Source organism: Carcharodon carcharias, chromosome 4, assembly GCF_017639515.1.
Source record: "Carcharodon carcharias isolate sCarCar2 chromosome 4, sCarCar2.pri, whole genome shotgun sequence".
Taxonomy (NCBI): domain Eukaryota; kingdom Metazoa; phylum Chordata; class Chondrichthyes; order Lamniformes; family Lamnidae; genus Carcharodon; species Carcharodon carcharias.
This window is the reverse complement of record NC_054470.1, coordinates 341,364-585,156: the sequence shown is the minus strand read 5'-3', so window position 1 is coordinate 585,156 and position 243,793 is coordinate 341,364. Positions and strand designations below refer to the sequence as shown.

The 243,793-nt window shown below is 43.7% G+C and overlaps 1 protein-coding gene and 1 long non-coding RNA gene across 3 annotated transcripts; one reads left to right on the top strand and one right to left on the bottom strand.

Moving 5' to 3' along the window:
- Window positions 1-877: 877 nt before the first annotated feature.
- On the bottom strand, window positions 878-125,680 carry wdr36 (WD repeat domain 36). Of its 2 annotated transcripts, none has more exons than XM_041186807.1 (23): window positions 125,461-125,680; window positions 122,211-122,238; window positions 116,155-116,255; window positions 107,689-107,806; window positions 104,516-104,642; window positions 102,297-102,351; window positions 98,846-98,978; window positions 98,316-98,491; window positions 76,366-76,486; window positions 72,606-72,671; window positions 63,635-63,718; window positions 63,183-63,337; window positions 51,408-51,522; window positions 46,318-46,483; window positions 30,165-30,273; window positions 28,121-28,200; window positions 24,732-24,839; window positions 12,502-12,599; window positions 12,064-12,209; window positions 11,474-11,593; window positions 10,740-10,821; window positions 6,681-6,868; window positions 878-1,650 (listed from the first exon to the last, which is right to left on the bottom strand). In XM_041186807.1, exons 1-23 carry the CDS (start codon window positions 125,608-125,610, stop codon window positions 1,501-1,503), a joined length of 2,676 nt encoding a protein of 891 aa, XP_041042741.1. In that variant the 5' UTR covers window positions 125,611-125,680; the 3' UTR covers window positions 878-1,500. The 2 variants fall into 2 exon arrangements, with proteins under 2 accessions (XP_041042741.1, XP_041042740.1); XM_041186806.1 differs by having other exon boundaries at window positions 104,510-104,642; window positions 125,461-125,679.
- A 179-nt stretch (window positions 125,681-125,859) lies between these two features.
- Window positions 125,860-134,478, top strand: LOC121277291. The gene is made up of 3 exons (XR_005942851.1): window positions 125,860-126,037; window positions 133,202-133,288; window positions 133,909-134,478. It is a non-coding gene; the product is annotated as an uncharacterized LOC121277291 (long non-coding RNA).
- The last annotated feature ends 109,315 nt before the right edge of the window (window positions 134,479-243,793 follow it).

Genomic DNA, 243,793 nt, shown 5'->3' with positions numbered 1-243,793 from the left:
CCCCTTGTAATGAAGGCCAGTATGCCATTTGCCTAATTGCTTGCTGTACCTGCAATGCTAACTTTCTGATTTCCTGTATGAGGACACCCAAGTCTCCCTGAACATTTACAAGTTTATGCTTTTTAAAAAAACATTCTGCTTTTCTATGACTAAAGTGAATGACCACACATTTCCCTACATTATACTTCATGTCATCCTGTTGCCCACTCACTTAACCTGTCTATATCTCTTTGCAACCTGTGTCCTCCTCACAGCTTGCATTCTCAAATAGTTTTGTATCATCAGTAAACATAGATACAATACTCTCTTTCTTTTCATCTAAGTCATCAATATTAGTTGTAAATTGCTGAGGCCCCAGTACTGATTCTTGCAGCACTCCACTAATCACAGCCTGCCAACTTAAACATGCTCCATTTATACTTCCTCTCTGTTAACCAACAGTCTATCCCTGCTAATATATCACTCTCAACTCCATGTGCCCTTGTGTATTAACCTTAATCCAGATTTACAACATCTACTAATTGCCCTTTATCTACCGAATAGTTCCCATCCTCAAAAAACTTATAAATTTGTCAAACTTGATTTCCCTTTTGTAGACCATGTCAACTTTGCCTGATTATACTATGATTTTCTAAGTGCATTTAAGACCTCTTTATAATAGATTCAATCTTCCATACAACCATCTTCTACTTGAAAGTTTCCCATGGTCTGTAAATTCATCAATTTATCTGGAAGCTTCCATTTTTATCTTGAATGAGAGTTTTATTAGCATAGTCATTTTCAAAATAACATCTTAAACTTAAGAATTACGAGTAAGAAATCCCTTTTGATTACAGCTAAGCAGATGCGAAGTGCACTAATAACAAATATCACCAAATTTTAAAAAAAATCACCAAGTTTAATATTAGATCCACTTAAAGATGCAAACAGATACAAAGAAAAATGGTGTGAGGAAATAAAATGATCTGATTCAATGAAACGTACATTATTTTTAATACAAAGACTTCAGATGCATACTATTAATTTCAATTAGCTACAAAATACTAAAGTACAAGAAGCTATCAAATTGTAAATTCTAAAAATAGTTTATTGGTATCATACAGCTGGTACAATTGCAAAATAAAACTGTTTATATTTACAAAGCAATGTAAACAGGAAAATATCAGAGAGCCAGCATGAATAAAGTAGAACATGATCCTCAAAAATGTCTTTTTAGTATGTTTTGAGCCATTTTCTCTTCTACATTCAATCTATCGCAGGGATACTCAAATGTACTATCAGTATGACATGCCTTTTAAGAAATTAAACTCAGCAGAAAACAATCTTGAAAATAAAGAAATCAACCCTAAAATGCAATGACCATGACAATGCATACAGTCAGTCTATAATGCAACATAAAAAGGTATACGATAAAGGGTAACACAATGACTTGTGTGGGTGAATTAAGTTATCCCGTCTATTTAGACTGCGCTGAATCACTGAACAATACTCTCTTTCAGCCTACAATAGAGCACTTTTCATGTATCCCAGCAGGCACATGCTTTGGTTGAAAAGTGTCTGCATACGCATCCAAGTTTCTTCCAGCAACACTGATACTTTAGACATTTCTTCTACTAGCACTGGCTCAACAGCAATAACCTTGAGATGAAGCTGCAGGGGATGGGGAGGATGGCAAAGAAAAGAGAACATGTTTACAGATTTGTAAAACTGGACAGACTTTTTGACCCAGTGCAATGAATGATACTTAAAAGTACCCAAGTACTTACTGTTTGAATTCAAAGAAATGACAATTATTAATTAAGAGTGGACTGTATTTTTATTCAATAATCACATAATAATTAAGGCAGTAAGTAGCTACAACATAAGAATGGAGGATCAGCTTTATAGCAAAATACCATTGTAACAATGAAGCAAACAAAAATGCTGTACTATCCACAGGAAGCAGCTAATGAGACAGCTCCCCACCCCTTCCCCCCAAAAATGTCTTAAATGTTTGTATTTGTAAAACATCAACATTGCCACTTATTTTAATACTAAACTAATAGGATGAGATGGTTTCCATCACAGAGTTTTAATGGAGGAAGATGGGAAAATTGTAAACGTCCTAGCTGTAATTTAACAAACTTCTCTTGATTCAGGAACTGTTCTTTCAGCTTGGATGGTTACACTATTTGAGAAAGATGAGCAAGGAAAACCAGGGAATTGTAAACTAGTTAGTCTAACACTGATGGTCAGAAATTAGCAGAGTCTATAATTAAGGATAGGATGACTAAACATCTTGAAATTTTTCTGCTGATAAGAGTCACCACATGGACTGTAGCTGTTCAAGAAGGCAGCTCACCACCACCTTCTCGACAGCAATTAGGGATGGGCAATAAATGCTGGCCTAGCAAGTATCCACACCCTGTGAATGAATTTTAAAAAAGACAGTCAGCATGGACTTCTAACGGGTGAGTTATATCTGACAAACCCAATTAATTTTTTTGAAAAGGTAGCCAAAGGAGTGGACAGATGTTATGTATATGAATTTCTAGAAAGCATTTAGTAAAGTCCAGCATGAGAGATTGTTAACTAAAGTTACAGAGCAACTGGCCACCCGCCCCACTGTGTCTGCACCAGCCCTCCGAAGGAACAATTTGCTTAGTGCCACTCGCTGCCTTCGCCCCCTAGCCCTGCATGTTCTTCCTTTTAAGATAATCTAATTCTTTCTCGAATGCATTGGTTGAACCTGTCCCCACCACACTCTCAGACAGCACGTTCCAATCCCAACCACTCACTATGAAAAAGTTTGGCCCCATGTCACCATTGCTTCTTTCGTTAAGTACTTTAAACCTGTGTCCTCTTGTTCACAATGCTTTCACCACTGGGAACAGTTTCCCCCTATCTATCCAGGTCCCTCATGATTTTCAATAACTCTATCAAACATCTTCTTAGCCATCTCTTCTTAACCTCAACAGTCTCAACAGTCCCAATTTCTCCAATTTATCTACATAACTGAAGCTCCTCAGCCCTGGAACCATTCTTGTGAATCTTTTCTGCACTCTCTCTAATGCATTCAAATCCTTCCGGTGCCCAGAGCTGATCGAATACTCCAGCTCAGGCCAAACCAGTACTCAATGCAAGTTTAACATAACTTCTTTGCTTTTATACTCCTATTAATAAAGTCTAGGATGCTGTCACCTTCAATGATTTATGCAATATACACCCAGGTCCCTCTTCTGCAACCTTTTTAGAATCCTTTATTGTATATAGTATTCCGTGTTCTTCCTACCAAAATTAATCCCTTCAAACTTCTCTGCATTACATTTCATCTGCCATTTGCCTACCCATTCCACCAACCTTTGCCCTTTTGAAGTTCTACACTACCTCCCTCACAGTTCACAATGCTTCCAAGTTTTGTATCTCCTGCAAACTTTGAAATTGTGCCCTGTATACCTAGGTCTAGGTTATTAATATACATCAAGAAGGGCAGGGTCCTAACACCAACCCCTAGGGGAACTCCACTATAAACCTTCCCCCAAGTTCAAAAAACATACAGTAACCAGTACTCTCTGCTTCCTGTCACTCAGCCAATTTTGTATCCATGTCGCTACTGTCCCTCTTATCCCATGAGCTATAACTTTGCTCACAACTCTTGTTGTGCAGCACTTTATCAAATGCCTTTTGGAAGTCCATGTATGTCACATCAACAGCATTACCCTCACCAAACCTGTTACCTCATCAAAAACTCAAGCAAGTTAGTTAAGCACAATTTGCCCTGAACAAATCCATGTGGGTTTTTCTTAATTAACCCACATTTACCCCAAGTGACTATTAATTTTGTCCTGATTATTGTTTTTAGAAGCTTCTCCACCACTGAAGTTAAACTGACTGGTCTGTAGTTGCTAGGCTTATCTTTACACCCTGCTTTGAACAAAGGGTAACATTTGCAACTCTCCAGTTCTCTGGCACCACCCAAATTGAAGGAAGAGTGGAAAATTATGGCCAATGCCTGCGCAATTTCCACTCTCACTTCCCTCAGTATATCGTTGGATGCATCTCATCTGCTTCTGGTGCCTTATCAGCTCTAAGTACTGATAGCCTATCTAATACCTCTTCAATTTTAAACCCTTCAAATGTCTGAATTACCTCTTCTCACACCATGACTGCGAGGCATCTTGTTCCTTGGTAAAGACAGATGGAAAATATTCATTTAATAACGTAGCTATGCCACCTTCCTCTACGCTCAGGAATAAAAGGTACAGTAGCAACATGGGTACAAAATTGGCTGAGTAACAGGAAACAGTGGGTAATGGTCAATGTTTTTCGGGCTGCAGGAAGGTTTGCAGTGGAGTTCCCCAGGGTCAGTATTAAGACTCTTGCTCTTCCTGATATATATTAATGATTTGGATCTTGTTGTGCAGGGAACAATTTCAAAGTTTGCGGATGATACAAAACTTGGAAGCATTGCAAACTGCGAGGACAGTACAAAACTTCAAAAAGACATAGATAAGTTGGTAGAGTGGGCAGGAAGGTGGCAGATGAAACTCAATATAAAGAAGTGCGAGGTGATCCATTTTAGTAGGAAGAACATGGAGAGGCAATATAAGATAAGGGGCACAATTCTTAAGGGTATGCCAGAGCAGAGAGACCTGGGTGTATATGTGCCTAGATCACTGAAGGTGGCAGGAGAGGTGGAAAGACCAGTTAATCAAGCATACAGTTTTTTGGGCTTTATTAATAAGGAAATCAAGTACAAGAGCAAGGAGGTTATGCTGAGCTTATATAAGACATTAGTTAGACCTCAGCTGGAGTATTGTGTACAGTTCTGGGTGCCATACTATAGGAAGATGTAATCACATTGGAGAGAGTGAGATGGGGTTTACAAGAATGGTTCCAGGAATGAGAAACTTGAGTTATGAAGATAGATTGCAGAGGCTGGGACTGTTTTCCTTGGAGAGGAGAAGGCTAAGAGGAGGTTTGATAGAGATGTTCAAAATCATGAAGGGGCTGGTTAGAGTAGATAGGGAGAAACTGTTCCCATTCATCAAGGGATCGAGAACAAGAGGGCACAGATTTAAGTGATTTGCAAAAGAAGCAAATGTGACATGAGAAAAAAAACTCACAGCGAGTGGTTCGAGTCTGGAAGTGCAGTGGAAGCAGGTTCAATTGAGGCATTCAAGAGGGCAATAGATGATTACATGAATAGAAACAATGTACAAGGGTACAGAAAAAAGCAGGAGAATGACACTAAGTCACGATGCTCATTTGGAAAGCCAGTGCAGACACAAAATGTTGAACGCCTTCCTTCTGTGCCATAACAATTCTGAGATTCTGTGTTGTGTAAATCCTTTTTTTGGTCCCTCCTTTTACCAACCCTTTGCTATTTAAATGGCTATAGAAGGCTTTGGGATTCCCTTTTATGTTAGCTACCAGTCACTCCTTATACTCTCTCTTTGTTTCTCTTATTTGTTTTTTCACTTCACCTCTGAAACTTCTACATTCAGCCTAGTTCTCAGTTATATTATCTATCTGACATCTGTCATAAGCACACTTTTTCTTCATCATCTTAATCTCTAACTCTTTCATCATCCAGGGAGCTCTGGATTTGTTTACCATATCTTTCCCCTTCGTGGGAATATACCTCGACTCCACCTGAACACTCTTCTTTAAAGGTAGCCCATTGTTTAGTTGCCATTTTGCCTGCCAGCCTTTGATTCCAATTTATCTTGCCCAGATCAATTCTTATCCCACTGAAGTTGGCTTTCCCCCAGTAATTGTTCTTACTCTGGATTGTTCTTTTCCTTTTCCATTGCCAACTTAAACTTTAATATATATTGATCACTGTCCCCTAAATGTTCTCCTACAGACACCTGATCCATTTGGCCCACCTCATTCCCAAGAACCAGGTCTAGCAGTCCCTCCTTTTTCATTGCGCTGGAAACATACGGATGTAGAAAATTTTCCTGATTGCACTCTAGAAATTTTTGCCCCTCTCTGCTCTTTACACTACAACTATCCTAGTCTATATTCAGATAAATAAAAACCCCATTATAACTACGCCATAATTCTTGCACCTCTGTATTTTGCTTGCAAATTTTCCTGCTCTATTTTTTATGTTATGTTCTTATGATTGCATTTTCTATAAAATATGACTCTTGTATAGAGGTGATGCATCTGAAACATAATCTCCTGTGTATTATCGCTGATCTAACTAGGCCCATGGATGAAAATATTTTCCATTACATCACATTCCAATGTTATTCAAATGATTTCAAGTTGACATCCAACTAGTAAATTGTATCCCCCATAGTGTGAATGATAACACAACATGAACAAATGAAAATGGAGAATCTTTGAACACTTGCAGAATAAAAGGTAATTAACTATTGGGATTGGTCATCTTCAAATGAAATGCATCCTACACAAAACAAAATTCCACCTATGTAACTGAACCTATTCCTTTAAAAAGCTGAGAACTTTCATGCTAGCTTTAACAATTAGAGATCTAATATGAAAAGCAGAGAACTTATTCTGGAGGAAAATGAACAGGATTTTATGTACAGTAGAAACTGTAAAACAGCTGCTGCAACGTCATCATGACCTTTCATTGTGCATTCTTAGCATGTGTCTTTCCAAAAAATTAATGGTTATATTTCTACAGTGTGGAGGATGCAAAATGAAATGAAGACTCCAATTACCTTTAGATACAATGCCAGGTAGGCCTGAGCCAACTCAAAATCTCGCTTGCTTTCAAGCATGTAGCTGATCATTTGCAGAAAGCTCAGCATCACTTCCAAAGAACCACCTCCTTCTGGTGCCAAGCCCCTCAGCTCAATGTCAATATTTGATGGTCCCATTCCTTTCAGTAGTTTAACTGCAAGGTCATCTGCAAGGAACCAGAAAAGATTTCCTTTGATGACATTCAAAAAAAATGGTTGTGATGTTGATTTGATCATCTTGAGGACCAATAACTTAGTATTCTTACATGGCATAGACCAGGCTTGTCCAACTGACAGCCCCACAGGACACATTGTGGCTGATGAAGCCCCCCTATGTGACCGAGGAGGGGGGGGCCAGAAGGCGCTACCTGCCCCATGGAGAGGAAGAGGGAGCAGGGCCGCGGTGGGTGTGTGAACGTAAATATATTCGTGTGAGCACGTGGCCCAGGGAGAGCACATGGGGGTGGGGGGGGGGGGGGGGGGGGGGGGGGGGGGGCAGGGATCGCCTGCACCATGCACACTCAAGTCTCTGTGAGGGGGAGAGAGGAACGTGAGCGAGAGAGAGGGGCGCGAGGGATGCACAAGCGAGAGAGAGCACGAGTATGAGTGTGAGTGAGCGTGAGAAAGAGAGAGAGCGCGTGAGCGAGAGTGAGAGCCCAAGCAAGCCCGAGCGAGAAAGAGAGAGAGCCCGAGCGAGAGAGAGAGAGAGCCCGAGCGGGAGAGAGAGAGAGCCCGAGCGAGAGAGAGAGAGAGCCCGAGTGAGAGAGAGAGAGAGCCCGAGCGAGAGAGAGAGAGAGCCCGAGCGAGAGAGAGAGAGCCCGAGCGAGAGAGAGAGCCCGAGCGAGAGAGAGCCCGAGCGAGAGAGAGAGAGAGCCCGAGCGAGAGAGAGAGAGAGCCCGAGCGAGAGAGAGAGAGAGCCCGAGCGAGAGAGAGAGAGAGAGCCCGAGCGAGAGAGAGCCCGAGCGAGAGAGAGAGAGAGCCCGAGCGAGAGAAAGAGAGAGAGCCCGAGTGAGAGAGAGCCCGAGCGAGAGAGAGAGCCCGAGCGAGAGAGAGCCCGAGCGAGAGAGAGCCCGAGCGAGAGAGAGCCCGAGCGAGAGAGAGCCCGAGCGAGAGAGAGAGACAGCCCGAGCGAGAGAGAGAGAGAGAGCCCGAGCGAGAGAGAGAGAGAGAGCCCGAGCGAGAGAGAGAGAGAGCCCGAGCGAGAGAGAGAGAGAGCCCGAGCGAGAGAGAGAGAGAGCCCGAGCGAGAGAGAGAGAGAGCCCGAGCGAGAGAGAGAGCCCGAGCGAGAGAGAGAGCCCGAGCAAGAGAGAGAGAGCACGAGCGAGAGAGAGAGAGAGCCCGAGCGAGAGAGAGCCCGAGCGAGAGAGAGAGAGAGCCCGAGCGAGAGAGAGAGAGAGAGAGAGCCCGAGCGAGAGAGAGAGAGAGAGCCCGAGCGAGAGAGAGAGAGAGCCCGAGCGAGAGAGAGAGAGAGCCCGAGCGAGAGAGAGAGCCCGAGCGAGAGAGAGAGAGAGCCTGAGCGAGAGAGAGAGCCCGAGCGAGAGAGAGAGAGAGAGCCCGAGCGAGAGAGAGAGCCCGAGCGAGAGAGAGAGCCCGAGCGAGAGAGAGAGAGAGCCCGAGCGAGAGAGAGAGAGAGCCCGAGCGAGAGAGCCCGAGCGAGAGAGAGAGAGAGCCCGAGCGAGAGAGAGAGAGAGCCCGAGCGAGAGAGAGCCCGAGCGAGAGAGAGCCCGAGCGAGAGAGAGAGAGAGCCCGAGCGAGAGAGAGAGAGAGCCCGAGCGAGAGAGAGAGAGAGCCCGAGCGAGAGAGAGAGAGAGCCCGAGCGAGAGAGAGAGAGAGCCCGAGCGAGAGAGAGAGAGAGAGCCCGAGCGAGAGAGAGAGAGAGCCCGAGCGAGAGAGAGAGAGAGCCCGAGCGAGAGAGAGCCCGAGCGAGAGAGAGAGAGAGCCCGAGCGAGAGAGAGCCCGAGCGAGAGAGAGAGAGAGAGCCCGAGCGAGAGAGAGCCCGAGCGAGAGAGAGAGAGAGAGCCCGAGCGAGAGAGAGAGCCCGAGCGAGAGACAGAGAGAGCCCGAGCGAGAAAGAGAGAGCCCGAGCGAGAGAGAGAGAGCACGAGAGAGAGAGAGAGCACGAGAGAGAGAGGGAGAGCACGAGCGAGAGAGGGAGAGCACGAGCGAGAGAGGGAGAGCACGAGCGAGAGAGGGAGAGCACGAGCGAGAGAGGGAGAGCACGAGCGAGAGAGGGAGAGCACGAGCGAGAGAGGGGGCATGAGCGAGAGAGAGAGCACGAGCCCGAACGAGAATGCGAAGAAGAGAGAGAGCCTGAGTGAGAGAGAGCGCGCAAGCGTGAGAGCAAGTGAATGAGTGCGTGTGTGTGGGAGAGAGTGAGAGTGCACAAGTATGTGTGAGTGCACGTGTGAGCGAGAGTGAGTAAGAGCATGGTTCTGAGTGAAAGTGGGAGAGTGAAAGAGTCAGTGAGTGCGAGTGCCTGCGCGAGTGAGTGAGAGAGAGAGTATGCATGCACCTGGCTCACTCCCAGTCTCAGGATTCTCGCCCACCAACAGTCCTATCAGATTGGAAGTCGGCGAATGTTACACCGCTTTTCAAGAAAGGAGGGAGAGAGCAGTAAACCACAGGCCAGTTAGCTTAACAAGAATTGTTGGGAAAATGCTGGAATTTGTTATTAAGGAAGTGTTAACAATGCATTTCGAAAAGCGTAGTATGATTAGAACATGTCAACATGGTTTTATTAAAAGGGAAATCCTGTTTGACAAAATTATTAGTTTTTTGAGGATCTAACCAGTAGGGTAGATGAAGGGGAACCAGTAGATGTAGTTTACCTGGATTTCCAAAAGGCATTTGATAAAGTTCCTCACAAAAGGTTAATTGGTAAGATAAGGCCTTGTGGGTTTGGGAGTAATATATTAGCATGAGGATTGGTTTATGGATGGAAAGCAGAGAGTAGGCATAAATAGGGCTTTTTCAAGTTGGCAGACAATGAATGCCACAAAGGTCAGTGCTGGGCCCTCAGCTATTTACAATTTATATTCATGACTTAGATGAAGAGGCAGAGAGTAATGTATCTAAGTTTGCTGATGATACCAATCTAGGTAGAAAACTGAACTGTGGGGAGGACACGAGAGGCTGTAAAGAGATAGGGTTCCTGGGATGAAGAACTGTAGCTATGAGGATAGATTGGAGAGATTTGGACTGTTTTCCTTGGAGAAAAGGTGGCTGAGAAGAGACTTGATAGAGATATTCAAGATCCTGAGAGTATGGATATGGTGCATAGTGAGAAGAGAGAACATCAAGAACTAGAGGGCACAGGTTCAAATTAATTGGCAAAAAGGAGTAAATGTGGTGAGGGGAAAATTTTTTTCACCCAGAAGGTGGTTGGAGTCTGGAACAAACTTCCTGAAAGGGTGTTAGAGGTAGGTTCTATCGAGGTATTCAAAAGGGAATTGGATTGCTACCTGAAAAAAGAGAGTGTGCAAGGTTATGGGGGTAAGGCAGGGGAATGGGACTAGGTGGAATGCTCTTTCAGAGAGTCAGCAGACTCGATGGGCCGAATTGCCTCCTCCTGTATTGTAAATATACTGTGATCCATACTAACACCCACTCTCACAGTGGGTGAGGGTGCGTGAGTAAACACCGAGACTGGGAGTGAGCCAGACACACACACACACACCCTCTTACAATCTAATCGTCACTTTTATTAATTACTTTTTTTTTAACATGTCAAATTATTGTTTTGACATTGTTTTACTTTTGCTCAGCAAGTTGTTTCTTTTCTTCATACTCAACTTTTTTTTTGAAATTCATGTTTAATGTTATGCCAAACCTTATCTTTCCCAAATTTGTTCATCGGTTCCTTGAGTAAGAAAAAAATGGAAATGTGGCCCCCCCGACCCAACCATGCAAAAAGATTGGACAAGTCTGGCATAGGCCAATCATAGCAGAAGTGCAGATTACTGGCGAGATTATTTTTAATCAATAAAATGGATTTCAAGCACACTCAGGTGAAGAAAAAATTGTGTACAAGTTACTTACAATTATTGGTGTTTACAGCACCCTCCAGCCGCATATACAATTCTGTTTTTTGTGCCAATATGCCCAGATTTACCACTTTCGACTAAGGATAGGATAAAAAGATTCAGTAGAAATGTACAAAATTTCAGCATCTATTACTAATTTCAGAACTTCCTTTGTACTGTACATCTATATTTTGCAATATTACAGAAATGAATTCAAATTTAAGTAATAACCTAATTTTTCTTTCAAGTCTTAGAAACAAGATTTAGAACACACATTTCCTGTTTTGAAACATGTCACAAAGGTCTTGATGCTTCTTAGTTTCTGAACCATGTACAGAATTATCATCTAGCTTACATTAATTTTTAACAATTCTCCATCATACTACATTAGATATATTCCATGACTATATTATTGTCATCAATTCAAATAAATTATATTTTTGATACAACTTGTGAAGAAAAATATCTTGTTTTCCTTTTATTATGATGCAGCTAGCTAAGATAGATTTACTGATGCCAGAACAAATTGGGTGCATACTTTTAAGCTAAGGAATTTAAGTGTCACTTAATAATTTTACCTCTGACAGCTCTCCTACATCTGCAACATTTTCAAATCAAAAAAACTTAAACAGATAAAACAGCATAAATGTCAAAAGCTTGCAAAAGGCTCAAACACGTTTATATGATATGGCGTCAATAATGTCAGTATCGCCATGGACATAAATCAGACATTATTGATTTCCCTCCTACCTGGTCCTCAGCAGTTTGTTGTTCCACAGCAGCAAAGTGAGGCACAAGGCCAGGAACAGTTGGAATGAAGAAGGGAACAGATTTGGGCACTTTAGGTGGTTCCTTGGGTTGATTTCTTTTCTGCAGATTAGTCAAACAAAACAGATTAATAATCAGAACACAAATTGTATAAAGTGCGATTTTAAAATGATCAAGAAGTTTTATTAAAATATATCAAACTAAAAATACCATCATATAACATTCTAACCAATTAAAATTATCCCCAAGTTCTTAAATAACTTATGAACAGTGAAAGCATGGCTTTATGATAAAGTTATTAGATAAACATTCAAAAATAAAGTCAACAATTATCTGAAATTTAGGTAGTAATCAACTTCCAACATTTAAAACAAAAATCAGCAAACAAGACCACATATTGTAAACCATCATTTGGAATATGGATAAAAAATAAGTTTTTGTGCACAGAAAGTAGAGTAATGACAACCATTTTGACGTTTTTAAAAAAGAATGTGTTAGTTTCATGTACCAATATAAATAGCATCACAAAAATGCTCATTCAAGAAAATTTAGATTACAAGAGCTTTTGGTACCTTGATAACATCAAGGTTGAGGAGATTTTTCCAGCGTGATTCTGGAAGCAGAGAGAGTGTTACCAACTGCTCTCCGAGCTGTTCAGATGAATCATATTCTATCATCTGGTCTTCTACTTCCTCTTCATCGTCTGAAGTCTCCAGCTCTAATATAAAACAAATGGTTTTTCACATTTTTTTAACTAACTTCTTAAAAGTAAAAAGAAAAGGCAACAGGGTGTAATGAACTTAACAGGAAACATTCAGGTTATAAGAAGTGTGCTTGTAATTAAAATTTGCATAAGCAATAAGTGTTCTGTTAGAGAGAACTCAAGAAAGCAAAATAATCTTGATATGTGGTTTTAATAATTTGAGTAGCACCATGTACATAATATTAAGCAGCCTAAAAAACTAAAAATTAAATACAACTTCTGGAAAGTTCAATTTTAAAATAAAAACCTTGTTGTTGGCACATTCCAGGAAGCATTACAATAGAAGGTTGATAATCAGCAGGCAGTGGCCGAAGGGAAATAATATTGTACAGCGTCTTGTTGGACCTAAACAAAAGGAGGAGAAAATGACTTATTATAATTTTCTGTTCATTCCATTAATCATAGCTGTTGGCATGGTCACCCGATCCAAACACTTATTTTACCTAATTCAAATTCCTCGACAGTGCATTGATTTATGACCCTTATGGTTCCTAATCACTTATGGTTATGTGCAGTTCTGCTTCGATAATAAAATAACTTTCATTTATATGGTGCCTTTCATATCTTCAGGGTGTCTCAAGTGCTTCACAGAAATGAATTGCTTTTGAAGCACAGACACTTGTTATGGACTTGATTTTCCAGACAGGTTTCTCATTAGAAACATCAAACTTTATTTACAGGCTGCAGCAACAGTTAACTGCTTCCATCAATCTCCACAAGTAGAAGAGCTCCCACTCTAAGGTTCCCCACGCTTAGAGCTGATTCATTCACGCTGTCAGGTGATATACAATACTAAGTTTTAAAGATACAGTCACTACATTCCTGAAAGCTACAATTACTACAAGCCTCCCCCTTTAAATTTTTTGTACAGTTTGTATTTACAAGAACATCTACCTTCATGACATTACAAACGGGTCATGGAATTATAAGTTCAGTGTCTGAGGTGGTCTCCTGATCCAGGTGGAACTTCATAGCTCCATGACTTTTGAATCTCTTACAGGATCCACATTATCTGGAACTGCAGCAACATCAGGTACCTCTTTAGGCACAGGCAGTTCAGTGTTATCTACTCCAACAGAGACATCTGCTATGTCTATCCTAGGTTGAACAATTTCAACAAAGACCACGAATTCACAACGGTTACAGGTGGAACATCATTTTGTTGGGGAATCTCCCTTCTTCTCAAATGATCCGCGTGTTTGTGGGTGGTCCACTTCTATGTGGTACAACAAGGATCTGGTCACAGAAACTATTATACCAGGTAACCAATTTGATCCACCAAAGTTTTGTACATTTACTGCTACATCAATAGTAAATTCTTGCTCACGACTATGCAAATCATGAGTCGCCTTTTGATTCCCTTGACTTTTCTCCATCTTCCCCTCCAAATTTGGAAATACCAGGCTCAATCTCGTTCGAAGGCGTCACTTCATAAGTAACTCTGAAGGTGTTGAACCTGTAGTTGTGTGGGGGATCGTTCTACAGTGAAACAGGAAATTTGAAGTTTAGTCTCCAATAATCCTGATAATTTTTTCATCCCAGCTTTAAAAGTCTGTATTGCTCACAGCTAATCCAGTAGATGACGGGTGATATGGCGCCATTTTTACGTGTTTGATGCCATTTAGGCTCACAAATCTTTGAAATTCAGTGCTAGTAAACGCAGCACCATTGTCCGAGACAATTACTTCTGGCAATCCATGTATAGAAAAGCTTTGGCGTAACCTTTCTATAGTCTTCCTGATGTTGGTGGCCTAACCTCATATACATTCTAACCATATGAAATGTGTATCAATTATTAGTAGGAACACGATGCCCAGAAAAGGACCGATGTAATCTATGTGCAGTCTCACCCAGGGCCTAACAAGCCATTCCCACAGGTGTAGTGGGGCTGCAGCAGATAACTTCTGTAATTGTTGGCATCATATACAGTGTTTAACCATCTTCTCGATATCACCGTCCATGCCTGGCCATCAAATGTAATTCCGCGTCTTCATCTTCATTCTTGAGATTCCAGGATGTGCGCTGTGCAACTCTGCTAAGAGTGATTCCCTTCCTTGTGAAGGAACAACTACTCATGAACTCCATAACAGGATACCATCTTGACTGCTCAATTTATTCCTTCAAGTGAAGGATGGCTTCAGTTAGTCAGGGGCTGATCCCTAGGACCACCTTACAACACTTGGGCCTGAATTCTATACCCGGGGTGCGCCCAAATCGACACGGCCAAAAGCGGATGTATAACCCACTCCTGGCCGCGTTCGCGCTGTGACCGCAATCTTAAACTGGGTGGCTAATTAAGGCCTGCCCAGCATGAAATGCGGCCGCCAGATAAATTTTCCTTGTGCAGGGATAGGGGCACGTTGGGCATCGGGTCCAATGGGGACACGGCGAGGTGCTCAATAAACTGAAGAAGCAGCTCCCTGAAGGCTGCAGGAGTTGCGGGGGAGGCTGATTCATAGATATTTACAGCACAGGAGGATATTTTGCCCATCGTGTCCATGCCAGTCAACAAAGATCTGACTACACTAAACCCATTTTCCAGTGCTTGGCCCTGTAGTCCTGGAGGCTATGGCAACACAAGTGAATATCTAAACACTTTTTAAACGTTATGAGTGTTTCTGACTCGACCACCCTTTCAGGCAGTGAGTTCCAGGCTCCCACCTTTCTCAACTCCCCCCTTAGCCTTCTATCTCTTATCTTAAACCTATGCCCCCTGGTTATTGATCCCTCTGCTAACGGAAAAAGTACCTTCCTATCTATGCCCCTATCCACCCTATCTATGCCCCTCATCATCTGATACATCTCTATCAGGTCTCCTTTGCTGCTTCTAGGAAAACAACCCCAGCCTATCCAATCTTTCCTCATAGCTCAGACCCTCCAGCCTAGGCAGCATTCTGGTAAATGTCCTCTGCACCGTCTCCAGTGCAATCATATCCTTCCTGTAATGTGGTGACCAGAACTGCATGCAGTACTCCAGTTGTGGCATAACCTCCCTGCTCTTGTTTTCTAAGCCTTGGCTAATAAAGGCAAGTATCCCATTTGCCTTCCTAAGCGCACTATCTACCTGCCCTGCTACCTTCAGAGATTCGTGAATATGCACACCAAGGTCCCTCTGATCTTCAGTACTTTCCAGGGTCCTACCATTCATAGTCATAGGGTCTCTGGACTCTGTTTCCTCCCTTTGTCTTTATGGGAAGATATTTGCCCTATACTCTCGCTATTTCCTCCTTGAATGCCTCCCACTGCTCTGACACGCTTTTATCTGCAAGTAGCTGCTCCCAGTTCACTTGGCCAAATCGTATCTCATCTTAGTGAAATTAGCCTTTCCCCAGTTTAGAACTTATATTCCCGGCCCAACCTTAACCTTTTCCATAACTATCCTAAATCTAACTGAGTTATGGTCACTATCTCCAAAATGCTCCCCTACTGATACGCCTTCCACCCGCCTAGGCTCATTTCCGAATATTAGGTCCGGAACTGCTCCCTCCCTTGTTGGGCTATGTACTGGCTAAAAAAGTTCTCCTGGATGCAACTTGAGAATTTTGCTCCCTTGCACACAAACTATCGCAATTAATATTTGGGTAATCAAAATCCCTTACAATTACTACCTTAATATTATTACACTTCTGTGAAATTTGATCATATATTTGATCTTCTATCTCGTCTTGTTTGGGGGCCTATTGTACACACCCAACAGCGTGTTTGCCCCTTTTATGTTTTTTTATTTCTACCCATATGGCCTCATTAGATGATCCTTCCAAGTTATCATTCCTCCTCACTGCTATAGTTGATTCCTTGATCAATATTGCAACCACCGCGCACCCCCCCCCCCACCCCCCAGCTCCTCTATCCCTCTATCTCGTCTGAATACTCTATAACCAGGAATGTTGAGCTGCCAATCCTGCCCTTTTAGCCAAGTCTAGATAGCTATGATATCGTACTCCCACCTGCCTATCTGTGCCCTCAGCTCATCCGTCTTATTCCTCAGGCCCCTTGCATTAAAATATATTCCATTTAGCCTTGCTAAACTCACTTCTTTTTTAATCTAGCCTATGTTTCCTCTGCCTTCCAGACTCACTTATCAATGTTTTAATTTCTATTTCCATCTCAGCTTCTTTCCCCTCTGAGCTACTTTTCAGGATCCTATCCCCCTGCCAATTTAGCTTATATCTGCCCAACAGCATTAGCAAACCTCCCCGTGAGGATGTTGGTCTCATTCCTGTTCAGGTGTAATTTGTCCAACTTGTACAGGTTCCACCTCCCCCAGAAATGGTCCCAATGCCCCAAGAATCTAAAGTCCCCCCCTCCTGCACCATCTGTCCAGCCACACATTCATCTGCTCTATCCTTCTGTTCCTTTTCTCACTACCTGCATGGCATTGGGAGTAATCCAGAGTTCAGTACCTTTGAAGTCCTGCTTTTCAATTACCTACCTAACTCCCTAGATTCTTCTCATTTCTCTTTCTTCCTATGTCATTAGTTTCAACATGGACCACGGCCTTTGGCTGTGCATCCTCCCCTTCAGAATACCCTGCAGCTGTTCCGTGACATCCTTGACCATGGTACCTGGGAGCCAACAAACCATCCTGGAGTCACGTCTACGGCTGCAGAAGCACCTGTCTACTCCCCCCCCCATTAACGAATCCCCTACCACTATTGCCCTTCCACATTTCTTCCTCCCCTCACTGAGCAGCTGGACCACCCACAGTGCCATGGCCTTGGCTCAGGCTGGGCTCCACAGAGGAACCGTCACTCTTGCCGCTTTCCAAGGTTGAAAAACGGTTTCAGAGCCAGATGCACTCGGGGGATTCTCTCACTACCTGCCCGGTCCCCTCCTTCTGTCTTGCAGTCACCCATTCCCTCCCTGCCTGCACTTACTTAAGCTGCTGGGTGACCATGTCCTGAAACGTGCTATCCACAAACCCCTCAGCCTTGTGAATGCACCGTGGCGCCCCCCCAGCTGCCGCTCAAGCTCCAAAGCCTGGAGCTCGAGTTGTTCCAGTCAAAAGCACCTCCTGCACACATGGTCACCCAGACCGCCAGGAGCATCTAGGATTTCCCACATTGCGCAGGATGTTCAAATCATGGGCCCTCCAGACATATCTTAACTAAACAGAATATGGACCCTTGCTTTTATTTTACTCTTACTCCTACTTGTGTATAGACTAGATGCTAGATCCTCTAGGTAGACTAGGTCCTCTAGGTGTTGCTGCCTGTCCCAGGGTCCTCCGCTTGCACTCCTGCTACTTTAATCTCTTTGTTCTGAAGTCTCAAGCAGTTTGGAAGCTATCCAAGAAGAATCCTGATGTACGGACATGGCCTCAGCACCTCGCGGTCATGGAAGGAAGGAGGGCATGTCTGGTGGGCACTCTGCTCCCCTTTTCTCAGATCAGTGCCTGGGCATGGTGGTCAAGGAGGTCAGTGCCAGGCAGCATATCCTAATACCCAGGGATGCCCACCTGAACAAGGAGGCCTGGACAGAAGTCGCAGCCTAGGTCAGTGGGTACAACGTGGTGCACCGTACATGGCTTCAGTGCCACAGAAGGTTCAATGATCTGCTGCTGTCAGCAAGGGTAGTGCAGAAATGGCATGGACCTGTGTGGAGAACCTTAGTCGGGTGCCCGTTGCTCAGAATGTTCTGGGCTCTAAGAGTGTATGCGCCAACTGGTACTTAAGCCTGCCCTGCCAAAGCTGGGATGTCAGCACGACTGGTCTCAGTGCACTGCAGTCTGAGATGTGTCACAGTGACACAGCCTGCCTAATGACAGGGACAGAAGGTGGGTGGGAACCAGAAAAGGACCTTCAGGGAGTCGGACAATAATGAGGCTATTTTTCCTTCACAGAGTGCTGCAGAACAGGTGGATGAGTGTCAAATCTGTGCATCCTCACGAAGTACGAGAGTGAGGCACTGGAGCTGGAATGCCATCAGCCAGCTCGCTCCTCCGGTCACGGTGAGACAGGGGTCTCGGATGAAGGTAAGAATGCAGGTGATAGATGCAGTGAGTACTGGAAACATAATGGGCTCCTCTCATCAGAAACTAAACTATTGTAGCCAGAGAGCCCACTGAAGCTCCAATGCAGATGGCACCATGCAGCAGGTCTCCACTGTCTCCTCAGCCTGCCTAGCAGTGACCATGATGATTGAATGTACTGATCTTTTGCCTTCCTCCTGCAGATGTGCCATCTGCAGGAGCCGCCAGCAATCCTGAGGGCCCTCCATCTTGCTCCAAGGAAGACACCATACCTGCACCACAGTCACAGTGTCTCTGAACCAGGCACCAGCGCAGATACTCAAACGTTGGTGGCTATTAGTTACTCGACTCCACGGGTAATGCACGGTAGTGAGGACACACTACACTCGCATGAGGAGCTGGCAGAGGCAGAGAGGTCCCAGGGAGCCGACGATGGGAGCACATTTGGATCAGGACCATGCTGTGTCCAAGGCAGATGACGAGCCTCTGGAGACGCCCATCAGGTGGCAAATGCTGGATGTCCAGCAGGACGCGTGAGAAGAACTGGTGGAGATACATGAGGGTCCGCATGCCATGGTCTCTGTCATGGAGGTGTCCATGTGGAGCATGAGTTCTGCATTGAGATTTAACGACGAGCACACAGCGTCATCCACTGAGAGAGTGGTGACTTTCATGGAAAGGCAGCTTCAGGAGCAGACTCAGGGGTTCCTGGGGTTGCACTTGGACCTGCAAGACCTCACACAGGCAGCGACCTCAGGAGGTCACTGCCAGTGTGTGAGAGATGGGTGAGTCACCTAGTCACCCTGCTGGGTCCCAGTCTATCAATGGTGATCAGGAAGGTGCAAACACACTTCACGCTGGCAGACGAGCTGCCTGTTGTTTCTGCATGCTTCTCTCAGGGTGCTCTGGACGAGGGCACCAACTCCTCCGTCCCTCTGCCAGTGGCCGCTGCAGCTGATAATGCTGCGATGACTGAGGAGTGCCCAGCTATGGGGCTGGATGCATCCTCCCCAGGCGAAGACTGCTCAGGCTCCGCCAGTGAGAGGACAACTGCCAAGGTCATCAGGGCCACCAGGATGGCAGAGTCAGCAGGCTGCCTCTAACGCCACTGTCAATAGTGGGTGGGGGGGTAAGCAAAACGTAGTGCCTGCAGACATAAGTTGAAGGCACTTTGAACATAGCAAAGGTGTGTCACGGGTGACAGTTTTTTGTTAATTTTTACTTTTGTGTTCGGGATGGACACTTTGTTCATGTGAAGTAACATAAACATTTATTTTACTTAAATGGGCTGAGTTGGCTGGATGGTATGAATAGGTGTCAGATGCAGCACAGGCTTGTAAAAGTACGGTGTTGTGTGGTGCTGGCATACTAGGTTGGGTTCTCATTTGTTAGCAAAGGAGACAGTGCCATTGGCTTGACGAGGCATCGATATCTTGGATGCCTAGCAGCAGGTTCCTTGGATCAAAGCATCCCCAACGTCCCTGCCTCCATGGTGGTTCCTGTCCTCTGCCTCGAGGTCCTCACCCTGACTCTTCCTCTGAGCCATCACTTGAATCATCCTCCATGGCCTGCGGAGCTGCCTTGCTTTCCTCAGCCTCCAGTGGGGTCCCCCTTGTCAGAGCCAGGTTGTGCAGGGCGCAGCATGCGATGACTATAAGGGAGACACACACTGGAGGATACTACAATGCTCCCCCTGATCAGTCCAGGCATCTGAAGCGCATCTTCAGCAGCTTGATGGTCCTCTCCATCACTGCCCTTGTGGAGGCATGACTCCTGTTGTATCTCTCCTCGGCCTTAGTTCCTGGGTGACAGAGAGAGGTCATCAGCCACCTCTTCAAGCGACTATCCTTGTCACCCAGAAGACATCCATCCACTCATGCAGGAGCCACAAAACTGCCTTGGTATCCAAGTGCCGCAAGACGTAAGCATCATGAGAGCTCCCAGGGTAACAGGCACAAACTTGGAGAATCTGTGTCCTGTGGTCACAGATGATCTGAACATTCACTGAGTAGAACCCCTTTCTGTTTACAAAAGCTCCAGGCTCACTTGCTGGAATCTTGATGGCTATGTGAGTGCAATCTATCACACCCTGGATGCGAGGAAACTCAGCCATCGCAGAGAAGCCTTGTGCTCTCTCTGCCTGGCTTGCCTCGTCTGTCCGGAAGTGGGTGAACGTCTCTAAAGATAGCATCAGTCACAAGCTTGACGCAACTGTGTGCAGTTGATTGAGAAATGCCGCACAGATCTCCCACTGAGCCCTGAAAAGAACCAGCGACAGAGACGTTCAGGGCTACTATGACCTTCGAAGGAACAGGCATGGGGCATCTGCCCACACAGCTGGAGGCGATTTCCAGACCGATCATGTGACACATTGCTGTCACCGTGTCCCTGGAGAGGCGAAGTTTCCTGCAGCACTGGACCGCCGACATCTGGAGGTAGTTAGAGCGCTGCCTGAACACTCTAGATGCAGGGTAGTGGCATCTTTGGCATGCCCTCCCACCTTGACCTCCCTGTTGGCCCTGCACCAACTGATCCCCTGCCTCTCCTCTTAAAAATCATTTCCTGGGACGCTGCCTGCGCCCACCTGGCTTCCTCTACTTCCTGCCCCTCTCATCCTCTTCAGAGGAGGTTCCACCAGTGGATTACACTATCCCCATTAGATGGGATGCAGAGGAGCAGTGCCTTGAAAATGAAGGAGCAATGTGCTGTAAAACTCAGAGGAACCTTCCAGGGAAGTTGAGGACCTAAGATGCTGAAAGGCAGGCTTGACAATCAAACGAGATGCCAAGATACTCGGGGACAACTCCGAACTCACAGAGCAAAGGACTGGCAATGACAGAGAAAGTGCTGCTGCTCTGGGAGCCTATTATTCCACCCGTGGATGAGGAAATGATTAAAATGTGAATTCCGCCCACCCATTTTTCCTGTGTGACTAGCTAAAAATCGCATGGACAAATTAAGATCACGGTCAATAGGCTAATGACCTTAATTGGCCTTTCAATTGTCGACGAGTGCTGCTCTGACTCCTGTGCGCACTTGATGTCAATATTGCACACATGCGCAATGACATCGGGACGGACACCCAACATCGTTTTGCGCAATTTTACGTGCATTCAGGTTGGGTGCATGCCTGACCTCGGAACGCAAGATTCAGGCCTTGTCTCTCACTCTAGACAGGACTGGATCACGATTCGTCCAGTTTATTATCTGCCTTGAGCAGACTAGCGATGCATCCAGGAAATTCATTACTAATACGATCTCTTGGGAAATTGGGGCATGTTCATTGCTCTCCTGAAAAGGAAGGTGACTTAGGGCATCAGCATTGGCTATATGCATCCCTGGTCTGTGCACAAAAGTATATTCATATGCGGATAAAATTAGAGCTAATCTTTGAATCCGTGCAGAAGCTATGGGAGGGATAGTATTTCCTTCACTGAACAGACCCAAGAGCAGTTTGTGGTCAGGCACTATTGTAAAGTATTGGCAATGTACATATTTGGAATTTTTTTTTTAAATTTAAAACAACAGTGCCTCTGTTTCTTCTGTTTGAACTCTGCAGCATGCCTGGTAAGCATATTTTCATTTTCTTCTGTTTAAACAAGATACTCACAGTCACAGGGTGACAGACAATGCCTGACCCAAACCCATCCTCGTCGCCACTTTGTTATGGACTTGATTTTCCAGACAGGTTTCTCATTAGAAACATCAAACTTTATTTACAGGCTGCAGCAGCAGTTACATGCTTCCATCAAGCTCCAGAACTAGAAGAACTCCCACTCTAAGGTTCCCTGCACTTAGTGATTCATTAACACTGTCATGTGATACTATACAACACAATAAGTCTTAAAGCTACAGTCACTACATTCCTTAAAGCTACAATTACTACACTTGTTTTGTAGACAAACATGGCAGCAAATTTAACAGCACAAGTGGGGCCTGAAGGTATAACTCCTGTATGCCTGATATTAATAGAATTTTACAAACCTATGCATAACATTTAAGAAACAAACATATTTTCAGTTTGCAGATGGAACAAAGCTTGGAAATACAATAAGTAAGGGGAATAATAGCAGACTTCAGGAGGACATAGACTTGTTGAATAGGCAGACACATGACATATGACTGAAATGTGAAGTGATGCATTTTGGAAGGAAAAAATATGAGCAGTGATATAAATTGAATGGTATAATTTTGAAGTGAGTGCAGCAACAGAGACCCCTCAGGGTTCACATAAATAAATCACTGGTGACTGTAAAACAATTTAAGAAGGCTGTTAAATACATATAGGATGTTTGGCTTTAAAATAATGGCATAGAGCACAAAAACAAATAAGTTATGTGAACCTTTATAAATCACTGGTTAGGCCACAGCTAGAGTACCAAACTTTAGGAAGGATGTCATAGCCTTGGAGAGCCCTTATTAAACACTCAACCTTACATGTCTGTGACAAAGGTAAACTATTGCTCCTTGACCTTCTCCACTTGCCTGTAGCTTTTGACACAGTTGATTACATCATCCTTCTCCAATGCCCAGCTGGCTGGGTCTGCATTCATACCTACCATCCATTCTTACCTACCCAGCCGTAGGCGTAGAATGACCTGCAAAGACTTCTCTTCCAGCTTCGTTATCTCTGGAACTCTCCCGAGTGCATGCTCGGCCCCCCCCTCATATTTCTCATCCACATGCTGACCTTTGGCAACATCACCTGAAAACATGTCAGGTTCTACATTTGCTGACAAAATCCAGTTCTACTTCACCACGACCTCCACTATCACTACTGTCCACCATCCACTCCTCAATGAGCAGAAATATGCTAATTCATTTTTGGGAAGACTGAAGGCACTGTATTTAGTCCCCACCACAAACTCAGTTTCCTAGCCACCTTGTGGTTGTACTTGACCCCAAAGCAAGCTTCCAACCACACACCCACTCCATCACAAAGACTGCCTACTTGTACCTTCTTAACATCACACTATCTTCCCTGCTTCAGCCATCTGATCATAAACACTCATCCATGCCTTTGCTTACCTTGGAATTGATTATTCCAGTGATCTGCTGGGCAGTCTATCATTTTCCATCCTCCATCATCCGAGCTTTGCTGCCCAGATCCTAACTCATACCTAGTCCTGTTCACCCATCATGTCTGTGCTCACTGACCTACAATGGCTGCTGATTCAACAACGTCTCAAATTTTAAAATTCTCAAATCCCTCTATGGCCTTGCCCCTTCCTTTCTTTGTATCCTACTCGAGCCCCACAACCCTTCAAGGTCTCTGTGCTCTTCCAATCCTGGCCTCCAAATGCATTAGAAGCAGTTCAAAGAAGGCTCACTTGATTGATCCCTGGGATGGGGTTGGGGTGGGGGGAGTGCAAAAACAAAAAGTGCTGGAAAAACTCAGCAGGTCTGACAGCACCTGTGGAGAGAAAGACAGAGTTAACGTTTCGAGTCCGTATGACTCTTTTTCGGGGGGGGAAATTATCTTACGAGGAAAGGTTTGACAGGCTAGGCATGTATCCATTAGAGTTTAGAAAATTGAGAGGTGATTTTATTCAAACATAAGATCCTGAGGGGACTTGACAGGGTGGATACTGACAGAATGTTTCCCCTTGTGGGAGAGACTATAACTAGGGAACACATTAAAAATAAGGGGTCTCCCATTTAAGACGGCAATGAGAAGAATTTTTTTCTCTGGGGGTTGGGAATCTTTGGAACTCCCTTCCACCAAGAGCAGTGGAGACAGGGTCAATGAATATTTTTAAGGCAGAGGTTGACTAACAAGGGAGCCAAAGGTTATCAAGGGTAGGTATAATGTGGAGTTGAGGCCACAATCATATCAGCCATAATTATTGAATGACAGAGAAGTCTGGAAGGGTCAAATGGCCTATGTTCCTATGTATCCCCGATATTAATCTCTCCCCCATACCTTTAGCTGCCTAGACTCCATGCTTTGAAATACCCTCTGTAAACTTTTGCATATTTCTACCTCTGTTTTCTCTTCAAAACCACCTCTTTCACCAAGCTAATCGTCACCTATTCTGATATCTCATGTGGCTCTGTATTAATTTTGTTTAATGCTCCTAGGAGGTACCTTGGGTCATTTCACTACTTTAAAAGGTGTCAAATAAATGCAAGTTGATATTGTAACATCTGTATTTTGCACAACTCATTTAGTTTCTGATATCTCTTGACAGAGTTGATAATGTTGCATTTGCTATTTCTTTGAAGCGCACTGGCAGCAGTCATTTCAATTACTAATTACACCTACTGATACCTATGTACAAAGGCATTATGCAAGAAGCTAATTGGGTTTTTTAATACAGAAATGGCTCTACAACATTCAAAATACTTAGTCTCTCATGTAGCCTTTGAACGAATGATTAACTAGAACATAGTCAACAATCACTGGAAAAAAGTTAAAATTTCACTTTTGTATCTAAAATAGATTTGAAGAAAATTATTAACAAATAATTAATACAATGATTTTGTTCTCTAAAAATTGCACATACCAAAGGTAAATTCCCAAATCATCTACATGAGCAGAAGCCAGAAAGTCTCCAGTGGGGGACATGGTGATACTGACAGCTGCTGAGTCAAGCAAGAAGCAGTCTATTAGGCTGTGGGGAGAAAAAGAAAAAAAGTGAAAATAAAAAACAGAATTTCAAATACAAACTTTGAGAATAATATAATTTAATTCTAAACATTCACAGCTCCTTCCACCTAGTGCCCTGAGGTGCTCAAGTCAAACACAAGGTGTCAAAAAGGAACAAATTGAATGAACTGGAAGAACAATTCAATGTGGAGGGTATGACATAGTAACCATTACTGAGACAAGACTGCAGAGTGGTAAGGATTGAGAACTAAATTTACCAGGTTATAAGATCTACTTATAACATAGGGAAAATTGTAGAGAGGGAGGAGCAGCCCTAGTAATCAAGGATTAAAACACTTCAGTGGTGAGGGGTGATATAAGGAGAAGTAAGCAGGCAGTGGAAACTTTACTACAGGTAGAATTAAGAAATAAAAAAGGATTAAGGACTGTAAAGGAGAGGTACACCTGGTAACAGGTGTGACATGGTAATTTACATAAATACTGAGATTAGACAAGCATGTAGCAAAGCAGAATAGTTTTATTGGGGGATATTAGCTTTCACATAGATTGGGACAAGCAGAATAACATATCAAAAAGGTAGCGAATTTCTTGAATGTGACCAGCATAGCGTCCTACAGCAACATGTCCTAGAACCAACAAGGGGCATGTCATATTCGACTGAGTAATGAACAATTAGCCAAATTTATTTAACGGCCGAATGGTATGTAACGTTTATCATAATCCATGGTTCAATTGGTTGCACTCTCGTCTCTTAAGTTAGAAAGCTCAAGGTTCAATTTCCAACCTAGGACTTGAGCACAAAAATAAAGGCTGACATTCCTGTGCAGTACTGATGGGGTTGAGCACTGTTGAAGGTGTCATCTTTCGGATGAGACATTAAATCTGAACCCCGTCTGCCTTTCCAATACTCAATGCTACAATTTCAAAGAGCAGGAAAATTTTTGCTTGTGTCCTGGCCATTATCTACCCCTCAGTGAACATCATAGAAACAGGTTATCTGGTTATCGCTTTATTGTTTTTAGGACCTCACTGTGCACAAATTGGCTCCTGCATTTCCTACACTACAACAGCGATGACACTTCAAACGTACTTGATTGGCTGTAAAGAGTTTGAGACATCTAGTGGTCGTGAAAGGCGCTATATAAATGCAAGCCTTTCTTTCTATAATATGATCAAGTTCAGCATAGTGTTTGAACGGGAGAAATGTGAAAGTTACTAAGATTCTAGATTTAGGTAAGGCTGACATCAATGGGATGTGACAGACACTATCCACAGTAAAATGGACAATATGTTAATGGACAAGATGAGAGAAGATCAATGCAAGGTGTCAAAAAGAAGAATTTAAGATGATTTCTCTAAGGGGCAAGACTTCCTGCCAAAAAAGACAGCCATGGACAACTAAAGTAGTAAGGGATAACATAGAACTAAAAGAAAAAGCATACAAAAATGCAAGAAATTGCATTGATCCTGGTAAATCGGAGATACGAGGAACAGCAAAGGTGACAAAACAGACACGAGTTACAAAAAGCATGAAAAGAAATTATAAGGAATATCAAAACTGATACATATTTTTCCTTTTTACAATTATTAGGAAAAAGGAGGGTGATCTGAACCAATGTGGACCCCTTGAAAAGTGATAACGGCAACATTGTGAATCCAAAATGGAAATGTTGACAACTGAGTAATTACTTTGGGCCTGTTTTTACAAAGGAGGAGGTCAACATGCCAGACATCCCAAGGCAACTAATATTGCATCAGGGATAGGCGCTCACCAAATTTATCATAGTAAGTAAAATAACAGTAAAGAAGAAAATAATGGCCTTAAAGAGTGCCAAAGACATACCTTTTGAGGAAATCTATGAAGACAGAGGGAGAAGTGGCGAGATGGAGAAGAGAATTCTGCAGCACATAGGAACATACCCTAAGGCTCTACCTATGGTGTGGGGGAGAAGACAGCAGTAGTCGAATGTCAATGGAGTGCAGGCTTACAGGGGTAAGGTGGAGCCAGATAATGGAGAGGTTTGAAAATTGGGAGGCTAATAAGGTAGACGAATTAGGTACAGGGAGTCAATGGTGGCCAGTAAAGCCTGAGGTGATACAACCAGCAAATCCCTGCATTATCTGGTGTTTAAGTAGACTGAGGGCCAGATAAAAGTAAATCTTGAGCTCAGGAGGGTGTGGTTGGTGGTTTTAATGATGGTGAGGCTGCAGATCGTCTTTCCAATGAATCAGTTGTGGGTTTTTAATTCTACTTGGGGTTAAACAAGGTACGTTAAGCTACACACCATCAAGTTCAAAACAAACACACAGACAGGAATGGAATCAGTGCCTGAAGCCCAAGATTTCTGGGGGAACTGACCAGAATGGCAATTGCCTTGTCATAGACATCTCTGTCTCATCCATGATACATGGACAAGACTGCAGCACCCTTTATTAGTTAAGCTGAGAATACAGAACTGGATGAAAAGCAAAATATTAACAGCTGGAGATAGATATCTTGTATTTCACCGTAGTGTGTTAATAAAGCAGACTTAAGCTTCACAAGGGGCTTGGATGCTGGGCGTGTATCTTTGTCACCATCATCAATTGCTATGTTTCACTATCTGTCCCTCGGTATTTAAAATGCTTGCATTATCCAACAATTGTCAAAGTACAAGTAATAGAGGCTTTGCTCATTTTGAAAATTAAACACCTGTTTACACCGGGTTTTCAGATTATACATATATTTTTTCCGCTGTAGATTTTGACAAACACGGACAGAAATAGTGTAATAACTAGCTATATATAAAAAAACAGATCTTGTACGGGCACAACACTTACTGACCACAAATTTTACTTTCTGTAGTCACAATATGCGGTCACATCCCTGCATCAATATTTAACACAAACTACCCGTGTAAATATTTATAGTATGAATTTCCAATGTAACTAGATGCCCATCATGGTTTGTTGATAACATAATTCTTTAAAAAAATTAATCTATTTTTCCTCAGCAATTGAATGTTGATGTCCAATATTAGGTTTTAACATTTGTATATTTCACAATAAAATGATAAATTTAACCAATAAATTGGCTTTTTTGTCTTTTAGTGCCTTCCTACCCTTAAATCCTTTATTTTAAGGTCTTATCTGTGAATATCTCCACAGTAGATCTGCTGGTTCACTAAAATGACTTTAAATAGTGCAAAGCATTATGCCATGATTAAAAGTTTTTTAGCATGAGCGTAAAGTAGTAACAGAATTTCTTCCAATATTATGACTGTATGGCCTTTCATTTCAACTTACCACCCTGATGGAAGATCCCAGGTCCTAATGGTACAGTCCATTGAAGCAGTAATTAACCAACGACCATCTGGACTAAAGGTCTTCAAAAAAATTGAAAAACATTTTACAGGTCATAATTCTAGGACACGAGTTTTATTCAAGAGTTGGTGTTATATTGTCTTTAGTCTACCTTCTTTAAAGCACCTTTATTAATTTGAAATAGAGCTACAACTTGTGAAATGCAAAAATGATAGAAAACACTTCCTTTTACTCATTCATGGGATGTGGGCGTCACTGGCTAGGTGAGCATTTATTGCCCATCTCTAATTGTCCTTGAGAAGGTGCTGGTGAGGCTGCCTTCTGGAACCAGTCCATGTGGTGTAGGTACAACCACAGTGCTGTTAGGGAGGGAGTTCCAGGATTTTGACCCAGCGACAGTGAAGGACAGTCAGGCAGTGTCTGTTGAGAGAGACAGGGTTAATTGCTAGATTTTTACGTGGAGGTGGTGGCCCTGTCACGGGACAGCCTGCCTCTGCTTGGTCAGATCTTACTGCAGCCAATCAATGGTCATTGGCTCAATACAGGACTTTCACCATTGGGAAGAAAGTCCCAACTCCGAGAGCTGCCGGCAATCAGATGGCTGGCAGCTCTCTAGTTGCAGCAGCGCACCATGCAGTCCCCAAAAAGATGCCATGGATCTGGACCCAACTTATACTCTCACTAACCCCTGCCCCGCCCCCAATGGGGGTGCAAAATTCCCTCCAATGTTTCAGGTTAATGACCTTTTCTCTGAACTGGGAAAAGTTAGAGGTTTAACAGTCTGTAAGCAAGTACAGAGCCAGGGAGAAGGGAAAGAACACAGAGGAGATTAAATGGCAAAAGGGCTAGACATGTAAAGAAACAGAGATGGGTTCAGAGGTGTAAATGGCCACAACAGAATAGCAGAGGTGGAGGTAAGCAAAGAAAATCTGCCAATGAGAAGAAAGTTTCTGTGGCTCAGTAACGTGGCTGAGGAAGGTAGGTTGACCTAAGGGTGCAGACCATCACACTAACCATGTATTGATACAGAATCCCCAGCCTAAGCACAAGCCTATACCTTCGTCACTCTCAGTGGTTCTGGTGCAGTTTTCTTTCTTTATCAGCACCTGTCCACAGCAATGGCGGTGGTGGTTAAAATCTAAAGTATTTGAACTCAATGTTTAGTCTGGATGGCGTTAAAATGCCCAAATAACATGAGATTCTGCTCCTTGAGTTTGCGCTGGACTTCACTGGAGTAGTGCAGGTGGCAGAGGACAGAGTAGAAGTGTGATGGAGAATTAAAACAGCAAGCAACAGGAAGCTCAGGATAATGCTTATGGACTGAACAAAGATGTTCATCAAAGCGATCATCCAATCTAGGATTCCTCTCCCAATATAGAGGAGACGGCATCATGAGAAGCAGATACAGAATACCAAGTTGTAACAAATAATCGCTGTTTAACCTGGAAGAACTGTTTATGTGGACACTGGAAAAACAGGAAGTGAGGGGGCAGGCTTTGCATTTCTTGTGCTTGTATTAATATACAAACATACGAAATAGGAGAAGTGGGCTATTAAGTAGTAAGTATTAAGCAAAATGGAGCATTGATCGTGCATACCATCATTCCATTGAACTGCTTATTAATGCTTCAATTATTCATTAATTTTAAGTATAAGTTTTGATTAAAGGTTTTAAAAATGTAAAATTACTGTATTGGATGAATGTCAGTTTTACCTTAATTATTAAATCTTGCTGCTGAAATACTAAAGCAATTCTGAAAAAGTAAAACACAAGGGTGCATTTAGACTGTACATGGATTCTTTTGGAGAATATCAAATGCCGGGCACCAGCTAATAAGCTGCAGCTGCATTCATCCACAAGTGAAGTATGACTGACAAAATAATTGCCATTAGTCTGCCCACCCTCCAGTGACACACTGCATCAGTCAAATTCAAATGAAGCATTTTCTGGATAACAAGACAAAATATTTCAAGACGCAAAAGGTCCTCTCAAAAATGCTTGCATTTCTTATACAAAATATCATACCATATCATTTATTTGATTGTGATGTCCAGTGAATCTTCTCACAAATTTCCTCGTTTCACTATCCAGGATTGCTATCTTGAAATCATCCACAGCAACAGCCAACATGCCACTGGTGGAAATGATATAGATGCATTAATTTTTGAAAACAGCAAAATCATGTGCCATACTAAAATCTGGAAGTCTTATAAGCAGAACGTAAAGCATATTTGGAATTTGATGTTATGGTGTTTACAGGCACATTTGTAAATTCTTGATTACTAATAGTTGTCCAAGATTACCAAACAGCGCATCCAACAGCAAAATGCTGTAATAATACCAATCTGTGATCCTGCAATTGTAAACTGATCCAAAGCACGGTAGACGGTGCGCTTTCAAAAAAAATACAATATTAAAATTACCTCGTGTTTATACATGGCTTTTGTTCATTCATATGTGGTGGCTTGTTAGGTTTTGTTTTGTTTCAAAGGCAATATGAAGAAAATAAATTCTAAATCGTGTTTTATGGTTTTGTCAATTAATTATTGATCCTGACTTGTAATTTAGGTCTAAAAGATATATATCTATTCTTAGCTGTGAAATTAATCAGGGAAATGCAATACACAAATCATTTAGCTGCAGGTTTTTTCTTTCACAGTGGGACGTTGGCCCACTATTTGTTGACAACAAAGAATAATTTTAATCCACACACTGTTATTAGTGTATGAAGAACCCGGAAATTTGTAGCAAGAAAGATAGACCAGGAGTTGCAAGTCCCACAAATTGCTAGGTAATTTGGCCTGGATGTCCCGCTGACCCCATCAACTATCAGGTCACATTTCTACAAATTGCTCCACTGTTAGCCTCAAAAAAAGTGAGCTCACCACTCACATCCATGAATTTTAAGAAATTGCTGCATTTGCACTTTTAGAACAAATGGAACTTGCTGCAGAAAGTTAGGGCTAGGACCATTTTATCCATGAGATTTGTTCCTGCAATGCCACTCAATCTCTCCGGCCTAGAAAGAGAACAATTGAAACAGTGGAACCCTCAACCTTGCAGGTTATTCCTTAAAGGTTTCAAATATCAACATTTAAAAAACTTTTTTCTAACTTTTTCCTCTCCTAATCCAATCACAGGAACACAGAAATAGGAGCAGGACTAGATCATATGGCCCGTTGAGCCTGTTCTGCCATTCAATACGATCATGGCTAATCTTGGGCTTCAACTCCACTTCCCTGCCTGCTCCCTATATCCCTCGATTCCCTGAGACCCTAAAAAATCTGTCCATCCAAGCCTTAAAAGTCTTCAACGATGGAATATCCATCCTTATCTGGGGTAGAGAATTTCAAAGATTTATCACTCTTTTGAGTTAAGAAAGTTATCGCCATCTTAGTCCTAAACGGTTAGCCCCTTATTCTGAGACTGTGCCCCACATTTTAGACTCCTCGACCAGAGGAAACACTCTCTCAGCGTCTACCTTGACAAGCCCTTCAGGATTTTGTAGGTTTCAATGAGTGTTTTTCTCAGTCTTTTAAACTCCTGAGGATATACGCCCAATTTACTCAGCCTGTTATCAATGGACAACCCCCTCATTCCCAGAACCAATTTAGTGAACTTACACTGTACCACCTCAAGTGCAAGTATGTCCCTTCTTAAATGTGGAGACCAAAACTTCACGCAGTATTCCAGATGTGGTCTCACCAAAATGTTGTACAACTGTAACTAGACTTCTTTATTCCTGTACTCCAATCTGCTTCCAATAAAAGCCAACATGACATTTGCCTTCCTAAATGCTTACTGAGCCTGCATGGTAACTTTCTGCGTTCATTTTGCGAGCACACCCAAGTCTCTGTGGATAATGTCCAAGTTTCACACCCCTTTTAAAAAAAAGTCCTGCTTTTCTATTCTTTGAGCAAAGAGGATAACTTCACATTTTGCTGCATTATACTCCACCTGTCATTTGTTGCCCATTCACATCACATTATCTTTACAGTGCAGAAGGAGGCCATTCGGTCCATCAAGTCTGCACTGACTCTCTGAAAGAACATTCCACCCAGTCCAACTCCCCTGCCTTATCCCCACAGCTTTGCACATTTTCTCTTTTCAGGTAGCAATCCAATTCCCTTTTGAATACCTCGATTGAACCTGCCTCCACCACCCTTTCAGGACGTTTGTTCCAGACTCCAACCACCCTCTGGGTGAAAAAAATTTCCTCATCACATTTACTCCTTTCTGCCAATTATTTTCAATATAGTTCCTGATGTTCTCTTGGGTGAGAACAGTTCCTCACTTTTCACCCAGTCCATAACCCTCAGGATGTTGAATATCTCTATCGAGTCTCCTCTCCACCTTCTTTTCTCCAAGGAAAACAGTTCCAACCTCTCCAATCTATCTTCTTAACTACAGTTCTTCACCCCCAGGAACAGACTCACGTGTCCTCCTCACAGCTCACTTTTCCACCTAGATTGGTAATATCAGCAAACTTAGATACATTACTCTCTGCCTCTTCATCTAAGTCATGAATAGGTTGTAAATAGCTGAGGCCCCAGCACTGATCCTTGCGGCACTCCTCCATTCGTTGCCTGTCAACTTGAAAAAGCCCCGTTTATGCCCACTCTCTGCTTTTTATCTGTAAACCAATCCTCTCATGCTATATTACTCCTTAATGCACAAGGCTTGTCTTATCAATTAACCTTTCGTGAGTAACTTTATCAAATGCCTTTTGGAAATCCAGGTAAACTACATCTACTGGCTCCCCTCCATCTACCCTACTTGTTAGATCCTCAAAAAACTAATAACTTTGTCAAACAGGGTTTCCCTTTAGCAAAACCATGTTGACATGTTCTAATCATACTATGCTTTTCTAAATGCATTGTTAATACTTCCTTAATAACATTTCCAGCATTTTCCCAACAATTGATGTTAGGCTACCTGGCCTGTAGTTCACTGCTCTCTTCCTCCTTTCTTGACAAGTAGTGTAACATTCGCCAACTTCCAATCTGATAGGACATTTTCCCAACCTAAGGACTTTTAGAAAATCATTGCTAGCGTATTCACTCTCGCTCTCTCTTTTAGAATGCCAGGATGTAGGCCATCAGGTCTCTGGGATTTGTCTGGCTTTCGTCCATTAAGTTTCTCCAATACTTTTTCTCTGATGATATTAATTTCCTTAATTTCATTTTTTTAGCCCCAAGGTTACTGTCAATTTATGGTATGAAACTCGTGTCTTCAACTGTGAAGACAGACAAAATATTCGTCCAATGCCTCCACCATTTCCTCATTCCCCATGATAATGTCTCCTGGCTCTGCTTCTAACTTTATTTTAAATTTACCTTAGCTACTCTCTTCCTTTTCATATAGTTATAAAAGTTCTTACAATCTGTTTTTATATTTCTGGCCAGTTTACTCTCATTCTATTTTTTTCCCCTTTTTGTCAACTTTTTGGTGGCCCCTTTGGTAGTTGCTAAAACAGTCCAAATTCTCAGGCTTGCTTGTAAGCCTCTTCTTTTAATCTAATAATTTATTACCATCCCCAACTTCCAGAGTAAGTCACGGATGGGTCTTGCTTGCTGAGTTTTTGATTTTCAATGGAATGTATTTGGTTGAACATTTTGAATAAATGTTTCCCACTATTAATTTACCTCCATATCTTTAGGTCTATTTACCCAATTACCCTTAACCTAGTGTCCCTTCATGCCTATGTAATTAGCTTTGTTTAAGATTCTTACTTGTGTTTGGAGTACATCACTTTCAAACGTAACATGGAATTCAATGGTATTATGATCCTTATTTCCCAGTGGATCTTTTACTAAGACAGTTTCATTACCGTGTTTCATTACACAATACTAGATTCTAAGATAGCCTTATCCCTAATAGATTCCACAACATTTTGCTCCAAGAAACAGTCACAAAAACATTTGACAAACATCTTCTAGACCATCCTGCCAATTTGATTGTCTCAGTCTATATAAAGAATAAAGATCCCCACAATTATTCCATTGCCTTTGCTGCAAGCGCCAATAATTCTTGTATAATGCTCTGTCCAATGGTATAACTATTGTTACGTGGTCTAAAAACTTCTCCCACCAGTGTTTTATGACTCTGGCTATTTCTAATTTCCACCCATACTGATTCAACTTCATGATTTTCTGAGGCAGGTGTTTTCTCACTAAAGTCCTTATGTCATGCTTTATTATCAGGACTGCCCCTCCTCCTTTGCCACTCTACGGTCTTTCTGAAATACTGTGTACCCTTGATTATTTATTTACCAGCTTCGATTACCTTGCAACCATGTCTTTATAATGGCAATTAGATCTAAATCATTTACATCCATTTGTTCCACTAGTTCTTATTGTATCTATCTTATTGTAGATGCTTCAGTGCGTTCAAGAACCTTTAATTTCACTTTTTACTTCCATCTCCTGCAATGACCTTATTCGCTAATGTACAATTTTTGTTAAACTCTGTCTATGTTACTCTGCTTGCCTTTATCCACATCGCTATATTGATGTATAGATGCCCTGTTGAACTTGCTGCAGCAATATCAGATTTCTCACCAGCAATTTACAGTGCAGTTTTATTCCCCCCTGAGCTGAAGGGTGTGGAAGATACCTAACAAATGAAGTACACCATCAGGTTCTCCACTCCAGCAAATTCTGTGCTATTGTTTAGTTCTGCCATAGATCTGTAAGGTCAACATATGTCAACGATACACATCTCACATATAACTTACAATGGTCTTCCTCACCAACAAATTCAAATCAGCAGAAGGATGTTTTTATCTCCATGCATGTTACAATGTGCATCTAAAATTTAATAAAGTTTCCACCCATTGCAGACAAAAACCATTACAAGCAGCACAAGTCATAGTGCCATACTTATATCCACATCTACATTTGGGTTCCCTTTTGTGGTCCTGATATTCCTGGGTTGGAGGAGTCCGTAAGTCAGCAGTAGAGCTTTTATGAGCTTTTGCGACCACTCTTTTTATTCATTCAATGGGTGCGGGCTTCGCTGGCTAGGCCAGCACTTATTGCCCATCCCGAATTGCCCTTGAGCAGGTGGTGGTGAGTTGCCTTCTTGAGCTGCGACAGTCACAGTGGTGTAGGTACACCCACAGAACTGTTAGGGAGGGAATTCCAGGATTTTGACCCAGCAACAGTGAAGGAATGGTGATATATTTCCAAGTCAGGATTGAGAGTGGTTTGGAGGGGAAATTCCAGGTGATGGTGTTCCCATCTATCTGCTGCCCTTGTCCTTCTAGATGGTAGTGGTCATAGGTTTGGAAAGTGCTGTCTGAGGAGCCTTGGTGAGTTTCTAGTAGAAGCCTCACACAGATGTTTGGAGTTAAAATGGGATGGCATCATCTGTCTCAAATTTTGTTATCTCTGCTTTCCCATCTTGGGAATGTGTGCCACTGTTTACACTGTCTGGCCCTCTATCCAGCTCTACCCCCCCACCAGCTTATATTTCACCTCTTTTCTATTTTTACTTAGTTCTGTTGAAGAGTCATACAGACTCGAAACGTTAACTGTGTTCCTCTCCGCAGATGCTGCCAGACCTGCTGAATTTTTCCAGGTATTTTTATTTTTGTTTTGGATTTCCAGCATCCGCAGTTTTTTGCTTTTATTGTAGTTTCCTATTACCTGTTAATCAAGGTATAAGTTCTTGCATTAACAGGAAACTGATGAGCTAAGATTGATTGGAGATGTTTGGCCATATCCTGGGACTGACTACAGATATTGGGGGGGTGGGGGGAATCAATGTTGCACTGAGGAGTCCCTTTCCTACTTTCAGCATTACTCTTCCAAAATATTGTATTTCAAGAGAATTGCTGAGCTACTATTTAAGGGCTGCATTGTGAGATTCCAAACTTCCCATGACATATATACATTCTTTAAAAAAAAACACACAGACACAGAAGAGGTACAACAGGCAGTTTATAGAGAAGCCAGATCAATGACGCAGCACCAGAGGAAAGCCAGACTATCTCAGCACTACCTTCCCAGCAAGATGTAGTGACCTCAGCCGATTTTCCAAAGACCTTCCCAAAGAGATCTATCTGAGCAGGCAGCTCTTCGTTCATGAAACTTTTGAGGAACTCCGTTCATTGCAGCAGTCAGAATGCACAGCTCTGACTGTAGCACAAAGTGACTACAGCTCTTACACTACAAGCTCATTCCAGGGACTTTTGCTGTGCACTTCACTATTAGGAAAGTCATCAATGCCCTACATGTCACTAATACTAAAAGTAATTTGTGCTAACAGGTAGCTTCTCTTGCACAGGAATTCACAATATGCCAAGAATATGCCATGATGCTGGTCTCTTTCATCAGTCCAGCTTTATTTTCACAGCAGGAGTAAGAGACAAGATGGTTGAAAAGGGTACCTCCTACTCCCCAGCTCACAAAGCATTCTTGTAAGAGCATTAATGCTGCAATGGAACACATACAAAGTCAAGGGTAAAGACAGATCAAAGCTTTGGGACACACAAGATTCTGTGTCCGAGTTCAGAGCTGTCTTGCAGTACGAACCTGGCTTCACACCTTTGCATTCAGGGAAGGACTGTAGACAAATGCCCCAGAGGATGCCAGAGTGCCAGATGACGACATTGCTGGCACTGAAGAACCAGCCTATTAAGAACAGAAACTACGTGCAATTGCAACATCTGCTAGACACCACAGTATCAGACTCATACAACACAATCTTATAAAATATAGCATGCCTGAAGTCTCAGCCATCATAAAATATGCCCCCACATCAACCTCTTTTAGATCCAAGCGCTTTCACTTTGTAGCTATTACACCCTAATGCTAATTAATCAACAAGTTGTATTTTTAATTTTAATTTTTAATTATAACAAGTTGTAATTTATTAAAAAGAATTATTAAAAATTCTTTAATATGGAAAACTATGTCAAGGTGCTTTAAAGAGGCAATTGGGGATGTTGCTTAGGGGAAGGCAACAATGAGTGTCTCGATGGACACTTAAAAGAATACCAAGAGTGGTGCAGAAGTTATCTGTTGGTTTATGCAAGATTCTATCCTGGGGTTGCAGGACTATAAGAGGACAGGAACAATGATAGACTGGGCTGGAGTGGAGGTCGGAAACCTATGGTTCCACAGCCACATATAGCTCATTAAAGACTCTTGTGGCACCCAATCATTGATCGAGTCCATTTTTTCTCATCAATTTTTAGAAAGATTATCTAAATGTGTTTCTAATCTAATTTAGAAAGAATATCAGATATCTAAAAATCTCCTTGGTGATGGATATTTTAACAAATAACAGGTAAAACTTGGGAAATGTTTAATCACTCATAGGCCTGAATTTTTCTCTCAGCACGCATGCTGGATCGGCGGGCCTGGAAGCGGATGTAAAGTCTGCGCTCGCCCAACACAGGTAGCCGACAGCAATCAAGTGCTTGATTAGTCAAGTAACAGCCAGCCAGTGTTAAAGTCGTTCACTGAGGGGGCCAGCAGCAGGTGCGGGGGGTGGTTGCTGAAAACAGGGCGGGCTCCTCCATGAAGCAAGCTGCAGGCAGGGGGTTTTAGAAGGACAACAGGAAGGATGCTGGCAAGACAGAGGGAACAAATCTGGACTTTATGCAGTGTCAGGACACTCTTCAGAGACAGCCAATTTCTGCTATCCTGCACCACAGGCAGGGCCAGCTTGTGAAGGGATTTGTGGCATGGTGGCCAGAGGACAAAGCCAAACAAGTGGCAATGGAAATGTCCACACAGAAACAGCTCCCATTTCTCTGATGACTGTTTGTGGTCCCTCCCTGCAGACAGCGATCAATGAGAGATGCTGTTGCCAGGTGATGGCAAGAGAAAGCTTCTACATCTAACCAAGAAAGCTTGGACAGAGGTGGCAACAAGAGTGAGCCGTCGGCTCGCGCTTAGGACTTGGGTGCAAGAGGGTGAATCACCTTCTCTGCTCTGCAAGGATGAGTAAGGAAGCCAATTTGTATCTTGAATGAATGCATATATGTGTGGGCATGCATTTGGTGGGGCTGGAAAGTGTTACACGATCAGCTCCAGAATCAAAGGAGATCTGTGCTTAGAAGGCTGTTTAAGACTAGGTAAGATGGCAGGCACGCCTAGGAGGGAGAAGTCCTGAAACGTGTTGAACATGTGGAACAGCAATTTTGGGGAGGAGCATGTAACCTCAGCTATAGAAAAGGGACTCATGGATGTGTTCTTGTCTTCACAGGAGAAGAGAAAGCTCAATGCGTTGGAATGCAACCATTCAAGTGATGGCGTGCCAAATTTGACAGTGCTAATGCCAATGGAGGAGAACATTTTAGAGTTGGCATGTGAGCAAGGGGTGAGATCTGCGAGATCAAGGAGAGGCGGGGGTTTTTGAGGAGGGTAATAGTGAAGGCGATACAATTTCTTTGGGGCGGGGGAGGCTTCAGAAATGAAGTGCAAGGTTATGTTCACTGTTCCTCTGTGTTTTTGCATCAGTACATGTTGGAATTGCACTGTGCCCATGTGCAGAATGCAGCAGCGCCTACTTACTCTGCTTTTTAATGCTCATGTATAATCACTGCTGTTTTTCATCCATCAGATGGATCAATGACAAAAGCAATTGAGGATCCAGACCATCCACCATTGACATCGGAGGAGGAGGGACTCTCAGATGCTGCTGCGTCACATCCTCGCTCTACGCCTCGCGCCACCTCAGACTCCGTCACCTTGATGGAATTGAGGACATTGGTACAGATGGTAGCACATACTGGGGGAAGCATGTCACATCTGCCTGAGCAGCTGTTGGAGGCTGAGTGTTCCCAGGCCATTGGCAGTTGGAGGAGTGTTGGAGACCAGGAAGATGCTGAGCCCCAGGCACCCCAGGCAGATGCTGAGCCTCTGGAGTCATCCATTAGGCAGCAAATGCTGGATGTCCAGCAGAAGGTGCATGGAGATATGGCAGAGCTTCCAGAGGGTATGAGTGCCCTGGTCCGTACAAAGGGCAAGTCCAAGCAGGTCATGGGCACTGCAGTTACCCTCTGCTTTGAATGCACAGCATCCTCCATAGAGAGATTGGTGACTCTCATGGAAAGCTAGCTCCGGCAGCTCAATCAAGGTTTTCTAGGGCAGCGTTCATTCAGACCTGCAAGTCCACACACTGGCAGTGACCTCAGCAGCGAATTAAGAGCATGAAAGATGGATGAGGCACCTGGTGTCTCTGATAGCTGCTTGTCCATCTATGGTGAGCAGGGAGGTCCAAGCAAACCTCATGCTGGCGGATGAGCAGCAGTTATTAGCAACTGGGGGCTCCTCTCAGGGCTCTCACGATGGTGACAGCAGCTCCTCTGTTCCTCTGCTAATGACAGTATTGTCTGAAGACTCCACGATGACTGAGGAGTGCCCTGCAAGACTCTCCCACCCAGTTGGGGCCCTCACAGCCTCCGGCAACCAGAGGTCGGCCACCAAGGTCATCCAGGCCAATGGGGCATCTGAATCAGCGGCCTGCCTCCAATGTATTGCCTGCAATGGGACAGGACAAAGGCAAAGCACTCGTAAACAGTTTAAGAAATCACAGTAAATACAGAAAGGCAATCATGGGTGAAATCTTTAGTTGCATGACTTGTGTATTTTTGTTTGACATCATGTTATTAAACTGTTACTCCATATCACACATTCTTGTGCTCTTAGTGCCATTAAGATCGGAGGCCTGCAACTCAATCCCAAAAACTAATTGAGCATGATTGCTCTTTCCAGGAGGTGGCACAAGCCAGGGAGGGTGTCAGGAGGGGTTCATGAGGTCTGAGTAATTATGTGACTGCAGCTTTTCAAGGATATGGAATGAGGGCTTTGGAAGCCTGCTGGAAGTTCCTTTAAATAAGAGCTTCGCTGGTCTCCCTGGCTCCCAAAAGTTGCTGACCTGTTGGCTCCTCAACATGCCTCTTTGGCTGTGCACGTTCATCCTCGGAGTCTGTATTGGATTTGTCCTCAAACGTTTGTGACTGTACATCCCATTCTACCTCCTCCATCTGATATCCCCAAGAAAGCGCCAGACACAACAACGAGCAACACATGATCCGGTGCATATTGAAGAGATCCCACAGACGAGTCCAGACAACGGAACAATTTGAGCAGCCTGATCATCCTCTCGATTATGGCCCTTGCGAAGGCATGGTTTCTGGTGTACCTCTCTTGGGGTTCAAGGATGTCTTATAGGTGTCATCAGCCATCTTTTTAGAGGGTATCCTTTATTCCCCCCATCAAACGTGCAGTGGGACTGAAGAGGCTTTGGACATGGGAGTGCCAGAGAATAAGAATGATGGCAACTTGCAGGATACCTTGCGCAAACTTGGAGGATCTGCTGATGCACACTAGCTGGGCGTTGAGCAACTGGAAGCCTTTACGAATCACAAAATGCCCCTGGGCTCTCCAACCAGTGCTTTGACCGCCACGTGGCTGCAATCAATGGCACCCTGAATCTTTGGGAAGCCTGCAGCAGCTAAAATTCCTCTTGCATGCTCTGCCTGGCTATCCTCATCTGTTTTGAAATGTAAAGGTATTCACTCGCCTGAAGAGTGCACCCATGACATGCTTTATGCAGTTGTGTGTTGCGGATTGTGACAAAGCTGAGATCCCCTAGAGGGCCCTGAAGCCTAAAAGTTGAGGGTGATTGTCACTTTCAATGCCACAGGCATAGAGTGCTCCCAACACAGTTGGATGCAATCTCAGGCCCAATCATTTTGGAGATGGAGGTCAACATCTCCCTTAAGAGGCAGATCCTTCTTCTGCACTACACAATGTCATGTCCAGATAATTGGATCTCTCTATGCTCCACCAGCAGGGTAATGGAGTCTCTGCTGATCCCCTTCTCCCTTGCAAGCTTCGCTGGCCTTCAACATTCTTCTGGGTGTGCTGCTTGCTGTTTTGGGTGGACACGCTGATGATGCCTCTGGTCAGCTGGCCTCTTCTCCCTTCTCCTCCTTATCCGAGGAAGAGTCTCCGCCTGACATAACAACACCCAGTTTTAAAATATTGGATTGCTGAGGTGCAGACTTAATGATATAATGGCCAGACTGTAAATGGCTAAGGGCAGAAGCTTCTTTGCCTCAGAAAAAAATGAGCAATATGGCTCACTGAGCAATCCAGAAAGTCCAGACTTACACAAGAAATGTTTACTCCTACCTTCACACACTTTGTTCCATCCTTGGTTTTAAATCCCATCCTGGATTTAGAAAGTCCTAATTCTGAGATGCTGTCCAGCCCATGTTCCAACTATTAAAACACAAGCGCTGCTTAAAATTGCAGTGCATTGCCTTTTTAATTGGGTGAATTTCCCCTTTAATTGATGTAAGGTGGGCTCCCAACATTCGGCCACATTTGGCCAACAAAATATCTCGATGCGGCATGATGAAGTTGGGAACCCCTCCTGATGTCATCATGCTTTATTTCACAGCATGTCGGGACTACTGTGCGCCGGAATTTAAGGTTATACAAGTTAGAGTTACACTGTTTTGCCAAGCAAATTACATCATGCGACATTGCATTAATGGCTAATGTATCGCCCGCTAGCCGATCATGAGTCCCTTTCAGGTGTGGCAGCATGCATCGATAAAGGAACTAACGTCTTGCTACAAAATAATTTAATTACACGTTTTGACATTCATTGGCAGTATTGTACAGAATATTAACGCCAGACATTTTTTAAAAACTGATTAAGAGTTTGAATTTAATTTGAAAAGAACTAGCATAATTAGAGGGTTGAAATGATTACAAAGACGAGAAAAATCAAAGGAGAAAATCGAGAATTTCAAAATAGTGTCATAGAAGTCTACAGTACAGAAAAAAGCCCTTCGGCCTATCGAGTTTGCACCGGTCAAACAAATACCTAACCATTCTAATCCCATTTTCCATAGCCTTGTATGCCATGACATCTCAAGTACACATCCAAATGCTTCTTAAATATTATGAAGGTTTCTGCATCTACCACCCTTTCAGGCAGTGAGTTTCAGATTCCCACCATCTCTGGGTGAAAAAAATTCTTCCTCACATCTGCTATAAGCCTCCTGCCCCTTACCTTAAATCTATGTCCCCTGGTTACTGATCCCTCCACCAAGGGGAAAAGTTCCTTCCTGTCTATCCTATCTATGCCCCTCATAATTTTATACACCTCAATCATGTCCCCCCTCAACCTCCTCTGCTCCAGGGAAAATAACCCCAGTCTATCCAATCTCTCCCCATAACTAAAACTCTCCAGCCTAGGCAACGTCCGGGTAAATCTCCTCTGCACTCTCTCCAGTGCAATCACATACTTCCTATAATGCGGATTCCAGAACTGCATGCAATTCTCCAGCTGTGGCCTAACCAGTGTTTTATACAGTTCCAGCATAACCTCCCTGCACTTATATTCTATGCCTTGGCTAACAAAGGCAAGTATCCCATATGCCTTCTTAACCGCCTTATCTACCTGTCCCGCTACCTTAAGGGACTGGTGGACATGCACACCAAGGTCCCTATGATCCTCGGTACTTCCCAGGGTCCTACCACTCATCGTGTATTCCCGTGCCTTGTTCGTCCTGCCCAAGTGCACCTCACACTTATCTGGGTTAAATTTCATTTGCCACTGATCAGCCCATTTATATCCTCCTGTAATCTAAGGCTATCCTCCTCACTATTTACCACCCCACCAATTTTCATCTGCGAACTTACTAATCAACCCTCCTACATTCAAGTCTAAATCATTTATATATATCACAAACAGCAGTGACCCAACACTGATCCCTGTGGAACCCCACTGGACACAGGCATCCAGTCACAAAAACATCCCTTGACCACGACCCTCTGCCTCCTGTCACTCAGCCAATTCTGGATCCAATTTGTCAAATTGCCTTGGATCCCATGGGCTCTTACCTTCATTATCAGTCTCCCATGCGGGACCTTATCAAAAGCCTTGCTGAAGCCCAAGTAGACTACGTCAAATGCATTGTCCTCATCTACACACCTGGTCACCTCTTCGAAAAATTCAATCAGATTGGTCAGACATGACCTCCCCTTAACAAAACCATGCTGACTGTCCTTGATTAATCCCTGCCTCTCCAAGTGTAGATTAATTCTGTCCCTCCGAATTGCTGCCAATAGTTTCCCCACCTCTGAGGTTAGACTGACTGGCCTGTAGTTCCCTGGTTTATCCTGTCCTCCTTTCTTGAATAACGGTACCACATTGGCTGTCCTCCAGTCCTCTCGCACCTTTCCTGTGGCCAGAGAGGTATTGAAAATTATTGCCAGCGCGCCTGTTATCTCCTCCCTTGCCTCACTCAACAGCCTGGGATACATTTCATCCAGGCCTGGAGATTTATCAACTTCTAAGCCTGCCAGGCCACTTAGAACCTACTCCCTTTCTTTGCTAATTTCTTTAATTATATCACAGTCCTTCTGCCTGATTTCCCTACCCACGTCGTCCCTCTCACTTGTGAACACTGACACAAAGTATTAATTTAGAACCCTACCTACGTCTTCTGGCTCCACACACAAATTACCACTATGGTCCTTAATGGGCCCTACTCTACCTAATTATCCTCTTACTCTTAATGTACTTGTAAAATAACTTTGGATTTTCCTTTATTTTACCTGCCAATGTTTTTTCATGCTCCCTTTTTGCTCTCCTAATTTCCTTTTCAGGTTCCCCTCTACACATTCTATACTCCTCTAGGGCTTCTGCTGTTTTGAGCCCTCGGTATCTGCCATAAGCCTCCCTTTTTCTCCTTCTCCAATCCTTTATATCCCTCGACATCCAGGGTTCCCTGGATTTGTTGGTCCCACCCTTTGTCTTTACTGGAATATGTTGGCCCTGTACTCTCCCTATTTCCTCCTCAAATGAGTCCCACTGCTCTGACGCAGATTTACCTAAAAGTAGCTGCTCCCAGTCCACTCTGGCCAAATCATATCTGATCTTATTAAAATCTGCCTTCCCCCAATTTAGAACTCTGATTTCTGTCCTTTTCCATAACAACCTTGAATCTAATGGAGTTATGATCACTTTCTGCAAACTGCTCCCCCACTGATACCTCTACCACTTGCCTGGCTTCATTCCCTAAAATTGAGTCCAGGACCGCCACCTTTCTTGTAGGACCTTCTACATACTGGCTTAAAAAGCTGGATGCATTTTAAGAATTCTGCTCCCTCTAAACCTATCACACTATGACTAACCCAGTTAATGTTGGGGAAGTTGAAATCGCCCTTTTTTTTTACACTTCTCTGAAATTCGCTTACATATCTGCTCTTCTATTTCTCTCTGACTGTTTGGGGGCCTATTGTACACTCCCAGCAATGTGATTGCTTCTTTTTTGTTTTTCAGTTCTACCCATATAGCTTCATTTGAGGAGCCTTCTAAGATGTCATCCCTCCTTACTGCTGTAATTGATTCCTTGATCAATATTGTGATACCCCCTCCTCTTTTACCTCCTTCCCTGTCTTGCCTGAAGACCTTATATCCAGGAATATTGAGCTGCCAACCCTGCTGATCTCTCAACCATGTCTCTGTGACATCAATGACATCATACTTCCATATGAAATGAATGGACTGATTAATTCATATTCATCCCGAATTTGGCTGGCAATGGGAAATGTGCCAACAAAGACAAAAAAAAATCAATCTTGAGAGGCATTTTACTGAGAAAGCACACTACCTTTGCTGAAAGTATGTGTCTTGTTCTTCATTTTTATTGGCATTTGAGTAACAGCATTGCAGCTCTCAAGAAAGTGTTTTTCCTGTTTCTTGTTATTTAGCTTGCTGACCCCTTGTCTAGGGATTGACGGGAGGTTAGTGGGGAAAAGAAAGAAATGAAAGATGGCATGACTAGGTGAAAAGCAGGGAAGGAGAGTGACCAAGAATTCTTAGGTCTAGAGTAGCAACAATCATGCAAACATCAATAAACAGAGGGAATTCCAATTTCACAAAGATGATTTGAAAAACTTGGACTTTTCAATCAGTACAGAGGAAATTACAGGTGATTTGATGTGCATTTGAAATTATGATGGGATGAGACAGAGAACAAAGCAGTTTCCAGTGCTCAAAGGTCTAGGATGAGAGAACGGAGCAGGAGAAACTTTTTTCCTTTTTAAACATAGAGCTGTGAGTCAGTGATTGAGGTAGAGATCATGCCCATATTTAAGAATGGGCACATGAAATTAAGACTACTGTCAGGTTGAACAGTTTATTTCAACATTGTCATTTCCATGTAATTCTATGTATGAAATGTAGACAGCAGTTGCAAAGCACTATGAACTTTTGAGATGAGGGTGGCTCTTCAGTCAGGGCCTCCAAGTCCTTGGATAGACATGAATGAGGCTAACTCAATCATGGACTTTGGTCTGCAAAGATGGAGACTAAAGCAGGATGCTGCTTCTGTAGGGCAAATCACGTCTGAGGAATCCACACCAGCTGTGCCAGTAGAGGAACAGATTCTGGCTACAAATGATCAGTGAGAAAAAGGGCCTCACAGAATCAGAAAGATCCTTAAATTCCTCAGAGTCAACCAACTATCCATTAGCTTTTTTAGATACCGCCTGTATAGTAAGAGGAAGGTTTGTAGGTGTGCCTGCCACTGCCACTTTTTCCCAGTCTGCTCATAATGAGCTGAAACCCTCTTAGATGTTGATGCACAAAATGGCAATGAACTCCACTACCCTGCATCCTGGGAGAGGCCATGCAGATCATCCATGTGAATGCTTGTCCACTTGTCCGTTAGCATCTATTATGTCATTGCTTTGGGGACTCAGGAATTTCCAGGCCAACTGGTGATTCGACAACGATAAAAACAAAAAACTGCGGATGCTGGAAATCCAAAACACAACTAATGTGGTGATTCGACAGTGCCATCAGGGATGACAATTGCAACTATTTATGATGTATGAACTTCGTAAAAGCCATCTGGATGATAGATACACGCTTAGTTAGCATCTATAGGCTCTGTAATTCCCAACAGAAGTCAAACAAAAAAATATTTTTATCCTTCGCTTTTGTAGCATGATTTTATATCAACAACAATTATAAATCATTGAAGTCTGTACTAAATATGACCTTCCCATTTCATGTCATTTCTGCTTATAGAAGTATTTGAGCAATCATATCAAGGTGATGTAAAAAACCATTCTAAGCAGCAGGAATGCAAAACTTCAGTTTAAAAATTTAATAACTCAACATTTCCCACCTGTCTCTGTGTAGCAAAATGCTAGCTGGTGATGCATCTAGTGTTGTTGTATAAATCAATTCCTTTGATTTAAACTTCCAAAACTTGATCATTTTATCGCCACCAGCTGTAATTGTAAGCTGATTCAGTCCATCAACAGCAACTCCTCGGATCTGGCCTTCATGAGCTTAGGAATTAAGTGGATAGTCTGTAATTAGGACATTGACCAGAGCTATAGTACGTTTTCAATTAATTAAGTTGAAATAATTCCCCTGCCCAAATCTAGCAAGTTATAAGATGATGCCCAGTGCAGCATGAGGGACTGCTGTATTGCTGAATGCATCGTCCTCCAGGTGAGAATTTAAACCAAGGCCTCATTAGCCTAATCTATTTCATAGAAACATAGAAAATAGAAGGAGTAGGACATTTGGCCCTTTGAGCCTGCTCCACCATTCAATATGATCACGGCTGAATATGGGTTCTCTGAATATTCTGCCCAGAATTCCTCCCTCAGTCAACATCATCAGAAACACTTCGATTATCACATTTTGATGAAGGAAGATTGGTTGGGTGGGTGAGTTGGGGGGGGAGTGTGTGATAGATGGCCACAAAAGAACTGCTGTGTTTGCCAATATAACAAGTCACTGCACCTCAAGTAACTTATTGAACCACTTCCAGACACTGCAATAAGGTGCAATGTAAGTCCAAGTTTAATCTCACCTAGGACTCTCAGAATGGCTCACTAAATTAATGCTTCATGTGCCGTTGTGTTAAGGCACACACATCAATACGAGCCCTGGTTTTATCCAGTAGCCTTCAATTAGCTTGTCTTTTTCTAGCGCAGAAGAGGGAGCGGGGTGGGGGGGCCAGGATTTGCGCTTTAGATCATTATTCAGTAACCCCTCCTGCTGGAAATGCATGCAGAAGAGTATAGGTAGGAGAAAGATCAGGTTTTATGATGCTGCTGAAAAATTGAATAGTCCACCAATCTGGGTTCACACAAAAATATTCACTTGGACAAGAGCAATATCAGTGCTCATGGTCAGTGCTCAGGAGTATCAACTTCCATAAGAGGAAGGTGGAAAAAAGGGACATAAATTACTGAAGACCAAACTTGATTAATGATTTCAGATGATGATATCATCCAAGAATGTGACCTATTAAAGACAATTACGCTTTAGATCATTGGGTTAGAAAGCAGCTTTGCACCTATTGTCTATTGTTATTTTATAAAATGTATACTTTACTGAAAATTATAAATTTGCTTTCTTTTCATTATGGGTACAACTCGAGTATGCCATGCCATCTAATGCACAGAACTTTATTAACCTTTTTTTACACCTAACATGTCATTAAAAAAAGGAAAACTCAGTAATGATAAAAATACAGCATCAGGGCAGTACCATAAGAGATAGTTGGGACCTGGTTGTTTCTTATCTAGACATAGAAACAAATTTTAAGCTTGTTAAATGTGCATAGAACGCTAAAATAGGCAGCATACTCGGCACAGAGGATTCAGCTAATTGTGATCAGAAGATTTAGGTGAGTTATCATCTTTCTGGATACAAAGAGGCACTAAACCAACAGAATATAATTCCCTACTTCCCAAGTTGAAAAGAATAGCTTTTGAAATGCTTTAATCCTGAAATAAAAACAAAACCCACTGCGATTCAAGGATGGCAAGTACTCAGGGTCACAAATTTCTGCCATAGGTCTTCATGTGATTCAAGAGGCTCATTTTTGACCAACAGATCTTTGAGCACATGGGGCAGGATGTTACATGAAGTTGTGGGAACCTGACTGTACGATCTGTTTCCTTTTATTTCCTTCCCTGCCGCCGCTCTGCCTCACATTTGGATTTGAAGCATGATTCAGCTTGATGGACAAATTGTCACCATTTTGAACGATTGGTAGCCAACTCCTCCCAGTCATTAATGTCAATTCTGCCACGCTTCACGAAGAGCTTCAGAGTGTCTTTCTAGTGTTTTCTTTGCCTTCCCCTGGAATGCTGGCCATTTGAAAGTAAGTTGAGAAAACAGGGGAGTCACTTTTTGGTTACTTGGACACACCCGGTCCAATCCATCATGGTCGATTTTGTAGGAGTTTTGCCTGAATGCTTATGGAGCTGTCTTCAAGAAGGACACATGCATTTGTTCAACAGTCCTCCCAATGAATCAGGAGGATACCACAGAGGCATTGCTGATGGAATTCTCTAGCGCTCTTAAGTGTCACCTATGCACAGTCCCGGTCTCTCTACAGTACAGCATTATTGCTCTATACACTAGGACTTTTGCTGACTAGCAGAGGTCTTTGTTGTCAAACACTCACTGCCGTAGTTTGTAGAAGGCTGAGCTGGAGCAGCTGATCCAGTGCTGGATCTCTTCGTTAACGGTGGCCTTTTGAGAGAGGTGGTTACCAAGGTATGGGAAGAGCTCAACATATTCCAGAATATGATGGTCAGTTTAGTTATGATGGTCAGTTTAGTTATGGGAAGGATGAGACTGAGGTTAAGAATTTTCGATCTAGGCGGCATTTATCTCATCAGTTGATAAATTGAATAGCCACTATCAGGTAGATTGTAAATAGTAACAGCTTTCCTTGACACCGGTCCAAATTTTGAAGGGGATTGTTTCAGATCTCCCACTCAAGGCAGTTGCAGGCATATCATCATGAAGCAGATGCAGGATAGCGAAGAAGTTTCTTCATCCAAATCCCTGCAGCATAATCCACAAAGCCTGGTGATTTACTGAGTCAAATGCTTTGGTCAGGTCAACAAAATCAATGAAGAATTCCTGGTGGTGTTCTTGAGAATTTTCTTGGATTTGTCTGGCAACAAAGGCTGGTTTGATGAAAACAATACTGAAACACTTGACCTCCTGGAACAAAATCGAGCTGCCTTCATTGCTTGGCAGAGCAACCCAAGGTCACAAGTCAAGAAAGTAGCATTCCAGCAGTTAACATTCGCAGCCAAAGACAAATCAGAAAATAAAGGATAAGTGGTGGGAAGAGAAAGCCCAAAAGATCCAATAATATGCTCACTGTCATGACATGCAAAGTTTTTTTGAAGCCATCAAGGCCTAGGTCAAATGGACAAAATCCCCTTCGCTCACAGGATGGTGCCTCTCTTAAGGATGACAACGCAATTTGTCAATGTTGGAATGAACATTTTCAACTCCTCACCCGTGAATCTACAGTGGCAGCTGATACTCTCTAGGCTATCCCCCAGTACCCTGTGGTAGAATCCATGGGTGAACCACTGACAGCTGCACAAGCAATCAAACGGATGAAAAACACCAAAGCCTGCAGCCCTGATGGTATTCCAGCTGAAGCCTTCAAGGCTGGTGGGCTTTTGCTCACATCAAGGCTCCAAGCACTCAGCCTATGGATTTGGGAGGAAAAATAACTCCCCCCACCCCCCCAATGACTTCAGGAATGCGACAATTGTACGTACCTTCAAGAAGGGAGATAGATCATGCTGTGGAAACTATCAAGGGATTTCACTCCTGTCCATAGCAGGGAAAATTCTGACACGCATTCTCCTGAATCGCCTACTTCTGGTGGCTGAGGAAATCCTCCCAGAAACAGTGTGTGGCTTTCGACCTTCCAGAGGAATGTCCATAACTAACCCATTATTTAACCTCCCGTATCTTCCCATTTTTTTTCCTAAACGCCAGCATTTAGAATCTGTAGTTATAATTTCTATAGAGCTTTTTCAAGTTGTGACTTTTGCAAAAATTGTTTCTTGGAGTCTCATTCCATGAGCACTGATGTGTGAACCCAGCTTTGACTTCTGTCAAAAATACTTGGCCTTTGGAAGCAAATATTGAAAAAGAAATGAAGATAAATTCATCAAAATATAAAATTTTCAGTTCTGCAGTGCACACTATGCAACTGAGTGCTAAGGACAGTTATAACTAAATTATGCAAAACTAATGAGCCATTGATGAAATGGGCACACACTGAAATAAAATCTGAAAAAGTGTTATTTGCTAACTACATGACAAACAATTTGGTTTTAAATCTGACATTCTCCACACAAGAATTTTCAGACCTTAGCCAAGCTGCATAGAGCAGGCAAAGACTCAATAATTCTAGACTAGGCAAGGTGGCCCTCAAGTACTCAATAGTAACTACACGATCGTGAAGATGTAAATGTGGCATGGTAACAAAGTCATATAAATTAATGGCCCTGGGGTTGATTCTGAGCCTGTGCTGTTTAGCCGATCTCTAATAAGGCAGCAATTGGGATGCTAAGACTAGCTTTAAATTTTTTCTCGTTTTAAATTAGTCACCAATGATCACTCTTTGGGAGAAGAATGGACGAGAACAGAATCATGATTGACTGTGTCGTCCTCTGCAGTCAAACTGCCTGTTGACCCTCATCGTTTAAGATCAACCAAGCTACGATTTGAACAAGGTTTAGGAGGGCTTCCATCCCTGTGGAACAGGATCAGAGCCTTCAGGGAAAGAGGGAGAAAATTGGAAGGAAAAAAACTGTCCCCTCTTAAGTAAAACTAATGTGTTGTATGTGTCACAAGGAACTGAGTTTTTAGAAACAAATCTTCGCTTTAAATGGAAAGGAGACCATTGTTTAGTTCACATTTTATTTATATGTTAAAAATGTCTCAGATTTACAGACCATAAATAAATCTCGCAACTGAATTATAAAATCATACCATGACTACACAATTTGAACTGTATCCTTCTCATTATTTTTATATTATGCTATCATAAATAGGCTACAATCATTTTCTAATCACAAATAGATACAAAGATACAATTAAATAGAGAAATATGCCTTTTAATATTGGTAGTGCTTTCTAAGGAAGTTTTTTTTTAATATAATTCAATCCCTAAAACAGCTTGTGTCAAAAATTATTAGTCGGTTGCAAATATTTGCATTATGCTGTCACATCAGTGAGCAGGCCACAATTTTGGTGATCTTCAACACTTATGTTCCCACGCTTAGAAAACAAAGGTACATTGTGCAACACTTAGCATGATAATCCTCCTCAAGTTCTATACTCTATTGCTCTGCATCCAATATATCTGCACAAAAGACTATTAAAGCAAGCAAATGATTCTGGACATTATCATAACCTTGTACTTACCCTTTTCTTTACCATACTGCCCTCTGTGGATGCCTGATTGCAGATTATATACGTCCACATGGCCTGATGAAAGGCCAACAATAACAAAATTTCCGCAAGATGTTATATCCACAGCCTAAGAGTACAACAAAGTTATTTCATAAGTGCTTGACAATTTTTTTAATGCATCAACTCAACAGCAACATAGACTGCATAAGCAAATAAGCAAATTTTAAAAATTAACACAGGATAGAAAGACTTTCATCATTAACTTCCTAGGTCTAAAGGTTAAGCAGGTTTCTGTCATTCAGCATGGCACTTAGACAATGATGACTTCAGGGAATAAGGACAGAGGGAATTGTAGTAAGAAAGAATAAAATTAAAGGCCCTTTATCTTAATACGTGAAACATCATGATATGATAAATGAACTAGCAGTACAAAAGGATAAATGGTTTGGATCTAATTGCCAATACAGAAACATTCTAGAAGCTGTTGCGTGTTCTTCTTTTGCTGCAAAGCTCAAAGTGCAACTTGCTATTATGTTAGCTAACTAAAATTAGTAACTCATTGTCAAATTAAATAAATACAGTTAGACAGACAAGGCTGGATTGGTGGTGTGCTGTGACCGCAACATATTGGAATATACGGAATACATTGCAGTCCTGGATGACTATATCTGTGGTAAGTGGCTACAGCCTGAGTTACTTTAGCTCAGGGTTGCTGAGTTTGTGTCTGAGTTGCAAACAGGGAGGAGGAGAGTTACTCGGATACTTTGTTCCAGGAGACAGTCACACCCCTTAGGTTAAGTAGAACTTTACAGTTGATCATTGGTCAGGGACAGGAGGGTGCGATTGAGAGTCTGGCAGATCCAGCATGTAGTAATGGAGGAACCTCAGCCTTTGACTAACAGGTACAGAGCACTAACTACCTGTGTGGATAAGAACAAGGACTGCAGGGTGGATGAGCAAACTGTTCATAGCACTATGGTTCAGGATATCATTCAAGCGGAGGGAGCAAAAAGGAATGTGGTAGTGATAAGATCCAGTATAGTTGGGTTCAGGCAGATACACACTGTTCTCTGCAACCATGACTCGGAGCTCTGAAAGCTGCGTTGCCTGCCCGGTACCAAGATTAAGGACATCTTCTCATGGCTGGAAACGAACTTGGAGTGGGAAGAGATGGAAGTGGTCCATGTTGGAACTGAAGACATAGGCAGAACTAAAATGATCTTCTGAGTGTGTTTGAGGAGTTAGGGTCCAAATTAAAGTACAGAACCTCAAAGGTATTAATCTCTGGGGTTGTTACCTGAGCCACATGCCAGTTGGTATAGGGACAAGTGATTTGAGAATCAAACATGTGGTTCAGAGGAATGTTGAGGGAAGAAAGGGTTTTAATTCATGGAACACTGGTACCAGTACTCAGGAATGATTGGGATGGACTCCACTTAAACCATCAGTGCCTTGACGGATCATATAACTAGGTCTGTGGATAGGGCTCCAGTGAAGGAAGGTTTAGAAATCTAAAGAGAAAAGTCGAGATAGTGGACTGGTGTAGGGATGTGGGCAAAGACAAGCAGAATGGGACAGGAAGGGACAGAGAGTTTAACAATAATAATGCATCAGGGAATAAGTGCACGGAAGAAATAGTAAGAAAAAATAAAATTAAACGCTTTTTATCTTAATATGCAAAATATCCAGAAAATGATAGGTGAACTAGCAGCACAAATACGGATGAATGGTTTAGGTCTAATTGCCATTACAAAGACACAGTTACCAGGTGACCAAGATAAGGAAATAAATATTCCAGGTACAAAACGACAGCCAGAATGTAGCCCTGATTTCAAAGGATGACATAAGAACATTAGTGACAAAGGATTTTGGCTCAGAAGGAAGCAGACTCAATACAGCTGGAGATTAGGAAATCAAGGGTCTGAAAATGCTGCTGGGAGTAGTTTATAGGCCCCCTAACTGTAATTATATAGTTGGATAAAGCACTAAACAAGAAGTTATAGGCGCTTGTAACAATGGCAACGTAAGAATTTTGGGAGACTTTAATTCTCATGTAGACTGAACAAGTCAAATTGGCAAAGGTGGTCTGGAAGATGAGTTTGTAGAATGTTTTCGTTTGTTTCTTGGAGCAATACATCCTGGAACCAACTAGGGATGTAGCAATTTTAAATCTAGTGTCGTTCAAGAAGGCAGGGTTAATTAGTAACCTCATAGTAAATGATTCGTGAGAAATAACAGTTATAATACAACTGAATTCCATACTAAGTTTAAAAGTGACATACCCCAATCCCGAACAAGAATCTTAAACTTAAACAGTGCCAAGTACATAGCAACGAGGAGAAAAATGGCCAAGGTTGATTGGATAAAAGATTAAATTGGCATTAAATAACAACAGGAAACATTTAAAGAAATAATTCAAAATGTTCAATAAAAGTACATTCCATGAAAGGTAGAAAATCAGCAAGAAAGACCCATCCATGCTCACTCAGGAAGTTAAGGATGGTATTAGATTAAAAGAAGAGGCTTATAACGTTGTCATGAATAATAGTTAAGTCTGAGGATTGAGATTATTCTAGAAACCAGCAATGAGCCACCAAAAAGCCGATAAAGGGGGAAAAATATAAACTAGCCAGGAATATAAAACAGACTGCAAGACCTTTCACATGCATATCAAAAGGATGGAAGTAGCTAAAGTAAACATTGGTCCCTTAGAGACAGGGACAAGAGAATTTATCATGGGGAATAAGGAAATGACAGAGATAATGAATAAATATTTTGAATCTGTCATCACATAGAAGACACAAGTTACATACCAGAAATAGAGGGTAAGCAAGGGGCAAGAGTGAGGAAATTCAGATAATTAAGATTAGCAGGCAAAAATTATTGGAGAAACTCAAGGGACTTAAACCAGGCAAATCCCCAGGGCCTGATGGCTTACATCCTGGTGTTCTAAAAGAGTTAGCTGCAGAGATGGTGGATGCGCTAATTAAGATTTTCCAAAATTCCCTCGATTCTATTATGGTCCCAGCAGATCGGAAGTAAGCGAGTGTAATGTCACTATTCAAGAAAAATAGAAAGGAAATAGCAGGAATAGATCATTCAGCCATTTGAGCCTGTTCTGCTATTCAATGTGATCATGGCTGATCCTCTATCTCAATGCCATGCGACTGCTCTCTCCCCATACCTGTTGAATCCTTTAGAGTCTAGAAATCTATATCCTTCTTCTTAAATATATTCAGTGACTTGGCCTCAACAGCCCTCTGTGGTAGATAATTCCAGAGGTTCACTACCCTCTGAGTGAAGAAGTTTCTCCTCATGTCAGTCCTAAATAGCCTACCCAGTATCCTGAGATTATGACCTCCCTCCTTGTTCTAGAGCACCCAGCCAGAGGAACCATCATCCCTGCATCCAATCTGTCCAGTTGTGTCAGAATTTTATACGTTTCAATGAGATCCCCCCTCATTCTTCTGAAGTCCAGTGAATACAGGCCTAGTCGACCCAATCTCTCCTCATACAACAATCAGGAATCAGTCAGGTAAGTGCTCGCTGCACTCCCTCCATGAAAAGTATATCCTTTCTTAAGTAAGGAGACCAAAACTGCACACAATACTCCAGGTGTGGTCTCACCAAGGCCCTGTATAGCTGCCATAAGATATCCTTGCTCCTGTACTCAAGTCCTCTTGCAATGAAGGCCAACATACCATTTGCCTTCTTAACTGCTTGCTGCATCTGCATGCTTGCTTTCAGTGATTAGTGTACAAGGACACCCAGGTCCCTTTGTACATCAACATATCCCAATCTATCACCATTTAAATAATACTCTGACATTCTGTTTCTCCTACCAAAGTGGATAACTTCACACTCATCCACGTTATACTACAACTGCCATTTATTTTCCCACTCACTCAACATGTCTAAATCACCTTGATGCCTCTAAACATCCTCCTCACCACTCACATTCCTAGTTTTGTGTTGTCAGCAAACTTGGAAATATTACATTTGCTTCCCTCATCCAAATCATTTATACTGTGAATAGCTGGAGACCAAGCACTGATCCCTGCGGTACCCCACTAGTCACAGCCTGCCATTCCGAAAAAGACCCATTTATTCCTACTCTGTTTCCTGTTTGCTAACCAATTCTCAATCCATGCCAATATATTACCTCCAATCTCACGTGCTTTAATTTTACACACTAACCTCATACGTGGGACTTTACCAAAAGCTTTCAGAAAATCCAAATACACCACATCAACTTTTTCTCCCTTATCTATTCTGCTAGTTACGTCCTCAAAAAATTCAGTATGTTTGTAAAAATGATTTACTTTTCATAAACCCAGGTTGACTTTGTCTAATACCATTGGTATTTTCTAAGTGTTCTACTATCACAACCTTTATAATAGACTCTAGCATTTTCCCTACTACTGATGTTAGGCTAACTGGTCTGTAATTTCCTGTTTTTTCCCTTCCCTCCTTTTTTTTTAAAATAGTGGGGTTACATTTGCCAATCTCCAATCTGCCAGGACTGTTCCACAAACTACAGAATTTTGGAAGATGATAACCAAAGCATCAACGATTTCCATGACCACCTCCTTTAGTACCCTGGGATGTAGATTATCATGCCCTGGGGATTTATCAGCTTTCGGTCCCACTAATTTCTCCAGCACTGTTTTTTTTAGGAATACTAATTTCTTTCAATTCTTCATTCTCACTAGAGCTTTGGTTCCCCAATATTTCTGGGAAGTCATTGGTGTCTTACTCCATGAAGACAGAACTAAAGTAGTTGTTTAATTGCTCTGCCATATCCTTTTCACTATTATAAATTCTCCTATTTCGGACTGTAAGGGACCTACATTTGTCTTCACTAATCTTTTTCTTCTTGTTTACTTATAGAAGCTTTTATAGTCCTCTTTTATGTTCCTTGCAAGTTTACACTCATACTCTAAATTTCTCCTCAGTCAATCTCTTGATCCTCCTTTGCTGAATTCTAAACTGCTCCCAATCTTCAGGCTTGTTACTTTTTCTAGCAACTTTATGTGGCTCCTCTTTGGATCTAATACTATCCTTAATTTCTTTTGTTAGCCATAGTTGAGCCACTTTTCCTGTTGTGTTTTTGCACCAGAAAGGAATATATAACTGTTGAAATGCATACATTAGTTCCTTAAGGAAGGAAGGAAGAGAGGAAACAGGAACTATGGGCTAGTCAGCCTGACATCAGTCATCGGGAAAATGCTGGAATTTTTAAAAATTCATTTAGTGTGTACCAGCATTTACTGCCCATCCCTAATTCACAGAATCTCTCAGTGCAGAAGAGGCCCTTCAGCCCATCGAGTCTGCACCGACACATGAGAAACGCCTGACCTACCTACCTAATCCCATTTACCAGCACTTGGCCCATAGCCTTGAATGTTATGGGCCAAGTGCTCATCCAGATATTTTTTAAAGGATGTGAGACAACCCACCTCCACTACCCTCCCAGGCAGCGCATTCCAAACCGTCACCACCTTCTGGGTAAAAAAGTTTTTCCTCACATTCCCCCCCTAAACCTCCTGCTCCTCACCTTAAAAACTTATGTCCCCTCGTGACTGACATTTCAACTAAGGGGAACAGCTGCTCCCTATCCACCCTGTCCATGCCCCTCATAATCTTGTACCACCTCGATCAGGTCAGCCCTCAGTCTTCTCTGCTCCAACGAAAACAACCCACGTCTATCAACCTCTCTTCATAACTTAAATGTTTCACCCCAGGCAACATCCTGGTGAATCTCCTCTGCACCCACTCCAGTGCAACCACATCCTTCCTATAATGTGGCGACCAGAACTGCACACAGTACTCCAGCTGTGGCCTCACCAAGGTTCTATACAACTCCAATATGATTCCCCTACTTTTGCAATCTGTGCCTCGATTGATAAAGGTAAGTTTTCCATATGCCTTTTTCACCACCCCACTAACATGCCCCTCTGCCTTCAGAGATCTATGGACACACACGCCAAGGTCCCTTTGTTCCTCAGAACTTCCTAGTGTTATGCCGTTCATTGAATAGCTCTTTGCCAAATTACTCCTTCCAAAATATATCACCTCACACTTCTCAGGGTTAAATTCCACCTGCCACTTATCTGTCCATTTGACCATCCTGTCTATATCTTCCTGTCGATGCAGATTCGATGGACCAAAGGGCCTCTTCTGCACTGTGATTCTGTGATTCCTGTAGCCCAAGACACTCAACTTCACTGTTAACCACCCAGCCAATCTTTGTGTCATCCACAAACTTACTAATCCTACCCCCCACATAATAATCTATGTTGTTTATATAAATGACGAATAATCAATGACCCAGCACAGGTCCCTGTGGTACGCCACTGGACAATGGCTTCCAGTCACTAAAGCAGCCTTCTGTCATCACCCTCTGTCTCCTACAACTAAGCCAATTTTGGATCAACCTTATCAAATTACCCTGTATCCCATGTGCATTTGCCTTCTTTGTAAGTCTCCCATGTGGGACCTTGTCAAAGGCTTTGCGGAAATCCATGTAAATTACATCGACTGCACTACCCTCATCTACACACCTGGTCACCTCCTCAAAAAATTCATTCAAATTTGTTAGGCATGACCTCCCCTCTGACAAAGCCATGCTGACTATCCCTGATCAAACCTTGCCTCTCCAAGTAGAGATAGATTCTCTCCTTCAGAATTTTCTCCAATAGTTTCCCTACCACTGACGTGAGACTCACTAGTCTGTAGTTCCCTGGATTATCTCTACAACCCTTCTTAAAAAGCGGAATCACATTAGCTGTTCTCCAGTCCTCTGGCATCTCTCCCGTGGCCAGAGAGGAATTAAAAATTTGGGTCAGAGCCCCTGCGATCTCCTCCCTTGCTTCCCTCAGCAGTCTGGGACACAAATCATCCGGACCTGGAGATTTGTCCACTTTTAAGCCTGCCAACACCTTGTCACTCCCTACATCAATTTGCTCAAGAACTTCGCATTGTGTCTCCCCGAGTTCCATACTTTCATCCTCATTCTTTTGGGTGAAGACGGATGTGAAGTTTTCACTCAACACTCTACCGATGTCCTCTGGCTCCACCCATAGATTGTCCCCTTGGTCCCTAATGGGCCCTACACTTTCCCTGGTTATCCTCTTGTCCTTGAGAAAGCGGTGGTGAGCTGCCTTCTTGAACCGCTGCAGTCCATGTGGTGTTGATACATTCACAGTGCTGTAGGGCGGGAGTTCCAGGATTTTGACTCAGTAACAGTGAAGGAACAGCGAAATATTTCCAAGTCAGGAAGGTGAATGGCTTGGAGGGGAACTTCCAGGTGGTGGTGTTCCAATCTATCTGCTGTCCTTGTCCTTCTAGATGGTAACGATCATGGGTTTGGAAGATGCTGCCTAAGGAGCCTTGGTGAATTTCTACAGTGCATATTGCGGATGGTACACACTGCTGCCACTGTCCGCCGATGGTGGAACGAGTGAATGTTTGTATAAGGTGTACCAATCAAGTGGGGTTCTTTGTCCTGGGCGGTTGTTGGAACTGCACTCATCCAGGCAAGTAGCGAGTATTCCATCACAGTCCTGATTTGTGCCTTGTAGATGGTGGACAGGTTTTGGGGAATCAGGAGGTGAGTTACTTACCACAGGATTCCTAGCCTCTGGCCTGTTCTTGAAGCCACAGTATTTATATAGCTAGTCCAGTTCAGTTACTGGTCAATGATAATCCCCAGTGTCTTAACAATGCACTTAGAAAATCATAGCATGATCAGACAAAGTCAATGTGGTTTTGCAAAAGGGAAATTGTGTTTGACAAATTTATAAGTGTTTTTTGGGGATGTAAATAGTAGGGTAGATAAAGGAGAACCAGTAGATCCAGTTTGCTTGAATTTCCAAAAGGCATTTGTTGAGGTTGATACATAAGATAAGGGGTCATGGAGTTGGGGTGATATATTAGCATGGATAGAGGATTGCTTAAGTGACAAAGCACAGCCAGGATAAACAGGGCATTTTCAAGTTGGTGGCTGTAACCAGTGAAGATCAGAGCTGAGGCTTCAACTATTTACAATCTATATTAATGTCTTAGGTGAAGAGATAGAGAGTAATGTACCTAAATGCACTGAAGATACAAAGGCAGGTGGGAATGCAAGCTGTGAGGGGGACACATCGAGGCAAAGATATAGACAGGTTAAGTGAATGGGCAACAAGGTGGCAGATGGAGTATAATGTGGGGAAGTATGAGGCTATTCACTTTGGTAGTAAGAATAGAAACGCAGAATGTTTTCTAAAAGGCATGAAAGTTCTAAATGTTGATGTTCAGAGGGACTTGGATGCACTTGTAGAAGGAAGGCCAGAAGTTAGCATGCTGGTACAGCAAACAATTAGCAAGGTAAATGGCACGTTGACCTTTATTTCAAGGGGATTGAAGTACACTGTACAGGAAAGGATATACATGCATTGGAGGGGGTACAGCAAAGGTTCACTAGATAGTTCCCTGACAAAAGAGGATTGTCCAACGAGACAACGCTGAATAAATTGGACCTAAATTCCCTGGAGTTAAGAAGAATGGGAGGTTATTCATTGAAACATACAAGATTCTGAAGGAACTTGACAGATTCGACAGAGGTTGCTCCCCATGGCTGGGAAATGTAGAACAAAGAGGCACAGTTTTAGGGTAAAGGTTGATCATTTAGGACTGAGATAAGGAGAAATTTCTTTGCCCAAAGAGTTGTGAAACTTTAGAATTCTCTACCTCGGAGGGTTGTGAATGTTCTATCGTTGAATATATTTAAGGGCTGAGAAAGACAGATTTGTCTGTGTCTCAGGGAATCAAGTGATTATGGGAGGCAGTAGGGAAAGTGGAGTTGAAGATGAATATCAGCACCATTGTATTGAATGGCGGAGCAGGCTTGACACTCTGTATAGTCTACTCCTGCTCCTACTTATGTTCGTATGCTAGGATCACTGCTTTTTCTGATGCATATAAATGACTTGGATATTGGAAAAGAGAGAGTAAAATTTCAAAATTTGCCAATGATAGCAAACTTGGAAGCATGGCAAATAGTGAGGATTAAACAAATCAACTGCAAAAGGACACAGATAGGCGAGCAGAATGGGCAAACAAGTGACAGGTGGGATTTAATACAGAGAAGTGAGGCAAAAAATTTTGGAAAAAGGGATAGGGAGAGGCATTATATACTTAATGGCAAAGTTCTGATGAATGTGCAGGGAAAGAGGAACCTGGGGGCTCATGTGCATAGATCTTTGAAGGTGGCAGGACATATTGAGAGCAGTCAGCAAAGCATATGGGATCTTGGGCTTCATAAACAGATATTGAGTATAAAAACAGGGAAGCCATGCTGAATCTTTATAAACCTCTGGTTAGTCTACAACTATGTTCAGTTCTGGTTACCATACTTTAGGAAGGCTGTGAGCATCCTTAAAAGGGTGCAGATGATTTACCAGAATAGTTTCAGGGATAAGAGATTTTAGCTACAAGGTTAGGTTAAAAAAACTTGGGTTGTACTTCTTGGAAAAAAGGAGATTGAAGGCGATCTGACAGAGGTGTACATGATTATAACAGATAAGGTTTAGATAATATAGAGCAAAAAAAGTTGTTCCCACTGGCTGATGGTACAAGGACTAGGGGACACAGGTATAACATTTTGGGCAAGAGGTTGAGGACAGGTAAGGAAGAACTTTTTTTATGCAGAGTGCTAAAGATTTGGAACTCTCTGCCTACAAAGATGGGGGAAGGGGGGAGCAATTAATGATTTCAAAAGGAAATTGGACGGGCACTTGCAGGGTTACAGGCAGAGGAGACTTGGATTGGGTCTGACTTGATTGCTTGAGAGTCAGCATGTACTCAATGAGCAGACTAGCCTCCTTCTGTACTGTTATCTTGATTCTATGACTCTTTGCTTCTATTACAGTGCCAGAGTGATGCTAGGTATGTAGGCCATACGTCCCAAAGACTGGTGAATCGTTTCAAACAGCATGTCCCAACCGCTGTTTGCATCAGGCAGGGTACAGACTATACCCAGCCAGCCCTTGTTTGCAAAACTTGAAACAGTGCCCAACATTACATGTGATTCCGCGGTTAGACAACATTTGCTAAACAATCCTCAGTGTGCTAAGAATTACGCTGACAACCAATTTAAGATTGACAGAAGGGCTCGCAGTGTGGCACATTTGCGTGTACCGGAAGCTACATTTATTAATACACAGGGCCCTATTTTTTGCAGACAAAGAACATGCACACATTGCGTCTATAAGTGACACCATTTGCTGACTCATTCCTCAGGGTCAAGCTGCCTGGTTTAAATTTCAAACAATGCTTGTCAGTTAACTGTCAGTCATTATCAATTGGTTCATTCTCCATGGCAACGCCTCTACCAGAGTCCACTTACCAACCACTCAGCACTCTCTTTTCATACAGTATAGTGTTTTTCCCCCTTATATCAGGACACTTCGCAAGAATACCAATGAGTGCAAAACGAAAAGCTTCGACACATCTCTTTTCTCAGCAATCTTAATATTTACTTCATATTATGAAATTTTAAATCCATAAATAACATATAATCTGCAAATTTGTTTAAGAGGAGTAAAACAGCAAGACCTTGGATTTATATAGCACTTTTCATAGCCTTAGAACAGGCCAAAGTACTTTAAAGGCAAATTGCTTTTGTTACAGAATCAGTGCAATATAGGGAAATGCAGCATGCAATCTTCCAAAAAGCAGTGAGAAAAATGGCCAGTTAAAATATTTTAAGTGGGGTTGACTGAGAGATGAATGTTGGCCAGCTCTTCAAATACTGTCATAGAATATTTTACATCCACCTGAAAGGCCATACAGTACTTTGATTTAACATTTCATTGAAAAGGCATTCCCGACAGTATTGCACTGCCTCTGAACTTAAGTGTCAGCTGAGATTATGTGATCAAGTCCTGAAGCATGGCTTGAACCCACAACTTTCTGACTCAGGAGTTGTGTGTGCTACTGGAGCCAGGGCTGGCTCTTAACATTAAAAACTCTTATACATTTAAAAAAATATATATTTTACACTCATGAAAACATTCAAGCCATCAGCATTTTCAAATGTTTTTATAAATCTGAATTACAATATAAACAAATAATAGATTAAAAGTCCTGCAAATCTGACCCAAAAATAGAAATATGCATAGGTGTGCCAACACCGAAAGGAACATTTTAGATGCAGATACTTGGTCTGAACTGGAATGCGGATCTTGATTTTTGCATGCTAACTTTTAGCACAGAGATTTCTGATACTAGCAAAAAGATTGCCTGAAATGTTAGTTAATGCTTGCAAACTCTTATGCTGCCCACGAGTCTTTCATAGAATCATACAACACAAAAGGCCATTCAGTCCATTAGTCATGTGTTGGGTCTTTAAAATAGCTATCGAATTAGTCCCAATTTCCTGCTCTTTCCACTTCTGATGTCCCTGGTCAGTCAGCTAGATGTTGGTGCTGGTCAATAGATGAGATGTCCAACTGCTGACAACATTCCAGTAAAAATTAAATGTGTGCACGCATATGAGACACAGAAAATGCAACCAAAAGTCATTTTGCCTCGATATTTCCAATTCTCTGCAGTTCAAGGCTGGTTTGCTTAAGCCTATTATACCGAAGACAAATGTCGTGCCAATTTTAGTCCTTACTATTTGGTAAATTTTGACTTTTTAATCTATAATTTCTACAGTGACAGACATACACATAGAAACAGTGATGCTGTGGCTTTATAAGCTTAAGAAGTTGTTCAAGCAATCAGTGAAAATGTACATACTGTGGAATATACATCGAGGGTACGGTCTTTAAAAAATCTCTTAGGTTCAAGCTTGTGTGCTCCCATTGAGGTTTTCTGGTAGTTCCATGTAGTGCTAATTAGATACCCTTGATGGCAGGCAACAATTCCATCCCAATAACTCTGGCGTGCTGTTTCTACCATTACAAATCACAAGCAAATTCATCAGCAGCATTAGAAACATTCAAAGCCAGAAATACATTGAGATAATTTAGAATAGAAATCTAAGATTCAAGAAACATTACAATATGCCACATTCAAATATTTAAGTTAAAGGCATACATTATATTGTAAATGCCTGCCAACTAACTAATCTTGGAAAGTCTAATAATTGAGTAAAATTTTGTGTGTTTAAACTGGATAATGTTCCAAGATGAAGGCCATTCAGTTCATTCTAAAGGAGAAAATCAGAATTGGTGTAGATGTACCATTACCTGAAGCAAATGTAGTAATAGGAGGTAGTTTCATTGTATCATACTTCAACCCTTTCTTTTTGGATTTCTTTTTATTAATGGAACCTTAAAACAAAAAATACACACCTGATTTTTTTCTAAACAAAACAACACTTTGGTGCACATTTCTAAAGAAAAGAAAGGATGCAAGCGAGTACAAATGTGTTACATTTAATAGATTAACTAGGTATGTATATTTTTTGTGCCTAAAAGAAGCCATTCTTCCTTCCATCCATTAACTATTTAGGTTTTCTGTGCCATCCCCTGGTCAAAGGGCAAGTAGTTGACCTGCTTCAAGGTCTTTGCCAATATTCACAAGATAGATATAGATGAAGAAAGCCATTCAGCCACTTCTGAATGCACAATCAGGAATTCATCTGGCTGTTTAAATATTTATAGGATTTTTGTCTCCATGACCTTGTTGCAGGTCCATTCTGTATACTGATCATTCTGAGAGGTAGATTTCCAACATTAGTCCTAAACTTGCCTTTTGCTAAGTTAAATTTCTGCCCCTTGTCCTAATCACAGTTTAATTTGAAGTACTACTTTTGGATTTAACTTTTCTATATTGGTTTATCATGGATATCTCTATAGCATCAATGCTCCGGAGCCTACTTTCAAGGCTGTAAGACAAAGTTGATCCAATTTTCTACAAAATTTGGGTCTATCACTATGAACAACAGTCTTATGACTCTTCTCTACCTCCAAGACTCAAACCTTTTAAGTGCCTCAGTTATCAGAACTGGCAGTGTTCAAGATGTAATCTGACCTGTGCACAATGCTGTTTAAACACAACTTCCTCCAATTTCTATTCTACTGCTGTTTTGGCGATATATTTATGAATCATATTTGCCTCACCAATTGTTGCTCTCCAGTGATTAAACAACTTGGGGCAGTCTGTTAAAACCCTAAACCCACTTTATTCAAGGTGAATGTATGAGAGTATTGGTAGTGATACACTCGTTACATATGAAACATACTACACATTTTCTGTTGCACCATCCCGATTTAGAATTTTTTTTTAAAATTAACAGCCTTCAATTCTTCATCTCGTTGTTATTTTATTGGTACTTATGCAGGCCCTTCCAATTGTGTAGTACTTTACACATTCATCCATCATTAGATTTAACAGCATTAAATTTCATCCATTACATATTTCAAGGAGTATAAATATTACCACATATTTACAGTTTTTTGAGTGCTCAATTTTCAAAAGATCAATAGCCATCAGAAAGTTCTTCTAACAAATAAATTATTGTTTTTTAGCCCAATACGATGCTGCAGGGTCTCATGGTAGCACCATAGGTCCAACCATCTTCAGCCGCTTCATCAATGACCTTCCTCCAACATTAAATCAGAAATGGAGATGCTTGCTGACGACTGCACAGTGTTCATTAACATTTGCAACTCCTCAGGTATTGAAGCAGTCCATGCCCACATGCAGCAAGACCTGAACAACATTCAGTCTTGGGCTGATAGGTGACAAGTAACATTCATACAATAGCAGTGCCAGTCAATGACCATCTCCAACAAGAGAGAATCTAACCATCCTCCTTGACATTCAACAGCATTACTATCACTGAATCTCCCATTCTCAACACCTTGGGGTGTTACCATTGACTAGAAACTTAACTGGATCAGCCACATAAATAATGTGGATACAAGAGCAGGTCAGGGGCTGGGTACTCTCCAGTGAGTAACTCACCTCGACTCCCCAAAGCCTGTTCACTATATAGAAGGCACAAATCAGGACAACTGAATACTCATCAATTGCCTGGAAGAGTGCAGTTCCAACCATTAAGAAGCCTAACACCATCCATAAAAACAAAATAAATAACTGCAGTAAGCCATTTGGCCCCTAGCCATTCAATAGGATCATGGTTGATCTGATTGTGGCCTTAACTCCACTTTCCTGCCAACCCGCCATAACCCTTTCCTTATAGAATCAAAAATCTGTTAACTCAGCCTTAACTAATGAACCAGCCTCCACTGCTCTCTGGGGTAGTGATTATTTTAAAAAATTCATTCATGGGATGTGGGTGTCACTGACTAGGCGTCACTGACTAGGCCAATATTTATTGTCTGACCCTAAAGTGCCCTTGAGAAGGTGGTGGTGGGCTACCTTCTTGAACTGCTGCAGACCATGTGAGGTAGGCACACCCAAAGCGCTGTTAGGAAGCAAGTTCCAGGATTTTGACTTGGCGACAGTGAAGGAATGGTGATATATTTCCAAGTCAGGATGGTGAGTGGCTTGCAGGGGAACTTCCAGGTGGTGGTGTTCTCATGTGTCTGCTCAAGAAGTACAAATATTGTCACATATTTGCATTCTTTTTCAGTGCTCAATTTTCTGAAAATTTCAGAAAATTGCAAAGATTAACAACCATGTGAGAAGAAACTCCACTTCATTTCCAGTTTAAATAATGAGATCCAATCTTTCCTCATAAGGCAACCCCATTTATTTGAAGAATCAACCTAACAAACCTCTCTAAACTGCCTCCAATGAAAGTATATCCCTCTTTAAATAAGGTCAGAACTGTATACAGTGCTCCGGATGTGGTCTCACCAATGCCCCATACAGTTGTAACAAGACTTCACTACTTTTATATTCCATCTCCTCTACAATAAAGGCCAACATTCAATTTGCCTTCCTAATTACTTTCTGTGCCTGCATGCTGTTTGTAATACATTTATGAGAACACCCAGGTCCCTCTGTACCACAGCATTTTGCAGTCTCTTGCCATTTATATAACGTTCTACAGGACAAAAGGAGCCCACTTGATCAGCACCCCATCCATCAACTTACACTCCCTCCACCACCAGCACACAGGGTGTAGTACAGCAACTTGCCAAGGATCTTTTAACAACGCCTTCCAAATCCACAGCCTCTACCACCTAGAAAAACAAGGCAGGCAGTTGCATGCAAACATCACCACCTGCAATTTCTGTTCCAAGCCACACACCACCCTGGCCTAAATTTTACCCTTGGCGGGTGCAAGCGATCAGCGGGCCTGCGACCAGCTGGGGAACTGGTCACGATCGGCCCAACTGCAATTTCATGCTGGCTGGCCAATTAAGGTTCACCCAGCATGAAAGGTGTCTTCCTAATGGTTGAGAAGGGCCGGGCAGGGGCCTATCGGCCATCAGGTCCAATGGTGACCCAGCAGGTGGCTTAAAAACAAAAGAGGCAGCTCCTTGAAGGCTGCCAGGGAAGAACATATTTGCAGCGTGCTGAAGACTGAAGCTATGGCCTCTACTGCGGCTGGAGACGCCAGGCATGAGGGCACTCGGCCCCATCACCCAGTTTTCGGACAATTGCCTCACGGTCCTCCTGGAGGGGGTGGTGCTAGGACGGGCACCCTCGTCCCCAAAGATGGAAGGAGGCGACCACTGCACCTGACAAAAAGAGCTTGGGAGTAGGTGGCAGCCCAGGTCAGCAGCCACGACTTGCGGCATACATGGGTGCAGTGCCTCAAAAGTTTTAACGGCCTGCTGTGCTCGGCAAGGGTGAGCACCGTGTTGGCTTGAATTAGTGCAGTGAAGTGTTAAAGCTGGTGAAGCTCAGGGGTGTTAGAGTCTGAGTGCCAATTGTCAATGATATTGGAGCTGGCCAAGGGGGTGAGCCCTGGCTGCTTGGACTGAGTGCCTTGGCTCGAGGGCCATGACTCGGATGTGCCCTGCAAGGTGTTCCTCAGGTGGGGTTGGTCAGGCTGCAATGATGCTGCGGGTAGAGAATGGACTAATCAATGCTCCTCTGTCTTTCCAGGAGAAGACGAGCCATAATAACAGAGGTTGTGGACAGAGATCCCCCCATACCCCCTAATCCTTACGAGGTTTAAGCAAGATGCCTTGGAGCTGGAGAGACGTCACACACCTCAGCCAGCCGATCGTGGAGAGGCTGGGGTGTCAGACGAAGGTAAGAGTGCAGTGCACAGAAGTGAGAGTTTCGTAGGGTGTAAACATTCTTGTGTAGTCTCTTCATTGATGGGAGCTTCAAAACTGGAGTCCCCATTGATTATATGAAAGACAATAGTACCATGATGCAGATCTCCAATGTCTCACAAGGGTGCCTGGCATGCGATGACATAAATTAATGACAGGTCATGGTTCTCCCTTAGATTCGCCAGCATACATTCATTCCCAGGACCCCGGAGAGCCATCCCCCGTGCCAGAGGACTGCCAGGCTTCAGCTGCACCAGCGTCACACCCGATTTCTGAACCACGCACCAGCGCAGATACAAGCACTCAGTGGGCGTTAGATCTTCGGCTAGAATAACAGAGCACAGTGGTGAGGGCACTTCACACTCCCTTGAGGAGCAGGCAGAGGCACAGAGTGCCCAGGGTGCTGGCAGCTGGAGGATTTCTGGAGACCAGGACGATGCTGAGTCGAAGGCAGATGATGAGCCTCTGGAGTCGTCCATTAGGTGGCAGATGCTGGATGTTCAGCGGGATGTGCAGGAGGATCTGACGGAGTTCCATGAGGTTATGCGTGCTGTGGTCTCTGTTGCAGAGGAGCCCAAGCGGAACATTAGCACTGCATTGACCCTGAGGGCTGAGGGCTGAGTGCACTGCCTCCTCCATTGAGAGAGTGGCAACTTTAGTGGAGAGGCAGCTCCAGGGACAGAATCAGGGGTTCCTGGGATTACGCTTGGACCTGCAAGCCCTCACACAGCAATGACCTCAGGTGGTCAGTGCCAGCGTGGGCAATGGATGAGGCACCCAGTATCCCAGCTAGATGCCGCCCACCCCCATTAATGGTGAGCAGGGAGGTCCAGAGCAACCTCACGTTGGCGCACAAACTGTTTGTTGTCTCTGTGGGCTTCTCTCAGGACACTCTGGATGATGGCAGCAGCTCCTTCACCCCTCTGCCTGTGACTGTGGCATCTCTTGAGGCTGCAATGACTGGGGAGATGACAGCCATGGCACTGGCCGCTTCCTTCCAGGCGGGGCCAGCACAGGCTCCGCTGGCCAAAGGACAACCGCGAAGGTCATCAAGGCCAACGGGACAGTAAAGTCAGCGGGCTGACTCCAATGCCGCTGCCAGCGAGGGTGGGTGGGGGGGCACCAAGACATAGCACTTGCAGATGTAAGTTTAAGGTGCCATGAGCACAAGAGGGACTGTTCATGGGTGATTTTCCGTTTTGTAATGTTTTGTTTATGTTTACTGCTCTGTTAATGAATCCCAGAGAAAGTGATGTTAATTTGTTTAGATTGTGAAAATGACAAATTTTGTCTTTGTCATTATGGCCAAAGTGTGCTTCACCTTTTTATTTTTTGGTGCAGGGTACGCTAGTATGTAATGCTGGATGTGAGTCACTCTAAACATTATCGCACAGGCACTGAGTGGACTTTGGATTCAAATGAAAGGGTCATTTCAGCATCTGGGATGGAGACGCCCCCCCCCCCCCCCCCCCCCACCACGATGGGGTCGAAGCAGACCTTTCGCAACCTAGCTAAAGGAGCATTGGATCAAGGCACACCTGGTGTCCCTGCCTCCCTGAAGGATACAGAGGTCTGTCTCCACACCATCAGCATTCTCCTCAGTGTGCTCCTCTTCTGATTCACTACTGGATTCATCCTCTGTGGCCTGTGAAGCTGCCTCAAGATCCTCTTCCTCCAGTGGGTCCCCCTTGCCAGTGCCAGATTGTGGAGAGTGCAGCATGCAACCACTATCAATGACACCTACTCTGCGGGGTATTATAGTACTCTCCCCTGAACGGTCCAGGCATTGGAAGCGCATCTTCAGAAGACCTTATGGTCCTCTCTATCACCGCTCTTGTGGAGGCAAGACTCCTATTGTAATGCTGCTCTGCCTCTATTCTTGTACAGCAGAGAGTTTTCAGAAGCCACCATTTCAACGGATAGCCCTCGTCACCCAGCAGCCATCCATCCAGTTGGGCTGGAGCACCAAACTGCCTCGGCACTTGGGAGTGTCTGAGGGTATAAGCGTCATGGGAGCTGCCAGGGTGCCTTGCACAAACTTGCAGAATCTGCATCTTGTGGTCACATACTGTCTGGACGTTCATGGAGTGGAATTCCTTCCTGTTGATGAAGGCACCCGGCTGACCCGCTGGCACTTTGATGGCCACACGTGTGCAGTAGGTTGCGCCCTGGATGCGGGGAAACCCAGCAATCACTGAAAACCCTTTGGCTCACTAAGCCTGGCTGGCCTCGTCTGTACGGAAATGAATAAATGTCATTAACCGCCTGAACAGAGCTTCTGTCACCAGCTTGAAGCAACTCTAGACAGCTGTTTGGGACACTCCACAAAGATCCCCCACTGGCCCCTAGAAAGAGCTGGAGGCATAGAAGTTGAGGGCCACTGTGACTTCAGAGCCACTGGCGTGGGGTTTCCACCCACACAGTTGGAGATGATCATAGGCCCAGTCACCTGACAAACGGAGGTCACAGTCTCTCTGGGGAGGCAGAGCCTCCTTCAGCATTGCACTTCGGACATAGTGAGGTAGCTGCATCACCGCCTGTAAACCCTGGCAGCAGGATAGTGGAATCTTCTGCGGCCCTTTCCACCATGGACTACCTGCTGGCCCTGCACCCCGTGCCTGCACCTCTCCTCCCACAGATCGCTCCCCTGGAAACTGCACTGGGACACCAGGCCCCTCCCTTCTGCCCCTCTCTTCCTCCTCAGAGGTGGTGCCTCCAGTGGAGGCCAGAATACCCATTGCCAAAGTAAGGGAAGGCTGTCTGATAGCTGGAATGGTCTACACTGTCAAAATCCTCCAGGGGCCTTGGAGACACCAATGAGTCCTGAAGTGAAGCCTAGAAATGCTAAGAATGAAGTTCAGAAAAGCGATGAAACTATCAAGTTCAAATAAGCAACCAGGAGCAAACTATCCCCTAAACTCCTCACTACTCACAATGGCAATGCTGCTGACCCTTTTTATTCTGCCCTTGGATGCGACCTGCCCGTCTTGCCCATGCGATGAGCGCGAAATCGCACGGGCAATGTAAAATCAGGTTCAACTGGGTTTTTAGTGGTCTTAAGTGGCCTTTTAATTGATGGCGGGCGTGGCTCCGTCACCCGCATGTGCCCGCTGACCTGAAGATTGTGCGTGTGGGATGACATAGGGACGCTCACCTGATGTCATCTCGCACTATTTTATGCCCAATTAGGTGTGCGTAAAATTCTGATCCCCAACTTGAAACTAGATCACCATTTCTTCACTGTTGCTGGGTCAAAATCCTGGAACACCCTCCTTTGACAGTACCGTGGGTGTACCTACACCACATGAACTGCAGCAGTTCAAGATGGCATCTCACTATCATCCATTCTCAAGGACAATTAGGGATGGGAAATAGAAAACAAAAACAGAATTACCTGGAAAAACTCAGCAGGTCTGGCAGCATCGGCGGAGAAGAAAAGAGTTGACGTTTCGAGTCCTCATGACCCTTCGACAGAACTTGAGTTCCCATACCAGTGACCTTCACATCCCATGAATAAAAGAATGGAAACCCAGAATAGTAGAAGGCAAAACTTCTGGGGTAATTATTGGTTTCTGCAATAAGGGATCATCTGGATTGACAAGTTAAGATGGGTTGAATGACCTTCTTCATCCATAATTATTTTGAAAACTTAAAAGAAAATCATAGCACCCTGGAGCTAAATTATTTTATTTTAAGCTAGTGAACCCCTCCCTCATTATAAGTACTTGGCTACCACCTCAGAGTCAATTGCCGGCTCCCACTCCTGGCCTTTGTTCATTACAAGCTATATTAAAAACACTATATAAGGCTTGTTGTTGTTACAGTAAATTAGAAATAGCTGTCATTGGAGCATTGTTCCTTGGGCTTTTCCATGCAGAATTCCCACCCCTCACCTCGCTCAAATGCATTCCAATAAGTCCCACTACCTTGCATGCTGCCAACTTTTACTCAGTTGCAAGTTTTATATTATAGGGGCGTGCACAAAGTTTTGTTTGAAAAAATCTTTAGTCGACGACGCAAAATTATTTTATTTTTAAGCTTAAGTAGAATCTTTTATGCAGAACGTTGCCAAAGTAACAAACTACATTTATACAGCACCTTTGGCATAGCAAAGTGTCCTAAGGTGCTTGGAGCATCATTAAACCAAGTTTGGCACTGAGGCACATAAGGAGTTAGGACAGGTGATCAAAATCTTGGTCAAAGTGTTTGGAGCTAAGGTGTGTTGTAGAGGAGGAGAGAGAGCTGGGGTGATTTAGGGCAGGAATTCCAGTATTTAGGGCCTACACAGCTAAAGACAGGACAAAGGAAACCAGGGATGCACAAAGAGCCAGAAATGAATTAAGTGTTTTTGGATAAACTTTTGGATTTTTAAAATTCACTTGGGGTATGGCATTTACTGAACACAATGGGATTAGCTAGGCAGAATTCCTTCTTCCTGAATTAATGTTGGTTACAATCTTTATTGAAGTAATTCTCATGAGTGTGCCCGATTTTATTTTTATTCTGCATTGCTGGGTGCTTAATTGCTCGACTGTGGTACATATTTCCAATTGAGAAATCCCAATGGCACCTCACAAAGCATACCCCTCGTCTTTTGCAATAACTTGAATAAATGCCCTCGTCATCCCTCAGAATTTGTTTGCTTGAGTCCCATTTATATCTTCCTTGAGGTAGATGATAAGATGTTTAAAAGATTGGACGTTATATTTTTTCCCCACTCTTCTTAGTGGACAGAGCCTCCATGTGAGCCTCCCACCTTCAGAGCTGAAAAATCTAGTCAGCGTGGAGTGGAGAAGAAGAGCGAGCAGAGAGAAACTCATTGCAGCTCTTCACTATCATTATTTTCAAAACGAAAGTTTAAAATAATTTCAGAAAAATCCTTCCAGTCATAAAAATGAAATATTTTTGTTACTACCAAAAAAATTGATGGCACATTTCAAAAAATATAATACATTTTAATTAAACTGAAAAAGGTAACCATAATATATTCATTATACTTTTCAATTAAACTTACCCTGCCCCAAACTCTTATTAAAACGTTCATGAAGAGTGGAAAATGACTGCAAAGTTCCATCTCGTCCTACATTAACAAAAACAAATACAAATGAATGAAGTCTTCAAAATAAAATTCTCACTTGCTCACTTTTTCAGAACCGCTTCATTCAATTCAGGATCGCAGGGAGATGGAGCCTATCCTGGACAGGCAATGGGCACTAGGCGGCGTACGCCCAAGACATACACCCAATGTACCCACACTGTGCAAACTCCAGACAGGCACCAGACGTCAGGATCAAATCTGGGTCCCTGGAACTGCGAGGCAGCAGTGCTAACCACTGCACCACCATGCCACCCCATAATAAAATTCAGTTTTAAAAAATGTGAAGAAGGGGCACAAATACATGGATATGCAGTCATACTTCAATTAAATTGCTTTACAAAAATAATAGCCAGATTACTCCTGCAAATCACCGTACAGCAACACTGCCAAGAATTTGTATTTAAATAGTACTTTTGACATAATAAAATGTTTCAAGGTGTTTCACAGGACAATTATAAAGCAAAACTTGACACCAAGCCACATAAGGAGATATCAGAGCAGATGAGCAAGAGCTTAGTCAAAGAAAGAGTTCTGGATTCTAGTTTTTAAGGAGCATCTTAAAGTAGGTAGAGACACAAAGGGAATGCAAAAGCTTGGCATGTGGCAGCTGAAGACATGGCCACCAATATGGGATGGCTAAAATCTGCAACGTTCAAGAAGCCAGAATTAAAGCAGATATTTTGGAGGGCTGTGATAGGAGGAGTGAAGCCTTGGAGGGATTTGAAAACAAGGATGCGAGGCATTCCTTAACCAAAATCAAGGCATTGCTTAACCAGGAGCTAATGTTGGACTGTGAGCACACCATAATAATTAGGCTCGTTTTAGAGTACTGAGTCAATTCCATTGAAAGATTAATAAAATGCACTGGTTACTGTTGAGCTTAAATTTCCCCAATCTCAAGTGTGTTGGGTGGATTTGGCGATAATGGGGAACAGTGTATGCACAGGTTCTTCTCGTTATAAATTAACTTCAGCAGGCTTTTGTGATTGAAGTCTACTCGTGGAAAGGCTGTCACATCAACCTAAGTTTGTTTCTTCTGGAGTTTGGAGTCTAGATGTGCTCTTTAGGGTTTGTCTGTTTCTGTGCATATCAGTAATTCTGCACAAGGTTATACTTATTCCCTCCAGATCTGTTACCTAGTCATGTGACAATACAACAGCATCATGGGCTTCTGATGTTAGCGTTTACTCTACATCTCACCCTTCCTCATAACTCAACTATATACACCCTCTTATTTGGGCCCCAAAATGGTAGAAATGACCTATTTCACAGAATAAACTACAGGTGAGGGAGACTTAATGGCCTATCTTCATTCATCTTAAAAAGGTCTTTCTGCGGCTTTCATTGTTTCTTAAATGATTCCTGCATTTTGCTCTCAATTCAATCTAGAAGTCCATTCCCTGTATGAAACTGTATAAGTGAAGAAATTCCTTAAAACTGTCCTAATTCATACAGATAAAGGTTCTGGAATTTTGTTAAGGATCTGTAAACATTGGGATATAGGTTGAATTGACTTTTTTTTAAAAGAATGTTGTGGGTCGTTTCAGAATATTGTTGGTCATTTTAGATTGTTGTGGATCCTCTCAGCTGCTGTGGCGGACTTTGTCACAATGTGAGGATAGTTTTCAAAGGAGGTTGCTGGGTGTGGATTGGCCTGAAACCTTCTCAATGAGATGGAAACTCTTAATAAAAAGATATCTTTTTCAGCTTTGCGGACAGAGCATCAGTCAGGCAGGGAAAAACCTCAAGGAAGTTGCATAATTGTAATAACGTTGAGTTAACAAAGCGTGGTGAGAGATACGTTGAGTGACCTCTTCACTTCTTTATGCTTCTGGCCGCGCTTGTCCCACTTATGCAATTTAAAGTAATTTGCTGGATTTACATATTCCTCAGTATTACATACCCCTTTTGAAAGTTGACAAGCAAATCCAACTTTCAGGCGTTTGACATTCACAGATCAACACTGTGCCTGTTCGCTCCACTGTCTGCAACAATCCAATGAATACTGTACTCTCAAGATGTGGTCTGAGCAGAACACTGTATAGCTTTGATTTGGCCCTTTACTGTCTTCCAGCCTCAACAAGGTTCAACAATTTCAGATCCCACTGCTATGTTTGGACAGCAACTGGTGGCCATGGTTCAATTGTTTATTAAATCACTCCTGTCTTCCAACACATCACACACCTCCCCCTTTTTATTCTTTCCACCCATCATCTCTTTCTCTACACCTGTACTTGCTTAAAACCTGTTACATCGGTAGCCTTTCCAGTTTTGTTAAAAACTGGAAACGTTCTCTTTAAATCCACCAATCCAAGCAAAAGGTTGCCCATTGTATCGTTGAGCTGACTGGCAAATTCCTGATATAAGTCATTAAGCTGTTTTATTGCCTCGTTATTCAAGTACGCCCAAGGTGTAAATGATTTCATTGTCTTCTATGGGCTATCTCATGACTGAAGAGTCTGATGTGGAATTGGCATTAACATCCACCAAACTAACAGTTCAATTTGTCGTTGTGAATGACAGAACTTCTGCAGCTGTGCCACCTCTAGGCACGTTTGATATGAGAGTTTGACATAGATGGTCTTTGAAGCATGCTGAAACAAATTTCAATGCTTGCCTCCACATGGGCTGGTCTGCTACAGTGTTGTCCCCAGAGAGGGATTCTGCAATGCAGAAGGTGGAGAGGCTTTTTTTTTTTTAAGGGTGTCTTTATATCGTTTGCATTGACCATCTTGATGCCATTTGCCCTGAGACAAATTCCCATAGAGGTTCTGCTTCGGAATTCAATCTACACAAACTGGGTAAACCTAATTAGCACCAACGCTGTGGAAGACAAATTTGAACTCTCCTTGGGTCTTTCATGTTCATTCATAGAAACATTAAAAATAGGAGCAGGAGTAGGTAATTTGGCCCTTCAAGCCTGCTCCACCATTCAATATGATCATGGCTTGATCCTCTATCTTAACGCCATACTCCTCTCTCTCCCCATACCCCTAGATGCCTTTAGAGTCTAGAAATCCATTTCCTTCTTAAAATACATTCAGTGACTTGACCACCACAGCCTTCTGTGGTAGAGAATTCCAAAGGTTCAGCACCCTCTGAATGAAGAAATTTCTCCTCATCTCATCCTAAGTGGCCTACCTCATATCCTGAGATTGTGAATTTTATACCTTTCAATGAGATTCCCCTCTCATTCTTCTGAACTCCAGTGAATACAGGCCTGCTTGGCCCAATCTCTCCTCATATGACAATCCCCATCCCAGGAATCAGTCTGGTGAACATTCACTGCACTCCCTCTATGGCAAGTATATCCTTTCTTAGGTAAGGAGAGCGAAATTGCACACAGTACTCCAGGTGTGGTCTCATTGAATATTGCTCTCCACAAGCATTGGAAAAGTAAAGAATGTATTGGTAGAAGATCGTCTAATATACCAATGCCTTGGAGATGAGCAATGTTGAGTTTGCAATTCGCCAGATAGATAATGTAGATTCATGCAGAATAGCTTACACTGGCATGGGGTAATGAACATTAAGTCAACAGTATTTTCTTTCATGGCATATACAGCAATTTTACTTTTATTACATTTAAAAGAGGTTTAACCTGATCAAACCAAGGTATCTTTTAGTAAGATAACTGAAGACCAAGCAATGACCCACAAGAAAAATCTGTTCTTACCAGAACTAAGGATGTTCTGTCCATCAGATCCATGATATTGTATTTTGGTTGGAGGGGCACTGTGTCCCATACGGCACCGTAAAAGGCGACCTCCACCTTCTGGAGCATCAAAAATCCAGACCTGGCCAGGAAACAGAGTACATTTATAATAATTTTAAAACAGGGATAAATACTCTTAAACAATGCTTTCCCCCACTAGACATATTCGCCAACTCTGACCTGTTCTATCATCTCCTGGCTGTTAATAAGGTCAAATAATTACTTCTTGTATAATACAATCCAACATTGTGTCTAGGGTCACGTTTTCACACCTACTGCACATTTTATTGATTTCCTAATTTCTCCCTTGTAAACTAAGGCTACCCTTAACAGCTCTATCTGTCAAGGTACACATTTCCTTTATTTGACTGTAAAGTTCTTGGCTCTTGCTTCAATTTATTTTGTTCACCTATTGGTTTATTGCAGACTGTCATCTTTAACTGCAGTTTTCACTATGCACACTCAGACCAGATTCTTGCTGAAATACAGGCAGTCAGCTTGAGAGTCAGACTGACAGGGGTTCAAGCCCAACTTCAGAGACCTTAGCACATAACGTAGACAGCATTCAGTACAACACTGAAGGGCTGCTTCAACATCAGGAGTGCTGTCTTTCTGAAGGGATGTTATATCAGGGCCCTATCATCTCAGGTGAGCATAAAAGCTCCTGTGGTACTCTGAACAGTAGGGGAGTTCCTGCCAGTACCTGGTCAACATTTTAAGCCCAAAAGCAGGTCAAGTGATAATTTGTCTCTCAGCTGTTTGCAACACCTTGCTATGTACAAATAGGCTGCTGTATTTCCCTAGAATAGTGAATACACTTAATTAAGCTTCCTCAGTTGGAGAACTGGGGAGGTGATGTTTATAAAGCTTGTATTCCAGAGAAGTGTTTTTGTTTTGGAAGTTAGAGCTTAATTAGTTTAAGAGCATTCAGGTATCCTGTAAGGTTATAAAACACATTTACTTCATCAGATCAAAAAAGCAATTGTAAATGAGGGACATTTAACTTGGAGAGTTCAGTTTGAGGATAGCCCAGAGCAGGCTACATAGCCATGGAGATGGATGGATTTTAGGAAGGCTCTCTGGTTTCAATTTATCTGAGTGTTTGCTGGAAGAGGATTTTTTGCTGCAGTTCGGACCTTGAGTAGTTTGCAACTCACTAAGAGAAAGTCAAAATAACTGATAGTTCGTCAGGCCTGCACTGCAAGCAGAGTAAAAAACTAACTTCATCATTCGCTATGTGGAATGTAGGTGAGGCGTAATCTCAGTTTGAATTTTGGGAGGGAACAGAAGCTGGAAGATTCCCTAGTTTGAAACTAGTGGAATTAACTACCGTTGTCCTCCAGAGAAGTTTGTGGCAAAGAAAGCAACAATTAGATTAGCTTGTAAGTATTGAAAGGTAACCAGAAAGGGGGACTGAGACATCCACAGTCAAGAGACTGCAAATGTAGTTTTACCTCTGCAAATAGCTGAAGCTGAAGAGAATTCTCCAAGGGACTGTAGAATTCTTATGGCTGATCCCTACAGAAGTCAATAACTTTAAGATTGATGTGTCTTATAAGAGAATTCTTAGGGAAGCAAAAAGTAAACCTATGTGCATAATAGTGTGGTTTATAACTATATATGTTAACAGTGATTGTTTTGTTTAGTTCTCCTGTATACAATAAAGTTTGTTTCATTTAAGTGAAATCTTCTGGTGTAATTCTATTGGCTAAAACAAGGTGTTCGGATTTTCTTTAAATGTTAATGGTCCTTAACTAGGTTGTGACACCACAAAATAACGGATACATCCACAAGGTACTGTAGCGTCTCCAATTTGTGGAACCATATTCTAGGCAAGATATTATTAAGTTTGGTTCAGAAGTTAGATGCACAAATCTTTATAAAAAAAAGGATTTAGCTAGCCAAATCTTTAAAAGCTGGAGGGCATGCTAATAAAGCTACAAAAATGAAAACAGGATCTTAGTTTTAATAAATATGGGAAGAGAGTACAGAAGCAAAAAGGTTACAATGGCTTAGTGTCCAGTTTTTACCACTCTACTTCAAAAAGGCTGCCAGGTCGATGAGGTGGTGCAGAAGGAGGTTAATAAGATGATACCAACATTAATGAGCATTAACCATGAAGACAAGCTAGAGAAAGTGGGCTTTATTTTGAATCAGACAGAGAAGGTTAGGAAGAGATCAGAGAGATGTTCAAAATTTAGAGCAGCTTAGATGGGGAAAAACTGTTGTCCCTGGTACATGAGGCAGTACCTAAAGGCCATTAATTTAAGTTCAACAACAAAACAAATGAAAAGAGAATTTAAGAATTTATTTTTAAAGTAGAGCAATGTTAAAACATGGGATATCCTAGCAAAAATTATGGAAGCAAAATCAATAACAGCTTTTAAAAGGAAATGCATAAATAATTGAAAACAAAAAAATAAATGGCTTCATGAAAGAACAGGGAAATGAGGCTAAGTGGATTATTCAGAGCAATCAGATGGGCATAATGGCCTCATTCTGTGTTATAATATTCTATTATTGAATAAACCATTGAAAGGAAAGAATGTTGTTGAGAGGAAAGTAGACAGCCCAAGACTTTTTCATTCTTTCCTTCTTCAAAGTTTGTTCCTGTGGCCTTAATTCAAACACTGCAACATGCACAATGCCATCCACAGGTTAGAAATTAGTAAAGCCAAAATTACAGTATCACCTGATGACCAGAGTCGAGTCCTACAACATCAATAGTAAAACTTCCCATTGAGCTATAACAATGTGAATTTTAATGTTTGAATATAGAGAGCAAAAGGAGCAGAGAGGACTGGCTGGAGATAAAACAATAACCAAGTACGGGCCCGAGCGAAAAAGAGAGGAGCAGCTGGAGATAAACCAAGGTCAGAGTGGAGCTGCTGCTGAGCAAGAGAGCAGCAGGTGGAGATAAAGCAAGCCCCTGGAGCAGAGTCGATGCCAAAGCTCTAATTCTGAAGAAAAAAATCAGAATTGCACCACAGGACAGCGGATAGGTAATTGGCTGGTGAGTATTCGTTTTATTTTTGCTCTTTAAGCTAGGGACATGTCAACCACAGAGCTAAGAACCTGTAACTCACTATTACATTAAATTAATAAAACAAACTAATTAATCTATAGAATTAAAATAATCAATAGAACAATCATTTTAATAAATTAAATAAGTCATCAATTTAATTGACATGGCAAGACAGATGGTGTGTTGTAGCTACAGCTTGTGGGAATTTCTGGACAGACTAGTGTGGGGATCCAGAAGGTAGCAATGAAGGAACCTTGGTCTCATCTTTGTCCAACTTGTACGAGGTACTTGTTGCCTACATGGAGGAGAACAAAGACTGCAGGGTGATTGGGCAAACTATTCATAGTACCATGGTTCAGGAGCTCATTCAAGTAGGGGGAGTGAACAGGAATGCTGTAGTGATAAGGAACAGAATGGTCAGGGAAACAATACTATTCTCTGGAGTTCTGCTATTGTGCTGTCTGCCTAGTGACAGGGGAAGATTGGAGGGGGGGTGGAATTCTACTGACACGGTCCATTTAAGAACCAAAGACATAGGTAGAACTAAGAATGAGGTTCTGTGGAAAGAGTTTGGGGAGCTGGATTCTAAAAAAGCAGGATCCCAAGGTAATAATCTTGAGCCAATTATGACACGGTCAAGCAGATAAGAGAATTAAATGAGTGGCTTGAAGACTGATTTGGGAAGAAAAGGTTTCTGCTCATGGGACGCTGGGACCAGAACTGGCGAAAGATGGAGCTTTTCCATTTGCATAGACTTCACCTAAATCAGCCTATATAACCAGGACAGTGGATCGGGCTTAAAGTTATTAGCAGGAGGGGAGAGTGGTGAAGGAAAATGTAGAAATCTAATCATAAAACTCAAGGCAACAGAGCAGTCCAGCAATTTGGGTAAAGACAAGCAGAATGAACAAGTAGGGACAGAGAGTTTAATGATAACAGCCATCAGCAAATAAGGTCAATGCAAAAAATAGTGGTAAAAAATGTGATAAGCTCTTAATCTGAATGCACAAAGCACTTGTGATAAGATCGATGAACTGGTGGCACAAATAGAGATAAATGGTTTTTAGATCTAATCGCTATTACAGAGGCATGGTCACAACATTGAAAAGACAGACAGAATGGAAAAGGGGAGCCATGATAGTTAAGGACATTGGTAAGAAATGATCACACATCAGAAGATCAGGAAGTAGAATCAGTTTGGGTGGAAATTAGAAACAACAAAGGTCGAAAAATGCTGGTGAGAGTAGCTTATGGGCCACAAAAAGTAGTTATACAGTTAGACAAAAATAATTGGAGCTTGTGACAAAGGCAATGTGATAATCATGGGGGACTGCACTCTTCATAAAGATTAGACAACAAACTGACGAAGATAGTCTGGAAGCTGAATTTGGTGAATACTTTTGTGATACATTCTTGGAATAATATATTGTGGAATCAAGTAGAAATAATACTACTTCAGAATTAGTATTGTGTAATGAGGCAGGGCTAATTAATAATCTCACATTTGAAGATCCTCTGGGAAAAAATGATTATACAATATCAAGTTTCAGAGCAACATTCTGAAGTCCAAAACAAGAATCTTAAACAAAACCAAATGCTTAGGTATGAGGGGAGAGCTGGCTACGGCTGAGTATGTAAATACACTAAAAGGTATGCCAACAAATAAACAATGGGAAACATTTAAACAAATAAACCAAAATGCTCAACAAAAATAAGTTTAATTAAAAAACAAAAACTCAGTGAGAAAGATCCATCCATAGCTCACTTGGGTTGGACCAGTGGGGCCTGGTCTCCGGTTATCTCGGACCCCCTTGCCACTGGACCAAGGCTTTGTTCCGTGAAGCCTGTGTGGTAGCTGGTGTGCAACGGGCACCCCATGTTAAAAGAACTCACGCCCAGGTATCTTCCACCCCCTTAAAATGAAGTTCGGGACCTGGAACATAAGGACCCTCATGGACAACACGAACAGCGACAGACCAGAACGGAGTACTGCTGTCGTTGCTCGGGAGCTCAGACATTTGACAATTGGCATCCCGCCCTAAGTGAGACCCGGCAGGCAGGGGGAGGACAGCTCAAGGAACAAGGTGGCGGTTACACCTTCTTCTGGAAAGGTAAACCAGTAGAAGATCGCCACTTCCACGGGGATGGCTTTGCCATTAAAAATGAACTAGTTGGCCATCTTAAGGACACCCCTTGCGGGATAAGTGAGTGCCTCAAGACCCTTCGGCTCACCCTCGCCCAGAACTAATACGCTACAGTCCTCAGCGTGTAGGTCCCAATAATGGATGCTGCAGAGGAGTCCAAGGAGGAATTTTAATCCAGCCTCAGACAATTCCTGGCCTGAGTCCGAGTGGGCAATAAGCTGAACCTCCTTGGCGAATTCAAAGCCAGAGTTGGGAAGGGCACAGGCCTCTGGGGAGATGTAATTGGCAGAAAGGGGGTAGGAAAATCCAACACCAATGGTACCCTGCTCCTGACAAAATGCCTAAATCACGACTTTGTCATAACCAACACCTTGTTCTGTCAGAAACAAGTACAAGACCTCATGGCAACACCCTCGCTCCAAGCACTGGCACCTGCTTGACTACGTCACGGTCCAAGCGAGGGGCCACAAGGACATGTGTGTCACCCGCGCCATGACGGGAGTCAGCGACTGCTGGATGGACCACTGCCTAATCCCTCCTTAATCAATATCAATGTAGCCCCAAAGCAGCGACGACAACAGAAACAATGTTGCAGGAAAATCAACAGTGATGATCCTGATATGAGAGCCCTATTCAGCCAGCACCTGCAAACCTAGTGACTCCCAGTGATGTAGAGACAGAGAGTCCCCACAGCCAGGTCTGCCCTCAAGGCCTTCGTAATCAGCATAGAGACGCTTGGTCACTCAACCAGGAAACATCAAGATTGGTTCGACGGGAATGACCAGAAGATCCAGGAGCTGATAAGCTGCAAGCGCAAGGCATTTCTGAACCTGAAACAGCAACCCAACTCGAGAGCAAGAAAGCAGCTCTACAGGAGGCTGAAGGCTGAGGTCCAGCAAAAAACCCACAACATAAAGGACAGATGGTGGGTGGAGAAAGCTGAGATCCAACAGTTAGCCAACAACCTTGACATGTGAGGTTTCTTTAGCACAATCAAGGCCACCAAGAACCCAAGCACCCAAGGCTCACTCCACTGTTGGCCAGGAACAGGCAGGTGCTCATCAAGGACAGGGAGGTGGTCAGCACTTGCTGCAAGGAGCACTTCACAGATCTTCTTAACAGGGACACAGTCTTCAACGCAAGTGTCTTCAACTCAATCCCGCAGCATGCTACCTGCCACCATCTCAGTACAAGCCCAAACCAGCATGAGGTAGAAAAGGCCATTTGACAGGTAAAAAACAACAAGGCATCAGGAGTAGATGGAACCCCTGCCAAAGCACTAAAGCATGGAGAAGCACTATTGGTGCAAACACACGGCCTCAACTCCCCTATCTGGAAGGAAGCGGGCATGCCAGGAGATCTCAGAGATGGCATAATCGTGACCAACTTCAAGAAAGTTAATGAGTCCGGCTGCGGTAACTCTGTCGGCCACAGAAAAGCTGGCCAAATCAAGAATCCTCCTCAATTGCCTTCTCCCAGTGGCTGAAGAGCTCCTCCCAGAGTCACAGTGCGGATTCTGCCCACTAAGGGGCACAACAGACATGATCTTCACCACACGGCAACTGCAAGAGAAATACAGGGAACAGCACCAAGCCTTGTACATGACCTTCTTTAACCTCACAAACATCTGCGACACTGTCAACTGTGAAGGATTATGGAGCATCCTCCTCCATTTCAGCTGCCCCCAGAAGTTTGTCACCAATGTCCACCTATGCCACGATGGCATGCATGCAGTGATCCTAACCAGCAGATCCACCACAGACCCAACTCACTTTCAGACCAGGGTCAAGCAAGGCTGTGTCATCACACTGAAGCTCTTCTCGATCTTCCTTGCTGCAATGCTCCATCTCACCGCTATATATAAACTATAGAACAAACGGGAACCTGTTCAACCTCTGCCACCTGCAAGCCACATCCAAGGATGTCCCATCCTTTGTCACTGCATTACAATATGCTGACGTCGAGCTCCAAGCCATCGTCAACACCTACATGAGCATGGGCCTTACACTAAACATTCGTACCACAAAGAGATGGGGAGGGAGCCTGGACAACATGGACCACTTTCCATACCTTGGAAGCCAACTGTCAACAACGGCAGACATCGACGACAAGGTTCAACACTGCCTTCAGTGTGCCAGCACAGCCTTCAGCTGCCTGAGGAAGAGTGTGTTTGAAGGCCAGGATCTCAAATCCGGCACCAAGCTCTTGGTCTACAGAGATGTAGTGATACACGTCCTCCTATATGGCTCAGAGATGTGGACCATGTACAGCAGGCACCTCAAAATCTGGAGAAGTACCACCAGTGCTGCCTCCATAAGATCCTGCAAATCCATTGGCAGGACAGGCACACCAAAGTCAGTGTTTGCACTCAGGCCATCAACTCCAGCATCGAAGCATTGACCATGTTCTATCAGCTCCGCTGGATGGGCCACATTGCCCCACAAGCCTGACAAGAGACTCCCAAAACAAGCTCTCTACTCGAAACTTCAACACGGCAAGTGAGCCCCAAGAGCGCAGAGGAAACACATCAAGGACACCCTCTAATGCCCTTCATAGAAGGAAATCTGTCATCCTTACCTGGTCTGGCCTATACGTGGCTCCAGACCCACAACAATATGGTTGACACTTAACTGCTCTTTGAAATGGCTGAGCAAGCCACTCAGTTGTAACAAACCGCTACAAAGTCACAAAAAAGGAATGAAACTGGACGGACCACCCATCATCGACCTAGGCACTGGAAACAACAACAGCAGTCGTTGCCCTGTCGAACGTGCAAAGCTCTCCATACTAACATCTGGGGGCTAGTGCCAAAATTGGGAGAGCTGTCTCACAGACTAGTCAAGCAAAAGCCTGACAGTCATCCTCACGGAATCATACCTTAGATAATATCCCAGACACCACCATCACCATCCCTGGATGTGTCCTGTCCCACCGGCAGGTCAGACCCAGCCCAGCAGAGGTGGAAAAGTGGCATACAGTTGGGAGAGAGTTGCCCTGGGAGTCCTCAACATCAACTCTGGACCCCATGAAGTCTCATGTCATCAGGTCAAACATGGACAAGGAAACCTCCTACTGATTACCACATACCACCCTCCCTCAGCTGATGAATCAGTGCTCCTCCATGTTGAACACCACTTGGGGGAAGCATTGAAGGTGGCAATGTCCATCACCAAAAGTGGCTCGGTAGCACCACCACTGACTGAGCTGGCCGAGTCCTAAATGACATAGCTCCTAGACAGAGTCTGCGACAGGTGGTAAGGGAACCAACAAGAGGGGAAAAAACACACTTGAGCCCGTCCTCATTAACCTGCCTGCCACAGATGCATCTGTCCATGACAATATTGGTTGGAATGACCAATGCACAGTCATTGTGGAGACGAAGTCCCACCTTCACATTGAGGATACCCTTCATCGTGTTATGTGGCATTAGCGCCGTGCTAAATGTGATAGATTTCGAACAGATCTAGCAACTCAAGACCAAGCATCCATGAGGAGCTGAGGGCCATCAGCAGCAACATCTCCACTGACACCTGGGAATCCCTGGCCTAAGATGCCCGAAGTGGAGGGAAAGCATCCGGGAAGGTGCTGAGCTCCTCCAGTCTCATCGCCAAGGTCTAGCTGAAGTCAAGCGGTGGTAACGAAAGGAGTGCGTGGCAACCCAGGCACCCCATTCACTCGATCGCTCTACTACCGTCTTCCCCACCTGTAAGAGACATTGTAGGTCACACATTGGACTCTTCAGTCACCTGAGAATTCACTTGTAGTGTGTTAGCAAGTCATCCTCGGCCCCAAGGGATTGCCCAAGAGAAAGAGAGACTAGGGAAGTTACGAATAGTATTAGATTAAAAGAGGCTTATAGTATTGCAAACAATATTAGTAAACCTGACGATTGGGAGAATTTTAAAACCAGCAGAGCATCACCAAAAAAAAAATGATAAAAAGGGAAAAAGTAGAATGAGAGCAAGCTAGTTATATAAAAACAGATTGTTACAGCTTTTATAAGCTGTATAAGAAAAATAAGAGTGGCTAAAGTAAACCTTAGTCCCTTAGAGGCAAGAGACAGTGTAAATTATCATGAGAAATGAGGAAATGACAGACACTGAACAAATATTTTGTGTCTGTCTTCACAGTAGAACGCACAAATTACGTACCTGAACTAGAGGATAACCAAGGGGCTAATAAGAGTGAGGGACTTAAAATAATTAATATCAGCAAAGAGAAAGTCTTAAAAGTAAACTTAAGCACTAAAAGTCATTAACCCCAGAACCTGATGGGCTACATCCTAGGATTCTAAGAAGTAGGTACAGCAACAGAGGGAATACTGGTTATGATTTTTTAAAATCTACCCTAGATTCTAGAGCAGGCCCAGCAGATTGGAATTTAGCAAATGTAAAATCACTTTTCAAGAAAGGAGGAAGACAGATAATAGGGAACTGCAAGCCAGTCAGCCTGACATCAGTCATTGGGAAAATGCTAGAATCTATTAGTAAGAAAGTCTTAACAATGCACTTAGAAAATTATAGTATGATCAGACAAAGTCAATGTGGTTTTACAAAAGGGAAATCTTGTTTGACAAATTTGAGTTTTTTGAGGACACAGCTAGGGGAATAGATAAAGGGGAGCTAGTATATGAAAAACAAGGGCTTATGGAGTAGGGATTGGAGGTAACACATCAGCGATGGACAGAGTAGGGATACATGGGACATTTTCATGTAGGCAGGTTGTAATTAGTGGGAGTGAAGTGTCACAAGAATCTGTGCTGCAGCCTCAACTATTTACTATCTATATTGATGAATTGGATGAAGAGACTAAAGAGTGTATCCAAGTTTCCTGACAATACAAAGCTAGGTGGAAATGTAAGCTTGTGAGGAGTACACAAAGATTCAATGAGTGGGCAACAAGGTGGCAGATGAAGTATAATGTGGGGAAGTGTGAAGTTATTCAGTTTGTAATTTAGAAGGATGAGAGCAGTAGGCCATCAGTCCCTCAAGCCTGCTCCACCATTTAATAAGATCATGGCTGATCTGATAGTAACCCGAAATCTGTATCCCACCTACCCCCCGATAATTTAGCACCCCCGTGCTTATCAAGAATTATCCACCTCTTCCTTAAAAGTATTCAAAGGCTCTGCTTCCACCACCTTTTCAGGAAGAGTGCTCCAAAAACTCAGGACCCTCCAAGTGAAAACATTTTGCCTAATCTCTATTTTAAATGAGCAACCCCTTATTTTTAAACAGTGACTCTTAGGTTCTAGATTCTCCCACAAGAGGAAACATCCTCTCCACATCCACCCTGTCAAGACCCCTCAGGATCTTATATGTTTCAATCAAGTTGCCTCTTACTCTTCTAAACTCCAGCAGATATAAGCCTAGCCCACCCAACCTTTCCTCATAAGTCAACCCACCCATTCCAGGTATTAGTCTGGCAAGCCTTTTCTGAACTACTTCTAATGCATTTACATCCTTCCTAAAAAAGGTGAGCAATACTAGACACAGTACTCCAAATATGGTCTTACTAGTGCCCTGTGCAACTGTAGCATAACCTCCCTATTTTTATATTCAATTCCCCTCGCAATAAATGATAACATTCTATTAGCTTTCCTAATTACTTGCTGTGCTTGCATACTAGCCTTTTGTGATTCATTTACTAAGGCACCCAGATCTCTCCGCGCCTCAGAGCTCTGCAATTTCTCATCATTTAGATAACATACTTCTCTTTTATTCTTCCTGCCAAAATGAACAATTTCACATTTTCCCTACAATGATCTGAAGGGACTTGACAGAGCAGACACAGCCTGTTTCCCTTGGTTGGGAACCTAGAATGTTTTGATAGAGACTCATAGGAAAAAAGAGAAGACCATTCAGCCCCTTGAGTCTGCTGTATCATTCAACTAAATCATGGCTGATCTACCTCAATGCCATTTTCCCACACTATCCCCATATCCCTTGCTGTCTTTAATATTTAGAAATCTATCTCAGAATCAGGGATGAGAGTGGCCCAAGACAAAAAGACCTAAAAGTTAGTGGTTGCAGACATAGCAGCCTGAAAGATTGTTGTGACAAGGAATCTTGTAATTATAGCATTTTTTATGATCTGCAGCGAAATGCAAATGCTTCCAGCCCATTTCAAATGGGTGCAATTATTAGACTTCAAGTGATTGGAAACATTAGTTTTCCCTTTGTTTACCTTTTATTACCATCAAGGATATGGACCAATGTATTTGTATCAAATCACCGAAGTTACCTCCTCAGCATTTCAGCATTCAATTCTGTTAGCGCATGCAATACAGGATGAAGTCCATACAAACAACAGAATATGAACTTGCTGAGTTAAGCGCATGGAAAGCGAAGCAAAGGGCTATGGCAGTGCTTTGCTAACTATTTTCCAATGTGACCCCCACTTTAACTCAACACCACCTTCTCAAGGGTGGTTAATGCTGGCCTTGACTGCAACGCTCACATTCCATGAATGAATATACAAAAACAACTCTGGAATTTGTGATCCCAGCAAAAACAAAACAGCATAGTAACATTCAGTACATAAGTCCTGAATGTTCACCGAAATAGTTCATGTATTATAAATCAACATTTAATATCAAATAAAAATGAAAATCTGTGTTTTTAAGCACTTTGTAAAAAATATTTTATATATTCATGCAGGTTTGAACCATGTGGGGTAGACAATAGCAAAGACTTGCAATCTTCAAAATGAAGACATTTCTCCTCAATTCAGTCTTAAATGACTGGCCCCTTATCCTGCAGAAATGAGAAATTTCTGCCATTTGGCAGAATTCTGACTTTTGGATAATGGAATGCGTCTTAATTTTTTTCCCTACCTCCACTAGTAAAAAGGCCGGAAGCAGGCCTCGGGTGAAGCTACCACTCAGCCTTATGCCAGTCCCAACCAGGCTGCAGCCACTCATCCCACTGGGAGGACATGTTCTGCAACTGGCTGAGGGTTTTGGTAGGCTGGGGGAGGGGGGCGGGGAGGGAGGAGTGGAACCCGAGTGTCCATGGAGTTTGGCAGGCAGGGGATACTTTTCACATATCCCTTCACAGTCCTCTGCTTAATTTTTCATCTGCCATGTGTCTGCCTATTTCACCAGTATATGTCCTCTTGCAATCTATTACTATTTGCCTCATTGGTTACTATATATATCATTGGCAAACATTGAAAGTATGCATTGTATATACAAAGGAAAACTGGTGGATATAGTGTATTTGGGTTTTCAAACAGCATTTGATAGGTGCCGCACAGAGTATTACACAAAATTAGGACCTATGGGATAGGGGTAATATATTAGCAAAGATTGAGGATTGCTAATGGACTGAAAACAGTAGGAATAAACAGAATATTTTTGGGTTGGCAAACTGTAATTAGCTGGGCAATGCAAAGATCAGTACTTGGGTATCAGCTATTTACAATCTATACTAATGACTTAGACGACTTATATGTCAACCATGGCTAAGTTGGTGGTACTCTTGCCTCTGAAACAGAAGTTTCTGGGCTCAAATCCCACTTCAAGTCTTCATCACAAAAATTAAGCCAGATCCTCCAGTGCAGTACTGAGGAAGTATTGCACTGTCAAAGATGCTGTCTTTTAGATCAGTGTTAAACTGAGGCCTGGTCTACACTCTCAAGTGGATGTAAAAGATACCAAGGTTCTATTGCGAAGGAGAGCATGGGAGTTATTCCTGGTGTCCTGGCCAATAATTACCCCTTAAATCAATATTGCAAAAACAGGTTATCTGGTCATTTCACATTACAGTTTATGGGAGCTTGCTATATGCAAGTTGGCATCCGTATTTCAGACAATTTGTGACTATCTTTCAAAAGCACTTCATTGACGTAAAGTGCTTCGAAATGCCTGGTGGTCTAGAAGGGCACTTTATAAATGAAGTTTTCTTCTTTTAGCTAAGTGTAACATACCTAAGTATGCTGACAATATAAAGTTAGGTGAGAAAGTAAGCAGTGAGGAAGACACAAAGAGGCTGCAGAAAAAGTTAGTTTGGGCATATGGGCAAGAACATCTACCATGTAGTGAAGTGTGAAATCATCCACTTTGATAGGAAAAATGAAAACACAATTTTTTTTGAATATTGAGAAACTGAGAAATGTTTGTATCCAGAGAAACCTGGGTGCTCCTGTACACAAATCACAGAAAGTTAACATTCAGATCCAGCGAGCAATTAGAAAGCAATTAGAAAATGGTTCGCAAGCTTTTGTTTGGAGTACAGAGTAAAGAAGTTTCACCAAAATTTTACGGCAATTGGTGAGGCCACTTCTGGATTAGCACGTGTAGTTTTGGTCTCCTTACATAAGGAAGGACTTGCCTTGGAGGGAGTGCAACAGACATTTGCTAGACTTGTTCCTAAAATAAGGGAATTGTTCCATTAAGAGAGATTGAGTAGACTATGTTTATATTCCCTGGAGTTAAGAATGAAAGGTGATCTAAGCGAAAAGTAGAATTCTTAAGGAGCTGGATAGCGTAGCTAATAAGAAAATGTTTCCTCGGGCAGAGGAATCTAGAAAATGGGGTCACAGTCTCAGAACAAGGACTGGCCATTTAGGATTGGGACGAAGAAAATTTTTAATTCAAGGTTGAGATGCTCTCTGAAATTCCGTACCTCAGAACTAAATATACTCAGTGATTGAGTATATTCAAGACGGAGGTTGACAATTCCCTTAGTACCCAAAAATCTAAAGGATTATGGGGGTTTGGGAAGGTGGAGTTCAGGTAGAAGATCAGCCATGATCAAATGGCCAAATGGACTACTCCAGCTCTTTCACTCCCATGTTCTTTTACTATGTGTATATTTATAAAAGACTTTTGGGTTCCCTTTTATGTTAAGTTGTCATGAAGCTTTTAACGTATATATTTTAGAAAATATTTTTCTTTTAAAATAGAGATTTAGTCTGTGGGTGTGTCTTAATTGGTTTCAAGCCAGCAACTCTGGGTGCTTTGATGTGTACTAGTTTTGATATGTAAGAGAGATAGCGTGCATTTGCATTTTTGAATAGAGCATTCACAAAGTGGGGTGAAAACTTGCTGCCTACCTAGCAGATACCAAACCATATATTTATATGGTTAATAAAATTGGTACTATGAAAGGGGTTTCATTGTTAAAAGGTGAAGTTCAAAGAGGTTGGTGAGACAATGAGAATTTGAATTTAATTAATGGTGGTAGGTATAACTTCAGCAGTTTTCGGGTATGCAGAGCAGAGGCAATGAGAGATCAAAAGGTAGCTGCAAGCCTCCAATTAGCTCCACAGATTTTGAATTCATAAGGTGAAAATGCTTTGTCTGGCACCTGGTTAAGTCTATGGGTTGCTGTTGCCTTAATGGAGATTAGTGTGGGAATTTGTTAAAAGCTATGATAGTAATTTGTAGCCATGTGCATATATTTTAACCTGCGTAAATCAATAAAATGTTTCACTTAGTTTAATGTGAAACCTCAAGAACTGGTGGTCTGATTCCTGAATTTAGAGTCGCATCTTAAACATAACACTTAAAATTATAGATTATGACAGTTGTTTAAAGTTTCTCTCTGGGATTTTTAAATAACTCCGCTTTACCAACTGCTTGGTCATAACAAAGGCACCAATCTATTCTCATGCTCTTTTTAAAGATCTCCTCTACACTTGCTATATTGAGTTTGGTTTTCTATACAATTGCCACCTGCCCTCCTCCTGTCTCAATTTAGCCCTTACATCTTTAGTCGTGCAGGGATCTTTGGATGCCAAACCACCACCTGCTTTCCCACTCACCATCAACCCCCAACCCACCCCTCTCCCCAAACCTGTAGGAACATGTCCACTCTATCCAAATCATCTCCCCTTCAAAGGCTGCCCATTGTTCAATTATTGTTCAGTTCACCAACTTTTGATTCAAATCCAGCTGGGCCAGATCCCTTTTCAACTCCACCGGTTGAGTATTTTTATTATTGATTGTATCTTGTCCTTTTCCATAACTATTCTAAACCAGATGATATGGCCAGTGTCCCCAAAATCCTCTCCCACTGAAACGTGCTCCATTTCAATAAAAAAATCCAACAGCTTCATTGTCACTTTATTGACACCAGCTTTTTTAAATGTTCATATTTTCTCTTTTAAACAGAATGAAAATAGTTAACTGTCATGGTGAGATTTGAACTCTCATTCTCTGGATTATTACTCCAGGCCTCTGGGTTACTACTCCAGTAACATAGGCATCACATTGCCATTCCCAATGGAACTTTTTGTGTCAACCTTTATCATTATAAATTCTTAACTACATATTTACTATGGGAAAAAAACAATAGAAGCTTGGTGCTGATTGCACAATCATCTGGCCACTGAATTCCCACATACAACTTTCTTTTTGTCTGCTATTTTGTCCTCAGTAAGAGTTTGCAATGTCTAGAATGAGCATAATCTTGCAACTTCCTACCTAACAGCACTGAGGGGCGCCACCATCACAATGATCATGGCAATTTTAGGAGGAGGTGCACAATCAACTTCATAGTCGAAGACACGAAAAAACACGAGAAATAGTAGGGGAAGGGAGGCTGAGAGTGAGGAAATTAAAGTAATTAACACAGGTAATTACAAAATATTGGAACAATTAATGGGGCAAACAGCAGACAAATTTCCTTTTTTTAAAAATTCATTCATGGGATGTGGGCTTTGCTGGCTGGGCCAGCATTTAATGCCCATCCCTAGTTGCCCTTGAGAAGGTGGTGGTGGTGAGCTGCCTTCTTGAACAGCTGCAGTCCATGTGATGCAGATACACTCACAGTGCTGTTAGGAAGGGAGTTCTAGGATTTTGATCCAGTGACAGTGGCGATTTATTTCCAAGTCAAGATGGTGAGGGATTTGGAGGGCAACTTCCAGGTGGTGGTGTTCCCACCCATCTGCTGCCTTGTCCTTCTAGATGGTGGTGGTCGTGGGTTTAGAAGGTGGTGTCTAAGGAGCCTTGGTGAACTCCTGCAGTGCATATTGTAGATGGCACACACTGCTGCTATGTGCGTCGGTGGTGGAGGGAGTCAATGTTTGTGGAAGGAGTGCCAATCAAATGGGCAGCTTTGTCCTGGACAGTGTCAAGCTTCTTGAGTGTTGTGGGAGCTGCACTCATCCAAGCAAGTGGGGAGTATTCCATCATATTCCAGTCCACCATCTACAACAAATATGACAGGCTTTGGGGAGTCAGGAGTTAAGTTACTCGTCACAGGATTCCTAGCCTCTGACCTGCTCTTGTAACCACAGTATTTATATGGCTAGTCCAGTTCAGTTTCTGGTCAATGGATGTTGATAGTGGGGGATTCAGTGATGGTAATGCCATTGAACATCATGGGGCCATGGTTAGATTCTCTTCTCGGAGATGGTTATTGCCTGGCACTTGTGTGGCATGAATGTTACTTGCCACTTACCAGCCCAAGTCTAGATATTGTGCAGGTCTTGCTGCATTTGGACATGGACTGCTTCAGTGTCTGAGGAGTCATGAATATTGTGCAATCATCAGTGAACATCCCCACTTCTGACCTCATGATGGAAGGAAGGTCAGTGAAGAAGCACTGAAGATGGTTGGTCCGAGGACACCACCCTGAGGGACTCCTGCAGTGATGTCCTGGATCTGAGAAGATTGATGTCCGACAACTACAACCCTCTTCCAAAATGGGCTTCAGTGAGCAAGTTATTGCTAAGCAAGTGGTGCTTGATAGCATTGTTGATGACCCCTTCCGTTACTTTACTGATGATGGACAGTAGACTGATGGGGCAGTAAGTGGCTGGGTTGGATTTGTCCTGCTTTTTGTGTACAGGGCATACCTGGGCAATTTTCCACGTTTTGGTTGTAGATGCCAGAATATTGTCAGGGCCTTTGCATTATCCAGTGCTTTCAGCCGTTTCTTGATTTTTTTTTTTATTCGTTCTTGGGATGTGGGCATCACTGGCTAGGCTAGCATTTAATGTTAATTTATTAAATCCCTAATTGCCCTTATTTAGGGGGCATGTAAGAGTCAACCACGTTGTTGTGGGTCTGGATGTGAGTCACCTGTAGGCCAGGCCAGGTAAGGGCGGCAGATAACCTTCCCTAAAGGACATTAGTGAACCAGGTGGGTTTTTACGACAATGGTTTCATGGTCATCATTAGACTTTTAGTTCCAGACTTGTCTGTATTGAATTCAAACTCGTGGTGGGATTCAAACTCAGGTCCCCAGAGCATTACCCTGGATCTCTGGATTACCAATCCAGTGACAATACCACTATGCTACCGCCTCCCCTATCATGTGGAGTGAATCAAATTGGCCGAAGACTGGCATCTGTGATGGTGGGGACCTCCGGAGGAAGCTGCGATGGATCGTCCAGTCGGCACTTGTGGCTGAAGATTGGAACAAATGCTTCAGCCTTATCTTTAGCAATGATGTGCTGGTCTCCTTCATCACAGAGGATTTCTTTTTTTTAAAATTCATTCACTGCATGTGGGCTTCGCTGGCTGGGCCAGCATTTATTGCCCATCCCTAATTACCCATGAGAAGGTGGTGGCGGGCTGCCTTCTTGAACTGCTGCAGTCCATGTGGTGTAGCTACATCCACAGTGCTGTTAGGAAGGGAGTTCTAGGATTTTGACCCAGCGACAGTGAAGGAATGGCAATATAGTTCCAAGTCAGGATGGTGAGTGACTTGGAGGAGAACTTCCAGGTGGTGGTGTTCCCATTTATCTGCTGTCCTTGTCCTTCTAGGTGGTAGTGATCGTGGATTTGGAAGGTGCTTTTGAAGGAACCTTATTGATGGGGATATTTGTGGAGCCTCCTCCTCCAGTGAGCTGGTTAACTGCCTACCACCATTCACGACTGGATATGGCAGGACTACAGAACTTAGATCTGATCTGTTGGTTGAGGGGTCACTTAGCTCTATCACTTGCAGCTTATGCTGTTTGCTATACAAGTAGTCCTGTGTTATAGCTTCACCAGGTTGACACCTCATTTTTAGGTATACCTGGTGCTGCTCCTGCCATGCTTTCCTGCAATTTTCATTGAACCAGGGTTGATCCCCTGGCTTGATGGTAATGGTAAAGTGGATATTTGTATGGCCATGAGGTTGCAAATTGTGTTCGAGTACAATTCTGCTGCTGCTGACTGCCCACAGCACCTCATGGATGCCCAGTCTTGAGCTACTAGGTCTGTTTGAAATCTTTCCCATTTAGTATGGTTGTAGTGCCACACAACATGTGGCATGGACTGAGGGCTAGCTGAAAGGGCAGAAAACAAAATAGGAACAAACAAACAAACAGTCATGTTTAGGTTGGCAGGCAGTTAGTAGGGAGATGCCACCAGGATCTGTGCTGGGCCTCAGCCATTTACAATTTTACACGAGGTGAGAAAAAACAAGTAGGCTGTTTGGCCCATCAGCCTATTCTGCCATTCAAAATGATCATGGTTGATCTGATTGTGGCCTTAGCTCCACTTTCCTGCCTGTCGCCAAGAACCCCTAACTTCCTTGTCAATCAAAAATCTGTCCAACTCAACCTTGAATATATTAAATGACCTAGCTTCCACCGCTTTTGGTGGAGGAGAATACCAAAGACTACTGAACCTCAGAAGAAATTCCTCTTCATCTCAGTCTTAAATGGGGGACTCATTTTTAAGCTGTGCTCTAGTTCTAGCTTCCCCCACAAAAGGAAGGTCCTCTGAGCAACTACCATCAAGCCCCCTCAGAATCTTATGTTTCAATAAGATCACTTCTCATTCTTCTAAACTATAATGGGTAAACAATGAAGCTGTTCAACCTTTCCTCATTAGAATTACAACCATAGAATGTTATGACACAGATGGAGGCCATTTGGCACATCGTGTCTCCAACGGCTCTCCAAATGAGCATTATAACTTAGTGCCACTTTCCTGCCTTTTCCCTGTACCCTTGTAAATTATTTCTATTCAAATAATCATCTAATGCCCTCATAAATGCCTTGACTGAACCTGCCTCCACCACAATTCCAGGCAGTGCTTTCCAGATTTGAACCACTTGCTGTGTGAAAAAGTTTCTTCTTACATCACATTTGTTTCTTTTGCAAATCATTTAAAATCTGTGTCCTCTCATTCTCGATCTTTTTACGAAAGGGAACAGTTTCTCCCTACCTACTTTATCCAGCCCCCTCGTGGTTTTAAACACCTTCATGAAATCACCTCTTAGCTTTCTGCTCTACAAGATAGCCCTGTCATCCCTGGACAAGCCTAGTGAACCTACTCTGAACTGTTTCCTACATGCGAACATACAAATTAGGAGGAGTAGGCCACTCGGTCCCTTGAGCCTACTCCACCGTTCAATAAGATCAGGGCCAATCTGATTGTAAACTCAGCCCCACATTCCTGCCTACCCCCAATAACCTTTCACACCTTTATCAAGAATCTATCAAACTCTGCCTTAAAAATGTTCAAAGACTCTGCTTCCACTGCTTTTTGAGGAAGAGAGTTCCAAAGACTCACTACCTTCAGAGAAAAAATTTCTCCTCATGTCTAACATGTGCGACCTCTTATTTTTAAACAGTGACCCCTAGTTCTAGATTCTCCACCAAGAGGAAGCATCCTCCCTGTCAAGACCCCTCAGGATCTTAAGGTTTCAATCAAGTTGCCTCTTACTCTTCTAAATTCCAGTGGATACAAGCCGAACCTATCCAACCTTTACCTATAAGGCAACTCATCCATTCCTGGTATAAGTCTAGTAAGCCTTCTCTGAACTACTTCTAACGCATTTACATCTTTCTTTAAATAAGGAGACCAGTTCTGTGTACACTGCTACAGATGTGATCCATCAGTGCCCTGTACAACTGAAGCATAACCTCCCTCCTTTTGTAATCAATTCCCCTCACAATAAATGCTAACACTATTAGCTTTCGTAATTACTTGCTTTACCTGCATAATAGCTTTTTATGATTAAAGCACTAAGGACACTATCTAATCTACCTAACCTAATGGAACCTTCCCCAAATCTAGGAAATTTTAGAAAATTAAAACCAATGCATCAACTATCTCATTAGCCACTTCTCTCAAGATCTTAGGGTGAAGTCCTTGCGGGCCTCGGGATCTAACAGCCCGCAGCCCCAACAATTTGCTCAATACCACTTCCCTGGTGAGTGTAATTTTTCCGAGTTCCTCCCTCCCTTCCATTCCCTGATTTACAGCTATTTCCAGGATGTTACGTGCATCCTCTATAGTGAAGACCGAAGCAAAATACCTGCTTAATTCATTTGCCATCTCCCTACATTCCATGGTCAATTCCCCAGACGCGCTTTCTATAGGGCCTCTTCTCCGCCGATGCTGCCAGACCTGAGTTTTTCCAGGTAATTCTGTTTTTGTTTTTTCACAGTATTTTGCTTTTATATAAGGCAGCATGCTGTTATTCAATATCTTCCTAAGCTTGCTTGATTCTAAATATTTAACTTTGCTTAAGGCATATATTTTGAATAATTTTGTTTAAAATGTTATACTTTGAATTAATGAACTTTACTCAGAAGCATATTGTCTTACCACAATTGACTGGTCTCTCTAAGTGGAATAGTTAAGAAACGAAAGGCCAACAAGTAGGTAGATGACGACATTCAAAACCAGTGCGTGAATTACCCCCTTACAAAACTGTCCGGCCGCCATGCATTGCCTCCTCCAAAAGCATGGTTGAAATGAAAAGCTTTGGACAAATGGGCTACAGTTCTCAATCACAGTTCTCTGCTGCACAAGCATACCACTAATAATGCGAAAATTATCTAATCGAAAAATGCAACAAATATTTTATTTGACACAAGCTAATACAACTGGCTGTCTGAAAAGCTTATCAGAGTCAGAGTCAGTCAAGAGCAGGGAGACCATCTTCAAAATCACATTTCAAAAATAACAACTTTTAATCTGCAGTACATTGTAAGATAGTAACACTGATAGCTCCATGAACCACAATAATGAGTGTCATCTTAACCCCAGAGAGTTTTACTGCCCTGATTAAATTTTCTTTGCAATACAACCTTTCTTTTCTTTTGGGAGGGCATTTATATCAGGCAGTTCCTGCAAACAACTAAGGTGACAAACAGGAAACAGCACAGAAGCACGCAACGTAAACATCAATGATTATTGCACAGTACACAAATAACATCACATATTATAATCACTACGGTATTGTTTATTTTACTGATCATTAACCCAGTTTCCTTAGGAAACAATTTTTGGGATTTTATGTGGAGGCTGTGGCCCCACCCATCGGTCAGAAAGTCAGAAGCTAACTCATCTCTGCCAGCCATGGCACAAACGGAGTTTATGGTTTTTAGGCAATTAATTGTCTGCTGTCACAGCTTCTGTACTTCTAGGAGAGGGTGTTCCGCCAAGAGCTGCTGGTCAATGAGGAATGGCAGCTCTCCAGCCCAACAACACTACGGACAGCACTGGTCATTACTGGGCCTGCAGCAGGCCCTTGAACAGCCAAATGGAGTGCAGGTGTGGGGTTGGGGTTCACTGGGCCAACCAGGCAAGGCCCAGCTTTTGGGGCAGGAGGTGGAGGCACAATTATGATGGCGGGGAGGACCCTCCATGGGTCACTGAGTGCCTAATTAGAAGGAACCCCCCCCGCCCTGCAGGGAAGCTACCAGGTTCTACTTTTTGGCCTCCCTAGGTGGCAAAGTGACCATCTGCCATGGTAAAATTGGGGAGGGGGGGAATGTAAAATTCCAGTTAATATTTTCTAAACTTGCTCTAATCTGATGCCATTAGCAGCACATGATCATACCCGAATTGCATTGTCTTCACCAGTGGTAATAAGAAGTGGTTCTCCATGAACAAATGTTAGTCCTGAAACCGCCGTTGTATGAATTTCCCTCATTTGGCCAACCAGCTTCTTCTCCTCCAAATCCCACAGTCCAACATGACCCACAGGACTCCCAGCAGCCATCACTGGATAACCATCTTAGAAAGTAAAATGTCAAACAATGCTTTATTTGTATAAAGATTGCTCTAATAACCATGTGCAAAGTAAGTTAAAAGGAGTGCAGTTTGACATATGTCTGATAAATAAGTCATTATAATAGATAGATGAGTTTTCCAAAACTACTGCTTTGCAATGCCTCAACAATTGAAAGATGAACTTATTTTTAATGAACAGGCTGTATAATAATCAAAGTTTTATTTCATACAAAGCCTTGAGTTTAAACAATTATATTATAGCTGCATTTCAAAGAATTTAAAGATTACCAAATCTTAATACACAATATAGCTAAAGCTTTCATTCTCATCTTAAACTCTGAAATATAATCTGATTACCTGTGCGAAATGATATTGCTGTGATTGGTCCCCAGTCTTGTTGAAATTTCATCAACATCTCATCATATTTGAGATTATGAATTATTATCTGACCAGATGTGAGGCCTACAGCAATCACATCCACAGCTGGGGCCTAAACAATTGAATAAAACAAAATGAAATAGGGCATTCAGAACCTTTGTGTAACAATCATTTAACTTAACCACTTTAAAAAATGAAATGTTTAAAAGGATTATACACATGACTACTGATTTACAGCAATTGAGTAAATCAAATTCATTTATTACACAAAATGTTTAATTTGTATTTTGAGGATCATACTCCATTTCCCTTGAAATCCACAAATAAGTGGCCTAGATTTTAGAATTCCTTTCCCCCAAGTGCTAACATAGTTACAGATGAAATGCCAGTATTTTAGGAGGAAGTACCTTTCTTTTAAGCTCACTTACCCAAATTAATGCCATTGTTTAAATTATACATTAAATAAAGGAACCATTAATATTACTATAAAATGCAAATTTAAAAAAAATCACTGATTAATGTGTATATGGCTACTCAGCACTGGGGGTGTACATACACCACACGGACTGCAGCGGATCAAGAATCTCAAGGGCAATTAGGCTTGGGCAATAAATGCTGGCTTAGCCAGTGACGTCCACATCCCATAAATGAATAAATGAAAAAAAATTAATTTGGACTCAATGTACCCAACAACTTTGTTGAATGTGTAAGAAGTTTACCATGAGAAATGTGGGGAAAAGGAATGGGGAAATTTCCTGATTTTCTATTTGTATGAGCAGCATTTATCATGACACGTAGCATTTTTTAAAAAGTGTAACGTATCTTTACTAATGTAAACTGAAAGCATTGTGAAACTGGGTCAGCTTCTTTCCATTTAATTAAATATAAAATAGCTACATCCTCATGTCATTGTGCAATTATCTCCAACATACAACACTATATTTGCTTTGCATTCACATTAAGGGTTTTTGTGATATTAACACCATTTGATTTTTTGTCAAGCAAGCAGCAGGAATTTAGTGCTCCATAAATGAAATAGACAGGTGTGCGTGGTAGATGTAGAAATCATGATAGGGCAATCATACACTGACTCTACTTCTATCCCAACATTAAAAATGTAAATGATATTTTGACAGAAGTGAGTGAAGCTCTGACAAATCTGGGGTCTGTCAGCTCTGCATTACTTTAAACAGTTTCAGTCTGGGATGGGCAGATATTGGAATATTAATAACACCCTAAAGATGGTTTAGATTATTAATCTAGTAGCGTTGTATAGTATGATCTCTCCCATAAAAGGTTAAATATTTCAAAAGCTGTGGTCAAACATTTATATAATAAAGAACCATTGGAGGGGGTGGTAAAAGAGAGAGAAAGAGAGAGATTGATGTAATGTTGGAAGGAAGTAGTAAAAGTGGCAATAAAAAGTAAATGGCTATTTGTCATGATGATGTGACATGTGCACATGGAACATTAATCTTTAATTTCATCAGCTGGACTTTTTAAGCAAGCAAAGACAACTTAAGACGGTTGCCACAGGTCACTTGACATCTCGTATTACAAACTGAAGTTTCCAATGTGGATTACCAATTAGCACATGCTAAGGCAAACCTCCTATGGAATTTCACACCTGCTGATGTCAAGCATTACTTCAAAGATGAACTGAAACTTGTAACTGACTCTCACCATTTGCATTTCTATACAGCAACCTTTCAGAGACACAGAATCTATCAGGCCAGTGGCCATATAGGTGGTGTTGATATTATCTTCCTAACTCATCACAGGGAAGAATAGTCTATTTCAGTACTGATGGCTGAAGAAATTAATCACCTAGGCTACAACACAATAACTGGCGACTATCCAGACATGAGCTAATCAAATCACCTTCTGTGGAATACCCGACTCCTTATGGGGAGAGAGTCATGTAACCAGAATAATGATTTTGAAATGTCTTTTATTACAACACCCTAGCTGCTTTTAGGCAGTATGAAACAGTCTGCAAATGGAGCAGTAACACCACTCTCTCAAGTTCAGAGCCCTATCTCTGTTACAGTTTAGAATGCATAGAGATAGAGAATTTCAATCAAAAGGAACTCTGTCTCTTTATATCATTCCAGGGTCAACAGACCAAGAAATTTGAAGGACGCTTTAAAATTCCTAAGCAGCGTTTCCAGGGGAAGAAAAACAGGACCATCATTAAAAAGAAACTGCCCTAGTTGCAAACAATAATGAAGAAATCATAAACAGTGAGCTCTATTTTTTCCCTTTTATCATTGAATCTTAATTTGGCCAAAAGTTAAACCTCCTCTACTGCATAACTTGTAATTTTGCATATTTGTGCATGTGTATGTTGCGAAGCTCAGGACATGGGTTTACCTTTTTAACTATCTTTACATCGTTACACAGGTGGTTTTTAGCACAATAAAGATGAACTCCTCTGTGTTTAAACTTAGTAAAGTCTGTCAGGCTGAGTTCTTTGTAATTAGCATTTAAGTGGTTAAGTACAGACGTTGAATACCTTCATCCTTAAAAATTACAAAGAAACCTGCTATGAGCAACCAAAGAGTGGGAAAGAATGGCCGAGTCCTGACACGTGTCCTCACCAGTTGTAAAAAAATTGATATGGTTATTAAAAAAAATACCATACAGGATGTTGGCTTCATTGCATAGCGGCATAGAATAAAAAATGGAAGAAGTTATGCTAAACATTTATAAATCACTAGTTAGATGTCAATTGAGTATTATGTCCAATTATGGGTATCACACTTCAGGAAAGATATCAAGGCCTTGGGGAGGGTGCAGAGGAGACTCACTAAGTCAATATGAAGTCCCTCATCCTTGGTAATGTGGAGAGACTATAGAAGCTTAGACTGTTCACTTTAGAGCAGAGAAGGTTAAAGAGAAATTTAATAGTGGGGTTCAACATTATGAAGAGTTTTCATAAAGCAAGTGAGGAGAAATTATTACTACTGGAGGGAGAGCAGTAACCAGAAGACACAGATTTAAGATAATTGGCAAAAGAAACAACAGGGAAACACAGCGAGTTGTTATATGATCTGCACTGCACTACCAGAAAGGGTGATGGAAGCAGATTCCAGAAATTGGATAAATATGTGAAAAGGGAAAATATGCAGGGCTAGTAAGGAAGTGATTGGACTGATTGAAAGAGCTATTCAAAGAGCTAGAACAAGCATAATGGGGTAAAATGGTCTATTTCTGTACAGGCTATTTCTATGGAAGAGATTCTGAAATTTACTGTGCCAGCTCTCTCATAGCAATTTTGGAAAGATTACAATCAGTCACCTAAATGCTCAGAAATATTTATACAGAAGTCCAATTATTTTACTGGAAAGTGAGACCATAATGCTTTCAAAAGATTAAACTATAATATTTAAACTGACCAGAGCATACTACAACAAAATGCTGCACTGACCTGCTGAAGTACAGATACTCCTGAACCCCAACCTTGAAAGGTATATAAAAGTTTGCTGAAACAAGATCAAAAGAAAAATCAATCACATTGGAGGGATAAAAAGTAGTCACTGATAACAGTTGAATTCTCAACACCATTGTTCAGTTAAGGATATACCTCAGCTGCATTTTTGAGACATGACTGTCACTACCAAGTATATTAAAAATAACAATAACTCCTATATAAATCATCATCTCTCTCTTATACACAATGAATATGGCAAAACAATTCCATACTAAGATTCCCTCCATTGGAGGGAAGTAAATCAAAAATATTTTGGGAAACCACATCCATCTCAATGGAATAGTCCAAGTAGCTATTTGTCAAGTCCAATGAAAGTTATGTACAGTAAAAATGAGTAGTAACTGGCACGCCCTAGTAACTGGAATTACTGTGTGTCAGGTCTTTTTTGACTGGAGAGGTCACTCATCCCTCAGAAGCTAGTGCTAACACTTGCAGCTGAGTGATTATGTTCATCGTTTCCCCATCAGTCCCACCCTCACACAACTGCTAATAATTGTGAAACTGTCAGGCGGCTGTTATCAAAGGCCTGCCCTCGCTTTGGTCTCAGACTCCCACTATTCTGCAGCACCATGTTCCCATGGCACTGCTCATTAGATTCACGCACTCCCACACCTCTCGTGAGACCTCAACATCACTGTACGATCAGCCAGCCATTCACTGGATGATATCAAGAGCTTTCTGATTGGATGAAAATGGGGAATTCATCTTACACATTAATTAACTGGCAGTTTTGCTTGACTGGCACCTCCCATTCCTGAAACATGCCGGATAACAGACATTTTACTGTGCTTTGAAAAAAATCTGTCAACTTTCATTTATGTAAATGACAGAGTAAAGTTCATTCAATCAGATTTAACATTTGTTATCACATATTTCTGGCCTAACAACTTCCTTTTCTCAGAAAAGGTTCCTTTCATAAAGCTGATACATAGAATAGTCACAGCATAGGAGGCCCATCCGACCCTTGGAGCCTGTACCAGTTCTCTGCAAGAGCAACTTAGCTTGTCCCTGTCCTTTCCCAGTAACACTAAGGTTTTCCCTTTCAGGTACTTATCCAATTCCCTTTCATGCCCTATGAATTAATCTGCCTCTACCATCTTTTCAGTCAGTGCATTCCAAATCATTAACACTAGCTGTGCAAAAAAGTTTTCCTCACATCACATTGGTTCTTTCGGCAATCACCTTAAATCTATGTCCTCTGGGTCTTGACCCAAAGGTAACAATTTCTCTCTAGGCCAAGCATGATGTTGACCACCCCTATCAAATATCCACTCAACCTTCTTTTCTCCAAGGAGAACCGCCCATCTTCTCCAATCTGTCCTCGCGGCTGAAGTCTGTCATTTCTGGAACCATTTTTGTAAATCATTTCTCCACCCTCTCTAAAATCTTCAATTTCTTCCTGAAGTCTAGAGCCCAGAATTGGACACAATGTCTCAGTTGTGACTGAACCAGTGTTTTATAAAGGATTATCATAACTTCCTTGCTATTTTTACTGGGTATCTCTATTTATACATCCCAGGATCTCATATTTAGCCACTTGATATTTTAAGGAAAAAGGAAGGAGCTAAAGGTGGGTCATTTGGGGCAACCACACCTCACTTCTAACTCTCAATCCCTCAAGGAAGAGGCCAATGTTAGCACCCAAGCAGGTGATAACAAGCTTTTAACTTAAGTCGTACTACAACAGTATGGGGACAGAAAGCTAACAAAAGCACAAGGAGATGCACAGCTCAAGGTCTCCCTTCTATTTGAAATAAAAATGACAAAATGTCCATGAAATTTGGTGGTACTTAATATGCTATCAAATACAATAAAGTTGCAGTACTCCACAATTTTCTCAGTAACGAGCAAAGATCTGAAGTTAACCCAATGAAGCACAAATCTTATGCATAAGCAATATAGAATTGCATCATGGTTTTAAATAAAGCAGGACATAATACAGCATGACTCTCTAGACAGTGAAATCACAACCTAAACTGGCCTTCATCATTAACAAAGGTAAAAAAGTTGTATTAAATTAATCTTTTGGTTTTAAATGGGTTTTAGTTTTAACAGAATTATATGAAAACTAATTATGGGAGCAACAACTTTAAGTCGAAACCTTAATACTTAAACATGTCACAAAAAACTATTAAAGAAGCTGAACTGACTTAGACTTGATATTCCATAGTTGAAGACTCCCTTGCTGGCTGCCAAGAAGAATTTTGTTGATATAGGTACTTGGGTGCAAAATGGCAGAAATTGTAAACATGATTTTGTCAAAGTTCAGCTGAAGATACTCCTCTGTAAATAAATAAGCAAGCATTAGACAAGAGCAACAAATAACTTATTAAATGTATATTCTTGTTCAACAATTACCAACATTTTTACAACAGCAAACATACTTTATGAAAACAATATATTTCAAAGGCTACAGAGGTACTTACATTTTCTTGCCAAGCTTATCATATTGAATCCAGAACTAAAGCTACCATTACATCATAAACTTGTCAAGTTTATTATTTGTTTCATATTCCAGCATTGTGTTATATCTGTTGTGCACTGCACAAGCAATACATATCTTATGGTGTTGTAAAATGTTACAATGCACAGAACCTTTAAGGTGACACTTTAAACATGGAATTCCATATGGCTCTGAGGTTAAAAGCACTACATAAAACTTACAGATCAGAAAGGTCCCAGCTTTAAACATTCATTGGGGTAAATCCAAGTATCACCATGTGATGCAACAGTAGGGTACTATGACTGGTGTCAGTGTCCTTGGTGGGGACAAGGAGAAAAATCAACCATACTCCCACTTCCAATTACTATCTAGTATGGCTTAACCACAATGTTCCATAGTAGAATAGTGCATTATATGTCCAGACACAAACAATGTACATTTGGATGAGGTTTCTGAAGGCTAGATGGCATGGAACCCAGAATGAGTCACTAATTTCAGACATGTGAGATTAAAATTAAAAAACTAAAAGCATTGAAAACATAAATTAATAGATTGTGCACATCATAATGAAGTATGGCATGATGTACAAGGCACTGGAGAGGGGCGTGCACAAGGTGCAAAACACCGTGGCCCAGGGGGCCAGCTGTCATAAATGGAGTTCTCATCATTGTTCAGACTGAGCAGTCAGAGCTTCAGACCTGAAAGACAGGCTGTACATTTATCTCCGAGCTAGATGAATTGCTTAAAGGGATAAAGTTAAATGGGAAGGTGGGAGGACTAAAATTAATGTCAAATTAATTTATTTAACAGCAGATTATACACTCTATTCATTTCCATGAAATATACCCACTGCAGTGAGGTGCCATTGACATTCTGGAGAGGAGGTGAAGGATTATGGTAAAGGCATTGCCCCCACTCTACTCCAGCACTATCTTTCAGAATCAACCATCATGCTGAATATTGGCAAATAATAGAACTCTTCAAAAACAGATCTATTAGAGAGACTGGTGGAGGATACAATTGCTTTGCCTCAGTAATTTATGCTTGGAATATGGAAATTAATTCCTACTTAATCCGGGTTTTCAGTAACTAAAAGACAAATGTGACAAATTCAATGATGTATAATTAGTTACTAAATATCAATTTCATTTGTATTTGCTTCATCTAAATGGGGCACAAAATACATTCCAGTCCTACAATGAAGCAATCAATATTTTTTGTATAGACTACAAAATAGATCATATAAAAATTAAAAGATTTTTTGGAGATGAACAGTAGGGAAACATTCTGGGTAAAGTGCGTCTCCTTTTATTTTTGTGTGCTGTAACATCCCTCTAAGCCCAGCAATGATGTGTCTCGGAGCAGTGTCAGCTTAAGGCTCTGTAGCTGAGCTGATGGGCTGGACTTACACGGAGTCAGGGAGACTCTGTGGAGGTGTAGAAATGGCAGCAGGGACCCGATTCTGGGATTCTGACCCCATTCCTGGTGCCCCCAATTATCACCAGTATTGGTTAAGGGCAAGGGCTGATTTGGGTTGCAAGCCCGTAACCTGCATGCCCAACCTGACTGGCTTGACCGTGGGGAGCGGCACGTTCTAGTCTTCTTCAATTTTCATGCAGTCGGGCCAGTTAAGGACCAGTGGTTCCTGGTATCTTAAGGTGTTGTGGACCATACTCTAGATGAGCGAGCCTTTTGAAAAGTAAGTTTACTCCCATGCCAAGCTATGCCCCAACCCCCCCCCACCCCCATCTATCCCATACGGCCTTTCATACCTTCCAGGCCAAGCTATGGCACTTCAATACCCATTCACCCACTATACACTTTGTATAGAACCTAATGAATTTACAGTGGCAATAAGATGTATTAAAAAAATCTTTTTTATTCAACACTTCCCACTTTCTTAATAATCTCCTTTGCGTGCCAAAAAGTGTCAATCATCCAGATCACTTAAAACCTCTATCTTGTGTAAATAAACATTGTCCAATTGACAGAATAGATCAGAGAGCCAGAGCTGTCAAATCAAGCAATGTTTTCCCTGGGGCTCAGCTGTTTCAACAGTCTAATAGAAATCTGAGCTCTCAGCTAAGCCTCATTATACATTGTTGGCTGGAAGCTCAGACATCTATTGGTGCTGAAACAGCTGCGTCCCCGAGTTCCGGCAGAGACTGTGTTGGTCCCTCAACCCAATTCTCTCCAGACAAAACTCTTCTTGGACCTTTTATGCCTAGAGCAGTCCTTACTTTAGAGACCATCTCCTTGAAAAGGATGATGCTGTGAAATATTGTAATTACAAAGCTAAATGCGCGAACAGGTAACTCGTCAAAAAACATCTTCGACTGGGATTGCTTTTGGTTATTTGTTTTGCCTGAAGGTTGAGAGAAATTGTAGGTGGGAGGAAATGAAGTTCAGGGACTCCACCACAGCCTGCTGTTACTGCGTTTTTCAGGTGTTGTGCATTTATATTGAACATGCAAACTCGTGGGATCACCTACACACAGGGCACACACAAACTAACACTTCATTATGCTGTTGCTGCTCTCAATATTAGTGACCCATGCTGCATATATATTAGATGATATTTGTAACCAGAAGTCAACAATGGGCGTTATCATTTTACTAGGACCTGTGATTGATTGGCGAATTGAATGGTGAATCTTGATTGAGGGGGAGGGTTAAGGGAGAGATGGGGAGGGGTGATAAGGAGCCCAGAAAGAGGTGAAGCACCAAGGGGCAGATTTTTCTCTCTTGTACTGATGATGTACGAGTGTCATCTTATATGTGGGTTAAACTGCTCATCTCAATACTTCCAAATGACATTCCTGAAAATGTAGGGAAGATTAAATTTTAGTACTAGAACAAGTATATTACATAATCTCATAAACTCACCCTCTGATTGCACATCCCAAATGCTAAGTCTGTTATCTCGATCCACTGAGATCATATGATCACCAAAGGTCAACAGGAGGTGGACCTCTGCATTATGTCCTTTATATGTATGCACAATCTAAAATGAAAGGGAAAATTGATTAAATTATTACAGAAAACTAGGTTTTGTTGCTTAACTGAGAAAAAGTATTGTACTACTAAGTTAAATGAATGATTTCTACTGAAATGATTACCCTGAATGATCAATGGGGAAATTGAGTATATACACACACATTGAAATGGGAGTAGGCTATTTAGCCCCCAAGTCATGGTTGGCCTGTGGCCTAACCCCATTTTTTTTTTAATTCTTTCACAGGATGTGGGTGTTGCTGGTAGGCCAGAATCTATTGCCCAGCCTTAATTGCCTTGAGAAGGTAGTGGTGAGACACCTTCTTGAACCACTGCAGTCCATGTGGAGTAGGTACACCCACAATAATAAATAAAGAGAGAAAATGCTGGAAAAACTCAGCAGGTCTGGCAGCATCTGTAGAGGGACAATTGACCATTGACAGGTTGGTGGGCAGACAGCTCATTTTGCTGTCTGCCCGCCTTCCTAAAGATTTAAGTGGACCAGGGTGATGTCATCTCGCGTCAGCGAGCAGGCCCCAACGGGAAAATTCTGGCCCCAGTCTCCATTGCTCTGAGGAAGATAATTCCAAAGGCTTACAACCCTCAAAAGAGAAATTCTTTCTCATCTCTGTCATAATTGGGAGGCCCCTTATTTTTAAACTTTGCCCCTTAGTTCTTGATTGCTCCATGAGGGGAAACATCCTCTCCGTGTCTATCCTGTTTATCCCCTCCAATAATCTGTTTCAATAAGATCACCTCTCATTCTTATAAACTCCAATGAGTATAGGCTCAACCTGCTCAAACATTTCCTCATAAGACAACCCTTTCGCCCCAGGAATCAATCTAGTGAACCTTCTCTGAACTGCTTCCAATGCAAGTATATCCCTCCTTAAACAAAGAGACAAGGACTGTACATAATACTCCAGGTGTGGTCTCACCAATGCCCTGTCCAGTTGTAGCAAAATTTCCCTACTTTTATACTCCATTCCCCTTGCAATAAAGATCAACATTTCATTTGCCTTCCTAATCACTTGCTGTACCTACATGATTCATGTACATGGACACCCAGGTCCCTCTGTACAGCAGCATTCTCTCTCTATTTAAATAATATTCTACTTTTCTATTCTTCCTGTCAAAGTGCGGAACCTCACATTATCCTACATTATACTCAGTCTGCCAAATTTTTTGCCCAATCACTTAACCTATGTAAAGTCATAACAAAAGCAAACCTAGCTCTAGGGTTTATTCCTAGAGGGACAGAATTAAAAAGTAGGGAAGTTATGCTAAATTTGATTCGAACCTTGGTTAAACCACAACTGGAGCATTGTACAATGCTGATTGCTATGTTGTGGAAAGGATATCAAGCCACTGGGCACAGTGCAAAAAAGATTTACAAAAATTATACTAGAAATGAAGGGTTACGTCCATGAGGAAAAGATGAAGAGCCTGGGTCCCTTTTTTCTTGAAAAGAGAAGCCAGAGAGCCGACCTAATAGAGATCTTTAAATTTATAAAAGGTTTCGATAGAGTAGAAACAGAGAAAGCATTTCCACTTGTAGGGAAGAGCAAAATTAGAGGGCATCAATAAGAGGTAGTCATCAAGAAATCAAACTGGGAATTCAGGAGAAACTTCTTTACCCAGAGTGGTGAAAATGCAGAAATCACTACCTAGGGCACAGCTGAGGTGAATATTAAAGATACATTTAAGGGGACACTAGATAAGCATATTAGGGAGAAGGGAATAGGGGGATATGCTGATGGAGTTAGATGAGGCAGAATAGGAGGAGGCTCCAACGAACCAAAAACACCAGAATGCTCAGGTTAGGCTGAAGGGTTTGTGTGCTGTACATTATGTGTAATATGGGTTCTTGCATTACTTATCATCTTAACTGAATATAAAAATATTTTTTTTTGAACAGCAACTGGTTATTAGGCCTGACCAGGCTGGCGTTCTTACAGATCTGAAACTCACCTCCTTTCCCATCACATACTATCACTTAATTCATCAGAAATGAATCAAATTGCCTCTTAATCCCATCAATTTAATTATGTTTTGTAGTGCCTGGCAATCACAAAAGTATTTCCAAATTGTATAACATGCACTATATTATAAAATCATTCAATTTAAACAAAATTCAAGAAATGCTGGAAATTACATATTGGGCTCTAGAGTTGGGGGAAGGCACTGTCCTGAGTTGCCTTAATGTACACAAGGGTTAAAAATTGGGAACTCAACTTTATATTACTATATTAATGATTGTTGTTTCATTTTAGCTTTCTTTAAAAAGTATTTTACTGTATCCACTAGTGAAACATAAAAGATCCTGAGGAGGCTTGACAGGGTGGATTTGGAAAGAGTGTTTCCCCTTATGGGAGAGACTAGAACTAGGGGCCACAGTTTAAAAATCAGGGGTCTTCCTTTAAGACGGAGATGAAGAGAACTTTTTTTTCCTCAGAGAGTTGAGAGTCTATGGAACTCTCTTCCCCAGGAAGCAGTGGAGTCAGGGTCATTGAATGCTTTTTAAGGCAGGTCCTTGAACAAGGAAGTCAAAGGGTATCTGGGGTAGGCAGGAAAGTGGTGTTGAAGCCACAATCAGATCAGCCACGATCTTATCAAATGACGGAGCAGGCTCAAGGGGCTGAATGGCCTATTCCTGCTAGTTCGTCAGTTTATATATTATTTGATCTTCTGATTGAAAAGGTCATAAATGTTTCTGCTTTTATACTATCAACAAGTGTCAGATATCTTAGGTGTGGCCTGGCAAGCATAAATTCAAATTAGTTTCACAACTAAGCTGCAAGTTTTCCTATTTCCCTTTTGCATTTTGTTCTGCACCCAAGTCTAACTGGATTACATACTTGCCCTGATCACAAGAGGATGGAAGGGGTCTTACACTCTGGCCTTTCTCCTTACTGCTTGAGTTATCCACTAACCATCCCATGATAATGAGCTGGCAACAACCTCCTTCTTATTGTATGGCGATACCTTGGCCCACGTCTGATACTCCAATAGAAGCATTGCTGAAAAAAGGAAGACAGCAAAGCAGGGGAAGAATCCTACATGGTTCTCTCAAACTAGTTGAGAAATGCCCCAAAATAATCTAAATTTTAATACACCACAGCAAATAAATGCAAAGTTTAGTTTAACCTCCAGTGAATGATCATTTGGTGATGTACTTCCTATTATGACATTGATGCCCCAACTGATTTTACAGTTACCAAGCAAGTACTCATTTATTTAAAAATAATTCATGATTCAAAAATAATTATCAACCAGTTTAAATTGATAACAAAAACAGAATTACCTGGAAAAACTCAGCAGGTCTGGCAGCATCGGCGGAGAAGAAAAGAGTTGAAGTTTCGAGTCCTCATGACCCTTCAACAGAACTAGGTGAATCCAAGGAAGGGGTGAAATATAAGCTGGTTTAAGGTGTGTGTGTGTGTGTGTGTGTGTGTGTGTGTTTGTGGGGGCCGGGGGGGGGCGGGATTTTGGGTGGGGGAGAGAAGTGGAGGGGGGTGGTGTGGTTGTAGGGACAAACAAGCAGTGATAGAAGCAGACCATCAAAAGACGTCACAGACAACAGAACAAAAGAACACATAGGTGTTGAAGTTGGTGATATCATCTAAACAAATGTGCTAATTAAGAATGGATGGTAGGGCACTCAAGGTATAGCTCTAGTGGGGGTGGGGAGAGCATAAAAGATTTAAAAATATTTAAAAATAATGGAAATAGGTGGGAAAAGAAAAATCTATATAATTTATTGGAAAAAACAAAAGGAAGGGGGAAGAAACAGAAAAGGGGTGGGGATGGAGGAGGGAGCTCAAGACCTAAAGTTGTTGAATTCAATATTCAGTCCGGAAGGCTGTAAAGTGCCTAGTCGGAAGATGAGGTGTTGCTCCTCCAGTTTGAGTTGGGCTTCAATGAAACAATGCAGCAAGCCAAGGACAGACATGTGGGCAAGAGAGTAGGGTGGAGTGTTGAAATGGCAAGCGACAGGGAGGTTTGGGTCATTCTTGCGGACAGACCGCAGATGTTCTGCAAAGCGGTCGCCCAGTTTACGTTTGGTCTCTCCAATGTAGAGGAGACCACATTGGGAGCAACGAATGCAGTAGACTAAGTTGGGGGAAATGCAAGTGAAATGCTGCTTCACTTGAAAGGAGTGTTTGGGCCCTTGGACGGTGAGGAGAGAGGAAGTGAAGGGGCAGGTGTTACATCTTTTGCGTGGGCATGGGGTGTTGCCATAGGTGGGTGTTGAGGAATAGGGGGTGATGGAGGAGTGGACCAGGGTGTCCCGGAAGCTACGATCCCTACGGAATGCTGACGGGGGGGGGTGAAGGGAAGATGTATTTGGTGGTGGCATCATGCTGGAGTTAGCGGAAATGGCGGAGGATGATCCTTTGAATGCGGAGGCTGCTGGGGTGATAAGTGAGGACAAGGGGGGCCCTATCATGTTTCTGGGTGGGAGGAGAAGGCGTGAGGGCGGATGCACAGGAGATGGGCCGGACACTGTTGAGGGCCCTGTCCACGACCGTGGGTGGAAAACCTCGGTTAAGGAAGAAGGAGGACATGTCAGAGGAAATGTTTTTGAAGGTAGCATCATCAGAACAGATGCGACGGAGGCGAAGGAACTGAGAGAATGGGATGGAGTCCTTACAGGAAGCGGGGTGTGAGGAGCTGTAGTCGAGGTAGCTGTGGGAGGTTTGTAATGGATATTGGTGAACAGTCTATCACCAGAGATTGAGACAGAGAGGTCAAGGAAGGGAAGGGACGTGTCAGAGATGGACCACATGAAAAGGATGGAGGGGTGGAGATTGGAAGCAAAATTAATAAATTTTTCAAGACCCGACGAGAGCATGAAGCAGCACCGAAGTAATCATCACTGTACCGGAGAAAGAGTTGTGGAAGGGGGCCGGAGTAGGACTGGAACAAGGAATGTTCCACATACCCCATAAAGAGACAGGCATAGCTGGGTCGATCATCCTCCGCCATTTCCGCCAACTCCAGCATGATGCCACCACCAAACACATCTTCCCTTCACCCCCCCACTATCGGCATTCCATAGGGATCGTTCCCTCCGGGACACCCTGGTCGACTCCTCCATCACCCCCTACTCCTCAACCCCCTCCTATGGCACCACCCCATGCCCACGCAAAAGATGTAACACCTGCCCTTCACTTCCTCGCTCCTCACCGTCCAAGGACCCAAACACTCCTTTCAAGTGAAGCAGCATTTCACTTGCATTTCCCCCAACTTAGTCTACTGCATTCACTGCTCCCAATGCGGTCTCCCCTACATTGGAGAGACCAAACGTAAACTGGGCGACCGCTTTACAGAACACCTGCGGTCTGTCTGCAAGAATGACCCAAACCTCCCTGTCGCTTGCCATTTTAACACTCCACCCTACTCTCTAGCCCACATGTCTGTCCTTTGCTTGCTGCATTATTCCATTGAAGCTCAACTCAAACTGGAGGAACAACACCTCAGCTTCCGACTAGGCACTTTACAGCCTTCCGGACTGAATATTGAATTCAACAACTTTAGGTCTTGAGCTCCCTCCTCCATCCCCACCCCTTTTCTGTTTCTTCCCCCTTCCTTTTGTTTTTTCCAATAAATTATATAGATTTTTCTTTTCCCACCTATTTCCATTATTTTTAAATATTTTTAAATCTTTTATGCTCCCCCCACCCCCACTGGAGCTATACCTTGAGTGCCCTACTATCCATTCTTAATTAGCACATTTGTTTAGATAATATCACCAACTTCAACACCTATGAGTTCTTTTGTTCTGTTGTCTGTGACATCTTTTGATGATCTGCTTCTATCACTGCTTGTTTGTCCCTACAACCACACAACCCCCTCCACTTCTCCCCCCCCACCCCTGCCACACATCTTAAACCAGCTTATATTTCACCCCTTCCTTGGATTCATCTAGTTCTGTTTTGAAGGGTCATGAGGACTCGAAATGTCAACTCTTCTTCTCCGCCGATGCTGCCGACCTGCTGAGTTTTTCCAGGTAATTCTGTTTTTGTTTTGGATTTCCAGCATCCGCAGTTTTTTTGTTTTTGTCTCTGAGTTTAAATTGATGTAGTTTCCAAGTTGCAGATGACAAAGGTGTTATTGCACAACCACAAAAGCATTTTTGATAAGGATGTGCACTCAAAACAGTATTTGTTTCTTTCTACTGTTAAAATGGATTCAATTACATTCAGTCCTTAAGCATAGCTGCTGCTTAAAATGCTGAATTTTATCATATGCATCTTCTGCATCACAAATATAGACATACGTAGTTAAATAGAACCTATCTGCACGTTCACCATCTAATGAAAAAACTGTTATCAGTTGTATTCACAATTACATATTTGAACAATAGGTCTTTAGGCCCTTGTTCCTGTCATTCAATTAAATCATATAAAAAATGATTGTAATACCAGTTATCTGGCAGACCCCATTGCACATTTAACATGGGAGCCACTCAACAAAACCATGGCTGAACTTCTACCCCAACTTCACCTACCGGCATTATCCCATATTTCTCAATTCTCTTAACATCCAAAAATCTATCATCCTCCATCTTAAGCATAATCAATGACTGCGTGTTGTCATGAATGTCAAACTTCATAAACAGTTATACTTTAAACTGCCTGTTTAATTCCAAGATAGAATGGAATTGGGTCTGGGGAAGATAGACAATTAGCATTTCTATCTGGATACAAGCACCATATGATTCATATTGCCATGAGGATGTGCTTTGGGAAGGGAAGAGTTAATAGAAAGCCATTGTGGCATCAGGTTGCAGTTTTTCTAGTATGTCACAGAAACTCACAAGCACACAAGAAGTCTTTCACAGTTTGAGAGAGAGAGCAGAGTCTAAGATCATGGCTGATCTGATTGTAACCTCCCATCTGTCCCCGATAACATTTCTTTATCAAGAATCTGTCTATCTATCTATCCCGCCTTGAATATATTCAAAGATTCTGCTTCCACTGCCTTTTGAGGGAGTTCCAAAGACACTCTACCCTCAGAAAATATTTCTTCTCATCTGTCTTAAATGGGTGACGTCTTATTTTTAAACAGTGACCGAGTTCTAGATTCTACCACAAGAAGAAACACCCTCTCCACATCCACCCTGTCAAGACCCCTCAGGATTACATATGTTTCAATCAAGTTGCCTCTTGCTCTTCTAAATTCCAGTGGCTGCAAGCCTAACCTGTTTAACATTTCCTCATAAGATAACCTGCCCATTCCTGGTATTAGTTTAGTAAACCTTCTCTGAACTGCTTCTAATGCATTTCCAACCTTCCTTAAATAAGGAGACCAACACTGTACACGGTACTCCAGATGTGGCCTCACCAGTGTCCTGTACAACTGAAGCAAAACCTCCCTGCTTTTATATTCAATTCCCCTTGCAATAATAACATTCTATTAGCTTTCCTAATTACTTGCTGTACCTGCATATTAGCCTTTTGTGATTAATGCACTGGGATACCCAGATCCCTCTGCATCAGATCTTTGCACTACATTGTAAAAAGTTGAGGGCCCAGCACAGATCCCTGTGCACATCACTCGTCACACCATGCCAACCAGAAAAAGGCCCATTTATGGCTACCCTCTAGTTTCTCTGTTAGCTAGCCAATCTTCTATCCATGCCAATATGTTACCCCTACACCTTGAGTTTTTATTTTCCGCAATAACCTTTGATGTAGCACCTTATCAAATGCCTTCTGGAAATCTAAGTATCTACAGTACATCCACCGGTTCCCCTTTATCCATGACGCCTTCAAAGAACTCATTTAGGTTAGTCAGACACAATTTGCTTTTAACAGAGAAGTGCTGGTTGTCCCTTATTGGCTCATGCTTTTCTAAATGAGAATTAATTTTGTCATGGGCAATGGGCTCTAGCATGTTTCCCACCAGTGACATTAGACTGCTTGGCCTATAGCTATATCGTTATGCCTTTTTGAACAGGGTGTAGCATTTGCCATGTCCTAATCTTCAGGCGCCACTCCATTATCCAAGGAGAATTGAAAAATTGTTGTCCGAGCTTCTATCTCCAGCCTATCTTCTCTCAGCTATCTAAACTGCATCCCACTGGGGCCAAGTGACTTTAAATTTTGAAGGTTGCCAACTTATTTTAGCACCTTCTTTCTATCTACTTTAATGCTCCATCTTTGAAGATACTTTAATTGCATTATTTAAGATTAATACCCTGTTTGTGAATATATTTTATGTATATTAAAAAATCAGGGAAAAAATGCAAGTGAATTTTGAGTCTAAAGTCCAAGAGTCACGAAACAGGCTCAACAGCTTTGAAACTCCTTAGAAGACATAGGTCAACTTACTGAACAAATTTAAACTCACCTCTTTGTTTCTGGCAAATGCTTTTACTGAACTGCCATGAGCTGCAAACACAAGCATTCGGTCTGCTGCCAAACAAGTGATGTCTTCAGGAAGGGCATTACCTAAAAGGATAGATTACAACATTATAACTGGAACTTCATCAGAATTGATTTTTCTTAAATTAGATTTATTTTGTTACACATGACAAGGCCAAACTCCCTTAATAAAAATAGTTCAATAACAGTCTTTTAAATTTCTACAAATTATATTTCCTAAACGCAAAAACAGATTGAAATTAAATAAAAGCAAAATACTGCAGATGCTGGAGATCTGAAATAAAAACAAAGTGCTGGAAAAATTCAGGTCTGGCAGCACCTATGGAGAAAGAAACAGAGTTAATGTTGTGAGTCCAATATGACTCTTCGTTAACAAAGACTGTCAAACCAGTAGCCTGAATTTATATAATGATTACATAAAAGAAAACTTTCATAATGTTTTACAGGCTGGTGAAAATGAAAAGGACACAGAAAAAGTGGAAAAAATAGTAGGTCTGTAGGGATTAAAAGCATGACCAGGAAAAAAAGAGAATCTTAAGGTGGTTTCTGGTGTCTACTTAAAGGCATTAAGGGAAGGAGTTCCAGAGTTTGGGGAATAGTGGCTGAAAAGGATGAAACAATTTCTCTTGAAACTTATTTTTCTGATATCAAATATAATGTTTATCAGAAAATATTAAAACAAATGTGATCATCTGATCAGATCACAAGTCATTCTATTCCTTTTTCAATGTGTAGTTGCACTTTTTTACCCTTCAGTTGTTTCTTTTTAAACATTTACCTGAAATATCTTCTAATTTTACTGAAGGATCTACGCCCAGAACATCTTAAATCTGTTCCTGTCACCAATGCTGCCTGAGCTACTGGTGTTTCCAGCATCTTCTATTTTTGTATTAGGCCTTGGCTTATATGAAATAAAAACAGAAATGCTGGAAAAGCTCAGGTCTATCAGCATCTGTGGAGAGAGAAACAGTTAATATTTCGAGTCCATATTTATCTTCTTCAGAGTCAATTTGAAGAGTCATATGGACTTGAAACATTAACTCTGTTTCTCTCCACAGATGCTGCCTGACCCGCTGAGTCTTTTCATCATTTTCTGTTTTTATTTCAGATTTCCATCATCTGCAGTATTTGGCTTAAATGAAGTGTGTACCATCAGCCAGAACTTAGACATCAATGGATTAGAAGTCCTTTCATTTCAAACGCTATGGCGTGGGTGTTTCGGATCTGGGTGACCAAATGGCTGCCTTCTGCGATTCTCTGTACTCTTTGGAACAACGCCACTTTATAAAAGTTCCATAACCTGCCCAATTAGAATCTCTTTTCTACAGGAAATGTGATGAATTTTGCTGATATTAGGTATAAACTTTCCTACTGCCTTTCAGGGTCACGGGATTCTGACGAATGAACCCTAAGCGTGGGTAATCCTGGGGGGCAGAGCTTTCTAGTCGTGGACCTGGTTCAAGCACGCAGATTTACAGCATCCGCAGTTTTTTGTTTTTATTTTTGCTTCTAAAGAGCTCCGTATTAAAGTTATCTGTTTCAAGTAAGGGACCTGTCCAGTTTATCAACTTCATTAGTGATGTTTCTTGGAATGTTCTGCTGGCACCTGCACAATCACAGAAAAAGCCACTCCTATGGTAGTTATAAGTTTGTCAAGAGATGACTCAATTGTGACACTCTTGCTTGTGATAAGGAGACAGCACAATTAACTCTTCCCTGAAATGCGTAGGTAGAATCTATCTGAATGCAGTTACTAGATTAGTATGGGCTGGTATGTAACATCCAATAGTAATGGCATGTCTCACTTGTCCTATCTTCCTACAAATATTGGAGTACCGCCAAAGGGATTCCCAATCTCCAGCCTTTTGTGCATAAGTCTGCTATGTAAAGTAACTGAAAGTGGGGAAGCCATTTCAAATTCCACTGTCAAGTAGGTATTGTGTTAACTTGCTGATTTCATTTTAAATCTAAAATCTATTTTGGAGTGTTGCCTTAAAGGAAGACTGCGAGTCAGGTTAATTAGAAATTTTAGGAGTTGTTATAGTAGTAAGAAATTGTAGTTGTATGCATGTGCTTCAAATCTTTTATTTTGTTAATAAATATTTTAATTTAAATTTTAAAATCTCAAAAAAATACAAATTGCAAAACCATTGTGATAGCGTGACCAGGTTTCCCTTGTGGATTTGGTCCATCTGGCACACATCTGCCACGTCCTAACATAGGACGCATCACTAAACACAATCAGTTTCACTTTTCTAAGACCACCCAAAGGTGGGAATTTCAAAACACACTGTTCCATTTTTAATTTTGTCAATGTTTTGTTTGTTCAAATGAATTCTTCAACCATGGGATCATTAATTTTAGTGCTCAGTTCCAAAACGTCAAAACTGATGCCCTGCCTGGTTTGTTTGCCTAGCCAATTGAGATGCCCAATTAGACTTCTGTGTTCCTCTTTTTCCATTTCAGAAGCTGCTGTATCTTTCTGGGAGGCCCTACCACGACGAATCGCAATGGGATTGACGTTCTCCAAGTAGGATTGTTGATGTAAAAAGAAATGTGATCCCCTCTGCCTGATTTCCAATCCAATGTATTTAAGTGCACCAGAGGGTGGACTTCCAATTTTAAACTCAGTTCTGAGCCCATTAATGACAACTGTTTTAAATTTGCTACTACACCCCACAAAAAAATCATCTACATGCTTCCAACTGAAGACAGCCCAACTTTAACACTGACCTCACTGAGAAATACCAAACTCTGGAGGCATCATTTAAACTGTATACACATTTATCTGGTTTAGTGTCCCTTCTGCATTTGGCACCTCTTTCAGTGGGCATAGAAAAACTTCCCTTTGAAGGTGATGTCACAGCAAAAAGGCAGCTTCAATATCAATGGACTTACATTCCCAATCATATGCAGCTAACAGAGCCAAAAAGATCTTCAGAATAACTTTTCCTGCTGTAGGTGAATCTACTCATAAATCCTGGTCACCTAATTTTTTTTCAAACCCTCATGCCACTAGCCTGGCTTTACCTTTATAAGCCCCATCAGGAAGCACCTTATCCGTGCATATCTGAGCCAGAGCTGGTTATCCCTTATCTGACACCTCTGTGTATACCCCAAAATCTTTCCAACTATGTAGTTCTTTCTGTTTGGCATCCTTTATTAATTTATCTAATTTGTTTGAAGCTACTAAGACCACGTGGGCTTCTGCTCCTTGTAGTATTACTAGTCTGTGCCATATTCCTTGACCTTAAGCTATGCCCTCCATCACGCTCTAAACTGTTACTGTTTGATCTTCCTGTCCTATTTATAAATGTTCTTTCAACCATTCACGATCTCTTCCTAGAGGCATGTTCACTCCCAGACCCACTGTCTGAACTGAAACTGCGTTTCCGTGCCTTCCACTTTTGTACTTCATATTCCCAATCCGTAGGCCTAACTCCTGTCTTTTATCTCATACACTTAACCAGCCTTCCCTGCTCTACCTACAATCATCACATCCCGCCATTAACTGGCTCCTTCTGGCAAATATGTAATATTTTTTGCCAACTTTTGGCAGTTGTCCTATCCAAATCACCTCATCTTTTCATCCGAATTACTATGTCCATCTTCAGCTACCCTGTCAACTTCAGCCACCTGGTCCTCAGAATCATGCAACGTATGGATGTGAGAAGTACATGGTTCCTTGTCCCTTCCTACAACCCTCTCCGGACCCACAAACCCATAATCCATGTCAACTAACCTTGATGAGTGTACCTGAAGAGTCTGATTCCCATGCTATAAACTGGCTGTTTTACCATCTTTACCTATAACGTTTCACAGCCTTTCCACTTGTTAAGTCCTTCTCTTTTATAGTATACCATATTTCCCTATTAAAAATAGTTTCTGACGGTGGTACATTGTGTCTTAGAGCTCGCCGAATTCTTTCTGTAATTTCGGCTTTAAGGAATGCTCTTCTACCAGCGTGTAGTCCATTTAAATGCTCAGAAAAGGTACAGCTAATTGTAGTTCCCTCCCAAGCTGGGGGGTGATCACTCAGGACTGAAGGAACTTTGGGGTTTCTACCAAAAACCAAGTGAGGTGGACTATAGCCCCCAACCAACTGCAGTGAATTCTTGGCATGGATAGCCCATTCTAGAGCTGATGTTAATTTACAACTTGGTCTATCTGCCTATATTTTACGAAGCATCTCAACTTTTGTATGGTAACGAAAGTGCCAAGGTCATTCTTTGTTTTTTCTTTAGCAAAGACATAACCCCTGTCTACATAGTTACTTAATTCTTCCACTGTTCATAGGGTTCACTCTCAGAAAATGTCGGTGGCTAATCATTCTCCGAAACTCTACATTTCGATTCAGCCATTTTAGAGTGACTTCAAACCACTCTGCTCTTAAAGTTAACTCCAAATACATTCTTCCATCCAAAGCAAGTTTAGTTGCCAATCTTTTTACTTACAAGCAGAAACCATTCTCTGCTACCACTGTTAAGCTCCAAGTGTTGTTTGGAAATGAAGATCAAAACCAAGACAGACTCCTTCAGAGTTTTATATTACTGGTCATAAAACTCTCCACAGACAAAACTTGTTCACCTGCTAACCCTTTAAACAACCAAATGGGTACTAAGGTTGTTAACTAATAATTAGCAATTGAACTCCTTTGACTGTTTCCTTCCTCAACACTGGACATTTTGATGTGTGGTGTCTGTAATGCACACCAAGCATATATGCAGTAATTAAAATGTAGATGGAGTTGGTAAAAAAAGGCAAATTTTGCAACTGAAAAATATAAGACATCTTTCAGAATAAACTCCCAAAAGATTGGGAATAACTGGACTTCCTACTTAACCTGCATGAATAATTCTACTAGAAGGAAAGCTTCCGTTAAAAAATATAGATTCGGCCTGGGACTGATTAACATATATATGAGGCTTTCAACAGCGTAGCCTCAGAATGAGTTTGAAGACTTAATTCACAACATCTGTGCCAATGCCTCAACTCACACTTGGCTCAGCAGTAGCCCTATTATTGTGGAGTAGGAAGGTTGAGTTTGAACCTCTTCCCAGGACTTGAGAGCTCAGTCTAGTAGAGGGAGTATTGTACTTTTAGAAGTACTATCTTTCAAATGAGGCTTTAAACAGAGGACATATCTACCCTCTCACATGGATGTAAAAGATCTCACAGCACTATGCAAAGAGCTCGGGAGTTCTCTTATAATAATAGTCCTAAATAATATTTAATCCCTCAACCAACAACATCAAAAATAGGTCATCTGTTTATTTATCTCATTGATATTTGTGGGCCTTTGCTGGCGACATTCCCTACATTATAATAATAACTACATTTCAATAACACATGCTTGGCAGGAAAACGGATTGGGACATCCAGAGGTACAGAAAGGCATTATGAACACAAGGTCTTCTTCCTCACACTCTTACCAGCAAGTGAAATCTTACGGAATCAGCCCTATGACTTGCACTGTCCTGTTTAAAGGCATGGAAGATATACAAGATATAATGATTCTGATATTAAACAATGGACATGAAAGCTGTGCAAACCTAAGTTAAATATGCAGAATATAATCAGCCAGTAAAACCGGACAAGCTCATACGACAAATAAACATCCTCTATAATGTGAAGAAACCCAACGAATGCAATAAGGTCTGCGAGAATATGATGATCGGTATACGCATTTCTCCCCTCGTGCCACACTAACTGCAAACTATGCCCACATTCAGATTGCTGATTGAAGAGCAATAAAATCTGTTTCTTAGAATAGTCTGCATTTCTTTTCAATATTCTTGAATTTTATGTTGCTAACTGCTCCTGGGCCTTGAGGTATACTTCTCACCTTGCAAGTGTTAACAAATTACCCGTACTCATATCTTCAATTATGATGCAAAATGAGCTTCCATTATAATTAGATCAGACTAATCATCAAAATGAAACAGGAGAGTTCTCCAAGTACAAACAAACAATAATTCAAATTTTCATTATATGAATACAAATAGAAATGGGCATACTTACTAACTGCAACTATCCCAAGTCTTTTCACCTATTAAGCAACAAAATTGTACATTAGTGATTAGCTTATTGTTGGTTTCTATGTGAATAGTGATATACAAGTGATGTGGTCAATGTTGATGAAACTTGTCAAAGTATTTCAGAATGGAAAACCAACTTATACAGCATAAAAATCAAGGATTGCATAAAAACCACTGCAGTTCATGTGGTAAAAGTATTGAAGAAACCAATGCTTTTACTAGGATATTCCAGAATTTTGACCAAGCAGCAACAAACAAATGGCAACACATGTCCAAGCCAGTGGCTTAAAGAGAATGTGGCAGTTTTAAGCAGTGTTCCCATGCATATGCTACCTTTGTCCTTCAAAGCGAAGCAAAAGTTGCCTGTTTGGGAGGTGCTGCCAAAGAAGCTTTGCCAAGTTGCTTCAGTGCATCCTCTGCTGATAGATGGAGCACTGATCAGACAGACTGCTTTTGTCACAGGTCATGTTGACCTTCCAATTGAGTTAGAGTTGCACCCATCCAATCAAGTGAAGGTTACTCCATCAATCTCCTGACATGCACCTTGCAGGTGGTGCTGAAGCTCTGGCGAGTCGTGAGATGAACCACTTGACACAGAATACCCAGTCACTGACTTGCTCTAGTAGCCACAGCATTTATATGGCTGGCCAAGCTCCACTTTTAGTAAATAGTGACTTCCAGGATGGGGGATTTGATCATGGTACTGATACCAACTTTTTATTGCCAAACTTTTAAAACTGAATTAACCTGGTCTACTCATGCTCCTGTTTATGTTCATTTGAATTCAAAATTTCAAACTGCCACAGTGGGGTGTGAATTTATAATCTCTGTATTAACAGTCCAGCAACACAGCCACAGTGCAAGTGTGTATATTAAAGGTTTTGTGCATGGTGCAGGTTCTGATCACAAATTTCATTTTCAGCAGTCAATTTTCTGTCACCCTTTTATGTCAACACTTCTAGTGTAAATAATCCACCAGAACTTTTGATATTTTGCAACTGAAAATATGTCAACATTCATCATACTGTAATTGCACTGCTCTGGCCACCACGGGTGCTGCTCTGGCATATTATCACCTACAAATAATAAACCATCCTGACTTAGAGATCGCATTGTCTCCTTCATCGTTGCTGGGGTCCTAGATTTCCTACATAATACCATCAGCACAACTGCAGTGGTTTAAGGCAGCAGCCCAACATCTCCTGTTAACATATCGGATGGCCAGTAAATGTAACCTTGTTAACACCCAAGTGTAATTTTTTTTAAAAATTCTTGCCGCTTGTGCAATAATTCATCCATTTCCCACAACCTCACCAGTTCCCATTCCCTCAATGTATGCAAATGCAAAATCCTTGTCTATAAATCCCTTCACAGCCTTTCCCTCTGCAACCTCTCCAAAATTTTCAGCCTTGTAATTCCAATCAAATTCTGCATTCCAATTTTTCTACATTAATTGTGCTAAATAATTTAAGTTATTGTCTATTCCCAACTACAAAAGCCCATGTACAGTGACATTCTTCATGACTGCCTCTCATGGTCACCAATATGGAATGCTTGTTTGCCAATTCAATGCTCTTTGGATTCTCAGCACTGCCTCCCACCTCTCTTCTCCCTGTCCTGATGGTCACCCAATACCCTATGCTCTAATCTGAGCATATAATCTAACCCAATACTTCATTGCAGCACCAATATTCTGGAACTGTCGGAGGTGCCAGCCTTGGATGAAATATTAATCGAGACCCCATCTACCTTTGAATACCTTTTTGCTTTGAGCTTAAAAATCGGCCAACATTTATTCTTCACTTCGTTCAAATTGGCTGCTGCATTTGCCTACATAACAGTAATTCATTGACTGTCAAGTGCCTCAAGACATTTTAAGGATGTGAAAGGTGCTCTTTAAATTAAAAAAAATTATTTCACTTTAACTCATTGTCACAGGTGACCATCTACTGGTATGTACATTACAGTAATCCTCCAATGACCTGTATGCGATAGATCACCCGGAATTACTGCAAACTGGAAGTCAGGGAACATATCAAACCTCGTCCTCCAAATGTGTTTCCAATTCTGAGGGTATGTTTCAGCCAGCGCCAGACAAACAACATGAAGCTCCAGACGTAATCCTTGATGGCATAAATCGCAAGTTTATAGAAATGCTCTCATATTATGGCAGCGTGCTCTCTAGGATGCAACTATTGAAGAAGATATCCACGTATGCATCCAGAAAGGAAGTTCTGCCTACAACTCTTTGCAAGATTATGTCTGGAAGTAGCACAGGACTAAGCTGAAGACCAAATAAACTCTACCAAGCCATTGTCCTCACCACACAGTTCCATAGCACAGAACAAGAACAAAAATACCTGGAAAAACTCAGCAGGTCTGACAGCATCTGCGGAGAGGAATACAGTTAACGTTTTGAGTCTGATTCAAAACATCAACTGTATTCCTCTCCGCAGGTGCTGTCAGATCTACGGCGTTTTTTCAGGTATTTTTGTTTTTGTTTTAGATTTCCAGCATCCGCAGTATTTTGCTTTTATCTAACACAGAATCCTGGCTCTGTTAAGGTGCTGCATCAAAGCTCTGGAATTCCACTAGAAATACCCAATAATCATCAATAGTTGCATCCTATAGAGCAAGCTGCCAAAGTATGAGAATTTTTCTACAGCCTTGAGACTTATACCATCTAGGATTATGTCTTGTTGATGGCTGAAACATAATCTCAGTATTGGAGACACTGATTTAGAGACAAAAGTTCGATACGTTTTCTGACTCTTGCAGGCGACCAGCCCATGAGGAGGCAATCACCAAAACTTGGCTCAGCATCTTGAGAGAAAGATCGACACCAAACTCTCAACACCCGATTTGCCCAGGGGAAAAAAACAAAAAACTGCGGATGCTGGAAATCCAAAACAAAAACAGAATTACCTGGAAAAACTCAGCAGGTCTGGCAGCATCGGCGGAGAAGAAGAGTTGACGTTTCGAGTCCTCATGACTTGAAGGCCTTGAAGGCCAGACCTGCTGAGTTTTTCCAGGTAATTCTGTTTTTGTTTTGCCCAGGGGAAGGCTGGAGGTGATGCTGCTGCAGAAGCTGCCTCAAGCACCTCCAACACGGACTGCCGGTTCAATGGGGCATTGATGTCAATTCTGCATCGGACTCTTCAGCCATGAGGACTCACACTTACAGCTTGGGCATGGAAGCTGTCATTTGATACGCAGGGAATGGCGTTACTCACGTTGTAGGTGTGGAAAACTGCCCCCACCGCAGTTACCAGGTAAAACTCTCGGTGCTTCTGGTGGAACCGGACCACGTGAGGGACCTGGTTGCAGCAAAGCGCCAGCGCCCGGTATCCGCTGAAAATGTTGCTCCCTTTACCACGCGACATCCTCCAACCTGAAGCCGGAACCTGAGGTTTCAGTGAATTTACGGCTCAGAGCCCCAGCCCCAGCCCCAGCCCCTCCCCCTCCCCACCACGCGCGCGCCGGCCGGCCAGCCGGTCACCTGTAACCGTCTTTCGCAAACGGTTAGCCTGGCTGGAAGTGTGACACCAAAAACCCTTCCCCGGGCCTCTGACTGCAGCACCACAGTTCCGCCGAGTGTTACACTTTTCATTTTCCTCCTCCTATTGACTTAGTGTGAGGCGATTTGGGGCTTTAGTGCTGGGAGCTCCTGAAAGGAAATCGCACAATATATCTCAGGCACAAGACATGTTCAATCCTAAACCTTTGCGATGGGGCACATTAAACAAAAACTAGCGAAAGCGAATTCTTCTCCAAAATGCTAACAACTCAACGATGACCCTCATGATCTGAGTAAGTACACGAACTTTATAACACGAGGAATAGATTTACACCTAATTTCTTCACGCGAACTTCTTTATTATTTCAGTGTAACAGATTGCGGCCAGGGACAAGTTAAAACTGTGCCTTAATCAACCTTTTTTGATCGCCCCAGTGTCGCCAAATAGGAATATAAAATCAATATGCCAAGTGCCAGCTAGGGCCCCATTAATACAATAAACAAAAAAAATCACATTAAATAATATTCAAGAGCATGGAAATAGGCTGAATTCTAGGCGGTTCTTCTTCTCAAAGAGCGTAGTGAGCATCTGGAATACATTGCCAGAAGCTGTAATGGATTATGATTGAACAGAGTATAGGGAAATTGATGTTTAATGATTAGTTTTAGTTTAGATTACACACAAAGTTTATTAATCAATTAACCTAATAGTATATTATTCTGTTTAAACTGTAACCAATGGAGGACTTTAGCATCTTAGCACCATGTGACTCTGCTTAGCTTCACTTGACAGAGAAGTGAACCACAGGTCTGGTGAGCCTATGTTGCACTTATTTCCATTTCATAGAGCCACATTGTGAGAACTTGCAACCTTCAAGGTTGAATGGATGAGCTTACATCCCTTCACATTGTTATCCTTATTGAAACCTAGTGTTATCAGCGCAGGAAAGTTAGAAGGGATTTATTGCGTAGAGAGGAGGAAAGAACAACAACAGCCCATTGATGAAGGGTCATACGGACTCAAAACATCAACTGTATGCCTCTCCACAGATGCTGTCAGACCTGCTTAGTTTTTCCAGGTACCTTTGTTTTTGTATTAGCCCCTACATTAAGTTGGTTTTAATTCGTAGTGTTTTAGGAAAAAGCAATTCCATTTGGCTCAATGTATTCTTTGCATTAGAGTTAACTTTTGTAACTGTGTGTGATTAGTTTTGTAACTGTATAATCATTTTAGACCTTTACCATGCAAAACTATGCACTAACTGAATGCATAAGAAGACTTTACTACCTTACATTTTAAACACTGATTATTGCTATGCACTTATATTTCATACATACTCTGTATAACTTTTAAGTACTACCTACTTTGTAATCTTTTGTATCAGTAATTTGTAATCTTCTGTATTAGGTCTACATAGTTTTAAGGTTACGAGCAACTTTACCACTCTATCCTTTGTTTTAAAAATAAAATAACTCATTCCAAGTACCAACAATCTCAAAGAGAATAACATCACCTAGCAAATGGCCCCTAAGAACAGTCAATGGTAAAGGTTTTGATTTAATGAGGAACTTGCATCAATTAAGCAAAATCTGAGATGATGAGATTCTGGAAAAGTCCTAGAGGATTGGAAAACTGCCAATGTAACACCCTTATTCAAAAAGGGAGGGAGACAAAAAACAGGTAACTATAGGCCAGTTAGCTGAACATCCGTCATTGGGAAAATGTTAAATTTTATTATAAAGGGTGTAATAGCGAGATTTAGAAATGCATAATATATTCAAGCAGAGTCAGCATAGCTTCATGAAGGGGATATCATGCCTGATAAATCTTTTAGAATTCTTTGAGGAGGTAACAAGCAGGATAGATAAAGGGGAACCAGTAGATGTAATATATTTGGATTTTCAAAAGGCGTTCGGTAAGGTATTGCACATAAGGCTACTTAATAAGATAGGAGCCCATGGTGTTGGGGTAGTATATTAACATGGATAGAGGACTCACTCAAGTTCTGTCGAAGGGTCATGAGGACTCGAAACATCAACTCTTTTCTTCTCCGCCGATGCTGCCAGACCTGCTGAGTTTTTCCAGGTAATTCTGTTTTTGTTTTGGTTCTGGTGAAGTTGACCAAATATGCCTGAGCGAAGCATCGCTGGAATCAGTACTGGCAGCCCTTGAAGAGCACTCCATTTAATATGCCAATCTCATCCTGATATGGCCAGTATATCCTCAGGTGTGTGGGTATCTCCTTGATGGTTTCTGGCCAACCATCGACCATGATCTTCCACAGGGTTCTCACTATGGAATCTTGGGAAATCTAGATCAGAAATTCCTCATTTGTTGTGATCAAAACACATCAGTGTTGTAGACATCCTCTTTGTCCGTTCATACCTCATCGACCTAGTGGTATGTTCTGTGTCTTTCCAGGGGTAGGCTGTCTACTCAGAGTGACTGACAGAACCATCTGTCAATATCACTCTTGGATCTTTGTTAGCAATCTCTGGAGGTAAAATGGTGCGTTGGTCCGCGGCTTTGTCAAAGTCATTTCTAGAGAATTATGTTCTGCTTTGACCATGAATTCCTTATAGAACATATATGTGTGGAATCTGTTAATTCCAAAATGAGTGCTAGAGTCTCACATTCAATGTGTGAGTAGTTTGCCTGGGCAGATGATAGACTCTTCGATCCAAATGCTACTGGTTTGCCGAGCTGCAGGAGGCACATTCCTATATGTGAGGCAGCTACCTCTCACATTGTCACTTTCTGTCAATCATAGTACTGTAGACACCATTTGGTTGAGAATGCCCTCTTTAGTGCAATACATCCATGTTGATGGTCACCTTGCCATGAAAATGATGTGCCTTTCTTCAAAAGCTCCAAGTGGGGATGCCTTTTCCAAGAAATTTGGGATGTATGATGCCAGGAAGTTGAAAAATCCTAAGCATCTTTTTAGGTCATCTTTATCCTGCAATGTTTATCATGGAGTGCATATCTTCAATTTTACTTGGATCTGGGCAAATACCTCCATGTTAGAACAGATAGATCCAAAGAAATTGATGTGGTCTGTCTTGACGGAACATTTCTTGCTATTGAAGACTAAACCTTCACACCTGGCAATCTCCTGTGGAGGTTTCTATAGTGTTCCTCTTCTGTATGCCTTATCAGAGCAATGTTGTCTGCGATGCATATGCAGCCTTGGACACGCTTTGTTATTTGGTCTATGTGTTGCTAGAAGATGTCCTGGCTGATCGATAGCCCAAAACATAGGCGAGGGAAGCAATATCTGCCAAAAGGAATTCTGAAGGTCATCAGCTTTTGTGATTCTTCTGACAGGTGTATTGACCAATATCCATTCTTGGCTTAGAGCTTGGAAAAATGCCTTGCTCCTGCAAATGTTCGGGCTGAGTTTTTCCAGTGTTGGCACCTCCGGGGACATCTCTTCAGGGCTTTGTTCAGCCTCTTTGGATCTAGCCACAACCAAATCGAAACGTCTTTCTTAAATGCAGTGATGGTGGAACTGCACTAGTCGTATGGTCCTGTATTTGGTGAATTATACCTTCCTTCTCCAAGCTGTCAAGCTCTATCCTTAACTTGTCCCATATATGCACACTACACTTTTGTGGTGGGTCAATGGATGGTGTCGCATCTTCCTTGAGGTGAAGGACTGTGTTGCCATGGAAGTTGCCCACTGCATTGAAATGTTCGGTACATCGCTGGAAGCCTTTGACTGACTTAATGGGGGTACATGTACCTGGATTGTCATGGTCCTTCAATTGGCTCAGATCATGGATTGTTATTACGATGAGTTTGTTGTATACTGAGAACCCTGCCACTGAAGTTTCTGAAATATTCATAGAAACATAGAAAATAGGAGCAGGAGTACGCCATTTGGCTCTTCTGGTCTGCTCCGCTATTCACTATGATCATGGCTAATCATCCAACTCAATAGCCTGATCCCGCTTTCTCTCCATATCCTTTGATCTCTTTCACCCCAACAGCTATATCTAACTCCTTGAAAACATACAATGTTTTGGCCTCAACTACTTGCTGTGGTAGCAAATTCCACAGGCTCACATTCTCTAGGTGAAGAAATTTCTCCTCATCTCAGTCCTAAATGGTCTACCCCGTATCCTCAGACTGTGACCCCTGGTTCTGGACTCCCCCAATATCGGGAACATCCTTCCTGCATCTACCCCTGTCTAGTCCTGTTAGAATTTTATAGGTTTCTATGAGATCCCCCCTCATTCTTCTGAACTCTAGCGAATATAATCCTAACTGACTCAATCTCTCCTCATATGTCAGCCCTGCCATCCCAGGAATCAGTCTGGTAAACCTTCACTGACTCCCTCTATAGCAAGAACATCCTTCCTCAGATAAGGAGACCAAAACTGCACACACTATTCCAGGTGTGGTCTCACCAAGGCCCTGTATAATTGCAGCAAGACATCCCTGCTCCTGTACTCGTAGCCTCTCAGTATGAAGGCCAACATACCATTTGTCTTCTTTACAGCCTGCTGTACCTGCATGCTTACCTTCAGCGACTAGTGTACAAGGACACCCAGGTCTCGTTGTACATTCCCCTCTCTCACTTTAGAGCCATTCAGATAATCTGCCTTCCTGTTTTTGCTACCAAAGTGGATAACCTCACATCGACGTTATACTGCATCTGCCATGCATTTGCCCACTCAGCTTGTCCAAATCACACTGAAGCATCTCTGCATCCTCCTCACAGCTCACCTTCCCACACAGCTTTGTGTCATCTCAAAATTTGGAGATATTACATTTAATTCCCTCATCTAAATCATTAATATATATTGTGAATAGCTGGGGTCACAACATGAAATGTTTGTCCTGTCCAGTAGGTCCTTTGTATCTACAATTCAAGGTCAAGGTGCCTAAGCAGTGGATTGGTAAGCCATTGTATGCAGTGAGCTTCATGCTGGAAAGTTGGACTACCAACTTCCATTTCTCCTTGCACATGTCCTCGAGAGTCCGCAGTGGAATTTTGTTGCCATTTGCTCCTGTGTCAATTTTTATGCACGGTTGATGTTTTCCAGTCTTGTTTGGTTGGACCGTTAAACATATCTGATTTGCAGCAGCAGGTGCCACAAAACAGAGGACATAACCTCCTTCCCTCCTACGCTCCAGCGCTCGACAGAAAACCTCAGGAGCGCGCTGCTTGCAAAGTTCTCGACTGGCCTGGCTTGGAAGGTCGGGCAAGACAGAAATGAAAACATTTAAAGGTAAAAAAGTAGGGGCAGAATGGCAATCCGACTCTGATTGTCACTCCACGGAAGTTCAGGCCCATGATCTGCAGCATTGTGAAGGCTTCTATCTTTGCTATGGACTCAGCCTGATTGTGTGGAATAGTTCCTTACAGTCTGTCTGGTATTGCTCTTTATCCATCTCTTCTCCTTCTGCCTGCTTTTAATTTCGTGGACAGGGCGATATTTCTGGCAGTGCTGAGATGCCTTTGCTCTAGGTGGTGTGCATCTACGGTTAAAGCCCTGTCTGCTCTAACTTCTCCCTTTGTCCTCTCTACTGGACTTCCTGCTTAATTTACCCAGTGTCCACTGAATCTGCAAGCCTTGCAAGTGTCACTATAAACTGAGCACTTATGTGGCTGATGGGAGAGCCCACAACTGATACATGTCTTCTTCTGCTTAGGTGCCTTCCATATTGCACCAACAATTGTTGTCGATTCTAGAGCTTGTAAGCATTGTCTCCTTGCTGTGATGGCGTCATACTTCCATCCATCTTTCAGCACACTATCTATGCCTTATACCTTCAGCTTGTCAAGCAAATCCTCCTGGAGTGCTCCAATGGTCTGATGATGATGACGAGTTCCATGATATACTCAGAGAGCTCTGCACCTGTGAAGTCACACGCTTTTCCTTTGTCTCTGCATCTATTAAGGAACTCATTGATGCTCTCTTTCATTTTCTGTTTGAACCTCATAAGCTCTAAATGCTGGATTCTGAAGTTTACCTTCGCTGTAAGTTGGCCTTCAAGCAGCGACCAGACCTTTGCAGGACCTTTGATTGGTTTCAGATAAACCAGAAGTGTTTATCTTACGAAACGGTTCATTGTCTATTGCAATTTTGATTTGATTGCTTGCTTTTTGCATTTGCAAGCCATTATCTAGAAGGCATAACTCTATTCTTTGTCTGAATGGCTTAAATCCACTCGGGATCTCAGAGACCCTCCCAATTCATTTCTGAGTATCTAGTCACCATGGTCTCAGTGTTCTGCTGCTGCTTGCCCTAAGGAGCAAACCGTAATAGTGAAGTGGTCACTGATCACAGTGGCCACGGAGCTGAATTGGACCCTGAGGAGTGCAGCTGCAGTGTGGGCCTCGAGTTTATGGAGATGAGAGGCTTGGAATTGTATAGATCCTTCGGGCTGTACGACTTACAAAGATTGTATGTATTGAATACTAAATGTATTAGAAACATAGAACGATAGAAAAATTACAGTACAGAAGGAGGCCATTTGGCCCATCTTGTCCATGCCAGCCCGAGGACACCCAGGTGCCCCTTCTAATCCCACCTTCCTGCACCCGGCCCATAACGCTGCAACTTACAGCACTTTAGGTGCAGACCCAGGTATTTTTTAAAAGAGCTTAAAGCTTCTGCCTCTACCACCAACTTGGGCAGCGAATTCCAGACACCAACTACCCTTTGCGTAAAAAATGTTTTTCCTCATGTCCCTCCTACACCTACTGCCACTTATCTTGAATCTATGTCTCCTGGTTCTAGAATTCTCCATCAAGGGAAACAATTTTATCCTGTCCACTCTATCTATTCCCCTCATAATTTTGTACATCTCAATCAAGTCACCTCTCAGCCTTCTTTGTTCTAAGGAAAATAACCCCAACCTGTCCAGTCTCTCCTCGTAGCTACACTTTTCTAACCCTGGCAACATTCTTGTAAACGTCCTCTGCGCTCTCTCCAGAACTATTATGTCCTTGCTGTAATGTGGTGACCAGAACTGCACACAATACTCCAGTTGTGGCCTCACCAGTGTTTTATACAATTCCAACATTATATCCTTACTTTTATATTCTATACCTCTGCCAGTGAAGGAGAGCATTCCATATGCCTTCTTTACAACCTTGTCTACTTGAACTGCTGCCTTCAGGGACCTGTGTACTTGTACGCCAAGATCACTCACTTCATCTATCCCCCTTAGTATATTCCCATTTATTTTGTAATCCCTGTAACTGACCTCCCTAAATGTATGACCTCACACTTCTCTATGTTCTCTATTGAAGCAGCTCAGAGTGCAACATGATGTATGTCGATAACTCCAATACCATTGCACTATCTGACTGTGTGTAATGACCATATTGAAATGACTGTAATTGATTGTATTGAAGCACCTCATGATCCATATATAAAAGTTAAATCTGATTGCACTTTTTGTGATGGCCATTTAGAAATGTACTCTAATGTTCTTTCAGATATTTTATGAATAAAGTATATTTTTCCCAAAAAAAAAGAGCCTCTGGTGGCAGAGCCGATTACTGGTGCGCAGGTGCGACGATGTTGTAAGTAAAAATCCACGTTCGAATATGTTACCGCTGTACTCGTCTCACTGGCTAATACTGCTGCTGCATTTACCTTACCCAGTCATTACAAAAAGCCAGAGTGCATTCAGCTCACCTCTAATTTTTTCTTTTGTTATATTCATCGAGAGAAATATGATCAGATAGCACCACTTGCTTTCCGCTTCTTGTTAGGCTGCTAATCCACCCTGCTCCACCATTTTATATGATCTCTGTTGAAGAGTCAGTACAGATGTTGTACTTGGTGCTTTATTGAGAGACTTCTCATTTGTGCTCCCAGCTGGGTATCATAGTGATGCCACAGGGGTAATTGCATCACTTCCAGTCATGACGTATACATATGCATAAATATGTAGTCAAATAGCTTCGCTTACCTCCACTATCACAGCAGGATGTCCACAATTGCAGGCAGTGTGGCCAACTTGCAATGCAGTTAAGGTTGTCAACTCTGCTGATTTTGTCAAAGGATCTCCTGTCTTCACCCCATCCAGTAAAACAGCATTTTGTTTTCCCACCTCCAATATGTTTATAACCAATAAATGGAAACCTTGAAAGAATTGTTTAAAGTATTTTTAATGCCTCCTATGTTTTTTTGCTTGCAGGAGTGTACAGGGAAATTAATTCCTGGAAGTTCCAGGACAATCCTGGAGGGATAACAAACCTAGCTAAAATTCAAGGTTTCTGAATTTACGGGACAAATCCACTCTCATCATATTTGGGCATCTCAAGGTTTCTCGGAAAGCATGTTGCAAGAAAAGATTAGCATTCAAGCAGAGCCATTGGTGTGACAGTAGGAAATAAGGCAATCTTTTGATAGTGTGGAATTGATAAACACTTTTTTAGTGCTGAATACTTATGACAATAAAATAAAGTCCAAGGAAGGTAACTTGACAAGCCTCTTTTGATACCACCTTCCAAACCCAGAACCTCTACCAGCTAGAAGGACAAAGGCACTAGACCACCACCTGCAGGTTCCCCTCCAAGTTACACACCATCCTGAATTGGAAAGGTATAACGATTCTTTCACTGTCACTTAGAGTGCCAACTGGGTTTAAATGCACTCCTGGAGGTTTCATCACATGACTTGATGTCACACTCGATCAAATGCTGCCTTGATGTCAAGGGCAGTCACTCTTACCTCACCTCTGGAGTTCAGCTCTTTTGTCCATGTTTGAAACAAGGCTGTAATGAGGTCAGGAGTTGAGTGGCCCAGGCAGAACCCAAACTGAGCATCAGTGAGCAGCTTATTTTAAAACAAGTGCAGCTTGATAGCACATTGATGACCACTTCCATCAATTTATTGATGATCGAGAGTAGACTGATAGGGCGGTAATTGGAAGGCTTGGATTTGTCCTGCTTTTTGTGTACAGAACATACCTGGGCAATTTTCCACATTGCCAGGTGGATGGCAGTGTTGTAGCTGTACTGAAACAGCTTGACTAGGGGCGTGGCAAGTTCTGGAGCACAAGTCTTCAGTACTATTGCCGGAATACTGTCAGGGCCTATAGCCTTTGCAGTATTCAGTGCCTCCTGCCATTTTGTGATATCACGTGGAGTGAATCGAATTGGCTGAAGACTGGCATCTGTGAGGCTAGGGACCTCTGGAGGAGGTCAAGATGGATCATCCACTCAGCACTTCTAGCTGAAGATTGTTGCAAATGTTTCAACCTTATCTTTTGCACTGATGTGCTGGGCTCCCCCATCATTGAGGATGGGGATATTTGTGGAGCCTCCTCCTCCAGTGAGTTGCTTACTTGTCCACCAACATTTATGGCTGGATGTGCCAGGACTGCAAAGCTTAGATCTGATCTGTTGGCTGTGGAATCGCTTATCCCTGTCCCTCACTTGCTGCTTATGTTGGCACGCAAGTAGTCCTTTGTTGTAGCTTCACCAGGTTGACAGCTCATTTTTAGGTATGGCTGGTGCTGCTCATGGGATGCCCTCCTACAATCTTCACTGAACTAGGGCTGACCCCCTGGCTAGGTGGTAAATAGCAGAGTGGGAGTATGTCAGTCCATGAGGTTACAGATTGCAGTTGAGTACATTGCTGCTGCTGATGATGGCCCACAGTGCCTCATGGTTTCCCAGTATTGAATTGCTCGATCTGTTCGAACTCTATCCCATTTAGCACAGCGGTAGTGCCACACAACACGATGGAGGGTCTGCTCAATGTGGGACTTAGTCCCCACAAGGCCTATGTGGTGGTTACTCCTACCGATACTGTCATAGACAGGCGCATCTGTGAGGCAGGTTGGTGAGGATGAGGTCAAGTATATGTTTTCCTCTTGGTTCCCACACCACCTTTCTCCAGCCCCAGTCTAGCAGCTATGTAATTTAGGACTTGGCCAGCTCGGTCAGTAGCGGTTTTACCAAGCAACTCTTAGTAATGGACATTGAAGTCCCCCACCCAGAGTATATTCTGCACCCTTACCACCCTCAGTGCTTCCGCCAAGTAGTGTTCGACATGGGGGATTACTGATTCATCTGCTGAGGGGGTGGGTGGGTGGGTGGCAGTACGTGGTAGTCAGTAAGATGTTCCATGTTTGACCTGATCCCATGAGACTTCATAGGTTCTAGAGACGATGTTGAGGACTCCCAGGGCAACTCCCTCCTGACTGTATATCACTGTGCTGCCACCCCTGCTGGGGCTGTCCTGATTGTGGGACAGGACATACCCAGGGATGGTAATATCTGATACATTACAGATAAAAATGAATCTGTGAGTGTAACTGTGTCAGGCTGTTGCTTGACTAGTCTGTGAGACAGCTCTCCCAAACTTTGGCAGAAGCCGCCAGACATTAGTAAAGATGAAAAAACAAAAACAGAATTACCTGGAAAAACTCAGCAGGTCTGGCAGCATCAGCAAAGAAGAAAAGAGTTGACGTTTCGCGTCCTCATGACCCTTCAACAGAACTGACTGAATGTTAGAAGAGGGGTGAAATATAAGCTGGTTTAAGGTGGGTGTGGGGTGGAGTGGGGGGAGAGAAGGGGGGTGTGGTTGTAGGGACAAACAAGCAGTGATAGGAGCAGATAATCAAAAGATGTCACAGACAGAAGAACAAAGGTGTTGAAGTTGGTGATATTATCTAAACGAATGTGCTAATTAAGAATGGATGGCAGGAGACTCAAGGTACAGTTCTAGTGGAGGTGGGGTGGAAAGGCTAACAGGGCATAAAAGATATAGATTTAAAAATAATGGAAATCGGTGGGAAAAGAAAAATCTATATAAATTATTGGAAAAAACAAAAGGAAGGGGGAAGAAACGGAAAGGGGGTGGGGATGGAGGAGGGAGTTCAAGATCTAAAGTTGTTGAATTCAATATTCAGTCCGGAAAGCTGTAAAGTTAGCTGGAAAGCTAGTCGGAAGATGAGGTGCTGTTCCTCCAGTTTGCGTTGGGCTTCACTGGAACAATGCAGCAAGTTAAGAACAAACATGTGGGCAAGAGAGCAGGGTGGAGTGTTAAAATGGCAAGCGACAGGGATGTTTGAGTCTTTCTTGCAGACAGACCGCAGGTGTTCTGCAAAGCGGTCGCCCAGTTTACGTTTGGTCTCTCCAATGTAGAGGAGACCGCATTGGGAGCAACGAATGCAGTAGACGAAGTTAGGGGAAATGCAAGTGAAATGCTGCTTCACTTGAAAGGACTGTTTGGGCCTTGGACGGTAAGGAGAGAGGAAGTGAAGGGGCAGGTGTTGCATCTTTTGCGTGGGCATGGGGAGGTGCCATAGGTGGGGGTTGAGGAGTAGGGGGTGATGGAGGAGTGGACCAGGGTGTCCCAGAGGGAATGATCCCTACGGAATGCCGCCAGGGGGAGTGAAGGAAAGATGTGTTTGGTGGTGGCATCATGCTGGAGTTGGCAGAAATGGCGGAGGATGATCCTTTGAATGCGGAGGCTGGTAGGGTGATAAGTGAGGACAAGGGGGACCCTATCATGTTTCTGGGAGGGAGGAGAAGGCGTGAGGGCAGATGTGCGGGAAATGGGCCGGACACGGTTGAGGGCCCTGACAATGACCATGGGTAGAAAACCTTGGTTAAGGAAGAAGGAGGATATGTGAGAGGAACTGTTTTTGAAGGTAGCATCATCAGAACAGATGCGACGGAGGCGAAGGAACTGAGAGAATGGGATGGAGTCCTTACAGGAAGTGGGGTGTGAGGAGCTGTAGTCGAGGTAGCTGTGGGAGTCGGTAGGCTTGTAATGGATATATTGGTGGACACCAATATCTCTCACCAGAAATTGAGACAGAGAGATCAAGGAAGGGAAGGGAAGTGTCAGAGATGGACCATATGAAAATGATGGAGGAGGACTGGAACAAGGAATGTTCCACATACCCTATAAAGAGTTAGTAAAGATGACCTTGACATTCATTGGCATTACCATTGCCGAATCCACCACTATTAACATCCTGAGAGTTACCATTGACCAGAAACTGAACTGGACTAGCCATATAAATTCAGTGGTTACAACAGCAGGTCAGAGGCTAGGAATCATGTAGTGAGTAACTCAACTCCCGATTCCCCAAAGCCTGTCCACCATCTGCAAGGCACAAGTCGGGAGTGTGATGGAATACTCCCCACTTGCCTGGGTGAGTGCAGCTCCAACAACATTCAAGAAACTTGACACCATACAAGACAAAGCAGCCCGCTTGATTGGCACCACACCCACAAACATTCACCCCCTCCAACACTGACACACAGTGGCAGCAGTGTGCACCATCTACAAGATGCACTGCAGGAACTCACTGAACCTTCTTAGACAGCTCCTTCCAAACCCACGACCACTACCATCTAGAAGGACAAGGGCAGCAGATCCATGGGAGCACCAGCACCTACAAGTTCCCCTCCAAGTCACTCATCATCTTGACTTGGAAATATATCACCGTTCCTTCACCTTCACTGGGTCAAAATCCTGGAACTCGCTCCCTAACAGTACTGTGGATATACCTACACCACATGGACTGTAGCGATTCAAGAAGGCAGCTCACCACCATCAATCCAAGGGCAATTAGGGATGGGCAATAAATGCAGGCCGAGCTAGCAATGCCCATTTCCCATGAATGAATAAAGAAAACACAGTGACAGCAGTGTGTGCTATCTACAAGATGCGCTGCAGTATCTTGCCCAGGCTCCTTCCAAATCTGCAATCCCCATCACCTAAAAAAACAATGGCAATAGGCACATTGGAGCACCACCACCTACAAGTTCCCCTTACAAGTCACCATAAGCAAAACTACAGCATAGTGATGTGGTTAAGTGTGAATACTAAATGTATTATAATTGTATTGAAGCACCTCAGAGTGCAACATGATGAATGTCGATAACTCTAATCCCATTGCACTGCCTGACTGTCTGTAATGACCATATTGAAATGAATGTAAGATTCATTGTTTGTATTGAAACACCTCGTGATCCATGTGTGAAAGTTAAATCTGATTCCACTTTTTGTGATGGCCATTTAGAAATGTACTGTAATGTTCTTTCAGATATTTTATGAATAAAGTATATTTTTCCAAAAAAAATGTGGTAAAGTGGAGTTCCATGTACCTTTTAAGAGAATGCAATTGGACTAACCATGTGACAGTACTGACCAATCACTGTACAGCGTGGGCTAGTGGTTAACTGTAAGTCTAGAGCTGGAGGTGGTTGTGGGACCATGCAAGGATTTAGCGCTCTGCCCTCTGTTGCAATAAACAATCACATGTTCTTATGTCGGTCTCTCTCCGTTATTGATAGCGAACATCAACTAACAAGTGTATATGAAGATGTGCAATTCGAGTTTACTCGCATAGTGAACTCATAGACTCAAGGCCTAAAAGTGGAGCAACTATTTTCCAACATGGAGTGGAAACACTGTAGTAGTGAGAGATTCAATAGTCAGGGGAATAGATTGGCACTTCTATACTTACAACCTTGAATGTCAAATGATGTGTTGCCTCTTAGGTGCTAGGTTAAGAAATGTCACGTGGAGGGTGCAAAAGGTTCTGGTCAAGGAAAGGGAACGCCTAAAAGTCGTGGCTTGTTTTTGAGAAACAAATAGAAACACCATGCCTTTTCCCCAGTATTTGACTGTCAGAAATATGGCAGTATGGCTGCTGGGACACAAGGGATTCCCCTAGGAATGGCAGCCCTCCACAACCCCACTGCTTCCGAGCAGCACAGACGTAATAAAAGCCATAGAACCACAATAATCAAAATTGAGAACACAGTAGGGATGCGGAAGATGAAATTCCATTGGCTGAATTTTTCGGCCCTGTCCGGAAGCAGGATGACAGGCAAGGGTTGGGGGGAAATTGGGCACCATGTCAACGGCGCTGTTCCCGGCACTTAACCACCCACTCTGGTTGCCCTAGCCCCCATGAGATCCTAGACTCACCTTTGTTCCAGACTTCATTGCAGCTCTTCCCTGTCCAGGACTCGCTAAAGTCTCAAAAGGGGCAACTCCTCCCAGTAGAAATGCATGGGCCAGAGAGCTGCTGGAGCTTTTAAGCCAATTAATGGCCCAACAGCCATTAAACTGCTACGGGACGAGCCAACGAACCTGTCTTGGAGGTTCTTTATAATTTGTCCCACAAAGAAGCTCATGGATAATTATTGTACACTTTATACTTCAAAATCTTGCCTTACAGGAAAGCTTGACTTGACTTTATACTTCAAAATCTTGCCTTACAGGAAAGCTTGACTTGAGGATCCAGAGGAGCAGCCACAGATCTCATTGTACAGAGAGGACCAGGGAAAGGCAAGCAAGCAGGGATACTTCAGTGTCTTGAGCCAACACATGTGAGGGCACATTAATTTCTCAGCGATTTTAATGACCTGCTCAGACAATTCCAAATGAGAATGTGAAATCAGAAGCTATCGCGACACCACAATGTAAACCAAAGTGCCAAATTTAATAAGGGTGATCAATTTAAAATGAAGCATAGTAATTGTTTTGAATTCATCTGCTCCACCCATAATGCTTTCCTAAGTATTTTACCCCCATGAGATATTGCCCTAGAGTCCTCAGCAAAGCTGGTGGTGACAAGCTGCTGTTAGCCATATTTGGGCCCTTCAGCTACTTGATTTCTGGGTGCTCAACAAGTTTATGAAGGTCTTGCTGCTGACTGTTTCTCCTAGGCTGCTACCAGGGCAGTCTGTTGGCCCAGCTAACTTACTGTCATCACAGTGGATATTGTTGAGTGGTTGGGGAAGGAGAGACATGGTGATACCATTGCCATCATGTCACTCCATTCCCATGGGACTGGGCCTCATAACCTCAACTTCAGGGAAGCAGACTGCAGAAGGTGAGTCAATTCTTCAAACCTCCTAGTCTATTCAGACCACCAAGCTGTCCACGGTATATGCTGTCTGTAAAGGGTGGACAACTGTCTTTTGATGTTGGAACCCAGCACCTTCATGGAAGTCACTGAAACTTCTACTGAAGCTGAAAAGTTGGACTTCTGTTGTGAGCACCTGCCTGCAGTAACCCTCAGGGTGGCCACACTGTGCACAGTAGATGCTAGAGCAATAGTGCCATTCCAGGTGTCATCACACAGAATGGAAGTGCCTCTTTTACTTTGTCAGTCATAACTCTGAAACTCCTTGGCATGCCTTCCAATACTTTATAGAGTTATTTGTGTGCTACCAGCAGTTTTCCTTTCTTTTCTATCTCCTCCTGAACAGAACTGAAACTAGACCTCAACCTACAGTGTGTTCCTTCCTCTTCTGCTCTTGCTACCTGCTGCTGTTCACAGGATCTCTGTGACTCACCACATACAAGACACCTTGCACCCACTATCTTACTCATATGGGATATCATTGTCTGAGCTGGTGCCTGGGAGGGATAGAACATTTTGTGGTGCATCCTTGGAAGGACTGTCTTCTTGGGCAGGATGCTCTTGCTGCAAATAAGAATCTAGCAGCAAAAAAGGATGAGTTTGGATGGAAGATAGAAAATAGACATCTGAAGGTCTTGAGAAAATTGCCAAAATACAACTTCAGGCAGCCTGCCTTGCTAGCAGCAGGCCTCAGCTAAATCCTGATGGGGCTGTAGGGGAAGACAGTAGGAGGGAAGCCGAGATCTGCTCTGTCCAGGGCAGTCTGAAGTCTTGTAAATGAATTAAACATGTATATGCCAAGGGCTGAATATCTATTTTAGGTGACCAACTTTGGGTCAGACATTTTTTCAAACATCCTTAGTGTGTAGAAGTTTGCAATCTCAAATTAGTCTTTTCAGATTTCTAATGAAAGGTCATCAACCTGAAAGGTGAACTCTGTTTCTCTCTTCCCAGATGCTGCCCTGCCCTCCTGAGTATTTCCAGTATTCTCTGTTTTTACTTTTCCTTTTGCACCAGTAGTGACAAGCGACATCAACAACACCAGGTAGGATGAGTCACTGATTTCCAACTGGCCTTACAGATTAACATGGTGGTTTCCCATTATTTCTCTGTAGACTTTTCTCCAATTAAGGGGAACATCACTACCAGTCGACAGCCTGAACTGCATGTACAGACATATTAGTGAAGTTGTCCAACAGTATTAATGGATATAAAAACAAAAAAACTGCGGATGCTGGAAATCCAAAACAAAAACAGAATTACCTGGAAAAACTCAGCAGGTCTGGCAGCATCAGCGGAGAAGAAAAGAGTTGACATTTCGAGTCCTCATGACCGTTCGACAGAACTTGAGTTCGAGTCCAGGAAAGAGCTGAAATATAAGCTGGTTTAAGGTGTGTGTGTGGGGGGCGGAGAGATAGAGAGACAGAGAGGTGGAGGGGGTTGGTGTGGTTGTAGGGACAAACAAGCAGTGATAGAAGCAGATCATCAAAAGATGTCAACGACAATAGTACAATAGAACACATTGGTGTTAAAGTTAAAGTTGGTGATATTATCTAAACGAATGTGCTAATTAAGAATGGATGGTAGGGCACTCAAGGTATAGCTCTAGTGGGTTTTTTTTTTAATAATGGAAATAGGTGGGAAAAGGAAAATCTTTATAATTTATTGGAAAAAAAAAAGAAGGGGGAAACAGAAAGGGGGTGGGGATGGGGGAGGGAGCTCACGACCTAAAGTTGTTGAATTCAATATTCAGTCCGGAAGGCTGTAAAGTCCCTAGTCGGAAGATGAGGTGTTGTTCCTCCAGTTTGCGTTGGGCTTCACTGGAACAATGCAGCAAGCCAAGGACAGACATGTGGGCAAGAGAGCAGGGTGGAGTGTTAAAATGGCAAGCGACAGGGAGGTTTGGGTCATTCTTGCGGACAGACCGCAGGTGTTCTGCAAAGCGGTCGCCCAGCTTACGTTTGGTCTCTCCAATGTAGAGGAGACCACATTGGGAGCAACGAATGCAGTAGACTAAGTTGGGGGAAATGCAAGTGAAATGCTGCTTCACTTGAAAGGAGTGTTTGGGTCCTTGGACGGTGAGGAGAGAGGAAGTGAAGGGGCAGGTGTTGCATCTTTTGCGTGGGCATGGGGTTGTGCCATAGGAGGGGGTTGAGGAGTAGGGGGTGATGGAGGAGTGGACCAGGGTGTCCCGGAGGGACCGATCCCTACGGAATGCCGATAAGGGGGGTGAAGGGAAGATGTGTTTGGTGGTGGCATCATGCTGGAGTTGGCGGAAATGGCGGAGGATGATCCTTTGAATGCGGAGGCTGGTGGGGTGATAAGTGAGGACAAGGGGGACCTTGTCTGGGAGGGAGGAGAAGGAGTGAAGGTGGATGCGCGGGAGATGGGCCGGACACGGTTGAGGGCCATGTCAACGACCGTGGGTGGAAAACCTCGGTTAAGGAAGAAGGAGGACATGTCAGAGGAACTGTTTTTGAAGGTAGCATCATCGGAACAGATGCGACGGAGGCGAAGGAACTGAGAGAATGGGATGGAGTCCTTACAGGAAGTGGGGTGTGAGGAGCTGTAGTCGAGATAGCTGTGGGAGTCGGTGGGTTTGTAATGGATGTTGGTGGACGGTCTATCACCAGAGATTGAGACAGAGAGGTCAAGGAAGGGAAGGGAAGTGTCAGAGATGGACCACGTGAAAATGATGGAGGGGTGGGGATTGGAAGCAAAATTAATAAATTTTTCCAAGTCCTGACGAGAGCATGAAGCGGCACCGAAATAATCATCGATGTACCGGAGAAAGAGTTGTGGAAGGGGGCCGGAGTAGGACTGCAACAAGGAATGTTCCACAAACCCCATAAAGAGACAGGCATAGCTGGGGCCCATGCGGGTACCCATAGCCACACCTTTTATTTGGAGGAAGTGAGAGGAGTTGAAGGAGAAATTGTTCAGCGTGAGAACAAGTTCAGCCAGACGGAGGAGAGTAGTGGTGGATGGGGATTGTTCGGGCCTCTGTTCGAGGAAGAAGCTAAGGGCCCTCAGACCATCCTGGTGGGGGATGGAGGTGTAGCGGGATTGGACGTCCATGGTGAAGAGGAAGCGGTAGGGGCCAGGGAACTGGAAATTGTTGATGTGACGTAAGGTGTCAGAGGAATCACGGATGTAGGTGGGAAGGGACTGGACAAGGGGAGAGAGAAGGGAGTCAAGATAACGAGAAATGAGTTCTGTGGGGCAGGAGCAAGCTGAGACGATCGGTCTACCAGGGCAGTTCTGTTTGTGGATTTTGGGTAGGAGATAGAAGCGGGCCGTCCGAGGTTGGGCGACTATCAGGTTGGAAGCTGTGGGAGGGAGATCCCCAGAGGCGATGAGGTCAGTGACAGTCCTGGAAACAGTGGCTTGATGTTCAGTGGTGGGGTCATGGTCCAGGGAGAGGTAGGAGGAAGTGTCCGTGAGTTGACGCTCAGCCTCCGCGAGGTAGAGGTCAGTGCGCCAGACAACAACAGCACCACCCTTGTCAGCGGGTTTGATGACAATGTCAGGGTTGGACCTGAGAGAATGGAGTGCAGTAAGTTCAGAGAGAGACAGGTTAGAATGGGTGAGAGGAGCAGAGAAATTGAGACGACTAATGTCGCGCCGACAGTTCTCAATGAAAAGATCAAGAGAAGGTAAGAATCCAGAGGGAGGGGTCCAGGTGGAGGGAGAATATTGGAGATGGGTAAAAGGATCCGTTGAACTGGGAGAGGACTCCTGCCCAAAGAAGTGAGCCCGGAGACGAAGACGGCGGAAGAAGAGTTCAGTATCATGCCGAGCCCGAAATTCATTGAGGTGAGGGCGTAAGGGTATGAAACTAAGTCCTTTGCTGAGCACTGAACGTTCAGCATCGGAGAGGGGAAGGTCAGGGGGTATAGTGAATACATGGCTGGGGTTGGGACTGGAAGAAAGGGTGGGGACGGAGGGACAGGCAGGGGTGGAGGGTCCTAGATGGGTGTTGGTGTCGATGAGTTGTTGGAGCTTGCGTTCCTTAGCACTTGAGAGAAAGAGAAAAAGTTTCTTGTTGAGGCGTCGGATGAGCCGAAGGATAAAATGAAACTGGGGGCACGCGCAGCTTTGAAAAAGGGTACGGCGGTGCTGCTGGAGGGAGAGGTCGAGTGTGTTCATATGGCGGCGCATGGCACTGAGAGTGGATTTCAGAATGTGACGGGAACAGCAGTCCGAGAAACGTTTTATGTCCCGGAGATACCTGTAATCCTGGGTGGGTTCGAAACATGAGAGGTGGAATTTCAGTTGAAATCCACGTGGGGTAAGTCGGAGACGGAGACAGTCACTGAGAAAGGAGATATGGCTGTGAAAGCGGGTTTTAGTAAACACGTTGTCAAACACTAGGAGAGAAATGGAAAGCAATGAAGATGAACAAGGCAACAGAGAGATCCGGAAATCTTGTCGCAGAGAGGAACAGAACTTCTTCAAGGAGGTAGGCATTTCTTGAAGAGCAGTGGCAGTCAATTAAACACAGATAAAAACAAAAAAACTGCGGATGCTGGAAATCCAAAACAAAAACAGAATTACCTGGAAAAACTCAGCAGGTCTGGCAGCATCGGCGGAGAAGAAAAGAGTTGACGTTTCGAGTCCTCATGACCCTTCGACAGAACTTGAGTTCGAGTCCAGGAAAGAGCTGAAATATAAGCTGGTATTAATGGATAGTTTGAACTATTAAAGGAGCTAGGTTTTATTATGTAATGGACTTTAGATACTAGATTAAAATCAATACAGTTTTAAACTGCTTTTACATCATTTAGATTTATTCTTTCTGATAATGGAGAAACAAAAGTCTTTCAACTGAGATCATGTCAACTGTACAACTAAAACAAAAGTAAAATACTGCAGAAGCTAGAAATCAGAAATAAAAGCAGAAAATGCAGGTCAGGCAGCATTTGCTCAGAGATCATTAACCTGAAACATTGACTCTTGTTTTTCTAACCACCACTGATACCTAACCCACTGACTATATCCAGCATTTTATGTGTTTATAACTGTATAACTAATATAGTTAGCTCCACACCTTTGAGCTGCAATTAAGAATTTTACAGTCACTACCGCACCAATCTATATTCATGAATTTGATAATCAAGAGAAATATGAGCTATGTCTAAACACACAAATTTATCAGAGGCAGAGCCACAAAAGAACAGTTTAACACAGAGAAACACTTGCACTTTAACATGAACTTCAGGGAAGACTATTGGCAGTCATCATGCCTACTTCCTTCAGTAAAAATTCACACTTCCCTAAATTGGTTCTAGGATAGGAGCTGTTCTGAACTTTACATCTACAATTCCTACTATTATTTCTGTGGATAACTTTACCTCATGCATCATACTAGCTCCATTGATATGAGACATGAAGCACAAGGTCATGGGCACCTTGGACAGCTAGTCAGGCACAGGAATAGCATCCTGTGCCCCCCGTGTGCCAAAAATAGGCATGTCTGAACTTTTATGCCAAAGAATTTTCATCACCCTACTCTAACATTTCCTTTTAATTATTTCAAACCCTTGTATTTAATTTGCATACAATGTTCTGTTCTTACCACTAGGGTGCCCCCTACTCTTGTTCATATCCACAAATTAATTTCTGAATCATTTTGCAAATTGTCTGAGCCAAACAATTTGAATGCTATTGACTCTTCATCATTCAGTAGCATTAGTCAGCTGATTTGTACCAACAGGTGCAAACAATGTTCACCTGCTCAGTGCATCCCACGACAGGATGATATAAGTTGATGAGTAAAATTGTGTCCCAGGGCTATTCCTTGTTAATGAATTCCTATTTTTTATTGGACAATAGATAAATCAACCCAAAGCAGATAAATTATTTATCATATTTATTGAGTAAAAACATTGTTTAGTGTCTGTGTTATCCCCAGCAGCACATCATTTTCCTATTCCATACTCATTGTTATAAGTATGGAGTGCAGCCAGTGCCACCCATGTTACTCATTGCCTATATGTCTCTTTCGAGGTGCCAAAAATCAAGTGACTGTGACACCACTTAAAAGCAGTCAGGACATCATAAAAGGGAAATGCATACTTGCTGCAGGGGCCAGAAAAAAACTTTGTTTGGAGAGAAATGGCTGTTGGAATGCAGATCTTGGTGTGAGTTCTCCGAAGCTGTGTTGACAGGCCTAGTTTGAGGACTCCTCTGGAATAACCCAAGCAGTGGAAGCATTGCTTGGAAGCATTATTTGTTCAATAAAGTTTTTTTTGAGGTGGCATGGCTTTCATTGTAGGCCAGCTCTGCAGCTATCCCCAGGTTTCTGACAAAAGTCATAAGCCATATCTGGAATTGATAGCCCTTGTTACTTGATATATAGCCGATACCTTCACAGCATGGTTGGGAATAAAGGAAGCAAAAAAGATTGACACAGGATGAAAGAGTCATGACTGGCAATGGCTAGAACTGATGAAGGCTCTTAGTGGGAAGTGATGATATAGAGGTATTGTCCCTGGACTAGCAATCCAGAGACTCAGGGTAATGCTCTGGAGATGCGGGTTTGAATACCGCCGCAGCAGATATCAGTAAAAATCTAGAATTAAAAGTCCAATGATGACCAAGAAACCATTGTCCATTATTGTAAAAAAAACCATCAGGTTCACTAAAGTCCTTTAGGGAAGGAAATCTGCTGTCCTTACCTGGTCTGGCCTACATGTGACTCCACATCCACAGCAATGTGGTTCACTCTTAAATGGCCTACCAAGCCACTCAGTTGTATCAAACTGCTTCAAAGACTCAAAAAAGGAATGAAACCGGACGAACCACCCAGCATCAACCTAGACACTGGAAACGACAACGGCAAACTCAGCCCTGTCAACCCTGCAAAGTCCTCCTTACTAACATCTGGGGGCTAGTGCCAAAATTGAGAGAGCTGTCTCGCAGGCTAGTCAGGCAACAGCCTGATATAGTCATCCTCATGGAATCATACCTTACAGATAATGTCTCAGACACCGCCATCACAATTCCTGGGTATGTCCTTTCACACTGGCAGGTCAGACCCAGCAGAGGTGATGGCACAGTGGCATACAGTTGGGGGTTAGTACCCCTGGGAGTCCTCAACATCGACTCTGGACCCCATTAAGTCTCATGGCATCAGGTCAAACATGGACAAGGAAACCTCCTGCTAATTACGTACTGCCCTCCCTCAGCTGAGGAATCAGTGCACCTCCATGTTGGAGGAAGCACTGAGGGTGGCAAGGGCGCAGAATGTACTCTGGGTGGGGGACTTCAATGTCCATCACCAAGAGTGGCTTGATAGCACCACTACTGACGGAGCTGGCCAAGTCCTAAATGAAATAGCTGCTAGATTGGGTCTGTGGCAGGTGGTGAGGGAACCAACAAGAGGGAAAAACATACTTGACCTCATCCTCACCAACCTGCCTGCCACAGATGCATCTGTCCATGACAGCATCGGTAGGATTGACCACCGCACAGTCCTTGTGGAGAACGAAATCCCGCCTTCACATTGAGGATACCCTCCATCGTGTGGTGTGGCGCAACCAGCATGCTAAATGGGATAAATTTCAAACAGATCTGGCAACTCAACTAGGCATCCATGAGGCGCTGTGGGTCATCATCAGCAGCGGAATTGTACTCAAACAAAATCTGTAACCTCATGGTCCAGCAAACCCCCCCCCCCCCACCACTCTACCATTACCATCAAAGCAGGGGATCAACCCTGGTTCAGTAAAGAATTCCAGTGGGGGGGCATGCCAGGAGCAGCACCAGGCATACCTAAAAATGAGGTGTCAGCCTGGTGAAGCTACAACGCAGGACTATTTGCGTGCCAAACAGCATAAGCAGCAAGTGATAGACAGAGATAAGCGATACCACAACCAATGGATCAGATCTAAGCTCTCCAGTCCTGCCACACCCTGTCGTGAATGGTGGTGGACAATTAAACAACTCATTGGAGGAAGACGCTCCACAAATATCCCCATCCTCAATGATGGAGCAGCCCAGCACATCAGTTCAAAAGATAAGGCTTGCAACAAACTTTGGCCAGAAATGTGGAATGGATTATCCATTTCAGCCTCCTCTGGAGGCCCCCAGCATCACAGATGCCAGTCTTCAGCCAATTCGATTCACTCTAAGTGGAATCAAGAAACAGCTGAAGGCACTGGATACTGCAAAGGTTATTGGCCGTGACAGTATTCCAGCAATAGTACTGAAGAATTGTGCTCCAGAACTTGACACGCCTCCAGCCAAGCTTTTCCAACACTGTCATCTACCTGGCAATGTGGAAAATTGCCCAGGTATGTCCTGTACACAAAAAGTAGGACAAATCCAACCCAGCTAATTACTGCCCCATCAGTCTACTCTCGATCATCAGTAAAATAGTGGAAGGGGTCATCAACGGTGCTAGCAAGTGGCACTTGCTTAGCAACAACCTGCTCACTGACGCCCAGTTTTTGTTCCGCCAGGGCCACTCAGCTCCTGACCTCATTACAGCCTTGGTTCAAACATGAACAAAAGAGCTGAACTCCCAAGGTGAGGTAAGAGCCCTTGACATCAAGACAGCATTTGACCAAGTGTGGCATCAATGAGCTCCAGCAAAACTGGAATCAATGGGAATCAGGAGGAAAACCCTCCATTGTTTGGAGTCATAACTAGCATAAGGGAAGTTGGTTGTGGTTGTTGGAGGTCAGTCATCTCAGCTCCAGGGCATCACTGCAGGAGTCCCTCAGGCTAGTGTCCTTGACCGAACCATCTTCAGCTGCTTCATCAATTACTTTCTTCCCATCATAAGGTCAGAAGTGGGGATGTTCACTGATGATTGTACAATGTTCATCACCATTCATTACTCCTCTGATACTGAAGCAGTCCATGTCCAAATACAGCAAGACCTGGACAATATCCAGGTTTGGGCTGACAAGTAGCAAGTAACATTCATGCCACACAAGTTTCAGGCAATGACCATCCCCAACAATGGAGAATCTAACCATCACCCCCTGACGTTCAATGGCATTACCATTACTGAATCCCCCACTATCAACATCCTGGGTGTTACCATTGACCTGAAACTGAACTGGACTAGCCATATAAATACTGTGGCTACAAAAGCAGGTCAGAGGCTAGGAATCCTGCAGTGAGTAACTCATCTCCTGACTCCCCAAAGCCTGTCCACCATCTGCAAGGCACAAGTCAGGAGTGTGATGGAATACTGCCCACTTGCCTGGATGGGTGCAGCTCCAACAACACTCAAGAAGCTTGACACCATACAGGACAAAGCAGCCCACTTGATTGGCACCCCATCCACAAACATTCACTCCCTCCACCACCGACACATAGTAGCAGCAGTGTGTACCATCTACAAGATGCACTGCAGGAATTGACCAAGGGTCCTTAGCACCTTCCAAACCCATGTCACAACCATTTAGAAGGACAAGGGCAGCAAATAGATGGGAACACCACCACCTGGAAATTCCCCTCCAAGTCACTCACCATCCTGACTTGGAAATATATCCCCATTCCTTCCTGTTGCTGGGTCAAAATCCTGGAACTCCCTTCCTAATAGCACTGTGGGTGTACCTACACAACATGTACTGTAGTGGTTCAACAAGGCAGCTCACCACCACCTTCTCAAGGGCAACTAGGGATGGGCAATAAATGCTGGCCCAGCCAGTGAAGCCCAAATCCGATGAATGGAAGAAAATAAGAAAGGTAACTAATGCAGAAAATTAGCATGCAGGTTCAGCAAGCAATTAGGAAGGCAAATGGCATGTTGGCCAAAGGGGACTGCAGTACAAGAATAAAGAAGTCTTGATAGCAATTTGTACATGGTTTTGGTGAGACCGCATCTGGAACACTGTGTGCAGTTTTTGTCTCCACATTTCAGAAAGGATAATGTTGCATTGAAGGTGGTACAGTGAAGGTTCGCTAAATTGGTACCTAGGATGAAGGGCTTGTCTACAATGAGAGGCTGAGTAAATTGGGCTCATAATCTCTGGAGTTTAGAGGAATGAGAGGCGATCTCATTGAAACCTATGAAAATTCTGAAAGGGTTTGATAGGGTGGACACTGAGAGATTGTTTGCCCTGGCTGGAGAATCTGAAACACTGAGGCATAGTCTCAGGATAAGGGGCCAATCATTTAGGACTGAGATGCGGAGAAATTACTTCACTCAAAGGGTTGTGAATCTTCGGAATTCTCCACCCCAGAGAGTTGTGGATGCTTTATCGTTGAATACATTTAAGGCTGGGAATAGACAGATTTTTGGTCCCTCACGGAATTAAGGGATATGGGAGCAGGCAGGAAAATGGAATTGAGGCCCAAAATCAGCGGTGATCATATTGAATGGTGGAGCAGGCTCGATGGGCTATGTGGTCTAGTCCTGCTGCTATTTCTTATGTTCTTAACCATTGTAGTTCTTGTGATGATGGTGTTCCTATAATGGTGTTAGGTAGATAATTACAGGATTATGACCTACAAGGTGAAGGAACAGCTAAGTTGGACTATAATGTGACTGGAAGGGAACTTGGAAGTGATGGCCCCACAGCATTGTTTGCTGTTGTTGAAGTGAAAAATTCAAATCTCCTATTTACCGTGTAATGACTTTTAAAATCACTTTTTGTTCACTCAGCTATTGAGGAGAAAAGAGTTTTAAGATTCAAAGAAAAATGATGAGATTGGAAAGCTATTTAATGTGAAGGATTTTTAAATAAATAAAATTAATAAGTTACTGTTTACCTTTCTTAAATTTTTAATTTTTAAACTAATATAGACCAATGATTATAACAAGAAATTGGATTAAAATAACAGACAGACACAAATAAACGTATATGCGGTTATTAACAGTTTGATTCATTTGGCTAAAAATAATGGAGCAAGCTCTCAAGTCATGGAAGGAGGTATCCATAATGGGAAGTGCCATTTGCAAGTTGTGGATCTTGGGAAACATTGGACTGAATTTTTCAATGGGCTTTGGAACCTCAAAGTGTGGGCAAAAAGCAGGTCCCATGCCTGCTGTTGCTGGCAGTGGGACCAGCTCAGCAATTAAGCTCTGAAGCCTCAACAGCTCCATGGGAGAGATGGATGCCACTGAGGCTTGTAGGAGGCCTCAGGTACCTCCAGATAAGTGTGCTAAAAATAAAAAATTCAGGGGGCTGAGGATCAGAGGGGAAACCTCTGTGGGTGTATCATAATGTCTGCGGGGGCTGCCTTCCTGGCCCATGGCGTTCTCTATGAGGCATCAAGCATTTGGTTCAGATGGCCACCTCCTGACAGCCACAGAGAAGCTGGCAGCCTCCCCACACAGCAGGCAGCTGCTTTGCTACCCATAAGATGACGGCAGCCAATTATGCAAATTTAGTGTCTGCCTACTTGGAGCGGGCAGCTGATCCACCTCACAGCCCTTCACTGGGAAACATCTCTGATGGCAGAATGCATCAAGGAGCCAGACCATCTCCCAGCCTGATACCCGTGGGCCAGTAAAATTCTGTCCTTTACTTGTACAACCAATGATTTTCCCTCCATTAATTTTATTATACAGAAAGAAAATCACGGATTATCCAGCCCTGATTTCCTTGTTGTAAGGCGGAATTACGGAAGTAAGGTATATAAAGGTTGCTCCAAAATACTGATATTAAAAGTCTATGCTACTGGTGGGGAGCCAAACTCACTGTGATCGCGTATCAAAAATTCAGATATATACTGCATACAATTTTAACATTTCAAATACATAGACGGTCTCATGCATCCAGGTGAAGCTCCCCAGCAGCAGCAGCAGCACATAATGATAAAACAGGCTCTACAAAATGTTAAACAAAAGGAGAATTCTTAGGACAGGATGAGCTTGCCCTTTTATTCTTTTAGAAAATTAATTTCAGCACTCATATCCTTTTCAGAAATTTTCTGATATGAAAATTGAAGCATTTTTATATATATCTATTGGGACAAAGGGAACAGAGGGTTAAAATTGGTTCCCACTAGCTGATTTTTCAGAGAACGTGCAACATTGTCCAATTAATTTTCACACCGGGACAAGGGCAGAGACATGCGTACTTCAGGAAAGAAAGACTTGTATTTACATAGTACCTTCATAACCTCAGGATGTCTCAAAGCTCTTTAGAGACAATTAAGTGCCTTTGAAATATGGTCAGTGTTTTAATGTAGGAAACACACCAGCCAATTTGCACACATTTGTGATTTTTTAGGTCTATTCGAGAGGGTGGATTGTGCCTCAGTTTAACGTCTCATCTAAAAGATGCCACCTCCAATAGTGCAGCACTTCATCTGTACTGCACTGCAGTACCTGCCTAAATTTTGATATCAGTCCTCTGGATTGTGAGTTACTTATCTGGATGTGGGGCTAGAAGGTGCAAGAGTGATCCTTGTGGCTGAATATTAAAACTCCAGCCAGCTGTTGACCAGCGCTTGCCTTCTCCCAATCTATTACTATCCACCCCTGGATTCCATTGTTGCTCTGCTGTTGGGTGCCTCTGCTGGCTGTTCTTCATATATATAACCAGTGTGCTTCCTCATGAGGCATGACTGTCATGCCTAGCAGACCATTGTGTCCTCATGATGCCAGAGGAACCAACTTCAGCACAGTGGTTCCCATTTGCCTCTCAATTTAGACTTGAAGTTGGGACTAAGCTAGTTATTAGGCCAAGGTGTACAATTACATAAAATGCACTTTGTCATGCTGCAGCAAGCTAAGAGCTGCAATAAAAAAAATTCTGTCCTCAATAGAAGAACAAAAGTGGGTGCAGACTTGAAAGGATCAGATTCCTATTACAAACATGACTTTTCTAATCATGGTCATCTCAATAATCCATATTATGAAACATTTACTAGAAATTAAGACAACATATTGGTTATGTGCTTACATGAAATTTTATTATAGGGCTGAAATGTCCTTGGTAAATGATAAATATGTTGTGACAGTGTTTTGTTTGGTTTTATAAGGTGCTTCTAGGAACAACAAATTTCAAATAGTGCAATTTGTGTGAGATTGGTATGAATAGAATACAAGACCAAACAGATGAGATTACCAGTGACAGTACTCTGAATCACTTGGTGGAATTTTCTGCGGCAGTTGACATAGGGTGTCATGGCGGGTGTAAGCAGATTTCCCATCGCCGCACTATGGGAACTTTATTGTAATACATCTGCATATAATTATAAGCCCAGCTCGCCCAAATCATCCCCCATGCTGTATCATCCGAGCATGTTGGGATGATTGGATGCCGACGTGTTTCACAATAGCATTTAGAAGTTGTGCAATTTATGAACTTCAGGGGGAACTTGGAGGTGAATGCACACTAACGTTGTGCAGCATTTGTGAGGGTTGCCTGTTGGACCTCAATGTTGCGGCACCGCCCATTCAGGCGAGGGCGCAGGCAAGTCGCATTTTCCTGGCTGGCTGACAATATGATGCCTGGGCAAGGGCTGCACTGAGGTTGATGGTTCCTCTGGGACCACGGCTACCTGCAGAGGATATGACTGAGGCGGAGGCCTCGAGTGCAGCAGAGAGAAGGTACAACAAGGCTCATGTTGTAACTTGCACCTTGGTGGAGCAAACTATCAGAATGTTGAAAATGCTTGGACTGGTATAGTGGAGCCCTGCAATACAGTCCACAGAGGGTGCCATGCATTGTCATCGCCTGCTGCGTCCTTCACAACCTGGCACTGCAACTGGGAGAGGAGCTGTCTGAGGAGGAGATGGAGGAGCTGCATGAGGAGGATGTCGAAGGGGATAAGTGTGAGGAAGTCCTCAGAAGGCGAGGATGATGGTGATGAGGCCATTGCACTGGCCAGATGAGGCAGGCGCACTTGGGAGGCTGCTAGATTCGTGACAGTCGGTGACAACATGCACTGAGGCGACAAAATAGGTCTTCACGTTATGTGTGTGAATGTTTGTCTCCTTTCTGGCTGATGGCAGCACACATACCCTCTGTAATAAGGCTCCTGTCATGGCGATGCAGCGGATGCCCATAGTCCCTACATTCAGGAGGATGATGACGACGTGCAGTGGGGACATGCCATAGATCTTCACATAGTTTATGAGAAAGTCTGACTCTTGTCTGGCTGACGGCACCTCACTTGCGCTCCGTGAGCAGCGTCATATCATGGGCTAGAATTTTGTGTTCTGCAGCTGGGCGCAAAATCGCATGAGATGACGTCCGGCGAGGGTCCTGACGTCATCGCGCACTTGCACGATATTTAGCTCGGCAGGCGTGTGCAAAAGCCGGAAGAGTGCCCGCCAACAATTAAGCAGTCAATTAAGCTCATTAACAGCGATTTTCCGTGGCCTGTCCAAACTTACAGTTGGCAGATGGGACAATTGGCCAGGCAAGCTCTTCATTTTTGATGAAACCACATCCAAGGGTGGGATAAATCTCCATTTGGATTCAAAATAAAAATAAATATCTGGGGACTATTCTTTTTATGAGGTACGCTTTCAGGTGCTTGATTGTGCTGCATGGATATTTTTTGCAGCATTTTGTGCTTTCTTTTATTATTTAGAGGTCTGCAGCTCCCCGAGGCAGCCGTCTGCCTTCAGGGAGCTCAGTGGAAGTGCTCACCAGCACCCGTGATGACATCAGCACCCAGCCTCTCCCTGCCTCCACCGGCAGTGGTGTCAGGGTGTTAATTGGCCAGCCAGTGTGAAATTGCTGAGGGTTGACTGCAATCAGGTGCCTTTTTCCCATGTGCTCCTGGGCCTGCCGATTGCGCGCGCCCAACAGCACAAAAGTCAGGCCATGGAGATGCAGCGGGGAAACTTGAACTTCTCCTGATTCTATAGCATCCTTCGTGAACTGAACCCTTCAGGGCCACACTGTCACTGCACACAGGTGCTGATGAGATGGTGGGGGGGGGGTGCGTGCGGGGGGCAGGGGTCAGCCTCATCTCTGTGCTTTCGGCCCAGGGCATTCTGGCAGAAATGATAAGCCCCATCAAGGCGCAGGCATGACTGTTGTGACCAGTGATAGTGAAGGCATACCATAAGTGTGCTGTAAAGGTTGCACAAAGTACAAGAAGAGGCCGTGGACTGAGACACCTGCCTTTATCTTATTTCACATCTGAGCAGTACAAACACTGCTCATCAGAGCAAGGCGCCGTAGGCAGGGAGACATTCTTGGGAGTTTATTTATAGTAGTGAACATTATGTACAAGTAGTTAACACCCATGCCCAGGCTATGCAACTAACATCTTCCTGTTTGGACACAGATGTACCTTGTTGCTGCTACTACAGTTGTGCGCTGGGTGTTGCTGCCTGCTCTTGCTGCTGTCTTGCTATTACTACTATTACTGCTGTGGTGGGTTTCCTTTCCTTGCTTTGAAGAGGAGGACGGCTGCTTACCAGGAGGTTGGAAAGAAGAAACAACAAAGGAGTGGACTTTTGAGGACTTTTGCTGACTACTACACCCTGCCACTGCTGCTGCTGCTAGCATGGGGCAGGGCCTAGCGAGGAATAGGAGTTCGGAGACAAGGGCCCCACTCCAGCCAGAAACGGGAGGTCTGATACCATGCTGGAAGTGGGTGCCTGGGGGAGGAACAGAAGTTAAGATTCTTTAATCTATTTTGTTGGCTGCAGGGTGAGGAAAAGAATATCTGTCACGACAGGGGAGGGCTGTTGATGACCGTGCTTTGAACGGGAAACACGATCTGCACCCCTCTCTGCCCTCCCTTGCCCGAGTTAGCCAGTACTACCCAGAGCCAGCTGCGTGAAGGGAAAACGACATCTTAGCCTGAATTGTACCGGCTGCCCAGGGGAAGACTTCTCCCCCTGCAGAAGAAGATCAACGCATACCCCACCCCACCCCGGCCCCCAAGAGACGTCAAGGCATCTGCCTCTCTTTGTTCCCTCTCTCTCCCCCCCTCCCTCTCTCGCTCTCCCCGACTCCTGCTTCCCTCTACTCCAGACTGTTTGTTGTTTTCTCACCTTTGCCTGATTCGGAGAGGGTGTAGCTTTCCCCCATGGCAACACCATCTTCGCTGATGACGGGGCCCTCCGGGACAGCTGTGGAGGTGACACTATCACCGGTGGCGGGGCCTGCCAAGAGGACCTATGTGGGAGTGACTGCTTCTGTAGCCTCCGCTGCACCCACGGCCCAGGGCCCTGGGGGCGGAGAGCTACATTCACCCCGAGATGACCATTGAAACATGCATGAAGGCTTTGGCTGGGGTCGTCAGCCCCTCGGCCATTGTTGCAGCATTGGGCATGTATGGGAAGGAGGTATTCTTCCTGAGGTCCAAGTGGGCAGTGCAATTGACCCTGGCAAAGGGCTCACTGTGAGCAGGACCTAGATGGCGGTAGATCCTCTCCAGGCTACCGCAGAGAGACTAGTTCTATTTAATGCCCCGCCCTTCATTCCCAGGGTGCTCCACCTCCCCCACCTTCACCAACTTGGGGAGGTCAGGCCTGGGGTGGTGTCGATCCCGCTGGGCCCCAGGGAGCCCAGTCTCCACTACGTGTCCTCCTTCCGGCGGCAGGTCTTTGATTGCCCGGCCCAGGAGAAGTGCATGGAGGGATGGGTTTGACATAACCTTTGAGGGGGCTGCCTACCGCATCTTCTGGTCGGCGGACGGCATGTGGTACCGTGCCTGCGAGGAAGAACTGCCCCACCTCCAAGGCCACCAGCACCACCCAGACAGCCATGGCAGCACCGCCGCAAACCCCCCACCCACCACTCCATCTGCTCCCCTGCATGAGGAGGTGACGCTGACAGTGGAAGTCACCCCTTCCGCCGGTGTGGTGGGGGTGAAGCATGCCCACAAGAGGAAAGGTGTGGCGGAAGGCTAAACATTCTGAGGTGGCCCCCCCAGCTCCTTTTCCAGACCCCATCCTGATCTAAGACCCCTTCTCCCACCAGCTCGGGGAGTATTGACAATTCCAGGCCCAGCGATGATCTTCTGTGCGATCGTGGTCCGTAGGCGCCTCAGCGCCGAGTGCAGGGCCCGTCAGCAACCCTGCGTGCAAACCCGGCTCTGACAAGGGAGGTGCGCCCACCCCTGAGCCGGTGGTAGTGCTACACTGGATCAGAGTACTCGCATCCCAGAGGGCAGGGCTCCGGATGGAGGAAAGTGAGGAGAGGGGTGCCTCCAACATGGAGGTATCCCCGGCACCAAACCTCGCCTGGATGAGGTGCCACCCTTTGAAGGGAGAGGACCCCGTCAAGCATAAGGTCAAGCAAGTCAAACCTTCCCCGGGTGAAGAGGCAGTGGCACCTCTCCCTCCCCACCCCACGATCCCTCGCCCTGCCCTCTGGGAGCCCGGCATGATAATACTGCTGCAATCCCTGAGGTGGGCGCTTCACAGGTTGGTGAGGGTGCAGCTATCCTGACGGCACGCTGCCCAGAGCCACCCCGTAGCCCCGAAGTGCATGCTGACCTGCCGGGGGACTGCAATACTGCCACCGACACTTGATAATTGGGTGGTGGTGGTGAGGAAGGCCTCCCCAGTCCTTCCCAACCTTTAGCTCCAGGTGCCTCCATCCTGGGCCCAGAGCTTTTTCTGGACTCGCCAGGTGACCCGGTGCCTGGGAGGGAGCGGGGCTCTGAGCTCCCACAACCCTTTGGCCCAAATTCCCCAGTAGAGATGGGAGAGGAACCCTCTGCTCTTGATCCTGGGGGTGGGATTGAGGTGGAGCCGATTGGCACCTCTAAAGCAGCCCCTGTACTCAATATGGGGGAGGGATTGGAAGCTGGAGGTGACGACCTGGACGAGGACGGGGACGACTCAGAGTCATTGTCGGGTGAGGTGGTGGATCCCCTGGTGCTCCCCATTGTTTCTCCCCTCATCCCTTTACAGGAGCTCCAGGATTTTCTAGCGAGTAATCGCGGTCGCCAAGATAGGGTCCAGTTGGCCATGATCTGGTGGCATTCATATCTGCTGCTGTTCTGGTCCAGCTGCGAGGCCCTCAAGGCCCCTGGACTGGACCAGATGCCAAGCGGAGGATCCATACATTTCTCGCTGGGCTCCTGAAGAAGAGGAAGGCTTCCCCTGTTTGCACTATTTGAGGTGTAGGTGATGGGTAGCACATACTTCTGATAATGAAGACTACCATAGCTAGCTTCAACAGCCACAACAGCAGGGCCGCACAGTGCAAATTCCAGAACTTCTCAGTGCTCAGGGACGGGAAGTATGTGATGTGCTTCCTGCAGGAAATCCAAACCGTTCCGGGAGACAAAGCTATGTGGCTCCTGGAGTGGCGAGGGGGGGGTCTACATGAGTCACCTACCCTCCAATTCTAGCAGGGTGGCTTTATTGCTGGCCCCACATTCTCAGCTGGAGATCTTAGGGGTCAAGGAGCCTGTACCAGGCCAGTTGCTGCGCCTTGCTGTGCGCCTAGGGGGTGCGCGCTTCACTTTGTGAACGTGTGCGCTCCCCTGGGCCCGCAGCAGCAAGCGGGATTCTTTGAGGAAGTGTCCACTCATCTGGGCTCCATCACAGAATCACACAGTACGGAAGAGGCCCTTCAGTCCATCGAGTCTGCACCGACACGTGAGAAACACCTGACCTACCTACCTAATCCCATTTACCAGCGTTTGGCCCATAGCCCTGAAGGTTATGACATGCCAAGTGCTCATCTAGGTACTTTTTAAAGGCAACCCGCCTCCACCACCCTCCCAGGCAGTGCATTCCAGGCCGTCACCGCTCTCTGGGTAAAAAAGTTTTTCCTCACATCCCCCCTAAACCTCCTGCCCCTCACCTTGAACTTCTGTCCCCTTGTGACTGACTCTTCAACTAAGGGGAAAAGCTGCTCCCTATCCACTATGTCCATGCCCCTCATAATCTTGTACACCTCGATCAGTCTTCTCTGCTCCAACGAAAACAACCCACGTCTATCCAACCTCTCTTCATAACTTAAATGTTTCATCCCAGGCAACATCCTGGTGAATCTCCTCTGCACCCACTCCAGTGCAATCGCATCCTTCCTATAATGTGGCGACCAGAACTGCACACAGTACTCCAGCTGTGGCTTTACCAAGGTTCCATACAACTCCAACATGACTTTTGTAAACTATGCCTCGATTGATAAAGGCAAGTGTCCCATATGCCTTTTTCACCACCCCACTAACATGCCCCTCTGCCTTCAGAGATCTATGGACACACACGCCAAGGTCTCTTTGTTCCTCAGAACTTCCTAGTGTCATGCCGTTCATTGAATACTTCCTTGTCAAATTACTCCTTCCAAAGTGTATCACCTCACACTTTTCAGGGTTAAATTCCACCGGCCACTTATCTGTCCATTTGACCATCCCGTCTATATTTTCCTGTAGCCCAAGATGCACAACCTCACTGTTAACCAGCCAACAAATCTTTGTGTCATCCACAAACTTACTAATCCTACGCCCCACATAGTCATCTATGTTATTTATAGAAACGATGAATAATAGGGTATCCAGCACAGATCCCTGGATACTGGCTTCCAGTCAGTGAAGCATCCTTCTGTCATCATCCTCTGTCTCCTACAACTAAGCCAATTTTGAATCCACCTTATCAAATTACACAATATCCCATGTGCATTTGCCTTTTTTATAAGTCCCCCATGTGGGACTTTGTCAAAGGCTTTGCTGAAATCCATTTAAACTACATCAACTGCACTACCCTCATCTGGTCACCTCCTCAAAAGTTTCAATCAAATTTGTTAGGCATGACCTCCCTCTCACAAAGCCGTGCTGACTATTCCTGATCAAACCTTGCCTCTCCAAGTGGAGATAAATTCTCTCCTTCAGAATTTTCTGCAATAGTTTCCCTACCACTGACGTGAGACTCACTGGTCAGTAGTTCCCTGGCTTATCTTTACAACCCTTCTTAAATAGCAGAACCACATTAGCTGTTCTCCAGTCCTCTGGCATCTCTCCCGTGGCCAGAGAGGAATTAAAAATTTGGGTCAGAGCCCCAGAGATCTCCTCTCTTGCCTCCCTCAGCAGTCTGGGACACAAATCATCCGGACCTAGAGATTTGTCCACTTTTAGGCCTGCCAACACCTCCAATACCTTGTCACTTCCTATATCAATTTGCTCAAGGACCTCGCAATCTTTCTCCCCGAGTTCGATACCTTCATCCTCATTCTCTTGGGTGAAGATGGATGTGAAGTATTCATTCAACACTCTACCGATGTCCTCTGGCTCTGCAGTTAGATTGATCCCTTGGTCCCTAACGGGCCCTACTCTTTCCCTGGTTATCCTCTTCCCATTGATATACTTATAGAATATCTTGGGATTTTTCCTACTTTGACCAGCCAGAGCTTTCTCATATCCCCTGTTTGCTCCTATCGATGTGGGTGAGTGCATTGTCCTTGGGGGGGATTTCAACTGTGCTCTCGAGGCCGGGACCGACTTGGTGCCCAGCACCGCTTGCTATATGTGGGTAAGTTGAGGGACCTGGTTGGGTCCTTCGACTTGGTGGACAGCCAGCGACATCTCCAACCTGACTCCAGTGTTCTCACTTTCATGTCACCTGGAGTTGAAGTGTCCAGACTTGACTGCCTTTATGTTTCCAAGGCGTTCCTGTCCTGCATTCCACCCACTATCATCTACATGCTGCTGCTTGGCAACAACATCTGAAAACACATCAGTTCCATCTACATTCTAATGGCACCTAACTCTCCATCATTGCTACCTTTCTTAACCCCTTCATGATCCCTGATTTGTCTTACTGCTTATCTGACAACCGATTCTGGATGAGGAGATATTTCCTCCAACAAAATATTGGAAAGACCAAAACCACTGCCTTCGGTTCCTGCCACAATTGTTTCCTAGCCACCCACCCTGTCCCTGAATGAGGCTGAACCACATATTTCACGACCTGGGTGTTGTATTCAACCTCATGATAGCTTCCAACCACATATCACCATGACCATCTACTTCCACTTCCATAACATGCTATGGACAGCATCAAATCTGAACAGTTTCCCTGCCTGGATATATCTGGGGCTTTCTGCTGGCTACTGGATTCTGCACAACTTTCTTTTGCAACCAGACAACATGTAGGACCTGCACAACAAGAAGCATCAAAGTCTCACGCCAAAAAGATTTAAAATGGCTAATAAAATATTCAGATTAGTGTGGTATGCACATTTTAGGACTCTCTTCTCATATTAGACTGCTATAGTGCCGGTGTCAGGCTAGATTTTGTGCTCAAGTCATGACAGTGGGATTTGAATACACAGTCTTTTGACTCACAGGAGAGAGAGTGAACCAAGGGTGACATTAACCAAGAAACCTGAGGCAACCCTGCATGACTCACAGGTGGTAATCAATCATCAGTTATATGTGAAGGGAGTGGACGCCTCTTCTGTTCTGGTGACTCATTGGGAGGAGCTCTGATCGTAGCATTTTAGAATAAATCAGGCTAACATGCCTGTGCCGGTTCTTTGAAAGAGCTATCCAAATAGTCCCATTCTTCTGGTTTTCCCCAAAAGGTAAGAACATTTTTCTTTTTCAGGTATTTATCCAATTACATTTTGGAAATTATTAAATTTGCTGCCATGGCCCTTTCAGGTAAAGCATTCCAGATCATAATAATTCTGTGAAAGAAATGCTTCCACAAGTTGCCTCTGTTTCTTTTGCCAATCACTTTAAATATGTGATCTCTGCCAACTCTTCTCCCTTTTTAAGCAATCAAAAACCTTTAAAAATTTGAACACTTCTATCAAATCTCATCTTTTCTGCACTAAGGAGAACACACCCAGTTTCTCTAGTTTCTACAAATAATTGAAGTCTTTCAGGTATGGTGTCAATCTAGTAAATCTCCTCTGCGCCCTCCCCAAGGCCTTGACGTTCTTTCTAAAATGTGGTGCCAGGAACTGGCCACAATACTCCAGTTCAGGTCTAACCACTGGTTTCTAAAGGTTTAGCATAGCTTCATCAGTTTATTAGTCTCCTTACCACCATTGCTAAAAAGGCCATTCCCAGGGCTTGCAGAAAGAGTACATCTCCTCATGGACAGAACAACCCAGGACCTGCTCTAGCAGTACAACCAGATTTTGAAGTCTCAGGTAACCACTGCTGGAGATCACTAATACCAAACACCGCTGCAATGTGTGGGGATGTTTCACAGCTGGAGCCACGTTATGAGTTGAAGGACTCATCAGTATGGCATAGATGCTAGAGCTAATCTGATCCAGCATATTTCACCTGATCACCGCTCATCCAGTAGGATTGCATGCTCTGGCAGTCACTTTGCTTTGAATGTGAGAATGCATCCAAAGATACATATAGTGTGAATGGTTCAATTCTTACCAAAAATGGATGGAACAAGTCTTATCCTGGGAGCTTTAGGGCAAAATCGTCCCAGATTTGCATTAAGTGCGGTAGCAGGTGGGTAAAATGATGCGTTTCCCGGGAATGTGTAAGTAATGCGGCGGATTTGGGATGATATGGCGTGAAAACCTGCCATCGCAGCAGGCAGGCAGAATGACGCTCTATCTGCCAGCCACAATGGCAAGTTTTCATGCTGTATCATCCCAAGCCCACTACATTACTTATGCATTCCCAGGAAACAAGCCACTTCCAGGGTGGCTGGGCTCTCATTCACCCGCCACGCCATCACCTCATCGCTTCATCACGCTAGGCACCACATTTAAAGTACAGACGCACTCAGTGCTTCCAGCCGAAGACCACAGCAAAGTAGACGTAGCCCCGAAAGGCAAGAAGGCTGCAACCCTTGGATGTCATGGAGGCCCGCTATGATGTCCTGTACCCCTGCTCTGGCCGCAGGAGCGGCAGCTACGTTACCACTCTGGCTTGGTAGGCGATGGCACTGACCACTGCTGCCAATGTTGCATAGAAGAGGTTGGCCATCCAATCCAGATAGAGGATGAATGATCTCATCTATGCAGGGTATGAAAACCATCTCATCACTCTAAACTCCCAGTCAAGCCCGTCACACATTGACTGGCATCTCGCTGCCAGTTCAAGTGATATCACCACCCATTCTCACACCCATACCCTTGCATGTGCATCTGGCCTCATCTCCTCTGGACTCTGTCTCCTCAGCCCTCAACATTGTGAGACCACTTGTAGAGATCAACATGTGCCCCTGCACACACCCTGGGATATCCTCCTGCCCCAGTACAGCTCTCATCCTCCAGCCTCTTCCCTTGCCTGAGGCCACTTCTCCCCCTTCCCCAAGCAAAGCCTAGCCCTGCTGCTGCTGGAAAGACACCCACATATGGCCGATCTGGTAGGTAGAGACCTACCTGTGAGCCCCCCTAAAAGTGACGTGGTGCTGCCTGTGAAGCCTGGCACTGATGACTGTGAGTGCTGCCTGAAGCATAGTAAACAAACAAACTTGAAGCCCCGAGCAAAGTGCAGCCCATCAGGTGCAGGCCTTATATATACAGTTGTGAAACACGTAGGCGAGGCAGACAATCCAGCAGGGTGAGGGGGTATGAGTCCGGCGGGCTGGCCTTATAATGATATGCAGATATATTACAATGAGTTCCCGACATCCGATGGCAGGAAACGCAGCCCACCATCAGCAGGCTGAGCGGATGATCGTCATAAAACCAATTTCTGGCCTTCTCACCACATTTTCTGCTCACACTGCCGAGCATGACTGATACTGGCAGGCACAGAAAATCCCGGCCTTAGTTTTAGATGCTCCTTTTTTCCCCCCAGTGGGAATGCGTCAAGTCTGTACCTAAAATATATTTTAGTAGAAGGTCTCCTTTATTGTTTTACCTGCCAATCTTTGATGTCGCTAATATACGATAACAAAAGAACCAAAAAATTTAAAGGAAACTTAGTTAAACAAATTAAGGTGACACTTCCAGGGATAATGATTTAATCTAATACCCCTGATGTTCTATCAACCCAGAAAGCTGGTTGATGGACAGGTTCATTACTCAGTGCAGCATTCTTTTCCAGAATTACACCTACAAACATGAAATAAAAACAGAAAATGCTGGCAACACTCAGCAATTCAGGCAACATCTGTGGAGAAAGAAAAAGAGCTAACCTGCTGGCCCAGATCTACTGATTTTTCAATCATCAGTCCAGCCAGTGTACACTGAACATACGTGTTGGGACCTTACAGAAGTTCCGTGCGAGTTTTAATTTTCCAATCGGGCTTTTAAACTGTCTCCAAGCTTTTTCCGGACAAGCATTGAAAAGTGTACAACAACGCGGACTTCAGGCCGATGCTTCCATGATACAAGAATAATGAGAGTTCCTTAGCCGTTTTCATAGAACTACAATGTGGAAGGCTCATGATTGATTTCTGTAGCTGGGATTGACTTTTCATATCAATGTTTTGGAATTCTACCTACACACACCTGGACTTGCTTCTGACAACATGAGACTACCTAAAGATTTTGGTCACCTGATCCATAGTGAGGGCTTCTCAAGAGCATGCATTGCATTCCCTATGGGCTTCTATGTCATTATCATGGCAGAGAAAGAGCAGTACAGGTTGGATTAAAGGAGATTCGGGCTGCGTTTAGGGCCGATAGACCCCCATATTGATAACCCTCCACCCCCATAGAATATATAAGTAAACATAATGACTTTAATGAGAAGATGCATGTAAAAACAGAGGGAAATACAACAACCATCTGTTGCTTCAGTCACCTGCGTACACTGTGCCAGGCTCTGCGGTTTGGTGGGGGTGGGGGGGGCAGTGTCCAGGGAAAGGGTGTCGGGTGGGGGCGGGGTGGGGGGGTGTGCGTGGTCCACAAGGTGATAAACATCGGAATCGAGCTTCAGGAGGGCTGGGGCCCATTGGCCGAGAACCTTCTCAATCGGGATGGTCAGTGCCCAAAGCAACCAACCTGATGTCAAGACCATCCTGATTGATAGGCTACTTACCCCAGTGATTGCTGTTGTTCTGAAAAACTACACACATTGGCCAAGTAGGACCCGCATATTCCCCAGTCCCTCCTTTTTACTTACCTTGTGGACTGCTCTCTTTCTTGCGGGGTTGGGGGGGCAGGGGCTCTATAACAAGGGGTCACAATCTCAGGATATGGGGTCGACTATTTAGGACTGAGATGAGAAGGAACTTTTCATCCAGAGGATGGTGGACCTGTGGAAAGCTGTGGAGGCCAAGTCACTGAATATATTTAAGAAAGAAATAGATTTCTGGACTCTAAAGGTGTCAAGGATTATGGGGAGAGTGCAGGAGTATGGCGTTGAGATAAAGGATCAGCAATGATCATATTGAATGGTGGAGCAGGCTTGAAGGGCTGAATGACCTACTCCTGCTTCTATATTCCATGTTCCTATGGCACTTAATTGGGCATTGTCGGATGCTTTCTTCACTTCAGATCTGGCTGGAGGCTGATTGAATGCAATGTAAGGTAAAGTGCCTAATCCCTTGCTCTATGTTTAGTTAACCCCCAGAAGGCTCTTCATGACCTCCCTCGATAGTGTATCCCCTTCCCCGGCTTCCCTCTCAACCCGACTTCTTCCCTGAGTAGTGTGTGGCATGGTCTCTTCACAGGCAGGTAAATTTTGCCGCCCAGGCAAAAACTGGTGGTGTGGATTGGCAAATAAGAATTGGTGATTTTGATAATGGCTGACTGATCTAATGGTAGTCTTACATCAGGCAGTAGGTTCGAAATCTAGAATTCAACACATATTTTTGTTGCTCAGAGCAAATAAAAAGCTGGTTTCCTGCAGTGAAAGTAATGTTTTCTTTGGGTAGCTAATACTATTAAGCAGTAGTCCCTGTGAGGATGTTATTTGCAGAGCTTATCCTCTACGGGAAACTTTGAAAGCTGCTGCAATTACTCTGGTGTCTCAACATCCATTCTGATTAGGTGGCAAGAATTGTTTGCCTTCCTGGATATTTCAAATTCCAGAGTGTAATGGAATGCTACCATATTTAAATACAACCGTCATATAGCTTATCTGACATTTGCTGACACATTACAGATAGGAAATATGTACAACAAAGCCAGCGAGGAAAGGAAAGATAAGACTAGAGATTAGAAGCAAATGTGCAGTTTGTGGTTGACCACCATGACAATGTAAACTGAAATCAAGAATGATTAACAGTCAAGTTTTAATGAACTAACCTAATTTAAAAGGCAAGTTAGCTTAGGTGTAATGGATAATTACTGAGTAAAAAGGGATTTCCTCAGTTAGAGGAACACAGCCTTGAAAATGATAGATGCAGATGGGGCTCAGATGAAGCTTTAGTTTTAGTGCTGAAACAATCATGAAGGCAGAGGCCAGTCAGGTATCGAGGGTTATTTACTAAAGAATAATAGAATGGTTACAGCACAGAATGAAGCCATTTGGCCCATCGTGTCTGTCACAGTTCAGAGTAATTCAGCCGGTCCCACTCCTTTCCCCTGTAGCCCTGTAAATTTATTTCTCTTTCGATAATATATCCAATTTCCTTTTGGAAAGCTATGATTGGATCTGCCTCTGCCACACTGTCAGGAAGTACATTTCAGATCTTAACCACTGGCTGTGTAAAAAAGCTTTTCCTCATGTCACCATTGCTCTTTTTCCCATTTCCTTTAAATTGGTGTCCTCTGCTTTTCAATCCTTCTGCCAAGGGGAACAGTTTCTCTAGTCTGTCTAAACCCACCATGATTTTGAACATCTCTATCAAATCTCCTCTCAAATTTCTTTTCTCTAAGGAGACCAATCCCAGCTTCACCCATCAACCCACATAACTGAAGTCCCTCATTCCTGGAACTATTTTTATTAATCTTTTCTGCACCCTCTGCAAGGCCTTTACATCCTTCCTAAATTAGATGCAATATTCCATTTGTGGCTGAACCAGTGTTTGTAAAGGTTCACCATAACTTGCATGCTTTAGTACCCTATGTCTCTATTAATAAAATCCAGGATCCCAAATACCTTACTCATCACTTTCTCAACCTGTGCTGCCACCTTCAATGATTTATGCACGTATACTCCCAGTTCCTCTGCTCCTGCACTCCTCTTAGAATTGTATCCTTTATTTTATATTGCCTCTCTCATTCTTCTTAACAAAAAGTATATACTTCTCTACATTAAATTTCATTTGTCATGTGTCTGCCCATACCACCAGCCTGCCTCTGTCCTCATGAAGTTTGTCACTATCCCTCTCAAGATTCACAATGCTTCAAAGTTTGTTGTCATCACACCCAAGTCTAAGGGTGGAATTCTTCATTCTGGAGATTAAGGGTGCGATTTCCCCCTCCATGCATTAAGTGCAGTGCCAGGCGTGAAAATCGGCTTTTTTCCCACTGGCCACAATGGCGGGTTTTTGCGCCGTATTGTTTGCCTTCTGCCCCATTAATTATGCACACACAGAAAAAATGTCAGATCGCGGGCAGGCAGCTTCTGATTCATCCGCCCCACCGTAATCCCACTGTTACCTCTGGGGACCATATTCAAAGAACAGCTGCACACAGCTGTCTCAGTGCATGCAGCCCAGGGCTGCTCCACTGAAGACAAGGTCCCAAAGTTCAGTGAAGCCTCTCTGGACCACCTGCTGGAAACTGTGGAGACCTGCCGTGATATCCTCTACCCCTGTCCTGGCCAGAGAAGGTCCGCTTTTGAGGCGGTGGCAGAGGCGGTCAGTGCCAGTGCTGCATAGAGGAGGTCAGCCATCCAGTGCAGAACAGGATGAATGATCCCATCTGTTCCGCCAGGGTAAGTCAATCACTTCATCACTCTCAACTCACACACTCACCACTCCATCAGACATTCGCTGGCATCTCACTCACTGCCAGCTCAAGGGAGCTCACCACTCACTCTCTCACACACACCTTCACATCTCCATCTGGGCCCCTAGGGGGTGGTGGTGGTGTAGTGGCCTGTCACTGGCCTAGTAACCCAGAGACCCAGGGTAATGCTCTGAGGACCTGGGTTTGAATCCCAGCAAGGCAGGTGGTGAAATTTGAATTCAATAAAAAATCCAAAAAGTCTAACAGTGACCATGAAACCATTGTCAATTGCCACAAAAACCCATCTGGTTCACAAATGCTCTATAGGGAAGTAAATCCCCTGGTCTGACCTACCTATGACTCCAGACCCACAGCAATGTGGTTAACTGTGAAATGGCCTAGCAAGCCACTGAGTTTTCAAGGGTAACTAGAGATTACCTAACCTCTCCAGCAACACCCCCATCCCATAATCAAACAACAAAAAATAACCCTGTGGAGCTCGCATCCTCAGCTTGTCCATGGGTCCACTCAGCATCCACTCATGCCTATCAATCTGCCCTGGTATGTGTCCCGCTCACAATCTCTCCATCTGTCTTTATGCAGGAAAAGCTTGCACACCATTGGAGGGAGAGGCCCCAGGCAATGGATGGAGTGGCCAAGATCAAGGTCCTCACTGCCTATGAGAACCAAGCCATCATGCTGGCCAGAGATGATGTGGACCTGCAGCAAAGATGAAGTCAGTGACATTCATCCAAGTGAGGATCCTGTACTAGCTTATCCCTCACATGACCACACTCTGAGTGCATTGACCATTTTTCGAGTCACCTGCCATGCGCTAATCATCTCTACCTTCTTTCATAGGCACCTCTGGCAAGCTCCTGAGGCCCTCAACCAGCCAGGCCCTCAGCTTGAGCCTTGACAATACCACAGATGAAGAGCCTGAGAGTAGAACCATAGAAGACTTGTCACAGCACTCACCCACACCCTTCACCAGCGCAGAGATACATTCCTTGGTGGGACCTGGTTCTACAGCAGCCTCAGGGTCACAATCTGGTGAGTACAGCACACAATCTGGTCCACAGCAGGCAGAGGCAGGGACATCTGAGCTCGCCGGCACTTGGAGGACTGTTAGAGGCTAGGACTCTGCTGGGTCCGAGTTAGATGATGAGCCTCCAGATTCGGTCCTCGGTGGAGCTGCAGCAACAATCACAGGAACCTCAGGAAGGGGTGTCAGCTGCAGTCCTCAGATATCAATCTGAGGACTCCATGCGCGCTCAGTCTGAGTTAATAGCGCGGCATGCCAGTGTACCGAGGTCAACACTGGTAGGATGGCAGCTGCCATGGAGACCTTGGTCCAGGCCATAGGTCCTGCACCGTGGCATGAGCTGTACTTCATCAGTGTAGGCATTGGTGGCATCCAGCGGTCGCTTTGTGAGGGGGGGAGGGTGCGGGGCAGCTCGATCTCACTCCAGCTTACCCTTCTCCTCAGAGAGTCAGTGTGGGGCACTCGGACACCTATAGGGATGAGGACTAGCTGCTGGACACCCTGGGGCCATCCACCCAGATGACTCCAGGAGTGTCTAGCCGATCCAAATCCCCTCTTCCTGTGACCCCATCACCTCCAGCACCACAGGCCAAGGAGAGTATACCTGCCCCACAGCAGGACACCCAAAGCAGGCTGGGGCTCTCCAAGTCTCAGTCTTCCAGAGGACACCTGCCAAAGTCATCACAGACAGCAGGGCATAGCAATCAGCAGGCTGCCTCCACCTCTGCTGTGGATATTGGGGAAACACCAAAACGTAGGAAGACAAAGAATATTAGGATCACATCGATGGCACGGGTGTTATACACGTGTATATAGTGTTCACAAATATAAATAGAATTACATTCATTTCACAGGCTCCTCTTGTGTATGCCTCCTCTTTATGATCAGCTGTGTTGTTGTCAGTCAGGTGTAAAGCCATGGTCCCTCCCCCCGCTTATTGCAGATGTTGCTCTCATGGGCCTCTGGTCAATGTTGTTTGCATCCAACTGACCATACTGTGTGCCTCTTCTCAGATCATTTCCGGCATCAGTTATGCCTTGCCCTTAAAGTAAAGTGTGCTTGTGGAAGGGAGCTCTTTCCCTCACTTTGCTGGGTCATGCAATGTTAGATCTCGGCTGTGTAAGATTGGGGCTGACGTCTCTGCAGCACCATTGAAAGGTGAAGGTTTTGTGTACAAGGAAAGATGTTGAAATGCATGAAGAATGTTCACATATACAGGAACTCTATGTTCACCCTACCAACCTGCAGGCTTTTCAATCAATGAGCCAAAACTCAGAGTCCACATGCGCCCCTGTCTGCCTTGAGAATTGCCCACTCTCTGAGTGTACATCTGATAAGCTCATCTGTAAGTGTGACCAGCTTCCCAGCTCAATCTGCCGGAGCTCTGCCCCTTGCAGCCACATTATTGTCCTGGCATTTGACGCTACAACATTGAGCTTTTCCCACCTCGTAGTTGTCTGCATAGCACCCACAAGGCTCTCGTCACAATGTAGGGAAGCATTGCAGTGCCAGACATTGTATATAGGGTCCCCTTAACTAAACAGCCACCGAGGTCAGTGATAATAAATCTAACTGATGATGTGTTACAGTCAATGGAGCCTTTGAGCATGCTCTCGATGCACATATGTCACCTTGTTGGGAAGACAATGTTGAGGGCAGTGAAGGCTAGGAGCGAGGATGTAATGAAGTTGAAGTGTGCTCTTTAATGTGAACGAAGACTCACCTTGAGGTCTCCATAGTGTCTTTGTTGTATTGAGTTTGCAAGGGCCAAGACTGGCCATTGGGTAGACGGTCTGTGTTCAAGAGGAGGCATTTTAATGTGTGGCAGGCAAGTGTGTGAACATAGTTATCCTCAAGTGGTCAATCTATATGGAAAGGCCACCAGAGTGCCGGATGTCAACATTATGGAAATGAAAGTGACACAGAGGACTGAGCCATCTCAAAATGCATGGGACCTGCATAATGTCCTTGGCTGCAGTCGCCCAAGTGCCACCTCTCAGTTTCACCATCAAGGTGAGTCATAAAGCATTGTCCCGTTGCTGGAGGTGGATCTCCTTGAAGAGTTTTGTCGGACTGAGAGTATACACCTACGAATCTACTAAGGATTTAAGAACATATCCTGCCTCTGCTAGGTTGACGTAGTGAGTGGGATGCCAGAGACATGCTTGAAAAGGCAGCACCTTCTGATGTCTGATGCCAGGACACCCTCTCCCAGTTAGGAACTTATCTCAGCAAGGACACATCTCCTGAGGCCGCATCAGCTTTCAAGAATCAGGACAATGTGAGCCTGATGTTTAAGTGCTCACTCTCCGATTGAAGTGGGTGGATGAAATGAGGAGGAGAGCCATGCTGCTGTTCATTTGGGCCCATGATGGAGGATACTTGTCCAAGGGGAGACTCACTACTATTCGCCAACCTTCTTGCAAAATTTAGTGGCTATTAGGGTCTCATGTGCATGCCTACTTCATCTGGCTCATGCAGTGGCGCCTTCCCCTGCAGCCTTGGCTTCCTCAACCTCATCGCCCTCATCCTTTTCGATGTCCTCCTTATCTGAGGAGATGTGCAGCTCCCCCATGTTGGAACCTGGCAAGTCCTCCCCACTTTGTAGTGCCAGGTTTGCAGCACGCTGCAAGCCATGGTGGTCCGTGAGTCCCTCTGGGGAATGCACTGGAATGTACTGGAATGCTCCACCAGATCTGCTGAGTCATTGGATTTGCATCTTTAACATGCCAATGCTCTGCTCCATCAATGTTTGAGTAGCAGTATGAGCATCATTGTACCTTCTTTTAACTGGATTTTGTGGCTGTCGCACAGGCGTTATCAGTCACGACCTTTGTGGGTACCCTTTGTCACTAAAGAGCCAACACTGGATCCTGTGTGGTCTCTCAAAGATATCTGGGATCTGAGACCTACTCAAGATGTAGGCATCATGGCAGCTACCTGGATATCTGGTGCAAATCTGCAGGACATGCTTCTTGTGGCCTTGTGGCCAGGGAGCTTTTATAGCCACATGAGTACAGTCAATGGCACCCTGCACTCATGGGAAACTGGGAATTGCATCAAAGCCCATTGCTCTGGTTGGCTTCCTATTGGACTTGTGCGTGGAAGCTTGGGAGATCCTGCAGAGGTCCCCAATGGAGCCCTGGAAACAGCCTGTCATGCAGAAGTTAAGAGTGGCAGTGACTTTCAGAACTACTGGCAATGGATGTCCTCCCCGTGGCATCAAACCCTGCAGAACCTGGCAGATCCCTGGACATGTGGAGGCTTCGGTGACACTGCCTGTCGCTCATCTACAGTAAAGATGTGTCTTCTGTACACCCTCAGTCCTCATATCCGCCTACACACAATGTTTCTGTCAGCCTCATCATCTGCACAGGAGGGGCCCTGCTACCCCTTGCTCATCAGGGTGAACCCTCTCCCTTTGGCAAGCTTGACACGTCTGTCGCAATCTCCTCCACCTTTTCTGCTGCCTGTATGCGAAGATGCAGGCAGCAATAAGTCCAGCATCCATCTTGCTGAAGGTCTCCTCTCTGCAGCATAAATCAGAAGACATGAATGAGCATGAGCCTCCACAAGTCCTATTTCTGTTGATGACCAGTGAGTAAATTCTGGCCAGCACACATTGGTTCCCCCCAGTCCCCAATGCTACTTTAGCAGCTGCTATAACTGGCTAGACGTTTTACTGTGCAGCTTTCAGGCCTGTCGTTGGGATCCTCATTCACTGCACTCTCTGATTAGACTCTTTGGAAAACACGAATCTTTAGTAAGGGCGCGTGATCATTTGTTGTGGGGCTGAGGTTTAATCTGGTTAGCTGCCTATGACTGTATTCTGAGCTCCTATGTTTAAGATGCATCTCCTCAACCTCATTGCCCTCATCCTTTTCGATGTCCTCCTTATCTGAGGAGATGTGCAGCTCCCCCATGTTGGAACCTGGCAAGTCCAGTCACCAATAGCCCCACACTTGGTTATTGCTCGGGGGAATTTCAATGCTTAGAACAAGGGATTACTACAAGGAGATCGATTAGTTCTAGGAATGGAGATTCATCTTGCTTCAGTGCTTAACTCTCCTGATTCCCTGCATTGCACTGAAAGGCTCCAGACATGCCTCAGCTGTGCATCTCCCCTTGTTTGGCAGTTCCTGCTCTATAGGCTTCAGATGCCTCCCCTCACTGTGCGTGTGCCATCTGCAGCTCTGTATAATGCCAGCAACCTTCCACAGAGGCGCATGTTATTATGACCACTCCCTATGCACAATATTCTGGGTACTACTGACCTGGGAGCAACATGCCCTCACCTCCCTGGACTGGAACAAGAGCAGTTTTTGCAAGGCCAGCCATGTAAGCTGAAGCACTTTTTCATGCCATGATCCTCCCATTCTGTTCGCAATTCACTTATGTCCCTCTGTACCAGAGTCTTCCCCTTTCTGACCCAGAGGACGCCTCCCCCCGACCATCCTTTGTCGTGTTTCTGAGTCGAGCCTTTGCCACTATAGTCCTTTTCTCAGTGGAGGCTTTTCTCTGCGGCCTCTTCCTGTGGCTCTGATCACCAATGCCCCTTTCCCAGTGGAGGCTTTGCCCTGTGGCCCCTTCCTATGGCTCTGACCACTATTGCCCCTTTCCTGGTGGAGGCATTGCCCTGCAGCCCCTTCCACAACACCCACATATTGCCACTGATCTGGTAGGTAAAGCCTTGCCCGTGATACCCCGCTGAGAGTGATGTGGTGCTGCCTGCGAAGCCCGATGCTGAGTTTGAGGTGCCGCAGGCACTTGTGTGAGGAAAGATAGATGACCAAATCTCGAGCGAAGTGCTGGTTGCCTAATTAGACATCGATGTTCCCTATTGATCCAGCGTTGGGGGATTATACCAGCATGCAGCCATTATAATGATGCTCTCTCTCTTATTCATGACATTTAAATGTATTTGAATCATCTTCCCGACATGGTGCGTCGGGAAACACGCTCCACCATTGAAACCCGGAACAGACGATAGGAACCTGTTTTTCCCACCATGTAAAATGGATTTTCTTCTGGCGATATTTTCCACTCCCACCTGCCATGATACCTGCTGTGGGCGGGAGTGGAAAATCTGGTCTAAGTCCGATTGCGGGCTGGAAATTTGGTATGATTCCTGATGGGTAGCAGGATGGCCGAACATGCCTTATCTTCCGCTTTTCAGCTCAGCAATTATGCATCTTTGAGGAGCATGGCAAACCTCACTGCAGGTCAGGCCCACCCCACCGTTATCTCATGGGGTCCATGATCACGAGGCCATATTTAAACAGCACCCGGACAGACATTCACTCATTGCAGACCAGGAGATCCGCATTACTCCTCCAGAGCCCTTGTGAGCACAGTTCGCACAGGACAAGCTGGCAGATGTGAATAACCACATCCCAGGACATATGAAGACATCTTTGGCATTGCCTTTTGCTCATCTCTAGAGAAGAGCACTGCAGGTGATACACCCATATTCGAGTTAACGCTCGCTGTTGCAGTGACCAATGTTCATCAGCCTCTTGACCTTACAAAGAGGTTATACCTCTTGCTGCTCAGGCCCTATTCAACCAGCGACAGGCCCTCCCTCTCTCTGGTAATGTGAGCCATTACCAAGGCAGGTTGCCTGCAACCTGCATTATTGACGCCTCAGTTTTCCTCCATCTCAAAGTCAGCAGGCCAGTGCTAAGCACTTCACCCGAGTTGCTCTTTTAATGAACGTTCGTGAGACACAAATGAATTCAAATGTGGTTCCCAACATTGCTCAGTGGGAAGCTCGACCTGCCTTTAACCCACTGCCTTGAAAGTCAGGAAGTCAAAATTCTAAACAATCTTTCTGTTGGCTTTCTGTTGACTTTTTCATTATTTTTCATTATTGCCAAATTGAGTACCCCCCATTTGCCAAGATTCCTGCCTCTGGCGGAAGTGGAAAATTCCACCTAAATCATTAGTATATTACAATGCTTTGACCAAGCAAAACCGACTTGCTCACCAATCAGCATGTAGTATAAATTGTTGCTCCCTTTGAAATGTTGCATTCTTGCATCTATCCTGATGTGTGCAAGATTAAATGCTTTTGACAGCATGTCTAATTTCTCAGCAATACTCAAGTTCTGTACTGCCAAGCAATTATTCATTAATATATATCAAGAAAAGCACTGGTCCTAATACCGAACTCTGGGGAACCACACTGTATAACCTCTGCCAGGCTAGAAAAGCAACCATTCACCACTGCTCTCTGTTTCCTGTTACTCAAATCAGTTTCATATCCATGCTGCCACTGTCACTTTTGTTCCATGGGTTTTGACTTTGCTAACAAGCCTATTATGTGGTTTTATCAAATGCCTTTTGGAGGTCCACATCAATTGCATTATCCTCATTAACCCTCTCTGCTACTTCATTGAAAAACTCAATCAAGTTAATTGAACATGATTTGCCTTTGCTAGCTTTCCTTAATTAATCCACATTTGTCCAAGTGACTGTTAATTTTGTCCTGGATTATAGGCTGGGATTTTGTCAACAATGTGCCATTCCTGATGTTGTAACTAGAATTGTGTGCCACTTACGCTCTCTCTCTTTTTCTCGTTTCCCACATGATTACAATTAAAATTGCAAGTGCCAGAGCCGTGCATGGAAAATACGTGCGATTCCATGGCAGGGGAAGATTTTTATTTGTCAAACCCGCATCAGCAGGTTTGGCTGGTCTCTCAAAGAACATCCTGGTCAAACAGGGAAGCTCTGCATGAAGGCCACAACCTCCCTGCCCAATACATTAGCATAAGACTTGAGAGCACAAAGGTGACACGGGTGTTTTCCAAATTTAAATTTTACTTGTAAATATTTCACATTATCTTGATTTTACTTTATTCATGTGTGCATCATCATTATTTGTTGAAACTAGTTTAGTCAGAAAGCTAAATGTACTGGCATGCTCAGATGGTTAGAGAGAAGTTAGAGACATTTCATTTATTGTCAAAGAAACAATGTTGTATTTTTTTGTTCACTCTTTATTGAATGTTCATATTAGTATATTAGTGTCCACTGTTGTCTTACCACTCTGTGAGACATGGCTGAACTTGGAGACTCAGCCAGCCCTCCTTTCTATGCATTGTAAAGGACATTGTCCGAGATCACTCTCAGCGTGGATAATTGAAATGTTGGTGAACTCAAAATCCTGTAAGGACTCTGCCATCCAACACCCTGAGATGGATCCACATGTGGATAGTACTGATACTGACCTTTAGGCCCCTCATTTTCTTGCCTCGATTGACTGATCCCACCACCCCTTCACCAACACACCCAGGATATCAGGCCCTTCTCACTTCACTCCTCCATGCCCCCCACCCAACTCTCTGCCTCCCCTACATCTCTCTTCAAACCCTCCATGCCCCCAACTCCACCCTTCATCCAGCCCTAGATCCCTCTTCCAACCCTCTATGCCTCTGACCCTGCCCTCTATTCTCCCCAGATCTCTCTTCTACTCCTCCATACCCTGCACCGCGCACCCCTCCCTGCCCGCCCCCAGCCCCACTCCACACCCACTTCCTCCCTCACCACTGACTCACCCTTCCTGGTCTGGAGCCTCCATACAAGCTGCCATTCTCCTGCTCCCTTCCCTTGTGCCACACAGTTAAACAAGGAAAACTGCTGACCTTACACAGCTGGACAAAACCGAATGGTGGACGTCATCTTTATACAATTGTGAACCGGGTGACATGAGATTCTCATGCACTGCTGACTCTTACCTTACAGGTTGGACTTCATTCAAAACAGCCCTCCTTTGTTTCCCAACCACTCCCTCTCTTAAATCCACCTCCTCCCCACCCCCACACCTCTCCCTAACCTACCCAAACCATCCTGGGCCAAGACCGTGGACTTACCTGCTCCAGGGATCAATGGGCCTTGATCTCCTTCTGCAATCCTGGCAGTGGCCTCTGGCACCTTCCTGGTGCTGCCGGGACTGATGGAGCTGCCAGTCAATCTGATTGGCCTGCAGCTCCAGGAGGTGAGACCCTCTTCCCAATGGGTGGGCGAAAATCCCACTCAGCCCTCGTCAGTCCACCCCGCAGTGCTTTATGGCTGCGGGGTGGGTTGGAGTGGAGCATGTTGGACTTCTGAATTGTGGAGGGGTTCTGCTGTCTGCCCCCCGTATTATTCAGCCCATGTTTTCCATCCTTGCCGGCTCCATAAAATCCCCTCACAGTTTCCAAGACCATTCCTACCACTGAGGTTAAACTGACTGCCTTGGAGTCGCTGGGCTTATCTTGCATCCTTTTTTGAACAAGGTTGGAACATTTATAATTCCCCAGTCCTCTGACACCACCCCTGTAAATTGGTCAGATTGGAGGATTATTGTCAGTACCTCGGCTGTTTCCACCCTTTCTTCCCTCAGTAAACTATCCAAAGACATATCTGATATGCCCTGGTGACTTATCAATTTTAAGTACAGCCAGCCCTTCTAACAACCTCATTTTTATTAATTTTTAGCCAATCCAGTGTGTGGAATGTTCCGCTCCAGGGCTAAAATCCCATGGTGGGGGCAGGAAGTCAGAGGGACATCCATCATAGATTGTGGCAGGCGAGCGCGCTGAATCACTCAATGTTCAGCTGCATGGTTCATGTTGAGTCTCATGGTGGGGCAAGCAGGAAGTTGGCCACCCCACCGACATGTTCAGGTGCCATATTTAAAAGGCACCAGACAGGCCTTCATCAACAGTGCCAGGACACTGGAACAAAGATGAGCGACAAAAGGCAGCAACCTCCAGCCTCACGGTTTAGCAATGCCTCCCTGGAGCATCTCCTCCAGGCTGTTGATGAAAGACAAGTCATCCTGTTCCCAAGGAATGGCAGCAGGAGGCCCACCCAAATTACCACAGTGGCCTGGGAGGAGATTACCAGGGAGGACCATGGGACTCAGAGGAGGACCATCCTGCAGGAAACGGGTCAATGATCTCGTCTATTCCGCTAGGGTAAGTGAACCTTCTACTCACTCCAAACTCACATCATCATTCATTTTGTGATTCTGTCATGGGACGTGGGAATTGCTGTCTGCCAGCACTTTTGTTGTCCATCCCTAAATGCTTTGAGAAGGTGGTGGGGTGCTGCCTTCTTGAACTGGCGCAGTCCATGTTCTGTGCTGTTAGGGAGGCAACTACAGGATTTTGACCCAGCCGCAGTGAAGGGATAGGCATGGGGTGTGGATTGGAGGGCAACTTGCCAGTGCTGCTGTTTCCATGTGTCTGCCACCCTTGCCCATTTAGCTGGTAGAGCTTGCAGGCTTGGAATGCGATATCAAAAGAGTCTTGGTGAGTTGCTGCAATGCACTTCCATATGGTATATACCACTTCCACACTGCATTGGTGGTGGAAGGACTGAATGTCGAAGGTGGTGGATGGGTTGCCAATCAAGCGGGCTGCTTTGCTTTGGAAGCTGTCTAGCTTGTTAAGTCTTTCCGGAGCTGCACTCATGCAGATAACTAGACAGTATTCCATCACACTCCTGACTTGTGCCTTGTACATGGGGGTCAGCCTTGGGGGAGTCAGGGGGTCAGTTAGCCGCCACAGAATTAGCAGCCTACGACCTGCTCTCTCATCAGACTTGCTCACAAGCCATCCACCTGTCTTTATACAAGAGAAGACAGCACTCAACAGGAGGGAGAGAGAGATGACCGGAGGTGTGATGCCAGAGCTGTGACCTCTCACTGCATTTGAACAGCAGGCTGCAGAGCTGGCAGGGGATGATAGGAACTGTGTCTGTGCCAAGGGCAAAATCAGCCTATCCCAAGGCTCAGTGAAGAAGCGTGCATTATTCCGAGAACTTCAAAAAATCAAGGTGATTGATGTGTGCAATGTTGTGCCAATCCAGGCAGTTACTCACTATCTCTTCTCTCCATTCCAGGTACCAGCAGGAAGAGGGGGAGGCCAACATCCCCCTCAGAAGACAGCCCCAGCCTCCAGGCCATCTCAGAGGAAGAGGACAATGACTTCATACCTATATAGCAGTCACAGCTTTCACCTGCACCCTCCACAGCCCAGAGACACACACCTCGGTGGGTCATAGATCTCGTTTAGGCTCAGGGTCACAGTCTGGTGGTCACCTCACACACGTGTCTACAGCAGGCTGTGGTAGTGAGAGCTAAGTCTCTGACAACTGGAGGACTGCTGGAGAACAGGCACCTGCTAAGTCAAAGTTTGATGAAGAGCATCTGGAAGCAGCCATATAAAACATGTTAGAGATTCAAGGAGACACACGGGAACATCAGTCAGAGGTGTTGGGGCCTTCAACAGACTGGTAAGAGAGATGTAGGAGCCCGTCCGCATGCTCTCTGATGTCATGGCTCCAGAAAGTGAGTACATCGAAGTTTCCATGGGGAGGATGGAGTCTTCGGATGTCATGGAGACCCAGGTCCAGCAGGGTGCCCAGTTTCTGCCAAAAATGTGCTTAGACCTGCACACCATCGTTGTAGCCATGGCTGCATTCCAGCAGTAGCTAGGTAAGAGGGGGACAGGACACCTTGATCTCCCTCCAAGTGCTCCTTCTCCTCAAGGAGTCATGGAGGGGCCCTTGAACACCCAAGTGGAGGAGGAGTGTCAGCTAGACACCCCAGAGGTATCCACCCAGGACACTCCAAGGGTCCAGACATTACCAATCACCTCTGCCTGTGACCCAATAGGCTCTAGCTGCTGAGGCCAAGAAGGGTGCATTTGCCCCTGAGCAGGAAACCCAAAGCAAGCCAAGTCACTCCAGGCTTTAGACATCCAGAGGGCACCTGCCAAAGGCATTATAGATAGTGGGCATAGTAACCAGCAGGCTGCCTCCGCCTCTGCTGTGGATATCAGGGATGTATCTAGACGTAGTGGTAGGGTTAAAAGGATTAAGAAGTTCTAAGTACACACAGGTGGCACAGGTGTATAATCGTTGTATGTAGTTTGGACACTTGTAGATATATGTTAACTTGCACTGTTTGGAAGTTTCCTGGATTCGTCCTTGCCACTAGTTAATTTAATGTTCATATACATTCCATCCCTTCCAGGTGAAGGACATGCTGGGTGTCCTTCTCACGCTCTTCTGCTTGCTTCCACTGCTCTCGAGGCTATTAGACAGACCTTTGCCTTGTCATAATAGGGAAGCCTTGTCAAGCATGAACATTCCCCTGGGAGAATGGAGGTTTGCAGTCGCGAATTAGCTGCCATTCACCTGCATACCCTGCATAGGTATCCACCTCCCTCTCTTGCTTCATCCCTAACTATGAATGGAGCCAATGCCAAATGGCTCAATGTGAAGTGCAACTCTACACCTTGCTGAGATCTTGTTGTTAAGAGGACCCTCTGGGCCAGACTCATGTGGGGTTCAACATACAGTTTCCCCATGATTATCAGGGTGTACTTTTAGTTGTCCAATTGTGCTGACCTTCAGCTTCACCCACCCGAGAACACTGTCCTCCCACCTCAATGCTTTACAGTTGGACACCAAGAGCAGTACCTTCCTGGTGAGCTGTCTTTACACTAAGATGGTGTGTGAAATCTTTCAGACTGTCTCCGCCACTATTACCCTCCTCTTGTCACCTATCAACTCCCCCCATCACCATTGACCCCCCCAATGTCACCTTCTCCCTGCTCAGTCACCCTTGAACCTCCCCCTATCACCCTGGACCCTATAACTGTTAACCTCGACCTGTCTTCCCTCCCCGCTGAGTCACAGTGCCCATCGTCCACCCTGATCCTGCCCACTTCTGTTATCTGTGCTACTATTCTTGTCTCCATCATTGACCCTCCTGATCCACACACCATTCCCACACCCTGACCCTCCCACCCTACCGCATCCCACTTCCCCCTTTCACAGTGATCATCCCTTCTTACCACCAGCACCCTCAGTTCTCTTCCCAGTGCTCCAGCAATGACTCAACTGACCCTGCCCTATGAAACACTCTGTTCCCACCCCATCTTGCCTGCTCACTCCCCTCTTCCCCTTCATGCCTTCCTTACCCCTCTTTCCCTTCATGCCTACCTTACCCCTCTTTCCCTTCATGCCTTCCTTACCCCTCTTTCCCTTCATGCCTTCCTTACCCCTCTTCCCCTTCATGCCTTCCTTACCCCTCTTTCCCTTCATGCCTCCCTTCCCCAACTCATTCCACCATGCCTCTCCCATCTCTTCCAGCATCCATTCCTCTCCTGTATTCCACTGACCACCCGCCCCATCTCTTCCAGCATCCCCTCCTTCTCGACCTCAACTCCCTTGTCTCTTTCCCCTCATGTATTCTTTTGACCTGTAGCCCCTTTGTCCCTTCTGCGTGCGCCATCTCCTGTGGTCATCAGCAATGGTACTAGTAGCGCGACTGGCTGATGAGCAATGAAAGCCTCCCTTGCTGGGACCATGCCACATTTGTAAAGTCAGGAAACAGGATAGTGTCAATTCCCACTGGTGGGGTGGTAGAATAGATGAAGCTAGAAGATTCTGGTCTTTTGGGGTTTTAATGAGCATTCATGTCATGCAAAATGGGTTCCCGATGTTCATGGTTTAATTATCTTTACCCCCGGCAAGGTAAGCCAATTCCCTTGAACTTATTGCTAACTTAAAGTCTCAACTAAAAGAAATTCTAAGCATTAGAGGAACATTGTCTTAGATTGGGTCCTCAAATACAAGTCCTCTCCTCCAGGAGTCTCAAAGCCTCAAAGCCCACAAAATTATCTTAGGATGAAACATATATTGAGGCATGTCTTAGTAGACCAACTCCTCTGAAAGTTTACCAATATCAGTTCTTAGAAATCTTACTAAGGCTTCTGGAGTAGTGTATTTATGTGGATTTTCGAGAGAATAAATATTTCAGACCACATATTCGATATGCTTCAAAAACATATACATTTTATTGAAGCACATTTTAGGATATAGCTTATAAATGAAGTTATAAATGATATATAAAGCTAAGTATAACATGTCATTAATGGAGTCTTAAATATGTGAAATTTATAAATCCACCTTATCAGCAAATCTTGTTGGATAAAGCAAACAAACAGCAACAATTAAGAAAGATATTTACTCACAAATTCAATATGGTTATTTTGAATTTTGATGTATCACTGTCTCAACCCAGGGGAATTCTCAAAGAGAACTCTGACCATTTATGTTCCAAAGATGGCTGACTGGCTTAATACTAAGGCTAATGGTGTATATATTTAAAGACAGTGTCTCCCATTGTCTATTTTATTAATAAATCTTATCAATTTAAGAATTAGGGAAGGCTAAATGTTTTCTTTCTAACTTGTGTAATGGGGTGTTTTGAAATGACTGGCTGGTTTGCTACCTTCTAAAAGTATTTTAATTTCAAGGCTTAACTGCCCTGTACTGGACTGTTTTTTTTTAATTTTTGCTTATCTGAAGTGATTTTGCATTCAGACTGACTCTAAGCACAGATGTCTATGGCTGCATTCCAATTTCTCACCACCTGGAGGGTTCTTTTCTTTTCTAAATACATTGGCAATAGTTCAAGTTCTCAGCCAACTTAAGTAGCTAAAGCCAATTCTGTCATTTTATGTTGCTAACCTGATGCTGCAAATCCTAGGATGAACACATTAAAATCTTAGATTTACCATCTAATATGTAACTTAATTTATAAATAAAAATTCCCCTATAATAAAAACAGAAAATGCTGGAAAAACTCAGCAGGTTTGGCAGCATTTGTGGAGAGAGAAACAGAATTAATGTTTTGAGTCCGTAAGACTCGTATTTCAGAGTTCCAGCATCTGCAGTACTTTGCTTTTATATAAAAGAATTCCCCTATACTTTCCAGGATCTTGAGGGTTCTTTCACTTCTTCTCGGACCAAACCAAAGCGTGCTGTAGCTCTCAGGAATTCACTTTGATTCTCAGCGTTCCTGCTATTCTCTGAGGTATGAAATTTCTTGGGATCCTTTGACTAGCCTTCAGCCAGACAACCTTCTAACTCTCTTTAAGCACCTCATGATTGTGGATACCCCAGTTCAAACATGGGCTTCACTGCTTTTTTGCTTAGTGATCTACAGTTCCTTTCAGGTTTCTCTCTCTGCTTGTCTCAAAGCTGTTTCAGGTTCAAACCAACTGTTTCTGTGAGAAAATACACAGGTAAATTCAAAACAAAAGATTGCCTTCATCCAATCTATCTCCACAGCAATGTGGCACACCTGGGATATCCCAGATAGAGCTTTCAATTAATTATCTTTTACATTCAAAACAACCCTTTAATTCTGGTACCCACATGAATAAAATTTATACTTCCAAAGGAGATAATGGCCCTTTTACTGGATTTACTGGTTCCATCAAGAAAACAATGTTTATAAGTTGTTTTTAGGTTGTTTGATCGGGAGAACCTACATGGATAATTGATTTACCCTCCAACTTCAAAGTATTTTCTGAGATGTCTTGAGATAAACTGACTTCTCCAGATGGATCCAAAATAGCCACTATCCCAGCAACACAATAAAACTTCCCCTTTGAACTGTAATTGCCCCAGATCTGTTTGAATTGCATTTATTTCAGGGTTGTTTCACAGTTACTCAATCAGATGTTTCCATTTATCCACATTTAAAATTCAACTCCTAAAACTAAAAGTTATATCTCTAAAATCCATGAATTATGAAATTAACCACTTTCACAACACTTCCCAGCCTCTTTGTGACTTCCTCACAGCTCATATTCTCAACTAGGTTTGTATTGTCAGCAAATTTAGATACACTAATCTTGGATCAATCAAAGTCATTAATTTAAATGGTAAGTAGCTGAGGCCCCAGCATTGATCCTTGCAGCATTCTATTAATCAACCTGAAAATGTCCCATTTATCCTGACACTTTGCTTCCTATCTGTTAACCAATCTCTTTCCATGATAATATATTATCCGTAGCTTCATGAGCTCTTTTCTTGTGTATTTACCTTTTATATGGCACTTTATCAAATGCCTTTTGGAAATCCAAGTATACAAATAGTCACTTGGTAGTACAGAACATGCAGAAAAAAGAAACATTGTGTTGAATATTTTCATTTTGCACTCATCAGGACAGATGCAAGAATGGCAAATTTCAAGGCGAACAACAATTTATTCTGCATGAGAAAAAGGGTGCTGATTGGTTGGCAAGTTGGTCTTGATTGGTCAAGACATTGTCATAGCAAATGCACAAGAAAACTATTGTCCCCCATGCTTTTTTTCATTCAAGAAAGGTACAATGCCTGAACATATTCCTTTTGCCTACAGAGGACAGGTCCCTCCATATGAATAGCTTCTAGCAAGTGTATGTGAGTTACATTATGAACCTGACTGTTAATCTTAAATTGGTTGTTAGCACACTCAGGATTATTCAGCAAATGCTTCCCAATCATGGAATCACATCTAACATCAGACATTATATTCTGAGTTTTTCAAGCACTGGTTGGTTGAGTATGGTCAGTACTCTGCCTATTGTGAACAGCTGAAGGGACGTGCTATGTATCTGACATAACACCGGCATTGAAATTATATGCCACATCACTCATTTGTGTGGTGGGCGGAATGTCTTTTTGGCGTGGCGGCTGTGTCTTGCTAGTGGAAAACACCACTCATGTTACCACTGCATAAAAGCAACATGAAACGGCTAACATCACCTGTTGCTCAAATTTTTGAGGAATCTCAAAATTATCTTCCAATGTCTTCTATGTCCTCTCATGTGAAGACAGACACAAAATATTTGTTCATTGTGTCTTCAATTTCCTCATTCCCTTTGATAATTCCTCCTGTCTCTGGCTCTAACGGACCAAAATTTACCCTCTTCCTTTTTGTGTATTAGTTTGGCTAATTTACTCTCATTCTATTTATCCTCTTTTTATCAACATTTTGGTTGCCCTTTGCTGGCTTCTAGAACACTTCTGATCCCCACGCTTACAATATTCTTTGCAACATTCTTAGCCTCTTCCTTTAATATAACATAATTCTTAATTTCCTTAGTAAGACACAGATGGATCTTGTTTGCTGTGCTTTTGTTTATTAATGGATTTATTTTTATAGAACATTTTGAATTTCTTCCTAACTGTTTCCTTCTCTTTATTTACCGCCATAACTTTTAGTCTATTTATTACACAACCTTAGCCAATTCTCCCCTCATACAATGTAATTGGCTTGTTTACATTTCAGATTCTTGTTTGGCACTGGAATACATTGCTTTCAAACTTAATATAGAGTTCAATTGTATTATGATCAGTTTTTGCCCACTCACTTAACCTATCTATATCCCTTTGCTGAACCACTGGCTGGAACCACTCCCCCCCCGACCCCCACCCACGTCAGGCTCCTCTGCGGCAGGGCTGGCGAGTCATTGAAATCTCTGTTCACAACAGTGGGACTGGAAGATCCCGCAGTGTGAGGGGCTCGAAAATTCCGGCCATTGGGCAGAATCATCCCAGATTTTCACTGAGTGCTGTAGCGGGTGGGAAAATCGACGTTTTACCCACCAGCTGTGCTGGCGACTTCTCACGCCGTATTCTCCCAATCCCACCGCATTGTGCATTCCTGGGAAACACACTGTTTCGATAGCAAGTGGGCTCTTATTTGCCCACCATGCCATCACCTTGGTGCTTCCTCATGCCAGACACCATATTTAAAGTGCAGCCATGCGCACACCTCTCAGTGCTTCCAGCCCAGGACTGCTGCACAGAAGACATGGCCCCGAAAGGCAAGAAGGCTGCAGCCCCCCAATTTAATGTCCCTCGAGTGCCTTTTGGACACAGTGGAGGCTCGTCGTGATATTTTCCATCCCCGGCTCTGGCCCCAAGGGGCACAGCAACATCACTCATCCAGCATGGGAGGCAGTGGCAGTGGTGGTCAGTGCCAATGCACTGCAAGAGAAGGCAGCCAACCAGTGCCACAACAGGATGAATGGTTCATTCATTTTGCCAGAGTAAGCCACTCTTCACTCTCAACTCACACACTCACAAACCCATCACACATCCACAGGGACCTCACAGGGGAGGGGGTGGTGTAGTGGTATTGTCACTGGATTGGTAATCCAGAGGCCCAGGGTAATGGTAGATGGAATTTGAATTCAATAAAGAGTCTGGAATTAAAATAGTGACCATGAAACCATTGCCAATCCGGTTCACTACTGTCTTTTAGGGAAAGATATCTACTGTCCTTATCTGGTCTGGCCTACATGTGACTCCAAACCCACAGCAATGTGGTTGCCACAAGGGCAGTTAGGGATGGGCAATAAATGCTGGCCTAGCCAGTGATGCCCACATCCCAGGAACAAATTTTAAAAAACAACTCAAGGGACAACATCGCTATCTCTCAGGCTCATATCCTATGGAGCTCGTGTTCTCATCCTGTCCATGTCTCCGCTCACCACACAAACATTCTTCTCAGTGCCATATGTCTTGCTCACACCTTCTCCATCTGTTTTCATGCAGGAGAAGCTGGCTCACAACAGCAGGAGAGGTCCCAGACCAGGGGGTGGAGTGGTGGTGGAGTGGTCCACATTAGGCCCCTCACTCACATTGAGGAGAGTGCCATCATGCTGACTGATGAGGATGTGGACCCTGCCTGCGGCGGTGGTGAGGTTAGCGGTGAACACCCTCATGAGGATCCTGCACCACACTATCTCTCTCTCAATGCAAATGTGAGTGCTTTCTCTCCTGCTTTTGACTCTGCTGCCATGCACTAATTATCTCTACTTTGGTTCACAGGGAGCTCTGCCAAGTGACTGAAGCCCTCAGCCAGGCAGTCCCTCAGCTCCATCTATGTCCTCACCTCCAGACAAGAGGATCCTTCTCCATTGAAGAGCTGGAAATAAGCAGCCTGGAAGACCCATCACAGCGCACCATCACATCCTCCACCAGTGCAGAGACATACAACTTGGTGGGATCTAGATCTAGAGCAGGCTTGGGTTCACAATCTGGTGGTCACTGCACAGACACATGTCTGTAGCAAGAGGAGGCAGGTTCAGTCGAGATCCCCGGCACTCAGAGGACTGCTGGAGAATAGGCATCTGTAAGATCCGAGTCAGATGACGAGCCTCTGGATTTGGCCTTCCGATGCGTGGAAATTTGTCTTTTGTTCCCCCGTTCTTTCCCTCCCCCAGTCACCCACTTCCTTTCCTCCATCACTGTCGATCCCCCAGGCATCACCTTCCACCTCCCCTCCATGACCTACCAGCCACAACCCTTTTCCTTCAGGGATGTCTAGCTGAATGTACACGTCCTTTCTGAAGTGTTCTCAAAATTCCCACATTTTCATATCATCAACAAGGATATGACTTTTGGACTTTTAAACTGCTGAGTTAAGTGTAAAAACCTGCAGACAGGAGGCTGGGCCCATGAAGGCCTGGGGCTGCACATGCCCGGGCTTATTGAGTACAGTGTGGATTGTTTTGCCTGAAACCAGATAACGAGGGGAAACAGAATACACATTCTTCCCTTTAATACAATCAACCCACACGAAACTGAAGCCCATCAAAATCTTGCATAAATAATCGCTAATAACTACTAAGGCAGGAAAGCACAATCAATTCAATTATGCGAACCCATCAATACTCCACACATACAATGGCTCTCAGTTCAAAACTAATTACTGGGCAGGAAGACAATGATAAACATCATGCGACCCCATTTAAAACAATGAGACTACAATCACCTAAGGAAGCCCACCAAAGTCAAAGAAAGAACTAACCTTGATTTGGATTCTGATAAGATATTTGAAAGACAGTATAACAGGCAAGTCAGTTTTGAAAGCTGAGAGAGGGAAACCAGCTAGCAGGCAGTGAGCAGCTGGGAGCGGTTGAAGCCGAGTTTAAAGAGAGAGAAACCAGCTGGCAGAAGGGTTGCAGTTTTGAAAGCTGACACAGGGCAGTAAGCAGTTGAGAGCAGTTGAAACACAGTTTAAGCAAGAAGATCTGGAGGTTTGCAGGCCTGCAGGCAACATCACAGCAAGGGGCACGGGGTGGCAGGCTCAACCGAAGACAACAAGGCCGCAACCACAGCTCTTCACGAAGATTGACCACCCACAACCGCGTCCTACACTCAACTGAAGAACCTGCGCAGATTCCACAGACCAGGACCACGTGGGGATGGCAGACCCCAGAGGACACAAAGGGCGTACCCCAAAACTGCAACCGGCTTACTGGCTGGATTTCAAACTGTCAAGGAACCCTGGGTTGGTGAGCATGATCCCTGACCTCTCCTAGTTCAATTTAGTTAGGTTTTGGGCATGATTTTTCCCTTGTTATGCCGTGTGTTCCCCATTCTTAACTAAGTATACTTTTTAAGTCTGTATAATCTCAGTGTAATCCCAGTGTTATAAGTTCATTTGTGCCTTCAATAAACTCAGTTTTTCTTGCACCAAAACCAGTTGTCTGCTGCACTTTGTCACAACCCCAAATAAGTCCACGGTCTAGAACCCAGGGAGTGGGAGTGATTTGAACCGCTCAGAAGTCAGAGGTGAAACTGATTCACACCACCACCCCCTACACCCTACATTTCCTTTCCGAAAATCCAACCCCCATCCACATTAACCTCTCTGACCTCCTCGTTCCCACCCCCCAGGGTCCGTGTCCAGCTCCGAGTCCCCAACAACCATACTCATCACCTTCTCAAGGGCACCTAGGGATGGGCAATAAATGCTGGTCCAGCCAGTGAAGCCCACATCCCATGAATGCATTAAAAAAATCTCACTGTCCCTCTACAGTCAAACCCTTACCCTCCCACCCTACTGCCTCATTCTACCCTGGGTCCTTGGAGAGTCAGCAAAAGGCAGGGGTATATCATGCAGAGCTGTTGGAAACCCTCAACAGAGTGGCATGCGAGTCGGAGGAGTGCGTCCGCCTGCTCTCTGATTAAATGACAGGTAGCCATGTGTTAGTTCCTACAGTGGCAACACGAGAGGGAAATGGGGCACCTCGACGTCCCCCAAGTGCTCCTTCCCTTCAAGGAGTCAGGCCTGGGCCCTCGGGCACCCAGAGGGAGGGGGAGTGGCAGATGGGCACCCCTGGGTCATCCACTCAGGAATCTCAGAATCTGTCCACTCACTCTGAGTCTGCTTTGCCTGTGGTGAGCCCCTCAACCTCATCCTCTGTAATTGCAGAGGGAGCAACTGGCCACAGGAGGACAGCCAAAGCAAGCAGGGGCCCCCAAGGCCTCATCCCTCCAGAAGACCTATGCCAAAGGCATCGGGGCAACAGGGCCAACCATTATACAGGCTGTATCCACCCCTGCTGCGGATGTCAGGGCAGCACCTAGAAGTCTAATGTGCTCAAATGTTAAGAAATTCTGATCACAGTTGGTGAACACATTTTGTCACTTTACAGTCTGGAAATATATTCACTTTCAGTGAATAATGTGTAATGGTATCTTTCAGCATCATTGATGGGCTTTGCGAATGCTCCCACCACATCCCCACCACGAGGGAGCAGCCGGCCCACGAGTGATTCTGGAAGGAGAAGTGTGTGTGTGGCAGCTCCTTTCAGAGCCTCATGCAAGCACTCTGCCATGTACGCAGATCCTTTCTGGGTAACATTCAACTCAATGTCCTGAGCATTTTCAATGTTGCCTGCTGGGGTTTGCTTTCAGTTGTCCATCTGAGTTGACCTGCATCTCTGCTCAATCACTGAATGCACTTCCATGCAGCACCTGATCTCACCCACTACAACATTCATTTCACTTTTGATTTAGCCAGCTTGGTAGTGATACAGTTTGCCTTTCATTTCCTGTCCTTTTCCTTTCCCCAGTCACCCATTTCCTTTCCCCCATCACTGCCAACCCACCTGGCATCACCTTCCACCTCCCCTCTGTGACCTACCAGCCTTAACACTTTTCTTTCAGGGATATCCAGGTGATCGTGCACGTTCCCTTCCCAAAAATCCCTCCCCCATTCACATTAACCTCCCTGACCTCTTCCTTCCCACCCCCAGGGTATTTGTCTGTCTCTGAGTTCCCACCAACAACCTTCGCTGTCCCTTCTACCGATACCATCAAACCTTCACCCTCCCACCCTCCTCCCTCACTCTGACCTCGGTCATTCTCACCATTCCCTCATACCACGCCCATCCTCAGTCCGCTTCACAGGAGGCAGTCATGGACTCATCAGAGCCTCCCTTGAATATTCACCTGGACACCCCCCCCCTCTGGACTCTTTCCCTCCTTGGAACTCTTTCCCTCCCATGGACTCCACCCGCCTTAGTCCTTGCCACCCTGGCACTGTTAGAATTGATCAGCAGACACTTCTTAGGTGGAAACTTTAAGTTTATTTACAAGGTACTCAGCAGCAACTACACGGGTGCTTTCAAATTAAACCCTATTTCAACACAACTAACTATTAACTACTAACCACTGACTACCAAGGTAGCCCGCGCTACTCTCCTTTTGGGTACTAAAGATCATGTGATCTTCCTTTACAAGCATTATTCTTAAAGCATATTACACACTAAATAAAGCCATAATTATCATACCCCCTTAGTCCTTCCCCCTTCCTGACTTCTTTAGATACCCTTACTTCTTTCTCCACCCTTCCTCCTTCCCCTCTCTGCACTTCTTCCTCCTCCCAGACTCTCTCCTCCCCCTGGACTCCTTCCCCCCTCCGAAGTTCTTCCCTTACACCTTGCACCGCGCCCCCCCTTACACCTATGTCCCCAGTTTCTGTCTTCTCCCCCATTACCCTTTCCTCCCACCTCACCCTCCCTATGTCACCCCCGACACCTTCATTCCCCTTTGTCTATCTCATACAACTCGACACCTTCATTCCCCTCCATCTACCTCATCCCCCCTTCACCTCTTCCTCTCCCAGTCGATTCTAGACCTTGCTCTCCCACCCCCTGGTACAGCTTCCTTTCCCAAACATAGTTGGAGCTTTCTCTCCACTCCCTTGCCAATCATCCATTGTGAGCAGACCCTCAACAGTGACTTTCTAACTCCTGTGCGCTGCTTCGCAATGGAGCCATGTCTATGAGAATCCACCCAGCATGCCATGATGCTCCTCCAGGATCCCATTGCTGTTGGGCTCCAGCATCCTCTGCTCCCCGGATGTCCACGAAGTGAGCAAGGCCCTGGCTGTAAGTCCCGACTTCTGTACGTTACACTTGTCAAGACATATTCTGCACTGGCATGTCTTCCCGCCGTCATGGGTGGACGATCCAGCATGGGTATGAGCCCGGTGGGCTGGCCTTATAATGATATGCAGATGTATTACAACGAGACTCCTGATGTCCGATGGCCAGAAACGTGGCCCGCTATCGATGGGCAGAGTGGACGATTGCAAACTGGTTTCACGATATTGTGAAACCGGTTTTTGGCCTTCTTGCCAGATTGTCCGCTCCTGCTGCGGAACATGCCTGACACCAGCGGACATAGTATTCTCTTCACAACTTGCTTTCCTATCTTTGTATCATCAGCAAATCTTGCTACAATACAGCTGGTGTCTTCATCCAAAGTCATAAATAGTTGAGGCCCCAGCACTGACCCATGTGGCATTCCACTAGTTACAGTTTGCCAACTTGAAGATGACACATTTGTTCTGACTCTCTGTTTCCTGTTAGTTAGCTAATCTTCTATCCATGGTAATAAATCACTCCCCAACACCATGAGTTTTTATCTTCTGCAGTAAACTTTTATATGGCGCCTTAATAAATGCCTTGTGGAAATCCAAATACATTTTATCTACTGGTTCCTCTTTATCTACCCTGTAACATCCTCAAAGAACTCTAATAAATTTGTTAAGCATGATTTCTCTTTCACAAAACCATGTTGACCCACCTGATTGTATTATAATGTTCTAAATGTCCTGTTGCTGCCTCCTTAATAATGGATTCTAACATTTTCTCAATGACGGATGTTAGATTAACTGGCTTATAGTTTCCACCTTTCTGTCTCCCTCCTTTCTTGAATAGTGGTGTTATATTGTGGCTTTCCAATCTGCTGGGACCTTTCCAAAAGCTAGGGAATTATGGAAGTTTACAACCAATGCATTCACTATCTCTACAGCCACTTCTTTTAAGACCCTAAGATTCAGGCCGTCAGGTCTAGGAATTTGTCAGCCTTTCAGTTTTCCTAGCAATTTTTCTCTAGTGATCGTGACTGTTTTAAGTTCCTCTCTCCCTTTTGCACCCTGTTTATCTACTATTCTTGGGGTGCTTTTTGTGTTTTCTACTGTGAAGGCAGATACAAAATACTTGCTTAGAATCTCTGCCATTTCCTTGTTTCCCACTATTCCCCAGTCTCACCCGCTAAGGGTCCAACACTCACTTTTGCTACTCTTTTTCTTTTGATATACTTGTAGAAGCTTTTGCAGTCTGTTTTTATATTTCTTGCTAGTTCTCTCTCATACTCCTCTCTCTTTATTTAAGTTTAATTTGAGTGAACATTTCCCCATGGTGACAGAAGGAAATCATGAATTGACAAATTAACTTCTTGGACTTCCAAGCAAAACCACAATGAATTTTTCATTTTTTTTAAACAATGGTGCATAGTTTTTGGGGGCAGCATGAGTGTTGATTATGCAGGATCACTGAGTATACTTTTTGACGTAAAAATTATTTCACAAAGTTATGAGCAATCTTTGCTGGAAAAGTGTTGGTGGAGGTGGAGATATAGTAGTGCCAAGAATTTATGACTTCATCTGTCAACATCAGCAGATAGCAACAGTTTGATTTGCAATCTAGGGTTGGTAACTCAATGCTGGAATCATTTCTGTGTCCCGAACCTGCACCACACCTGTGTTACTGATGTGATGCTATCTTTAAATGTACATCTCATAATAGGGCCGGAGGTGAGCTCAATGCCCAGCACTGAATACATTGAATGCCACCAAGAAGTGGGAACTGACCCCTCAGTGCAACCCTTAAAGGATAGCAGCCATGACTGGGCTTGCTGCTGCCTTGCTGAATAGAGGAGGCAGGAGATCAGACAGTCAGCAACCTCATGACGTAGAGGAGTAGCCAAATGGACAGCAAAGAGTTAGTAGACCTGCTCAGGCAGAATAACTCTTTTTGCCAAAAATATTTCTTCAGCTTTAACATGACTTAATGGCTCCTCACATTGCTTCTTATTGCTGTGCATTGTCATGCACCAGACTGTTCAGTTTTACCGACCTGCTATTTGAAAATTGTCTTCTGGTCCTCCCCAGTCTGTTAGCAAGCTCCTCAAGGAGCTGAATGACCAGTTAATTAGAGGTAGGCAGGCTCCTGGCTCCACCCACCACAGTGGCTCCACGCCCCCCCCCCCCCACCCACACACACCCCAATCCTCACTTTGCAAAAAGCAGCGTATCCTGGAGGCATTCAGACATTGACATGTCATCTGGGAATGCTATTTTCAAAATGAACCCATACCAATAGATAGGAAATGGTAAATCAAACCCTAAGTGTCTCAGTGCACTAATGATTTGGACTAAGGTATTCAGGGTCATTTGTTATTTGACAGAGTGCTTGGTGGCATGAGGGTGGGGGGAAGATGTTGAAGTAATTATAAGCACTTATATCCCTACTGAAAAATCAGTATTTGTTTCTGTAATTAAAATTAATGATAAGGGATATGAGTTGCTCTTTCAAGCACTTAAGAAGGGAAAATGTACTTGAAGTTTAAGGGGATTATTATATTTTCATTTTTAAGAAAGAGTCCAGTCCAAATGGCTCCTGTTGTTTATCAAGGAAGAAAGTTTTTTGGAAAAATAAAATTGAACATTGACAAGTCCTGTCAGTCCAACAACACTGCTGTTTGAATATACCAGTGTTTTTATAATAATATAAAGGCATAAATCATAAGGGATTGGGTAAATATGTTGTGGGTTCATTTATTAAATCTAGGCACATGATTGCAGATATACATGGATAGAAGCTTTAAGACATCAGAGCTGTGTTATATTCTGCTCACAGGCAAAAGTGAAATCAAAACTGAATTGCCTGACATACCTCCCTTCCAGTGGTGTCATGCTGTTGTGCCTTAAGGCATATTACAACACAATAAAACAGATTATTTTGGGAAATAAAAAGGTCCAAGATACAGCTGAATTAAGTAACTAACAAATATGTTAACAACTTAGATGGAGTGGAACATTTGGTCAATGTTTTAAAGATATTGTGATAATATTCTCCTGGCCAGTAAAGTTCCTCCAAGGTTCAAAAATTAGATTAAACATGAATGACTGGATATGTAAAATTGGATGAGAGGATTTGATTGAGGATATAAGAGAATGTTATGATCACATCATATGCTTATAAAGCTAATCAGCAGATTGACATATCACTTTAAAAAAGCAACATGGAATATGGACACGGTGCCTTCACAAATTGGGTCAAGAAAGTCAGGTGACTCTTTTGTGGTTTCTGTGGAGACAGAGACGACATGCCCAAACATATCTCTGGGAAGTTAATTAAAATGCAAATGGCATTCTCAGTTGCTGATTGACTACCCCTCAACATTTCAATGTAAGAGATTTGAAATGACAATGGCTGCTAGAATTGCCCATGAAGATGGAATTTCAAATAATGATATTTCAGGGGCTAATCATAGCTAGAACGTTGTTGACATAGCAAACACCATCCACTGTGCAGCAAATTGCTTAGCCATCAACCCACTGTGTGGACAATGGAAAACATCAATACTGGTGTCACATGACAGAAACAGGCTTGTGATAATAAATACCTGGAAAGACCTTGTCAATTTACAAGAACAGCCCAGAAGTTCAATCTGGGATATGAAGACTAGAGGGAAGCCACTTCTTGCCCAGCACAAGGGCAAGTCACCTTAGGCAGAGAATTGGGGCTTATAGTTCTTTGTTACAGTGGCTCAACCAATTTTGACTGAAAAGTCAGAAGCTTGCTGTTGTTTAGCGTGAACCAGGGTGAATTCATCACCAGAAACTTCTGACCTTTTTCCTTCACGGCATTAAGAGGGGATCATTCAGGTCTGTAATGTTTCAACTATCATCTGGAGGACTAATTAGAAGTGACCTTTTATTTAACCCTTTAATTAATTTAAATGTATGTTAACATCTTTAGGAATCACATTTTCTTGTGCATGTGTGTAGCTAGTATGTGTGAGGAGTGAATCTTGTTGCAATTATATTTTGGGTGTTACAAGAAATAAACCTTTGTCTTTTCTTTTGATTTAAAGTTACAAGAAATCTTGTTTTGTATCTATTTTTAAAAGTCACATCACTCAAGGGGTTAAAACACTCTTTCTCTAAAATACATCTTGTTGCGGTCAGCTGAGAGGTGAAAGATGGGTGAAAATTATTCCACATCTCTACCTGTCCGTAACAATAGAAACAGAGAAATTACGCCACCAAATGGAAATTTTTCTAAGATAATTTTCTTGGGTTATTTTTGATGTATTGAAATCTATTCAAGGGGATTAGGGAAAGATGTGTGAGTGCATCCTTTGGTTAACTGATCACTGAGACACAACTCACAAAAAGTACTAATCTAGTATTGATATACATTTCAATGAAAGTCAAGAAAGTGTTGATGTATCCTAACCTATAATGACTAACATGAAAACCACGTTTGATTGTACGGTCACTACCCAAGACATTGGAGCCTTACACAGGGAGATATGCAAGGACCTCCAGACACCCCAACCTTTTGACAAAACAACTTAAAATCCAAAACAAAAACAGAATTGCCTGGAAAAACTCAGCAGGTCTGGCAGCATCGGCAGAGAAGAAAAGAGTTGATGTTTCGAGTCCTCATGACCCTTCCACAGAACTAAGTAGAAATGGGAAAGGGGTGAAATATAAGCTGGTTTAAGGTGTGTGTGTGTGTGTGTCTGTGTGTGTGTGGGGGCGGGGGGGGGGGGGGGGGGGGTGGGTGCGGGGGTGGGTTGGGTGGGGGGAGAGAAGTGGAGGGGGGGTGTGGTTGTAGGGACAAGCAAGCAGTGATAGAAGCAGATCATCAAAAGATGTCACAGACAAAGAGCAAAAGAACACATAGGTGTTGAAGTTGGTGATATATATCTAAATGAATGTGCTAATTAAGAATGGATGGTAGGGCACTCAAGGTATAGCTCTAGTGGGGGTGGGGGGAGCATAAAAGATTTAAAAATATTTAAAAATAATGGAAATAGGTGGGAAAAAGAAAAATCTATATAATTTATTGGATAAAAACAAAAGGAAGGGGGAAGAAACAGAAGGTGGGTGGGGATGGAGGAGGGAGGTCAAGACCTAAAGTTGTTGAATTCAATATTCAGTCTGGAAGGCTGTAAAGTGCCTAGTCGGAAGATGAGGTGTTGTTCCTCCAGTTTGCGTTGGGCTTCACTGGAACAATGCGGCAAGCCAAGGACTGACATGTGGGCAAGAGAGCAGGGTGGAGTGTTAAAATGGTAAGCGACAGGGAGGTTTGGGTCATTCTTGCAGACAGACCGCAGGTGTTCTGCAAAGCGGTCGCCCAGTTTACGTTTGGTCTCTCCAATGTAGAGGAGACTGCATTGGGAGCAACGAATGCAGTAGACTAAGTTGGGGGAAATGCAAGTGAAATGTTGCTTCACTTGAAAGGAGTGTTTGGGCCCTTGGATGGTGAGGAGAGAGGAAGTGAAGGGGCAGGTGTTACATCTTTTGCGTGGCCATGGGGTGGTGCCATAGGTGGGGGTTGAGGAGTAGGGGGTGATGGAGGAGTGGACCAGGGTGTCCCGGAGGGAACGATCCCTATGGAATGCCGACGGGGGGGGGGTGAAGGGAAGATGTGTTTTGTAGTGGCATCATGTTGGAGTTGGCGGAAATGGCGGAGGATGATCGTTTGAATGCGGAGGCTGCTGGGGTGATAAGTGAGGACAAGGGGTCCCTACCATGTCTCTGGGAGGGAGGAGAAGGCGTGAGGGCTGATGCGCGGGAGATGGGCCGAACACGGTTGAGGGCCCTGTCAACGACCGTGGGTGGAAAACCTCGGTTAAGGAAGAAGGAGGACATGTCAGAGGAACTGTTTTTGAAGGTAGCATCATCAGAACAGATGCGACGGAGACGAAGGAACTGAGAGAATGGGCTGGAGTCCTTACAGGAAGCGGGGTGTGAGGAGCTGTAGTCAAGGTAGCTGTGGGAGTTGGTATGCTTGTAATGGATATTGGTGGACAGTCTATCACCAGAGATTGAGACAGCGAGGTCAAGGAAGGGAAGGGAAGTGTCAGAGATGGACCATGTGAAAATGATGGAGAGGTGGAGATTGGAAGCAAAATTAATAAATTTTTCCAAGTCCCGATGAGAGCGTGAAGCAGCACCGAAGTAATCATCGATGTACCGGAGAAAGAGTTGTGAGAGGGGGCCGGAGTAGGACTGGAACAAGTAATGTTCCACATACCCCATAAAGAGACAGGCATAGCTGGGGCCCATGCGGGTACCCATAGCCACACCTTTTATTTGGAGGAAGTGAGAGGAGTTGAAGGAGAAATTGTTCAGCGTGAGAACAAGTTCAGCCAGACGGAGGAGAGTAGTGGTGGATGGGGATCGTTCGGGCCTCTGTTCGAGGAAGAAGCTAAGGGCCCTCAGACCATCCTGGTGGGGGCTGGAGGTGTAGAGGGATTGGACGTCCATGGTGAAGAGGAAGCGGTAGGGGCCAGGGAACTGGAAATTGTTGATGTGACGTAAGGTGTCAGAGGAATCACGGATGTAGGTGGGAAGGGACTGGACAAGGGGAGAGAGAAGGGAATCAAGATAACGAGAGATGAGTTCTGTGGGGCAGGAGCAAGCTGACACGATAGGTCTACCGGGACAGGTCTGCTTGTGGATTTTGGGTAGGAGGTAGAAGCGGGCCATCCAAGGTTGTGCGACTGTCAGGTTGGAAGCTGTGGGAGGAAGATCCCCAGAGGAGATGAGGTCAGTGACAGTCCTAGAAACAATGGCTTGATGTTCAGTGGTGGGGTCATGGTCCAGGGAGAGGTAGGAGGAAGTGTCTGTGAGTTGACCCTCAGCCTCCGCGAGGGTTAGTGCACCAGACGATTTGTTTTTAACTTAAAATCCAAGAATGGTTTGTATCTATTGTCATATGCAGCATGATCTTGAGATGCTGGTGTCACAGTGAGGCAGCTAGCATTTGGAAATGCATAGTGGATGTGCATTGAAGAATGAGTCTCAGATATGCTCAGTTACTTGTTAACAGCACAACATGAGATGGTTAATGTGGCTCAAGAGAGTGAGAACACCCTTAATCAAGGCATTGACTCATGCCCTATCAAAAAATACAACCTTTTAACGTAACAATCAGGATAGAGTTAATCACAGTTGTACTTCTCAGTAGGATTGGTATTGAAAGTAAAGAGATACATAGAATTTGGATTTATAAATTGGAGTTAACATTGAAATTGGCACAAATGGGGTTAGGGGAAAAAGTTCTCAGCAAGAATATCAACTCAAATGAATAATGGTAAAAGGACAGCTGGAGAATCTTTTAAGTCCATCAGGATTTCTTCATGCGTTTTGTGTAATGTATTATGATTTTCTTTGTGTCATGATTTGTAGTATTGGCTACATAAAACTGAGACTAAAAGAACCAGTTTCTCAAAAAGGTATATGATGCTAACAAAATAAGGGTGTTGAAAAAATCCATGTGAGGGAACCAGAGGCTATTGGAGATTGAGGCTGAGTAGTAAAAGAAACTAGTGGATCATTTCTGCAGTTTAAAATCCATAAAATGAAAGACTGATATTTATGAAACAATGTTATGCAGCCATTAAAAAGTGGATATTAACTCTTGCAAATCATGCATGGTGGAGTACAGTTTATTAAATGGGCCAATACTCATGGGCTAGCATACGGGCTTTGTCATAGCCCAGGTAACTGCCCTCATGTCCTCATGATTCTACCTGGTGTTGGTTCCAATGTGTTGGTTCAGCAGAAAACTGATTACTTGGGATGTCCTGCTTTGATTAAAGGGTAAGGAGAGTTTGAACATTCTGAGTGCTCCCTACCTCAGGCAGTGAATGGGTGAAAACCATTAAAAATACAAAGAGAAGGACTTGAAGTTGGAAATTCCCTATGTACATCTGTATGTGAGATTGAAAGGGTTAATTTCATAACATATTGTTGTTTACCAGCTCTAAAACAGAGAGGGAGCTTTAGTCTCAGATGTGTTGTTGGCTGCAAGTTCAATCCAGAGACTGAGAAGGAGAGAAGACTTAGGAGTTAAAGTAGAGAGCTGGTCTGGCATGGGTTTTTTCTCGGGTTTGTCTCAATTAAGGGTATTATTTTTTAAAATAAATAATTTGGTGATGTTATAGCAGTGCTTTAGCCAAACAACAATATAACAGTTTACTTTTGCAATCAGCCTTATATAACAAAATAAGACTTGCCTGCTCTTTGATTTTCAAAAACTGATTTGCAATCAGGTTTGCGTAACAAAGCTTATGAGAGGCTTCACTAAAAGATGATGTCCAAAACACTTAAGTTAGTGAATTTTGGAAAATTCCAGTCAAGATGTAAATGTATTTCCAGGGAAATAATACCACGCATCCCAGTAGACAGAGAGGAAAACTGGATATAACTGAATGTTTGAGTACAGGGCCCCAGGCTAGAGCATGGATGGCTGCTTGGAATAGTACAGTATAGATAAAGAAAACATGGTTCCTCATGAAAACATCATTACAGCTTATTATGAAAGTAGAGAATAGGATAGTGACAGGATCGTTAGGTGAACAGCAACAGCTTTGAAAGAGACAGTTGATAACTTCCAGAAGATTCAAGAGACAATAGACAGTAGGGTGGACCGTGATGCAGCAGCTACTGGCTGGGTGGCCTGTCAGACTGGCAGTGCCCAAGTGCTATGGGCATTCTTTTTATTCTTTCATGGAATGTTGATGTTGTTCTCAAGGCCAACGTTTGTTGCCCATTCTAATTGTACTGGAGAAGGTGATGGTGAGCCATGTTCTTGAAACACTGTAACCCTACAGGCAGGTACACCTACAGTATTGTTAGGAAGGGAGTTCCAGGATTTGATTCAGTGACAGTGAAGGAATGGCAAAATAGCTTCAAGTCAGGATGGTGCGTGGCTTGGAAGGGAATTTGCAGGTGATGATTTTACCTACTGCTTTTGCCCTTCTATGTGGTAAAGTTGTGAGTTTGGAAGGCGCTGTCGAAGGTGAGTTGCTGCATCTTGTATATAATACACACTACTGCCATTATGTGGGAGGAGGGCCCTTCAGCAAGGAGGAGAGCCTGAGAGGGAGCGAGGTGCAGGCATACAAATGAGGGCATCAGCAATCTCACAGCTACCTGCAGCTTCAGCCTTGTGATGTAGAAGCATCAGAAGGCTGCAGAGGGGGTTGCGTGTGGGCACCAGTGCAGGGAGACAGTAACCTGTGGCCAGCAAATACAGACAAAGGATGACCTACCTACAGAAGTTGGCGAGACAGTGCTGCTGAGGGCTGAGCCCCTCCAGAGAGGCTGTTGCAGATCTTTCTACCATGCTGACAGAAGAGGTGAGCTTTGGTTGCATTAGTTGTCATCCTGTGCCACTGCCCTCAAGGCCACCCTGGCCCTAAACTTCTATTCCTCCCAATCATTCCAGGGGCCCACTAGAGCCATGTGTGGCACCTCCCAATCAGTTGCACTTTCATCAGAACTGGGAAAAAAATTAGAGTTGTAATAGGTTTTAAGCAAGTAAAAGGGGAGATTGTGAAAAAAGAGGGAAGGTTTCTGATGGGATGAAAGATACGAGAGATTAAATGACCGTTCTGATGAAAGGCCATCGACCTGAAACAGTACCACCATTTCTCTCTCCACAGATGCTGCCAGATCTGCTGAGCATTTCCAGCATTTTCTGTTTTTATTTCAGATTTCCAGAAACCACAGTACTTAGCTTTTGTATTAAATGGTTGTGCAGGGCCAATGGGAGCGGTGATGGGACATGTAAAGAAACAACAGTTGTAAAAGATGTGTCTATAGGCTGCCCATGCCACCCACCTGTGGGCTGGACCTGTTCCATGATCCCCTTGGAAGGACTGTGCAAACCCCATGGGTCATAGACATCAGTTTGAAAGCCACTGTCCTAAAGCAAAACCTTTGCTGTTAGGCCACTCAGGGGGAGCCCTGCAATATACACCTGACGGGGTGTGTCCACATCTGCGGCAGTGTGCTGCCGCCTCCACAACCCAGCAGGTATGAGGGCCCAACCATTATCTCCTGGAATTTCGGAAGCCACCTTGTGAGAAGTAGGAAGAGAAGGAGGAAAGGAGGGGACCATATCCTCATGTGCAACTGGATGGCGTGAGAGGGAATGGAGTGAGAGGGATCATATTATGTTGCTTTGCTCCAGTTGAAATAAATATCCCCACCTCTAAATAGACACATGGTTCCTTAAAAGTAGATCCATTCTAGGCTCTCCATCATGAAATCCCCTTATCAATGTCATTGAATAAAGTTCAACAGCAAAAACCTTCACAACTTTATACAGCAATATATCAATAATATGAAAGAAACAGAACTAATCACCCTTGTGCATCCCCTTAGTGCTTGAGATTTTTTGGCGCGTTCTTTGCCTGTCCTAGTGTTTCTCTGCAATGCTATCTCAGTGGCTGCATTATGGTGGTAGAAGGATACTGATTTTCACTGGGAGAGACAGTAGATGGCTTTGCTAGGTTCCCTCAAGCAACTGTGGGCCTTGAGAGCCTGGTTTTAGCTGCACAACCTTGGCATGTGTGGCAGCAGTCTGGAGAGGCTGGCTGAGAGGCAACAGCAAGTGCATTGGTGGCACTGTTAGGGGGACGAAGGCTGTCATCCTGGGAAAGGGCAGCAAGCTTGTACTCCAAGGAGCCACTGCCATTTCCCGGGGAGGCGAGGGGTGGGGGGGGGGGTCGGGGGGGGGGGGGGGGCGGGGGGGCACCTCAGCTGGAGGACAGATTGCTGAGCTGCTGTGATAGATTGCTTGCCCCATTGAGCACTGAGATTCATCCCCACAATGGCAGCTGACTATGCCTAGAGGTTGCAGATTGAGATTGGATTGCAGCTGTCTGAATCAGCTTGTCAGCAGCCAGGGGTTTCATGACCTTTGGCTGAGCTTCTACTGCAGTGCTGAGATATCGGGAAGGCCTCTATTTGTTCTGGAGTGGAAGCTGAGAAAGTGGGTCGGCCAGGTAGTGCTGCTATGGATGTTCCCACTACTTCCACAGTGGAAAGGATGGGCTCCAAGTTTCCCTATAGTCTCCCCCAATGAGTTTGTCATCTGAGATCCTGCAGTAGAACCTGTTTGTGACTACACCCTCTGTGGTGTTCCTCACATTAGCTGGCCTATCCCCATGCCTGCCTGCGACTCTACTCATGCCCATTGACTCTTCAAGTGCAGACCCTGCCCTTTAATTCATCCCTGGGGTGTAAGCATTGCTGACAAGGCCAACATTCATTACCCATCCTTAATTGCTCTGGAGAAGATGATGGTGAGTCACCTTCTTGAACCGCTGCAGTCCATTTGGTGTTGGTGCACCCACAGTGTTGTTAGGAAGGTAGTTCCAGGTTTTTAACACAGCAATGATAAACAGTGGTGATATATTCCCAAGTCAGGATGGTGCATGATTTGGTGGGAAACCTGTAGGGAGTGGTGCTCTTGCACACTTTTTTTTACCCATCCATGAGATGTGGGCGTTACTAACAAGACCAGAATTCATTGTCTATCCCTCTTGAGAAGCATGGTAGTGAGTGACCTTCTTCAACTGTGCAATTTGTGTGGTGTAGGTACACCCACAGTGCTGTTAGGGACGGAGTTTCAGGGTTTTGACCCAGTGACAGTGAAGCAACAGTGATATAGTTCCAAGTCAGGACAGTGTGTGGTTGGAGGGCACCTTGCAAGTGCTGGTGTTTTCATGCACTCACTGCTCTTGTTATTTTAGGTGGTAGAGGTTGCAGATTTGGAAAGAGTAGTTGAAAAAGCCTTGGTGAATTGTTGCATTGTATCTTGTAAATCGCTGATGCCATTGCCCGCCAAGAGTGGAGGGAGTGAACATTTAAGGTGATTGATGGGGTGCCAGTCAAGTGGGCTGCTTTGACATGGATAGTGTTGAGCTTCTTGAGTGCTATTGGAATTGCACTATCCGGACAAGAAGTGAGTATTCCATCACATTCCTGACTTGTGCCTTGTAGATGATGGACAGGCTTTGGGGAGTCATGAGGTGAGTTACTCACCACAAAATACCCAGCCTCTGACCTGCTCTTGTAGCCACAGCATTTATAATAATGGTCACCACCACCCCCTCCACCCACAAAGAATGTTGATGGCAGGTATTCATTGATGGTAATGTGGGGTGAATGCCAAGGGGGGGTCGTTAAATTCTTTCATGTTGGAGATGTCATTGCCACTTGTGTGGCATGAATGTTACTTGCCTCTTACCAGCCAATGACTGAGCGCTGTTCAGTTCTTGCTGCATACAGACACAAACTGCTTCAGTACCTGAGGAGGTGCAAATTGTACTAAACACTGCAATCATCAACGAACATCCCCACTTCTGAACTTATGATGCAAGGAAGGTCATTGAAGAAGCAACTGACGTTGGTTGAACCCAGGAAACTACCCACAGGAATTCCTGGGGCTGAGACGATTAGCCTCCAAAATCATAACCTTCTTCCTGTGTGCTAGGTAATGACTCCAATCAGTGGGTAGCTGCCCCCCACAATACCTATTGACTTCAGTTTCGCTCAGGCTCCTTGATACCACACTTGGTCAAATGCTGCACTGATGCTAAGAGCAGTCAACCTCACCTCACTTCTGGAATAAAACTCTTTTGTAGGCTGTAATAAAGTCAGGAGCTGAGTGGCTCTGGCAAAACCCAATCTGATCATCTGTGAGCAGGTTATTGCTGAGTAAGTGCTGCTTGATAGCACCGTCAATGACACCTTCCATCACTTTGCTGATCATTGAAAGTTGATTGATGGGGTAGTAATTGGCCGGGTTGGATTTGTCCTGCTTTTTGCAGACAGGACATACCTGGGCAATTTTCTACATTGTTCAGTAAATGCCAGTGATTTAACTGTACTGGAGCAGCTTGGCTGGGAGCCTGCCTAGTTCTGGAGTGCAAGTCTTCAGTACTACAACCAGGATGTTTCCAAGGGCCCTTAGCCTTTGCTGTGTCCAATGCCTTCAGCTGTTTTCTGACATCATGTGGAGTGAATCAAATTGGTTGAAGACTGGCGTCTGTGATGCTGGGAATCTCCAAAGAAGGCTGAGGTGGATCACTGACTCAGCACTTCTAGTTGAATATGATTGCAAATACTGCCTTCTGCCTGGGTTCCTCATGATAGCAGAGGTTGTGCATTTGGAAGGTGTTGCTGTGGTATATTTTGTAGCTGTTAAACACTGGAGTTACAATGTGCTGGTGGTGGAGGGAGTGCATATTTAATGCAGTGGATGGGGTGCCAATCAAACTGGTTGGAAGTTCTTGGATTCTCTCTTGTTCAAGATGGTCATTGGTGCGAAAGTTACTTTCCACTTACAATGTTGATCAGGTCTTCCTGCATGGAGAAATCAACTGTTTTCTTAGCTCTGTCTATAACATGCTGCTTCCCCTGTTTAGCATGCATGTAGTCCTGTGTTGTGGCTTCAACAGGTTGGCACCAGATTTTTAGGTGTGACCAGTGTTGCCCCTGGCATGCTCTCCTACACTCATCATTGAACTATGGTTGGTCACTTGGCTTGATCATAATGGTAGAGTGCAGGATATTCCATGAGGCTGCAGATAGTGGTGGAATAGAATTCTGTTGCTGATGGACTACTGCACCTCATGGATGCCCAATTTGAGCAGCTAAATCTATTCTGAATCTACCTGGGTAAGCCTCTGTTGTGTCTGCTACTAAGGCTAATGCTGGTTGTATCACACAACATGATAGAGATTGTCCTCAATGTGAAGGTGGGTCTTCCTCTGCACAAGAACTCTGTGGTGGTCATTCCTATCAACACTGCCATGGACAGGTGCCTAGCAAGCCACTCAGTTGTAACAAACTGCTACAAAATCACAAAAAAGGAATGAAACTACACGGATCACCCGGCATTGACCCAAGCAATGGAAACGACAATGGCAGTTGCAGCCCTGTCGACCCTGCAAAGCCCTCCTTATTAACATCTATGGGCTAGTGCCAAAACTGGGAGAGCTGTCTCACAGAATAGTCAAGCAACAGCCTGACATAGTCATACTCATGGAATCATACCTTATGGATAATGTCCCAGACACCACCATAACCATCCCTGGGTATGTCCTTTTCCACCGGCAGGACAGACCCAGCAGACGTCACGGCACAGTTGTATACAGTCAGGAGGCAGTTGCCTTGGGAATCCTCAACATTGACTCCAGACCCCACGAAGTCTCATGGCATCAGGTCAAACCTTCTGCTGATTACCGCATACTGCCCTCCCTCAGGTGATGAATCAGTGCTTCTCCATGTTGAACATCACTTGGAGGAAGCACTGAGGGTAGCAAGGGCACAGAACATACTCAGGGTGGGGGACTTCAATGTCCACCACCAAGAATGGCTCAGTAGCACCACGACTGACCGAGCTGGCTGAGTCCTAAATAACATAGCTGCTAGACTGGGTCTGCGGCAGATGATGAGGGAACCAACAAGAGGGAGAAACATACTTGACCTCATCCTTACCAACCTGCCTGCCACAGATGCCTCGGTCCATGACAGTATCGGTAGGAGTGACCACCACACAGTTATTGTGGAGATGAAGTCCAGCCTTCACATTGACGATATCCCCGTCAATTGTGTTGCGTGGCACTACCACCATGCTAAATGGGATAGACTTTGAACTGGTCTAGCAACTCAAGACTGGGCATCCATGAGGCGCTGTGGGCCAGCAGCAGCAGTAGAATTGTACTCGATCACAACCTGTAATCTTGTGGCCTGGCATATCCCCAACTCTACCATTACCATCAAGCCAGGGGATCAACCCTGGTTCAATGAAGAGTGCAGGAAGGCATGCCAAGAGCAGCACCAGGCATACCTAAAAGTGGGGTGAAGCTACAACACAGGACTACTTGTGTGCCAAACAGCATAAACAGCAAGTGATAGACAGAGATAACCAATCCCACAACCAACGGATCAGGTCTTAGCTCTGCAGTCCTGCCACATCCAGTCATGAATCGTGGTGGACAATTAAACAACTCACTGGAGGAGGAGGCTCCACAAATATCCCCATCCTCAATGATGGAGGAGCCCAGCACAGCAATGCAAAAGATAAAGCTGAAGCATTCACAACAATCTTCAGCCAGAAGTGCCGAGTGGATGATCCATCTCAGCCTCTTCTGGATGTCCCCAGCATCAAAGATGCCAGTCTTCAGCCAATTTGATTCACTCAGTGTGATATCAAGAAATGGCTGAAGGCAGTGGATACTGCAAAGGCTGTGGCACTGACAATATTTCAGTAAGAGCACTGAAGACTTGTGCTCCAAAACTTGCCACGCCTTTAGCCAAACTGTCCCAGTACGGCTACAAAACTGGCATCTACCTGGCTATGTGTAAAATTGCCCAGGTATGTCCTATACACAAAAGCAGGACAAATCTAACCTGGCCAATTACTGCCCCATCAGCCTACTCTCGATCATCAGTAAAGTAATGGAAGGGGGTCATCAACAGTGCTATCAAGCGGCACTTGATTAGCAATAACCTGTTCACTGATGCCCAGTTTGAGTTCTGCCAGGGCTACTCAGCTCCTGACCTTGTGGCAGCCTTGGTTCAAACATGGACAAAAGAGCTGAACTCCCGAGGTGAGGTGAGAGTGACTGCCCTTGACATCAAGGCAGCCTTTGACCAAGTGTGGCATCAAGGAGCACGAGCAAATCTGGAGACAATGGGAATCAGGGGGAAATCTCTCCACTGGTTGGAGTCATACCTAGCACAAAGGAAGTTGGTTGTGGCTATTGGAGGTCAGTCATCTCAGCTCCAGGGCATCACCGCAGGAGTTCCTCAGGGTAGTGTCCTTGGCCCAACCATCTTCAGCTGCTTCATCATTGACCTTCCTTCCATCATAAGGTCAGAAGTGGGGATGTTCGCTGATGATTGCAGAATGTTCAGCACCATTCACAACTCCTCAGATGCTGAAGCAGTTCATGTCAAAATGTAGCAAGACCTGGACAATATCCAGGTTTTCTGCTGATAAGTGGCAAGTAACATTCACACCACCGTGTCAAGCAATGACCATCTTCAACAAGAGAGAATCCAACCATCACCCCTTCATATTCAATGGAACTACCATCACTGAATCCCCCACTATCAATATCCTGGGGGTTACCATTGACCAGAAACTGAACTGGACTAGCCATATAAATTCTGTGGCTACAAGAGCAGGTCAGAGGTTAGGAATCCTGCGATGAGTAACTCACCTCCTGATGCCCCAAAGCCTGTCCACTATCAGCAAGGCACAAGTCAGGAATGTGATGGAATACTCCCCACTTGTCTGGATGAGTGCAGCTCCCACAATACTCAAGAAGCTTGACACCATCCAGAATAAAGCAGCCCACTTGATTGACACCACATCCGCAAACATTCACTCCCTCTACCACTGACGCACAGTAGCAGCATTGTGTACCATCTACAAGATGCACTGCAGGAACTCACCAAGGGTCCTTAGACAGCACCTTCCAAACCCATGACTACTACCATCTAGAAGGACAAGGGCAGCAGGTGGATGGGAACACCACCACCTGGAAGTTCCCCTCCAAAGCACTCACCATCTTGACTTGGAAATATATCGCCGTTCCTTCACTGTTGTTGGGTCAAAATCCTGGAACTCCCTTCCTAACAGCACTGTAGGTGTACTTACACCACGTGGACAGCAGCGGTTCAAAAAGGCAGGTCACCACCACCTTCCCAAGGACAACTAGGGATGGGCAATAAATGCTGGATCAGCCAGCGAAGCCCACATCCCGTGAATGAATTTTTTTAAAATTTGGAAAGGAGGAAATAGTGATGAAGATAGTTATGGATTTCAGTATGGCATAGGCAGCATGGCAGAATTGGCAAGAGCATGGGCAGATAGAGTTCAATGCTGATAAGAGTGAAGTGACGCACTTTGGAGAACTAGTATAGAAAGAAAGTATACGTTAAATGGTATGATTTTGAAAAATGTACATGAGCAGAGAGACTTTGGTATCCATCTCAAAGGTCTCAAGGCAAGTTGATAAGGTAGTTAAAAAGTGTAAGGTTACTTGATTTTATTAATAGAGGAATGGATAAAATATAATCATAAAGATCATGCTGAAAATTTATAAATTTTGGACCTCTTAAAAACTTGGCTTCAGCTGGAGCACTATAATGGACAGCTCTGGGCACCACAATTCAGACAAGATAAGAAGGCATTAGGAAGTCTAGAGAGGAGGTTTACCAGGTTATTAGTAGAGTTAATAGACTTCAGTTGTGAGGTAAGTTTGGACAAGTTATGAGCATTCTCCTTGGAACAGCAAAAGGTAAGAGATGACCGAATAAAAGTTTTTAAGATGATGAGAGCTTTTGATAAGAGTAGAGAAAATCTATTCCCTCTAGAAAGTGAGTCAATAACATGAGCTCATAGATTCAAACTCATTGGCAAAAGAACTAGGGGATAAATTAGGCTGATTTTTTTTACTCAGACAGCTGTGGGGATCTGGAATACTCTACCTTTGCATGAGCTGATTCTATAAATAATTTTTAAAGGATTTTGACATTCATGTGAAGATGAGGAATTAACAGAGTCATGGACAAAAAAAAATGGGATGTGTGACGAAGCACAGCTGCTCTTTCTAAGAGGCAGAACATGCATGACTCCTGCTGTGCTTTATGTTTCTCTGATTCCAAAATTAATAATTTCCACTAGGGTCCTTTAATTTCTCACCACAGGCACAGAGTCAAGACCTTCACGCTATTGGAATGTATTGAATTCAAAGAAATGAAAGGATAGAGTGCAGGCAAGTTTGTTTATCTCTCAGCTTGGATTGCATCCAAAGAAAATTCAACCCATATTGATTTGAAACTATGCAGTCACTTCTGCATTGCTGCAAAGTAGAAACTGTGGCTGCATAACTGCACACAAATAAGGAGTAGTTATTTATTAATACTATAACGTTAGAAACAAATTTCATTGTTATTAACATATTACTTTCAATTTATATTTTTGCAAATTATTTCACAAACTTGAAATGTTGCCAAGGAATGACTGTACCTTTGACATTCCACACATTCTGGAAAGTTTGTGGCTTCCACTTGGTATTTCCTTCTAGAAGAATGGCTGAGTCAGACAAATACCTGGGTTTGAATCTTATGATGGCTACATTCTCTGATAGTTGAGGCTCTGTGAAAGTCTGTCCATGCATGGCATTTACCCGGAAAGTTTAAACTTCCGATGTACAGAATTACTCTGCCCAGGCCATTTCGAGAATGTCTCTGACACTGACCTTACTGTCATGCACTTGTCCTCGTCTTCCACCCCACCAGACCCCCATTCGGCAGATCATCCTCCATCATTTCTGTTCTGCCAGCATGATGCCACCGCCAAGCATTTCAAACCCTTCCCTCCCCTTTCAGCATTTCAAAGGGACCACTCCCTCTATGACACCCTGGCCCACTCTTTTGACAACTGCTTTGCTTCCCATGGCACTTTCCCATTCAGGCAAAGGAGATTTTTATGTTGTTATATTATTTGTAAAGAACTAGGAACTAAGCTTTATGTAAATATACATTCAGAGTGCCACATTTACTGCTGCATTGCAGTCAGGTGCTGAGCATCAATGTATCAGCCCACCAACCAAATGGAGAACTGTCAGAAATGCACCCAATGAAGCTCCACCATTTTAAGTCTAAAAGCATGATTATTTCGAACATAAAGGAACCAGAAGACATAAATGGTGGCAGTGAGTGTCTATGAGTAAGATCCAAACATTTTAAATGGATTTAATGTTGAATTAGATAGAGACAAATCAACCCAAATTAGTGCTATAGGGAGACATAAACTGAGTGAATTGTGCAAAAATGAAATGGTCACCACTGCAGCAATGAAGGCACTGCTATAGCCCAAAAAGGATTGGGAAATGATGATTTTATTGAGGCATTTGAGAAGTTTAAACAAAAGTGTGGACTGACATTTAATAGCTTTCTAAAAGGCACTAGTGAAGAGGAAAGAGTGATCTGCATTCTGTTGTAGACAGGAGAAAAAGGGTTAAATTTGTTTAATAGCTGGGAAATGAGTGAGGACAGTACAACCCAGAAAAATTCAGCACAAATCTGCAGACAAAATCAGATCCACTGATATAAGTTTCAAAAGTCTAAGGCAGGAACCAGGTGAGACTATTAACAATTTATTAACAAGGATTAAAATACAACCAGAAAATGTAAATTCAAGAAAACAGATGAAAGGCTGATAGATCAGCTCATCTGGGGATCTGCACACCCTGAAGTTCAAAAAGGTTTGATTGTAAAGGACAAGTTCACAATATTGCAGGCTGTAGATACTGCCAGAGCACATGAAGCCATGAATAGATAGATGAAAACTCTGACTACCCAAACAGCTAGCCTTTAGTTAAGGCAAGAGAAAGGCAGCAGGGTTGATGTAGTGAAACAGCAACAAAATAATGTGTGCCAGACAGAGAGAAAGATGTACAGAGTTTGTGGATGACCACATGAGTTCACAGACAGAAGCTCGCCACCACTTTCTCAATGGCAACTAAGAATGAGAAATAAATGCTGGTCTACGCAGCCAGCGAAGCCCACATCCCATTATTGAATAAAAAGAAAATCGGCCCTTTGAGCCTGCTCTGCCATTTGATAAAATCATAGCTCAACTGGTTATGGTCTTAACTCCACTTTCCTGTCTGCCCCCATAACTCTTGACTTCCTTGTCTATCAAAAATCTGTCTAACTCAGCCTTGAACATATTCAATGACCCAGCCTCCACTGCTTTCTGGGGGAGAGAATGCCACATACTACTGACTCTCTGAGAGGGATTATGGAAAGGCACATCCAGATGGCCAAGAGAACCATCACGAAATGCCAAGAGACAAAGGAAGACCAAAACATTGCCTTATTATTACTCCAATCTACACTTCAACAGAAGGGTCATTCTGTTGAAGGGTCATTTGGACTTGAAACGTTAACTGTATTCCTCTCCGCAGATGCTGCCAGGCCTGCTGAGTTTTTCCAGGTATTTTTGTTTTTGTTTTGGATTTCCAGCATCCGCAGTTTCTTGCTTTTAGCTTACACCTCTCTTAGGGCTGATATGAAATTGCCTGCAGTGCTATTGACAATTCTGCCAAGCAATATCCCCTCCAAGTGACAAGGAGGAAGTAAAACAACAACTCTCAGATAGAAGGAGGTCAACACTTGAACAAGCATGCCAAATTCCTGCCTGAGTTGTTGAAAGACAAACTGTACATGTACAGGATCTAATCATGAAAACCTCGAACCTAGCAAAAGCTGTTGATGAAGCTTATATTCCAATGTCATATATTATTGAGAACCAAACTGGCAAGCATATGAGAAGAAACAGAGTCGATATTAGACCTATACCTGAGCTGGAAGAGCAGATAAGATCATCGACATCACTAATCATTGAGACGATATCAACAGTATCACCTACAAGCATCACCAGCAAGTGACACAATATTAGTGCCCTCAAGCACAACTTGCTAAAGGTGCACATGAACCTGTAAGCATCGCCAGTGCACGAACTCTGTGGAAGAATAGCTGGGTGAGAAATGAGGGAGGGGCGAGATGCCTGGAGTCTTTGCAAGGTGCACAAACCCCTCAGGTCAGCAAGGAGGGCCAAGTCTGCATTGAAAGTGTAGAGGAGCAGCTGCCTGAAGGACCTGGGGCTCCTCTCAGAGCGCTCCAGGCATAGATGGTGAGTCCTCTCCCTCCCTGATGGTGACACTAATGCCGCAGGAAGCTGTGATGACAGATGCGGTTCCTTCACCTGTGGAGGGGGACATCAATATGCTGGACCTGTCAAGACTTCAGGCGCCTAGAGGAAGACTGTCATGGCCATTGACAGCCAGGCAGCAGAAAGGTGAACAGCCTGTCTCCACCTAAGCTGTCAGTGCAGGAAGAGCACCACATAGGAGCACCTGCAAGCACATGTGAAAGTTCACCTAGCTGCACTTGGGTTTTATGGGATTATATTATGTAGTTTGATGGCACCTTGCTGTTCATTTGTCTTTTATGAAACCAGATATGATGCACCTGAAAAAATATCCTTTACTCATTTATCCACTACTTGCCAATTAGCAGTTTGATGGCTCTAGCAAAGGATGAGATGGCAAGAATCACACTGCTTGAGGTTACTGCATTTCCCATGCTGTGACCTGATGGTCATGATGGGTTCATTGTGATTGTATGGGCATTCAAGGTCAACAAGGGCTATAGAATATAGAAGATTTATTTGCTTGCATGGATATGTAAGGGAGACTCATGAGAAACCTATCTGTGTTAATCACGAGCCTAACCTGCACATCTCTCATCATGCCTTGCCTGTGGTCCCTCAGGGTCTTCATCCCACTTGGTCAGCAGCTCCTTCCAAATCCTCAGCCTCAGATAAGACATCACTTTCCAAGGTGTCCTCATTGTTCAAAGTTTCTCCCTTCTGTATCGCTAGGTTGTGTAGCACACAGTACACCACCACGATACGTGAAACCCTTGCTTGGGTGTATTGAAGGGCTCCACCAGATCTATCAAGGCACCTGAACCACATCTTCAGAAGGCCTATGGCCTGCTCAGTGGGCATTCGTGTTGGCCCAAATCCTATAGGCCTTTTAGCTTGGCTGTCCAGAACATAAAAGCGCGCATTCTGGCTGGTTCTCTTGACTGTGGAATTGTTGACCATCCTGATGAGCCACAGAGAAGGAGATTCCCAAAGGTATCTCCTGAAGAAACCTGGAAGAATTCTGAGGCATAAAAACTCAATGCCACAGTGACCTTCAATGCAACTGGCATTGGGTGCCCACCGCTTCCATTGATCTCAGCTGCACCTTCAACATGGTGCACAGTTCAATGACCGCCTCCCTGGAGAGGTGCAGTTTTTGATGATGCTGCTGCTGTAGCATTTACAGGAAGGAAAGCCTCTGATGGTAAACCATCTCTGGTGGGCAGTGTCGTCTGTGCAGAACAGGCTGGTTATGTGCGCCTCTGTGCCCTTATTGCCCATGGCCCCTTCTGACCTTATGATCCTGATTTTCCTCTGCGTGCAGTAATAGTGAAGCCAAAACACAACATTGTTTCTTCCACAATAAAGAAATATCCTTCAGTCCCTTGCATCCATCAATGCATGCCAATCATGAGGTGTGCTAGTACATTTCGATCTCTGACTAAGCTAGTCTCAACCAATAACAATGATATCAATATGAACAAAGTGAAACCAAAGTAATGTGAATTATTTACAAGTGAAATTTAAATTTGAAAAACATCTGTGCCACCTTTGTGCTCTCAACGAGTCTTATGTTAATGGCAATGGAGTTGGGCAGGAAAGTGTGGCTTCTGATGAAGACTCTCCCTGTTTGCCCAGGAGGTTCTTTTATAACCTGCTGCATTGTCACGTGATGGCAAGTTTCACCAATGAAAGGCTTCATTTGCTGCTTGATTGCATCTGTCCTCCGTGCACGCACAAGCATTTTAAATTTTAATTGTAATTGCGTGGGAAATGGGAAAAATCAAGAGAATGGAAGTGACGATCAGCTCCTGTTCTACAATCGGGTATGTTGCACCATGTTTGAAATTCTGCCAGTTGCCTCTGCTAAAAAGGTCCAGGACCCTGTTTGTTTCTTTTAACTGCCTTGTCAACTTGTCCTGCCACCTTCAAAGATTTGTGTATGTGCAAACCCAGGTCTCTCTGTCCTGTACACCCTTTTAAATTGTACTATTTAGTTTACACCGCCTCTCCTCATCTTTCCTTTCAAAATGCATCACTTCATACTTCTCTGCATTAAATTGTATCTACCATTTGTCGACCCATTTCACCAGTCTGTTTGTGTCCTCCTGAAATCTGTAACTATCATCCTCAACATATACAACTTCCCCTGAGTTTTGTGTCATCTGCAAAATATTCTTATCTACCCAAATCCCAGGTTAATACCCAAGTAATTAATATATATATTTAAAAATTAGCGGTAAAGTCTGACAGCAGGGAAAATCAGAACAAGGTGAGTGCAGTGCAAGACAAGTCGCTTCACAGAAGTTGGAAAAGACCTGTCAAGCAGTAAGAACACACCCTGAAGACATGCTGTGAGCACCAGCCTCTCACCTAGGCAGAGCTGTAGCTCTTCAGTTTCACTGTTTGAAGGCTTTTCAGCTTGTCAGTTTCACTGAAACAGCACTCCCTGGTTCTGCCCTCATGTTGTTGACACTAGTGAGTTCCACACAGCTCGGGAAATCTGTGTGCTGGCAATTAAGGCCAGAGTGCTAGGTTAAATTATGAGTTGATTGCCTCTTTGCACATTTTAAAGACCTACTCGAAAGCTGGATGGCACAGAGCTGCCTCAGGAAGCTGAAGAATTTTGAAAATTAAGAATAAAGAATTTTAAAATGTTAAAAAAAACACTGTTACATGAGCAGGGACATGTTAGAAATTAATTTGAAAATTTTTTTTTAATGACGGATCGAAACCTCATCCCGCCCGTGGATGAGATTTATCAAAAAATGCAGAGGCCAGTTGGCCTTTTCACCTGTTGAATGGGCAATGAAAATTTTAATTTAGTTAGATCTTTAATGGCCTTAATAGGCCTATTAATTGTCATTGGGCCTGCTGCCGACTTCCATGCGTGCCCGCCAACCAAAATATTGCACGAGCGCGCGATTACATCAGGATGCTCACCTGACATCATCGCGCGTCATTTTATGCTCATTCAGGTCGAGCACGTGCCCGCAAATATTCTGGCCCTGATCTTCATCTATAATCCTGATGGTGGACTGATGTAACTTTAAGGGAAATAGTGGAGTTACACCAGGTCTCTGCCACACCCCTGGTCAGTTTCCCAGTCTCCTGCTGGAGTTGAGGCTGGATGCCAAGGAAGTTCCTGCAGAATTTCAGGGCCAGTATGCTGCAAATAAAGCACCAAGAGATATGTAATTTTTCTTAATCAGCTGCCAAATACGGATAGCCAGGTGCTTCCTGAAGTGTTCAGCCCAGTTTTTCTATGGTTGCTTACGATTTATAGTACTGTATAATCATTGAGTCATACCAACTTCTATCTAACTATATCTCTGCCACCGTGTTACTTGGTTTCATTCTCACAGAGATTCCAGTAGGATATCACATGTCAGCTTTATCGCAAATGTGTTGGATGGCTATGAGCTTTTTTAGTAAGTGACATAATCAAAGGAAATACATGGCAAACAAGTTAAGGGATTAAAAAGTAACGTGAATGCTGATAGCTGAGAGCCAAAAATGTAATTACAATATGAATACCTCCTACACACTGCAATTTTAATGAAGTATTCATAGGATTGTACCATGAGTAATTTATTTATCATCTTTAATGGACTTTCCTTATGCTGGAGTGTCTCACGACACTTCTGAATCACAGAATCACAGAATTGTTACAGTGCAGGAGACCATTCAGCCCTTCCTGCCTGCACCAGCTCTTTAAGCATTTAACTTTGTGCCAATCTCCTGCCTTTTCCACACAACCCTGTATGTGGTTTTTATTTAAATAATCATCCAATGCCCTCTTGAGTGCCTTCAACTGAACCTACCTTCTCTAAATTAAAGCTACGATAAAAGTGGAAGTTGATGTTGTTTCCTTGTGTTGTAGCATCTATATAGTCAGTAATTAATATAACAATTCTAAATGTTAGAAAAGCCAATGTGAAAACACATGAGGCTAGAGTTACTGAAATAAAAACAAAAAGTGCTGGAAATACTCAGCAGGTCAGGCAGCATCTGCGGAGAAAGAAACTGGGTTAAGGTTTCAAGTTGATGACTTTTCATCAGAAGTGGGAAAAGTTAGAAATGTAATAGGTTTTGAACAAGAGATGGGTGGGATATTTTTTCTTCAGACAGCAACTCACCTGCTCAAGACACGCCCTTTGTTTCTTGCCCCATCATCATTCCATTGATCCTGTGGGACTAACTCTTCCGCCATTCAATCTTCACTGTTTTCCACTTATCACAGAGCTTCCGTTTACCCTTGTCCCAAGGAGGGAACACTGTAAAATTTCTCCAGCTGGCCTTCCCATCATCCACCCACCCCAACCTGTCCCTAAGTTTATAGGGGGCAGGCGAAGCCGAGGACTCAGCCTCAATTTTGAGCCTGACGGTGGGGAGGTACAGCAGATCACTCTACTTAGGCCTCAGGTCTGGGGTCTCAGGTGGGAAGTCGGTGGGGGTGGCTCACTTCGCGATCAATTTCAGTGTGTTTTCAGCCAGCATTCTCCTTGGGGTCGAAGGTCACAGCAAAACCCAAGAAAAGAACTACCATCCGCACCACTGTTATTTCCTCTATGAAAATGTCACAGGTGGGCTGGTGGAACACTTCCATGCCTGAGCCCTGAGGACCAGCAAATTCCTGGGCTACCATAACCTGAAGTCAGGAAGCAGTTTGTTTGTAACCTGGCCACAGCTGCCAGCAGCTCCTTGCCCTTCAGCCTGTGCTGCTCATGACAGAATACAGTCCCAGCAGGGTTTCATTTTTCTGTTTGAGCTCTGCTGCAAACAGCTGGGAATAGATGAGGCAGCACAGTCCTTTCCACTTCAGGCACCCCACCCTAGGCTGCCTTCCACAAGTGCTCCCTCCACCCAGCCTCCCCATCAAGATCCATCCCCACTCTTCCCACTCCCCGCACTTGCCCCCCACCGCCTCCCCCCACTCCCAGGGCCTCACCTCCTTTCCCCACCATGAGACCCCGCACTTAACTGGTCCTGGACTTTGCGACTTAAAATCTGGGAAGTGTTTGCAGTCCCAGTCCTGGCCACCACTGTCACTGGAGCTGTTGGGATTACAGAGCTGCTGGTCAATCAGATTGGCTGGCAGTTCTCTGAAGCAGCACTTCCACCCGAATGAGGGGTGGAAGTCCCAACTCCAACCAATTAATGCCCCTCAAAGCGTTAAACCCTGCCACTGGAAAAGTCCTGCCCCAGGGTACATAGCTTTAATATATAATTATGGAAAGAACCTCAACTAAATGTTGAGGGAGTACTTTACATGAGAGGTTATTTCTGATTTATTATTTAGGGCTGGGAGACTCATCATCATTGAGGATCCACATGACTTTAATAATTAAGTGTGCAGGCTTCATAGATAGTTTCGCAGATGAGCAGGTGCGCAGCTTAGTAGGAACATTGCTGCCAGTTCCAAACTTCTGGCTCTCCAGAGAGATCACTGAACTGAGAAATCTAATCCAAAGTTCAGTGTGAATATTCACTGTCCACTTTCAGCACTCAAATGATAGCCACAGTAATAGCCACCAAGGTGACTTTAAATCGGGCCCACACTTGAGTTGGCCTGCCTCTTTTCCTTTCCCCACAGTGCTAATTAGCTGCCAAATCTTTGTCTACATCAATTAAGGGGTTGTGTGGTGAGAGTCAGGACTCATTTATGTTGCCCCTGAGGTATGGGTTTGGGACCTGAAAGCTATCCGGACTTCCATTTCCAGTCCTCGATGTGAAAATCCAGCCCAATGTTCAAAACCTTTCATCAGAACTGGAAAAGGTTAGAATTGTAACAGGTTTTAAGCAATTACAGAGACAGGGAAAGTGGTGTAGTTGGGGATAGAGAAAAGATAAGGGAAGGGTTGTGATAGGGCACAAGGCAGGAGGGATGAAAGGACAAAAGGGATGATGGTGCAAGGCAAAAGGAGATAGTAATTTTACAAGTAAAGAAACAAAAGTTGGATCTGGAGGAGATGTAAATGTGAAAACTAGAATCACCGACAGTGAGAACAGAACATGGATCTCACACGTAGGGAGTTTGCCACTCCACGGCATCATTGCCATAGGTCACCTGGGTCCTTTTCCTTTTCTGTCAAGGATAGTTATTGCTGCACCTCCAGTGGAGGAATGTTATGTTTCCTGTCTTCCCAAGTTTTCATTCTCACTTCCCCAATTTCTTCCTGAGTGGGGGAAGAGGGAGGGGATCTCTGAGCTGGTGCCAAAGGTGAGAATGTGTCTCCAGCAGATAACTGCCTTGGCTAAACAGCACAGTGGTTATTATTATTGTTAGCCTCTTCCTGCAAGACATATCCTACGATGTGACATTCTCCCTTGAAGAAACAGCTATCAAATATAAAGCAATCACACTCTGAGCCAGTACATAAATCTGAAACAACCTATGATGGCCATTTACCTGATATTACCAACCTTCTGTTAACACCTCACTTACAACTTATCTTGTCCAATGTGTTTTCCTGTCTGCCTGACCAAGATTTGCAGTGCCCACTTTTAAAAAATTCACATATGGGATGTGGGTGCTGCTAGCTAGGCCAGCATTTATTGCCCATCCCTAAATGCCCTTGAGAAGGTGGTGGTGAGCTGCCTTCATGAACCGCTGCAGTCCATGTAGTGTAGGTGCAACCACAGTGCTGTTAGGGAGGGAGTTCTTGGTGGTGTTCTTGTCTGTCTGCTGCCCTCGTCCTTCTAGATGGTAGCAGTTGTGTGTTTGGAAGGTACTGCCTAAGGACCCTTGGTGAATTTCTGCAGTGCATCTTGCAGATGGTACACACTGCTGCCACTGTCTGTTGTTGGTGGAGGAAGTGAATGTGGAAGGGGTGCTAATCAAACGGGCTGCTTTATCCTGGATGGTGTCAAGCTTTTGAGTGTTGTTGGAGCTGCACTCACCCAGGCAAGTGGAGAATATTCCATCACACTCCTGACTTGTGCCTTGGAGATGGTGGACAGGATTTGGGGAGTTAGGAAGACAGTTAATCGCTGCAGGATTCCTAACCTCTGACCTGCCCCTATAGCCACAGAATTTATCTGGCTAGTCCAGTTCAGTTTTTGGTAGTGTTATTATGCACTCAGGGCTTTCAGCAATACTGCAACTTTTCTGGTCTTTGGCATTGCTTGCAGGCCAGCCTTTCTTTGGTGGAAGAGGTAACAATGTCAAGGGCATACTTTAGAGTTACAAACCCTGCTTGGAGGTATTCTGCCACTTGATGTCTGATCACATGACATCAGCAAATATTGTTGCATTTACCTTATAGAGGTTGGGTCCCTGTAGTTGAGTATACCTTTGTTCCTCATTTGGCGTTAAAAGTGCAAGATACTCCAAGAACTATGAGGCTGCCTGTGAGCTGTTGAAGAGGGAAACCATGGGCATTGAGCAACTCACAATGGGTAGCCAGAAGTGGGAGGATCTTTGATCCCACCAGTAGCTAATAGTAACTCGCTGAAAGCACACCCAAATCTAATAGTTCTCACTCAAAATCCCCTCATAACCAATTGTAATATAATAAGTTACTTAAAATGTATATGTAACTGACAGTAATAGGTGTAATGTCCCAGCTGATGCCCCTTTTAATTAACCTCATTTCTCTCCCTATCTCTTTGAGTCTTGATTTAAACTCAGGTTATGTATAAAGGTGGCAGCTTTGAACTGGAAGCCTATAGTTGAGGGTATGGGGTGGGATTGTGTGTGGGTGTGTTTTCCAACAATAATTCCCTCTTAAATTAAAGACATGAATTAGGAATCACTATTAATGATTACTAAATGCACATGGTCACATCTGCTGATATCTAGTCAACATGAGTAAGTTTTGTATGCCTTGAGGCTGTCTGATATTTAATTCTTTCACCAGGTAACTAGGAGATCCCTATACTCCCACCTCCAACAGTCAAGCACAGGGAGACTCCATTATTTTTCAGAGCTTTGTCCCCTGCAGTTCTCAACTGAGAGATGGTTGCAGGCCACCTCTGGTTCTCTGCCCCTCCCTCTTTTTCTGTACTCTCCTGCAAGAAGGGAAAGAAGAGGCCTGTGAGTGAGAGTAATGGAATATGTTGCAAGGATGAATGGAGAGCATTTATTGAGGGTGACTATGAGGGAGAGGCATGATGAGGTTGAGAGTTAGTGGGGGGATGGGGTGAGGAGTGTGTGGAGTTGTGTTTGCCATCAACAATTTCTTCTCGCACCTCGATCAGCACATTGTATCATTTCCTTCAGTCACCAGGAGCAGGAATGTGCATGCCACACCACTTCTGGCACAGGAACCTATAAATGCTATGTAAAATAGTAAACCTTTCCCTGATCTTGGGAAGTCCCCTGACACAAACAGAAAGGATTCCCAGCAAGCAGATTCTGGCATTCTCATTGGGTGTGTCCTCCTGCAGATTTGCATTCCAAGTGCAAGTCCCAAGTTGAGGACAGACATCCGATGTATAAGTAAGAATTTCTTAGTATCTTGCTTGAAGCTTGTGATCTTGCTACCACCCTGATTATTTATGGCTGTAACTTAAACCAACAGCTATTAATATTGAATGATTGCTCACAGCTTTATAATCCCAAAATAAACATAGCAGTGAAACATGAATCATACACAATTGGAACAGTTCATCTGCCTGTACAGTATTGGTAATTTCACAGTAGCTTTAAATCTAAAACCTAATGGCAGCTATTGATCAAAAGAAGGATTATTTTTTCATTCAGCCCCTTGAGTTTGAACCACCATTTATTTGGATCATAATTGATTTGTATCTGTAGTTTTAATGTGTAGGGTATGTGGGCCCCACTGCTGTCTCTGCCTCCACTATCTGCTCTTGCTCACTTATAGTTTTAAAAAATATATATTTGTCCATGAGATGTGGTGTCCTGGGTAGGCCAGCATTTATTGCATATCCCTAATTGCCCTTGAGAAGGAAGTAGTGAGCTGCCTTCTTGAACTGCTGCAGTCCATGTGGTGTCGGAACATCCACAGTGCTGTTAGGGAGTCCCAGGATTTTGACCCAGTGACAGTGAAGGAACGGTGATATATTTCCACGTCAGGATGGTGTGTGGTTTGGACGGCAACTTGCAGGTGTTGATGTTCCCATGCATCTGCTGCCCTTGTTCTCCTAGGTGCTAGAGGTCGCAAGTTTGAAAGGTGCTGTCGAAGGAGCCTTGGTGAGTTGCTGCAGTGGATCTTGAAGCTGGTACACACTGCTGCTACTGTGCAATGATGGTGGAGGGAGTGTATGTTGGATGTGATGGATTGGATGCCAATCAAGCAGGCTGCTTTGCCCTGGATGGTGTCCATCTTCTTTGGTGGTGTTGGAGCTGCACTCATCCAGGCAAGTGAAAAATATTCCATCACACTACTGACTTGTGCCTTATAGAGGGTGGACAGGCTTTGGGGATCATGAAGTGAGTTACTCACCACTGAATTCCCAGCCTCTGACCTGCTTTGCATGGTTAGTCCAATTGAGTGTCTGTTCAATCCCCCAGGATTTTGATAGTGAGGGTTTCAGTGATGGTAATGCCATTGAATGTCAAGGTTAGATTCTCTCTTGCTGGAAATGGTCATTGCCTGACACTTCTGTGGTGTGAATGTTACTTGCCACTTATCGGCCCAAGCCGAATATTGCCCAGGTCTTGCTGCGTATGGACATGGGCTGCTTCAGTATCTGAGGATATGTGGATGGTGCGGAACATTGTGCAATCATCAGTGAATATCCCCACTTCCGACCTTATGATTGAGGCAGGTCATTGATGTAGTAACTGAAGATGGTTGGGCTGAGGACACTACCCTGATGTGTGGGTCACCAACTGAAAACCCAACTAGCTTCCTTATTGATCCCACTGAACTGTCAGAATCTGAGCTGGTGCATGGTCTCTATGAGCCCTGAGATGGTTCATCCTTAGAGTGAGTGACCTCTTCTGAGGAATCATCATAAACCTCTTGGACCACCTCCTTCAGGACACATGAAAGCACATGGAAATTGAAGACATGAATTAGAAATGTCAAGGTAAAGACATCTTAAGTGATCACTATATGCAAATGGTCACATCTGCTGATATCTAGTCAACATGAGTAAGTTTTGTATGCCTTATGCCTGTCTGATATTTAATTCTTTCACCAGGTAACTAGGAGGTCCTATACTCCCATATCCGACAGTCAAGCACAGAGAGACTCCATTGGTTTTCAGAGCCTCCTCCCATGCAGTTTTCATTTGAGAGATGGTTGCAGGCCACCTCTGGTTCTCTGCCTTTCCCTCTTGTTCTGTGCTCTTTTCTCCTGCAAGAAGGGAAAGAAGAAGCCTATGAGTGAGAGTAATGGAATATATTGAAAGGATGAAAGGAGAGCATTTATTGAGGGTGACTATGAGGGAGAGGCATGACATAAAGATGTCATTTTATGTCAGTGTTGAATGGAAACATGGGAATGTGAGCAAGTGCATAGACTGTGAGAGGGATGGATATACTTGCAAGGTAAGTTGGTGTCAGGAGTGATGTGCTGGATTAAGCTTGAGAAGGCATCTGGAAGTGATACACACATCTGGATGTATGTAAATGTGCCACTGTATTTACCTTTCCTGTCCTGCATTAAACTGGTCATTTTACCTCAATACTTTTACCTCAATGCCACAAAGCACTCAAGAAAGACAGAAAGCTGTCAGAGCTGTTGGAGTTAGCAATTTCACTGTCATTTTCAGAGACCAGAGTTACTGAAGCTGAGGCTGCCAAAGGTAACTACCACACTCCAAATTCAACTCCTGTGGAACACTGTTCATTGCTCACATGCTAGCAAACCACCTGCAAAGCAATAATAACAGTCTTATGAAAAGAGTTGTGATTTGTCCAAATGATGTTTCCATTGTGGTGGTGATTACCCACATCGGGCAGAATATCTTGCTACTGGAAAACTATGTAAAACTTGTGGAAAACTCAATAACTTTGTTTGTGTTTGTCACTCATCAGCAAAAATCGACTACAAAGACCAGTACCATCAGAAGGGTGCCATGTGTGTATCACAGCAAAAGGGCAGAGAGTGTAGGCAATGTAGAGGCGGATGATCATGGCTATACTTTTGTTCTCTTTTTCAGGTGTCGGAGATTAATCACACCGAGGTATCATTTCGTACGTAGAAACCCCATTTATTACTTGTGCACAAGGGAGAACAATACAGTGAGCATTATTTTATCATCTCCAAGCAGAATACTCAAACACTACCTTAAAAGCATTTTACAACCAATCAGTAAATTTTGCACATCTCAATCTGCTTATGTGCATACGTTAACTGACCAATCCATGTTTTAGTTAATTTCCATTCCCACCAAAGCAGGTGCGGTGCCTACGCACTTGGTTATCACAACTTGGACTACATTAGGCCTGAGAGAGAGAGACATGGAATGTCTCAGGGCTCATCTTACTCTAGTGGTCAGACAAGACGCTATTGTTCTTCAAGGTTGCAGTATTTTTCTCTTAGGCTTAAGCATTTAATTCAATTTCTCCATTAACCCTTTCAATACCAAGTGGGCTCCCTATAGTTGTCTAGGCCACCACACAGGCACACTAACCAGTCACGTCTGATAGTGACCATTGGCTGCTCGGACGTAGATGCTCTCAGGAGAATCTGATAATGATGAGAGACAAAACGTTCAACAAACTTCAGAACTGCTTCATTCTTTGCAAACCAAGGAGTACAAAAATTCTGCCGAACAACAGTGACAAACTGAGTTCTTTGCACTTTTGAAATCCTAGTCCCATCAAAGGCTTGAGAAGAAATGCTGTATTCTATGTCATATTTGGAGAATGTGACACACACATCAATTTCCACAAAGCAACAGATCTGCAGATGATTGCAGTTGCATGGATCCCATGCATACCAACATTATGGAATTGTATGCCAATGGTTTCACTGATATTGACAAACTGAAAGGCGTTACATGCAAGCTGATAAAGATTCTAATATGCCCCCAGTCACACATCAATGGTGACAAATATCATTTCATGCTAGAAAGAAGAGAGAGAAGGAACTTCAGAGCTTATTATTGACAAAGTTGGGGATGAGCCTATCCCTTAGAACTCACCCATACAAGTTGTCAAGAAACCCAAGAGCGAGAACCAGATTAGAATCTATGTTGATATGTGGTCACCAAAACAAGCCATACAATGAGAAAGGCTCTTGACACTGACAGTCAATGACATAGAGAAAGTGAATGGTGTTAAATACTTTGCTAAATTTGACCTCAATGCAGGCTTCCATTAAATCGAGCTTGCAGCAGAATCAAGGTATATTACAGTATTCTCCAATCATATTGGACTTTTTCAATACGAGAGACTTAACTTTGGAGTCAATTCAGCAACTGAGGTTTCAGCACTCGATTCAATCTGCACTTCAGGACTTGAAGGCATGCTGAACATTCTCATTAAAGTCACACTGAAAGTGAACTCAAGACATGCCTACTTGTAAAACATCTTAGAGGATGTAACATCACCTTGAACAAAGACAACTGCTGGTTCAATAAAAGCTGAAAAAAGGCATTTTGCACTCATCAGGACAATCGCAGGAATACCAATGTCAGGGAAGCAACAAATTTATAATGTATGAGAAGACAGTGCTGATTGATTGGCAAATGGACGCTGATTGGTAGAGGCATTGTCATGGAGAATACACCAGTTAATGGTGTCTGACAGTTAATTGCCAAGCATTGTTTGAAATTTAAATTAGGCAGTTTGACTCTGATTGGTCAAGGCATTACCCTGAGGAATGAACCAGCGAATGGTTATTGCTTATTTTATTCAGCTGAAACGGGTGCAATGTGTGTACATGGTTTCTCTGTGTGCAAAGAACACGGCCCTATGTAGCTTTCAGTCCACGCAAATGCGCCACACTGTGAGCCCAACTTACAATCTTAAATTGGTTGTTAAGTGAAATTTTTAGCACACTGAGGATTATTTATCAAATGTTGTCCAATAGCAGAATCACATCTAATGTTGGATACTGGGTTTTTGAGTTTTGCAAGCACAGGCTGGTTGGGTACTGTCCATTGTGACCAGCAGAAGGGGCGTGCTGTTTGGTATGATCCGCTGGTCTTTGGGATATACAGCCTACATACTTAGCATCAGGTAGGTACTCATTATAAAAGACTGCCTTATTCAATTCTGCAGTAATATGTTCAGTGGTGAAGGGGTATCACCTGATTAATGGAAAGTAAAGCCACTGCAAAGATTGCAGATCCTACAACAGTGCATGAAGTCAGGAGTCTGCTAGGACTCCTCACATGCTGTCGTCATTTCATTCCTGAGCTTGATATAGTATCTGCCCCCTATGTGACCTGACAAAGTGGGAGTGGACTATATCACATAAACAGGCTGTACACCAGTTCAAATGACAGTTGTCAAGCAAGTTGCAAAAATCTCTATTTTGACGCTGTAAAGACAAGATCAAGAGAGCATCTAAAGATAAAATTACTGACTCACTACAAGGTCTTCACAATGTTCCTAATGAGTTCACCGTTACCACTATACTTGATCTTGTATAATAAAAACAGCAAATACTGGAAAAACTCAGCAGGTCTAATAGCATCTGTGGAGAGAGAAACAGAGTTAACGTTTTGAGTCAAATTTGACTCTGTTCTGAAGAAAGTCAAATTGGACTGGGAATGTTAACTCTGTTTCTCTCTCAACAGATGTTGCCAGACCAACTGAGTTTTTCTAGCATTTTCTGTTTTTATTTCAGACCTCCAGCATCCACAGTATTTTGCTTTTATCTGGCCTTGTGTTACGTAGCAACTATATTGTCACTCCACAATCATTGAGGGAATGTGTTGTCTACATAGCACATGAAGGTCACCAGGGAATGGCCAAAATGAAACAACTCCTTAGGTAAAAGATATGGTTCCCAGGAATTGACTGCATGGTAAAGCATAAAATCAATCAGCGTTTACCATGTCAAGCAACCATTATGTTGAATATTCGTGATCCTCGCAAGATGTCTCAACTACCATCAGGACCATGGATAGAAGTTAGTGTTGCTTTTGCAGACTTGCACACTGGTAAACACCTGCTTGTTGTCACTGAAGACTACAGCAGATTCCCAGTCTTAGAAATAGTTATGTCTACTTCAATGAAAGAATTCATCCCAAAACTTGACCAGATTTTCGCTTTGCTCGGAGTCCCCCAAATGTTGAAAAGGGATGAAGGGACAGTGGTGTGTTCAGTAAATTTGCAAAATACCTGGGATTCATTCATTGAAAAGTCACGCCCCATTGGCCAAGTGCCAATGAGAACCATAGAACCATAGAAAGGTTACGGTGCAGAAAGAGGTCATTCAGCCCATCATGTCTGTGCCAGCCAGAAAAAGATGAAAAAGAAACTAGCTGCTCATTTAATCCCACTTTCCAGCACCTGGTACGTAGCCTTGCAGATTATAAGTCCAGAGTCCAGAGAAGTCCAGAGTACTTTGAAAAATATGATCCAGCTACAGCTGTATTGTGATGTGATGTGCACACACCTTTAAGGAAGTGTATTTCAAATTACTGTCACTCATCACGACCTCGACAGAATGTGATGTAGTAGTCCCATGACTTGTAGTCAATCTGTGAGCAGCAGTGGTAAAAGTCAGAAGAACTATACTTAGTTTCAAGTGAATATTATCTGTATATAGTCTTTTCTTCAAATAGAAGACCCACATTGTTGTTTCACCAATCTTTCTGTATGATTGGTATGTTTACGTCAAAGAGAAGCAGAACATAATATGGTGGCAGGATGGCAGCATGGACTGTGGAGGCTTGCCTGCAAAATATACAAGCCTCATCCTATCAAAAGAAAAAAAACTGCTGTAAAAGTGACACAGCTATCAAAACTCACCATGTGTAAGGATTCTGCAGCTTTGCAAGGATTCTAAACACCACACCTCCATCCTCGGATTGCACCTCACTCCAGCCAGCAGGCATCGGGTCCTGGTTTGAATTTGGGAGAGCTTAAATAGTTAAAAGTCTATCTGCTGTGAAGTTTGAGCAGGATCAGAAATTACATAGCAGAGGCTGAAGAGTTTCATTTTAAGTAGAACTCCACAGACAGGGGAATTCATTACTGCTGAAGCAAAATACTGCAGACTGGGCTGAAACAAAAAAAAACTATGTAGTAAAAATGCTTAGCAGCCAGAAGAAGCCTGTAAAAAAGCTTTGTTTCACTGTTTGCTTTCACTTTGGAAGTCCTGCAGCCATTTCCCTGCCGGAATCACTGCTTTGTGGGTAGGGCTTAGAGCTAATACAAGGAAAATTCAGAAAGAGCTAGCATCACCATTGCAGTCAAGCAGTAACCTATGACCAGCTAAGGCAGTGGCCACTGACAGCACTGCAACTTGGAGCTAACTTAACTCTAAAAGAGCTGGAGGAAACTTGCATAGCTGTAAAAAGCTCTGGAGAGCATTAAAAATCCTGAAAATAGGGAAAAGATGGCCACAACATTTCCAACATTCAATTGGAAGGCAGCAGGTCTCCTTTCTCAGTTTACTTTGTTCTGGCAATACATCGAGATATGTTTTCTAGGTCTCAATATTTCCAAACTAGATAAATTAAAATTGCTATAGGCAATGAAGGCCTCCACAGACTAGATACGTCAGGTCTGTACGATGGCCTCCTTAAAAATCGGGATAAAATATGGTCAACACTTGAAGTTCAATCATGAGTGAGACCCAACTTCCAAAAACACCACCTGGAATTATGTCTTTTCAGCAAGAACTGACAGAGACCATTTATCAGTTCATTGGTAGATGTAATGACAAGGGTGTGCTTGTGATTTCAGGGCAGCATAGCTAGTCGGCAGAATAATCGAGCCTGTGATAGCATCTACCACAATGGAAGTGCTCCGAAAAGACATCTTGGGCCAACCCAAAGGTTACGCCAGGGAAGCACTACTACAAAACCATTCTAATATGGCTAGACAGAGTCTACAGGCTATGCATAATTCATCCACCATTGGCACAATAGCCAATACAGGCAAGCCTAGTAAGCAATAGTAAGGTGGTGCAGCCTCATCCACGCACCCAGAAATTGCTTTTAATGCAAAGCATATGACACCAAAGTATATTGGAAGCACCAATACAGACAGGTACAGCATTCTAAACAACAAAGAGCATGTATCAAACAGCATAAAGATCCATGAAGCGTTTAGCCAAGCAACATGGTCAGATGATGAGGATGACCAGACCATGAATGCACAAAGTGAGCAGACATTCAGCATGGTGAGCATCACTGTGGAACCACAGAAGCTTTAGCACCATCCAAGTTATATGCCCTCAAATGAAGGGTCAGCATAAACTATATGCAAAACTGGACACTGGTAGAGGTGTAAACATCCTTGACTGAAATATATGTACACACAAGTGGCAAGGTGATGGTTTGACCAACCAATGTCAAACTCAATAGCTCGGAGATTCCATCCCTGGGATCCATTCACTCAAGTGTCACTAACATACGGACATATGAATTAGGAGCAGGATTAGGCCACTCGGCTCCTCGAGCTTGCTCTGCCATTCAATAAAATCATGACTGGCCTGAATGTAACCTCAACCCCACATTCCTACCTACCCTTGATAACCTTTCACCCTGTTGTTAATCAATAATCTATCTAACTCTGCCTTAAAAATATTCAAAGACTGTTTCCACTGTCTTTTGAGCAAGAGGGTTCCAAAGGCTTACAAACCTCTGAGAGAAAAAATTTCTCATCATCTCTGTTTTAAATGAGAGACCCCTTATTTTTAATTAATTAGTTCTAGATTCTCCCACAAAAGGAAACATCCTCTCCACATCCACCCTGTCAAGACCCCTCAGGATCTTAAAGGTTTCAATTAAGTCGCCTTTTACTCTTCTAAATTATAGTGGAAACAAGCCTAACCGGTCCAGCCTGTCCTCATAAAACAACATGCCCATTCCTGGTATTAGTCTAGTAAACCTCTGGACTGCTTCTAACACATTTACATCTTTCTTTAAATAAGGAGACCAGTACTGTACACAATACTGCAGATTAGGTCTCGCCAATGCCCTCTATAACCGAAGCATAACTTCCCTACTTTTGTCATCAATTCCCCTCACAATAAATGATAACATTCTATTAGCTTTCCTAATTACCTGCTCTACCTGCATATTAGCCTTTTGTGATTCATGCACTAGGACACCCAGATCACTGAGTCTCAGAGCTCTGTAATTTCTGACCATTTAGATAATAAGCTTGGGTTTTTCCTGCCAAAATTAATGATTTCATATTTGCCCACATTGTACTCCATTTGCCAGATCTTTGCCCACTCACTTAACCTATCTATATCACTTTGTAGCCTCCTTACATCCTCTTCACAATTTACTTTCCTACCTATCTTTATGTCGTCAGCAAATTTAGCCACCATTCCTTCAGTCCCTTCATCCAAGTCATTTATATCAATTACAAAAAATTGAGGCCCCAGCACTGATCCCTGTGGCACACCACTCGTCACATCCTGCCAACCAGAAAAGAGCCCATTTGTGCCAACTCTGCTTCCTGTCAGCTAGCCAATCTTCTATCCATGCCAATATGCTACCCCCTACACTGTGAACTTTTATTTTCTGCAATAACCTTTGATGTGGCAATTTATCAGATACCTTCTGGAAATCTAAGTACTGTACATCCACCTTTACCTTGCATCCACTCGGTTCCCCTTTATCCACAGCACATGTGTCTCCTTCAAAGAACTCCAATAAATTCGTTAAACATGATTTCCCTTTTACAAAACCATGTTGACTCTGCCTGATTGCCTTGAATTTTTCTAAGTGCCCTGGGATAACATCTTTAATAATAGCTTCCAACATTTTCCCTTGGACAGATGTTAGGCTAACTGGCCTGTAGTTTCCTGCTTTCTGTCTCCCTCCCTTTTTGAATAAAGGAGTTACACTTGCTATTTTCCAACCTAATGGAACCTTCCCTGAATCTAGGGAATTTTGGAAAATTAAAACCAATGCATCAATGATCTCACTAACCACTTCTTTCACGACCTTAGGGTGAGGTCCATCCGGACATGGGGATTTGTCAGCCCACAGCCCCAACAATTTGCTTAATACCACTTCCCTGATGATTGTAATTTTCCCAAGTTCTTCCCTCCCCTCTATTTCCTGACTTACAGCTATTTCCAGGATGTTACTTGTGTCCTCTGTAGTGAAGACCAAAGTAAAGTATCTGTTTATTTCATCTCTATCTCTCTACTTTCCATTATCAATTCCCCAGATGCACTTTCTATCGGACCTATGCTCACTTTGTTAACTCTTTTCTTATTTAACTATCTGTAGAAGCTCTTACAATATTGTGAGCCAGCTTTCTCTCATACTCTAATTTTTCCCTCCTTTTTAATCTATTTGTCATCGTTCTGTGTGTTCTTTATATTTTTTCCAATCTTCTGACCTGCCACCCGTCTTTGCATAAATAAATGCTTTTTCCTTAAGTTTGATACTGTTTTCAATATTATAGAGCAACTCCTCACTTGACTATTAGGAAGCCTTCAGCTGCACTCATCTTTGCACCTCCTATGCACACGTCTTCCTGAGCTACCCCGCGAAATAAATGTTCAGCATGCACATAAACACAATCGAGAACAGAGCGAAATGCAGAACAAAACATGAAATTTAAAGATACATTGCTAAAGCCAGGAGATAAAGTGCTTGTGAAACATAGGACGGGATGTTGCATGCCCGCTAGCATCGGGTGTGTTCGGTGCCATGAGCGGACAATATGGCGAGAAGGCCAAAAATTGGTTTCATGTGTCTTGGGTGACCATGTGCTTCGGGTCTGTCTCCATTTGCTTGAGTCAGGAATTCTGAGCTTCAGGGGCAGCTGGAGTTTCTGTGCAGCATCAGGGAGGATGATAGTTTCCTGGGTCATATGCTTCAAGAGGTGGCCACCCCACAGACAGTAAGAGCTCCGGAAAGCAGGCGTGTAGTCATCTGGAAGATTGGGAAGAGGCAAGGAAGTACATAAGTCTTCAGGGTGTTTCTGTCTCTCAGATACTCAGCATTGGAGATTGCTGGGAATGACGATATCCTGAAGATGTGCAGCCCAGGCCTTGGCAACCATGGACAAGGGACAGTACAGGTGGGAATATCAGTAAAGTAATGGAAGGGTTCATCAACAGTACTATCAAGTGGCACTTGCTTGGCAACAGCCTGCTCACTAATTCTCATTTTGGGTTCTCTCAAGGCCATTCAGCTCCTGACCTCTTTACAGCCTTGGTTCAAACATGGACAAAAGAGCTAAACTCCAGAAATGAGGTGAGAATGACTGTGCCTGACCTCAAGCTTGCATTTGACCAAGTGCGGCATCAAGGAGTCCTGGCAAAAGTGGATTGGGGGAAAACTCTCCACTGGTTGGCGTCATATCTAGCACAATAGAAGATGGTTCTGGTTGTTGGAGGTTAGTCATCTCAGCCCCAGGACATCAGTGCATGAGTTCCTCAGGGTCGTGTCCTCGGTCCAACCATCTTCAGCTGCTTCATCAATGGCCTTCACAAGGTCAGAAGTGGGGATGTTCGCTGATGATTGCACAATGATCACACCATTCGTGACTCTTCAGATACTGAAGCAGTTCATGTCCCAATGCAGCACGATCTGGACAATATCCAGGCTTGAGCTGACAAGAGGAAAGTAACATTCAAGCCACATAAGTGTCATGCAATGACCATCTCAAACAAAAGAGAATCTAACCATCGCCCCTTGACGTTCAATGATATTACCATTACTGAATCTCCCACTATCAATATCTTGGGGGTTACCATTGACCAGAACCTGAACTGGACTAGCCATATAAATACTGAGGCTACAAGAACAGGTCAGAGGCTGGGAATCCTGCGATGAATAACTCACCTCCTGACTCCTCAAAGCCTGTCCACCATCAACAAGGCACAAGTTAGGAGTGTGATGGAATACTCCCCACTTGCCTGGATGAGTGCAGCTTCCACAACAGTCAAGAAGCTTGACATCATCCAGGACAAAGCATCCCTGCTTGATTGGCACCCCGTCCACAAACATTCACTCCCTCCACAACCAACACACAGTAGCAGTAGTGTGTAGCAACTACAAGATGCACTGCAGGACCTCACCAAGGATCCTTCAACAGTACCTTCCAAACCCACGGCCACTACCATCTAGAAGGACAAGGGCAGCAGATAGATGGGAACACCACCACCTGGAAGTTGCCGTCCAAGTCACTCACCAACCTGGCTTGGAAATATATCCTGTTCCTTCACAGTTGCTGGGTCAAAATCCTGGAACTCCCTCCCTGGCAGCACAGTAGATGTACCTACACCACAGGGACTGCAGCAGTTCAAGAAGGCAGCTCACCAGCGCCTTCTCAAGCGCAATTAGGGATGGGCAATAAATGCTAGCCTAGCCAGCGAAGCCAACATCCCATGAATGAATAAATAAAATAAAAACATTGAAATGCTGGAGAGAGGGGATGTCTCAAAGGGGTCAGGAACAGAACATATTTGGCTCAAAGCTAAGGAAGAAAAATGATGCAATTAGTCTATAGGCCACCAACAGTAGAAAATAAGTAGGGGAACAAATTTGCAACAAAATTACAAAAAGTTGCAAGAATTATTAAGTAATTATAATGGGGGATTTAATAATCCAAATATAGACTGGGATAGTAGTGGTCTAAAGGGCAAAGAGGGGCAAGAGTTCCTGGACTATGTTCAGGAAAATTTCCTTCAGCAACATGTTTCCAGTCTAATGAGAAAGGTGGCACTGCTAGGCCTGGTTCTTGGGAACGAGGCGGGCAAAGCAGATCAAAGGCCAGTAGGAGAACATTTATGGGACAGTGATCATTGTATCACGGGAGGATCTTTCGGTTGGCGAGCGGGGGCGGGGCCTGCTCACCGACGTGTAGAATGATGCGGGATGAAGTTGGGTGGAACTCCCGATGTCACCGCACGTCATTTCTGTTTTCAGGTCAGCGGGGGTGCAGCCAATTCAGCTGCACGCCCACCGACCTGTCAACAGCCTATTGAGGTTATTTTAAAAGTAATTAACATTATTAAAGGGCCTGCCCGTCCAACCTTAGGGTTGGTGGGCAGCCTGGGAGCCCTGGCAGGCTTAACAAAAAGCATGAAACCTCATCCACGAGCGGGATGAGGTTTCATGAGGGTTTTTAAATATTCAATAAAGGTTTCAGTAAAAGTGGTGGACACGTCCCAACTCATGTGACAGTGTCACATGAGGGGACATGTCAGGGAAATCTTGCTATCATTTGTTTGACATTTTTAAATTTGGAGCCAATCTCCCTGAGGCAGCACTTAGCCTCAGGGAGATCAGTGCGCTCTTCTGGGCGCATGCGCAAAAGAGCGCTCTCTTGGCTGAGGGAAACCCCCCCCACCCCCACCCCCGCCTGCCCAGGAAGTGTATAGCGTTTCCTGGTGGACATCATGCTGGGAGGGCCTTAATTGGCCCGCCCACGTAAAATGGCGGCATGCCCCCAATTGGGGGCGCCGATTGGAGGCGCGCCTGCCCGCGCCCACTTCTGCACTTCACCCCCGATGGGGGAAAAAGTTTTTCCCATAAGGTTTAGGCTGGTTTTGAAAAGGATAAGGAGAAATCCAGAGTAAGAATATTTAACTGTGGAAAAACCAACTTCACTGGGGTGAGAATGGACCTAGCCCAGATCAGTAGGAATCAAAAGTTGGCATGCAAATAGCATGTGAACAATGGATTGCCTTTAAAGAAGAGATAGTTTGGATACAGGCAAGATATAGCCCCAAGAAGTAGAAAGACAGGGCAAACAAATCCAGAGCACCCTGGATGACAAATGCGATAGAGATTAAGATGAAGAAGAAAAAGTGTGCTTATGGTAGATGATGTGAATGCTCACAGTGGATAATACAGCCTAGAACCAGACTAAATATAGAAGCTTCAGAGTGGAAGAGAAAGAGCAAATAAGAGAAGCAGAGAGAGGTATGAAAGGGGATTGGCAGCTAATACAGAAGGGAATACAAAAGTCGATTTAGGCAGGTTGCATCTGAACAGAGCTGGGACTGAGTTCCTTGTGGGTTGTTTCACTAGTGCTGTTGGGGAGGGTTTAAACTAACCCAGCAGGGATGTGGGAACCAGGAGAGAATAGTAGAAAGTAATACCAGGGTGCATGGAATGCTGGGAGAGGCAGATAGCACTAAAATAGAGAAAAGTAAGTTAAGAGATGGAATCAGAGTAAGGGAGCAAGTAATGAGGTCTAAATCAGGGTTACAGTGTATGTATGTGAATGCATGGAGTATAGTTAATGAAATTGGGGAGTTACAGGCACAGATTGCCTTGTGAGATCATGATGTGGCGATAATGGAGACCTGTCTTAAAGAAAGGCAAATCTGGGTGCTAAGTATTCCTGGGGCAGAATTTTGCCATTGGTGAGCAGAGGGCGGGGCCCACTTGCCAATGCGGAAAATGATGCGGGATGATGTTGGGTGGAACTCTCAAAGTCATCCCGCCCCATTTAAATTTTCAGGAAGGCGGGGGTGCAGACCTGTCAAAGGCCAATTGAGGCCATTGACAGGATCAATTATATGATTAAAGGACCTGCCCGTCCAACTTTAAGGTTGGTGGGCAGGCCAGGGGTCCTGGCGGCAAATAGAGAAAACATGAAACCTCATCCACCGGCGGGATGAGGTTTCATGCAGGGTTTTAAAAATTTTAATAAAGTTATTCTGTAAATTATGAACATGTCCCATCTCATGTGACATTGTCACATGAGGGGGACATGTTAGGGAATTTTTTTTTCTATTTTTAATATTTTTCAAAGTGTAAGCGATCTCCCTGAGGCAGCACTTAGTCTATCCCCCCCCCACCCGCACAGAAAGCGCATAGCGCTTCCCGCTGGACATCACGCTGGGTGGGCCTTCATTGGCCCAGCCACGTAAAATGGCGGCAGGGCCCGTTTCTTCAGCTGGGATCGGCTCCCTGTCTGCCAGAGATTGGGTCAGGCCCACCCGCCCGACAGGCAGAAAAGTCTGCCCCTGGATACAAAGAAAAGATAGGAAAGGGGAAAAAGGAGGAGGGGTGGCATTTTTGGTTAAGGAAAGTATTGCAGTACTGGAGAAAAGGATGTAGTCAGAGGATTCAGGGACACAATCGATTTAGCTAGAGCTAAGGAAAAAGGGTGTAATTTCATTGCTTGGTGTAATATATAGACCACCAGCTAGTGGGAAGGATATAGAGGGACAAATCCACAAGGAAATTACATCGTAGAGTAGTTATAATGATGGACTTTAATTACCCTTTTATAGATTGGGATAGTGGTAGCATAAGCGGAATCAGGGACAAGCGTTCCCAGATTGTGTTCAGAAGAAGTTCCTACAGCAGTATGTGTCCAGTCCAACAAGAAAGGAGGCACTGCTAGACCTGGTTCTTGGGGATAAGGTGGGCCAAGTAGATCAAGTGACAGTGGGGGAACATTTAGGGGAGACTGACCATTGTATCATAAGGCTTAGGATGACAATGGAAAATGGCATTTCGACAATCCAGAGTAAGAATAATCAAACGGCAGAGCGCGGACTTCAATGGGGCAAGAACAGAGCTGGGCAGGATCGACTGGAACCAAAGGTTGGTGGGAAAAACAATAGCTGAACAATGGGCTACCTTCAAAGAAGAGATGGTTTGGGCACAGTAAAGGTATGTTCCCTCAAAAGGGAAGGGTAGGACAAACAAACCCAGAGCTCCCTGGATGACAAAGGAGATAGAAATTAAGTTAAAGAAGAAAAAGTGTGCTTACGACAGGTGTCAGGTAGCAAATACAATTGAGAACCAAGCTGAGTACAGAAGGTTCAGAAGGGATGTGAAAAAGCAAATACGATAAGAAAAGATGGATTATGAGGAAAGACAGGGCAACTAACATAAAAGGAAATCCCAAAGTATTCTATAAGCACATCAATAGTAAAAGAGTAGTAAAAGGAGGAGTAGGGCCGATTAGGGATCAAAAAGGGGATTTACACATAGAGGCAAGAGGCATGGATGAGGTGTTAAATGAATACTTTGCATCTGTCTTTACCTACGAGGCAGATGCTGCCCAGGCCATGGTGACAGAGGAGGGAACTCAGTCACTAGAAGGATTTAAAATTGATAAGGAGGATGTATTGGATAAGCTGTGGGTACTTAAAGTTGATAAGGCACCAGGACCGGATGAGATGCACCCAAGAATATTGAAGGAAGTGAGAGTGGAAATTGCACAGCACTGACAATCATCTTTCAATGTTCCCTGGATTCGGGGGAGGTGCCGGAGGACTGGAGAATTGCAAACATTACGCTTTTGTTCAAAAAAGATTATAAAGATCTGCCCTGTGGTTACAGACCAGTCAGTTTAACTTCAGTGGTGGGGAAACCTCTAGAAACAATTATTTGGGATAGAGTTAATAATCACACGGAAAAGTGTGGATTGATTCAGAAGAGTCAGCATGGATTTGTTAAAGGAAAATCATGTCTAACTAACTTGTTTTTTGAAGAGGTAACAGAGATGGTTGATGATGGCAAGGCCATTGATGCGGTGTATATGGACTTCCAAAAGGCGTTCGATACAGTGACACACAACAGACTTGGGAGGGAAGTTATAGGTTGTGGAATAAAAGGGGCTGAGGGATAGGAAACCGAGAGTAATGGTTAATGGGTATTTTTCAGGGTGGAAGGTTTGTAGTGGAGTTCCCCAGGGGTCGCTATTGGGACTCTTGCTTTTCCTGATATATATAAATGATCTAGATCTTGGTGTGCAGGAGCCAATTTCAAAGTTTATGGATGACACAAAACTTGGGAGAATTGTAAACTGTGAGGAGAACAGTGTAGAACTTCAAAAAGACATTGACTCCAAGGTGGAGTGGGCAGATAAGTGGCAGATGAAATTCAATGCAGAGAAGAATGAGGTGATTCACTCTGGTACAAATAACATGGAGAGACAGTAGAAAATAAAGGATACTAGTCTAAAGGGTATGCAGAAGCAGAGGGACCTGGGTGTATATGTACATAAGTCATTAAAGGACAGGTAGAGAGAGCTGTTTCTAAAGCATACAGTATTCTAGGCTTCATTAACAGGGGCATAGAGTACAAGAGCAGGGAGGTTATGATGAACTTATATAAAACACTGGTTAGACTTCAGCTGGAGTATTGTGTACAGTTCTGGGCACCACACTATAGGAAGGATGTGAACGCATTGGAGGGAGTGCAGAAGAAGAAAGACTGGAGAAGTTTCGGATTGTTTTCCTTGAAGAGGAGAAGGCTAAGAGGAGATTTGGTAGAAGTTTTCAAAATAATGGGGGCCTGGACAGGGTAGATAGGGAGAAACTGTTCCCGCTCGTAAATAGATCAAGAACCTGAGGGCACAGTTTTAAAGTGTTTTGCAAAAGAGGTAAACGCGAGGTGAGAAAAAACTTTTTCACACAATGAGCAGTTAGGGTTTAGAATGCACTGCCTGGAAGTGTGGTCGAAGCAAGTTTAATTGAGGCATTCAGGAGGGCATTGGATGATTATTTAACTAGAAACAATGTGCAGGGTTACAGGGTAAAGGCAGGACATTAGCACTAAGTTAAGATGCTCAGAGGGCTGGTGCAGTTATGATTGGCTGAATGGCCTCCTTCTGCACAGTAACAATTCTGTGATTCTGTGACAGAGGAAGTAATTCAGACACTTGGGTTGAAAATCGATGAAGAGGAGGTATTGGATAGGCTGCCTGTACTTAAAGTTGGTAAAGTACCAGGACCGGATGTGATGCATCCAAGGATACTGCGGGAAGTGCGAGTGCAAATTGCGAAGACAATGAGTATAATTTTCCAGCTTTCCTTAGGCTCGGGGTGGTTCCAAAGGACTGGAGAATTAAAAATGCTACACACTTGTTCGAAAAAGGGTGTAAAGATAAGCCCAGCGACTACAGGCCATCAGTTTAACTCCGTTGTTGGGGAAACCTCTAGAAATGATAATTTGGGACACAATTAATAGTCACTTGTGCAAATGTGGAATAATTAAGGAAAGCCAGCACATATTTGTTAAAGGAAATTTGTGCTTAACTAAGTTGCTGGTGTTTTTTGATGAGTGAACAGAGAAGGTTAATGAGGGTAATGCTGAGGCTGTGGTTATAGAAGGCAATTGAGAAAGTGCCACATAACAGGCTTGTGAGCAAAGTTACAACTCATGTTACAAAGAGGACAGAGTAACATCGTGGATATTCAATTGGCTGAGTGACAAGAAACAGAGTAGTGGTTAATGGATGTAATTCTGATTGGAGGAAGCTTTGTAGTCAAGATCCTTAAGGATCAGTGTTAGGACCCTTGTTCTTCCTGATATATATTAATGAACTAGATCTTGGTGTATAGGGCACAATTTCAAAATTTGGAGATGATACAAAACTTGGAAGAATTGTGAATTGTGAGGAGGATAATGTAGAACTTCAAAAGGGCATAGGTTGGTGGAATGGGTGGACAAGTGGCAGATGACATTTAATGCAGAGAAGTGTGAAGTGATTCATTTTGGCAGGAAGAGCATGGAGAGACAATATAGAATGAAGAGCACTATTCTAAAGAGGATTCAGGAGAAGAGGACTTGGGTGTTTTTGTGCATAAATCATTAAAGGTGGCAGGACAGGTTGAGACAGCAGCTAATAAAGCATAGGCTTTATTAATAGGGGCATAGAATATAAAAACAAGGATGCCATGATCTTCCTGGAAGCTGAAGTTTCAGAAATGGAATCTTCATTTCCACTTATTTCACAATTTTAGCCAAATATTTCTTATTTTATTTTCCAATTTCCCTTATTTTCCAATTCTTTTTCAAGCCTACTAAACTTTTCATTCAGCCCAGCAACTATTCTGGTGAGTTCAGTTGTCTTTGTTTCAGGGTTATCTGCGAAACCCTGATACAAGCTTAACAACTTCAGCTGGGCATTCAATTCCTTCCTTTTCGGAAGCTTTCTTCCATGGTCACTGCCTGCCCCTTGAACTCTTTTAATTCACTCGTTAAATCCTCAATCTGTTTCTTGGAATTTTCCTGATCTGTTTTTATTGTCTGGGTTTGTTCTTCTATACTGTGCATCGCATTTTTCATGCTCTTAAGATTGGATCAATTTTCAAGAATTTCATTGTTCTTTTCACGATGAAGTTCCAACATTTCATCAGTTTTGGTTATTAATTCTACAATCAATCAACTGTCCTGATTTATCAACAATCCTTTTTCTTGTTTGAGGCATTTTTCATGATCGTTAATGGAAACTTCTGATACTTGAAGTTCATCAAGTTCTAATTTTTCATTAGTAATCTCATCTTCTAGATGTGAAAGTTGCTTTTCTGTACTGAAGTTTTTCCTTAGCAGAACCTAATTCCTGTGTGCTATCCTTCAAGCTCACATTCTTTACATTTATTCCTGCTAGTTGTTTTTTGAGACTCTTCATGATCCTTTGAAAGAACTTCTTACTTTCTCTTGCAACTGTTCAGCTTTTTCTTGACATTCTATATTCTTGATTTTCAGTTCAGCCATGTCATTTTTCAATAGCTCAATGGTTCTTAGTAAGTTTGAGGCATCCAGTGCTTTTCCTTCTAGTTCCTTGATCTTCAGCATTGGATTTAGATTTCCCAAACTTATTTCTGTCTTTTCTTTCTCCATCTGTAGCAGAGCTTGTCCTTGCTCTTTATTTTGGTTTCAATGTTGAACAAGTCTTAACTTGTTTCGGTTCTGTAATTGTGCTACTCATGGCTTTAGTTCCACCCACAGCTTGGAAAGCCCTATGAGTTTTCCTTCCAATGCCTCCTCTTTTGCATTCAGCTGATTCTTCAGCTCTTCAATCTCTTTCTTGTACCTCTTGGCTTCCTCCTGGAATATTGAACATTGCTGAGCCTTCTCTGCCAACTGGTTCTTCAGTTTGTTCGGAGTGACATCAAATTCATTTTGTTTCTCTTTGAAATTTTCCAGAGGAACAAACTTTGACCAGAGGGATCCTTGTAACATGTGAAGGTCCTTTTTTTTCTTTTCTCTTTTTCTTATTCTTTGTGAAGCTTGGTTGCTTCATCTTGAGTTTTCTTCTAATTCAACAGAGTCTCCTCAACTTTGATCTGCTCTCCTTCCATTCTGCTGTTCAGGGAGGTATTCATTTCTTCATGCTGCTGAAGGCTTATTTATTCATTTGATCTTGAAGGATGATTAGCTATTCTTTCAGCTGTTTATTTTCTTGTTGATCTCTTGCCAACTCACATTGTGCTTCAGTACCTTGCTTTGTGGCTGTTGATAGCTCCAACGCAGCTTTTTCTAAAGTAGTATTCCAAATCTTTTTTAACTCCTCATGTTAACCCAGAGCCATGTATTGATTCTTCAAAGAGTCTTTCAGGGCAGCAACTTCTTTGCGTATCTTTTCTGCCTGCTGTTGTGCCTGGCTGTACTCCTGGTTGAGTTCTTCCAACTCAGCTTTGATGCGAACATTTTCTGATGGAACAGCTTCACTTTCTTTTTGCAGGTCTTGTTTCTTTTAGGTTATATCAGATAGCTTTCCTGCATTCACAGCCGTCTGCTCACTCTACACTGCCACCTGTTGTTGTGGATTGGGCACTGTGACAGCATTTTCAAAAAGCACTATTTTTAATCTTTTCAGCAGTTTCTCAGCCTCCTTCCCTCTGCACTGAACTCTTCAGCTCATGCAATTTATTGTACCGACATAGTCTGTGACCATCTTGTGTTTTGCTTAGGTATTGTCTCCCTTGCGCTGGGGTCTCCTTGCCCTTTTGATGCTTTACTGGGGTTGTTCTGTACCTTTTTAAAAAGTCTGCACTTTCCACAACTTGGAATTTAAATACAGGTCAAAGACTTTTAATACCTCACCAAACGTGGTTCAGGATTCATCCATACTTTGTCTTATGATTACATTGTCGACAATTTCACCAAATAAGTACAAGAATGTATTAACTTGCACTTCCTCTGACTTCCTTCTTAATCCTGATGTGCTCTTGTAATGTAAATAGTTTCTTATTCATAGCGCCCAAATTTACATCTGGTTTGGCCCTTGTATGAGTTCAATTTAGTCTGGCAGTTTTAATTTACTATCCATGACTGTTTTTCATAACAGGGGAATGCAGCTTTGATGGTGTTGCAGGAATGGTTTCTTCCTCTTCTTCCCATGCATGTTGGGTTTCGGCAGGGTCCCATGGTGAACTCAGAGCCACCTTTAAAACTTTGAGTTTCTGCAGGAAACTTTTAAGCTAACTGTTTTGGCCAGTGATTTGCATCTTTGAGCTTGGTAAATCAATTTGAAGGTGATTTTTTTCTTTTTGTTCTGCCTTCTGTTTTAAACTCTTTTCTTTATTCATTTGAGCTTGGCTGTCATATGCTATGGTGCCGACTCTGGACTTGGCTGCAACATTCTTCCAGCTGTACTGTTAAACAGTCGGTATGCTCTGCCTGGTTAGTGCCCTGATTATTTTTAAAAGGTTAGTTCAGCCTTTTAGTGAATTTTGCTCACCCTTTTTGTGACCTGGCTAGGTCCTTTGACTCTGCATTCATCAAGTCAGACAATGGTATTTTTACTGAATTTTGCTCACCCTTTTTGTGACTTGCCTAGGTCCTTTGATTCTGTGTTCAATCAGGTTTGGTTTTTGCTTACTCTTTTGTGATCTGCCTAGGTTTCAGTCAGGTTTGGCAATGGTTTTTTTTAGGCAATCTCCGGCTGTGCTCTCAATTTAGGTGTACTTCTCACAGTTCAGAACTTCAGTTTCTTTAGACTTTCATGCCTTGAGATTCACCAGTCTCTTCCAGCCTCTTTGAGGTTATGGTTTAGTTCATTAACTGCCACCATGCTGTAAGGTTGTTTGGTGTCTCGCCAAAGGCCTGAAGACTTGTGTGGGTGAACATAAAGTGTTTATTGGTAACACATTACTATATACATCTCCAAGGTATGGCCTTGACTAGGTGCTGTCCTTATGTTGGCTTCTACCAGACTCCCTGTACACACAGTCTACCATCATGTGACTCTGTACATCATAATGTGAGGTGTACTGTTTTCCTAGTACCACATTAACCATTACTAACCCAAACATCCTTTGCTAAAGATTTGTTTCATTAGCAAACTTAAATACATTACTCTCTGTCTCTTCACCTAAGTCATTAATTTAGATTGCAAATAGCTGAGGTCCCAGCACTGATCCTTGTGGCACTCCACTATTCACTACCTGCTAACTTGAAAATGCCCCATTTATATCCACTCTCTGCTTCCTGTCTGTTAACCAATCCTTTACACATGCTAATATATTACCCCCAATATCATGAATCCTTATCTTGCCTATTAACCTTTAGTGTTGTGCCTTATTGAATGCTTTTTGGAAATCCAGCTGTACTACATCTACTAGTTCCCCTTTCTCCACCTTATTTGTTACACCCACAAAAAACTCTAAGACCTGAAATTTGCGCTCGTCAGGCACGTGCAATCAGTGGGACCGCGAGAGGTTGGGAAATGGGCTCCCGACTGCGATTTCATGCTGGCTGACCAATTAATGGTCAGTCAATGCGAAACATGCGCTGAAGCGCAGATCGCTGCCAGGGTGGATGGGAGGAGGGCGGGCGACGATGTCACTGTGGGTGCTGGTGCGCACTTCTACTGAGCTCCCTAAAGGCAGACGGCTGCCTCGGGGAGCTGCAGACCTCCAGAAAATTAAAGAAAGCACAAAAATGCTGCAAAAGATATCCATGCAGCACAAGCAAGCACCTGAAAGCTTACCTCATAAAAAGAAATGCAAAATACTGCGGATGCTGGAAATCTGAAACAAAAACAAAAATTGCTGGAAAAACTCAACAGGTCTGACAGCATCTGTGGAGAGAAAGACAGAGTTAACGTTTCGAGTCTGTATGACTCATACAGACTTGAAACGTTAACTCTGTACCTCATAAAAATGCTGTCCCCAGATATTTTTTTTTACTTTACATCCTAACAGAGATTTCATACCGCCCTTGGCTGAGGCCTCATCAAAAATGTAAAGGCCACCTGGCTGATTGGCCCGCCCGCCAACTGTAAGGCTGGATGGGCCACAAAGAATTGTTTAATTACCCGCTTAATTGTTGGTGGGCACTTTTCAGACCGCCGCACATGCCCGCTGAGTGAAATATCGCGTGAGTGCGCAATGACTTTGGGATGCTCGCCCAATGTCATCTCATCCAATTTTACGCTTGTTCAGGTCGGGTGCGTGCCTGCCTGCAGAACGTAAAATTCTTCCCTAAGAAATTTGTCAAACAGGATTTCCCTTTGGTAAAACCAGGCTGACTTGTTCTAATCTACTATACTATTTCTAAGTGCATTGTTAAGACTTCCTTAATTTTAGATTCCAATAAAATAGTATTTTCCAATGACTGATGTTAGGCCCAGGGGCCTATAGCTCCCTGTTTTCTCTCTCCGTCTTTTCTTGAAAAGTGGTATTGCATTTGTCAACTTCCAATCTGATGGGGTCGTTCCCAAGTGTAAGGAATTTTGGAAAATCAGAGCTAGCACATCCACTATCTCTGCAGCTGTCTCTTTTGGAACCTTAGGGTGTAGGACATTAGATCCTGAGATTTGTTGGATTTTAGTCCCATAAGTTTCTACAATACTTTTTCTTCACTGATATTAATTACCTTAATTCCCTCACTCTTTTTAGCCCCCAGGTTACCTGTTATTTCTTGTATGCAGCTTATGTCTCCTACTGTGAAGATTGACACAAAATATTTGTTCAATTTCTTTGCTATTCCTTAATTTCCATTATAATTTCCCCTGTCTCTGCTTCTAAGGAACAAACTTT

Bases quoted from the DNA above. Each gene is read 5' to 3' on its own strand.
- wdr36 (XM_041186806.1), bottom strand. From the start codon at position 125,610: ATGTCGCGTGGTAAAGGGAGCAACATTTTCAGCGGATACCGGGCGCTG. The intron at 30,274-46,317 runs GTGGGAAATGTT...CATTTCCACCAG, and splicing joins ATTTTGCTACACAGAGACAG to TGGCATGTTGGCTGTTGCTG. The intron at 24,840-28,120 runs GTAAGTTGAAAT...TTCTCCCCACAG, and splicing joins TGGGATCTTCCATCAGGGTG to CCTAATAGACTGCTTCTTGC.